General features: G+C 45.5%; 1 protein-coding gene, 1 long non-coding RNA gene and 2 pseudogenes across 2 annotated transcripts, besides 13 other annotated features; 3 read left to right on the forward strand and 1 right to left on the reverse strand.

The window, feature by feature from the left end:
• Positions 6,716 to 7,357: an enhancer, noted in NCBI's record as "H3K4me1 hESC enhancer chr7:36124605-36125246 (GRCh37/hg19 assembly coordinates)". NCBI's record gives its function as "activates a minimal SCP1, AML or CMV promoter by ChIP-STARR-seq in primed H9 embryonic stem cells {active_cell/tissue: H9 hESC(primed)}" and the evidence as "EXISTENCE:reporter gene assay evidence [ECO:0000049][PMID:30033119]".
• Positions 17,031 to 22,374, forward strand: LOC101928618 (uncharacterized). Its single transcript, NR_108089.1, has 2 exons — positions 17,031 to 17,097; positions 20,709 to 22,374. It is a non-coding gene; the product is annotated as an uncharacterized LOC101928618 (long non-coding RNA).
• On the reverse strand, positions 30,745 to 32,593 carry MARK2P13 (MARK2 pseudogene 13; annotated as a pseudogene).
• Positions 41,449 to 41,984: an enhancer, noted in NCBI's record as "H3K4me1 hESC enhancer chr7:36159338-36159873 (GRCh37/hg19 assembly coordinates)". NCBI's record gives its function as "activates a minimal SCP1, AML or CMV promoter by ChIP-STARR-seq in primed H9 embryonic stem cells {active_cell/tissue: H9 hESC(primed)}" and the evidence as "EXISTENCE:reporter gene assay evidence [ECO:0000049][PMID:30033119]".
• Positions 41,985 to 42,519: an enhancer, noted in NCBI's record as "H3K4me1 hESC enhancer chr7:36159874-36160408 (GRCh37/hg19 assembly coordinates)". NCBI's record gives its function as "activates a minimal SCP1, AML or CMV promoter by ChIP-STARR-seq in primed H9 embryonic stem cells {active_cell/tissue: H9 hESC(primed)}" and the evidence as "EXISTENCE:reporter gene assay evidence [ECO:0000049][PMID:30033119]".
• On the forward strand, positions 68,555 to 69,746 carry MARK2P7 (MARK2 pseudogene 7; annotated as a pseudogene).
• Positions 74,387 to 75,106: a silencer, noted in NCBI's record as "silent region_18100". NCBI's record gives its function as "represses an Ori minimal core promoter by ATAC-STARR-seq in GM12878 lymphoblastoid cells {active_cell/tissue: GM12878}" and the evidence as "EXISTENCE:reporter gene assay evidence [ECO:0000049][PMID:35858748]".
• On the forward strand, positions 74,975 to 223,259 carry EEPD1 (endonuclease/exonuclease/phosphatase family domain containing 1). Its single transcript, NM_030636.3, has 8 exons — positions 74,975 to 75,395; positions 75,854 to 76,923; positions 160,706 to 160,757; positions 202,836 to 202,946; positions 206,407 to 206,541; positions 209,360 to 209,498; positions 218,714 to 218,908; positions 220,728 to 223,259. Exons 2-8 carry the CDS (start codon positions 76,046 to 76,048, stop codon positions 220,925 to 220,927), a joined length of 1,710 nt encoding a protein of 569 aa, NP_085139.2. The 5' UTR covers positions 74,975 to 75,395; positions 75,854 to 76,045; the 3' UTR covers positions 220,928 to 223,259.
• Positions 79,809 to 80,329: an enhancer, noted in NCBI's record as "NANOG hESC enhancer chr7:36197697-36198217 (GRCh37/hg19 assembly coordinates)". NCBI's record gives its function as "activates a minimal SCP1, AML or CMV promoter by ChIP-STARR-seq in naive H9 embryonic stem cells {active_cell/tissue: H9 hESC(naive)}" and the evidence as "EXISTENCE:reporter gene assay evidence [ECO:0000049][PMID:30033119]".
• Positions 136,295 to 137,132: an enhancer, noted in NCBI's record as "OCT4-NANOG-H3K27ac-H3K4me1 hESC enhancer chr7:36254183-36255020 (GRCh37/hg19 assembly coordinates)". NCBI's record gives its function as "activates a minimal SCP1, AML or CMV promoter by ChIP-STARR-seq in primed H9 embryonic stem cells {active_cell/tissue: H9 hESC(primed)}" and the evidence as "EXISTENCE:reporter gene assay evidence [ECO:0000049][PMID:30033119]".
• Positions 137,133 to 137,968: an enhancer, noted in NCBI's record as "OCT4-NANOG-H3K27ac-H3K4me1 hESC enhancer chr7:36255021-36255856 (GRCh37/hg19 assembly coordinates)". NCBI's record gives its function as "activates a minimal SCP1, AML or CMV promoter by ChIP-STARR-seq in primed H9 embryonic stem cells {active_cell/tissue: H9 hESC(primed)}" and the evidence as "EXISTENCE:reporter gene assay evidence [ECO:0000049][PMID:30033119]".
• Positions 167,915 to 168,417: an enhancer, noted in NCBI's record as "H3K4me1 hESC enhancer chr7:36285803-36286305 (GRCh37/hg19 assembly coordinates)". NCBI's record gives its function as "activates a minimal SCP1, AML or CMV promoter by ChIP-STARR-seq in primed H9 embryonic stem cells {active_cell/tissue: H9 hESC(primed)}" and the evidence as "EXISTENCE:reporter gene assay evidence [ECO:0000049][PMID:30033119]".
• Positions 179,534 to 180,342: an enhancer, noted in NCBI's record as "NANOG-H3K27ac-H3K4me1 hESC enhancer chr7:36297422-36298230 (GRCh37/hg19 assembly coordinates)". NCBI's record gives its function as "activates a minimal SCP1, AML or CMV promoter by ChIP-STARR-seq in primed H9 embryonic stem cells {active_cell/tissue: H9 hESC(primed)}" and the evidence as "EXISTENCE:reporter gene assay evidence [ECO:0000049][PMID:30033119]".
• Positions 180,343 to 181,149: an enhancer, noted in NCBI's record as "NANOG-H3K27ac-H3K4me1 hESC enhancer chr7:36298231-36299037 (GRCh37/hg19 assembly coordinates)". NCBI's record gives its function as "activates a minimal SCP1, AML or CMV promoter by ChIP-STARR-seq in primed H9 embryonic stem cells {active_cell/tissue: H9 hESC(primed)}" and the evidence as "EXISTENCE:reporter gene assay evidence [ECO:0000049][PMID:30033119]".
• Positions 202,805 to 203,466: an enhancer, noted in NCBI's record as "OCT4-NANOG-H3K27ac-H3K4me1 hESC enhancer chr7:36320693-36321354 (GRCh37/hg19 assembly coordinates)". NCBI's record gives its function as "activates a minimal SCP1, AML or CMV promoter by ChIP-STARR-seq in primed H9 embryonic stem cells {active_cell/tissue: H9 hESC(primed)}" and the evidence as "EXISTENCE:reporter gene assay evidence [ECO:0000049][PMID:30033119]".
• Positions 213,761 to 214,055: a silencer, noted in NCBI's record as "tiled region #9097; K562 Repressive non-DNase unmatched - State 4:PromP". NCBI's record gives its function as "represses a minimal TATA promoter and a strong SV40 promoter by Sharpr-MPRA in K562 cells {active_cell/tissue: K562}" and the evidence as "EXISTENCE:reporter gene assay evidence [ECO:0000049][PMID:27701403]".
• Positions 233,253 to 233,770: an enhancer, noted in NCBI's record as "H3K27ac-H3K4me1 hESC enhancer chr7:36351141-36351658 (GRCh37/hg19 assembly coordinates)". NCBI's record gives its function as "activates a minimal SCP1, AML or CMV promoter by ChIP-STARR-seq in naive H9 embryonic stem cells {active_cell/tissue: H9 hESC(naive)}" and the evidence as "EXISTENCE:reporter gene assay evidence [ECO:0000049][PMID:30033119]".

Below are 240,794 nucleotides of genomic sequence, written 5' to 3' on the forward strand. Positions count from 1 at the left end.
AATGTCCCTGGAAGGTCATATACCAGTTCAATGCCGCCATTTTGTCTTTAAATGTGCATGCTTGAGACCACTCACCCACCTCCTGAGATCTTATCAGGAAGCTGCTGATCACCAGCTTCAGGTGTTTCTCTCTCTATAGGGAGACTGCCTTTCTCTGGTGCTGGCTGCAACCTATTATTATTTTAGAGAGGCAGAAAATTGCCTGAGTATCACCTGATGGGTGCCTGACTTTCCTGGTGGGGTGCAGGGCCCTCTCCTGCCCTCTTTGTGTCTGACTAGCTACCCACTGTAACAAAATGTTCACACCAAGTGGGATAAAGATTATAAAGAATTTCACGTCAATTCAGTTCAGCTGTTGCTACAAAATTAGCTATGCCGAGCTTTGGACCTTTGAAGCTTTTTTCCCCCCCCAACTTTATTTAGAAGAACAAATCTAGGTCCCAGTGCCCCCCATGTCCTCCCCAAACCCCCACCATAATTTAAGTAATTTAGAGTTGAAGGGAGGAGAAAGAAAGGGGAGGGATGAGGAAGAAGAGCCCACTGCAGCCCTGGCGATGGGATTCTCGGCCACCCCAGGGCCCCCGGGGACCAGAGGTTCGGTGGAGGAGGCTGCAGCTCCTGGGCCCACCATGCCCCCCAGATCTCCACACATGGTTCTCCAAGAGCAGGTAGCCTGACCCCTGGTTAAGTGCAGACTCCAGGTGGCTCAGCCGGCACCTGATGGTCAGCAGCACACATCAGACACGCAGCTCAACCGTCCAGTTCCTCCGGATCTTACTGCTGGCACCCATATTGAGGTGGAAGGAAGCCTTTGGGTGGAGCGATGTGGAAGTCCTTCCTCATCAGGAGTTTCACATGGTACAGGCCCCAGGGTCCTCAAAGGTGACCTGCAGGTCTGCGAGCACCTCCTTGTTGGGAAAGATCTTTAAGTCATCCAGCAGGTTTTGCAGTCAATGTCGTTACCTCCTTGTGCACCAGGCCATCATGGGGAGAGCAGGTTCTTCACATTCAAGTCCATGACTGTGGCTGGACAAGGGTGAGTCTCTGCCACCCACCCCCGTCCCCGCATCCCTGCCCTCCCTCCTCTAAACCACACACCCCAGAAACAGGTTCTGGGATTTGGGAATCCCTCTAAGGAATCATGGACACATAGGTTGTATTGAATCATCCTTCTGCTTGTGTCAATCCTCTCCAGGTAAATCAATCCTGGATCAGGCAGCAGGTGCAGGCTGTGGAAGGCTTCTCACTCTGGAATGCTCACAGCTGGGCCAGAGGAGGAAGCCCCACTCTCTGGGCATTTCCAGGACGTAGGACAGAGAATTAGAGGTGCTGAGCTCCCTGGCTGGCTGCCTCACAGAGCTGTGTGCCCCTAGGGAAAGTGTTGCACCCACCTCCCTGGTCTACTAACTGTGGAGGCAGAGAAGGAAACCCCTGATGCTCCCAGTGGTTCTGTGCAGCTGAAGGCCGCTGTGAGGCTATGGGGACTTCCAGACCAGGGCAGAGCCCCCACATTCTCTGCACTCTTGGGCAGGGATTTTAACCACCAGCCCCTGCTTCCTCCCCTGTCACTGTCTGGGAATGTGGGTTCTGGAGTCCTACTGCCTGGGTCAGAGTCCACCCCACCAGGCAGCTCTGCTTGGACTTAGTTATCTAAGCCTCGGTTTCTTTACCTGGATAATGAGCGTGATAATAATGACACCCACCTCTTAAAGTGAGAGACTTGACAAAGCTAGCGTGGGTCCAGCTCAGTGCCTGGGCGTACAGAAGGCACACAACACAAGAGAAGGCTCTGAGTCCTACTGTGGAGATTAGGCCTGTGGCAGTGTCCTGTGGTTGCCGAAAGAAATTACCACAACCTTGGTGGCTTAAAATGACAGAAATTGGTACTCTCACAGTTCTGGAGGCTAGAAGTCTGAAATCAAGGAATCAGCCAGGTTGGCTCCTTCTGCAGGCTCTGAGGCAGAATCTATCCCAGCCTCTCTTTGGCTCCTGTTGGATCCTGGTGGTCCTTGGGTCCTCAGCTTTGAGATGCATCACTCCAGTCTCTACCTCTGTCTTTGCAAGGCCTTCTTCTTATGTCTTTGTGTATCATTTCTCTCTCTCCTTTCTTTTATTAGGATACCAGTCATTGGATTTAGGGTGGACCCTAAATCCAGAATGATCTCATCTCAAGACCTTTAGCTTAATTCAATATGCAAAGACCTTATTTCCACATCAGGTCATAGTCACAGGTACAAGGGGTTAGGACTTGAACATATCTTTTTGGGGGGCACCATTCAGCCCCACTACAGCACTAGGGTTGGGGCACAAAGCTCCTAGGGTTGGAAGAGTGGCACAGCAGCCACCCACATGTGATGGCAAATTGTTCTTAGACCCCTAGAGGGGTCGCTGATGGGGTCACTCGGTACGGCGGTCACATAGTTAAAGGCTAGAGGTTTTTTAATGGGGCAGACCTAGTGGCAAGCCCTAAGGCAGCGAGCAAGTTTATTTTACCAAAGTAAAACTCCATTTCCTCATCTCTAAAATGAACATGAGACGCCCCACTTCAGGAATTCTCTTGAAGACTAAAGACAACAGGTTTACAGTGTCTAGTCCATAATAATAAAAATGAAACAAAACAACAACAACAAAAATAAGTCTAATCCATAAAACTCTCAGTCAGTGAAATGCCCTCCCCTGCCCCCACTTTCGGTCCTCTCTGAAATCAGGAACCTGATCGGGCCCTCCCATTGTTAGAACACTTCAGTGCCAGTCACGGCAGGAGGCTGGTTATCTGAAGGGCCTTCCCCAGTGCCAATCGGTTGGCAAGGTCCAGATCTGCATTGCAGATAAGCGCTTGATTACTGGGGACAGATTCTATGGAACTGCTCCCTTCATGAGAAACACCATTAACAACCCAAACTCACAAGCCCCAACCTTTCTGACACCCAGAGAGAACAGCCAGGCTTTGCTCTTCAAGCCAAAACCTGGTATCTGATGCAAAACGAGTCTGGGATGGGTTTCAAAGCAGGAGTCTAGATTCCCCCAAAGCCCTGTGAGGGGCCACAGACACAGCTCACACAATGAAGCTTGGGCCATTCAGACCTGGGAAAGGTCAAGGCCAGGCAGGTTCTCATGTCCTTCTGCAATTAGAAACCTGCACCCCAGCAAAGCCCCCTGGTCTGGTTTGGGTGTGTCCCCCAGTGTTCATGTGTTGGAAACTTAATTCCCAATGCATCAGTGTTAAGAGGTGGGACCTTCAACAGGTGCTCAGGTCATGAGGGATGAGTAGATCAATGTGGTTATCAAGGAGTGGGTTTGTCATCATGAGTGAGCTGTTATAAAGGTGAGTTTGGGTCTCTCTTGCTCTCTCTCACCCTTTCTTTGCCCTTCCTCAATGGGATGATGTAGCAAGAAGGCCCCCACTAGATGTGGGTCCCCCAACTTTGGACTTCCCAGCCTCCAGAACTGTAAGAATACATTTCTTTTCTTTATAAATTACTCAGTCTGTGGCATTTTGTTACAGCAGCACAAAACAGACTAAGACATCCCCATCCCAGGGTTGGTTGGAAAGCCCCAGCCCTGTCCCACCAGGTCACAGTTCTCTTTGGTCACTAAGAATGCTCCTGATGCCTGCTTTGTTTCCTGGGACACGGGGAGACTTTCTTTTCCTGGTCCATTCTTACAACACAGGGCAGGGTTTCTATTTTTGTTGTAGAATAGCCTGTGCACAGGGCACAGCATTTTAATTCCTCAGCTAATAATTTGATTCCTCACCAATAATACTGCCAAGCAGTAAGTTTCTTTTTTAATGTTGTCATTTGCTGGTTTTTTGTCATGAGACCTCAAGGAACACAGAGGGACACTCTTTTTAGCCATCTGAGGGCTGGATGAATGGCTTTAGCTGCCAGCGCCTGCCCAGCTTTGTTTCCACTCTGCCCCTGGAAGGGAATCGCCCAGCAGGCTTCATCTCTGCCTCTGACCCTCCCACTCTTGTTCTGGAGCCTGCTCTTTTTGGGATCCTCCCGAAACCACAGGATTTTTCCAACGCAAAGGGAACCTCCACCTGGGAAGCACCAGAAGCCCTTTCCCTTCACCCATCCTCCTGGCTCCTCCTTCTTCCAGTTCCTGAATCCAACTCTTCATGAAGCCAGGAAGGTCGCTGCCCACCTTTCCTGTCCTTCCCCTTGGCCTGCCCCAAGTGGGTGGAGTGGTGAGATAATAACTGCAGCAGCCCAGCTTCCAGGCATGGCTTTTTAATGTTTCCGAGGCACTGAGCAAAGTGCCCTCAATGCATTATCCCAGTCAACACTTAGCCCATTTTACAGAAGAGGAAAATGCAGCCCAGAGAGGTCATAGATGGGTTCCCTGGGCTCCAAGGCATTGAAACTCCAGCGGGGTCGATGAAAGGGCAGGGGGCACTGGAGATTGGTGCTTTGCTTTTTAGACTTTGATGAGGGTTCAACAGGAAATGGAAAAGAGTGGGGCAGAAAAGCATGACCCTGCAGGGGCTTCACACTGCTATGGCGGTGGGGCCTCAGTTACCTATCTGTCCGGACTTCTGGGAAAACACCTACACGGGCATGGGCAGGGGGTTCGAGAGTTGTCTGAGGCACTCCAAGGCTGGAGGCCCTCATTGGTGCACAGGAATCAGGTCAGGGCATGGCGAAACATATGGCACCGACACTGTTCACCAGACACACATTCTCCTCTTCCAGGTTGACCAAATTTTCCCTGCTTGCAGCAACAAGGAGCTATAACAAGAAAGAAACACCCAGACCCTAGAGCCAACCCATCAACTATACTGTGTGAGCCTAAATCCACCCCTCTCCCGCCCCGCCAGAGTAGATGACAAACCCCCATACTCCTATCCCTCTGGTGTCCCTGTACTGCCCCCGATGGCCAGCTGCTTCTCCTGACTGAAGATGCTTATCTTTTTAGTGGTTTGGTAGGACTGGGGCTTCTGGCCATCCATTATTCTGCAGAATTACTAAATCCATTTTCTAATTCCCAGAGAGCTTGGCAATGATATCTTATTGATTTGATTATTTCCCTCCCTGCTGCTGACTCCCTCTTTTTACAACTTATTTTTTTTTAAGATGGGGTGGGGGGGGTCTCACTTTGTCGCCCAGGCTGGAGGGCAGTGGTGCGATCATGGCTCACTGCAGCCTCGACCTCCTGGGCTCAGGTGATCTTCCTACCTCATCCTCTAGAGTAGCTGGAACTACAGGCACTAGCCACCACACCTGGCTATTTCTTTATTTTTTGTAGAGACAAGATCTCACTATGTTGCCCAGGCTGGTCTCCAACTCCTGAGCTCAAGCAATCCTCCTGCCTCAGCCTTCTAAAATGCTGGGATTACAGACATGAGCCATCATGCTGGGGCTGGCTCCCTCTTTATCTGTGAGAACAGAAAGCGTACGGATGGATTGGTGGTTGGTGCCACCCAAACCCCTGATCTCTCCACCAGCTCCACCTTCTCAGTTTTCTTCAGTGCAGGATTCCTGGGGTGGAAACCAGCCAGCGTGTCTGGATGGGCCTGCACGCCCCCTCCAAGTCCATTCATTGAACTAACTTCTGGTCTGGGCTGGTCAGTGCGATTCTGAGAGTCCTGCTCTCAAAGACACAGAAGAAGGAGCAGAGCCAGTCCTCACCCTTTTCCCAGGGAATTTTGGGGCAACTTAATGGCAGTGGATATTTTTAGGGAGGGAATGTCAATAAATATTAGTAATTATGATTGATATTAATTAGGATTGAGTTGTGGGACTATCAAAATGACTTGGTGGTGATTTCCCTCGTGGCAATAGAAATGCCTTTAGTGGAAGTGCATTTCTCTTCCACTCTGGAAACCTCAGAGTCAAAATCCCAGCAAGGGAAAGGAATTTCACAGTGGCATGCCTGGGCAAACTGATGGGCGAAAATACCATCAGCGCCATGTGCTTAGAATGAAAGCCCTCACCCACAGTCGTCTGGGGGTTAGGATCCAGCCCTGGCTTAACAATGTGTAACTTCTCGGTGATTGTGGAACTCGGAGAAATTACACCCGTCATTTGATATCAATTACTATTCCAGCCTTCTCAGTTGAACTAAACTCCTCAGAACAGAAGATCTCCAGGTCTGTGGTAGTTTCTGCTACTTTAGGCTACTTTTTTGGGTGGGGCAGGGGGGCAAGATGAGGACATTCACAGCAGCCACTGTTCTTCTTTGTTCCAGTGATAGCGACACTGCAGCCATCTCCAGGGAACCAGTGGCCTGTTTGCTGTGTGTGCTTCCACACTGGCCTCCCACGTGCCAGCTGGTGTTACCTGCGTCGCTCACTCCTGCTGCTGGAGTGGCTGCGTCAGCAGGGGGAGCTGAGAGCAGTAAGTGGCTGGAACAGCCCAGGGAAGGAGGAGATCCCTGGGAAGCAAGATCGGAGTTCACGTGGAGGACGCTGGAACCACAGAAGCATGTGTGTTTGTGGCAACCTCACGGCTCCACTGCTGGAGTTAATGATCCATGAGCAAAACACTGAGCCCATCCACACTGGCCGCTGGCGGATGGACACCGCCATGCTAGATCTGTGCGGTCGCCCGGGGAGCACCGGGCCATTCCTAACAAGCGTGCAGTCGAGATGCAGACAGGAAGGCCAAGGGAGGGAGAAGGGGGCTTCAGCACACGGCAGCGCGTGGCCCCTGGGCCCGACCCCTTCTCCGGCAGCGCAGCAGTCCTCCACCTTGTCTTGCTAATTCCCAGCCACTGCCCCGCCTCAGGTCATCCTCCTGGCGGTCAGAGTGACCTACTCGACTGGCACTTCTGGTGTGTAGGAATCTCTGGTAGATCAAGTTAAAAGGCAGATTTTGAATCCCTGGATCTGGGGTGGGGCCTGAAATTCTGCATTTCTGAGGGGCTCCCAGGTAAGGCCAAGGCTGCTGGCCGGCTGAGGAGTTAACAGTGTGTGCTCTGGAGTCACGTGGATTCCTGCTTGCCAGTAGCGCGCCTTGGAAAGTCACCCCGCCTGGCTCTGCCATTTCCTTCTCTGTACATACAGTGTTGTCTGCGGTGAGGGTGACACAGCTGAATAGGCACAATGGGCCGGACCAGTGCCGGGCACGCGGTGCATGCGAAGTCAGTAGTTATAACTGCTCGTCTGTGCTGCAACCCTGCAGTGCACCCTTCGCCTGCACAATAAAATCTACCATCAGCCACCACCGTGCCCTGCCCTCCCGTGCACCAGTCACCCTGAGCATTGTACGGGAGTTCTGGAAAGGAGCAGAGTTTTCTCAAATGCAGAGTTGCCCTTGATTTTGAATGCCGTTCTCTCCCTGATCCCCCCAGCAAAGTCCTCCTCCTTCTTTTGGGCTCTGAGACCTCCAGAGCCACCTCCAGGAAGCTGAGAAGACAGGAAGTGTTTTTACTCTTTTCCATTCCCAGTTTTGTACATCACCTGACGTATACTAGGTTTTAATAAATGGTGAAAGAATGAATGAAACAACAAATACTTTAGGTCTTTCTTCTACAACTTCTTTGGCTGTGTTCTACCTAGAGAGGCTGAATCTTGACTGCTCATCAGTGCTTTTTAAGAAATCAAGGCCAGGCGCAGTGGCTCACACCAGTAATCACAGTACTTCGGGAGGCCAAGTGGGGAGGATTGCTTGATTGAGCTCAAGAGTTCAAGACAAGCCTGGGCAACATGGTGAGACCCTGTGTCTACAAAAAAAAAATTTAAAAATTAGCCAGACACAGTAGTGTAGTCCCAGCTACTCAGGAGGCTGAGGCAGGAGGATTTCTTGAGCCTGGGAGGTCAAGGCTGCAGTGAGCCATGATTGTGCCACTGCACTCCTGCCTGGGTGATAGAATGACACATTGCCTCAAAAAAAAAAAAAAAAAAAAAAAGGAAAGAAAGAAGAAAAGAAAAATAGAAACATTCACTTCCTAAAATACTGCCTCAACATATCTCATTCCAGACCTATTTTAAGAGGTGAGTCTCCAATGTGGACTTTTATTTAGCAAGAACATTTGCTTGTTTATTTACTTGTTTATGTAGTTATGTCAGTATGACTTTATACATTCTTATTTTATTCAATGCTTTATAATCCATTACTATCACTATTCATTTTCATGCTCAAGTCATCCCAGACTTAGCTTTCAAGCTGGTTCTTGTGTCCTTTTGACATATCCCCATTGGTCTTTGACTAATTCCTTGCTTTTCTGTGCAATTAGACAACCCAGATTCATTTCATGGGATGTGTATTTTTGACAAAGCACAATAGATGATTCCAGTGCACACCTGGGTTTGGAAGGCATTATGCCAACAAGTAGCCTCAAATCACTAATAGGGCTAGCTCTGATTTCAGAGCCAGAACCAGTAGCAAAAGGAAGAGGGAGGTTCTTAGACAGGAGCTGGCTAAAGAGAGCTCAGTGTTCCCTAAGCCTCCTGGAAGCATCCCTAAAGATGGCTGGCTCACAGGCCTGGGGCACAGGTGACTCAGGTTCCCAGGTGTCACCTGCTTGGCCAGTTACAAGTGGCAATTGCCTGGCAGTGCCCAAGGCAACAACTGAGGAAAGTGGGGATGAAGTGACACAGAGAAGGACTTTCTGGAGTAGAATGTGTTTCCCAATAGGTGGAGAGAAGTAACTTCACCTGCCTGCATGGGGCAGTGATGGTCATGAGGCTTAGGAGTGCCTCCTAAGGAATCAACTCCAGGATGTTTCCTGGGAAAGAAGAGGCTGGTGGCTTTTAGCGACAAACTGCATGGTTTTCCTCTGAAGGAGGTCAGTGGTATCACGAACAACTTGCACTAAACAGCACCTTTCTTCCAAAGAACTCAAGGTACTTTCACAAATGGTTTTCAAATAATTTTTAATGTGAAAGCATTTGTAAAGCTGGAATCAGAGATGAAAAAAATGTTTTTAAAAGACTTACAAATCTCTGGACTCTGTAAATCTAAAATTATTCCAAAATTAGGTCTTTAAAAAAAGACAATCATTTACAATGCCGTGGTAGCAAAAATTATGCCCTCCTTCATCCAGATGTTCCTAGAATTTGTAAATATGTTGCCTTAAATGGCAAAAGGAATTTTGCAGATATAATTAAGGATTCTTTTTTTTTTTTTTTTTTTTTGATACAGGGTCTTACTCTGTCATCCAGGCTGGAGTGCAGTGGAGCCATCATGGCTAGTGAGCCATGATGATTAGCTCTCTCTACCTCCCAGACTCAAGCAATTCCCCTGCCCCAGCCACCTGAGTAGCTGGGACTGCAGGTGTGAGCCACCACACCCAGCTAATTTTATTTTATTTTATTTTATTTTTATTTTTTTGTAGAGACAAAGTCTCACAATGTTGCCTAGGCTGGTCTTGAGGTCTTGAACTCCTGGGCTCAAGTACTTCTGCAGCCTTAGCCTCCCAAAGTGTTGGGATTATAGGCGTGAGCTACCACATCTGGCCTTTTTTTAATTATTAATTTTTTGTTATTGTTGACTGGGTCTCACTATGTTGCCCAGGCTGGTCTTGAACTCCTGGGCTCAAGCAATCCTCCTGCCTCAGACTCCCAAAGTGCTGGGATTACAAGTGTGAGCCACTGCACCCAGCAAAACTAAGGATCTTGAGATGAAGTGACGATTATCCTGAATTATCTAAATGTGTCTGATGTAATCACAAGAGTCCTTGTAAGAGGGAGGCAGAGGAAGTAGGAGATTTGATGATGGAAGGAGCGAGAGATAATTATTGGGAGATGCTACCCTGCTGGCTTTGAAGATGGAGGAAGGGGCCATAAGCCAAGTAATGTGAGCAGCCTCTGAAACCTGGAAAAGGAAGGAAAAGGATTCTCCCCTAGAGCCTCCAGAACCATGCAGCCTGATATGGTTTGGATATTTGTCCCCATCCAAATCTCATGTTGAAGTGTATTCCTCCATGTCAAAGGTGGGGCCTGGTGGGAGGCGTTTGGGTCATGGGGCCGATCCCTCACAGCTCAGTGCTTTCCTCACAATAGTGAGTGAGTTCTCTCGAGATCTGGTTGTTGTAAAGTGTGGCACCTTCTCTCTCCCCACTGTCTCTCTCACTTCCACTCCTGCCTGTTCCCCCTTTGCCTTCTGCCATGATTGGAAGCTCCCTGAGGCCTCCCCAGAAGCAGATGCTGGTGCAATGCTTCCTGTACTTCCTGTAGAACCATGAGCCAATTAAATCTCTTTTCTTTATAAATTACCCAGTCTTAGGTGTTTCTTTATAGCAATACAAGAACAGATTAATACAGAAAATTGCTACTGAGGAGTGGGGCATTGCTATAAAGATACCTGAAAACGTGGAAGTGGCTTTGGAATTGGGTAACAGGCAGAGGTTGTTGGAGTTTGGAGGGCTCAGAAGACAGGAAGATGAGGGAAAGTTTGAAGCTTCTTAAGAGACTGGTTAAATGGTTGTGACCAAAATGCTGATAGCGATATGGACAGTGAAGGACAGGCTGGTGAGGTCTTACATGGAAATGAGGAACTTATCAGAAACTTAAGCAAAGGTCATGTGTGTTATGCCTTGGCAAAGAGCTTGGCTGCAAAGTGTTCATGCCTTGGGTATCTGTGACAGTTTGAACTTGAAAGTGATGATTTAGGGTATCTGGTGGAAGAAATTTCTCAGTAGCAAAGCATTCAGGGTGTGGCCTGTCTGCTTTTAACAGATGCCCAGATTCAGGCGCAAAGAAATGACTTGAATTTGGAATTCATAATTAAAAAGAGAGTGTAATTAAAAAGCAGAGTGTAAAAGTTTGAAAAATTTGCAACCTGGACATGTGGCAGAGAAAGAAAAAGCATGATCAGAATAGGAATTCAAGCAGGCTGTTGAGCAACCACTTGCTAGCAAGATTTGGATATCTAAAAAAGAGCCAGGTGCTGATAAGACAACATGAAAAAGGCCTCAAAGGCATTCCAGAGATCGCTGAGGCAGCCCTTCCCTTCACAGGCTCTGAGGCTTAGGAGGGAATAATGGTTTCTGGGTCAGGCCCAGAGCCCCGCTGCCCTGCCCAGCCTTGGTGCACTGTTTCCCACATCCCAGCTGCTCCCCTTCCAGCCATGGCTCAATGCGGCCCAGGTACAGCTCAGGCTACCATTTCAGAGGGTGCAAGCTATAAACCTTGGCTGCTCCCACATGGCATTAAGCCTGTGGGTGTGCAGAGTGCAAGAGTGAAAGAGACTTGGCATCCTCCACCTAGATGGGAGTGTATGAGAAAATCTGGGTGCCCAGGCAGAAGCCTGTTACAGGGGTGGAGCCCTCATAGAGAACTTCTACTAAGGCCCCACATACAGAGTCCCTATTGGGCCACTGACTAGTAGAGCTGTGAGAAGGGGGTCACCATCCTCCAGACCCCAGAATGGTAGATACACCAGAAGATTGCACTCTGTGCCTGGAAAAGCCTCAGGCATGCTCCAACCCATGAGAGAAGCCTGAGGCACTGAACCCTGCAAAACCACAGGAGCTAGCTGCCCAAGGCCTTGGAAGCCCACCCCTTGCACCAGTGTTCCCTGAATGTGGGGCATGGAGTCAAGGATTATTTTGGAGCTTTAAGGTTTAATGACTGCCCCACTGGATTTCAAATGTAAGGTTTAATGACTGCCCTACTGGGTTTCAAACTTTCACGGGGCCTGTAATCCCTTTCTTTTGGCCAGTTTCTCCCTTTTGGAATGGGAATGTTTATCCAACACCTGTACCCCCATTATATATTGGAAGTAAATAACTTGTTTGATTTTACAGGCTCATAGGTGGAAGGGACTCATCTTCAGATGAGATTTGGGACTTGGACTTGGGACTTCTGAGTTAATACTGGAATGATTTAAGACTTTGAGGGACTGTTGGGAAGGCATGATTATATTTTGCAATGTGAGAAGGACATGAGATTTGGCGGAGGCCAGCGGTGGTATGATATAATTTGGACATTTGCCCCCACCAAAATCTCATGTTGAATTGTTATCCCCAGTGTTGGAGGTGGGGCCTGGTGGAAGGTGTTTGGGTCATTGGGGCTGATCCCTCATGGTTTGGTGCTATCCTCAGGATAGTGAGTGAATTTTCTCAAGATCTGGTTGTTGTAAAGTATGGCACCACCCACCCCCCGCCAGCTCCCACTTTCACCATGTGAGATGCCTGCTCCTCCTTTACCTCCTGCCATGATTGTAAGTTTCCTGAGGCCTCCCCAGAAGCAGATGCTGGTGCAATGCTTCCTGTACAGCCTGCAGAACCATGAGCCAATTAAACCTCTTTTCATTAGAAATTATCCAGTCTCGGCTGTTTGTTTATAGCAATGCAAGAACAAACTAATACACAGCCTGACTGACACCTTGATTTTAAGAACCATTTTGAACTTCTGACCTCCAAAAGTGTAAGATAAGTTAACTTACACTTGTTTTAAGCCACTAAGCTTGTAGTAATTTGTTACAGCAGAAAAACTAATACATTAATTTTAAAAGTTCTTTTATAATCTCCCCACTATTTTTCTATTGACCAGCTTGCCTTTTAATCATGTCCTATTCCCTTTTCTGAACCATATTTCATAAACTGTTAAATGAAAATGCAGCTGTAACCAAAAATATTCTATTTCTTCCCCCACCACCCACCTTTTTGTTATTACCAATATTTGTTTAGCTGAGGGTTCCTATTTTACATAAACCTCATCCTCTTCCTAGTATCCCTGGAGCTTTTACCGAGTATCTTCTACTCTTCTTTGCTTGAATGCATATACAAATGGGCATTCCTTTGTGCCAGCGCTGTCAGCATTCCCAAACGCAGACTGTCAGCTGTCTCCAAGACATTCCTCTATGGATGGAGCATGGATCTCCTGCTCCACAAAAAGCTGTCCTGCTCTGCTGTGGGTAAATGGGCCCAGAAATGAAATTACTGGCATCCCAGACTTGATCCTGAAAATGATTCATAGTTTGAAATCCACTTCTCCTGTTCACACATAGCCATGCAGAAGCCACAATGACAGTGACATGTCTGGCATGCCCGACAGCATATTGGCTCTGGAGAAATGCCCAGTTGAAGCCCTGGGTAGGCATTTATTGTTCATGAGGTCTACATTCTTTGTTTTTTTTTTTTTTTTTATAGAGGGTTTCACTATGTTGCCCAGGCTGACCTTGAACTCCTGGGCTCAAGTGATCCTTCTGCCTTAGTCTCCCAAGTAGCTGGGACTACAGGTGTGCATCATTGCGCCTGGCTAATCTACATTCTATGTCATCCACAGATGCCCTAATTTCCCATTTACCCATCAGAGGCTTAGAGACTTCCCTGCCCAGGGGAGGAATGGGCTTCAAACTAAGCAAATCAGTATGCAGAGCAGCCCTAATTAAATTATACTCCTGTGGCCAATCCCACACTACAGAATAAACTATATACCGCTCATCAAATCATCAACTTGCACGTGAATGTACAAAGGACAAATAAACATAATATGCCTCCCATATTCACTTCCAGGCCCCCCACGCTAATGGCTGGTGAAACCTTAGCCAGGTGGGGCTGTGAGGAATGTTTCATCCCTTCCCGTTGACAGTGTCTTCTTTCATTCTATTGATTGTCTGTGGCCACACTTCCTTGTCGTCCTCCAGTCTGTCCTAGATGGCTCACCCCCTCTGCTGGGGCTCCAAATCCAATAGCAGACAAGGCTTCTTTCTGGCTACAATTGCTCAAAGGTCATAACTTCCAGGTCCCGTATTCAGGAGCCTTAGCTCTCCTGGTTGTTATAGGCTACTGCATGAGTCTGTGCAGATGTAGATGCTGAGATGAGAACTCTGTAAAGTTGGCAGCCCAGAGCCCTGAACCAGCCCCATGCTCTGTGATGCTTCCCCACCCCAACCATCCCATCTGTCTCACTTGTGTTGTATCTCTAGGAAGAAATTTCTTGTCCTTAGATTTATGTTGACAAAAATTTCCACGCTGAGTACAACTTGGAAAAGGGCCTGTGGAGAAGAAATAATAGATTCTGTGCTATTTCTTGTGTTTCGACACGAAGCCTGTCCTGGAATCACCTGGAGGACGTACACAAACACACAGTGCCTGGGCTTCAACCGGGACCAAGCAAACCTGAAGCCGTTGGGGTGGAGGCAGACACGGACATTCTCATAAAGCTGCCCAGGCAACTTTAAAGAGAGCCAGTGCTGAGAGGCCAGTGCAGGGGCGAAGTCTGGGGAGGGCAGAGATGTCCAAGAGTGGTGAGGTGCAGGGGCTCCCCAGCCTGGAAAGGCACTCGGATGAAGCTCCCCCCAGTTCAGCTCCCCTGGACTGCACCCTCATCCTCTGCTTTGCTCCCAGCTCCGGGCGGGCAGCCCTGGTTCTCATGACTTTGTCTCCTGCTCCACCCACCCCTTTACATAGGTGACCTTGTTTTCCTTCTGGTTCTGGCTTCAGATATGACTTATCAGCACAGTTGCACATGCAGGTTCCTGCCCGACCAGCCCCCACCCCAACCCAGCCTCCCAGAATCCTGCAAGGCAGCCCAGGGTTACTGCCCGGGGCAGCCTCCCGCTTAACTGGGAGGGAGAACTCATGAGATTGTGGATCATTTCCCTCAGAACCTCAAGGACATCTCGATGAACCTGCAAGGCCTAATAGATAGGAAGAAAGCACGAGGGGTTTGTTGAATGTGAAAACAAACATAAACTCAAAAACCTAATTTAAATCATTGATTTCAACTTGATCCTCTACCCAAGCCCTTACCAAATGTGCTATCAAGTGGCTAATATGATTGCTCTGGACTTCTTTTGAAGATATGTCACCAAGGGGGAAAGAAGACATGGGGTGGGGGCTGGTGTACACAGCAGCTGTGGGTTACTGGGAGAACTGGAGTCTTTTCTGAATTAAATACAAACATTTGAAGGTGCAGGTTAAGTGGGGACGGTGGAGTTAGCTGTAGGTTCTATCAAGGTCCTAGCTCTTGTTCTGGGTGATGGTCTTGCAGTCCTTATTACATTAAAGAATGAAGCAAAAAGCCTAATCAGGTAACAGCAGGCCAGACGGGGACCAATGATTTCAGTGTGCTCTGAAGAAAGGATGGTGATGAATCCATATGCCAGTTTTGTGGACCTGAGGTGCAGAAAATGGAGCATGGGAACACACTGCAGTAGTCCAGGTCCCAAGTGGCCATAACAAAGTCTTTGCTGAGGGGTAGAGAGAGGGGCTTTGATATGGTTTGGATCTGTATCACCACCCAAATCTCATGTGTAATTGTAATCCCAGTGTTGTAGATGGGGCCTGGTGGGAGGGGATTGTATCATGGGGGTGGATCCTTCATGAATGGTTTAGTACAGGGGTTCCCAACCCCTAGGCCATGGATGGGTACTTACTGTGTTAGGAACCTGGCCACACAGCAGGAGATGAGTAGCAAATGAGAGAGCATTACTGCCTGAGTTCCACCTTCTGTTAGATCAGTGGTGGTGTTAGATTCTCACAGGAGCTTGAAGCCTATTGTGAACTGTGCATGTGAGGGATCTAGGTTGAGAATCTAATGCCTGATGATCTGAAGTGGAATTGTTTCATCCGGAAATCATTCCCCGCCCACCCACCAGTCCGTGAAAAAATTGTCTTCCACAAAACTAGTCCCTGGTGCCAAAAACGTCGGGGACTGCTGGTTTAGTACCATCCATTTGATGCTGTTCTTGTGATAGAGTTCTCACAAGATCTGGTTGTTTAAAAATATGTAGCACTTCCCCTCTCTCTCTCTTCCTCCTGCTCTAGCCATGTGAGACATCTGGCTCCTTCACCTTCTGCCACGGTTGTAAGTTTCCTGAGGCCTCTCCAGAAGCAGAGGCTGCCATGCTTCCTGTACAGCCTGCAGAATCATGAGCCTAGTAAACTTTTCTTTATAAATTACCCTGTCTCCGGTATTTCTTTCTTTCTTTCTTTCTTTTTATTTTGTTTTTTAAGACAGTGTCTCGCTTTGTCGCCCAGGGTGGAGTGCAGTGGTGCCATCTCGGCTCACTGCAAGCTCCGCCTCCCAGACTCACACCATTCTCCTGCCTCAGCCTCCCTAGTAGCTGGGACTACAGGCACCCGCCACCACACCTGGTTAATTTTTTGCATTTTTAGTAGAGATGGGGTTTCACCATGTTAACCAGGATGGTCTCGATCTCCTGACCTCATGATCCGCCTGCCTCAGCCTCCCAAAGTGCTGGGATTACAGGCGAGGTATTTCTTTATAGTAATGTGAGAACAGACTAATATGGGGTTCCTCCCATTTGGCACCACCATGTCAGCTGGAGGGGAACTGGCACGAGGTTTGAACGATGTGGCCTCTGTCAAGCTGGCTGTGTCTAGGGAGAGCTTCCAAGCTGCATGCGTCAAGAGGAGGCATGCATCTGTGCCTGCAAGAAGCTGGACGGAGGCTCCAAGGCCTGAGTGACTGTGTCCTGCAGAAGTTCGCCCCAGTTGGCAGGCCCATTTAGGGGGGACATGGAGAAGAAGGTGCCAGCAGGATGGGTTCAGACGTCCTGGTGCTCTCGCTGCAATGGCTTCCATGCCTGGAGCACTCAGAACAGTCTTGGCTGAGCATTTACAGACATCGTCTCATTTCCTCCTCCCAACCCACACAGAAGCCAGGTGTTTTGGGTCCAGAATTGTATACAATTTGGGGAGCCTTTTTTGAAAAGGAACACATATGAGCTAATACAAATAGACTGAAATAAGAGGAAAAAAATAAAATAATTTCTTTAGAAAGGAAAAGGAACACCAACTTACCAACATGAAATTAGATACAAAAGCAGGTCTTTAGAAGTGAGGGCTACCTAAGCTTTAGCTTCATTCACTTTGCAGTACATTTCGCTCTGGGGACAAGTATCATCACCCCCATTTTAAAGGTCAAGAAATTGAGGCACAGATTGGTGAAGCGATTCACCCAATGTCAGACAGTGCGCAACGAATTAGCTAGGATTGTATCCCAGATCTGTTTAGTGTCACCCAAGTTAGTAGTAACACCCAATGACCTCTGATGGCGGTGGTGATGGGTGCCTCTGTTCTAGAAAGAATGTGTATCTAATTTGCATCATAAAGTGATTGATGCCATCAGCTGTGTTTATGCCATCAGTTAGTCTGTATTGATCCAGGGCGTATTTTGTGCAGATGGGGACCCTGGGAAGTTAGCAGCAATGGAGAAAAGCGTGGAATGCTCTCCAGGTATTAACACCACTGCCACCGCCACCCTGGCCATGGAACACTGCACAGGGAGAAGGCAACAGAGCAAAACAAGCATATTGCATTTCTCCAGCTGCTCCGGAAGTCCTTGGGACAGGAACCATGTGTGTTTAGGAGAACACCTCCATAAGCCTTTGGAAGCAGAAAACAAGAGCCTGTGGGCTTGAGCTGGAAGAAGACAACAAAGAAATGCTAGACCACCTTACGTTAGAAAAAAGTGCCCTAATGGGGGCCAGAAAGGCAGAGTGAGGGAAGAGAGAAGGAAGCGGGGAAAGGGATAACAGCGGGCAGGGGAAATGTGGCAGGAAGGACAGCCCAAGTGGACATGTCCAAGACTTCAAAAAACCAGACTGTACTCAGTTTGTACCCCTGTCCTTTATAGCATAAATCTCCATAGCCCCAGAGTTTCAGCACAGCTGGAACACACACAGGGGTCTTGAATGCAAGGGCTGTGTGAGGGAGGGATTGTGTGTGTGAGGGCCTATGTGTGTAGTGAAGTGTTCGTAGACAAATGTTCAAAAGAGGATGCTCAGATCATTACCGATGCCCTGTGTTGTTAAGAGTTTATCATCTGTGAATCGAAGGGTTTATAACAGGATAATGACAGAAACGTGAGTTTAATACAATTTTTAAAAGATGTTTCCTAGAATGCTGTATACACAATGTGCTGAACAATATTATTTCAGTGAACGTAGGTCATGTATATAGTTGTGTATGTGAGAGTATGTACGTGTGTGGGAGTGTGTGTGTTGTGTGTATGTGTGTGAGATTGTGCATGTATGAGTGTGTGTGAGTGGTGTGTATATGTTTATTAGTGGGTGTGTGTGAGCATGTGTGTGTGTGAGCGTGTAAGAGTGTGAGTGTTGAGTCTGTGTGTGTGTCTGAAGCTGAGGTCAACATCTGGGCTAGATCAAAAACCTAATTGAGGAAAGCATAGTGGAGTGGAAGCAAGAAATATTATTCCTGGGGCTTCACCAAAATCTAAAATTGGGCACTGATGGGGTGGGGATTTGAGATCCTCTTCTCTAGATCTTGGAGGGCAGGTGGTCCCCTCTGACATCCGGGTTGGAAAGGGGAAAGTAGCACTATTGAGCATGCCCTGGGCCCCAGTCCCCATGGCTGTGCCACACACATTATCTCATCTGCTTTCCCCACAATCATACGAGATGAGTATTTTTTTGCCCACTTGGTAAAGAAATCAAGGCTCAGTCAAAGAGGTTAAACAACTGGCCAGTAGCGAACAGCTGTTAAGAACAGGATTCCTCTGATGTCACAGCCCCTGCTGATTCCCTGCTTCCCCTACACGCCACCCAGTCCCACCTTGCTGTGATATTTCTCCCACTTTAGTCCATTTCCAGAACATTTGGCATAGGCAAGTCGAAGACAATTGGCTGGCAGTCCTTGTGTCTCCGCAATGCAGTTGCCCAGCTCGGTTTCCTCCCACAATCTCCTCTTCCTTTCCTCTTACCCCTTTCCCTGTCAGGGCTCTCATTGAAGCCAGTGGAAAATTACTGACCTAGTCATTGGCTCCTGCATCTTAAATGGAGACATTACTGCTCCCTGCTGCCCAGATTGTCCCTGAACTCTTGACCAAATATGTGGTAGCTGCTTTTAACTGTGACCTCACACATCAAGTGAAAATGCTAGAGACAAATACATATTACCTTTTTTCCCTGCATCTTCCACAGAAATTGAGAGAAAAACATCTTAATGGAATTGATTAAATAGATGAGATGACATTTTAAACACTTGACCATAGGTAAAGTAGTGGGTTATGCAAACTCATTTTAATGTGTTGGCCATCTGACTGCCACCAAGGCATAGCTACTTGTTTTTTCTTGGTAAAGTGCAAAATAACTGTCAAGCCAGATCTCTAGGTGATAATAAGCATCCAATTATCACTAAAAATGGAGTCTGGTCCAGGACACCTGCCAGTCCTTGGAGATTCAAGTAGAACTCTATGTGCTGGTTCAGCTACACCGAAGAAGGGAAACAAATAAAAATGGTGATTTATGAGTGCCTCCTTTGTGCCAGTCACTGTGCTAAGCATGCTACATTCATAATCTTATCCTATCTACAGAGCAGGGTGGACACCATTGCTATCCCCTTTTTGCAGAAGAGGGGATTAATGCCCAAGGTCACAAGCTTATATGTGTCTGGGCTCATCCAGTTCTTCACCTCCTCAACATAAGTTAGGATGGCACTTTCCTGATCCTTTGATGTTAGTAACCTGTCACTTCCAGGTAAAACTAGTTTCCTCATCTGCAAATGAAAAATAGTATCTATCCTGCAACCTGTTTGGAAGATGTATTAGCCTGTTCTCACATTGCTATAAGGAACGACATAAGATTTATGTATGAAAAGAGTGATTTCTGAAGAAAAGAGTTTAATTGACTCACAGTCCCACAGGCTGTATGGGAACTATGGATGGGAAGGCCTCAGAAAACTTACAATCATGGTGGAAAGTGAAGGGGAAGCAGGCACATCTTCATAAGGTGGCAGGAAGGAGACAGAGAGCAAAGTGTGAAGTGCTACACACTTATAAACAACCAGCTCTCATGAGAACTCACTCACTATCATGAGAATAGCAAGGGGGAAGTTTGCCCCCATGATCCAGTCAATTCCCACCAGGTCCTTCCTCCAACATTGAGGATTAGTTTGATATTAGATTTGGGTGGGGACACAAATCCAAACCATATCAGAAAATTTAATGTAATTATATATATATAATAATGTATATAAAAACATATAAGATAGTGCATGGCTTAATAAATGTTAGTTATTATTTTAATGATAATGATTACATGATGTTGCTACTTGAGAATCTTCAGGAGCTTCCTTTACTTATTAAGTCATGACCAAACTTCTCAGTCAGACATTCCAGGCTCCAATTCCTCACTGATGCTTCTGTCATGGTTCAGGCTACCTTACTTAGCTCCTGGACTCTGTTGGGTGGGAGGAATAGGAAGATGAAGGCAGGAACCAGCACCTGAGAAGACAGGAGCTGCTTCAAGTAGCTTGGCCTCAGGAGTGACCCATCATAGTAGTGCCTGCCTCAGCTAACCCTTAAGGTGGCCCAGGAGTCTCTATCCAGCAGAAAGAACACAGCTATTGGAGGCAATCCTGGCAATTAGCATTGGTCATTATGCCTGTTGCTGAAGGCAAAGTTTTTTAACCATTTATAGTGTTGGATTAAGACATATATATTGGAGTTTTTGTTCTGGGCAAGGTGGAGTAAGCACACCCTACCCTGTTTCTCCCACAAAATGCAAAAATGAACCCTGGACAGACTACATTGAACAGCTATCTAAGGACCATGACAAGTAAACAGGAGCAGGTGAATTGGGGAAAGAGATCAGAATATGAAGTACCACCAAAACCACCATGAATCTCTCATCTTTTATCCCCTCTTGTATCATCTGGCCTGGACTCATTAGTCTGGCCTGGATGTGCACACCAAAAGCAAGCAGGGCTCTAAAAAGAATCCTCACTTTCTGGTCCAAGGTGGTTGTGGGGACACCTAAGAGTTATAAGAAGTGGAGAAAGTCCCTGGTTTTTAAATCTTTTTTCACTCTTGCCCACCCAACCCCCAGGTAATCCCATAGTGGCAGCAGTAACAACAATGGCAACAGCAGCCTGGAGAGCACCGAAATACTTAAAGCTCTGAGGGAAGCGAGTCTTCCCTCCACTAGAGAAGCTGTGGTCCCAAGAGGGTGGGACAAAATACCATTCCCTTTTCTCTCTCTCTGTTCATACACTGCCTGGTGGGACAGACTCAAGTATAGCCATGAGATGTATGCAGCAAGGTAGGAAAACTAAAGACCTAGCTTTCTAACCAGAGGACAAAAAAAATGGGGCTTCAGTGGGCCAAAAATGCCAGAATAATCTCAGAAAGGAGACTGCTCAAGAGAGCAGTTCCATATTAACTCCGAGGCTTACTTCTAAGCTGCACATGGTGTGAGAACTGAACTGTGCATGAGACTATGATCCAGGCCACCAAATGGCCACTGGGCAACATACACACAACAGATTCCCATAGCACTGCAAAGGCTTTGAAAACTGAACTGATATTAGAACCACAGTCCACAGGAGAACTCGAGTCTGGAGCCTAATTAGACTGATTGCTTGCAAAAACAAAACAAAACAAAATTCAAAATTCGCTTTAGGATTTAAACAAGACATGGATCCTCATAATGTAATATTCAAAATGTTCAGGACACAATCCAAAACTACTTGACATATGAAAGACAAGAAAAACTTCAACTTATAGGGAAAAGAACAATCAACAGATGCCACCTGCAAGATGACACAAATGTTGAAATTATTAAAGATGCAAAGGCGACTATTATAAACATATTCCAAGAAGTAAGGGAAAATTCTCTTGAAACAAAAAAGTCTCAATAAAGACTATAGAAGATACAAAGAAGGACAAAAGAGAAACTTTTTGGAACTGAAAATTACAATGACCGAAATAAAATATTCCCTGGATAAGATCAATAGCAAAATAGAGAAAGTCAGTGAATTGAAGATTGAATAGAAATTATCCAATCTGAACAAAAGGAAAAAATTAAAAATTAATGAACAGAGTATTGGAGGCATGTGAGACAATACGAAAAAGTCTAATATTCATAGTGTTAGAGTTCCAGAGGGAGAAGGGGAAGAATAGGATGCAAAGAAACAAACAAAACCCAAAGGAAACCGTGCCCAGATGCATCGTAATTAAACTGCTAAAAACTAGGGCAAAACATCTTGAAAGCAGCCAGAGAAAAATGATACTTTATATAAAGGGAAACATTGACTTAAATAACTGTGGATTCCTCAGGAAAAAAAAGTAGGCCAGAGGAAATGGAATAACATTTTTAAAGTGCTGAAAGAGAAAAAACTGTCAATCCGGAATTCAATATCCAGTGAAAACATCCTTCAGGAACGAAGATGAAATAAAGACATTCTCAATGAATGAAATCTGGAAGAATTCATCACCAACAGACATGTTCCAAAATCAATACTAAAGAAATACTTTTCCTCCTAAGATGCAGAACAAAGCAAAGATGTTCTGGCAAAGGAAGAATGAAAGTAATGGGCAAACAATCAGTGGTTGCCAGGGATTAGGGGTGGGAGATGTGTGACCACAAAGGGAAGAATGAGAGAATTTGTGTATGATGAACTGTCTGTATCCTATTGTGGTGGTGGTTACATGAATCTAAACATATGTTAAACCTTACCAAACTGTTATGCCCCAAAATAAAATTTAAAAATAAAGTTAAAATGATTGTGTATTTTTTTAGTGGCTTAAAACTACACAAGTTTTTATGTTATAGTTAAAAGTCAGAACGTGGGTTAGAAGTTCAACACAGGTCTCTCTGGGCTAAAAGCAAGGTGTTGGCAGGGTTGCATTCCTGTATGGAAGCTCTAGGGGAGAATCCCTTTCCTTGTCTTTCCCAGCTCCTAGAGGCCATTACATTCCTTGGCTTATAACATCTTCCTTCATTTTCAAAGCCAGCAATATCAGGCCAAGTCCTTCCCACATTGCCTCACTTTAACCTCCTCTTTTGTCTCCCTCTTCTGATTCTTCTTTTTTATTGAGGTGAAATTTACACAAAATTAACCTTTTTCATGTCCATTTTAAAGTGAACAATTCAATGGCATTTAGTACATTCACAATGTTGTGCAACCACAACCTCTACCTAGTTTCAAAACATTTTCATCAACCTGAAAGAAAACTTCATACTCATTAAGCAGTCACTCCCCATGTCCCCTACCCCAGTCCCTGGCAACCATCAATCTGCTGTCTGTCTTTATGGATTTGCCTATTCTGGGTATTTTGTGTAAATGGAATCATATGTGACCTTTTGTGACTGGCTTCTTTTGGAGGTTTTGATGGTTCATCCACATTGTAGCACATGTAAGTACTTCATTCCTTTTTATGCCTGAATAATATTCCATTGTATGTACATACCACCATTTGTTCCTCCATTCATCCTGTGTATTCATCTTTAAAATAAAACTTTAAAAAACTTTATATATGATGTCTCACCCAAGACCAATCAAATCAGAATCTCTGAAGGGTTAGAACCCTGGGTGATGGTACTTTTAGATCACCAGAGTTGAGAATCTCTGCTTTTATATAATGTTTTGGTCATCAATTTCTGCATAAGAAGCCATCCCAAAATGCAGTAGATTAAAGTAACAATGATTTTATTTTATCATGATTCTACAATCTGTACCAGGCTCAGCTCTGTTGTTGAGCAAGTAACAGATCCAATCCAGACTCTGCTAGCTTGCTGGTGGTCACTCATGTGAGTATATTGAGCCAATGGGTTGACTTAAGTCTGGATTCAACATGGAATGCGACAGTTGTGCTTCAGTCTCTCACCATGTCTCAGGGCCTCTCCCTCTCCTTGAGGCTACTCTACGTAATCTCTCCAGTAGAGTAGCTGGACTTCCTACACAGTGGCCCAGGACTCCCAAAGCATAGGAGCAGAGGATGCCATGACTCTACATCCTCATCCCAGAACAGACACGGTGTTCACTCCCACCACATTCTACCGTTAAAGCAAGAAACACATCCAGCCCAGACTCAAGGAGGGGCCTACACAAGGGCCTGAATACCTGGAGATGTGGGGAGGGGGATCATGACTCACTGGGGCCGCCAATGTAATGGACAACCGTATGCAACCTCTTGTGCAATGTTAATATATTTTCAGTAAAACCAAATAATTCACACATATAAAAGCAAACAGATGTCCAATGTATAGTAATGTAACTATAGTTAACAATGCTGTATTGCATACTTGAAATCTGCCAAAAGTGTAGATCTCAAGTGTTCTTACGTAGTCAATTCTGCAAGAGGATATAACAATTTTAAATATATATGCACCCAACACTGGAGCATCCAGATATATAAGGCAAATATTAGAGCTTAAGAGAAAGATAGGCCCCAGTACAATAGTAGCTGGAGACGTCAAGAGAGACTCTTACCAAAAAAAGGAAAGAAGGAAGGGGGGAAGGAAGGAAAGAAGGAAGGAAAGAAGGAAGGAGGAAAATGCTGACTATGTGAGGTAAAGCATATATTAATTAGCTTGATTGCAGTAATCATTTTGCAATGTATACATATATCAAAATATCAAGTTGTACACCTTGAATATATGCAATTTTATTTGCCAATTATACCTCAAAAAACCTAGGGGCTGGTGGGTGAGGTAAAGGCAAACATATTTTACATACAAATGATAAAACGAAGTGGATAAGTAAATGCAGCACACACTTACTGTCCTTAGCATCACGGTAAGTGAGATATTAACATTTTGAAAATGTTAGTTATATTAGAACTGATTGCTGGTGACCCTGGATGAATTCTGAACTCCTCCTCAATCAAGCGGACAGCCACATTCCGGAATTTTCTGAACATTGAATGGTGAATAATTTTTAACATTGATTTTATCTACTCACCTGTTTCCAGCTAATCACAGCCCTGGGTGACATCACAGTCCTGGCAGAAGAGCATTTTTATTTCACTTTTTAAAAAACCAACAACAAGCATGTAAATGAGCTCTAAGTCCTCTCTCTGTCCATGTGCAGTGAGAACAGGGCAGTTCTAAGAAGGTAAATGATGGGTGAAATTTTCTACAGGGCTCTGCCCTTGTTATGGGATAGGGTCTCCATCCTGACCTGCACTGGAGGAACCTGGAAAAGAACTGGGCCAGAGGGCAGTGAGAAGACAAGAGAAGAAGGAGCTGAAGCTTCCCCTCAGCGCCTCAAAACTCATTTCAAACTAGCCACTAAAGTTCTGAAAACACCTCAACCTCCTGTGAAAATCCTATCCCAGTATCCCCTGTATCCCTATGAGGCTCTTCATTTTCTATTACACAAGATGGGCCCAGAACCTTAAATGGAAGTGATACCATGCTTCTCATTCACTTATTCAAAAACTAGTTCTGGAGTCTGTATGCATAGTTTGTCAAGTAGCTAGGATTGTAGGGGTGAACCAGACAGATAACTACAACCCTTATGAAACAAACATCCAGCAGGATAGAAAGAAAATAAATACATAAAACAATCAGATGGCCAAACAGATTAAAACAGAAGGAAGCGCTGGCATTCCCTGAACACACCTGCTCCCTCATATACAGGGGCATATGGACAAGGACTTAACCAACCTCAGTTGGCTTATCTGTTAAATGGGCTCCCAATAGTACTGACTTCATGAGGTTGTGAGAATTTGCAAAATAATGTCTATTCAGTGGGATGACTGCAGTCTCAAACATGGTATATGATCAGTAACTGCTAGTTACTCTAATGATTAGTAGCAGTTTCTGAAGAACTGTATTTAAAATTGCTTCAAGATTCAGAGAAGTCCCCTAGCAAATATGAATTCCTCTCCCTCCACCCCACTGACTTCACGCTCTTTTCTAATGTATCCAAGCATTGATGATTTTATTAACTTTTAAGCTCATTTCTTTCTACTGAAACTCCTAAAGACCAGCCTCCTCATTAAAAAAAATATAACCCTTTAAAAGCAACTAAACGTGATCCTCCTAGTGTTTACACTGGGAGTGGAGTGTAGAAAGCCCTTGGGATCAGAAAAACCTAGATTTGAAAGCTGGCTCTGCCAATATTTGCTGTGTGACCATGGGCAAGTAGCTTAACCTCTCTGAGCTTCAGTTTTCCAATCCATAAAATGTGACTAATAACACATGATATTCAGAGATGATATGAGGTCAGCAAAGTACTTTTCATTAAGGTGGCTATTTTTGTTATTAATAGGTCACGTAATTCAGGATGTAAACAAAGGTTTATTCTGGGAACTGAATTAAGCAAGCCATTTAAGCAAGAAGGCTGCACAACACTGAAGTGGAAATAACTGATGGGAAGACAATCATCCTCCCAATCCTCTCATTGTGCAAGACAGGGGGATCCCCAACCATGGGGTTACTGAGGGTTCAGAACAGAGGACCCTTAAATAGCAGTGGTCTGACCACCACATTTTCAGATAGGAAGGTAGAATTGCCCCAGGCCACAGGCCCATGGAAAGCTGTTAGGTCCCCTCAGTTTGGGGTGTCACTGGGCTTCTGTAAAAACACGTGAAGGCCCCACAAACAGTTATGTGAGTAACAAAGGGGCCACCAGCCACCTCAGCAGCAGATGGGCAGGTGGGTGGCAGAAAGGGGTAAGGGAAGCCTGACCATGCTGAGGAAAAAAGTCAGAGCATACCCTGAGCAGGGTCTCTTCTCAGCACTAGGAACATGTGGCATCAGTGGGGTGTACCTGCTAAAACGGACGCACCAATACAGGAACACTTTTATTAACTAAAGTCCATAGTTCACATTAGGATTCGCTCTGTGATATACAGTCCCATGGATCTTGACAAATGCATAATGCCATGTATCCACCATTCCACTCTCAAACAGAATCATTTCACTACCCTAAAAATCCTCTGTGCACCACCTATTCATCCCTCCCTCCCCCATCCAAGCCCCTGTTAACCACTGATTTGTTTTTACCAAATACCCAGACTTCAAAGAGATGATCTTTTTATGATCTCTGTAGTTTTACCTTTCCAGAATGTCCGGAGCTCATTTCTTTTTCCTGCTGTATCATATTCCATTGTCTGGATGTGCCACGTTTTGTTTATCTATTCATCTGTTGAAGGACATCTTGGTTGCTTCCAAGTGTTGGCAAATATGAATCAGTGTGCAGGTTTTTGTGTGGGCAAAAGTTTTCAACTTATTTGGATGGTTATGTTATGCCATCCTTGCTTACTGCAATCAGATTGTAGTAAGGAAAAAAGTTGTTTAGCAGGAAAGTCTCTTTCAGAGGAAGGAAAAGTCTTCGTTGAGCAGAATGCCTTGATGGGCTGTGTGGCTGTGGAAGGACAGCCTGGGAGCATGGCCACTCGGGCTGGAAGCAGATAAAACATATACTTTAGCATCCAAACCAGGACACTTTGGGGGTTAAGAGTAGACACTATTAATATCACTGGAGCAACAGAAATAATCTGGTTTTATTCCTGTAAACTTTGGTATAATGAAGCCAAGAGTTGGCTAAACTTGAGTACATTTTTTTAAAAACTCTAAACACAAAAACATAAAACAATGTAGGTGGCTGACTTTAAAATGACCGGCCATATTGAATGCTGGTGAGGACTCAGAGCAACTGAAACTCTCCTACATAGTTGGAGAGAGTGTAAGATGGCACGACCAACTTGGAAATCAGTTTGACAGCTTCTTAAAAAGTTAAACATACACCTACAATACAACCCAACCATCCCACTATAGGTATCTATCAAAGAGGAAAGAAAGCATGAAACCCAAAGACTTGAATGCAAGTGTTCACAGGAGCTTTATATAGAGCCAAAACCCAAAAACAACCCAAATCCACTAGTATATGAATGACAGACAAACTGTGGGACTTCTATACAATGGAATACCACTCTGCAGTAAAGACACACTATTGATACACACAATAACAGAGAAGAATCTCAAAATCATACTGAGTGAAAGAAGCTAGGCAAAAAAAGAACATACCGTATGATTCCATTTATGTAAAACACTAGAAAATATGAGCTAATCTTTTTTTTTTTTTCTGAGACAGAGTCTTGTTCTGTTGCCCAGGCAGGGGTGCAGTGGTGCAGTCTCAGCTCATTGCAGCCTCAATCTCCCAGGATCAAGAGATCATCCCACTCGGCCTCCTGAGTAGCTGGGACCACAGACATGCACCCCCATGCCCAGCTAATTTTGTTTTTTTTTTTTTTTTTGTAGAGATGAGGTCTCACTATGTTGCTCAGGCTGGTCTCGAACTCCTGGATTCAAACAATCCTTCCACCTTGGCCTCTCAAAGTGCTGGATTGTAAGTGTGAGCCACCGCATCCAACCAATACAAGCTAATCTGTATAGAGAAAGCGTATCACTGGTTGCCTAGGGATGGGATTGAGGGAAGAATGGATTAAAAGGGCACAAGATAACTTTAGGTGATGGTGGAAATATTGTTTAGAAGTGACAGTTTTATGGCTGCGTGTATGTCAACACTGATAGAATTGCACACTTTAAATATATGTGATTTTGTATCCTTCAAATATACCTCAATAAAGATGGAACACTTTAAGAAAAAATAAATAAAAATGCATGCTCTTTAGCCTTAAACAGAAAAACATGATTTTTAGGGAGTAGGGAGTAAGTGAGCCAGCATGGAGACAAGGAGGTTGAAGGCAAGTGAAGAAGTCCCAGAAATTGAGCAGACAGCTACCAGAAGAGAAGGCCAGTGAACATATTCCATTTTGGACTTGGGGCCCAGGCAAGGGGGTCCCAGAGACATTTTAAGACTGATAGTGTCCAATAGTCTATTTTATCAGCTGTGCTATTCTCTAAAGAAACCCTTACATGTGCGCACACACACACACACACGCACACACACAAACACGGACACACTGGTCTTTAATAAGTTATGTAATGGCCTTGGATGAGTGAGGTTTAGGAGAAATACAGTAAAGGAGCTGACTCTCTGGGTAGATTAAGGATAGGGAGAAGGGGGCATTTAAAATATGAAAGATGGGAGGGAGAAAGAGCCAGGATTCAGTGGAAGCGGAAAATCAGAATGTGAGGAGACCCAGGGAAATATCTGACTTACAAGAATCCTCATTGAGATTGGGAAGTTGGCTGGGGTCCCATTTTACAAGAAATGAGGGTTTTATTTGCATTTTATTATTTAGGGCTCTAGCTGACAACCCAGTTACATGACGATGTCAAAGGGCAGAGGTTACATCATTCCAGCCAAATACCACATCCTGTGGCCACTGCCCCTTAGGACATAGTTCTCACCTGGGGCCTGGTCAGAGAGGACCAAGGTCATTGGCCTTTTGCTTCTTAGTTAGCAGTTTTAAAGTAAATGGCGATTTAGGGAAAGGGAGAGGTGGCAGATGACAAGAAGGGAGAGCATTTGTGTTTTCAATTTTACCGCCCATAGTGCTAGGCACTGGAGTTACAGTGAGGAGCACACTCCTGACTCTTCTATTCCCGGAGCTGATGGTGCAGCAGGACTGCAGACATGAAATCAGTAAGACTAGTGCCTGTTGAAATAAGGGAGAGGAAGAGAATATGGATGTGAATTACAAGTAATTTCTGCTAGGGGACTTCCCGGGAAGTGAGGGTCAAGATGAGATTTGAAAGCTGAATAGGGAAATGTTGCCCCAACACACAAGACCTCAGTCCTGGCAAAGCAAGCCCCGATTCCCCAATCAATGAGCTTCAGTCAGGCTATTGACTTGGCACCAACTTGTGTGCAGTGGCCAAGCTGGATGCTGTCCTGAATTATATCAGTGTGACAAGGCAACGTCTCCTTTAGTGTGACCTTAACAGTGGATTTGTCCCTCTTTATCAGAGTAGGCTCCCTGTGTTCCCAAACTCAGGAAACTCCAGGCATTGGCAGCCCACTTGCACATTCTACATCAGATCCTGCCTCACTGGGAGTTGTGGCAGAGGATGGCCAGACAGACACCATGGACAGACACCATGGAGAGGGGCAATGAACAAACCTTCATCTTCTATACATAACATGAATTCTGCTTTCTCTTCTGTGCCTGTGTACAGACACTCAGCCAGGAATCCCACCACCAGGAGCATTTTCATCCACTTCTCTAAAGGAGTCCAGTGCCTTGCTGCATAACAGTGTGTGATAGACTATACACAGTTGCCCAGGGGGTCCAGCCTCCCTGCACTCTCCTCCCTGTGTGATCCCTCCCTACATTCACTCCAGGCTTAGTCATGTGATTTGTGAGAGTGAGGCAAGCAAAGGGTTGATAAGCAGTCGTTCATTTCTCCTGGAATATTACCTCCCGGAACTCAGCTGCCATGCTATAGGGAAGTATTGACTCTCCTTTTGTGAACTGAGAGGCCACAGGAAGAAAAACTGAGGCACCCCAGCCCTCAATCAGCACCAGGGCCTCAGAGTGTGAGAGAATCATCTGGGACCTTGCAACCCAGCCCAGTCCCCAGCCTGATGTACCCTCCTGGAGTGAGCCCAGCAGAGACCACAAGGAGCAGAGCAACCACCTAGCTGAGCCCAGCCACCCACAGGACACGAGAGAGGATACACTGAGATTGTTTTAGGATTATACATAGTGGGGTGGCTGTCTCAGAGCGGTATTCATCACACAGGTGTGGCCCTCAGGCCTTGTTTCCCAGCAGCAAGAGCCATTGTCATAGCTCCAGGGAAGCCTCTTTACAGCCACTGACAGTTGTCCCACTCTCGGGATGCTCTTTCAGGCTTTGGTTTCCATTGAGGATATTGTTTTTCTTATCATTTTTCAGGTGGGTCACAAGAGTGTTTTGAAGGGTTCAGGGCCCACCCTTCGGAAAGTTGTAGATGATTGTCTTGTGACAGCTGCAGTCATAGAGCAGGGTTTTTTTAACTATTGTATTTAAATATAGTAAATTGGCATATATATTTGTGTGTGTGTTGATCGTGTTTGTTTATTTCTATAGAACCATCTCCTCTTCCTAATAAACACAGAAGACAAGACAGAGAGGAGCACAGGAAGGAAGAAGAGCCCCTGGAGAAGCAGTCCAGTCTCTGCAGTTTCCCCAGCTGGGGCAGATGGGCTGCCCTCCTTATTCCCCAGGTGGCCCCTGGCCAACCTTTCAAGTCAGCACTTATCTTAAGGACAATGCTTTTGAAGGCCAGGGAGGTATGGGATTTTCTCCTGATCTGATCCCACTGAGCGAAGCCTGGCAGCTTGCACACCTGCGTCCTCCACTGCATGAGATCCTCTCAGCCAGGCGGGCCATGCACAGCAGTGTGTGTTTTCTGCTCACTCCTACCCACAGCTGTTTGCCTCCAGCATGGCCCATTTCCTGCCCCATCTCCTTGGGCTCCCTGGAGCTCAGGACTTCCTTGCCTCATGGCAAGTGCCAGGAGCTAGCTTGACCTCCCACATTCTTTCCTGTGCTCAACCTTGCCCTGCTGTCCACCACCTGAGGTTTCGCTATCTGCACTCTGCTTTCAGCCTCAGGCTGGTTCTTTCTGGCTAACCTGAAACACAGGTGCCTGCAGAGGAAGTTGAAGAACCTCCCCGTGGTCCCCTGCCAGCACTGGCTGTTTCCATAGGGAAAGGCTGGGTCATACCTTGGGCAAATTCTACTGATCCTGCACCTGTCCAAGGTGCCCAGTGTGCACTTAGTTTTCTCTATAGGAGACGCCCTGGGGGAAGTTGGTTCCACCTGGGGCTCCACCACTGTTGCTGGGGTGTGGGTGAAGGGGGAGGCCACAGGGCCTCACTGGGGGGCTGTGCAGGGGGAGTGGTCCTCTCTCCAGGCCAGGTAGGGGACTAGCAGGCACGTTAGCTGTGCTGCTGGCTTCTGCCCTGACTCCAGGTCCTCCTCAGGCCTCTGATTTCTGTGTTGTTCCTTCGACTATTCTCAGAGTATGAAGTAAAGGTAGGAATGGCAGGCTCACTGCATCTCTGCTGTTTTGGGTTGGCAGGGATGATACACTGTACCTTGTGGATGGGGAAGGAGGGCAGCTTGGTAGCGGGATCAGTTGCAGGCATTAGTTTCAGGGGTATGATCCAAGCCTCCAGCTTGGATCTCTTGTAGCCTGGGAGAAGATAGGTGGCCAACACTTCATTGTCCTGCAACTAGTCCTGGATCCCTTCCCATGTACGACCCATGGACACCATCAGTTCTGCCTGCCCAGGTCTTTGTAGTCAGAGAATGACTCAACGCAAAGCTTTAGTTTCTCCCCATAGGAGGGCCTCTCTTGCTGGATTGAGCATGAGGATTCACTTGAACAGGTTTTCGCACTCCATGGACAGGTAGAAACAAATACCAAATGTTCCTCTCAGCTCTCACTACTCCCGCAGCTCCTTAGGGTTCTGTCCATCAAAGGGCTGGGATGTGATCACTAGATATACAGGAAGCCTCCAGGCTGTACACCTCTACCCTGGGGCCACCTTACTTTGGCCCTGGAAGAGTTCTGGGTGGCATGAGGGGCACTACCACAGAAGGTACCCAGCTTGTTGCCAAAGAAGCCCAAGCCTGCAGTCTCGATGTTCACGTCAGCATCCAAAAGCAACTATTCTGCCTTCAGGTCCCTATGGGCAATACTACACTTCTGGCAGCAATACTATCACATAGCACAGCCCACACTATCTGGTGGAAATTGCTTCAGGTTTTCTTCTTCTTCAGGCTGCCATGAGCCACTAGGTACTCAAATACCTCTCTCTCACTAGCCTGCTCCACGACTAGGTAAAGTGCTTCCTTGGTCTCGATCAACTCAAATAATTTCACAATGTTGGAATGATACAATACCTTCATGATGTCTTCATGAGATAGTCTCTGGAGGCTGGAGTTCCACACTTGTAAATGACCTTTGCAGCCACCTGTGTGCCAGTCGGGATGTACCAGGCCAACTTCACCTTGGCAAAGGTTCCCTTGGCAATGGTCTTGAGGAGCATGTAGCTGCCAATATGAGTCTCCTCCTTGGCAGAGATGCTATAAAGGGCCTACCAGTCTTTTGGACTTACTGCTAACAATACTAATTACCAATATTAACTAATAATACTGATTAAATAAAGAAGAATGTGGAAAGAAATGAAAAAGAAAACAATGAGAAAAACAAAAAGGAATTAAGAAAAAGAAAAAAAAATTAAAAATGAGGCCAGGAATGGTGGCTTATACCTGTAATCCCAGTACTTTGGGAGCCTGAAGCAGAAGGATTACTTGAGTCTAGGAATTCAAGACCAGCCTGGGCAACATAGTGAGATCCTGTCTCTGCAAAAAAAAAAATAGCCAGGTGTGGTGGTGCATGCCTGTAGCCTCAGCTACTTGGGAGGCTGAGGCAGGAGGATCCCTTTGAGCCCAGGAGGTTGAGGCTGTAGTGAGCCATGATGGTGCCACTGCACTCCAGCCTGGGTGACAGAGCAAGATTCTGTCGAGAGAGAGAGAGAGAATAAAGAAAAAGAAAAAAGAAAAGGAAAAGAATAAAGGAAAATGAAAAAAGAAAGAATAAAGAGAAAAATAAAAAAAGAATAGAGGAGGGGAAAAAAGAGAAAATAACAAGAAAAATAGATACAGAGCCAAGAAATTTAAAAAGCTAACTTTGGTGAAAATCCTTCAGGTCACCAAAAGCTACCTTCCTGAGCTAGGAAGGCCAAAAATTTAGGCCCAGCCAGGGACTTACATGGTACAGTACTTGGAAGTCTGTAACTGGTTCCTTACGAGGTCATAGCAAGAAATAGACCTATCACAGCTAAGGATAATTCACAGTGGTTTTCTCACTTTTTGGTCTCAAGAATGCTTTACTCTTAAAAAACAAAAAGAGGGAGAATTCAAAGAGCTTTTTGTTTATGTGGGTTGTAGTGAACAAATATTCACCTTCTTAGAAATTATAACATGTAGGATGCTTCAGTGGCTTTTTAATTTCTAGTTTGCAAAGCTGTAAAAAGCTTTTGGCTCATAAAAAGCTCAAAATATCTACACTTAAAATATTCCATTCCTTAAAACAAACAAACAAACAAAACCAACAGCTTCTGGCTGGTGTCCGGATAATGACAATACCAAGAGCACCAAGGCTGCGGGGTCCCACGGTGAGGAGCATGGATACAGCTAGAGAATGTCAGGGAAGAAAGACTTCTCAAGGAGGTTCCTGAGTCAGACCTGAAGGACTCATGGGGGTGGGCTGCACCTCCCATTTCTTGGACGTATACCCTTGGTCATGCCCTGTGCTGGACACTAAGTATTCAGAGATGCATGAAGGCACCCTGCCTCTGTTGCAGAGCAGAAAGATTGTGGACAAAAATTCTAAATGCTGCCAAGGAGAGGAGACAGACCTCTGCCGGCTCAAGCTTCTCTGGGCCTCTGGGGAAGTCCCACAATCTTGGCTGTGCCTGCCCCTGCCCTCCCACCCCTACCCCAACTCCATCCCTGCTTGGTTACCTTGATCTGTATCACTTGTGGCCCCAACATGCCTGGGGTGAATATCCAGGTGCTCCCCACCCAAGCTGAGTAAGTGGACTAGATACGATTTTTTTTACTGGGCAGAAGGGGCTCATTTATGATTCATTCGCTGGCCCCAGAGATTGAAATCTTGGGTACCTAAACTCTCTTTCATTCCCACTCAGGCACCAGGTCTCTTGCATGGAACAGGCCATCTTAGGTTCCATGTGCCAGGGCTGGTCTCAGTTCCCCATCCCACCAGGGCTCACACACAGCCCTGCAGGTAGGGTCCCCAGATCAGCTTGCATGACGTTGAAATGCAAGGCGAGAGGTCTTGTTGGTGACCTATCACTTTCACTGAGAAATGGACATGGAGAGAACCAGAGTGAGTAAGGGTGTATGATGTGCACTGCAATGGGGGACAAAGCAGACTCCTGCCTTCGTGGAAGTCACAATCTAGTGGAGGAGGGATGTTACTAGAAATAGACAAAGTGCTGGAAGGACAAATAGCAGGGACTTGCTGTAGTCGGGCAAGGAGGTTAGGAAGCCATTACTTGGAAAGTATGGTTTCAAGTCAGAGTTAAGGAAAATTAGGAGTCAGGAATATAAAGGAGGTGAAGTGATGATTGGAGGAAAAATAAATTGTCCTTTATCCAGACGTTACCCCATGCTAAGCAGTGGCTGAGCCTTTCCCAGTATCACCCAAGGTAGGATAGTGGGTGAATAAGACATGTGAACTCTCCAGTAACACTAGTAGATTTTGAATCCTGCCTCTGCCATTTGCTGGCTGTGTGGCCTTGGGCAATTTACATGTCACTCCATTGCTTCTGATAGCAAAGGGGATGATGAGATAGACTGATAAGGTTTAATGTGTTTGGCTGCTGTATGGAGATTGGATTAGAGCAAGAGTGTAAGGGAGAGAAAGATATATCAATGTTTCAGGCGAGAGTCAAGGTGGCTTGAGCCAGGTGTGATACTGGAAGTAGGGAGAAGTGGAAAGTGATGATAATTCACTGGATTTGGTTGGTGAGGGTGTGGTCAAGGGTGACCCCCAGGTTTCTGGCTTTTGTTATTATAAGTAACACAGAAGAAGAATGGATGAATCATTAATTCATTTTCTATTTATTGTGATATCTATGATCCTGCAAAAATATTTCCTATATATTCAATTTAAAGAATAGTAATAAAAATACTTATTTACTCCTTAGATCAGTTGAGAAAAAGAATTTACTAATATAGTTAAAGCCTTCGAGTGTCCCGTCTTCTCCCCAGAGGCACTCTCTATCCTGAAATTTGTTAATCTTGCCTTGGCTATTTGTTGTTTTTACTATATATGTATCTATTCCTAAATAATATAGTGATTGGTTTTGTGTGCTTTTGAACTTTATGTTTATTCTGTTAGGGGTTCATTGAACTTTTTCGATCCAAAAGTTTATAGTCTTAATATAATTTGGAAAAATTAATTTAAAAAATCAACTCTGGCTCACGCCTGTAATCCCAGCACTTTGGGAGCCTGAGGCAGGTGGATCACGAGGTCAGGAGATCGAGACCATCCTGGCCAACATAGTGAAACCCCATGTCTACTAAAATACAAAAAATTAATCGGGCATGGTGGCACGCACCTGTAGTCCCAGCTACTTGGGAGGCTGAGGCAGGAGAATCACTTGAACCTGGGAGGTGGAGGCTGCAGTGAGCTGAGATCATGCCACTGCACTGCAGCCTGGTGACAGAGCAAGACTCCATCTAAAACAAAACAAACAAACAAACAAACAAAAAACACACAACTCTGAATGACTGGTCTCAAAATGATACCAAAACTTAACTGGCACCATGATACTATAGAGAAACATTTATCCATTCACCCATTGAAAGACATCTTGTTTGCTTCCAAGTTTTGGCAATTAGGGATAAAGCTGCAATAAACATCTATGGTATATTTTTGTATGGATATAAGTTTTTAACTCATTTGGGAAAACATCAAGGCGCACGATTGCTGAATCATACGGTAAGAAAGAGTACGTTTAGTTTTGTACAAAACTGTCAAACTGTCTTTCAAAGTAGCTGTACCATTTTGCATTCCCACCAGTAATGAAGGAGAGTTCCTGTTGCTCCTCATCCTTACCAGAACTTGCTATCATCAGTGTTCTGCATTTTGGCCATTCTAATAGGTGTGTAGAGGTACCTCATTGTTCTTTTAATTTGCATTTTCCTGATGACATGTGATGTCGAGCATCTTTACATGTGCTTACTTGCCATCTGTATTAGTCCAGTCTCACATTGTTGTAAAGAAATACCTGAGACTGGGTAATTTATAAAGAAAAGAGGTTAAATTGGCTCATGGTTGTACAGGCTGTACAGGAAGCATGATGTTGGCATCTGCTTGGCTTCTCTCAATAAAATTTGGGAAAATTAAAAAAGCAACAGCTCTGAATGATTGGTCTCAAAATGAAATCATAGCCTAAATGGCATCAAGATACTATATAAAAATGTTTATCCATTCACCTATTGAAGGACATCTTGGTTGCTTCCAATTTTTGGCAATTACGAATAAAGCTGCAATAAACATCTATGTATATGTTTTTGTATGCATATAGTTTTCAACTCATTTGGGTAAATATCAAGGCACATGATTGCTGAATTATATGTTAAGAAACAGTTTGTTCTGGGGAGGCCTCAGGAAACTTAGAATCATGGTGGAAGGCAAAGGGGGCACAGGCACATCCCACGGCTAGAGCAGGAGCAAGAGAGAAAAAGGGGAAGGTGCTACACACTTTTAAACAACCAGAGCTCCTGAGAACTCACTCACTGTGGCGAGGACAGTACCAAGAGGATGCTGCTAAACCATCATGAGAAATTCACCCCCAGGATCCCATCACCTCCCACCAGGCCCTACATCCAACGTTGGGGATTACATTTCAACATGAGATTTGGGTAGAAACACATCCAAAGTGTATCACCACCTGTGTATTTTCTTTGGTGAGGTGTCTATTCAGATCTTTTGCCTATTTTTCAGTTGGGTTGCTTGTTTTTGTATTGTTGAAGTTTAAGAGTTCTCCATTTAGTTTGGATAGCTGTCCTTTATCAGACATGTTTTTTGCAAATAGTTTCTCACAATCTGTGATTTGCCTTCTCATTCGCTTACTGTCTTTTGCAGAGCAGGAGATTCTGATTTTGCTGAGATTTTGACTGAGATTGCACTGAACCTATAGATCAATTTGTGTTGACAGTGGATGACTGAGGAGCAGTCCTCCAGGCATCAGTGGAGCACAGGCTGGGAGATAGTCTGGCATCAGAAGGGAGTTGCAAAGGCTGGCGGCCTGCCAGGCTAGGAGGGATGGCTGATTCATATTGGAATCTGTACTCTCTCCTCTCCCACCCACTCTGTAGGCCTGAGTCATAAAGAAACCTTGCGGTGCCTTCCCCTGTGCACCCTTGGTATAGCTGTGAACACTTCCCTCTGCACAGACACATTGACACATGGGGCTTATCACAAGGGACACCCAGAGAGGCTTCCTTGGAGGTGCCCTTGCATGACTTACAGAGTGGCATCCCAGGGGAAAGTAGCTAGGGCTCCTCCCCTGGTCAATCAGACTATCTGGTCCTTTCTGCTCTGAAGGCAGAGACCTCATTTTAGGGCTATAAACCCAGGCAGGACAAAAATAAAATACACATTCCAAAGACTCATGTCATCCTCCCCAGAGCTGGGGAACCACAGCATGGGTGGTAGTCTAGAGGCTGTCCCTCAGATGCTTGGCCTTCCATAGGCAGTTTTGCAACTGTCAAATCCTCCCCGACATCTGCCCCTCTGCTGTGTGTGCTCTCCAGGGGCCCAGGGTGCCGGTTCCCTCTAGCCTCCTTCTACCAAATGAAGCTTCTGCACATGTTCTTCCAAACTCAAATTTCTTGTGGGTAAAATTAGATCAGAGAGCTGGTGTTGCCGGGAAGCTGCCTCGAAAGTGGGTGGCTGCGGGCCATTAGCGGTAAAGATAAGTTAAAATAACTCTAATAAAAATGATGTTGAATGTGGGAAGCTGAAGCCCTTTTTTTGCCCATTATCCTGAGAACTGGTTGTCTTTCTGTTATTCTAGTTGTTTTGGGCCTCAAAATTACATCTGTATTTAAACCAAAGTTTTTATTTTTCCACCCAGATAAAGCCAGCTCTTCTCCTGCTGCTCCGGATAAGTGATTCCTCATCCTGTGTGCCTCAGCTCCTGCCACCACCTCCAAGAAGCCCTCCCTGATCCCCTCACAGAGTTAGCTCTGCACATCCTCTTGCTCCCTGTCTGCCTCACACCAGCTTCTCTGTCACAGTCGGGTCACAGTTGCTCCCTGGGTCTCCTGCCCCACTGGACTGCGAGCCCCTCCTCAGCAGTCACAGGACATATTGATCTTTGCATTCCACAGAAGGTGCACCTAGGAAGTATGAGTCAGAGGAGTGAGTTGGTGCTTTAAAAACCAAAGGCTAAAATGCAAGTGCTGTTCCATAAAAACCCCAACCGTTGGCAAGGGAAGTGACAGGACAGGACAGGGAAAGCAAGGCTTTGGAAGCAGGAACATTTTACTTCTCCTGACACCAAGAATAACCAAGACATGATTCTCAGCCTGAGTGTCCTCATCTGTGAAATGGGGTCAGTGATAGCAATCTTCCCAGGTCATTTGAGATTCAGGGCACAGACCAGTTCCTCAGAAATGTTAGTTTCTTTTCCTTCCCTAGTTAATAAAAACACTACTATGTTGGCAAGAAAGCCTGGGGCTTAGTCCTGGCTCTGTCACTAACAGTTGTGTGACTTCGGGAAACTACTTTACCCACTGGGTGCCTGCTTTATTTCCTGTCAACAGGAAGTACTGATTGGTCTGTAGATCAGATTTTTTATAATGCTGATGATTAAAATTTTGAAACGAAGTGTTTCCTAAGAGTTTCAGTCTTAGGAATGGAAACAGAGCCTAGAAAGAAGGTTGTCCACTTTTCATGGATGATGTTGGGGGCTGAGGCTTCAGTGTCACTGTCCTGTTGGGAGTGGCCGGAATCGCTCAGCATTTCACAGGCTTCTCCTCTATTGGTGGAAGAGCAGACGGGAGAGGTTGGTAGAGCGCTGGGGTATTCTAATGACAGATTCAGAGGGGACTGAGCCAGGGAGCCCAGAGCAGAAGACTGTTGAAGGGAAATTAGGAGAGAGAATTAGGCAGGTATTCTCCAGTGGTCACGTTATTTTTAGATCTCCAAATGATGGAGCTGGAATGGGCCATTTGAGGCCTGCTGGTTTGATCCTCCCTGGTTACAGAGGAGGAAACAGTGGTTCAGAAGGTCTAAGTGACTTGCCAGGTCTCCCCTTCCTGAGCTCTATGACTCTGCTTCTATTTCAGCTGGTCTTGACTCCAAGGGAATCTCTTGTGTGTATTTTGGCCCTAACAAATACCAGGACTGGTTTTCTTTAAAAAGCTTTCTTCATGGGCACTGTTAGTCTCATGCAGTTTTAATAGAAAACTGTCTTTCTATTTTCCAGCACCATTAGTTGCTATGAGCATAAACTTTCATATTTAATGCAGCATGATTCACAGCGATGCTCCATTTAAAAATGGGAGAACCTCTCCTCTGGCAAAAATTAGAAGAGAAAAACTAAATGGGAATAGGAAACAATCATTTCTAAAAATATGAATAAAAAGAAATATCGATTAGTCTTTCATTTACTTAAAAGCATAGCTGATTGGACCAAATATTGTTGAAATTCAATTTCTGCACTTTATTCTGAATATTTCAGACCTTTTCGCCCTCTACATAACCACTAGCTCTTCCAGAGCAATTCAGGGACTATGTGTATGGGGAAGGAGCTAGAAAAGTTGTGAGAAGAGAAAAGGCAACTGTCCATACAAGCCCGAGGATCTTTTTAGCCCCCTTCTTCTTTGGGGAACACTGAGATAAGAAGCCTGCTCCCCACTCCCAACCCACAGCTAGTGCTTCTCTGTTCACATTTGGTTAACTCATACCCGATTCATTCCTCAGGTGCATCAGGTATAAATACGAGAAGTTATCCCTGATGCCCCCATGCACAGTTAGCTCTGCACATCCTCCCACTCCCTATCTGCCCCACACCAGCTTCTCTGTCACAGTTGGGTCACAATTTGTCCCTGGATCTCCTGCCCCACTAGATGGTGAGCCCCTCCCCAGCAGCCATAGGACATATTCATCTATGCATTCCACAGAATGGACCCTGGACTCACCATTCCCAGGCATCTGACACAGACACAGGTACCAATAGCACTCTCTCCAAGGAGAGCCTAGCCATGGGCAACGGAACAGGCTGAGGGACAGGGGCTTCCCAGGGCCCCCCTAAAGATCACTGTGGAGCCTCCTGGTACCCACCTGGAATAACTGTGAGAGCCAACATCTGTGGAGTGGTAACCATGTGATAGCCACTGTGATAAATGCACCACCACCCTAAGAGGATAGGGCTATTTTTTTTTTTTTGACAGTCTCACTCTGTTGCCCAGGCTGGAGTGCAGTGGTGCCATCTTGGCTCACTGCAACCTTCACCTCCCAGGCTCAAGTGATTCTCCTGCCTCAGCCTCCCAAGTAGCTGGGATTACAGGGATGGGCCACCATGCCCGGCTAATTTTTTTTTTTTTGTATTTTTAATACAGATGAGGTTTCACCATGTTGGCCAGGCTGGTCTTGAACTCCTGACCTCAGGTGATCCACCCACCTCAGCCTCCCGAAGTGCTGGGATTACAGGGGTGAGCCATAGCACCTGGCCGGGGCTATTGTTCTTATTCCCACTTAACAGACTAGAAAACTGAGGTGCAGAGTGGCTAGGGAAGTTGGCCAAGGTCTTAGGGATATTAAAAGGGTGGTGTCAGGATAAGGACCGGGGCTGTCTGGCTTCAGAGTCCACGCTTGTAACCACTACTGAGACTGCATCAAAATGACACATGCAAACTGTCTGGTGCAATTATAGCTAGTGTTAGCAAAGCTATGGGGAAACCAGAACATCAAGTCACTGGAGGTGGGTGTGGAAGTTGGTATATCCATGTTGGAAAACTATCTGGCAGTTTCTTATAAAGTTAAACATACATATTGCCATGCAACCCAGCAATTTCACTTCTAGTTATACACCCAAGAGAAAGGCGTGCATATAGCTGCTGAAAGACACATACAAGTATGACCTCATGTTCATAGCACTATTTCAAAAGCCAAACCCTGGGAACCAATCCAAAATCCACCAACAGAGAATGGAGAAGTAAAGCGTGGTATAGTTATGCAGCAGAATATTGCACAATGGTGACAATGAACAAACTACACAAGCAATAAGGATGAATTTCAGTGTTGAGAGAAAAAGAAGCCAGACACCAAAAGTGCATTTTGCATGTCCATTTATATAAACTTTAAAACACTCGAAGCCAATCCATGTTGTTGGAGGTCAGAGTGGTGGGTGTCCTTGGGATTAGTTCCTAGAAGGGGGCACATGGGAGATTTTTGGGAGTGCTAGTAATATCTTGCTTTTTGATCTAGGTACTGTATACAGGTATGCTGCTTTTATGAAAATTCATCAAGCTATTCCCTTATGAACTGTATGCTTTTATGCATCTATGGTTTGATTGAATAAAAAGTTTACTTTAAAAATAAAATGTCAAGAGTCGCTTCCAAGATGGCCAAATAGGAACAGCTCCGATCTACAGCACCTAACGAGATCGATGCAGAAGACGGGTGATTTCTGCATTTCCAACTGAGGTACCTGGTTCATCTTGTTGGGACTAGTTGGACAGTGGGTGCAGCCCATGGAGGGCGAGCCGAAGCAGGGCAGGGCATTGCCTCACCTGGGAAGTGCAAGGGGTTGGCGGATTTCCCTTTACTAGCCAAGGGAAGCCGTGAGTGACTGTACCTGGAGGAACAGTACACTCCTGCCCAAATACTGTGCCACTGCAACTGGCAGACCAGGAGATTCCTTCCTATGCCTGGCTCAGCAGGTCCCATGCCCACAGAGCGTTGCTTGCTGCTAGCGCAGCAGTCTGAGACCGACCTGGGAGGCAGGAGCTTGGTAGGGGGAGGGGCGTTTGCCACTGTTGAGGCTTAAGTAGGTGGTTCTATGCTCACAGTGTAAACAAAGTGGCAGGGAAGCTCAAACTGGGTGGAGCCCACTGCAGCTCAGCAAGGCCTACTGCCTCTCTAGATTTCACCTCTAGGGGCAGGTCATATCTGAACAAAAGGCAGCAGATAGCTTCTGCAGACTTAAATGTCCCTGCCAGACAGCTCTGAAGAGAGCAGTGGTTCTCCCAGCACATTCGAGCTCCAATAACAGACAGACTGTCTCCTCAAGTAGGTCCCTGACCCCTGTGTAGCGTGACTGGGAGACGCCTCCCAGTAGGGGCTGACAGACACCTCATACAGACGGGTGCCCCTCTGGGATGAAGCTTCCAGAGGAAGGATCAGGCAGTAATATTTGCTGTTCTGCAGCCTCTGCTGGTGATACCCAGGCAAGGAGGATCTGGAGTGGACCACCAGCAAACTCCAACTGAACTGCAGCTAAGGGGCCTGTCTGTTAGAAGGAAAACTCACAAACAGAAAGGAGTAGCATCAACATCAACAAAAAGGACATCCACACCAAAACCCCATCTGTAGGTCACCAACATCAAAGACCAAAGGTAGAAAAAACCACAAAGATGGGGAGAAACAAGAGCAGAAAGGCTGAAAATTCCAAAAACCAGAACACCTCTTCTCCTCCAAAGGAACACAACTCCTTGCCAGCAAGGGAACAAAACTAGAGGAAGAATGAGTTTGACGAATTGACAGAAGTAGGCTTCAGAACGTCTGTAATAACAAACTTCTCTGAGCTAAAGGAGCATGTTCTAACCCATCACAAGGAAGCTAAAAACGTTGAATAAAGGTTAGACGAATGGCTAACTAGAATAACCAGTGTAGAGAAGAGCTTAAAAGACCTGAGGGAGCTGAAAACCACAGTACAAGAACTTCGTGAAGCATACATAAGCTTCAATAGCTGATTTGATCAAGTGGAAGAAAGGATATCAGTGATCAAAGATCAAATTAATGAAAGAAAGCGAGAAGATAAGATTAGAGAAAAAGAGTGAAAAGAAATGAACAAAGCCTCCAGGAAATATGGGACTATGTGAAAACACCAAATCTACATCTGATTGCTTTACCTCAAAGCGATGGGTAGAATGGAACCATGTTAGAAAACACTCTTCAGGATAAGTATCCAGGAGAACTTCCCCAACCTAGGAAGGCAGGCCAACATTCAAATTCAGGAAATATAGAGAACACCACAAAGATACTCCTCAAGAAAAGCAACCCCAAGTCATATAATTGTCAGATTCACCAAGGTTGAAATGAATGAAAAAATGTTAAGGACAGCCAGAGAGAAAGGTCGGGTTACCCACAAAGGGAAGCCCATCAGACTAACAGTGGCTCTCTAGGCAGAAACTCTACAAGCCAGAAGAGAGTGGGGGCCAATATTCAACATTCTTAAAGAAAAGAATTTTCAACCCAGAATTTCATATCCAGCCAAACTAAGCTTCATAAGTGAAGAAGAAATAAAATTCTTGACAGACAAGCAAATGATGAGATTTTGTCACCACCAGGCCTGCCTTATAAGAGCTCTTGAAGAAGCACTAAACATGGAAAGGAACAACCAGTACCAGCCACTGCAAAAACATGCCAAGTTGTAAAGACCATTGATGCTATGAAGAAACTGCATCAATTAACGGGCAAAATAACCAGCTAACATCGTAATGACAGGATCAAATTCACACATAACAATATTAAACTTAAATGTAAATGGGCTAAATGCTCCAGTTAAAAGACACAGACTGGCAAATTGGATAAAGAGTCATGACCCATCAGTGTGCTGTATACAGGAGACCCATCTCACATGCAAAGACAAACATAGGCTCAAAATAATGGATGGAGGAAGATCTACCAAGCAAATGGAAAGCAAAAACAAACAAACAAACAAAAAAAGCAAGGGTTGCAATCCTGGTCCCTGATAAAACAGACTTTAAACCAGCAAAGATCAAAAGAGACAAAGAAGGCCGTTATATAATGGTAAAGGGATCAATTCAACAAGAAGAGCTAACTATCCTAAATATATATGCACCCAATACAAGAGCACCTAGATTCATAAAGCAAGTTCTTAGAGACCACAAAGAGACTTAGACTCCCACACAATAATAATGGGAGATTTTAACACCCCACTGTCGATATTAGACAGATCGACAAGACAGAAAATTAACAAGGATTTCCAGGACTTGAACTCAGCTCTGGACCAAACAGACATAATAGACATCTACAGAACTTTCCACCCGAAATCAACAGAATATACATTATTCTCAGCACCACATCGCACTTATTCTAAAATTGACCACATAATTGGAAGTAAAACACTCCTCAGCAAATGCAAAAAAAAAAAAAGGGAAATCATAACAAACAGTCTCTCAGACCACAGTGCAATCAAATTAGAACTCAGGATTAAGAAACTCACTCAAAACCACACAACTACAAGGAAACTGAACAACCTGCTCCTGAATGACTACTGGGTAAATAACGAAATGAAGGCAGAAATAAAGATGTTCTTTGAAACCAACAAGAACAAAGACTCAACATACCAGAATCTCTGGGACACATTCAAAGCAGTGTGTAGAGGGAAATTCATAGCACTAAATGCTCACAAGAGAAAGCAGGAAAGATCTAAAATCGACACCCTAACATCACAATTAAAAGAACTAGAGAAGCAAGAGCAAACAAATTCAAAAGCTAGCAGAAGACAAGAAATAACTAAGATCAGAGCAGAACTGAAGGAAATAGAGACACAAAAAACCTTCAAAAAATCAATGAATCCAGGAGGTGGTTTTTTGAAAAGATCAACAAAATAGATAGACCACTAGCAAGACTAATAAAGAAGAAAAGAGAGAAGAATCAAATAGACACAATAAAAAATGATGAAGGAGATATCACCACCGATCCCACAGAAATACAAACTACCATCAGGGAGTACTATAAACACCTCCATGCAAATAAACTGGAAAATCTAGAAGAAATGGATAAATTCCTGGACACATACACCCTCCCAAGACTAAACCAGGAAGAAGTTGAATCTCTGAATAGACCAATAACAGGTTCTGAAATTGAGGCAATAATTAATAGCCTACCAACCAAAAAAAGTCCAGGACCAGACAGATTCACAGCCGAATTCTACCAGAGGTACAAAGAGGAGCTGGTACCATTCCTTCTGAAACTATTCCAACCAATAGAAAAAGAGGGAATCCTCCCTAACTCATTTTATGAGGCCAGCTGATACCAAAGCCTGGCAGAGACACAACAAAAAAAGAGCATTTTAGGCCGATATCCCTGACGAACATTGTTGCAAAAATCCTCAATAAAATACTGGCAAACCGAATCCAGCAGCACATCAAAAAGCTTATCCACCACAATCAAGTTGGCTTCATCCCTGGGAGGCAAGGCTGGTTCAACATATGCAAATCAATAAACATAATCCATCACATAAACAGAACCAATGACAAAAACCACATGATTATCTCAATAGATGCAGAAAAGGCCTTCAACAAAATTCAACAGCATTTCATGCTAAAAATCTCAATAAACTAGGTATTGATGGAACATATCTCAAAATAATAAGAGCTATTTATGACAGACTCACAGCCAATATCACACTGAATGGGCAAAAACTGGAAGCATTCCCTTTGAAAACCAGCACAAGACAAGGATGCCCTCTCTCACCACTCCTATTCAACATAGTATTGGAAGTTCTGGCCAGGGCAATCAGGCAAGAGAAAGCAATAAAGGGTATTCAACTAGGAAAAGAGGAAGTCAAATTGTCTCTGTTTGCAGATGACATGATTGTATATTTAGAAAAGCCCATCTTCTCAGCCCCAAATCTCCTTAAGCTGATAAGCAACTTCAGCAAAGTCTCAGGATACAAAATCAATGTGCAAAAATCACAAGCATTCTTATACACCAACAACAGACAAACAGAGAGCCAAATCATGAGTGAACTCCTATTCACAATTACTACAAAGAGAATAAAATACCTAGGAATACAACTTACAAGAGATGTTAAGGACCTCTTCAAGGAGAACTACAAACCACTGCTCAATGAAATAAAAGAGGACACAAACAAATGGAAGAACATTCCATGCTTATGGATAGGAAGAATAAATATTGTGAAAATAGCCATACTGCCCAAGGTAATTTATAGATTCAATGCCATCCCCATCAAGCTACCAATGACTTTCTTCAAAGAATTGTAAAAAACTACTTTAAAGTTCGTATGAACCAAAAAAGAGCCCACATAGCCAAGACAATCCTAAGCAAAAAGAAGAAAGCTGGAGGCATCACGCTACCTGACTTCAAACTATACTACAAGGCTACAGTAATCAAAACAGCATGGTACTGGTACCAAAACAGATATATAGACCAATGGAACAGAACAGAGGCCTCAGAAATAACACCAGACATCTACAGCCATCTGATCTTTGACAAACCTGACAAAAACAAGAAATGGGGAAAGGATTCCCTACTTATAAATAGTGCTGGGAAAACTGGCTAGCCATATGTAGAAAGCTGAAACTGGATCCCTTCCTTATACCTTATACAAAAATTAAGTCAAGATGGATTAAAGACTTAAATGTAAGACCTAAAACCATAAAAACCTTAGAAGAAAACCTAGGCAATACCATTCAGGACATAGGCATGGGCAAAGACTTCATGACTAAAACACCAAAAGCAAAGGCAACAAAAGCCAAAATTGACAAATGGGATCTAATTAAACTAAAGAGCTTCTGCACAGCAAAATAAATTATCAGCAGAGTGAACAGGCAACCTACAGAATGGGAGAAAATTTTTGCAATCTATCAATCTGACAAAGAGCTAATACCCAGAATCTACAAAGAACTTAAACAAATTTACAAGAAAGAAAGAAACAACCCCATCAAAATGTGGGCAAAGGATATGAACAGACACTTCTCAAAAGAAGACATTTATGCAGCCAACAGACATATGAAAAAATGCTCATCATTACTGGCCATCAGAGAAATGCAAATGAAAACCACAATGAGATACCATCTCACACCAGTTAGAATGGCAATCATTAAAAAGTCAGGAAACAACAGATGCAGGAAACAACAGAGGATGTGGAGAAATAGGAACTTTGGAGAAATAGGATGTGGAGAAATAGGAGCTTTTATACTGTTGGTGAGAGTGTAAATTAGTTAAACCATTGTGGAAGACAGTGTGGCGATTCCTCAAGGATCCAGAACTAGAAATACCATTTGACCCAGCAATCCCATTACTGGATACATACCAAAGGATTATAAATCATTCTACTATAAAGGCACATGCACATGTATGTTTATTGTGGCACTATTCACAATAGCAAAGACTTGGAACCAATGCAAATGTCCATTAATAATAGACTGGATAAAGAAAATGTGGCACATATATACCATGGAATACTATGCAGCCATAAAAAAGGATGAGTTCATGTCCTTTGCAGGGACATGGATGAACCTGGAAACCCTCATTCTCAGCAAAATATCACAAGGACAGAAAACCAAACACTGCATGTTCTCACTCATAAGTGGGAGTTGAACAATGAGAACGCATGGACACAGGGAGGGGAACATCACACACCGGGGCCTGTTGTGGGTGGGGGCCTGGGGGAGCAATGGTGTTAGGAGAAATAACTAATGTAAATGACGAGTCGGTGGGTGCAGCAAACCACCATGGCACATGTATACCTATGTAACAAACCTACATGTTGTGTACATGTACCCTAGAACTTAAAGTATAATAAAAAATAATAAAATAAAATAAAATGTCTAGTACAGTGCCTGCCAATATAAAGGATTCAACCATGTGAGTTCGCTGCCTCCTATCCCTCCTCTTTGCCTGCTTGCAGGTATCTGGATGCACCTTGCTATTTCCTCTTATCCAGGCACTGGCTTTCGGATAATGTCACAGGTTCCAGGGCCAGGGGATTACTGGGTCCCTGTGAGGTGCCCAGAGTCTTAGAGCTGGGGGGCATAGGAGATATCTTGCCTGGGCCAGGCCAAGAGAACATTCATTCCTTCGTGTTCACAGGGGGTGGCCTCTTCAGGTGTCAGTGAGCAGGCTGTGGTGTGGTGGAAAGAGTTCTGAACCCAGGAAGCATGGCTCGAATTTAGGCTCTGCTGGACACTTGTTCTGCCACTCCACTGGGCAAGTCACTGGGGACCATTCAGTCCCACTTGCTCATCACAAAATTCTTAATGGCCAATACAGGTAGAAATACCTGTATTGTGTGTGTGTGTGTGTGTGTGTGCTGCAAAGAGTGATGTCAACACAGGGCCTCATGAATAGTCATGAGGAGTTAGAGCACAGAGAAGGAAACCCAGCCCAGCTAGAATGGCCACAGCCATGCAAAGAACCCAGCAGCATTCACTTTCCCTCATCTCAGAGTTCCATGCTCCGTCCACTCACCCGATCTGCTTATTAAAGGCTCAGGCTTAACTTCTGGTGGTGTTCACGCCATGGTTTCTCCAACGCCTTGGCAGACAAGGCAGTAGCCTGCAGATGCTTCAGGGTCTGGATGTAGTGCAAGCCTCTTCATGAATGCCACTCCCTAGAACTCACTGGGTGTAAAAGTATCACTGCCTGATTGGTTTCATCAGCAATAATGTCCCCTGGCTTTGTCAATAGTCAGGGCTTTCACTTAGATGGGATCTCAGAAAATGTGGCTAAGTCTTTTGTTTCCAGAATCTCATCCACAGCACTCCCAACAGGCTCTCACCCTGCTTGTCACAGATTTTCATTGTGAAAATCTCCAGTGACAGTGAACTTACCACTTTCCACACAGCCCCCTCCACGGAGAGCTCTTGAAGAGAGCTGTTGGCCTCATCATATGAGATTTATAAATAGGCAGCTGTGGTACGAAACACAGAGGTTTAAGAACAGAGGGTGGAGCTCAGCCCCTGGTGGAAAATGACATCTGTGACTCACTCAGAAGAGCAGGTCCCTCTCAGCCTTTCTGCCACATGGAGCTGGGATGCCCAGAAGGAGCTCTCCTGAGGATGCCTCACTGAGGTGGGGTGAGGTGAGGCCTGATGGAGGCACCAGCATGGCCCATGAGCTCTAGAAGAAGGCTGGGCTTTGGGTGGGCACCTGAGCCAGCCACACCAGGAAGGGAATACTGCCTAGTGCAGCTGTTCTCAAACCTTATGGTCTCGAGAGCCTGCTATACCACTGAAAACCACTTGAGGACCCTAGAGAACGTTCCTGGATTACATCTACCAACATTACAAATTAAAACTAAACATATTCTTTAATATTTATTTGGTAATTTATTAAAAATAATGAAAATCAACACTTTTTGTTTTCTAAATTTAAAAAATTGACTAAGCATCACTTTTACATTTTTGTAAATCTCCTGAATGTCTGGCTTTCTAGAAGATTGCATTCCATCTGTTACACTATCACACATCACCCAGCCTCTGGAAAACGCCACTGCAGGCTCATGAGAGAATGGGGGAGAAACAGGCTAATCATATCTTAATATTATTGTGAAAATAGTTTTGACTTTGTGGATCCCCTGGAAAGGCCTCGGGAATAGCCAGGCCAAACTTTGAGGACCTCTAGCCTAGTGATTAAGAAAATGTATTTTGGTGTCAGATTGCCTGGATTCAAATTCCATTTCGGCCCCCCAGTAGGTGTTCAATAAATGTTAAATGCTATTATTATCATAACAGGGTACTCAGTGTATTCTCAATGGATTTTATTTTTCAAGCACAAAGTCTGGAATCCCCCAAAGAAGGATTCAAAACAGTGCCTCAATTTCAGTAATGAGCACTATAGGTTAATATTGTCGCTGTATAAATGTGTATCATTGTTGTTTCACATTTGCCTATAGGATTAGTATAGAATGAATCCTAGCAACAGCAGGCAACTTTGCTAAACATATCCACTCCCTGATCGGAGGACAAATGCATCCCCCACCCCCAACACTGTGAGCCCTTCGGCCAAATTTTTAAACCTCACTGAGTCTCATTTTGCCCCTTCTGTAAAATGAAGTTCATAATAATACCTGCCTCATAGGTTTGCCATGAGAATTAACAAAGATAAGGATAAAACATACACTTAGCCCAGCATCTACACATAATCAGCACTTGATAAATATTAACCAAAAGTTTTTTATGGCAGTTCTGAAAGCCACCACTAGGGCTCAGATATCTGGAATTACCACAAGGGTATTTGTTATTGATACAAAAATAACTCCCTGGGTGAGCCAACTGATGGGATTTTGGATGAGAATTACTGAATTATATTTCTGGAATTTTTGTTAGATGCCTGGGTCCTCAGAGGCAACATATACCAATGGTCCGCCTTCACAGACCCCTTTGGGAGTGTGCCTGTTCTTTGGACGCTGGCTGCACCGGCAGGCACACCAGGTTCCCACGGGCTGAGTCACACACTTGGCAGTTTTGCCGGCTCAATAAACATGGCTTTCTCATCTGCCAACTCTGGCGCTGTGATGAGCTCTGGCCACACTTTAAAGTATAGAAGGCTTTGTAGCCTCACCGTGCTCAGAGTACAAAGCCCTTCTAGCTGTGGACAGCCACAGCTTCTGGAACAAGGATGATGGAATTAGCAGCGAAGACATTAAAATGTTATTTTTAGCAGTGTTCCAAATCATTACGACTCCCCACCCCCCGTAATGTCCTCTAAATCCTTCCTGACAGTATATGTTTATTTTTCTTTCCTGAGAATTATTAATTGGTAACCCAACAGTTCAAATATAGTTTTCAGCTGGTTCCAGAAATTCATTTCTTCATCATAGCACTGTGACCTTCCATCATATGACTGGCCACTATCTACTTTGTGGTTGAGTCATTGTTGTTCAACAGCGCTACAAACATGTATTGAACTCCACCCATTTACCAAACACTGCACGTGGATATGAGGGTGGGCCACATCTGGGCCGGGCCCCGGGAGCCAGGTCTTGGGTGACATGGAGACAAATAGACAAATGCACAAATAAACAGCCGCAGTCAGTGGAGCATGTGCAGGGGAGGGTGGGGGACAGGGCGCTCGGCAAGGGCACCTGAGGCTGGCTCATTTTAGCATCAGGTTTCATTTCTAATGTCACCTCTGCCAAGATGTGCTCCCGCCCATCGTATTTGCAATAACCCCCTTGTCCCTGCACTCTGTCACATGGGCACATTTTATTTTTTTCACAGCATTTATCATTATTCAAACGTTTTATTGATTTGTTTACTTGTACATCACGTATCACCCCTACTGAGTAGACACCCAGTGAGCATTTGCTGAATGATCAGTGGAGTCTCTAAATGAATGAATGAACTACACACTCAGTAGATGTCAAATTAAATCATTATTCTAAATCACAAAGGCAATTTGGGGGGAAAGGTTAAAAATGGCTAATGTGATATATGTAATTACTGTCTCCAACGTATCAGAATTTTTCCATGAAAATATTGATCAGGGGTCTTCTATGACTACAGAGGAAAGTGGAGTTAAATTAACAAGAAGAAATTTTGAGGCATGGCCCTACATATTAGAAACATACATCTGAGTAAAGACTTCAGTTCTATAGACTTTGGGAAAAAGTGACCACATTATCCTTTTGGATGGTCGATCCCTTCACCTGCCTGAAGGCAGAAGGCTCAACCAAGTATAGGAGTCTATGAGGCCAGCAGAGAGTAGCCAGCCAGCCAAACCCCAAGGATGCCTCCAAGACCTGCAATCACATAGAGATACAGGTGTGTAGAACATATTTATTTGTAAATGCATATAAATACATGGACATATTTTAATATATTTACATATATGTACATACACCCACAAAAACAGAGAGTATAAATATTGGAGGCAGTTTAGCCAGTCCCACTGGAGCCACTGGGACCCCTGACAGGTAGCTCTCTCCTCTGTCCCAGTGTTCAGGTGCTCCTGCCATGACACACTCTGGAACATTCTTGCTACTAATAAACAGTGAGTTCATTAGCTGGCAAAAGTGCCATGTACATTTGGAGCATTATTGCAGAGTTGGGCCACTGTTCCATGTTTCCGGAGATTTATTCACCCAGGAAACATATACAGAGTCTCTATTGTGTGCCAGGCCTAGGCATGCAGAGAACTTGGACTAATGATGGAGACAGACAAGCAAATAACTGGCTGTGGTGCAGGATTGTACTGCTGAAGTCTGCCCAAGGAGTTAGGGGAGCAATATATATATTGCTTATATATAGAGAGAGGGTTTATATAGATACATATGCCTGGGGGTCTGGGGAGGCTGCTTGAAGCAGGTTCCATCAGCTAGAATTTGAAGGCTAAATCAGAGCTTCCTGGATGCAGAGTAGGAAGGGAGGGTACAGGAAGTGAGGGTGGCGCGCCAGGCAGAAGGAACAGCATGTGCAAAGGCAAGGAGAGGAAAACCAGCCCAGTTCACAAAGCATGGAGGTGATGGGGGGCCCGACACGGGGCTGCAGAAGCATCTTGGGGCTGCATCAGCAGAAACCTTGTGTTTTAAGCCAGGAAGTTTGAACAGGGTCCCGAGAGTTAAGGGGTATCTGAGGAACTGCCGCAGATCTGCCTTTTAGAAAGACCTGCAGACCTTTGGCTGCTGTGACAAGGCACTGAATGGGAGGAGACCTCAGGCTTTTAGCAATAGTTCTGGCCAATGGAGACCAAGTAGAGAAGGTGGAGATGAGAGACAGTAAAAAGGAAGATGCCTCAGGACTTGTGAGACAGAGATGTAACAGAGAGGTAGAGAGGTGGGGAGGAGTTGCTGAGGATAAGACCCACTATACACTAGGCCCCGTTCTAGGATCTGGGGCTCTGCAGCAAACAGAGGAAACCAATATCCCTGCCCTCATGGCATTGGCATCCAGTGGGAAGGGCCAGACAGAAATAAACAAGCAAGTCAGCATGGAGTGTAACCAGTGTTGCATCCTTACGAGAAAAATAAAGATGCGATGTTGGCAGAGGGGGTAGGAGGTTTGAAATTTTATTCAGGGTGGCTCTGAAGACCTACAGGACATGAGGAAGCCAGCCCGGTGGCTCTCTATGGGAAGAGAATTCCAGGAGGAGAGAACAACAGTACAAAGTCTCTGAGGCCTTGTGTGTTCCAGGTCCTTTAAAGGGGCCCGTGTGGCTGGAAGGACCCGGGAGGAGAGCTACAGGGGTGGAGCAGGGGATACCGCAGATTGTGAGGGATGTTATAGGCCATCGTGAAGACTTGGGCTTTTACTCTGAGTGAATGGGAGCCATTGGAAGGTGGTGAGCAGAGAAGGACACGATCTGACTGCACTGTGGGTTAGAGATGAGAACAGATTGGAAGAGACAAAACAGAAGTCGAGAGACCTGGTGTAGCCAAGGCAGTGGAAGCAGGGAAGAGGTCAGATTCTGGATGTATTTTAAAGCTGGAGCCACCAGGGATTGCTGATAGATTAGATTTGCCTGAGAGAGAGGGGAATCCAATTTGACTTTAAGAGTTTAGCCAAAAAAAAAATTAGCCAGGCGCAGTGGCAGGTGCCTGTAGTCCCAGTTACTCGGGAGGCTGAGGCAGGAGACTGGCGTGAACCCGGGAGGCAGAGCTTGCAGTGAGCTGAGATCACGCCACCGCACTCCAGCCTGGGCGACAGAGCAAGACTCTGTCTCAAAAAATAAATAAATAAATAAAAATAAATAAAAAGAGTTTAGCCAACTGGAAGATTAGAATCGCCACCTTCCAAAGACAGGAAGCTCAGAGGTGGAGCGGTTTTCTGGATGGAGATGGGGACATTTATGGGTTTAGCTCGAAAGAGGTGAAATTTGAGATGACAGGTTATGTCCAATTAGCAGTGAATTATAGAGCTCTGGGTGTCATTTGGCCTTCAGATGGAGCTGTGGGACAGGGCATATAGGAAGGCCAAGTAGGCAGCCCCCGTGTCATAATGGGGTTGTCTTTCCAACTCTTAATGTCATGGTTCCTATCGCAGCTACTCATTATAATCACCAAGGAAGCTTTTAAAAGGTATCCTGAGGCCGGGCGCCATGGCTTACGCCTGTAATCCCAGCACTTTGGGAGGCCAAGGCAGGTGGATCACCTGAGGTTAGGAGTTCTGGACCAGCCTGGTCAACATGGCAAAACCCCATCTCTACTGAAAAATACAAAAATTAGCCAGGTGTGGTGGCGGGCGCCTGTAATCCCAGCTACTTGGGAGGCTGAGGCACGAGAATCGCTTGAACCCAGGAGATGGAGGTTGCAGTGCGCCGAGATTGTGGTACTGCACTCCAGCCTGGGTGATAGAGTGAGACTCTATCTCAAAAACAAAAACAAAATAAATAAATAAAAGGTATCCTGGATCTCATTTCAAATGTATTGAACAGGAATCTCACAGGTGGAACTCAAATGTAAAATTTTCAAAACTCTCATCAAGTAATTGTGGTGGACACCACTGGATAAAATTCTCCACATTATAGGGAGCCTTCTGTTGATTTTATTGCTGCACTAAAATGAAAAGTGTCAAGAGAGTGAGAAGACCAGCCACAGACTGGAGAAACTATTTGCAAAAGACATCATATAAAGGACTTATTCAAAATACACAAATAACTCTTAAAACTCAACATTGCAAAATCAAAAACCCAATTTAAAAATGGGCAAAAGAGCTGAACAGACACCTCACCAAAGAAGATGTACAAATGGCAAATAAGCACATGTAAAGGTGCTCAACATTACATATAATCCAGGAAATGCAAATTAAAACAAGATATCACTGTACACCTATTAGAATGACCAAAATCTGTAACATTGACGACACCAAATGCTGGTGAGGATATGGAGCAACAGGAACCATCGCTTACCGCTGGTGGGAATGCAAAGTGGTACAGCCACTTTGGAAGACAGTTTTGTAGTTTTGCACAAAACTAAACACAGTCTTACCAAATGATTCAGCAATCATGCTCCTTGATATTTACCCAGATGAGTTAAAAACTTTTATCCATACAAAAACATGCACATAGACGTTTATTCCAGCTTTATCCATAATTATCAAAACTTGGAAGCAACCCAAATGTCCTTCAGTAGGTGAACAGATAAATAAACTGATAAATCCAAACAATGGTATATTATTCAGTGCTAAAAAGAAATGAGCTATCAAGCCCTGAAATGATATGGAGGAACCTTAAATGCATATTACCAAGAGAAAGATGCCAATATGAAAAGGATGATACTCTATGATTTCAGGTATATGACGCTTTGGAAAAGGCAAAACTGTGGAGAGAGTAAAAAGATCAGGGGTTGCCAGGAGTTAGCAGGGAGGAATAGGGGAATGAATAGTCAGAACTTTCAGCGCAGTGAACCTGTTCTACATGATACCACAATGGTGGACATGTCACTATACACATATACATTCGTCCAAACCCACAGAACGCACAACACCAAAAATCAATCCTAATGTAAACTATGGACTTCGGTTGATTAAAAAAAAAAACAACTAAACTACGGAGATGGACATTTATGGAGGAAGAGGGAAAAAAAGAACACAGTGATTTTTACTCACTTTAATGTGTTAATGACGTATCAAAAGTGTTTGATTAAAACTGTGCCTTTTGTGCCAGGCATCCAGCAGGTGCTAGCAGTGAGTTAGTAAACAGAATGGGACACCCCCTGTCCCCATGGGGCTTACATTCTGAAAAGCCTGTTTGGGAAGTGTGGAGAGTGGAAGAGGAAGCCTGAGTGCCTGGGAATCCTGACCTACCTCTGCCTGTAGAGGCTCCCTGTGGCATAAGCCGGAGATGGCAGTGCACCCAAAGCTGAGAGCCAGGATAAAACCCCAAAGAAGGGCTACTCGGACACCTCATCTTCTCAGACCTCAGTTAGTGCTCACATTTTCACCACTCAGCAGCCCCTGCTTTTTCCAGTACTCTGTTAGAGGGCAGATGGGGAAGGGAGGAGGTGTGTTAGGGACCCTCAAGCCTTGCAGAGTCACGGCCCTGGGAAGGGGCACTCTGGGATGGAGACATCAGACCCCAGGCAGCAAGGGGGAAGGATGTGGTCTGAGGGAATCATATGTTTTCCTGTATCTGCTACTCCATGCCAGTACAGGGGCAGGGGGCTGCACAGGGGCCACTCCCCGCACCTCCCGCCACCATCAAGGTCTGAGCTCTGCCTATCCTGAGAAACACACAGAGTCTGATCTTTCAAGTGGTGCCTCAGAGTCAAGGGCAACTTTCTGAGGGCAGAAGGAAGAGAGCAGAACTTCTGTCCTGACTTGACGCCCACTCGGCATGAAGAAAAACTGAGAAAAAGAACAACGGTGACCACATGGAAGACAGAGCCTCTACTAAAAGAGAGACTCTTGCTACTATCAAAAAACAAAAACAGAAAATAACAAGAGTTGGTGAGGATGTGGAGAAATTGTGCACTGTTGATGTGAAGATACAATAGTGTGGCCACTGTGGAAAACACCAAGGAAGTTTCTCACAAAATTAAGCATAGAAATTACCATTTGCTCCAGCAAATCGACTTCTGGGTATATGTCCAAAAGAACCGAAAGCAGGGTCTCAGAGTGATATGTGTATACCCATGTTCATGGCAGCATTATTCAAATCGCCAAAAAGTGGAAGCAACCAAGTGTCCATTGATGGATAAATGGATAAACCAAATGTGGTCTCTGCATACAATGGGATATTTTTCAGCCTTACAAAGAGGGTTCTGACACATGCTACAACATGCATGCATCTTGAGGACTTTATGCTAAAGGAAATAGCCCAGACACCAAAAGACAAATACTGTTTGATTCCACTTCAGTCAAGTACCTAGTATAGTCCAATTCATAGAGACAGAAAGTAAAATGATGGCTGCCAGGGGTTGGGGGAGGGAGAATGGGGTGTTACTGTTTAATAGGTGCAGAGTTTCTATTTGGGAAAACGTAAAAAGTTCTGGAGATGGATGGTAGTTGTGATTACACAATATAAATGTTCTTAATGCCACTGAACTCTACACTTAAACATGGTTACAATGGTAGTTTATGTTATGTATATGTGTAACATAATGTATATGTATATAATGTATATATACACATATTTTACCTCAACTTAAAAAACAGAGTTAGCTTCTTTTAGTAACCAAGAAAAGAGCCCCTCTCAGGCTTGCTCAAGTAGGGAGAGTGGGGGTGGGGGTGGCTACTTTGGGGGAGATGGGCCTCTCAGAAATGTACCATCAGGAGCTATGATGAAGCCAGCTCCCCCCAGAAACCAGAAAAGGGGGTGGTTGTGCTGTTGCCTGACTTCTTCCTTCCACACCACCTGCTGGTCTCCTTCCTTGCTGTTCTCTAGCTCACTCATACTGCCCCCTTTCTTCCCTGGCTTGCCCAGGACCCTTCAAAATACCCCCACACCTCCTTAGACATTCTTTCATCTTCAGCCACCTGCTAACTGCCTCCCCTCTGTGGCCTCCAGTTCAAATTTTGAAGGAACCAGACTGATCACTCTATTTTGGGGGAATAGGCACATTACAAGGGCCTGGCGAACTTGTGGGCTGGCCGCCCTGACCAGACAGCTTTTTGAGGTTGGTGGCAGCCTCCCGGGGTAGCCCGGTCAGCAGGCCTCTGGCCACCAGCTCTCCTCAGGAGAGGCAGTGGGTGGCAGGGATGGTGGGTTCCTGTGATGGGACTCAGCAGAACATCAGTAACCTAACCTGACTCCTCAAGACTGACTGCTTCCATATTTGTCCCAAAGGCAGTGATTCTCTCCATCTTAGTCCATTTTTTGTTGCTTATAACAGAATTCCAAAAGTGGGTAACTTATTTTAAAAAAAGGAATTTATTTCTTACAGTTCTGGAGGCTGAGGAGGTTGAGGAGCTGTATCTGTCAAGAACCTTCTTGCTGGTGGAGACTCTGCTGGGTCCCAAGGCAGCTCAGGGCATCTCATCACAGGGGAATGAGCATGCAAGCTCAGATTTCTCTTTCTCCTCTGATAAAGCTACTAATGTCACTCCTGTGACAATCCATTAGCCCATTAACCCATTCATTCATTAATGGATTAATCTAAGCATGAGGACAGAGCCTTCATGACACAATCACTTCTTTTTTTTTTTTTTTTTGAGCCGGAGTCTCACTCTGTCGCCCAGGCTGGAGTGCAGTGGTGCCATCTCGGCTCACTGCAAGCTCCACCTCCCAGGTTCAGGCCATTCTCCTGCCTCAGCCTCCCAAGTAGCTGGGACTACAGCCTCCCACCACACACCAGGCTAATTTTTTGATTTTTAGTACAGACAGGGTTTCACTGATGCCACAATCACCTCTTAAAGGCCTCACCTCCTAATACTGCCACATTGAGAATCAAATTTCAATGTGAGTTTTGGAGGACACAAACATTCAAACCACAGCACTTTTCCTTCCCTATCCCCATACCCTTTCCATTATTTGTTATTCTGTTGTTCATTTACTCCAGAGATAGTCAATGATACGTGGGGCAAAAGCCAACCTTTTTCATTTTTATATTCCTATGTCGCCACATGGTAACACTCAAATGTTTATTAACAAACTAAAAGGAAAAATAAAAAATAGAAAAGCACTGGATTTGGAATGTGAAGACGCAAGTTGAATCCGTCTGTGTGAGCTTTGAAAAAACATCTAATTGCCCGGAGCCTCCCCCTCAAATTCTGCACAGTGAAATGGGCCCAAATGTATCAGTGATCTAAGGCATGTTCCACCACACCCTAAAAAGAGGTGAAGGGGTGTCTTTACTGCCAAATGTCTCAATGTCTTTAATATGCTAATGGGCCTTTTCAATGTCCCAGAGAGATATTAAAGCACAGAACACTTCTCAAGTTCACCTGTCCACAGAATCCTTTAAATAACCCAGAACATCCTTTGGCTGGGAAAGATGAAGAACCTGTTTGAGATGCCACAACTTCTAAGGGTTGCTTTAGCTTTAAAGAGTCTCAAACTACCTATGAGTCTGTTTGATGCTTCCTGTTCACTTGCCCAGAATAAACTGCTCTGGAGTTTAGATTTGAGATGACCTTGGCTACTTTTGGTTGCTTCCTGTCAGTATCACACTTGTGGTTGTCTAGGGTTTGTTTCCTTCTGTTTATCCATGAACTGCAGGTAGCCAAGTCCACTGAGTCAGGTTCTATGAAATTGCTTCTGCTTATCTCAGGGAATGATATGGTACCTCCTGTTACCAAGAAAGATAAGGCACAGTTGCCCTACCACTGATACATGCATGAGTGAGGACATCTGAGGGGACAGGTGCTACCCAGGAAGGTGCCTATGTTGTTTGACTGCCAGATCATCATTGCACTAATGTAATTAATGGGAGGTGCAATCTAATGTGTAGGTTGGTCGTGGCAAAGTGAAATATCTTTCATGACTTTGATTAATGGCCAGATATTATAACTGACTGGAGAACAGGGATCAAAGGGAACACTGTCAAATGCAGAAATACAGACGTGGCCAGGGCTGCCAGGGGACCTGAGGTGTGCTCTCCTGTCCTGTTACCCTAAAGCTCCAATAATGAAGTGCCACAGACTGTATAACAGAAATGGATTCCCTTAGTTCTGGACACTCAAAGTTTGAAATCAAGGTGTTGGCAGGGCTGTGGTCCCACTGAAGCCTCTAGGAGAGGATGTTTTCTTATCTCTTTTGGCTCTGGTAGTTCTGGCTGTTCCCTGGCTTGTGGCAATGTCACTACAATCTCTGCCTCCATGTTCACATGGTTGCCTTCTTTCTGTGTGTGTTTACACATTTTCTTCTTATAAGGACACCAGTCATATTGGATCGGGGCCCACCTTAATGATCTCACCTTAATTTGATTATGTCTGCAAAGACCGTATTTCCAAATAAGGTCACATTCATAGGTCCGGAGCATTAGAACTTCAACATATCCTTTGAGGAACACAATTCAGCCCATTACGCCCCTTATGTCAAGGAAAAGCACATATGGGGGCCAGCTGCCTGCAATATGTTGTGTGTGGCCTTCTGAGCGCTGTCTGTGAACAGTGGCTATCTAATCTCTCCCTTTGGGACCTATTCGTGGTTTTCAGACAGGACACTCCAGAGTCTAGACACCTTTGGCACGAAGACAGAGTTTAAAGCCAGGGATGTCAAAGGTATCAGAGGCTTTATTTGCAGATGAAAGAGGATATATTCTGGAGTTACCGTAACACATGGCTTAGGAGCTAGTTGGACTCTGGTTTGAATCCTGCCTCCATCACTCAGTAACTGTGTGATGCTGAGAAAAGCTCTTGACCATTCTGAACCTTGGCTTTCTCACAGGTAATGGGAATGACACCAACCCTATCCCAGTGGTTCTCATCTGAGGGAGATTTTGCCCCCTAGGACATACATGGCAATGCCTTCACACATTTTTGATTGTCATAGCTGAAGAGGTGCTACTGGAGTCTAGAGGGTAAAAGCCAGGGATGCTGCTAAACATCCCGTAATGCACAGGCCAACCCCCTACAACCAAGAATGATCCGGCCCCAGATGTCTCAATAGTGCCGAGATTGAGAAACACTGCCCCATCCTCATGGGGTTGGTAATGAGATTTGGAAATGAGGCATAAAAGGAGCTCAGCACATGTCTGCCATCAAGTCAGTCCAATAAATGGTAGTTCTGCACATCGAAAAGCAGGGAGTGTGTGACAATCCTATACAAATATTTGAGCTCACTAGAATCTTCAGAGTATGAAGAAGAACAAAGGCTGTCATATGTAATGCAATCCCTGCTACTTTATGAATGCCAGGGAAACATAAAGAATGTAAAAATATAATTAAGTAAAACAAACAATGAGGTATACAGGAGCGACATAAATATTAATGGTGTGTTTGTTATGTCACACGCTTGCTACTTTTACTGAGATCACCTCATTTAATCCTTTAACCAACATGATAAAGTAAGAATTTTTATTCCAATGGGAATAAAAATGTTGCAAAATGTTGCAGGTATAGAAACTGAGGTTCATGAGAGCTTAGTATCTTGCCCCTGGGGTATGTACCTATAAGTGGTAGAACTGTTCTATTTGACCTAGAGTCAAATAGACTCTCTGTTGCCCTACCCTGATTCAGATGTAATCACTGGAACTAATGAATTTATTAATCATGAATCCAATGGTGTGGATGCCAAGAGACATAGGAAAGGGGATTCTCGGGAGATTAGGAACCTAGTGAAGATTCCTCAGGGATTTCTAAGGGATCTTTAGCATTCTAAGGCCTCCCCTCTCTTCCTTCCATTTGAGCCTAGAATCTGCTTGATGTTCTCTCTGGTGATCCTGACAGCTTGAGCAGTCTTGCCCTCCAGAAGCAATGAAAAATCCAACAAGATTATCTCACTTACTTTTCCTTCTCTAGCTGCCCATGACAGGTACCTCATGATAACAGAGCACTAGTACACAACACAGAGGAAAGCATCTAATTTAACCAGAGGTATAACAGCAATAGCACAAAAGCTGAGAATGGAGAACTGGAATATACCCTTGTAAGGTACCTGAATCCACATGAAGTGGTAGTATCACTTGAAGATAGACAAAATGAAGTCAAAGATGCATGCTATAAACCTAAAATAACCTCTAAAATAATAATACAAAAAGTTACAGCTAATAAGCCACAAAGGAGATAAAATGGAATCATAAAAATAATCAGTTCATCCAAGAAGATACACCAATGGCCAGTAAGTGCATGAAAAGATACTTAACATCACTAGTCATCAGGAAAACGCAACTCCAATCCCCCAGTGAGATACCACTTCACACCAATCAGGATGGCTATAGGCAAAAAGACAAAAGCCAACAAATGTTGGTTACAATGTGGAGAAATAGGAAGGCTCATTCACTGCTGGTGGGAATGTAAAATGGGGCAGCCACTTTGGAAGAATCTGGCAGTTCCTCAAACAGTTAAACATGGAGTTGCCACATGACCCAGCAATTCCACACTTAGGTATGTGCCCACGAAAGATGAAACATGTATCTACACAAAAAAGTATACATGAATGTTCATAGCAGCTTTATTCGTAACAACCAAAATGTTAGAAAGACCCAAATGTCCATCAACTGATGAATGGACAAACAAATGCTGTATATCCATATTGTGGAATTAATTCACAAAAAGGAATAAAGCACTAATATATACTATAACATGGATAAAAATAGAAAAATATTATGCCAAGTAAAAGAAACTCATATTATATAACTCGATTTATGTGAAATGTCCTGAATAGGCAAATTTATAGAGACAAAAAATAGATTAATGTTTTAGGGCTAAGGCAGCAGTAGGAAAGGGAGCATTTGGGGGTAGTAGCTAAAGGGTATGGAGTTTCTTTTAAGGGTGATTAAAATGTTTTATAATTGATTATGATTCCACAATTTATGTATATTCCAACAATCACCGAATTACACACTTTAAATGGGAAAAGTATACAGTATATAAATTATATCTCAAAAAAGGCTGTTTTCTTTTTGGATAGAAAAAGAAGAAAATGGGACAAATAGAAAACAAACAGCAAGATGAAATGGAATCATAAAAATAATCAGTTCATCCAAGAAGATACACCAATGGTCAATAAGCACATGAAAAGATGCTTAATATCACTAGTCATCCAGGAAGGATGAAACATATATCTACACAAAAACTTACACATGAATGTCCATAGCAGCATTATTCATAACAGCCAAAATGAATGAATTCAAACCTAATAATATCAATAATCACATTAAATTTAAATGATTTCAATTCAAAGGCAGAGACTGAGCAGTGGGATTTCCTTTAAAAAGCAAGAACCAAGTATGTGCTGCCTACAAGGAACCCACTTGAACTAAAAAGACACAAATAGGTTAAAAGTAAAATGATAGAAAAGAATATACCATGCTAACACCATTTTTTTAACAGCTGGAGTGGATATATTAGCATAAGAAAATATAGATTTCAGAGCAGAGAATATTACCAAGGACAAAGAAGTGCACTGAATAATGATAAAAGGGTCTATTCATCAAGAGGATATAACAATCTTAAATATATATGGACCTGATAACAGAGCTTTAAACTACATGAAACAAAATCTGATAGAAATCCAAGGAGAAATAGAAAAATCCCCGATTATATCAGATATTTTAATTTAACTGCTTGTTATACAATACCTGAGAAGGACCTTTGGAGGTTGTCTAATCCAGTCCACTCATTTTGCTAGATAAGGAAATGGAGCCCAGGAAAGTCAAGTGACTTGCCCAAGGTTGTGGAGTTAATTAGTGCCAGAGCCTGGATATTAGCCCAAGGTATGACCAGGTTTCCCCAGCAAGCAGACTCCAAAATTCAGCCTAAAGTTGTGGTGAGAGACTTGCAATCAGAAGAAGCAGGAGGAGTCCCACTAGGCATCTAGTCATGGTTACCTGTGTTTTAAGAGACTACCCATTTAGCCCTTTTTGCAAATATTTTTTAAAGGCTAGGCACTTTTGGAGGTGCTAGGGATATGGCAAAGAAGCCAAAGTTTCTCTCCTCAAGGAACTTATATTTTAGTGACAATGACACAGGCAATAACCAAGTATATAAGTGACCAATGCAATTAAGAAAAGTAAAACAGAGTAGGAGACACAGTGGGCCAGACCTTTTAGAAATTGTGTCCCCCAATATTTCCCCAAGAAAGGCTAGTCCTGTGAAATGTTTCACAGAAATGGGCAAATAAGCTATCTGTCTGTCCTCTTCTTGAAGATTCCCTTGCACATTAGTAAATTAAAGGCCCTGAGAAGTCCTGCAGTGATGAAACTCATTTCAATGTGTTTAATCCAGTGCCTTCCAACCATGGAACAGATTTTGAGGAATGTCCATAGTGCCTCCTGGGCTCCCTACAACTTCTTTCATACCTGCTTTGTGGATTAAAGAGCCAATCCTCTAACTTTTTAGGTCTTTAGCATATTCCTCAAAAAGATTGTAGCTTCCTTCAGAAGGAATTCACAATTGAGGCAATTACACCCATCAAAGAAGCAGCATGATTTTGGGGAAGGAGCCCTTCCTTGGGCCCCTAGGGAGTGATTCTCAGTACGGAATCACTTGGCCTTTCTATGCTCAGTTTTCTGGTGAATAAAATGAGGATGCAGACTCATTTAAAATGAGCTCTCAGACTTTCTGCAGCTCTACAGTTCTGTAATTCTTTGCACTTAAATTTTAAGACGGCAGTTGACCTTGGTCCTTAGAATATCTATGTTCCAGATGCTAATCCTGCTGCCGTGGTGTGGAGAACATGCTTTGTCTCATTCATGCTCAGACTTCAGATCAGTTTAAAACATTGGTTCTCCAGTGTGGCTATGCACTGGAGTCATCTAGAGCTTTAATAAGCACTCACACTTAGATCCCATCCCAAGTTTTTGATGGAATTGGTCTGGGGAAGGGCCTTGGCATTGGAATTTTGACAAGTGCCCTGGGGCGTTCTTATGAGATGCTAAGGTTAAGAACCGTTGCTTGTAAGACACAGTCTTCACATTGCAGTCTTTCTTGTTCACCTTCATGGTGTATTGCCCTCTGAGCACCATCTGTACATGAGAATGTGTGACTGTATATGGAACAACACTATCCTTTGCCAGTAATAGAAGGTAGCTTTAAAAAAAACCAACAAAAGGAAAACAATATAATTACATTCTAGCTAAATAATGGTGCTTGCCAAAATTCTGAGCCTGAGGTCAGCATTTTCTCTAGACAGATTAACACATATGTGAATGTGTTGTGGTCACAGTGGCCTTGAACTGAGAGCTTCCCTTCATGCTTTTAGAGTAACAGAGACACAAATAAGGAGAAATTCATCACAGAGTGGTTCAACAGTATTTAATGCTGTGTCTGGGGCCTCCTAAGATCCTTTTTCTCACTACCATTAGATCACACTCTCGGGATGCCATACAAGGTCTTCATGACTATTTCTTAAGGGAGCCATTCCTGGAAGTGGGGCTGGGGTCAGGGACCAGCCTTACCAGGCCTTCAGTCTTCCAATATTTAGAAGAAATAAGGCTAAAAAAGAACGCCAATGGCAACATTGAAAAGGAATAGATGCGGAAACCAGAAAAGGCATTGTGAGATTGAGTAGGGCAGGTGTCAACAGCAAAGTCCAGACTGTAGCTGCTGTCAGGTGAGTGTGAAGGGGAAGCAGAGCAATTGAGGTTTACCTGCTGTTCCTAGGTATGTGAAAGCCTTTCCCTCCACTCCCAAGCTCCAACAACAGTGCTCAATTCTTCTGGCCTGTGGTGGGGCTGAAGGAGCCTCCTCACCCCACCACCAGAAGTGTAGGTCCAAGGACATTCCCCTGACTTGTCATAAGGTAAGAATAGTTGCCTCACTTCCTCTCCTGCTTCTGTATTATTTTGTGCTTGGAGAAGGCTTCTGCTTAGGCACCCAGAAACCAAAGTAATGGACTTCACTGAGAAGAATATTTCATAAACCCTCAAATCCAGTAAACAAAAAAGAATAAATTGTTATGTGAAAAAGTGAAAGTCTGAAACTAATTGGAAATGTCACTTTTTAGAGGAAATGAATAAAGTGAATGGGAGCTTAATTTCCTAAGTGTGATGGTGATAATCATATCATCTTTAAAGATTAATGAATACTATTTTCTGTAATAATAAAAGTTTTGGAGGTGGAGGGACAACACAGTGCCTCTGATGGTAAATGTTCTCCATTTTGTTACTGTAAATGAAGCTACCTCGTTTTGTTGGGGCTTTGCCACAATGATCTCTGGCCAAATGCACCATAAGAAATAAAGTGTTAATTGGAAAGGCATTTAAGGTGTTTGGGAAATGACAAAGGTCTTCATTTGTCAGTCATGAGATGAAACCCTATATTAGTCAGTAGACTAGGAGCTCTAAAGGAGGTTCCTGGGTCTCCTGGGAAGTTGTGAATGCAGGTGCCTGTTTCTAACTGGTATCAAGCTCTATTTCAGGAGCTTATGCTAAGCCATTTTATAAAACCAAAACAGATTTAGGTTTGCATGTAAGAATAAGTGGAAACTGTTTTTCCTCAATATCCATGTATCTGACCAGAAGAAATAGGTTCCTCCATTTCTGTTAGCAGAAATGCTTGCACAACCCCTCAGCAAATATGCTGAAACACCTTAAAATAGGCAAATGGAACCTAAATGGGGACATTTTGTTCACAACTCTTTTTAGTTATTTCATTATCATGGAAATGTATTGATTAATTCTGTTTTAAAACTTCATTTTGAAAAAAAGAAAACCCTGAAAAATATATACAATACACAATCTTAGTAGGCCTGTATCTATTTAAGAAATTGAATCAACAATTAATAATTTTCCAAAACAGAAAGCACCAGGTCCAGGCAGATTCACTGGTGAACGCTACCAAACATCTAAGGAAAAATTTATACCAATCCTCTAGAATTTCTTCCAGAATATGGAAGCAGAGTTAATACTTCGTTTACTTATTGAATGAGACCAGAACTACCTTAAAACACAACCAGTCAAAAACATTACAAAAAAGGAAACTATCAATGAATATCTCTCAATTATATAGAAGCAAAAATCCTCAACTAAATATTAACAAATTGAATCCAACAATATATAGAAAGAATTACATAACATGACCAAACAGGCTTTACCCTAGGCATGCAAGGCTGATTCAACATTTAAAAAAATCAATGGATGTAGTCTATTATATCAACAAGCTAAAAAAAAGAAAAAAGAAAAAAGAAAAATCACATGATCATACCAATAGATACAAAAAAGGCATTGGACAAAATCCGACATCCATTCATGAAAAAAACAGCAAACTAGGAATAGAGGAGGATTTCTTCAACTTGATATCGAACATCTACAGAAACTCCACAGATAATGTTATATTTAATGTTGAGAAACTAGAAGCTTTCCTGCTAAGATTAGGAACAAAGCAAAGATGTCCTCTCTCACCCTTCCTTTTAAACATGGTACTGGATGTCTTAGTGAATACAAAAAAAACAAGAAACAATAAAAGGAAATAAAGGGTATACAGATTTGGAAGGAAGAAATAAAAACTTTGTTCACAGATGACATAATTCCTATATAGAAAATCCAAAACAATTGACCAAAAAAAAGTCCTTGAACTTCTAAGCAACTAAAGCAAAATTATAAGCCATGAGGTTAATATACAAAACTGAATCCCTTTCCTACATGCCAGCAAAGAACAAGTGGAATGTGAAATTTAAAACACAATACCAGTTACATTAGCACTCCTCAAAATGAAATACTTAGGTATAAATCTAACAATATACATACAAGATCTATATGAGGAAAAAACAAAGCTCTGATAAAAGAAATAAAAAAAGAACTAAATAAATGGAGAGACATTCCATGTTCATGAATAGAAAGACTCAGTATTGTTCAGTTCTTCTCAACTTTATCTATAGATTCAACACAATCCCAATTAAAAATCCAGCAAGTTATTTTGTAGATATCAATGAACTGCTTCTAATGTTTATATGGAAAGGCAAAAGACAGAGTAGCCAACTTAATATTGAAGAAAAAGAAAAGTTAGAGGACTGTACTGTCTGACTTCATGACCTACTATAAAGCTACAGTAATCAAGGGAGTGTGGTAGTGCCATAAGAATAGACAAATAGGTCAGTAGAACTGAATAGAGAGCCCAGAAATAGATCCACATAAATATAGTCAACTGATCCTTGACAAAAGATCAAGGACGATACAATGGAGAAAAGACAGTCTTTTAGCAAATCATGCTGGAACAACAGGACATCCAAAAGAAAAAAGAAAAAAAGAATCTCCACACAAAACTGACACCTTTCATAAAAAACTCAAAATAGACCATAGACCAAAACATAAAACTATACAACTCTTAAAAGATAGCACAGGAGAAAATCTAGGTTGGATTTGGCAATGACTTTTCAGATATGACACAAAAGGCATGATCTATAAAAGAAAGCATTGAGAAGCTGGACTTTATTAAAACTAAAAACTGCTGGTTGGCAAATGACACTGACCAGAGAATGAGAGATAAGACACAGGGAGAAAGGATGTACAAAAGAGATATCTGATGAAGGACTATTATTCCAAACATACAAACAACTCTTAAAACTTAACAAAAAGAAAATGCACAACGTATTGAAAATGGGCAAACGACCTTAACAGACACCTCAATGAAAAAAGATATACAAAAGGCAACTAAGCATATGAAAAGATGCTCCACATCACATGTCACCTGGGAATTGCAAATTAAAACAACAATAACATGGCACTTTACACTTATTAGAATGGCCAAAATTGCAAACACTGACAACACCAAATATGGAGTAACAGGAATTCTCATTCATTGCTGGTGGAAATGCAAAATGGTGTAGCCACTTTGGAAGACAGTTGGCAGTTTCTCACAAAACTCTTATAAAACATGCTTTTACCATATGATCCAGCAATCACATTCCATTGTATTTACCCATGGTAACACTCTTATATGTCTATTGAGTGTGAAAACTTTCTCACAAGAAATTCTTCATCCTCCTGCACTCCAGTCTGGGTGAAATCCTGTGTTTAAAAAATGAAAGAAGGAAATTCCTCATCCTCAACACAAGCAAGAGAGGCTCCTAGAGTAAATCATGAAGAATCCAAAAATGAATGTAGAGCACGAGGAGGAAAACAACTGTCCAGCCACTCTCTGGCTATAAGGACCCTGAGCAGACTGAATTGATGGTGTCCATAGGTCATACCTGAAAAGGGATTCAGGATCCTTGCAGCACCGGAAGTACAATGAAGTACTGGCCACCCATCTGCTCCCAGCCTACAAGAGATCCAAGCTGGAGACTATACCACAGTCCCAAATCCTCCCTCCCCACCTTCAGCTGATCCCACCACCAGCTGCACTCCTTCCCCATCCACAAAGTGCAGCATGGCATCTCAGCCAACTCAAAGCAGCAGAAGTATAGCGAGCCTGCTATTCCCATTTTAAATTTCTGTGCTGTAAATAGTCAAAGGAGCAACAAAGAAATCAGAGGCCTGAGGAGGATCGGGAGGCAGGGCGGAAGCCATCAACACAGCCAGCCTGCCTGCCAGTCCCCTCCCTAGCCTGCACCCCCGCTGCACAACCCCCTAGCGAGGCCCTGAGGCCTTCCCCTCCACCCATACCCCAGCAGCAGTAGTGGAGCCCCAAATGGAACCAACTTCCTCCAGGGCATCTCCTACAGAGGAAACTAACTGCACACTGGGCAGCTTGGACAGCTGCAGGACCAGTAGAATTTGCCCTGAGGTATGACCCAGCCTTTCCCTATGGAAACAGCCAGGGCTAGCAGGGGACCACGGGGAAGTTCTTCACCTTCCTCTGCAGGCACTTGTGTTTCAGGTCAGCCAGAAAGAACCAGCATGAGGCTGAAAGCAGAGTGCAGACAGCAAAACCTCAGGTGGTGGGCAGCAGGGCAAGACTGAACACTATACCTACAGGAAAGCGTGTGGGAAGGTCAAGCTGGCTCCCGGCACTTTCCATGCAACAGGGAGGTCCTGAGCTCCAGGGAGCCCAAGGAGATGGGGCAGGAGATGGACCATGCTGGAGGCAAAGAGCTGCAGGTGGGAGGGAGCAGAAAACATGCACTGCTGTGCATGGCCCACCTGGCTGAGAGGACCTCATGCAGTGGAGGACGCAGGTGTGCAAGCTGCTCAGCGGGATCAAATCAGGAGGAAATCCCATACCTCCCTGGCTTTCAAAAGCATTGTCCCCAAGATAAGTGCTGACCTGAAAAGTCGGCCAGGAGCCTCCTGGGGAACAAGAAAGGAGGGTGGCCCCTCTGCCCCAGTGAGGGAAACTGCAGAGACTGGACTGCTTCCCCAGGGGCTCTTCTTCCTTCCTGTGCTCCTCTCTGTCTTGTCTTCTGTATTTACTGGGAAGAGGAGATGGTTCTATGGAAATAAACAAACACAATCAACAGATAAAAAAATATATATGCCAATTCATTATATTTAAATGCAATAGTTAAAAAAAAACCCTGCTCTATGACTACAGCTGTCGCAAGACAATTGTCTACAACTGTCCAAGGGGAGGGTCCTGAACCCTTGAAAACACTCTTATGATCCACCTGAAAAACGATAACAAAAACACTATCCTCAATGGAAACCAAGGCCTGCAAGAGCATCCCGAGAGTGGGACAACTGTCAATGGCTATAAAGGGGTCTTCCCCGGAGCTGTGGCATGGCTCTTCTTGCTGAGAAACAAGGCCTGAGGGCCACATCTGTATGATAAATACTGCTCTGAGACAATCTCCCCACTGTGTATAATCTTAAAACAACCCCAGTGTATTCTCTCTCATGTCCTGTGGGTGGCTGGGCTCAGCTGGGTGGTTGCTCAGCTCCTTGTGGTCTCTGCTGGGCTCACTCCTGTGGGCACATCCAGCTGGGGGACAGGCTGGGTTGCAAGGTCCTAGAGGATTCTCTCACACTCAGAGGCCCTGGTGCTGCTTGAGGGCTGGGGTGTCTCAGTTCTTCTTCCTGTGGCCTCTCAGTCACAACAGGAGAGTTAATACTTCCCTATAGCATGGCAGCTGCGTTCCAGGAGGGAACATTCCACAAGGAATGGACTAGTACTTGTCTCTGCTTGCCTTACTCTCACAAATCACATGGCTAAGCCTGGAGTGAATGTAGAAAGAGGTCACACAGGGAGGAGAATGAGGGGAGGCTGGACCCACTGGGCACCCATGTACAGTCTATCACACACTGTTATGCAGCAGAGCACTGGAATCCTTTAGAGTAATATACGAAAATGCTCCTGGTGGTGGGATTACCGGCTGAGTGTCTATATACAGGCACAGAAGAGAAAGCAGAATTACATACCTGTGTGTAGAAGATGAAGCTTTGTTCATTGCCCCTCTCCATGGTGTCTGTCCATGGTGTCTGTCTGGCCATCCTCTGCCACAACTCCCAGTGAGGCAGGATCTGATGTAGAATGCGCAAGTGGGCTGCCAATGCCTGGAGTTTCCTGAGTTTGGGAACACAGGGAGCCTACTCTGATAAAGAGGGACAAATCCACTGTTAAGGTCACACTAAAGGAGACGTTGCCTTGTCACACTGATATAATTCAGGACAGCATCCAGCTTGGCCACTGCACACAAGTTGGTGCCAAGTCAATAGCCTGACTGAAGCTCATTGATTGGGGCATTGGGGCTTGCTTTGCCAGGACTGAGGTCTTGTGTGTTGGGGCAACATTTCCCTATTCAGCTTTCAAATCTCATCTTGACCCTCACTTCCCGGGAAGTCCCCTAGCAGAAATTACTTGTAATTCACATCCATATTCTCTTCCTCTCCCTTATTTCAACAGGCACTAGTCTTACTGATTTCATGTCTGCAGTCCTGCTGCACCATCAGCTCCGGGAATAGAAGTCAGGAGTGTGCTCCTCACTGTACTTCCAGTGCCTAGCACTATGGGTGGTAAAACTGAAAACACAAATGCTCTCCCTTCTTGTCATCTGCCACCTCTCCCTTTCCCTAAATCGCCATTTACTTTAAAACTGCTAACTAAGAAGCAAAAGGCCAATGACCTTGGTCCTCTCTGACCAGGCCCCAGGTGAGAACTATGTCGTAAGGGGCAGTGGCCACAGGATGTGGTATTTGGCTGGAATGATATAATTTCTGCCCTTTGACATCGTCATGTAACTGGGTTGTCAGCTAGAGCCCTAAATAATAAAATGCAAATAAAACCCTCATTCCTTGTAAAATGGGACCCGAGCCAACTTCCCAATCTCAATGAGGATTCTTGAAAGTCAGGTATTTCCCTGGGTCTCCTCGTATTCTGATTTTCTGCTTCCACTGAATCCTGGCTCTTTCTCCCACCCATCTTTCATATTTTAGCTGCCCTTTTTCTCTCTGTCTTTAATTTACCCAGAAAGATTCAGCTCCCTTACTTTATCTCTCCTAAACATAACTTATTGATGGCCATTACATACATATCTTACAAAATTTAGTGTCTGTGCATGGGGTAGGGGTGGGAGGATTGCATCATGAAATAGCACAGCAGATAAAATAGACTGTTAGCCGTAAGTTTAAAGGCCTCTGTCGCCCACTTTCCTGAGCCCCCAAGCCAAGCTGGGGAATGTTCTCTTCTATTAGCTGTCTGTTCAACTTCTTGGACCCCTTCATCCCCCTCCTAAACCTTTTCATCTCCACCCAGGCTCACGTACCCCACTCTCCCCAAAAACAAGGCCTATGTTTTTTTAGATTCAGAGAAAATTTTTTTTCATTTTTTGAAGATTTTTCCAAAGCTGTTGTCACTGAAGTACACCCAAATGCACATATTTAAAGTATACGATTCTGTCAGTTTTGACATTCATATGCCCATGAAACTATCACCTCTCAAACTACATTGCCATCAGCCCCCAAAGTTTCTTTGTGCCCTTTAAAATCCATTCCTCCCTCCCCATCATCCCCAGGTAACCACTGATCTGCTTTCTCTATATGTATGTCAGTTTGTATTTTCTGGTGTTTTATATAAATAGAATCATACAGTATGTTCTTTTTTGCCTTGCTTCTTTCACTCAGTATAACGATTTTGAGACTTTTCAATGTCATGTAATAGTTTGTCTTTATTGCTCAGTAGCATTCCATTGTATGGATATACTACAATTTATTCATTCATCCACTGATGGATTTGAGTTTCTTGTTGTTTTGCTTTGTGTGTGTGTGTGTGTGTGTGTGTGTGTGTGGGTGTGTGTGTGTGTGTGTGTTTGGCTATAACAAACAAAGCTCCTATGAACATCCACATTCAAGTCTCTGGGTTTCATGTTTTCCTTTTTCTTTGGTAAATACCTATAAGTAGATTGGTTGAGTCATATGGTAAGTATACGTTTAACTTCTTAGGAAACTTCCAAACTGATTTCCAAAGTAGTGGTGCCATCTTACACCTCCACCAGCAATGTATGACCATTTCAATTGCTCTGCGTCCTCACCAACATTGGATACAATCAGTCGTTTTAAAGTTAACCATCTCATTGCATGTTTTTGTGGGGTGTATGTATGTGTGTTTTTAAATGCACTTTGGTTTGGCCAACGCTTGGTTTCATTTATACCAAGGGGAGCATTTGCTAGGTTTATGGGGAATAAAACCAGATTATTTCTGTTGTTCTAGGATATTATTAATAGAGTCCTCTCTTCACCTCCAGAGTGTCCTGGTTTGTATGATAAAATATGTTTTCTCTGCTTCCAGCCCAAGTAGCCACGCTCCACGGCTGTGCTTCCACAGCCACGTTGCGCATCAAGGCATTCTGCTCAACGAAGAGTTTTCTCTGTTTTCCTGCTTGTCTTAAACTGTTTTTTCCTTACCGCACCAGGATTTCAGTGCGTGGCATAATGTAGCCCAGTGTTTGGGTGGGAGATGATGGTAGGTAGCAAGGCATTTTTGCGATCAAGTGCAAATAGCTTGCCTAAAAATAAAGCCAATAAAGAGAACCGTGGAGCCAGAGATGGAGGCAGTCCTGCCATGTCCTAATGACCCCATCATCACTTGGGTCGGATGCAACCAGACTTGAGGTAAGATTCCTTACCTTAACTTTTCAACAAGGAACCAAAAATTTCCCCCCGACCTTTTTTTTTTTTTTTTTGGTCTAAGCTAGTTTGACTTGGTTTTCTGACCAATATACATAGCAGGGGAATGTGCCTCAGAAAGGCAGTAGCATTTTCCAAACTTGGGCTGCCGCTAATTTTACAACCAAAGTACCTTCCGCCTGTGAGAGGTACTATTTTTGCTGACCCAGTCCTTGGAATTGAAACCAGATGCACTGGTCACATTGGTTGGGGATGAAACTTCAGAGAACACTAAACGTCCAGGGTCAAAGTATTCAACGATATCACCGCATGATTTGCTTAATCGAATACTCTAGCTCTAGGTATCCACTATAATGCAGAGGGCTCTTTAATCTTTAACCAAATTGTCATTTAGCAGTGTGATGCAAAAACTCTTCTGGGTTTTGGGAAGCAGCCCCCATTTCCCTCCTTCGTAATGATTAGACTTAATATTACAAAAACTTATCCTTGTTTACTCACAGCGCTAAATGTGCAAAGGAGCAAACCTGTATTTGACCTATGCGAACACACAGGAGGGTGGTGCGTGCCCTCTGCTAGGAGCACAATGCGTCGCTGGCGTTATTAGAGGACATCTCTCTGAGCGGAGCAAAGGTAATACACTGGTGGAAGAAAAGAAAAGGCCGAAAGTGGGGACAGAAATTAAGACGATCCCATTCAGTCTCCTCTGGAACGTTCTGCAAAATTCCGTGAGACCCTGGACCTACAGCGATGCACTCTCAGGGACTGCCCCGGCCTTCATCCCCACACCTCAAAGACAGACGAAAAGCAGCTGAGCAGATCTCGCCTCGGGCAATCCTAAACAGCCTCTACCAGGCACAACCAGTCCTAGGCCCCGGGCGGCAACCATGGTCCGGGGGCAGCTGACTTAGGACAGCCTCCCTGTGACCCGCCCTCGCCGGCACGGCGCCGGCTCCGCCCCTTAAGCCCCCTAAGTCCCGCCTCTGCGCTCCCGGGGCCTACCCCCGCGCTCATGGCCCCGCCCCCGCTTTTCCTACCCCATCGCGCCCTGGCCCCGCTCCCACACTCTATGACCCCGCCTCTCGCACTCCAGGCCCGCCCCACGCGCTCCAGGGTTCTGCTCTCCACCCATTTGTGCCAGGCCACGCCCCCACACCCATGGCTCCTCCTCTCGCACGCCAGGGCCTCCCCTCGCGCTCTCTGGTTCGTTCTCCACCCTCTTGAGCCTTGATGCCGCCCCCTCTTCCATGGCCCCGCCTCTCCCACTCCAGGCCCGCCCTTGCGCTCTCGGGTTCCTCTCTCCACCCACTGGTGCCAGGCCTCGCCCCGCGCCAGGGCCCCTCCCCCACGTGCCCTCGGGAGTCCCGGGGAGGAGTTGCCGCGCGGAGGAGGCGTGGCCGCGGTGCCTGCGGAGGCGCGAGCGGCGCGGCGCGGCGCGGCCGGGACTTTGGCTTTGACACCGACTGCGAGCGGGAGCCGTGCGGCTGGTGCTGGGTCTGGACTGGCTCTGGCGGATCCCCGCCCGAGTTGGGCGCAGGACTTTTTGCCGGGGTAAACGCAACTGCGGCGGCGCCGCCGCAAGCCCCGGTGCAGCCTCGGCGGCGGGTTTCGCCGCCGCTGCCGCCGCCTCCGAGCAGCCCTGCGGCTTCTATTCACTCTGGGAGAGCGATGCTAAGTTTCTCCCATAGAAAGAGCCGGGACACGCAGACCGAAGCGGCGTAGTCGGCTTCCAGGGCCTGACCAGTGACCCACACCCGCGCGGACGCCTAGGCTGGAGGCAGGGGGCCCGTGCTGTCCCGGGCTGGGCTCAGGCTTCCGAGCCGCAGGTGGAAGAGGAACCGGCGCCCCGCAGAGCGGCCGAGAGGTGGGGCGCGGGGACCCGCGGCAGGTCGGGTGGGGGGTCGATAAGCCCCTTCTCAGTGCCCGCTCCGGGGAGCACGGACTTCCCAGGTTGCAGGTAGCGCTGTGTCAGATGCGGAGCGTGGGGGAGGTGGAGTGGCCACCCCGTCTGCGCGAGCCCAAGTGTGGGTGACCCAAGTGTCAGAGTTGAGAGAGGCCTGGAGGAGAGGCATGAGGCTGATGGGGATAGGTCTCTTCCCAAGAGAAGCGGCTCGTAGCCTTTTTGGACTCCAGTGTGATAAAACCCGGACGTCCCTAGAGGAGAATCCACATGGGCCTAGCCTCATTGTGCCTGCGTTTTTAGGGGTTCACGGGCAGCCACCAGTCCCCGACTCCTGGTTACTAACTCTAGCACTAGGTAGGGGGTGCTAATGCAAATTTCTTAATTCAATGGGTTTCTATGTTTATTGATTTATTTTCTAGGCGGCCAAGTGAAAGGTAATTTTGGACACGCCAGGCATGGAAGATTCGGTGTTTGTCTATAGTAACCTCTTCAGTCCCTGAATCCTGCACCTTCCGTTTTTCTGTGCTTGTACGGCCTACTGGGCTTCCTCCCTAGCCAGAGAGCTCTTCTGCAGTGGTGCGGCCTTCCCGGGAGCCTGATCCTGGCGGACCATGGGGAGCACCCTGGGCTGCCACCGCTCCATCCCCAGGGACCCCTCGGACCTGTCCCATAGCCGCAAGTTCAGCGCAGCCTGTAACTTCAGCAACATTCTAGTGAATCAGGAGCGGCTCAACATCAACACTGCCACGGAGGAGGAGCTGATGACCCTGCCTGGGGTGACGCGTGCCGTGGCACGCAGCATCGTGGAGTACCGAGAGTATATCGGTGGCTTCAAGAAGGTGGAGGACCTGGCATTGGTCAGTGGTGTAGGCGCCACCAAGCTGGAGCAGGTCAAGTTTGAGATCTGTGTGAGCAGCAAGGGCAGCTCAGCGCAGCACTCTCCCAGTTCCCTGCGGCGGGACCTGCTAGCGGAGCAGCAGCCTCACCACCTGGCCACAGCTGTGCCCCTCACCCCACGTGTTAACATCAACACAGCCACCCCGGCCCAGCTCATGAGCGTGCGAGGCCTCTCGGAGAAAATGGCCCTCAGCATCGTGGACTTCCGCCGTGAGCATGGGCCCTTTCGCAGCGTTGAGGACCTAGTGAGGATGGATGGTATCAATGCCGCCTTCCTGGACAGGATCCGGCACCAGGTGTTTGCTGAGAGGTCCAGGCCCCCATCCACCCACACGAACGGGGGACTGACCTTCACCGCCAAGCCTCACCCGAGCCCCACTTCCCTGAGCCTGCAGAGTGAGGACCTGGACCTGCCGCCAGGGGGGCCCACCCAGATTATCTCCACTCGGCCGTCCGTGGAGGCCTTTGGAGGCACAAGGGATGGGAGGCCTGTGCTGAGGCTGGCCACCTGGAACTTGCAGGGCTGTTCCGTGGAGAAGGCCAACAACCCCGGGGTGCGAGAGGTGGTGTGCATGACACTCCTGGAAAACAGGTGAGGACAGGAACCACCATGGGTGTTGGGTGTGAAGGCAACTTGTGCGTGACCTCATCTATGGATGCAAATGAATGGATTCTTTTGCGGGTAGGGAGGGTGCAAGAGTTTTTAATCAATGTTCTTGAAGCCTCAGCCAATACCGTCACCTGAGAATGGGCTGTCCTTCTGCTCCAGAATTTTCTGAATACAGCTGGGCTTGTGACCCATGTCTTGAGTGTGAGATATCTGAGACTGATTCATAATTTTGGGGTAAGCAGAGGTTGTGTTTTTGTTACTGCTTTGGAGGATGCTGGGTCTACACCAAGTCAGGCACTCAGAGCATGGGAACTGGTGCAGTTTCGCATGTGAGAAAGAGCTCATTGGATTTTGTTTATTAATGGGAGGGAAAATCATATTTGTTCCATCAAATATGCCTATTTGTGCACACAAAATCATCTTAAAGGCCAAGTATTTGCAAACACATACAAGTGTCTATATTTACCAAAATGCTATGAATGAATCACTCTCCATTCTTTTTCCTTATTTAACCTGGAGTTGGTTTTCAGCCCTAAAATTGTAGCCCAAAATGTGTGTAACCTTTTCTGTGCCATAGCCAGAAAAAAGCAAGCTGACGTGTGTGTGTGAAAATTGGCCGGATTTTCCCCATTTAAACCAAAGAAAAGAGTCCAGTAGGATAGGCCGTTACCACAGAGCGTTTATGTTATTCACAATACTGCTCTCTGTAGGAATTTCTGTTAGCCTCGTCATAAACAAAAACAATATTATTTTGGCAGTAACTCCTGCTGTTAGTAAAATAGCAAACTGTATAATGTAATCAGGTGTGGGAAAGAAAGAAATATTTGTGATGGTCCCTTCCAGGTCATAAGAGCTGTGATCCTGGACTTGAGGCGTTTTGCCCTGCCACCCACCAGGGGTGCAGTGTTTGTGGCTACTCGTTGATTTCCTTTGCACTGAGTTGTTGGTGAGGCTGGCGGCGGGGGGGCAGCAGTTTGGTGACACGAAGTGAACTCTCAGCGGGAAATCACAGTGCATGATGGCAGATCACCAGGAAAATTAGTGAGGAGAAAAGCAGGTCACAACGTTTCCTTGGCACTGACCCAGTGGCATGCTCTCATCACTGAGAGAGGGACTCCACACTGGGTCAGGGAACTGGACTGGGGAGCCCTTGAATGCTCTCCCTGCACTGCTGTGTCCTCTCTTTTGCAGCCTAACTCACTCCTTCTGCAAAGTCTTCTTGTGCACAGGTGAGAGCTGTACTCGGCACCGGGAGATATTTATAAAGAATGGCTTGATAATTGTTCTCTTTATCCATAGCAGCATGGGCGTGTGAATGGGAAATGAGGAGGGGAGAGGCAGGAAAGACAAAGCTGCTTAATTCCTATTATGCTTTCTAGTGGCTCAATTTGGGAGGGGGGTGATGGATTAGGATCAAAAGTTGGTCCAGTGGGACTGACCAACCAGGCAGCCCCTGCCTATTTATTATGTCAGTGGTTTCTAAAGTGTGGTCCCCCCTGGGGACCAGCAACATCAGCTACTGACTCAGAAACTTTGTTTCTGTGTTTTAACACACCCTCCAGGTGGTTCTGATGCACACTAAAGTTTGAGAACCATTGTACTAGGTGTTAGGCAATCAGCTGTCCCTCTGTCTCTTGGAAGCCCCTTCCTCTGGCAGGGTTAGTGAATTCATGCAGAACTTTCCAGGTCTAGTCGGCCCTCCATACCTGTGGGTTCCACATCCATGGATTCAACCAACTGTAGATGGAAAATATTCAGGAAAAAAAAAAGTTGTGTCTATACTGAACATGTCGAGTTTTTTCTTGTCATTCCCTAAACAATCCAGTATGGTAACTATTTACATAACATTTACATTGTATTAGGCATTCTAAGTAATCTAAAGATGAATTAAAATATACTGGAGGATGTGCATAGGTTATATGTAAATAATATGCCATTTTATATCAGGGACTTGAGCATCATGGATTTTGGTATCACAGGGGCTCCTGGAATCAATCTCTGCAGATACCAAGGTACAACTGTCATTTTTATTTTCCCCTTTGATTGTTTTGATCATCCTTATAATTATTCAACCTTGTGATATTCTTTCTGACCAAGCGTTGAGGAGCTTATTCATCTTCTAGGACCTATGAATGTGAAGGGTAGAGAATAGGAGAGTGAGCAAAGACGGCTGGCCTCAGCGCTGGCTCCACCCTGCAGCCCACTGAGCAGGAGACCTCACGACTCTTGTCCAGTGTGAAGGTTGTCCTGTTTTTTTCTTCTTTGGGTTTCCTAGAGAGATGATGATTTGCTGAAGACATTGAACTACTGTCGTCAGGCAAGAGTACAGGAAAAGTTTACCCAAACCCACCAGGGTGTAGAAGGGATCACCTGTAAGTGACTGGGAAGGTGACCCGCACCGTCACATTCTCACTCTTGGCCAAATGTGTTGGAGGTTGATGGTTCTCTTTGCCTGGTCACAATGGATTCAGTATTCCAGACACTCCTAGCACATTGTTAATGTTTAGTAAACATGAACTAATGGACTCAGGGCCTGATCCCCTTCAGAGTAGGGTGAGTGCTTTGTCTGTATGACTGTCCTAGGGTATCAAAAGCTGTCACAGAGTAGATCTCGTGTCCTCAATGATAGCAGCACCCATTCTCCAAGAGCTGTGTGTTCGTCCTGATTCACAGAAATCTCTCCCCTTCCAATTGTTCCCGTATTAGTAAGAGGAAATACATTTAGTATGAGCAAGAATGGGTGCAGGTGATTTCTGGGTGGCTCTTATTTACATCCATGTGTACCTGTAATAAAAGAGTTTCCTAACTTTTGGGTATGCCTTCGTGCTTTCTAACAGCTTTCCCATTTACTTGATTTTCCTAGTAAGTCTGGGATGTAGGTAACACTGACTTTTATTAATGATTCTTCATCTCTGGGTAAGGAAACTAAAATCAAGTAAGTTAGATGACATGACTCTATCAGGCAGCTCCTTAGTGACTCAGCTGGGACTGCGACCCAGACCTTCTCACTTTAGACCTATGCCCTTTGCAAGCATGCTGTGTTTTGTAAGCACGACACCTTTAACCTGCCTCTTGGTTAGACACCCATCCTCTCCCTCATCAGGCGCACTTGCTAAATTGTGAGCCAGTCACAGTGTCTTAAATTAAATCCATTGTAAAGGGATTTTAAAGATACCCTTAGGCAGTTCCTTTGCAAAGGGAATAGCTGGCTGTGAATTTGCTTTAGTAGGTGTGTTTTCTTAGGCTGAAGGGTAGCTGTATGGGATGGGAGTTAGAGTCTTCTCTTTAACCTTCTTACAGCATGTGTGAGCTATAAGAAACTGTTTTGCAAGTGAGGCGTGAGGTAGGACAGCATTATTTGATAATCATACAGTCACCAGGAGCCTTCAGGGATGCCATGCTGGTAGCACAGAACTGACAGGTTTCATTAGATTATTTTGCCAAATCTCAGTCTTAGGCAATACTCTTCCTTGTTCGGTATTTATGGAACAAGATTAAAGGGGAATGTTCCTGCTAAATATGCTTGCAAAATTTGGAGGTAGTCCACATCTGGAATGAAAATTGGTTAATATTTCATTTTTACTTATTTATTTTTTGCTGGGAAGTCATTCTGTTTTGAGAGTCTCTTTGGTTATTGAAAGTATAAACCCTAAGGGAGCTGAAAGATAATCTCCAAAAGAAATAAGAAGATTTAACATCCCACTTGCTCATTTTCCCTGTGGCCTACATAAGAAGAGAACTTGAGTGTCAAAGTCTTTAGCCCTGTAATGGCTTAAATCAATTTTTTTGCCACATGTCTGTGATATCAAAGCACAAGGTGGATTAATGCCTAGCAACAAGCACTGATAGTGAAAAAAGATTTTACTTTATTAGACTTGATTAGTAGGATCAATATAAACATATCCCATCTTGTCATTTGATTCATTCATTGAAAAATATGTATTGAATGTCTGCTGTGTGCATATATAAGCTAATTTCAGGGATCAGCTTCGCCCTGTTACTTACCAAACTTAAGTCAATGTAGATTAGTTTGTGTGGCCCAGCCTCAAAACAGTCTAGTAAACCTAGAGTTTTGGGGCAGGTCAAAAGGAGTGATTGATACATGGTTGTATTTTTCTCATATGAACAATAGGCTCACCCTGGGAGGTTGAAGGGTGGGTGGATGCAGCCAGACGTAACATCTGGGGACAGAATGCCCATCAATCCTCTTAAAGTAGAAATTGTGAAATCCATTTTGACACTTTTGGAAACTGAGGCTCTGAGAGGTTAAATAGCATCTGTGTGGCCTTCAGAAATGTAGATATTGGAGTCAGGATTTGAAGTTTGTCTACTTTCAAAGCGGAGGGATTAGGCCAGATTAGGCGTGTCTTTTCCCAAACTCCATGCCCTTCTGCTGCCTCTGACTCCCAGCCCACCCACATTTCCTCCCTGCCTTTGGCTGGCCAGGTATCAGGGTCTTGGGGAAAAGGAGGGCTTCCCTACAACCCTGAGATTGTGTCAGGCCTCTGGGGGCCTCTGTTTTTTCCCGTTTTTGTTCCTCTAAAGGATGGGGCTTGAGGCCAGAGGTAGAGCCAATCCAAAAGGCGTCAGGGCTCCTCCACCCAGCCCCTCAAGTGTGAGTCTGTGACCTTGGGCCTGACTCCAAGATCAAGTTCCAGTTTTCTGAGCCAAGGAACTCTAAGGTGTTTCTAAATAGAAAGATGGTCGGTAGTAAGAGTGTTGTGGATTTGTAAGAGAAGACAGTGTGAATGCAGGGAACTTCCAATGTAGGCAGAACTTAGGGTTTATCTCACTAAAGGGAAAGGTGTGACTTTTGTTTTACAAGGAAGCTGGGCCCATTTTGGGTCTGATTCCAAGGTTCTTTGGGAGTTTGATGGTGTTGATTTTCCCAGGGGCTATCCATTCCTTTCTTACTCACTCATTCACCCATCCATCCATTCATTCATTCAGTTAGCAGATCTGTTTGGAGCTCTCACTAGGTACCAGGTTCTGTATCAGGCTCTGGTAATAAAGTGGAGAACAAGACAAAGTCCCTGCACTCATGGAACTTCTGTTCTAGGAGGAAAGACAAACAGGTCAACACACACATCAATCATTACAGATAGTGGTGCATGCTGAGGGTGATGGAGGTGAGGTGAAGAGAAGCCTATTTAGATGGGGGTCAAAGAATGCCTCAGCTGAAAGCTGATGGATGAGAAGAAGCCAGGCACGGAAGAAGCCAGGGAAAAGAATGCTCCATGGAGGAATTGGCAAGTGCAGAGGCCCTGAGAGTGCTGGCTCCAGACAGAAGGCCAGAGTTCTAGAGTGGCGGGTGGGTGGGGCCGCAGAGCAAGGCCAGGCCAGATCAGGTGGGGCCTTCAAGACTTCTTGTAACAGCAGGAGGAGGCCACAGAAGGTTAGAAGCAGAGGCTGAAGAAATGACCTCTTACCAGATAGTCTGACTGCTGGGAGGTGGTGGGGGGCGGGGCGTGCATGGAGAGGGTCCTGGGAGTTGAGTGAAGAAGCTGTTGCAGGATTCAAGCTAAAGGCAATGATCTCTGGGGAGATGGGGAAGTGGGCAGAGATGAGAAGCCTTTTAGAGGTAAAAACTGGCAAGACTTGCCTATATTGTGGATAGTGTGAGATTCAGCAGGTAGCTTGTTTGAAATGCTCTGAGGTTTCTATGAGATAGGTGCAGAGGCATATATAATAAGAAATCCTGGGGCTGACACACATGCCTCTGTATTATTTTAACATGATGCAAGGTGTTCACCTTACCCTTCCCCTCAGCCACAGCTGTGTCCTGGGTGTGGGGTCTTACTTAGGTCCATAGCAGATGGAGTATGAGGCCATGGTCTGCCCTCAGCAGATGGGGCATCTGACAAGGCCACATATTCTCTTCAGCATCAATGACAAATGGACCCAGGGCTTGCTCTGGGGACTTTAGGTGACTATTTCTATCAGGAGAGGTTCGCATACATTCAGTTCAACATTGAGCAGCTACTTTGTGCTTACTACCTGATGAGGTCAGAGGCATGGGCGCAGGAAGACCCCACTTTGTGGTCGGGGGCTCACCGTCTCAAGGACATACACATTCAGCAGGTATTTCCAGGATGATGTGTGGGATGAGGGAGGATGTGAAGCTTGCTAAGAGACCTGAGAGCACAGGGACTTGGTCGCTGTCTGCTTGGCTCTGCAGGTATGTGAGACCTCAGCATTCGGTCAGGGATGAAGGGAAAGGACCAAGTCAGGTGGATGGGTGGTTGGAGTCTGAGAGGAAGGAGTGTAGTGGCATAGTGACAATTGAGGCTGAAAGTCAGCATCCACCCTCCCCCATGCACACACACGGCTGAGGAGGGGGAGGTCCGGGCCCTCCACTGAGGCTTATGATCCAAAATACTCAGACAGGAACATGGCAGCCTCCCACACAAGGCTCCTCACAGTGAGAGAATCCGGTATACAAATGCCAAGCTTATAAGCAGGAAGGTGTGTGTCATTTTAATTTCAAAATGACCTTCCCCAGCCTGGGAAACATAGCAAGACCCTATTGCTACAGAAACTTTAAAAATTAGCTGAGTGGGGTAGTGCGTGCCTGTAGTCCCAGCTACTCAGAAGGCCCAGAAATTCAAGGTTGTGGTGAACTGTGATCATGCCATTGTTCTCCAGCCTCAGTGACAGAGTGAGACCCTGTCTCTCTCAAAAAAAAAAAAAAAAAAATTACTCTACCTTACAAAGGATTTTATCCCAGAATTCCCTAATAACAATCAGTGTCAGTAACAAATAAAATGATAGATTTTACTGAAATTCTATTTGCTCATCATGGACATCCTGGTTTGTGTGTGGTAATTTATACCTGGGTAGAATTTCACACTGATGACTTCTCATATCATAACATCCAGGAAATGCCACAAAAATGTCCTGCTCTACCTGACAGGCTGTTAGTCCTCATCAAATATTTAGGAATCTTAGCAGCTTCCTCACCCTCCTTCTCATGAGTGTTGTACACATGCCAAAGTTCTTATGTAATGTCTTGATTGACAGCAGCCAAATTGCTGAACTCAAGTGGCTGGGAACCCTGGAGAGGTGTGCTCAGAGTAAACATTTCATTATAAAGGGAAGTGTGGAATCCTTCTTGCAGACTCTTGAATAAAGAAAGCCTGGGTTGGCTGGGCACGGTGGCTCACACCTGTAATCCCAACTTTGGGAGGCCAAGGTGGGTGGATCACTTGAGCCCAGGAGTTCGAGACTAGCCTGGGCAACATGGTGAAATCCCATCTCTACAAAAAATACAAAAATTACCCAAGGTTGGTGGTGCACACCCATAGTCCCAGCTACTCAGGAGGCTGATGTGGGAGGTTAGCTTGAGCCTGGGAAGTGGAGGTTGCAGTGAGCTGAGATTGTGCCACTGCACTCCAGCCTGAGCACAGAGCGAGACCCTGTCTTAAAAAAAAAGAAAAGAAAGAAAAAAAGAAAAACCTGGATTTTCTTTACTGACTACAATTCCCCAACTAATATTGATTTGTTGTTTGTTTCCAACGAGCCCTTGTTTCCTGTGAATTCTATTTTGGTTCAGCCGTTACCTGATTAAGCTGTTAAGCTGGGCCTTAAATTGTTTTACCTAGAGGCTGCTGTATACTCCTGAAATGCAGTGCTTAAGCGACAGTACGTTGTTCCCATTGCCACATTTAAGGTTGCACATGCTTTGGATGTTCTACGGATCTGAAGTCTTGTTTGCTCACCCCAAAACTGGAGAATAAAACTAGTACTTTGTCTTTTTCAGCTTATGCTAAAAGTGGGAGGTCTCAGGTGGGTTGTTGTTTTTTAAAAAATATCTATCCAATATCCTGTTTAAAAAAAACACTTCTCTAGAGTATATTTTCTGTTAAGCAAATTCAGTCTAATTTTTTTTTTAGCAGTTTATGTTTCTTGAATGGGAAAAAGCCAATATTTGGGTGACATTAGGCCTTGGTCTTAACTGCCAGTGGTCTCAGGGCTCCTTCCTTCCTTTCTTGGTGGGCAGCCTCTGTGGCTTCAGATTATTGTGTTGTTTTATGGGTAGGTTTTTTTTTTTCCTTTTCAAAGTGATTCCCAATCTTTTAAAGTTTTAATTTGAGGACTCATTTCAGATAGCAAAATACTTCATGTCCCTCTACTCTCCCTTACTCGATGGTGTACTTTTAGTGTCCACTTGGTGGTAGAGGTTGTGCTAGAACAAAAACAATGATAATTAACACTGACAGTTGCTGTGGCTGAGGGCCATAGCTAAGTTACAGATACAGAAGAGATGGCTCAGCGAAGCTGAGAAATTTTACTGCTTTCAGAGGGTGGAACTTGGTTTATAATCCAAAGTCTTTGCAGTTAGACTCCAAAGTTTGATGATAAAAAGCTCTTCTGTTCAGGCTGGGCGCGGTGGCTCATGCCTGTAATCCCAGCACTTTGGGAGGCCGAGGCGGGCGGATCATGAGGTCAGGAGATCGAGACCATCTTGGCTAACACAGTGAAACCCTGTCTCTACTAAAAATAAAAAAATTAGCCAGGCGTGGTGGCGGGCACCTGTAGTCCCAGCTACTCGGAAGGCTGAGGCAGGAGAATGGTGTGGACCTGGGAGGTGGAGCTTGCAGTGAGCCGAGATCATGCCACTGCACCCCAGCCTGGGGGACAGAGCAAGACTCCATCTCAGGAAGAAAAAAAAAAAAAAAAAAGCTATTCTGTTCAGTAATGCTTCTCAGAGTAGTTGTATTTCATTCATCACCCAGACTGCATTCTAGGCTAGATGCTTTCTTAACCAGCTTGGCTTGGGTTCCCTAGGTTATGATTTTTCGTAAGTATACTGATATATAATGATATCATCATGTGTCTACGAACATATGTATTTGTCTTAGTGTTTGTCTTTTCAAAGTGGAGCAAGGATATTTGCAAAGCAAACTGATTGCAGGATACTATATTTTTTATGACTTTTCTGTCTTTTATAATTGTCTTAACCACACTTATTTTGACAGCAATTTCTTAAACAACTTGCTTTTTAAGAAGCTTTTCAAGTATCCATCTTCGTTTTCTTAGAAACAACTTATCTTTCTGCTCATGCTTCTATTTCACCAGTTGACAACCACATTTTAGGAGATCATGGTAATATGTGCAACTGACATAAACAGTTTAAGGACAGGCACAGTTGACTCTCTGGTAAGCACATGATGCCCTACTCACAGCTGATCAAGCCAAGTGTACTCATTGCACCATGGGCATCCATCAACTTGTTTTACAAAGGGAATGGGGACACTTTGGTAGGTCCCTTGAGTGGAGGTTGGTTAGGATAACATCTATTATGTTTTTTAAAAAGGTTACTGTTGTACCCATGTTGTTTATTTAAGCTAAATTCAGTGTTTGTTCTACATGTTTATTGTAGACCCCAACAGGTAACTGCAGGTGGTTACTGACCTACCATTCTTTCCTCTAGGAGATTGACTGAAAAAGTCAATCTCTGGAGAAGACAGTCAAGCACTGAGTAATATTTTGGTCAATGATAGATGGTGTATATGTTCCCAGAAGATTATAATGGAACTGGAAAATTCCTGTTGCCTGGTGACATCTTCATGATCCTGATCCCATGTAAGCCTAGGATAATGTGTGTGTGTCTTAGTTTTTAACAAAAAAGTTTAAGAAGTAAGAAAGAAATATATTTAACAGTAGCAAAAACTTATAAAGGATATAAAGAAAGAAAATGTTTTTATACAGTTGTACTATGAGTTTTAAGCTATGTTATTACAAAAGTCAAAAGATTAAAAAATTTAAAAGTTTATAAAGTCAAAATGTTACAGTAAGCTAAGGGTAATTTATTAGTGAAGAAAGAAAAAACTTTTAATTTAGTGTAGCCTAAGTGCACAGTGTTTATTAAATCTACAGTAGTGTACAGTCATGTCCTGGACCTTCACATTCTTTCACCACTCACCCACTCACTCAGAGCAACGTCCAGTCCTGCAAGATCCATTCATGGCAAGTGCCCTACACAGTTGTACCATATTTTAGATTGTATACTGTATTTGTACTGTACTTCTTCTATGTTTAAATACCATAGTGTTGCAATTGTCTACAGTCTTCAGTACAATAACATACCATGTAGGTTTATAGCCTAGGAGTAGGCTCTAGCATCTAGGTCTGTGAAAGTCCACTCTGTGAAGTTTGCACAATGATGAAATCGCCTAATGATCCATTTCCTTTTTTTTTTTTTTTTTTTTTTTTTTTTGACAGAGCCTTGCTCTGTCACCCAGGCTGGAGTGCAATGGAGCAATCTCAGCTCACTGCAACCTCTGCCTCCCGGGTTCAAGCGATTCTCCTTCCTCAGCCTCCTGAGTAGCTGGGATTACAGGCACCTGCCACCACGCCCCAGCTAATTTATTTATTTATTTATTTATTTATTTATTTTTAGTAGAGACAGGGTTTCCATGTTGACCAGGATGGTCTCGATCTCTTGACCTCGTGATCTGCCTGCCTCGGCTTCCCAAAGTGCTGGGATTACAGGCGTGAGCCACCATGCCCGGCCCTAATGATCCATTTCTTAGAACATACTCCCATTGTTAAACGGTACATGATTGTATTTATGAAGTCAAGAATTTGACTCATAAATTGATAGTTTGACTCAAATTGATACATTGTCCAATTTCCCCTAAAAAAGTCTCCTGCAACTTTTAGAAATAAAAACAATGAAGTCCTAGTGAGCTTTTATTTTGATTTAATACCTGTGCTAGTCAGCATTTTCTTCAGCAATGCAGATGAACTGCTCGGAGAACCGATGAATACTGTAAACGGAGAGGGATTCAGGCAGGGGGATGGGACTAGATGGCTTATAAATACCTTTCCAAGTTCATGACTCCACACTGTCTTTTAAAAATGGGCTGAATTGAATTTTAAAGTCTGATTCTTAAAATATTAAATACATGTCCACACAAGTGAAACTGCACAAGAAACTGTGGTATTACAGTATACCTTTGCTGAACTCAGTTTAACGCCAGGCAAGACTGTTTGGAGTTGATTTGTAATTGTTTGTGTTATGTTAGTTTGGATGTCTCCTGAATTTGTAACAAAAAATGCAAGTAGTTGTTAGATATTGTTAGAATTTCAGCTTAGAAAAGGAGTTGCTTCTATCTTTTAAACTTTGAGATAAATTTTATTAAAAGCATTTGAAATTACAAAATGGATGTTTAAGATATTACCATTTGCAACCACTTAATTGTGAAAATCAGGAGGCCAGGAGAAGTGGCTCATGCCTGTAATCCCAGCACTTTGGGAGGTCTAGGTGGAAGGATCACTTGAGCTTGGGAGTTTGAGACTAGCCCTGGCGACATAGCGAGACCCCTTCTCTACAAACAAACAAACAAACAAAAAAACAGGCTTTCTTGTCATTGGTCAACCTAGGCAAGATAAACTGGATGAAGTATGAGAAATGAGACTGTGAGATCACCCATAACCCCTAATTTCAAATACAATATTTGCATTCATTCAAACTGCTGTGGTATTTTGATTGATTAATTCTGTTAGTTAAGATTATATATTTAAATATATAAATTTCTTTCAAATCACAAAAGTCCCTTCCAATCCTGAGGCTTTTTCCGCAGAGAGGGAAAATGATCACTGTTACTACCAAATACCCTTGAATACTGAGAAGGAAGAGTGGCTGTTCCTATAGATAAGATGTGTTTGGTTTTTAGGGCTGCCATAATGAAGTCCCACAGACTGGGGGGCTTCAACCACAGAAATGATTGTCTCACAGTTCTGGAGGCTGGGAGTTTGAGATCAAGACATTGGCCAGCTTGGTTTTTTCTCAGTCCCCTTTCCCTGGTTTGCAGATGACTGTCCTTTCCCTGCGTCTTCACATGGTCTTTCCTCTGTACCCAAAATCTCTTCTTATGAGGTCACCAGTCATATCAGATTAGAGCTTACCCTGATGGCCTTCTTTTACCTTAATCAACTCTTTAAAGGCCCTATCTCCAAATACAGTCACATTCTGAAGTACTGGGGATTAGGGCTTCAACACAGGAATTTGGGGGGACACAATTTAGCCCCTGACAAGATCATTTAAGAAAAATTACCCAGGGGTTTCCTTCTGGGCAGTTTGTGAGCAACTTGCTCCTCTGAGTTTTTTCTGGAGGGATGACGATTTCAAAGTACTTGTTTCACAGTTTAAATGCTAGAGAAAGCTGCATTTGAGTTCCTGGAGTGACACACTGCTCTGCCAAGGGGAATGGCTTTCTTGTCGGGCCATAGTAGATAGGGTCCAGCTCTTAGGGCCTGGACCCTTGCACTTCTCTCCTTCAGATTTGCTAGTCTGAGTTTTCCTCTGAAATGAGAGCAGTGACCTGGAGCCTTCTACACTGCCACCCCCACGCAGCAGCCTCCAGTTTGCCAAGTTCTTTGCTTGCCCTTGGCTACAGGTAATGTTGATGCATAAGTTTGCCAAACCCTGGGCACTGGGCACCAATTTCAGGTAGAGATTTAGTGCCATTTAGAACATAGTGCCCTTTATTATTATTATTATTATTAGAGACAGAGTCTCTCTCTGTGGCCCAGGCTGAAGTGCAGTGGCGCCATCTCAGCTCAGTGCAACCTGTGCCTCCCTGGTTCAAGCGATTCTCCTGCCTCAGCCTGCCGAGTAGCTGGGATACAGGCACGCGCCACCACGCCTGGCTGATTTTTGTATTTTTAGTAGAGATGGGGTTTCGCCACATTGGCCAGGCTGGTCCCATAGTGCCCTTTAGAATTGCTGTGGAAGGGCGAGATTCAGAGTGACCCCTGTGAAGCCAACCCAAGTGGGGCTTTCCCTGACTTCTATGGTTAAGCACGCCAGCTACGGGCTCCCCTATCAGCATGTATTTCCCCTGCCACGACCATCCCTCTGTTGTAATTGTGTGTTGGTGCTGTCTGCCCTGTGGACTGAGGGTTTCATAAGGGCAGGAGCCATGCACATATGGTGGAGTTTTGGCACAGTAGCACTCAGGAATTTGTGGAAAGAATAAATGACCACTAACATTTATTGAGTATTTATTTTACCCCACATGCTGTTGCCTTGATATTCATTAAGTGAATGCTCACACTACTTCAGTGAGGTGAGTAAACTATGTCCACTTTACACATAAGGAAACTTAAAGAATATAAGCTGACTTGAATGAAGTGACGTACTTGGTGAAACTGGAATTACCCAGCGCCCAAACTCTTTTAGATGCAGAGGTAGCAAATCCATAAACTTGGAAATGGGGCCAAAAGATTAAGAAAGGGGACAGTTGGCCGGGCACGGTGGCTCACGCCTGTAATCCCAGCACTTTGGGAGGCTGAGGCGGGTGGATCACGAGGTCAGGAGATCGAGACCATCCTGGCTAACATGGTGAAACCCCATCTCTACTAAAAATACAAAAACAAAATTAGCTGGGCATAGTGGCAGGCACCTGCAGTCCCAGCTACTCAAGAGGCTAAGGTGGGAGAAAGGCATGAACCCAGGAGGCGGAGCTTGCAGTGAGCGAAGATTGTGCCACTGCACTCCAGCCTGGGCGACAGAGCAAGACTCTGTCTCAAAAAAAAAAAAAGGTTGGGGGAGGGGGGACAGTTGTTTCCTAGCCTTTCTAGATCTAGAAGTATGAAGAGACAGATTTAACTGGGGGTAAAGGACCCTGTCCTCTTGGGGGTACTGCCCTGCAAGCGCTTTAGGAAGTCATCTGATTCAATTTGAAGATTTCCTTCTCCTCATCCCAGGATTCTGGATATTGCTTATAAATTGTATAGTATGTGACCTTTTGTGCCTGACTTTTTTACTTAGCATGATGTTTTCGAGGTTTATCCGTGGTGAAGTGTGTATCAGTATTTCTTTTTCTTCTTAATAGTTGAATAATTTTCCACTATATAGATGTACCACATTTTCTTTATCCATTCATCAGGTGATGGACGTTTGGGTTGTTTCCACTTTTTGGCTATTATGTGAATAATGCTGCTAAGAACATTCATGTACAAGTTTTTATGTAGACATATATTTTCATTTCTTTGGGGTATATACCTAGGAGTGGAGTTGCTGGAGTAATTTTTTGTTTATTTTATGTTAATTTAAGTTTAACTTTTTGAGGGACTGCCAGATTGTTTTCCAGGGTGGCTGCACCATTTTACATTTCCACCAGCAATGTATGAGGGGCTATTTCTCTACATCCTCATCAACAGTTGTTATTGTCTGTCTTTTTGATGAAAGCCATGCTAGTGGGTGTGAAGTGGTATCTTGTTGGGGATTTAAATTGCATGTCCCTAATAACTAATGACGTTTAGCATCTTGTCATATGTTTATTGGTTATTTGTATATCTTCTTTGGAAAAATGTCTATTCAGATCTGTGTGGGTCATTTTCAAACTTGTTTCTAAGCTGAAAAAATACAAGGTATCTTTGTGTTGATTTCCTTTCACTCCCTCTTCCCCTCTTCCTCGCCCCTTAGTCATGGAGTCATTGTACCAGGACATAACCTGGAATAACTGTTTTGTAATAGGAAAAAGTACCCAACATCCTACAGAAACAAACCCCGCATCTGGGAAGGAGCCTGGAGAACTTCATTTGGGATGCTTCATGAGTCTGGCTGGAATGTTCTGTCTGAACTGGGCTTAAACAATGTCCTGGAGAAGTATTTGGTGTCCTCTGGTTTTCACACTGAAGTTATGCATTTTTGATGGAAGTTTAGCACTTTTTTTATCAAAAGCCAAAATATAATGGATAGTATGCCAGGTGAGCTTTAGAAATTTCATCAAAATAACTCCAATGAGAGGTGAGCTCTGGCAGTTTCATCACAATATCTGCAAATCACAGGCCCTTGGGCCAGGAAATAACCTTGAAGGAACACCTTCCATAGATTGCTGCCGGCATCCACAAATGACATTTTCTATGTACGTTCAAAATTATGTATTTTGGCCGGGTGCGGTGGCTCGCGCCTGTAATCCCAGCACTTTGCGAGGCCGAGGCAGACCTGAAGATCACCTGAGGTCAGGAGTTCGAGACCAGCCTGGCCAACATGATGAAACTCTGTCTCTACTAAAAATACAAAAATTAGCTGGGCATGGTGGCGCATGTCTGTAATCCCAGCTACTCAGGAGGCTGAGGCAGGAGAATCGCTTGAACCCGGGAGGCAGAGGTTGCAGTGAGCTGAGGTCGTGCCACTGCACTCCAGCCTGGGTGACAGAGTAAGACTCTGTCTCAAAAAAAAAAAGTATATATTTTGTATATATAAAATGTTTATTTCCTGTTCTTTTAACTCCTGCTGTGGAGAGTTAAGTCATTATGCTCTTCTCTTCATGGAACCCTGTATCAGTCATTGCAGGGACCTGCTTCTCTTTGGTTTCATGTTAAAAGTGTCTTTTTTTTTTTTTTTTCAGAGCTCCCCTCAAGAAAGATTAAATTATCTTTTTTTCTTCTTCCCCCTCCCATAGATTCCAAGTGCAAAGTATTACATATATGCCCTTAGACATCGCCTTTAAAAATATGTCTAATCTATAAAAATGCTGTGTTCTTAAGATTTCCAGCTAGTTTTGGCTTCTGAATGTTGCTTGGTCATTCACCATAGATTACCTGTTCATCCCCCCGACCACAATGGAGATCCAGTCCAATGTTTAAGTGTCCTTATTACCATATCATTTCTGTCTCCTTCCATCTTATCTTCTCACTCGGAGTAGAATAGTTTTAGTTCATTTTACTTTTTTCCATGCTTCTTTTGTTTTGTTTTGTTTTGAGGCAAGATCTCACTCTGTCACCCAGGCTGTGGAGTACAGTGGCCTGATCACAGCTCACAGCAGCCTCAAACTCCGAGGCTCAAGCAATCCTCCTGCCTCAGCCTCCCAAGTAGCTGAAACTACAGGTGTGCACCACCACACCTGGCTAATTATTATTTTTTTATGTAGAGAGGGAGCCTCATTATGCGGCCAAGGCCGGTCTTGAACTCCTGGGCTCAGATAATCCTCCCACCTTGGCCTCCCAAAGTGCTGAGATTACAGGCATGAGCCACCATGCCCAGCCCCATGCTTCATGTTTTTCAGGTATAAATCAATTTTGGCTGTACGCTAAACCTCAGATTTTCAAGGTATACTCTGTGTGAATAGATACACAAAAGAGTGGACCCAGCAGAAAAGCCAAAACTCATGTTGCTGGCTTAAAACAAACCAAAAAACATATATGGTGACTCTAAATTGTAAGTGTTTAAAATTAATTTCACTTGTACAAAACAACTCCAGCAGTAAGTCAGACTTTATCAGGCTTTGAGATCAAAGCCCTTGGAATTATCTTTCATAGTTCAGACATCATTGATTGAATCTTGTTTTACTAAATCTTTCTCGCTTCTCACATCTCCATGGATTTGTATGTGTCTGACCACAGACATATGTCTGTACGTGTCTCCACCCACAGAGTGTCTGAGTGTGTGTGAATTATAAATATACCCATCTTTCAAAATAGATCTTTATCTTTGGTGTTAATTGTGTCTTTGCTTCTTCCACTTTCACAGTGAGTAAGTATAGTTGGGAAGTGTACCTATATATACAGTTGGCCATATACTGCCTCTCACTCATTAATTGTAAGCTCTTCTCTGTAGTTAGTTTCAGCCAAGCTTGTTGGTAGCTGGCATCTGATTCAGTTTCAAAGCAACCTGCCTGATGGCTGCTAACATCAGAGTCAGGTGCCATGACCTTGGTGTTTTACATAGTTCAAGACCAAACTGTGAAGTTCATTTTTGATGTCCAGGAGGGGACTTCACTTTTTATATGAAATATTTAAAACATAAAAAAATGCTTATAGATGTTTATGTTAAATATTTATACATACAATATAAATAATACTTGGGCCCTTTTTCTCTGTCTTGTCAGTGTATTTCACTTTCTTGGGGACTCAGGGCTCTTCTGTCTTACTGTGGTGTTATGATATACACTGGTTTTTGTCCACGATTCCTAGCTCATAACTGCCATATCCCTAGTTACAGTCTTTTGTTATAATGTTGGGCGTGTTAAGCCTCAGGAAAGTAGAATCTCTCTTCTGCCTTTCTTTCACCTGCCTCAAGGTAGGACTCTAATCTTCCCCTCCTTTTTGATTGTGGGTCTTTTCCTAAGACCCTCCCCTGAGAGGGGCCTGTCTCATACCCTGAGAGAAGGAATGCTTTCATAGAAACCCAAGAGGACTGGGTTCGAGAACTTCCAGATGGCTGAACATGTGGAGGTTCCTAGAGGGCAGAGACCCAGGGAGGGCATGGAAGCTCTGTGCCCCTTCTGCCGTACCTTGCCCTATGCATCCCTTCATCTGTATCCTTTCCAGTATCCTTTATAACAAGCTTGTCCAACCCATGGCCTGCAGGCTGCATGCAGCCCAGGATGGCTTTGAACACATCCCAACACAAATTTATAAACTTTCTTAAAATATTATGAGTTTTTTTTTTTTTTTTTTTTTTTTAGCTCATCAGCTATCATTAGTGTTAGTGTATTTTATGTGAGGCCAAGACAATTCTTCTTCCATTGTGGCCCAGGGAAGCCAAAAGATTGTACACCTCTGCTTTATAATAAGCCAATAAACCTTAAGTCAGTGTTTCTGTGAGTTGCTTCAGCAAATTAACCAAACCCAAAAAAAAGGATCATGGAAACCTCAACTTGAAGCCAGTTGGTCAGAAGTTCTGGAGGCTCAGACTTACGACTAGTGTCTGAAGGCTGGGGGGTGGGGAGGGCAGGGGGATTGGGGGCAGTCTTGGAGACTGAGCCCCAAGTGGGTGGGGTCTGGTACTACCTCCAGGTAGATAGTATAGAAACAGAATTGGAGGACACCCAGCTAGTGTCTGATGCTTGGTTTGTGTGGAAAAAACACTACACATTCAGTTACTGACATGGTTTAGCTCTGTGTCCCCACCCAAATCTCTTCTTGAACTGTAATCTCCACATGTCAAGGGAGGGACCTGGTGGGAGGGGTTTGAATCATAGGGACGGTTTCCCCCATGCTGTTCTCATGATAGTGAGTGAGTTCTGATGAGATCTGATGGTTTAAAAGTGTTTGGCTCCCAGCACTTTGGGAGGCCAAGGGGGGCGGATCACGAGGTCAGGAGATTGAGACCATCGTGGCCAACATGGTGAAAGCCCGTTTATACTTAAAAAAAAAAAAAAAAAAAAAAACTTAGCTGGGTGTGGTAATGTGCACCTATAATCCCAGCTACTCGGGAGGCTGAGGCAGGAGAATCACTTGAACCCAGGAGGTGGAGGTTGCAGTGAGCTGAGATTGCACCACTGTACTTCAGCCTGGCGACAGAGTGAGACTCCGTCTTAAAAAAAAAAAAAAGTGTTTGGCAGTTCCCCACCCCCAGCTTCTCTTCTGCTGCCATGTAAGACCTGCCTTCCTCCCCTTCCACCATGATTGTAAGTTTCCTGAGGCCTCCCCAGCCATGCAGAACTGTGAGTCAATTAAACCTCTTTTGTTTATAAATTACCCAGTCTCAGGTATATCTTTATAGCAGTGTGAAAATCAACCAATACAGTCACAGAACTCTTCTGTGTTGATTGTTGTGGTATGAGGGTAGAGGAAGAACATGGCTTGAGAGAGTTTTTTCTGTGTGTACCCACTGTCATCCTTTTAGATCCCTTTCTGTGCTTGGAAAATGTCCTTCCTTATGACACATGGTGGGCAGCAGAGTCCACCACCCAGTGGGAAAAATACAAATGCAGAGATTCACTTTCCAGCATCCTTTGCAGCTAGGGTCTGGGCCCTACAGGTCCGTGTAATCATCCTGATCTCTGATGGAGAGCCAGTGGCACCAAAAGCTGAGGGACTATGAAGAGCTCAGTCTGGCTGTGGGAATAGTTTATACAGGGCTGAGTCCTTGGGATGGCAGAGACTGTGTGGCTGGTGGCAGTAAGTGGTGGCCAGGGCTGGTGCTGTTGGCTGCACAGGCTGTGGCACTGGGGGCTTGGGATTGCTGCAGTCGGGTCCTTACCCGACCAGTTCTGGGGCATGTTTGCGTCTTGTTCCCGATTACCCACGCTTACCTCCTTAATATCCTTTTAGCAAAGTACTTCTCTGCTTAAATCAAGCATTGTTGATTTCTGTTTCTTGCAATTAAGAATCTTAATTGATACACCCTGATACACAGATTCTGGATCAGTGGTTTTAAAATTCTTTTCAGGCAAGGAAGCCTTTCATTAAATGAAATCTTATGAGGAAGCGTAACACATGATGCTGGTAAAAGAGGTGCTGCTCTGCATTAGGGCCCTGGAGGGAATGCTAGTGCATAAAGCATAGCTGTAATCCATTGCCCTGGACATTCTGTGATCCTGGATCAATTACTGCCTCCCTACCCATGTTACACAGGCCCTGGTCTCCGCCAGGCAGCTGCTGGATGAGGAGGGGTTGATGTTTGCTGCTAGTTCTAAATCAGTGTGTATTTCCAGAGCCCTTCATATGCTGTTTGTCTCCTCCAAGACACCGGCCTTCTCTGCCTTCTGATCGCTTTCACTGGGTGAATGGTGACATACCCTCCTGTGTGCAGGCCCTGTACAAGTGTGGATACCTGGATCAAAGAGATTACATGCCTCTTAGAATCCTCTTCAAAATACCAGTCCATTTCTAAGATTAAAAAACTTAGCAGTCAACTAATCAGTAAGGGCTGATATTTGCCCTGTTAAAAGAAAGACCTTAGCCAAATTAAATTTAATAGAGTTTAATTGAGTGAGGAACGATGCCCAAATTGGGCAGCCTCCCAAGCCAGAGTAGGCTCAGAGAGACTCCAGCACAGTCATGCAGTGGAAGACGATTTATGGACAGAAGGAGGAAAGTGACGTACAGAAAACATTAGTGAGGTACAGAAAGAGCTGGATTGGTTACAAGGTTTGCCTTATTTGACCATGGTTTAAACCGTTGATCCCCTTTGACTGGCAAAAACTCAGTGATTGGCACAAGACTAGGTTACAGTCTATTGACACCTCCACATAGGTTATAGTTCACTGTGCACAGAGAAACCTTTAGGCTGAACTTAAAATATGTAAGGAGGCAGCTTTACACTAAACTTGATTTAACAGCCCTCACAGATAAAGTAGGATGTGCTTTGCAGCAGGTCTGCCATGGCGTGATCATAGCTCACTGCGGCCTCGAACTCCTGGGCTTAAGTGATCCTCCCACCTCAGCCTCCCGAGCAGCTGGGACCACAGGTGCGTGCCACCACGCCTGACTAATTTTTAAATTTTTTTGTAGAGATGAGGTCTCACCATGTTGCCCTGGCTGGTCTCAAACTCCTGGGTTCAAGCGATCCTCCCACCTTGGCCCCCAAAAGTGTTGGGATTACAGGGGTGAACCATTGTGCCTGACCCTGACTTTTTTTTTTTTAATTTGAGATTATTAGAGTCACATTTAGTTGACATTTTGGGCCAGATGACTGTTGTAGGGGCTGGCCTGTGTTTTGTAGGACGTTTAGTGAATCTCTGGTTCTATTCCCTAGATGACATGAGAACCCCACCTCCCTTCCTGGGTGTGACAGCTCAGTGTCTTCAGACACTGCCAGATGAACATGCTCTTAGGAGCAGAATCATTCCCAGTTGAGAGCCGCTGCTCCAGAGCCATTTTAAAGGTACAAGGAGCGGTGCCACCACTGTGGGGACCGCAGCTGGACCTGACAAATTTTCCTTGGCTATAGTAGAAGCCTCAGACCCTGCAGCCTTGGCTGAACGGGGAGGAGGTGAAGCCAGAGGGGCTGAGCAGGTCACTGCCGGGTCCCTGTGAGGTGATGACTCTGTGTGGCCTCTCTGGGAGAGCTGAGAGGCTGCAGGCTGTGGCGTGGGCCCTTTCAGCCCTGAGTGAGCCGTGTGAGTAGAAGGCAGGTCTGAGGAGGGGAGGCCCAGGGAACCCTCGCCCTCCCCTGCCTCTCGCTGGGACTTCCTGAGTAAAGGAGGAACTTGGGAGCCACAAGCAGATCCACTGCCCTGGTGATGCAGTGGGGGAAAGGGTGGGGCCTGGCCTCTCAGGGCAGAACCTCTGAGAAAGGCCCCTGGGAAGGAAGATTCCTGAAGAGGATAAAGCCAGGCCTGCTGGTGGTGGCTGGGGCGAGGATGCTCAGTGCGTTTGGAAGACAGCAAATCACTCCAGGAGTGGCCTGAAGACAACCCTCTCCCTCACAGTCTGCCGAAGAGCAGAAGTTTGGAAGAAGCAAAGAAGAGGCAGGGTTTCCTACCCCTGAGCCTCATTTTAGGGTAGGAAAATCAGGTCTCATGGGAGCCTCGTGAATTCCGCAAGTTCTCCCATGTAACGGATGTCGGAATAAAGTTATTTCGGTTCAGATGCTATGTCGTAGCGCTATGATAGCTGTGAACATGCAGGTAAAGTATTCTCAGGGTTGGTGATACTCAAGCACTGCTGTTTGTACTTCTGTAGAGGAGTTTATAATTTTTTCTTAGTAATGACTCCATAAAACAAAAATGAAAGTTTCACTGGAATAAAGTGTTCTTTTTGTGTACAGAGAAACATCTATAATTAAAAAGATAGTATATTGACTTCAGATCATGCTAACTTGATATGCTTTTGACTCTATTATAAATACGATCCTAGATAAACCACCAATGCCAAAAGCAGAATAAATCCTTTACGGTGAGGAAAAAGAAGTGGGAGGGAAATAACATATGGCATAAAGTTATACAAACTAAAAATAAAGCTGCCTGGTTCTCCTCAAGTAGCTCTTAGGTACTTTGAATGTCCTCAGTGGAAGGAAAAATAATAAATCCAAACATGATTAAATGTATGTGGACTTAAACTGTTATCACACACATTTTTAGAGACAGAAAGCGGATCTGTGGTTGGGGCCGGGGCTGGGAATAGGGATTGACTGCACTCTGGCACAAGGAAAATGTTTTGGGATGATTGAAATGTTCTAAAATTGGATTGTGGTGATGGTTGCATAACTATAACTTTACTAAAAATCATTGAATTTTACACTTCCAGTGGATAAATTCTATATGTAAATTTTATGTTGCTGAAGCAATAACAGAGTTATTGCTGTGTGCTTTAAATGACATCTTACTTGAGGTTTTTTTTTTTTCATTTTTAAATGTTTTGCAATTTCAACTTTTGTTTTAGATTCAGGGGGTGCATGTGCTGGTTTGTTACATGGGTATATTGCATGATGCTGAGGTTTGGGGTATGAATGACCCCATCATCCAGGTAGTGAGCATAGTACCCAGTAGGGAGTTTTTTCAACCCTTTCCCCACTCCCTCCCTTCTAGTAGTCCCCAGTGTCTCTTGTTCTCATCTTTATGTCCATGTGTACCTAGTGCTTAGCTCCCACTTATAAGTGAAAACATGGAGTATTTGGTTTCTGTTCCTGCGTTAATTCACTTAGGATAATGGCTTCCAGCTGCATTCATGTTGCTGCAAAGGACATGATTTCATTTTTTTTATGGCTGTGTAGTATTCCATGGTGTGTAGGAACCACTTTTTCCAATTCGCTGTTCATGGGCATCTAGGCTGATTCCATGGCATCTTATTTGCCTTAGCTGTTTTGTTGTTTGTTTGTTTGTTTTGAAACAGAATCTCACTCTGTCACCCAGGCTGGAGTGCAGTGGTATGATCTCAGCTCACTGCAACCTCCACCTCCCAGGTTCAAGCAATTCTCCTGCCTCAACCTCCCGAGTAGCTAGGATTACGGGTGCGCACCTCCATGCCCGGCTATGTTTTGCATTTTTAGTAGAGACGGAGTTTCACCATGTTGGTCAGGCTGGTCTTGAACTCCTGACCTCAGGTGATCCACCTGCCTCAGCCTCCCAAAGTGCTGGGATTACAGGCATGAGCCACCGCGCCTGGCACCTTCACAGTTTTTATGTCTCAGTGTTTCATTATTGCTTCAAGTGTCTGACTTAAGGTAAGTCATTTAAGCCCTCAGGGCCTCATCTTCTTCCCTGGAAAATGGAGGTGACAGTGTTCCTACCTCAGGAAACTGTTGTGTCAGTTAATAGAATAAATAAGTGTAAAGCACTTGCACCACACCTGGCTCCTAGTGTCATCACCACAACTGCCATCCCCGCGGTTACTGTTCACTGTCACTTTCTTCTCCAGCCTGGCCAAGGCCAGGTCTCTAGTCCAGGCTCACTGCCCAGCCTCTCCTAGCCACACGCTGCAGTAAAGGTGGAATTCTGAATGAGAGCTGAATCTTTCTGAAAGCATTGGGGCTCCCCTATGCTTTAGGTGAGTTCAGACTCCTCTCGGCCACGGGGGCCCTCCCCCTACACCTGGGCCCCTTCTTGGTCTCCTCATCTCATGATTCCTCCAGCTGTCTCTAAGCCCTTGATTCTCCTGCCATTTGGAAATTCTTCCAGATTTCATATGGGCTTTAACTGGGACAGTCTTCCCTCTCTTCTGCCAACCCTTGCTCTTCCTTTAGGTACCAGCATCGTGTGGCTCTTGGAAAAGCCAGCCAGGAGTGCATGATAGGCCCTGTCTACTTTGTGCCCCCTCAGGAGCCCTCCAGAATTGTAATTACCATGAACACCTGTGCACCATCATGAGTCCCATGAGGCAGGGTGTGCTCTCCTGCCCTGCACTGGTGTGGCTTCCAACTGTGCCTGGCACAAGGTCAGGAGCCCTCGAAGGTAAACTGTGTCTCTAAGGTGATGAGTTGCCTTCCTGTCTTAATTGCTCCAGGGAGATAACTTAATCCAAGGCCATGTTCAGTTAATTTAGAAAAGCCTAAAGTCTAGAACCCTTTCTCTGAGTCTCTGTTCAGGAGAATGTTCCTTTATGAATTCTGGGGATTTGATTTAAACTTGAAAAGAGATTATGGCCTTGGCATTTGGCGGGATGGTACTTTTCCAAGGGGAAGAAAATAATAAAAGAAATTACTGTGAACCATGTATTAATTTGCAAACCAACTTTTTCTTACAGAGTTCCTCTTTATTTTTCCAAACATGTATTTAAAAGATACATTTGAGTGAAGCAATGTCCTGGCTTTAATCTGCGGGATTTAGTGGTTTACTACCCCCAGTGGTAACCAGCCTTTCCTTTCCCTGACCACTAATGGGCTGGTGGGAGCTGGTGGTTCCCACAACTTCTATTTGTGTGTATGTTATCCCATCTTTAAAGATTTCTAGTTTAGCTGCATTTTATAAGGTGTATAATATTATGTCAGTACTTCTACATGATTTATCAATAAGTAATATATATATTGGGGTTACATGCTCAAATGCTATAAAGATGGTTGAAGTTGTGATGCATTATTTTAAAATTAGGAATAGGGCTGGGCACAGTGGCACACACCTGTAATCCCAGCACTTTGGGAGGCAAGGCGGGAGGATTGCTTGAAGCCCAGGAGTTCGAGACCAGCCTGGCCAAGATGGCAAGAAAGGACCACACTGTCTTAAAAATAAAAAAAAGAGGCCAGGTGTGGTGGCTCATGCCTGTAATCCCAGCACTTTAGGAGGCCAAGGTGGGCAGATCATTTAGGCCAGGAGTTCGAGACCAGCCTGGCCAACATGGTAAAACCCTGTCTCTACTAAAAAAAAAAAAAAAAAAAAAAAAAGTTTTCTGGGCGTGGTGGCGCATGCCTGTGAGGATAATGATTACGTAGAACTGTATCTGTACAGTGGTTTGCAGACTGTAGAAATCAGCATGAGCTCTTTGGGATGAAGGGTTGAGCCCTTCGGCTCGGCCTCCTCAGCAGTGTTGCTGGATGCTGTTTGTGAAGCACAGTTACCTGAGTCACCCGAGGAGCCTTAAGTGTGTCCCCCACCCCTGGCTTGCACTCTCAGGATGCCCTTCACTGCCCTGAGTGGGGCCGGGGTGGGTGTTGAGCCTCCCAGCTGATTCCAAGCGTGGCTCCTCCCCAGCAAACTGAGCCGTGGCTCCCAGACACCCACCTGAGGGACTTGGATACAGCATGCAGGAGCTAGAGAGCAGTAAGAAAGACTCTAAGAAGACTCTTTCCACCAAATTAAGTTCATTAATAAAGGAATTAGGTAATTGGCATGGGATGTTTAGAATAACTAGCTGATACCGGGAGAAAGCGATGCGGGGGAAAGGTAACACCTCCTGTGCGTGGGCATGAAAGTCACTTATCTGATCCCCATTTGTCCTCATTGGTACCAGATGTCCCATCCCATTGTGTCATTTCTGTGTGGCTTACTGGGGAGGCAGAGGGGATGAGGCAACAGCTGTTTTCTTCCTGTCTCCTTCATGCCCTGCCCACACTTTCATTCTCCATTCTGGGGGTAGTGGAAGGAAAGGCTGCTGCTCCCTTCCCAGAAACCAGGGCCATCGTGCCCCTCCTTGGCCTTACTGTTGGAATACTGGGAATCCTGTGACTGTACCCACAGCTGCAGTCCTAAAGCAGGGAGGTAGGCAGGAGAAATTTTATTAAACATGCTTGGAACACATTCGTGATTGGGGGTGGGGATTGTGGCTCTTAGGGCAGCCCTGGGAAGTTTAGGTGACTGAGTATTTTAGGAGTCTGCACATGTCTGCCTGGATACCTCATGAATGCCAGCTCATCCTCAGATCCCAACTTAAAATCCCTTCCTCTGGGAAGCTGGTTCCAATTCTGGACTGGTCGGGCTCCTTCCCTGCTCTGTGCCCGCTGGGACAGTAGTCTTCAGTCATACATCCACTCAGCTCCACCCCAAATCTGTCCCTTGCTCTGCAGGCTCAGGCCCCCCACCCCCTCATCATGCACCTGGACTTCTGCATCAGGGTCCCCCTCAGTCGGCTCCTGGCCTCTCACCTCTTCCCTGCTGCCGGCTCCAGGGTGACCTGGACCACCACCCCACACTTTCACTGCCCCCAGCAGCGTTTCTTAAAGCTGGGTTGGATCTGTAGAAGGATTCCCCAGGGTGCTTTTTTGAGCTTCCCCAAGACCTGCTAGGGCTGACCATTGTAGGTAGCCTGGAGAATGTGCATTTGACAAGCTCCCTGGTAATGCTGGCAAAGGCAGAAGTTTAGGGACCACTGAGCAGGGTCCACCAGGCGGTTCACAGTCTCCTATCCACGCGCTGTCTACATCTCATGACTCTGTCCCATGCCCTGCACACCCCACCCGCCACACCCCACTGCCTTGATTTCCCCTCACGTGCCTCTGTTCCCTTTCACACTCGGAGGGCTGTGGCTGTGCTGTCAGTGTGCACAGATGCTGTTGGGTAGCCCTCCTGGCTGTGACTCCCTTCTGGTGTCCTGTGCTCACCTCTGTGTTTGGTAGCTGTGGAACTCAATGCCCATCCCAGAGTCAATCATTTTGACTTAAGACAAGCGATTATATCTTTGCACTCCTAACATCTGTCTAGCACAGCCTGACACCTAGGAGGCAGAAAAAACAGTTTTGAATGTGCGAGTTGAGTGTGGCCAAAGTGAGAAGCACCTGGAGTTGGCCTGTATTCTGTGGCTCCCTCATGTGCCTAGCCCCCAAACACTGCCCTCATGTTACAGGGAAATGTGGCAAGTGAGGATATAAAGGTGTAGGAGATAAAGAAATATGGCAACATTATTGAAGTTAGGAACCGTCTGGATTTTGTCTTGGTGCTTCCAAGACCTCAGCATCACGGAGCAGTGGGTTGTATGAAGTTCAAGGCTCCCTTTTTCATGGAAAATTACAAGCACATTTATTTTTAGGTCCCATGTCCCTATTTGTTCTTTCTTCAACTCTTTGTGTGGCAATGTTAACAAAGAGGAGGAGGAGAGAGGGCAGCATGACAGGACAGACTTGCCCCATCTGTTACTCCTTCTCCAATATCACCAGTGAAAACCAGGATTCCCCAGACTTTTGCCATCCCGGTTCCCATCTGTTGCGTTTCTTACCATTGATGAAAGCCATTGACAAGAATAAAAGTGACTGATAAAATAATAGCATGGGGGAAAGTAAAATCTACAATATGCTTCTGGGAATTTGTCTTACCAGCGTGGATAAGGTTGTGCATCGCAGCGTTGGTTGTGGAAACAGTCTGTGTGTCCACTTAGACTGTAGTCCAGCCACAAAGGGGGACATTCTGCAGCTGGAACAGAAGGAAGAGAAGGCCCACATGGAAAAATTTCTGTTCTATAGTGTTCAGAGCAAAAAGTAAGGTACAGAACAATATATATCTTCTTTGCATTTTTGTGTAAGAGAAAAGTAAGAATATATATTTGTGTTTATTTGTAAATAATTGAGAGATCCTGCGTAGACACCAAAGAGCCAACACAATGGCAGTCCATGGTGGGGGCACGGGGAGGGCTGGGACAGTGTGGGAACCGGATTTCTCAGAGTGCCTCTCTTTATAGTATCTTGATTTTTTTGAACCATGTGAATATCTTACCTTTCAAAAACTTATACAGAGGTTAAAAACAATATATAAAATATGATTTTTAAGTTTAAAGTTACATAAATAGCCTGATCATTCTTTTGTCATTAACACCAAACCACTCGCCAGCGTTTGCCCCGCCTGGGGCCCCGCATGGCTTTCATCACAAGCTTCTCATTTCACCTCTACAAGGAGGGTGTGGACTTGCCCAGTAATGCACAGCTGGAAAGCAGGCAAGTCAGGATTGGAACTCCTGATCTCCATCTTGGGGATTATAAAACGGAAGCAGAGCAGAGGGTACTTCCTTTCAGTGATGGACACGGGACCAATTCACAGATGCAGGCACTAAAAACTGCACCTGTGAAGTTAAATCCAGTATCTTGGGTCTTTTCATGCTTTGTAAAGTTGTGCTTCATGTCTTCAGGCTCTTTAGGGTATCTGCATCCAGTTAGGACCCGGTGGTCATCTCATGTGACCTTTGACCCCTTCCCTTTGTGGAAAGCAGTAGCCATGCACACCCTGTAGCTCTGGGGTCAGGTGAGCAGGGCCAGCCTGGGTGTCAGGGCAGCTCAGGCGGACAGGGCTCAGGCAGGCTTCAGAGTGGAGAGCCAGGAGGGCGGCCTCATCCCTAAGCCCGGCTCCTGAGGCAGCTCAAAGACCAACTGTTCTAACTGTTCACCCACCAACTTTGAGCAGCTGACTGTGTAGTGTTCCTGAGTGTCTTTGCTGTGTAGACGGCACGCATGTATCATCATGTTCTCCACGAGAACCAAAACCCAGCTCTCTTGGCACAGGTTGTGTACTTGGCTAATACAATTTAGTTGTGCTCCTAGTAGAACATAATAAGGACCCGGTCAGTCTGAGCATGATCTCTTTCTGCTGAAACGTGGTCACGTCTCCCTGTGAGATCAGCCTGACGAGAGGGCTCCCTGAGCTGCCTTTTCCCAGCATATTGGAGAGCTGCACGCCCGGCTTCTGTCACAGGAAACCCCAAAGCTGCTGCTACTTGTGCTGTAGGGATGTTGTCAAAACTGCCAATCTGTTTGTGAGCTTCACACCTGATGGGAGAACTGCTTTGTTCTGAATAACTATTATGTTTTTGTTTGTTTTCCTCAGACTCAAAAGTTTTCCACAATTGTGTACCTTTCTGCTTTGGCTGTCTTAAAACACAGATTTGTATTCCAGTGTTGATACTTGTAGAGGCTTTGTATTCTTTTTTATTTTTATTTTTGGAGATGGTGTCTTACTTTGTTGTCCAGGCTGGTCTCAAACAATCTTCCCACCTCAGCCTCCCAAAGTGCTGGGATTACAGGCATGAGCCACTGTGTCCCGCCAGACTCTGTATTCTTGACAGTGTTTCTCCCTGGGCCCACAGCCTTTCTGTTTTATCCGGATTATTCCTAGCCCTCGTTTTTTTTTTTTTATTTTTAAAAAAATGTGTGTTGTTGTTTATTATGTTTTCTCACAAACAGCCGCAAATTCTTTGTGGAATGAATCTCAATATAAGCAAAGGAGCAAACTTTGTATCTTAGGTTCTTCTGGACTTGATTTTTTTAGCTTTTCTCTTGTGCAGGGATCAGCAAACATTTTCTGCAAAGGCTCAGATAGTAAATATTTCAGGTTTTTCCACCTAATATCTTACAGTTACTCAATTTGCTATTGTCAAGTGAAAGTAGCTACAGCTGATAAATAGATGAAGGTGATTGTGTTCTAACAAAATTGTATGGCCACTAACATTTGAATGTCATAATTATAATTTTCTCATGTTATGAAGTATTATTCTTTTTTGTATTTTTCTACCACTAAAAAAAATGCCAAAGCCATTCTTACTTTCCAGGCTATAGAAAATCAGGTGGCCAGCTGGCTGTGTCCTGTGGGCTGCAGTTTGCTGATGCCTGCTCCAGAGTACTGTTGTGTTTTGACCACTTCCAAGAAAGAGGAGGCATTCCAATTAGCAGCCACAGCCAGTGCTCAACCCAGCATTGGTCTTATTTGAGTGACAGTCAGAGTCAAGATTCACATGCACCTGGGAATACCAGCCCTGGGACTGTGTGAGGGCAGGAGTAAGGTCTGGAGCAACCAATCTCCATTTCTTGCCTCTCCTGAAGAGTGGCAGTCCCTTCAGTTTGAGGCATGAATGTCTCCTTACAGTTCTTTCGTAACTAGGCAGTAGACTGTTGATCCCCTTTTAAGAAAGCATCTTTATTAAATCAGTTAATCTAACACTGTCATAAAATATGTGTAAAATATAAGGATTTTTTTTTAATTAAAAAAAATTTTTTTGAGACAGGGTCTCGCTCTGTCACCCAGGCTGGAGTGCAGTGGTGCGATCTCAGCTCACTGCAACCTCTGCCTCCTGGGTTCAAGCAATTCTCCTGCCTCAGCCTCTCGAGTAGCTGGGACTACAGGCACGTGCCACCATACCTGGCTAATTTTTGGATTTTTAGTAGAGATAAGGTTTCACTGTGTTGGCCAGGGTGGTCTTGAACTCCTGACCTCAAGCGATCTGCCTGCCTGGGCCTTCCAAAGTGCTGGGATTCCAGGCGTGAGACACTGCTCCTAGGCTAAAATATAAAGAATTAATGATCCAATGAACAACCCATATGCCTGCCTCCCAACACCATTACTTTGAAGCTCCCTTTGTGCTCTCCCCACACAGGGATAGCTACTTGCTGGAAATTTGTGTTCCCCATTCCATTGCTTTTCTGGAAAGTTTCACCACAGGTGTCTGTATCCTTGAACAGAGGCATCGTTGCACTTCTCATAAATGGAATAGCATGCCATGTGTTCATCTGCAGCTTGCTTTCTGTTTCATTCAACCTCTGGTTCCTGAGGCCCCTGCCTGCTGTTGCATGTAACTGTAATTTACTCAGTTTCACCATGGTACTCTATTCCATTGTGTGGGTATCCCACAGTTTACTTATTCATTCTGTGGTGGAGGGACGCTTAGATTTTGTCCAGTTTTTTGTTATTACAAGCAGTGCTGCTTTTAACATTCTTGTATCTGTCTGTTGGTGTATGGGGGCAAAAATTTCTCTTGGGAATATATTAGAAATAGAGTGGCCAGCTTCTGAATTTTTACTTTATTGATCACACTGGTATGAGGCATCCATGTGGCAGACGTGTACCAGTGATTGCTGAGCATGTGGATTCCAGGTCCTGGCCCTAATGCCCATCATGTTGCTACTCTAGGAAGATGCTGCCCTTTCCAAATCATGCATCCTAAGTTAGAGATGCCTCCTATAAGGTGAGGAAAATCATGCCTCTACATCTTCTCATGCTTCCTAAGCAGGCTTAAGGTTTCGTTTTGTGCCCTTTGTGTTGGTGACAGTGTGTTCATTTGGCGTGTCGGTAAGCTTTGCAGACATTGTGTGTTCTATATAAAGTTTCTTTTATGCTCAATAGAAGGCCCTTACCTTGTCATAAAAGTGTACAGCATAAATCAGAATATCTCTTTGCCAACTGTTGAAAGGGCCCATTTAACACTGGAACAAGTATAACTGGCTGTGATTCATCTACTATGTCGACATATTTGAAGTGCATTTACCCTCACTTTTTCCTTTCTGGAACTTATATTTCTTTCACGTGGTATATTTCTTTTGCAGGTTTGGCTTCTTCGTGGCATTTGTAGAAAACTAGCAAAATATGAGCTTTGCATTCCCCCGGATCCAGAAGCCAAATGGGCAGACTAGACTTTGTTGGCACTCTGGCCCTCCCAGCACACCTCTCTGGGCCCACTCTCTGCTGGGTAGTGGCACAATGCTTTCTCCTGCCTCTCCCTTCCTTCTGCCTTTCTCGGTTCTCTTCCTCAAAATCTACCTCTGCAGTCACTTCCCCAGGGTTTACAATAAACGATGGGAATGGCCAGTGGGGAAAGGGCTTTGAGTCAGGGCCGCTCTTCTGACCCCTGGAAGTCTTTCATAAGTGGGGTCAACCTGAAGTTCTAAGTGTGATTCCCAGAGGGAAAAGCAGGGTTCATTTCTCTGGCCCCAACTTCACACCTTCCATGGAAGTCTTAGAGGATTCTGTCAGGCTCATTCAAGGACAGCAAAAATGCATCGCCACATTCTCCTATATAGTCATCTTGTGAAAATACAGCAGCAGCCCACTGGAAGGACCCAATAGTTGTTTATTTTTTCCTTCATGACTAAATCAAAAGTTTCTACACTGATCTAAGTAGAAATAGAATAATTCAAGGGAAGCAATGAAAAGTAATTCAAAATAAATATGTAGCTAAGGCTGCATGAATGTGTACTCACGTGGGTGGAGGAGTACACAGGGTCGTTGCTGCCACTAGGGTATATGCAAAATTGGGACTGATTAAAATTTAGTAAGCTAAGCATTCTTTCAGCAGTCTTACAAACTATTATTGGAAATGTTAAATAACAAACCATTTTTGCCACAACATGTGTTTCTGTAACACAGGTTAGCTCATCTACTGTTACGATTGTAAATATGGGAATTATGTCAGAATAATGTGGAAACCAGTGTTTCCCCAGCATGTTTATATTTTGCAGTGGTGCACAAAGCCAGCAGAATTCTGTAAGCTGTGGAGGAACACAGGACCCATTCACCTTGTCCTTCTTGGTTTGCATTGGCCGTGGCTCTGTTCCAGAAGTGATTTTGCCTGGCTGTCTCTGAGCTCTGTGCATTTTGCCCTTGTTACAACTCAGCTGCCTCAACTCCTCTTTACCTCCTTTTCAATTAAGCTTGTATTACCTTTTAAAAATATTAAGCGACATCACTTTCCTTTTTTTATTTAAAATATTTTTAAATGGTGGTAAAATATACCTCACATAAAATTTTCCATTTTAATCATTTTTCAGTATACAGTGGCATAAAGTACATTCACATTGTTCTCATCACCACCATCCGTCTCCAGAACTCTTTTCATCTTTTCAAACTGAAACTGTGCCCCCATTAAACACTAACTTCCCATTCCCCATCTTCCAGCCCCTGGCAACCACCATCCTACTTTCTGTCTCTATGAATTTGACCACTCTACATGTCTCCTACCACCGGGTTTTTATGGTATTTGTCTTTTTGAGTGTGGCTTATCTCACTTCGCATAATGTTGTCTGAGTTTACCCATGTTGTAGCATGTGTCAGGATTTCCTTCCTTTTTAAGGCCTGATAATATTTCATTGTATGTATACCCCATTTTCTTTATTGATTAAGTGCTGTTGGATACTTAAGTTGCTTCCACTTTTTGGTTATTGTGAATAATGCTGCTGTGAACATGGGTGTGCAGACAATCTGTCTGAGTCCCCTGCAAGTCCCGTTTCTTTACTTATTAGTAATTTAACCAGTTTTTAATTGTGCTGGTATTTTTTTATTATTTATTTTTTTGAGACAGATTCTCGCTCTGTCACCCAGGCTGGAGTGCAGTGGCATGATCTCAGCTCACTGCAACCTCTGCCTCCTGAGTTCAAGCGATTCTCCTGCCTCAGCCTCCTGAGTAGCTGAGGATTACAGGCACGTGCCACCACGCCCGGCTAATTTTTCTATTTTTAGTAGAGACAGGGTTTCACCATGTTGGTCAGGCTGGTCTTGAACACTTGTCCTCGTGATCCGCCTGCCTCGGCCTCCCAAAGTGCTGGGATTACAGGTGTGAGCCACTGTGCCTGGCCTGTGCTGGTATTTTTTAAAAATTGTAGTTGTTACTCTCTTATTAATTCTCTGGGTACAAATTTACACCAATATTCAATGGTTGGTCTATGAGTCTCTTTCTCTATCTTACTCTCTCTTTCTCTCTCTCTCTTTCCATAAGCCTTATTAGTTGTACTACAGCATTTTTGAAGATGTATCCTTTTTAGTAATCAGTATAGCAATAATGATTGTATTTGATGATGAAGCCAGAAATGGGTAGAAAGAGGCACCTCCTCTTCTCACTGACATCAGTAAGATATAATGATGTATTGTCATGGGTCATTGTGTGTGTCTGGCACCTTCTGGCTCTGTGCTGGGGTCAGTCTGGGTGCTGTGGTCATGACCTTTGATGCATGTGTGAAACATTCTGTCAGGAGGCAGCTGGCTGGAGCCAGCGGCGCTGTGACCAACGGAGATACACAGGCTGGGTGGGTCCTGCAGGGATTACTGTGTGTTGGAAGCGGGCGCAGGGTGGGGGTGTCCTGTGATCCCAAAGGTTATGAATCAACAATCAAATTCCATAACAATAAAATTTAATCAGGGCCTTTGCTTCATCAAGTAAATAGATGGTGAAAATTAATTCTTCATCCTTTTTCTCTTGTTCTGATTCCTAGTCATCTGCTGAAATGGGTGGTTTGCATTAAAAAAAAATTGAGCTCTGAACTATGTGAATGGCTAATTACAGATATTTATTTTTAAATATGCTCAGAAAATGAGTAAATGAATGCTTATGAGGCCCATGGCTTACTTCTGGTGTTTCATTATGGAAGTGTTTAAGTATTGCTGTGGGTTGATATAATTTCATATTTGGGAATGCTTTATTATAAGTTATTAGTGAATATTGATTTCTACATTTAAAAAATACCTGTTTACTGGATAACCAGTTGAGTCATTCGTGGGTTCAATTTGACAGACACAGTGGAAATTTTGAATAGTCTGATGCTGTAACCAGCACCATTGAGACATTCCTGCCCTTTGTCAGGGCTCCCACAGTTGGTGTCTGTAGGTGTCAGACCCTGCTCATTGTACTGGCCCCCACGGGACACAAAACACAAGCAGAGCCCACACAAGGGCTGGGAGGGTACTATCCAGCGCCTGACACAGGGTGGTCCCCAAAAACTATTTGCTGACTGGTTAATCCAATTTGCAGAAGTTTCGAGAGGAGTGTTGATCTGAATTCTGAAGGACAGAACATTTGTCTGGTTGAAAAATGGGGATTTTAAAAATATTCCAAATGCTAAGAAAAACAAATCAGTGAATAATTTTACTTGGTCTTGAAATGTTAAAACTAACATTATTATTAAATGAGCAAAAATTGTGGTATAACATGTTAAGCTTCTTTATGTTATCCATAGATACTAGTTTTCCTAAATCTTTTGTGAAGTTCTTTGACCATATTATCTTTTCTAGGTAGAATTTTGTTGAATACCAGAATCTTGAAATCTGATCAGTAAGGGGTTTTTGTTGGGCACCTGCCTTGGGTACAGAGCTCCACTTGGTGTAGGTGCTATGGGGATAGAAGAAAGTACATGGCCCTGTCCCTGCCCAGAGATGCCTGAGAAGGAAAGCTTCCAATAAATGAGCTACCCCCATTTTCTTGCTGAGGGTATTTAACACCGTGGTAAAGAGGAGAGGCCTGCAAATGGATTTGGTTCAGTTCCTTTGTCTGACACTGGATCTGACATTTTAAGCAAATTATTTTGCCTTGCATTGCCTTGCCTCAGTTTCCTCATCTATAAAATAAAAATACATAACATGACCAGGCAGAGTGGCATGTGCCTATAGTCTCAGCTACTTAGGAGGCTGAGGCAGGAGGATCGCTTGAGCCCAGGAGTTTGAGGACAGCCTGGGCAATGTAGTGAGAGCCTGTATCTTAAAATAATAATAACAACAATTACATGATTTTGATGGCATGTGGAAAAGCGTGGAAGTTTCCTTTTGCATGGTGCTTGGCATGTACAAAACACATAGTGAAGGCTGGGTGTGGTGGCTCACACCTATAATCCCAACACTTTGGGAAGCCAAGATGAGAGGATCACTTGAGCCCAGGAATTTGAGACCTGCCTGAGCAACATAGTAAGATCCTGTCTCAACAACAAATTTTAAAGTTAGCTGGGCATGGTGGTTCATGCCTGTATTCCCAGCTACTTGGGAGGCTGAGACAGGAGAATCACTTGAATGCAGGAGTCAGAGGCTACAGTGAGCTATGATTGCACCACTGCACTCCAGCCTGGGCAACAGAGCGAGACCCTGTCTCAAACAAACAAATATAACACATGGTGAGATACTAACTATGGATTCCAGTTTGGGCTGACTCTTGATTTGACTCCTGCGTCTTATCCCCCACTCTCATTCCTGTGACATAATCAGACAAAAATCAACATAATCCTGACCAAGAAACAGTCCTTGCCTGACTTTTCAAAGCTGCAAGTCCATTTTTAGACATGGGCCACCATGCAGGTGAATCTGTGGGAGTGATAACCAGCACTTGGGGCCACCTTGGCAGACTTGCAGAGGGGGAAACATCTGGCAGCTTCCTTTGTTCCAATGGGTTTATTTTAGGCCTCTGAGTCTCTGATACCTAGTGGAAGCCTGGCACACAAAAATAATACTAATCCAGGTACAGCTATAAAACAAATGACTCTTTCAAAGTGGGGGAGGTTGGGGATAAAGCATGTAGCTTGGTTATCCCAGGTTACTGTTAGAAAGGAGAAGCCCACCCTGGGGTAAGGGTCGTTATCCTTCCTGGGATGTGTCTCAGGACAGGCTCAGGCATGACTTGCAGCCAGCACCCCCGGAATGCCCGGCCTTCCTCATTTTGGTCTCTTGCAGGCCACCTTCCCTTAAGTCACTATCGGTCACTGACCTCTTCCCCAGAAAAGGCTTAAGAGGTCTCTAGACTTACAATGATTTCTATGTCCACTCTTAGGAACTTTTATTTGCTCATTTGGGCCAGGTGGCATAAAATCAAATGGTGCTTAGAAGTGACCACACTGGTATCAGGTCATGAAGTGTGCCCCATTTCTGTCAGGGAAGCATTCTCCTGAGAAGTCCTGGTTTGTGCCAAGCATTGTTATCTTGGATGACTTGGGTCCTGGTCCTGAAATTGAGCATGTGCTTAAAATGACAAGAGGGAGTAAATAGGACAAGTAGATAGGTTAGCCTGGTCATTCCTAGGTCAGAGTGGCTTCTGTTGAGAACTGAAAATTAGGCTGAAGCCTTTGCAGAGCAGCTGGACAGATAAGCATGGAGGAGAGTGTATGCACACTGGAGAGGTGGGAAGAGGGAGGGGAGAGGACGAGGCTCAGATAGAACAAGAGAGTGCAGGAGAGGGGCAGAGATGCTGTGGTAGACTCTGGAACCACCAGTGATGCTGCTGTCATCCTGGCAGCTTGGAAGCAGCTATCATCCTGGCTGCCGCATCTGGCCCCTGTGACAGCTGAAACCAAAGGTGGGACTGGCTGGAGCTAACTAGAACTGGTTTTCCGCAGTGAGATTTCACCCCACACAGAAGAAGAGAGAAGAAGGCTCAGACTGGGAATGATTCAGTGACGTGTTCAGCTGCCTGGTGTGTTATAGTTTGAGCCATCCCAGGAGGTGCAAATCTTCAGCACTTTGGACTAAAAACAAACGCAGACTTATGCCCTGACCATTCCAGCGGGCAGCACTTGCTGTCTGATCGGACATGTTTCATTTTAGGAAATTGCTCATTTCTGTTAGTCTCAGGGAGCTATCATGGACCAGGAACTGCAGTCTTTTCTGGTGTGGGAGTCTGGGATCCTAAACTGTTGTGAGACCCCTGCTACATGCCCTTAAGTTTGAAGGGGCAGTTTCAGGAGGTAAAGATTAGGGGCTCTTCTTTAGAAGAGTCTAAGCCTTTACAAGAGTCTTTACGAGACTCTTTCCGCGTTGTCGAAACCCCATAGGTTAAAATGTCTCATCTGTGTGCTCTGCACAGGCACACAGAGGCCTGAGTCGAATTTAAAAGAAGGCACTGGGCACCCAAGCCCTTCACCCTTTTCTAAAAGAGGAGCACATGAGCTTTGCATTGCAGATGCAATTTTTATTTTTAAACACCGTAAGTGATGGCGTGTGAGCAGTGACGCATCCACAGCCAGCTAATCTGTATTGTGTAAAAACACACAAACCACAAATTATTTTTAAAAGGGAAGAAAGCAGAAGAACAGATGCAGCAAACTCCTTGTATCACGTGAATTGAGGAGAAAAACTCCACCAGATGCGTTTCTGAGCAACAGCAGAGGGAACACTAGCATGCCCAGATGGGGCAGGGAGTTCTGTCTGCCTGCTTCTCTGGGGAAGACACCTTTCTTTGTGTCCAATTTCCAGGACAGTGACACTGTCTATTTTTGTGTGCATGTATTTCTTCTTTCTCTTTCTTTAAAAAAAAAAAATTAACAATTACATACATATTGAAAAGTACAGCAGTCAGAGAAGTGTGCAGTATTGTTACAAAGTGAGCCAACCTGTAACTCAAGTCGCAGAAATTTACCCGGCGAAGGCCTGTGTCTTACTCAACACACCTGGGTTATGAAATAGCCTATTATATAACCCAGCTCCCCTTACATTTTTTTTAAAAATGAGATTAACATCTAAGAAGTAACAAAAATGGTACTCCTTGGACCATGACTAGAACTAAATGTTGTTTTCGTGAATGCGGTTAGAGACCTTCTGGATCAAGAAACACAGAGCATCCGAGTGGGAAGCATTCTGTCTTCTGTCCTTGGCTCCAGTAGCCTGGTTGGGCTGCATGTTCTCCATGAGGATGAGTGGTGGCCAGATCTCCGGACCAGGTGGAAGGCTGTGCAGGGCATCCCTTCTCTGTCGGTTTCCTGGGTGGGGCTTGGTCACTGGAGTGGGGATGCGCAGCGAGGGGCAGCTCAGGGCTGGACTCTTCACTGCTGTCTTCTGATGGTCTCAGCTGGAAGCTGCTGGGTGCTAGTCTGCACTGAAGAACCCCCAGCCCAGTGGGGGAGGCAAGCCGGGCACAGAGCAGTGCGTCATGATGGGGGCACAGGATTCCGTGGACATTGGCAGCAGGCATGCTCACCACATCTTGGGGTGAGTGGGATGGCAGGGAAGGGTCCCAGAAGAACTGATGAGGAATGCCAAGGTGGAAGTGCCAACCAGCAGAAGTTAGATGGAGAAGAGGCCCAGAGAGCAGAGTTCCCGAGAGGGAGAGTGTGCAGAAGCCTGGAGCCTGGAGAGGGGAGGAATGAAGGCGGGATGAGGTATGGCCAGAGAGCAGAGGGAATGCCACACAGGAGGACAAAGGAGAGATGCAGCTAGATGAGGAGAGAACAGCCACTTCATGCCAGCCTTGGGAGGTCCCCCGGGGAGTGCGGTCCCCTGAAGGCAGAGGCAGAGGGAGGCCATGGGAAGCACCCAGGGCTGGGCTCTGGGTGTATCTTCTGTGTTTTGATGGAGTGCTGCCCAGAGGTGCTGGGTCCCCTGTCCTAGGAGAGTCCTGTGTCTAGAAAAGCTCCAGGGACCACGGCCTTCAGATGGCCCTGCCTGTGGACACTGCGAGTATTGTTTGGCCTTCAGTGAGGGGCAGTCTTGATCAAGAAAATGTTCCTAGGGCTATGTTTCCAAGAGGAATTCAGAAACCCAGGCCGTCAGGTCCCGTGGTCAGCAGGTGGCCAGCGGCAGAGCGGCCACACCCATCCTGGTGCCCTCTCTTTATGGCTGCCACCTCCCTCTGGGAGGGCCTGGGGGACCCTGACACCATTCTGTGGGAGAGATGACAGTAAAATTAGGCTGTGGACATAATGTGAGCATCTTGAGAGTTCAGGAGCCTCTTATCCCCATTTGCATCCTCAGAGCCCTGCAGGTCCCCACCAGTCCCAGGACTTGCCGGTTCTGGGTTTATTTTGTGTGGTCTTTGAACTCCATATTTTGCGTTCTTTTCATCACAGAAGAACTATGGCTACTTCTATTGTGAGGCCAAAAGAAGACCTAGTCCATCTGAGAGGGACCTGCAGAATTCCAGTTCCATGTGGTGAAGAGGATGTGGGTGTCTGCAGTACTGAATTTGGTAGTATGCTGCTTGCAGTGAATGTCCTCTCATTTGGCACATCCCCCAGGCCCTGAGGGCTTCCGTGGGAACAGCTTTAGCTTCAGATCCAGGTCCAGGCACCATAAGTACATGTTGGAGGAAGAAATCCTTGAATGAATGGATGAATGAGTGAATGATTGAATTCCAGTTTCAACCTGAGGCAGGATATTTGAGTTAGTGATTTTTACCCCAAAGTAATTCTGGCATCCTACTCCATCTCTTCCTTGTGACCCTCTCCAAGATGAGTGTGTTTCCTTTTAAGGTGGGGGCAGCACAGAAGACTTCCCCATCCTGGTTCCTCCTCCTGCCCCCTTCCTTCCCAGGCTTGTTACCTCTGCATTTCCCTTGTATCAGAACCTAAGTCTTCTGAATCAAATCCCCCTAGAACTTGTGAACATTCATCTCAGATCTTACACTCATGGGAAAAAGCCCCCCATATGGCTTTCCATGGATGTGACTCTACAACCTAGGAGGAGTCCCAGGCCAGGCCTGGGCTGGACCCGGAAGAGCGAAGGAATTGATCATGGAGCTCTGCCATGGGAGGTGGTTGGAGAGGCAGCAGGTGGTTCTTCATTGGGCCTCCACATCTTCATTTGCCTAACCTTTAGTTTGGAGGGATCAGTTTCTTTATCAGAAATCCATATGTCCCTGAGTGTGCCAGGAATAATTAGTTGATTCCAATGGTGATTGAATGTGTCCTCACCTAATCTACCAACTACTAGACACAAATACTCACAAACCTGGAAGCTACCAAAATCTTTCTCTTTGCAACTGCGAAATCCTTCCTAATGCCCCAGACAGAGCTCCAATTTCCAGCCCATCCCTCTTGGATCCACATCCTCTTTTGTTCATTCATGTATTCTGGTAGTGATCAGGTGTCATGGGTGCTCACTCTGCAGGGACCTGGTAAGGTCCCAGACAACAGGAGAGGCAGGGCGCCCTTCTGAGTTCCCCAGCAGTTAACTCTTAGTAACGTGGGAGGGGAACAGGCTTCTTGGAGGGATGCTCATTGAGACCAGACACATGCTGAGACCTGAAGTGGGGAAGGGGGAGCATGCGGGATTTACTCATGGGAGACATGAGGCGACTCCTGCCTCCCTGACCCAGTGTGCTGGGGGCAGAGCAGCCCAGTGGATGGATGGCTGGCTCCCTGATGGAATGATGTGGTGGCAATGCCTCACTGCCTGCCTCTCTCCATGGTATAGAGGTGGGTTCCTCTATAAAAGTTTCCCTTCATAAAAGAAGTAGAGAAAGCCATCAGAGAAGGCCCGACACCTTTATAAACTGAGTTTCTAGCAATTTTGCAATTTTATTTAAGAACTGATCTCGCTTATATGTGGAATCTAAAAAAATTAAACTTATAGAAGCAGAGAGTAGAATGGTGGTTAAAAGAGTTGGGGTGGGGGCTAGGGTGGAGTGGATTGGGGAGATGTCAGTCAAAGGATACAAAATTTCAGTTAGATAGGAGGGATAAGTTCAGGAGATCTCTTGTACTTCATGGTGGCTGTAGAGAATAACAATGTATTCTATAATTGAAAATTACTGAGAGTAGATTATAAGTGTTCTTATCACAAAAAAAATGGTAAGGATGTGAGATGTGCATATTAATTCATTTGATTTCACCATAACACAATGTATAGATATTTCAAAACATTATGTTGTATACCATAAATATATGTAGTCATGCCTTAACAACTGGGATACGTCCTGAAAAATGTGTCCTTAGGCGATTTCTTCATTGTGCAAACATCCTAGAGTGTATTTACACAAACCCAGATTGTAGAGTCCACTACACACCTAGACTATATATGGTATGGCCTATTGCTCCTAAGCTGCAAACCTGCACAGCATGTTACTGTACTGAATATTATAACTGTAACACTATGGTAAGGATTTACCTATCTAGCTAAACATAGAAAAGGTACAGTAAAAATATTGTATAAAAGATAAAAATGGTACACCTATATATAGCACCATGAATGGAGCTTGCAGGATTGGAGTTGCTCTGGGTGAGTCAGTGAGTGAGTGGCGAGTGAATGTGAAGGCCTAGAGCATTACTGTACACTCCTGTAGATTTTATAAACACTGTGCACATAGGCTACACTAAATTTTTTTTTTTAAAGTAACTGCTGTGATGTTAGGATGACGACAACATCACTAGGCAATAGAAATCTTTCAGCTCGTCTCCCGTCTCCCTCTCCCATCTCCCTCTCCCTCTCCCTCTCCCATCTCCCTCTCCCTCTCCTTTCCATGGTCTCCCTCTCATGCCGGGCCAAAGCTGGACTGTACTGCTGCCATCTTGGCTCGCTGCAGCCTCCCTGCCTGATTCTCCTGCGTCAGCCTGCCCAGTGCCTGCGATTGCAGGCGCGCGCCGCCACGCCTGACTGGTTTTCCTGTTTCTTTGGTGGGGACGGGGTTTCACTGTGTTGGCCGGACTGGTCTCCAGCTCCTAGCCGCGAGTGATCTGCCAGCCTCGGCCTCCCGAAGTGCCGGGATTGCAGACAGAGTCTCGTTAACTCAGTGCTCAATGGTGCCCAGGCTGGAGTGCAGTGGCGTGATCTCGGCTCGCTACGGCCTCCACCTCCCAGCCGCCTGCCTTGGCCCCCCAAAGTGCGAAGATTGCAGCCTCTGCCCGGCCGCCACCCCGTCTGGGAAGTGAGGAGCGTCTCTGCCTGGCCGCCCATCGTCTGGGATGTGAGGAGCCCCTCTGCCTGGCTGCCCAGTCTGGAAAGTGAGGAGCGCCTCTTCCGGGCCGCCATCCCATCTAGGAAGTGAGGAGCGTCTCTGCCCGGCCCCCCATCGTCTGAGATGTGGGGAGCGCCTCTGCCCCGCCGCCCCGTCTGGGATGTGAGGAGCGCCTCGGCCCGGCCACGACCCCGTCTGGGAGGTGAGGAGCGTCTCTGCCCGGCCGCCCCATCTGAGAAGTGAGGAGACCCTCCGCCTGGCAACCGCCCCGTCTGAGAAGTGAGGAGCCCCTCCGCCCGGCTGCCACCCCGTCTGGGAAGTGAGGAGCGTCTCCGCCCGGCAGCCACCCCGTCCGGGAGGGAGGTGGGGGGGTCAGGCCCCCGCCCGGGCAGCCGCCCCGTCCGGGAGGGAGGTGGGGGGGTCAGCCCCCCGCCCGGCCAGCCGCCCAGTCCAGGAGGTGAGGGGCGCCTCTGCCCGGCCGCCCCTACTGGGAAGTGAGGAGCCCCTCTGCCCGGCCACCACCCCGTCTGGGAGGTGTACCCAACAGCTCATTGAGAACGGGCCATGATGACGATAGCAGTTTTGTGGAATAGAAAAGGGGGCAAGGTGGGGAAAAGATTGAGAAATTGGATGGTTGCCGTGTCTGTGTAGAAAGAGGTAGACATGGGAGACTTTTCATTTTGTTCTGTACTAAGAAAAATTCTTCTGCCTTGGGATCCTATTGATCTATGACTTTACCCCCAACCCTGTGCTCTCTGAAACATGTGCTGTGTCCACTCAGGGTTAAATGGATTAAGGGCGGTGCAAGATGTGCTTTGTTAAACAGATGCTTGAAGGCAGCATGCTCGTTAAGAGTCATCACCACTCCCTAATCTCAAGTACCCAGGGACACAAACACTCTGCCTAGGAAAACCAGAGACCTTTGTTCACTTGTTTGTCTGCTGACCTTCCCTCCACTATTGTCTTATGACCCTGCCAAATCCCCCTCTGCGAGAAACACCCAAGAATGATCAATAAAAAAAAAAATAAAAAAATAAAAAAAAATATGGAAAATTCAACAATACTAGAATAGCATTCTTCCATGGAGCTGAGTAGTTGCTACACACTTTGAACAGGACAGGTAGTCACCAGTTTGTTCCAATACTACCTTTTTCCATTTGTCCTTGATACTATAGGTCAAGTGAAAATGCAGAAATTATTTTTCTTGCATTATATCTTTCAGATGTAAGAGTAAAGTGAAAGAGAAAAGTGAAAAATTGATCAGATTTATGTCTTCATAAACATCTGATAATGAGAATTTTGAAGAAAAGTTTGTGTGTTTTGAGAAAAATGGGCAACAGTGTGGGAGATTGAAATAGTTAAAAATCTAGGACTTGACAAAGCCAGGACGTTTTACTAAGTTATGTGATCAGCCTATTGTATTTCCTGTAGGCCCAACCTGGTCTTAAGAAAAAAAAAAAAGAAAAGAAAAAAAAAAAAAAAAGAAAGATATTTTCCTGAAAAACTAAATCAAAACTGGTTAATAAAACTTTAATAAACCAAAAAAAAAAAAAAAAAAAGAAATCTTTTAGCTCCATTATAATCTCATAGGACCACCATTGTATATATGGCCCATTATTGACAGAGATGTCATTATGTGGTACGTGACTGTAGAATTTTTATTTGTCAATTAATAAATAAATAAGCTCACAAGATGTGTTAGGTGAGCAGGGCGCTCTTTGGGGCATCACGCATGACTCAAAGCACTTCAGTGCTGGAATGTCAAGTCCTTCTTCCCTGAAAATCGAAAGTTTTAAATGATTAGACATTCTATATTCCTTGGTATGTAGGGATGAAATGAACCCCATCTGTCAATACACAATTTCTGATTGATCACTGCTTTGGCCTTGTCTCCTTCCCAGGAGGCCTCAGCAAGAGCCATCTCTGTGGGTGTGCCAGCCACGGTCACTCTGGTGAAGCCCGCCTTCTCCTGCTACCACCTGTCTTGGGGGGCCCGATTGACTGCTGTGCTGTGGCCTGAGCAGTGCAGCTGGTGGGAGGAGGTGCTCTTCTAGATATGCAGACAGCCCTCTACAGGGAGGGGTGGACCACCGAGGAGAACCAGAAAGAGCCTCTTCTTCTCCTTCTCTAAGGCAGAGCACCCTAAACATTGCCCACAGGCCCTCAATTTCACACTTACCCAGCCAGTCCAAGCAGGAGGCACACATTTTGCATGCACACATTCTTCCACTGGAATCTGGGAGCTCTTTTGCTTTCCGGGAAATCCAAAGGAAGTTCTCAGAAATTGTGGTGTCTTGCCACCGCAGAATACCCAGCACAGAGTGACTCAGACCCATCTATTTATCAAGGTGGCCCTCACAAGCAGTTTCTCCTTTGGGTATCAGGAAACTGAGTTGACACAGTTTTCCAGGGTAGGGACTGTCTTGGTGATAAGAATTTTTTGGGAAGAGAGATTTTAAATTTTCATTATGGAAAGCTCATTACCTGCCCCCCCTTTAGAATTTTAACTTGCCTGATTATTGGCATGGCCTGAGAAGTGGGGAGGATGAGGACTTGCTGAGAGAGGGCAGGTGTGGGTGGCAGGAGCATGGCATTTTTTGGGAATGAGGCCTCATGTCCTGGGTTAGCAGTCATGACATCTGAAACTCCCAGGACTTTTTTCTTGGGCTCCCTGGGCAGCCTGGGCCAGCTCTGCAGAGCCTTGAGGTCAACAGTGGGTGGGGAGCACAGACTGCCTGACTTCAGGAACCCTTTTCCCTCTTCTGACTGAGTGACAGCATCCTCTCTGAGTCTCAGCTGCTTCGACCCTAAAATGGGGGTAAGACCTCTTGCTTTACCCCTTGCTGAGACACTGGGCAGACTACCTTCAAAAGCTATGGTGGTTCCCAACAGTGAGGGAGGTGGGGAGTGCTTCCCTGGGGGTCGTGCACCGTGAGTACCAGAACAGAAGGCCTGTGGGTGCAGGTTGGGAAAAGCACCTATGGACTGTCGTGAGCTCCCCCTCCAACCTGTTGAATGGGATTGTCCCGAAGACCAACCCTAATGCACGCTCCGTGGGACACCTGGCCCTATGTAGGCATTTATAAAGAATAGCTATTTTTTTAACTTTTATTTTAGGTTCAGGGGTACATGTGCAGGTTTGTTATATAGGTAAACTCATGTCATGGGGGTTTGTTGTACAGATTATTTCGTCACCCAGGTACTAAGCCTGGTAGTACCCAATAGTTTTTTTTTTTTCTGATCTTCTCCCTCCTCCCACTCTCCATCCTCAAGTAAACCCCTAGTGTGTGTTGTTCCCCTCTTTGTGTCTGTGTTCTCATCATTTATCTTCCACTTATAAGTGAGAACATGTGGTATTTGGTTTTCTGTTCCTGTGTTAGTTTACTAAGGATGATGGCCGCCAGTTCCGTCTGTGTTTCTGCCAAGGACATGATCTTATTTTCTTATGGCTGCATAGTATTCCGTGGTGTATATGTACCACATTTTTCTTTATTCAATCTGCCATTGATGGACATTTAAGTTGATTACATGACTTTAAGGATAGCTGTTATTTATTACCCTATAAATCTTGAATTCTTCCTGTTCTTTTCTAAGATTTATGGGTATTTTCTCCTGCATCACATTGCTTTAAGCATGCATAATTTTGCTTAAGCTAAGAGGCCAATTCTAAAAAGAAGAACTTACTTTCAGGGAATCATTAGCTTCACATTCCAGTTTTCTCTCAAGGACATTGTGGGATGTTAGATTTGTCCTTCAGAACATTCCTTTTGGGAGGTTAACATGGAGGGTTTGTTTGGTTTCTGCTTTTTTATTCTGGTCATCACTGAGATTACATTTCTCAGACTGGATTCTTGCTAGAGGTTGTGGTTGCCGGCTCCACGTTAAAAAACCCGTCACCAAGTATCTCATCTCCTGTCCCTGCTCATTGCTCCACGAGCCCAGCAGTAGCTCTCAAACATGAGCATGCACCAGAACCACTTGCTTGGATAATCTCAAAGTTTCTTTCTGCAAGATGCTTATTCATCACAAAGGGGCAAACAGCAACTTTCCATTGGAGATATCTAATAGATACCACCTAAACCAGATGACCTGAGTTAACATCACCTGTAATGGGACATACCTGTCATCCTGTATCTCTTGATAGGATGCCCAAGAAGAGTAAAATCTTATGTCTGTGGTATTTTTGCCAAAAATGCATAATCAGAATTTAATCACAAAGAAACAACCAACACGCCAAATCTGAGAGGCAGTCTACAAATAACTGACCAGTACTCTTAAAATATTCTGAAGTTATGGAAGACAGACTGAGAAACAGCCCCAGATTGGAGGAGACAAGGAGAGATGGCAACTAAATACGCTGTTGGGACCCTGGACCCAAAAAAGAACATTTGTGGACAAATGGCAAAATGTGAATATAAGTTATAGAGTAGTTCATAGTATTGCATCACCATTAGGTTCCTGATTTTGATAATGTACTATGTTTTGTAGGAGGTTAACTTTGGGAGAAGCTGGGTGAAGATTCCCAGCAACTTCTCTGCACCAGGGCATGGAGAAAAGCACTCAGGTGTGGGAGCAGGAAAGGTCTGGACTAGGTTCGAAACTTGTTTCTGATGACTATCAGCTGAGTGACTCGGGGCAGGTCCCATTACCTGGCTGAGCTTCTGTTTCCTGATCTGCAACCGGGGATGAACTGCCCGCCTCCTGGTGTTACTGCAAGGATAAATGAGGTGCTGTGTTTGGTTCACAGTAGGTGATACTCCCTTCCTACTGCCTTGCCTCCCCAGCTGTAAACCATCAACTCCTCTTCTTTCCTTCTTTCCAGCCTTTCCCCTGACCTGTCCCTTATCTCTGCCAACCCTCACCATGCACCCTCTTGGATGGTGTTTTCAAACAAAGCCTGCAGGTGCATTTACTCCCAAGGTCTAGAAATCTGAGATGAGAAACTTTCTCTGTTTCTTGCTGGATGGAGCCTGAGGTAAAATTGAGCCCTGCATCCTGCCTCAGCTGTCTTTTTGTGAGTTCTGGCTTCCCATAGAATTATCATTCAAAGGGTTCTACCTGACCTGCCTGCAGTTCGCAGTGTGGTCCCTGGACCAGCAGCATCAGCATCATCTGAGAGCTTGTTGGAAATGCAGAATCTCGGGCCCCACCCACAGACTCAAGACTGCACGTGTGCAAGATTCCTGGGTGGTTCATGATTCAAGCTTGAGACTTTCTCCACTCGAGGACTTGTCATAGAGGTTGATTCCCAGGTGAAAGAACAGCTTGCCTTCTCATCGTGTGCCTCCACAGTGGAGGCTGAATAGGAGTCAGTGTGAGAACTGAGAAATGTGAAGATGGGTTAGAAAAATCTGCAGGACATGCATCATTCCCTGTCAGGCCCTTGTGTGGAGTTCTCTCCCCAGACATTTCAGGGGCCTGAGATCCTGCTGACAGCCTAGAATTTCAGCCAGGACCTCTGTATGGGGTTTCCTGGCCAGGATCTTGCCTGGGGGTGCTGCTTATTTTCTGCAGGGACTTGGGTTTCTCATCCTGTTCGCTAGCCGGGGTGAAGCATGCCTGGGGCCTCCACACGGTAAACTTTTGCTGCCAGAGCAACTCACAACCAGGACTGTAGCCTGGTTCTGAGGGTGTTGGAGCTGGCATCCAGGCTCTGCGAGGGTGTCCACAGGAAATGAACTGTACAGATTGCTTTTAAATGATAAGAGGCTTGTGGCAAGACTGAATAATTCTCAGCTTGATTCAGGTACTGAATAGGCTGTATTTTAATCTAAGCTAACGTTTCTTGAATGACTCGGTGTCCGTGAGAACCAAGCCATGTGCTTTATGTTTCTCGTTGTTTAATCTTCACCATGACCCTGCAAGGTGAAACCGCCACTAGCCCCATTTTATGGCCCTGAACACTGGACCTTACAAAGGCTAATGTGGCCCAAGGTCATGTAGCTTATACGTGGAGCTGGGATTTGAACCCAGAATTCTCTTGAGTTTGGAGCCCAGCTTTTGAACCGTGTGCTGTACTGATCCCAGCTCCTGCCTGGCATCTGAAGCAGGACAGTCAAACCAACGGCTTCTTACAGGCAGGGCGGAGGTCATGGCCCTGCAGGCTCCTTCCAGCATCTGTGTCCTTGCCCTGGATTAATCAGGTGAGGCGGGATGTGCTGGTGGCCACTCTTGACATGTCAGGGATAAGTGTTGGGTTCTGGGTTTGGGTCTCTGGCTCCCAAAGAGGGAAGAATTTTGTGCCTGGAGATGCAGGGTCAGAATGCCCCCTTTTTGCATGGTAAGTGGTGCTCATGACAGTGCTGCTCCTCGTGGCAGGGCCATGCCAGTGTGCAGGAGGCACACAGTAACTTTGAAGTGTGGGATTTCGCCTGGGTTCAGGGCATTCTGGGAGTGGGCTGCACACAGAAGGGAAGTAGCTCAGAAAGGCACCGCAGGTCACACCCACACCATGCAGTCGCCATTCCTGTTTTGTGTTCATTTTCTTTCCTTTCCCCCTCCCTTTCTAACAGATAAGCAAGGGAAAGCGGAAAACCACCAGAAACTCTAAATTAACACCTGCCCGGTTTAGTTTATCCTTTCTTCCTCAGGATTCCAGTGCAGGAGAGGCTGGTGTTTTTAAAACCCAGTTCTCTCTTAGACTCAGCTGAAAGGCTCAAAGGTAATTAGCTGTTATGGAAAGACTGCATTGTCATTTTTAAAGGCTGCCTTGTGGGAGTGATCATTATCTGCAGCAGGATAGGAACACGGCAATAAAAATAGACCCCAGACCCTTGTCTGCAGGAGCTAAAAGAAACCAACCAATTGGTATAATGAAAATTAGGCAGTGGGCCGAAAGTTGCCATTCTCTCACTTTTTAGTTAGAAAAAGTGTCATAAAGAGAATACAGTTTATTTACTGTTAAAATTTAGTGGATTCAGAAAAGCAAAAATAATGACAAAGAATCACCCATAAATACTACCACTCAGAATAGCTGCTGTTAGTGCCTCAGCAAATGTACTTCCAGTCTCTAGCTCCGGTGCTCATGAATAAATGTTTATTTGTACAGAATGGAGATCACGCTGATGTATAATTTTATAAACCACTTTTTTTTTTTTTTACCCAATAACATTTCAGTCTTTTCCTATGTCAAATGCCCTTTCTTTCTTTCTTTTTTCTTTTTCTTTTTTTTTTTTTAGACACAGAGCCTTACTCTGTGGCCCAGGCTAGAGTGCAGTGACGCGATCACAGTTCACTGCAGCCTTGACCCCCTGGACTCAAGTTATCCTCCCATCTCAGCCCTCTGAGTAACTGGGACTACAGGCATGCACCACCACACCCAGCCAATTAAAAAAAAATTTTGTGGAGAGAGGGTCTCACTATGTTGCCCAGGCTGGTCTCAAACTCCTGGCCTCAAGCGATCCTCCCACCTCAGCGTCCCAAAGCACTGGGATTATAGTTGGGAGCCACTGTGCCCAGCCATAAATGCCCTTTTAAGTAGCATTTACAATGGCTGCATTGGATGAAGGCATAATAATTTATCTAAGAACAGCAGCAATGATGATGAGGAGGAGGAGGAGAAGGAGGAGGGACTTTTGTGTAGGACTTGCTGTGAGCCGTGCCCTATGCCAAACCCTTTTACAGGAAACTCATTAGGCTGTGTGGGTGTGGGTTGTCTGCCCACCTAAGTGAGACACTGACCTTCCCTTAGGGTGCCCCAATGTGATTTAGGGGCCCTCCAAGTTTTTTGCAGTTGCCCCTGGGACAGATGAGGAGGATCCCAGCAGAGTGAAGCCTGCAGGTACCCTAAGCCTAGCAGACAGACCGGGCTCACCTGGGCTGCAGAGCCTGGAGCTGCCACCTTCCTGGGTGCACCTCTTCCCCCTCTATATTCCGGAAGGCCTCCCGGAGTTTCTGAAGTGGCTAGAAATTACTATGTGACAGTGTTTTTGTTTGTTTGTTTGTTTTTTAAAAAAAGAGCCTTAGGATAGTGTGGCAGATGTCTGTTAATGACTTCCTGGGTATGAGATCCTGGGCTTGATACTGAGATGTAGAAATGAATAAATTATGGCCACTGCCTTCTAGGAACTGGTGGAAAAGACCATCTTGGAATCCTTATAAGACAGGGCTAAAGCTTAGCTGTGCATAAAGCCAGGGACATGGTCCAGGCTCATTTCTGTTCTCACCACTGGCCTGTGTATCCAGTTCATTCCCACTCCCCCACTGTCAACCACGCTGACTTTTAGCAGGGAAGGAGTTGGTGTGTTCAGAGACCTGGCCCTCAGGGAGGTGTGAGATGGACAGGGAGGGGGGTCACCAGGATAGAGACAACACAAACAGGCATCACATTCCATGAGAAACAAAAGCCGGAAGGAGGTTCTGGAGGTGGCAGTGATGTGAGACTTTTTGTCCCTTACTCGCTTCTGTATTATTGGGTTTTTCTTTGCAGTGAGAGTGTAGTCATGTATTATTTGTATAAATAGAATCATTTAATAGACAAACAATGTAAGGAAACAGTTTTGCTCTAGGCTTTTCAAAGATTCATCTCCTTACACATTGTATCATCCCTAAGTCATTGCAACGTGATGATTTTGCAGTGAGAAAGATATGGCCCACATTTTAGGTGGGAGAGAAGGGAGTGGCCTGTAAAGTATTTCTGGCCTCTCTGGAGCTTTGCAAAGGTTTCATGTGTTCTTGCCCATGCAGCCTGCAGGTTTTGGGTCCCAGCGCTGCATCTGGAGGGGTAAAAGCGTGGTGCTAAGTGATGATCTGGAAAACTGAGCAGGTTAAAAGCATAGAATGTGATTTTTCCCCACGTGAAATGGCATTGGATTTTTAATTATGTATTTAACTTTTGAAAATGGTAAGAAATTCCCAAAGTGAGCAGCGAGGTGGGGAGTGAGTAGCAAGCATAAACCAGGTCTCTGGCTATTTTTAAAGTGTGACTGCCTCAGCAAAGTGGAGTTTTCTGCAAAGTGGAGTCAAGGATAGCAGAGAGTGGCACAGACAAAACCCCATAGAAACTCTCTCTCAGACTCTGGGGTAATGGGGGCACTGACCTAAATAAGGACAGGAATCTGCCAAGTACAATGAGCTCAGGCTGCAGGACAGGCGGAATTGAGGGCGCTGTGTCTTCCATTCACACACCGGCCCTGTGTGCATTCAGGCCCCAGATGACATGTAGGCCACTGCCCCATGCCAGCCAGACTGCCCCAGCCCCACCCACAGAAGCTTTCCTGGTTCAAAGGGCTTGATTGAAGATTGAGTGATAACAGGGCTAAATCCCTGACCAGAAACACTAGCCGAGACATAGGATTTTATCGTAATAATCCCAAGAAATGAGCGAATCTCCTTGGGCTCCAGGGCTAGGTCAGAGAGAACAGTTCTCAGTGGACTGTCAGCCATGGGGCTGTGTGCAATGTGAGCCACATATGCAATTTTAAATTTTCTTTTAAAAAGGCAAGAAGAAACAGACAACAGTCATTTTAATATTTTTTATTTAATCTAGTATATCTAAAATATTAACACTTATGCACATAATCAATATGAAAACTATTAAGGAAATGTTTTACATTCTTTTTGTGTACTCTTCAACATCTCAACTCAGATCTGCCGTATTTCAGGTGCCCAGTGGCCACATGTGGCTTATGGCTGCCATATTGGACACCAGCACTAGAAGCCATACACTCAGCACCTTACAGAGTGGGGCTGGAAAGCTGCAAGGATGCTGTCTGGGCCCATGAAATCCTTGCATCTCATGTAGAGTCCTCCTAATATTCATCTGCCATTAAAAACAAAAGCATTACACCTTCATAAGTTATAGGTAATAAGAATTATTTACATTTTCACAGGCCCTTCCAGTTACAGGACACTTTGGTATGTTTTCCTGTGCACCTAAAAACTCTATGAGGAGGCTGAGCACAGTGGCTCATGCCTATAATCCCAGCACTTTGGGAGGCTGAGGCAGTCGAATCAGCTGAGGCCAGCAGTTTGAGACCAGCCAGGCCAACATGGTGAAACACCGTCTCTACCAAAAATATAAACATTAGCCAGGTGTGGTGGCGTGCACCTGTAATCCCAGCTATTCGGGAGGCTGAGGCAGAAGAATTGCTTGAACCTGGGAAGTGGAGGTTGCAGTGAGCTGAGATCGTGCCACTGTACTCCAGCCTGGGCAACAGAGTGAGACTCTGTCTCAAAAACAAAAACAAAAACAACAACAAAAAAAACTCTATGAGGGAGGCAGGCAGATATCATTCTTTTGGCAAAAATTTATTGAGGGTCTGCCAGGTGCTAGGCCCTAATTTGCATACAACTCCTGCATTCCTAGAGTTTGGATTCTAGTGGAAGAGGAAAACAAATCATGATGTCAGCGTGGTTCGAATGGTAGTGGGAATATGAGTGCAGCTCGGCAACACATGAGAAACCTTTAATCTGCCCATGATATCAGGGGATGTTCTTCAAAGGAGGGATATTTGATTAGAAAAATACAGAATGAGGAGCTCTGTGCTGGGCAGATAAGTGAGGGTGGAAGGAGCACTGCACGTTCTGAACATAGTCCATTTGGGGCAGAACTTCTGACCCTGGTATGTCCATTTTAGACCCCAGACAGGTTAGGCCACCTACTTGAAATCCTACCACGTGTTCACAGGAGATGGGGCTGGAACCCAGGAGTTTGAGCTGGTCAGTCCTCAAGCAACAATTCATCTTGAAAAGGTGGTTCTTTATGCAAGGTCTTTAGGACGGGGATAAGCGTGGGAAGGGTTCCAGCCCTAGAACCTGCTCGATCAGGTGACCTCAATTCCAGGGTCCTTTCCTGCGTGCAGCTACCATTTTTGGTTTTGAAATCTGCAGAATATTTTGAATACAATTCTGCTGTGTCATCATGCTAAAGTTCAGTAAGGATGTGTGCTTGAAGTCTGTTTATAAAGTGTTTCTACTTTAGTAATCCTCGAGTCTTAGAAGAAGAGTCACCATTTCCTGGAGATTTTGAACCCCAGGTGAACTGGCTGCTTGTCTGGAATCTCAGTGCAGGAGTTTTTTTTTTTTTTTTTTTTTTTAACCTAGACAGGGAGCCAGTCTCTTGCCTTTGTTCACACAGGCCATTGGCCACCACTAGGGCAGAACAGAGACAGTGCCAGTCTGAAGCCTGCGGCCCTCCAGGAACGGTGCCTCCTCTGTACTCAGCAGTTTTTATTTTTATCTCATCAGCGTGTTCCTCCTTTTGAAGTGTGAATCCTAGTGACCCAAATGAGCTGTCTGCCTGGGCCTGGGCCAACAGGACCAGGTTACTTGAGTTCAGTGGAGACCCTGGGCTGCGGTGGCAGGGATGCTGGTTCCTGTGTGACTGGATGGGGGTGGGGTAGGCAGGCTTACTGGGGCCAGAGGCACAGGCAGCCTGCTCAACTGACAAATTTTCAAACCAGGAGGACTTCATGCTAAAAATAAACTGGATCCTGTATTCCCCCTCCCTCATTTGCTTCACAGCAGCCCTTTACAAAGAGTAAGCAGCATTTGCACAGTTTAGATGTTAACATTTAGAAGTGCAGAATTAAGCATGTGTACCTCACAGTGTTTGGCTGTGGATGCAATTCAGGCCCAGTGGCTTTGACAGTTGTCTCCATGCTGATGCATTGGAACAGTGTGGTGGAGAGTGGTTTAATACTCAGTGGTTGGGCATTGGGGGTGTGCTGTGTCACTGGAATTGAGTGGTCAGCAGTGGTGCCTGATGCTGGAGGCAGGGAGTCTGGTAGAGTTTGAGAAACAGGAAGGCAGATGGGCCCCCTATCCCTCTGTTGGCTGATGCCTGAGACACACTTGGTTTAGAGGGAAGAGAAAGAATACTTGTGGGTCCTCTATGCTGTAACAGGAACTGTACTAAGTACTTTTCCTGTGTATTCCTGTGAGTTCCACACAACTAAGCATATCCTCATTAGAGGCAGTGATGCTTCAAGGGTGGTTCCCAGACAGCAGCATCTGCGTCACCTGGGAACTTGTTAGGAATGCAGATTCTCAGGCCCTGCCCATGGTCTATGAAATGAGGATTCAAACGGGGTCCAGCAGTCTGTGGTTTAACAAGCTCCTGGGTGATCCCCGTGCACGCTAAAGCTTGGGAACCTCTCCTGGAGAGGTAGAGCGCAGACCTGGAGCTAGACTGGTCTCAGGCCTCAGGTGTTTGGCCTTCGACAAGTTGTGCAACCATTTCTGTGCCTCAGTGTTCTCATCTATGAAGTGGGGGTAATAACAATGGGGTTGTGTGGGATTACATTAAGCAATGTATGTTAAAACCAGCCATGGTACTGGGCATGTGGTAAGCATACCATAAGTGCTTGCTGTAACTCACTAGCTTTGATCCCATGTCTGTTTAACTTCAAGGCTGTTTACTCATTATTTTATACTCACTGTCTCTTAGCAACCTAACTCAGTTAGTGATTCAGGTGTCTAATTCTGCAAAAACAAAAACAAAAAAAGTAGGTTATTCTATAGGTCAAGGCTAGCAAGGTGGTTTCCTTTCTCATTGCCGGCTCTGTTTCTGTAGTAGGGGCCACCTGGTGCCCTGTGAGGAGGATTGTAGAGCCAAGCCTGAGCTAGGCATATACACGTGTGCCGTTATTGATGAGAGATGTCTGTCGTGGGTGTGCAGGGGTGTGATGTGCCCTCCTCTGCTGATGCTGGTTTTTGCCAGTCAACTTAGTGTGAATTTCTGATCCTTTCCTGTAGCTGGGTTTTAATGGGAGGCTATTAAGAGCCACTACTGAATACCGCGGGCCAGAGGAGTCATGTGGGCTGCACATGTTTGGCTGCACATGTTTAGGGCCAATTATCAGGAGACTGCATGTGGTTTCTGGGCAGATCTCGCGTGAACTACCAGAGCAAGAACTCACTCATTACTGTGGGAAGAGTACCAAGCCATTCATGAGAGATCCACCTGCATGACCCAAATACAGATATGGAAACTATCCCATTTCTGTATATGGGATATAAGACACATATCCCAATAGACACCACCTCCAACATTAGGGATCACATTTCAGCACGAGATTTGTTGGGGGGCAAACATCCAAACTATATCAGGCACCTCGTGCTGGTTGGCTGTGGAGATGACTGAGTCCAGCCAGTGCAGAGGGAGGAAAAGCTCCCTTAGAGGGTGGAGGAGGTCTCGGGGGAGGATGGAGAGGACGTTGAGGCAGGTTTGGACTTCCTGCAGGCAGCGAGGGTTTCCAAAGCAGACAGGCAGCTGGAGATGAGGTGGTGGGTGGGTAGGGGAAGTGGAGGGAAGGCAGGACCCCAGTTTTAAGAGTTAATTGTTGTAACAGAGCAGGAAAGTGATAATAAGGGCCCAGAAATACAGGTTGAGTGTTTGTAAAGAAAATTTCAAACTTGTTACTGATGGGTTTTTTGAGTGATTTGAATAAAAGGAAAAATAAACCAGATTCCTTGGTGGAGAAGACTACATTTCATAAAGATGACAGTTCTTCTAAACCAATGCAAAGGGTATTTAATATGAGTCCAATGAAATCCCCATGGAATTTTTAGGAACACAACAAAATAGTTCTAAGATTCCTCTGAAAGAATGACAGCTGAAAATAGCGAGAGGATTTTTTTTCATGAAAGAGGATAATGATGTCTCCTTCAGCTTGTTCCCTGCATACCTTCCAGAGCTGTCTTTTTAAAACATGAATCAAATCCTGGCTGCTTCTGTCATCCTGCGGCTATTAGAATAAACCTGAGCCCTTCCCTGGGACCTGTGTGGCCTGCCTGGCTGGCCTTTGACACCTCCTCCCTCACTCTCTTGCTCTCCCAGCTCCAGCTGTCCTGCCTTCCCTCTCCTCCTAGAAAACATCAAGCTTCTTCCCACCTGCGCATTTGCTGCTGCCTCCGCGTAGACCTTTTCCTTTCTCATGACTCACTTGTTCTTGTGATGTTCTTGTGGCCTCTGCTCAAATGGCTTCTCCAGGAAGCCTTCCCTGACCACCCCATCTCCTAACACTTGTTCCTGTCATTTCTTCTCCTCTATTTTCATCTGAATTACACACTTTATTTATAGTGTGGTGGCTCAGAGCATAGGCTCTGACCTGAGCTGCCTGCATTTGCATCTGGCTTCACCCCTTACTGCTGTGTGCCCATCTAGGCATCAGTTTTCCTCATCTATGTAATGGGAATAACAGTGTCTATGTCATAGGGCTGTTGTAATGTGACATGAAAAGAGCCTCACGAGCCTGTCACACAGAGTCAACAGATGTTGTTGCTTGTTCAACCTTCATTCACCCCACACCAGAAAGGGAAGCAAGACAGAAGCGCCTTGCCTGGTTCACTGGCAGTATCTTCGGTGCCCTTCGGTGCCCAGAACTATACCTGGCACATTCTGTGGCATGGTAAATAACTGTTGAATGAATAGCATGATAGTAAAACATGCTATACATGCGCAGTGTTAAAATAGCAATTGGTGTCTGAGTAGAGATACAGATTAAAGGAACAGCATAATAACTCCAGAGCCAACCCTAGCATTTATGAGAATTTAATAGATGGTGAAGCAGCGGCACAAATTAGTAGGGAGACAAGAAGGATAATTTAGTAAATGACCGATGAAAAAAAATTAGATCCTCTCCTCACAACATTTATCAGAATAAATTCCAACTAGACATTTCAAATTCTAAGAAAAACTAAGAAAATATATGAGGGTATCTTCTTTTCTAGGGAAGGGTTGTCTTTTTAAGCACAAAACCCTGAGAAAAAAATCAGAAAGAAGAAAGAGCAGTGGGTTCGACTACTTTTAAAAATTACCTTTTGTGGCTGGGCGTGGTGGCTCACACCCGTAATCCCAGCACTTTGGGAGGCCAAGGCGTGCGGATCAACTGAGGTCAGGAGTTTGAGACCAGCTTGGCGAACATGGCGAAACCCTGTCTCTACTAAAAGTACAAAAATTAGCCAGGCGTGGTGGCAAGCGCCTGTAAACCCAGCTACTCAGGAGGCTGAGGCAGGAAAATAGCTTGAACCCGGGAGGTGGAGGTTGCAGTGAGCCAAGATTGCGCCACTGCATTCCAGCCTGGGCAACAAGAGCGAGACTCCATCTCAAAAAAAAAAAAAAAATTAACTTTTGTGTATCACAAGCATTAGAAACAAAATGTAAAGTTAATGTAGAAAAATTGCCTCAAGTGACAGAAAAAAATGTTTAAAGCCTGTAATATAGAAATTACTTACATAAATCTAAAGGGAAGGTCATTTATATCTCAATAGAAAAATTAGCCAAAGGAAAGATATAGAACCTGCACAGAAGAAATACATGCAGCCAAGTAGCTATAGGGGAAATGTTTAACTTACGGGTAATCAAACAAATGCAAAGTAAAATGAGATGTCAGTTTTCCTCTATGAAGTAACCCAGTGGGGACTGTGTTAAGAAAGATACATTTCTAAATTGCTGGGGGGAGTGTAGCTAGAAATAGCTTTTCTGTCACACAGTTTGAAGAGGCTTAACTATGTACAAATCTTTTGACCCAATAGGTCCACCTCTGGAAATCCAGCTTAAGGAGATCGTCAGAAATGCATCCCATATATATGCAAAGATATTCATTAATCATAAGTCAGAAAAATGTGAAAAAATTAAATACCCAGCAATAGAGGAAACAGTAAATTATAGTACATATACACCAGAATACAATATAACCATTAAAAATATTTTTTAAGGTTATTTAATGTAGTGGTTCTTAACCTCTGTTTGCATCATGCTTGCTAATGTCCCATTGGCCAAAGGAAGTCACATGGCCAAGCCCAGACTCAGTGGGAGCCGACTACACAAGAGGTGAGTACTAGGGGGCCACTGTGTAACCATCTACCGTATGTATTCATGATATGATTGCAGTTTCTAAATATAAGACACAAAGACACATGTACATGTAGGAATATACCAGTATGTAAACAGTGGTTATTTTAAATTTATTATTTGTATTTTCAAAATTTCCTATAACAAGCATATATTTTATCATCATTAACAAAAGTATACCTTAAGAAAGCATGGCTGTGGCCGGGTGAGGTGGCTCACGCCTATAATCCCAGCACTTTGGGAGGCCAAGGCAGGCAGATCGCCTGAGGTTAAGAGTTCAAGACCAGCCTGGCCAACATGATGAAACCCTGTCTCTACTAAAAATACAAAAATTAGCCAGGTATGGTGGCATACGCCTGTAATCCCAGCTACTTGGGAGGCTGAGGCAGGAGAATGGCTTGTACCTGCGAGGCGGAGGTTGCAGTGAGCCCAGATCGTACCACTGCACTCCAGCATGGGCAACACAGCAAGATTCCAACTCCAAAAAATAAAAATAAATAAATAAATAGAAAGCATGGCTCTGGATATGGAGAAGCTAACCTAATATATTATGACACATTCAGGAGGTGGTTGAGTGGATGGAATTAACTGGCACTGGTGGCTTTTTAGATGTGGTGGATGAAGTGGGGAATGGGGGCGTTCAAGAATAGTGTGACTCGGGCTTGGTCTGATGGTGTCTGAGATGGGGAAAAGGGATGTGGTGCAATTTGCTTGGAAAGTCTCATTTACCATGTTGAGTTTGAAGTTCCTGCGAGGCACTGTAGTTAGAGGCCCAACAGATGTTGAAAAGACAGAGTTGGAGTTCAGAAGCAAAGCGAGGATTGGACAGAAATATTGTTCAGATTATTGGTGGTCATTGTGAGGGAGAAAACGTGATTGCCCAGGAGTGGCATAGAGGAGGTCGGAAAGAGCACAGAAGACAGGTCCTTGAGTTCACCAACATTGAAGGCCCTGGCAAAGGAAGCGTCAGGCCAGCTCTAACTCCAGACACTGCTTCAGTGTGACTCCACTCACAAGACCTTTCCTGCCCACAGCCTTAACTACCCCTTACCCCATCACATGTAGGCTCAGCATCCTATGCTTGTCATTTGGAGGGTCTGACATGTTTGTCATGAAATTGATTGGTGGGCGTGTACCCCCCCGGATTGTCGGCTCCACAAGAGCAAGGGCAGGGCAGGGTCTGTCTTGTCCTCTGTTCATCACTGTTGTCTACAGCAGTGCTTGACACAGGTTTTCTGGGAGGCTGAGTGAATGAAAGCATGTGGCAGCCAAACCTGGGAAGTGATGGATAAGGGGGGATCCATAGGATGGATAAGAATTCAGAGAAGATGTTGGTGGTCCAGGAGAGTTTTGAGAGAAGAGTTTCAAGGAGACAGCAGACACCAGTGCCAATGATGAGAGATCAAGAAAGATGGGCTCTGGAAAGATCTAGAAAGAGCAAGCTGTCTTAGAGTAGGGATGGAGGCAGGTCCTGGGGGAAAGGAATGGATCGATTCTGTCCAGAGCACAGGTGGGTTCACTGGTCTTGGGAAAAGCCGTAGAAGCTCTTCAGAGTGGGCAGGACAGCAAAGAGGATGGGACAAATATGGAAGAAGGAAAGAAGTTCACATAGTAAACTGACATCATGGCTCTGGGTCCACTGGGCTGACATTTGGTTTTTCAGACAGCATCCACAGGAAGTAGCTGTCCTATTTGAGAGATAATGTTGGGCTGTCCCATCTTGCACCCCCACAAAGCCACTGGCTATCCCCCAGAGCGTGCTGTGGCTCCTCATCAACAGGTCTGGTCAGGGAGATCATCAGTGATTCTGTGTAAAGTTGGCTGTGGTGTAGTCTTCGTCAAAGTGGCATCTTAATTTGGTCTTATATCCCATTCAGTCTGGTCGCATCTGCCTCTCCTGGGAACTTGTTGGAAATGCAAATTCTCAGGCCCTACCTCAGAGAGACTTAAGTAGGAAAGTCTGGGGCTGGGGCCCAGCCGTGTGTTTTAGGAACATTCCCGGGTGATGTTCACTAAACATGGAGAACCTTTATCTTACTCCAGAAATACAAGCCAGCAGTTGTTGCAACCTAACTAGCGCTGGCTGACATTGACGCAGGAGCTTCCCAGCAGGAATGGATGTTTCTTCCCGCCGCCTTCTTGGAAGTGCTTTTGAAGTTGACTCCACTCAGAACCTCCTTTGGAATTCCCTGAGCGGAGAGAATCAAGCTGGTATAATTAGAGGCCCCTGTCATGCAGCCACTCGGTATTACGGGGTCAGCAGTTTCTGCTGGGATCCCAGGCAGCTTTCCAGGCTTGACTCTGATCTGCACATGAGGTTCTGAGCCAGTGAGGAGCTCCTGGGCCCCCCTGAATTTGGTATTTTAAATTGTAGACTATGAGGGACCAGAGGGGCCTCAATTGCAGGCTGGAGGATAGGGTTTCATGCATAGCAGCTGGAATTCATAGCAGTGGCGTCTGGGACCCATAGCTTTGAAGACACGGGTGAGATGCTGTTGCTTAACGATAACCAGACACGAGCCGAGCCCACCCGCTGCTGCCCTCCCTGTGACTCTGCACCCCGCAGCGCTGCACCAGGGCAGTAGGCGCCTTGGCGCCATGCGGGGTCATCAAGCCCCTAAATGCACCCTCCTGTTCCCCAGGAGATGAAAGCCGATTTGGCGGGGCTGGGGGCTGCTGCTGCTGCTTTTAAGGGGCCCAACCTTTTAACTGCAGCTCTCAGTATGGACATCCAGCAGCAGATGTTAATTGCTGGAGAGGTAGGTGGAACGTTTTCCTCTTTGTAATGCAGATGCACAGATATCTAGAGGCCAACCAGATCCCCACACATCCGGAAGCTGATTCCAGAAACCAGGTTTGAAATTTCACAGCCAGCCAAAGCTCTCAATGCAGAATAAGTGCCCATTTGTCCCTGAAGAGGGATGCCCACTTGCATTCTCAAAGCCTGTAGGCACCATGTGTTGGGGCCATTGCTGCCTGGGATTTTTGTGCCAGTCTGTTCTGCACTGTTGAGTGCAGCGTTGTGGTTAGATCCTTGGGGAGTAAGGGCTGGTCCCCTTCCCCTGATGTTAGGGCTGTTTCTGGGTGGGAGGTGAGAGCAGGCAAGTGCCTGCAGTATCTCTGGGAGACCCTGCTCCCCTTCTGGAAAATCTCTGGGCCTCCCTGCAGACTGCAGGCATGTGTCCAATACAACTAAATTCTTTTACATTTTGTACACTTCTGTGGGTAAGTCTTCCTTTTTAGCCAAAGACAAAGAGAGGATGGGAGCCCTACCTCCTCCTGGGTCTAGTTTACCCATATGATTTTGAGCCAATGGGTAAATCTTTTCAAATACCTTTTTTTCCCTCTCTCTCCAGTGAGTGGGCTTTAATCATGCTTATTACAGCTGGTGGGCCCCCATATAAAACCTTTGGGGCAAAATATTGATAGTAGTTAGATTTGGGAATCTAAAAATCCTATACATAGTATTCTAGTTTATCCAGAGAAGTATATCCAATTATCAAAGGAGAGGAAGGAGAGAAGAGGTTCCAAAGCTCAGCTAAGTTGTTTATTGACTGCCCCGCACAAGGCTGCTGAGCTTAGAGGACCTTTCCATGTGACTCACAGTGGTGGAGACAGTTCCCTGGAACTGTTCCCCTCCTGTCACCATTGCTCACTGGTTCTGAGGAAACAATTGGCAATCGTCAGTAAAATCTTCAGTCTCTTTAGTGCTCAAGTAAATGTAAATTTAAACTGCGTAATAACACCTTTTCCACCTATTGGATTGGTAAGGATTTTCAAAATTACCCAGAGCAAGGGAGTGGATTGTGCAACTGCTAGTGGAATTGTAAATCTGCAAAGCAATTTTGCAAAAGTTATTACACACCTTAAAAATGCACACAGCTCTTGACCTGGCACACCTGGGAAGGTATTGTTTGAAACAATTAAAGTTGTGCAGAGTTCAAAGTTTTTCACCAAAGCGAAAAATGTGAAATGGCCTTGATGTTTAAATGTTCAAAAAGACTTATTAAATTATAGCATGTATCTATATATGTGTATATATCTCCATTAAAATTATGTCAAATAATACTTAATGACATGAGGTCATATGACAATGAATAATAATGACAGTAATTTACAACATTACTTGGTGGCAACTTAAAATAACAGACAACAGCACATACAATATGATTCCCATTTTATTAAATGTATACATTCATATTTTAAAGGTCTAGAAGGATACATATCAAGACCTTAATGGTAATTCCTAGGTAGCAGAATTATAGCTGATGTTTCCTTTACTTTTTTCTGTATTTTAAAACTTTTCTGCCATAACTATATGCTTTATAAATGACTGCTTTTGTTAGTGGAAAGGGGTCCCAATCCAGACCCCAAGAGTGAGTTCTTGGATCTTGCACAAGAAAGAATTTGGGGCAAGTCCATGGAGTAAAGTGAAAACAAGTTTGTTAGGAAAGTAAAGGAATAAAGAATGGCTACTCCATAGGCAGAGCAGCGGCATGGGCCACTGGTTGCCCATATTTATGGTTATTTCTTGATTATGTGCTAAACAAGGGGAGGATTTTTCATGAGTTTTCAGGGAAAGAGGTGGGCAATTCCTGGAACTGAGGGTACCTCCCCTTTTTAGACCATGTAGGGTAACTTCCTATAAACTGTCACTTACAAACTGTCATGGCACTGGCGAGAGTGTCTTTTAGCATGCTAATGCATTATAATTAGTGTGTAACGAGTAGTGAGGATGACCCGCGGTCACTTTCATCACCATCTTGGTTTTGGTAGGGTTGGGCCAGCTTCTTTACTGCAGCCTCTTTTATCAGCAAGGTCTTCATGACCTGTATCTTGGGGCAACCTCCTATCTTATCCTGTGACTTAGAATGCCTAACCTCCTGGGAATACAGCCTAGTAGGTCTCAGCCTTATTTTACCCAGCCCCTATTCAAGATGGAGTTGTTCTGGTTCAAATGCCTCTGATAACTTTTAAAACAAATAACCAAAAGATTCCTGTGAAATGTGCTCTTATAATTGCTATTGTAAACAACTCCCTGCCCAGAGAACCTAACTGGCTGGTTTGTGTTACAGGGAGAGAGGGGGGATTGCTTTTTACTGATTAGAGAGGCCATGGGCTCTAACAAAACCCAGAGGTGAATTTCACCTGGCCTAAAAGGAAGAGAAACCTTGCTAAGAGGTGAAAGGTCAGCAGTGAATGCCAAAGGAGGAATTTTGGCTGGAGTATTAATTTGCAATCACAGACCCTGTATTGTGTTAGCTAACTTTCTAATTTTCAGTATGCTCTGAAAGCAGAAATTTCTTTTTCTCTTGTGTGTTCAGTTAATCACTCTTACTCTTTCCTAGAGAAATGAAACAAGAAGTTCTTAAGATGGTGGCAATGAGTGGTTGAGAACAGCAGCAGTAAGCCTGGCTGGGCAGAAACGATACTCTGATTGTTATTAAGAACTGCGTAACGGTCCCTAGGGGCCCAGGGCAGAGCCAGTATCATTCTATTTTCAAGTGCACGAGGGGGGCTCATTTATACTGAATACAGTAGTCCCCCTTGTCCTCGGAGGTTATCTTCCAAGACTTCAGATGTGCCAAACCCTATATACTGTTTTTTCCTATCCATACATACCTATGGTAAAGTTTAACTTATAAATTAGGCACAGAAAGAGATTAACAACAATAATAATAAAATAGAAAAATTCTAATAGGAGGGGGAGGAAGAGGAGGAAAAAACTAAAAAAAAAATTATAACAATAGACTGTAATAAAATTTATGTGAATGTGGTCTCTCTCTTTCTCAAAACACCTTATACTGTACAGACTCACCCTTCTTCTTGTGCTGATGTGAGATAATAGGAAGGCTGCTAAGTGTCTAAAGGATGGGAAGCATCTGCAGATGAAGACGCTGAGCAAAGGGAGGGTTCACATCCCTGGTGAGACACAGCGGTGCAGTGTGAGATTGTGAATTGTATATTTCCAGAATTTTCCATTTAATATTTTTGGACTGTGATTGACTGTGGGTCACTGAAACCATAAAAAAGTGAAACTGCAGATATGGGGTGACTGCTGTACTATGTGAAAATATCACCCTCTTTTTGCTAAAAATATGTGATCAAATGTAAAGTTGGGCCTTAGAAATAGGCATGTTATGGTGGCTTGACAAGCTTAGGATGGGAACATTAGAAGGTGGAAGAGAAGTAGGCTGGTGGGAAGGAGAATGGCGATTTTGTCCAGATGAGGAGGGAATTTGGTTAATAAAAGCTTAAGGCTGGAGCCTAGGAGAAAGGCCTGGAGGAGAAGTGTTAATACTGGGTTTAGGTAGAGCAAGAAAGTGGGGTTTCGGGTTGGTATCTGGAAGTCTGTAGGAAGTTCCCTGCAGAAAATAAGAGAAATTATTTTTCCTTTGTGGGAAATATCAAAAACCAAATCATTGGATTGTAACATACTTTGAAATCCATCTTAGAAAATAAGATGGATCGATGTCTGATTGGGTGGGCAGATGTGTGATAATGATAATGCTAATTGTGGAATGTAGGCAGTGTGTCTATGAGTCTTCACCATATAGTGCCCTAAACTTTCTTGTAGATTTAAAAAATTCAAAATTTAAACGTTAGGAACAAAAGAGCAACTAGATGGCAAAGCCTAAACTCGTGGTCATTTTACAGGAAAAAAAAAATCAAGTAACAAGGAATCTCCTATGAATTCCAAAATACAAAAGGTGGGGACCTGGCTGGGTGTGGTGGTGTACACCTGTAATCCCAGCACTTTGGGAGGCCGAGGCAAGAGGATTGCTTGAGTTTGAAACCAGCCTGAGCAACTTAGCAAGACCCTATTTCAAAGAAGGAAGGAAGGAAGGAAAGAAAGGAAAGGAAGGAAAGGAAGGAAGGAGAGGGGAAGGGAGGGGAGAGAGAAGGAAAGAAGAAAAGAAGAAGAAGGAGGAAGAGGAAGGAAGGAAAGAAGGAAAGAAGGAAAGAAAAGAAGAAGGAGGAAGAGGAAGGAAGGAAAGAAGGAAAGAAGGAAAGAAGAAGAAAGAAGTGGGGACCAAAAACAGCCCAATCCCCTAATTACTGGCCTGATAGTTGGCCAGCATGCATTTAAAGAGAGAGAGAGAAAGAGAGAGAGAGAGAGAGAGAGAGAGAGAGAGTGTGTGTGTGTGTGTGTGTGTGTGTGTGTGTGTTCATTCTCACAGGCTTGGATACACATAAAGAGATATATAAAACATGAAAGATTACAGTATTTGAGGGGAAGCTAGTGAATGGAAAGGAAAGGTAGGAAAATCAGACATGATTGGCCCCTGGAAGTCCATCCCACATGGCCTGAGCAGGTTGCGGGAAGAAGAGCACAGGAAAATGGAAGTACAGAAGGGAACAGGCCCAGCTAGAGTCCCCTCTGCTACCAGGTGAGGTCGTGGAGGATGGGGATGCTGTCCCCACAGTAGATGCAGAAAACTAGTTTGATCTTGTTGTTTCTCATGCTTCCTCCAGTGAAAGCCAAGAAATAATCAAAGAACAATTCAGGAAGAACAATTGGGAAGAAGGGCGGTAAAAATGACTTTTTCCTGAAGGAACAAATACCTTCAGATGATGTTTGCAGCATTTTCTGATTTTATTGAGCAGATGGCTCCTTCTTGGGTGAAAGCATGTTGAAAAACTTAAGGGGGAAGGGAAAGGCTCAAGTTCCAAGGAGAAGTCCCCAATTCACTTGGGTTAGGGAGGTGAATGGTACCAGTCAGAGAGCCCTCCTTGCTTTGAAGACATCTGGACTTGTATCATCATAACCACGTGGATTAAGAATAACCAAAAAGAACCTCATGGAAGTTCCATAGCTTCATCTCTTGCCAATTGGATGTGACACTGGGGAGGAAGTTTGGGATGAAAGAAAGAGGTACCTGTAGAAGCCCTGAGCTCCAGTGGCAAATGGCACTTTGCTCTTTCTATTCATTTGGCCCCGTTGTCCTCATCTCTAGAGCAGAGCTAATGGCATCGACTCCATCTCATATCCTGCAGAGAACATGAAAATGTCTCTGATGTCTGTGGTTCAGAGTGTGTCAGATGGTATTGAAAAATGCTTTGTCCTTCTCCTTTCACCCTCTGCCCATAACAAACTTATAACTACACTGAATTCGGTTTTTGTTTTGTTTTGTTTTGTTTTTTTGAGATGGAGTCTCGCTCTGGTGCCCAGGCTAGAATGCAGTGGTGCAATCTCGGCTCACTGCAACCTCCACCTCCTGGGTTCAAGTGATTCTCCAGCCTCAGCCTCCTGAGTAGCTCGGATTATAGGTGCCCACCACCACACACCACCACACCTGGCTAATTTTTGTATTTTATTAGAGACAGGGTTTCACCATGTTGGTCAAGCTGGTCCAGAACTCCTCGCCTGAAATGATCAGCCTGCCTCAGCGTCCCAAAGTGTTTAGATTACAGGCGTGAGCCACTGCGTCCAGCCAACTACACTGAATTTGTAAATTATCAAGGTAGTAATTTTTCTCAGTTTGAGGGAAGAGTTTCATCCTTCAGTTTAAAATAACCTAATATGTAATTTCTTTTCAACATTTTATACAACCTTATCTTTTGGAGCTCTGTTCCGTATCATCTTTTAATAAACTTGCATTTTGAATGAATGTTACAGCTTTGAAAGTATTTAAGAGCCAGCTCTATGGTATGTGTTTTGCTTATTATCTGTGTATCTTTTTACTTTTAGCTTTAGAAGATGGAGAGCAAAACTGTTTTGTATACTCAGCTCCAGAAAAGTTATAATATTCTTTGTACTTCTTTAAGAAGGATGAGCCTGGATTGATCTGGAATTAAAGTGCTAACTGTTAAAGAATGTAATCAGATTATTTAATAATAATAACAGGGACACTGCAGGACTGCATATACCAGCCTGGCACCATAAAATCTGAACTCAGCAATTCCACCGTAACAGGAACATTTTCAGGTTGTGGGTCAATCATTTAGATCCTGTTTTTTTAAGTGGCTAGAATACCAGTGTGATTTTGAGGAATGAAAGCTTTATATTCTGATCAGTTCTAAAAAAGGTAAGAATCATGTATGAGGTCATGTCCATTTCAATTCAGATAAATATAATAACTGTCATTTATGGTGTACCTATTATATACTAGAAGCAATATATTGTAATAAATGCCATTTCAATGATTTTCTAAATAGCTGCAGTCATTATCCTGATTTTACAGATGAGAAAATCCAATCTCTGATCAAATGCCTTTTTATGGGACAGGTCCTCTGTGTCCCCCCCACAGCACACTGGCCACACATGTACCTGTGCTCCCTGTCACTCATACTCCCTTACCTGGCTTTATTTTTAATACATTTATCATCACTAGACACATTATATAGTGGCATTTATTTTATATTGTATTCAGGATCGTTAACCCTTGAACAACATGGGGGTTAGGGGAGCCAACCCGCCCTCCCCTGCAAAATTGAAAATTCACATAGAACTTTTGACTCCCCCAAAACATAAGTACTACCAGCCTACTGTTGACCAGAAGCCTTACTGATAACCTGATAGTCAATTAACAAGTATTTTGTATGTCATATGTACTGTATGTTGTATTCTTACAAATAAAGTAAACTAAGGAAAAGAAAATGGTATTAAGAGAATCATAAGGAAGAGAACATATGTTTACTAGTCATTAAGTGTAGTGGATTATCATAAAGGTCTTCATCTTTATCATCTCCATGTTTTGAGTAGGCTGAGGAGGACAAGGAAGAGGAGGGGTTGGTCTTGTTATCTCAGGGTGGCAGAGGCAGAAGAAAATCCACCTGTAAGTAGACCCGCACAATTCAAACCTGTATTGTTCAAGGGTGAACTGTATATATAACAGAAATATTGCACATTATATAATTATGTGATAATTATATAATGTTTGTTGCAGATCCTTCCTGTCTCAGTGTTTTTGGAGTACAATAACAAAATACTATATACTGGGTGATTTATAAACAAAAGACATTTATTTCTTACAGTCTGGAGGCTGGCGAGTCTAAGATCAAGGCACCGGCTAATTCAGTGTCTGGCAAGGGCCCATTTCCTAGTTCATAGATGGCATCTTCTAGCGGGGTCCCCACTTGGTGGAAGGAGCAAAGCAGCTCTCTTCGTGCCTCTTTTATAAAGTCACTAAACCCTCATGTCCTAATCACCTCCCAAAGGCCTCACCTCCTAATGCCATCACACTGGTCATTAAATTTCAACACAGGTGGCTCACGCCTGTAATCCCAGCACTTTGGGAGGCCAAGGCAGGCAGATCGCTTGAGGTCAGGAGTTCGAGACCAGCCTGGCCAACATGGCAAAACCCCATCTCTACTAAAAATACAAAAATTAGGCAGGCGTGGTGGCGGGTGCCTGTAATCCCAGCTACTTGGGAGGCTGAGACAGGAGAATCGCTTGAACCCGGGAGGCAGAGGTTGCAGTGAGCCAAGATCACGCTACTGCACTCCAACCTGGGCGACAGAGTGAGACTGTGTCTCAAAAAATAAATAAATAAATAAATAAATAAAAGTAATAATAAGAAATAAATTTTAACACAGTAATAATAAGAAATAAATTTTAACACAGACCTCAGCACCTCCTCACTATTGCATGCTGGGTGGAGCTGGTGTGCAAGGGCTCTTGGGAGCTTTTTGTGCGCATCTCTTCCCAGCTCCACACTGAGTCACACCAGACTGGTGACTTGAAATGGGCCTTGGTGGGAGTATGTAAGACACCACAGAAATTGGCAAATGAGGCAACTCCTCTGCATCCCCCACCCCTAGAGCCAGTGGTTAAACATTGACCTGCAGGCCACCACTCCCCACCCCTCATTAGAACGTAAGCTTCGTCAGAGTCAAGATTCTGTTTTGTTCCTTGCCCTATCTCTGGTGTTGAGAACTATGCCAGGCACATAGTAGATGCGTAGTAAATATTTGTTGAATAAATAAAAAGCAGTGCATGCTTTTAAATTATATAAGCTTGGCCTCATCCCTGTGTGGACCCTGAATAAGCCACTTCATTGCTCTGAAGCTGTAAAATAGAAATCGAAATCCCTGCCTCTTCAGTTAAGGCTTAAGGTATCCCAAAGCCAAGGGTCAGGGGGAGAAGGATGAAAAGTTAATATTGTAGTGTACAAATCATACAGTCAGTCCTTGAATACTTAGTTTAGCTTTAGAATCTGCAGTTTGTTACAACTGTGTCTGCAAGGAGAAACTTGCAGATGTAAGTAAAATAATATAATCAAGGCTTAGCAGGGTACCAACATCTGGAAAACACTTTCAACTGAATCCTCTTTCTCCTCTTCATTGGTTCTTTCTACATTTCAGTCTGTTCCCCTGCCTTTTCTTCCAAATTTTCCAGGAATAAAATTGCCTAGTCTACTTTAGTTTTATCTCCTGCAGTTAAGCCAAGTCATTAACTTTCTAATGGACTTTCCTGTGGAGCCTCAGATCTTAAATTAGGTTAAATGTTTCAGCTTTTTAAAAAGTGGCATTAAATAGGCAATTTGCTGTTGGGAAAAAAAGCTTGTATATGGAAGTGTTTCCTAGTCTTTGGTCAGCAGCCAGCCTGACTTTTACTGTTCATCATCACCCCTGTTCAGTGGGATCTCAGTGGAGTGAAAGGTTTCAAGTTGACTGGAAGCAGAGCTCTTTCTCTGTGCCTTCCCAAGGTGGGTATGAGAAGGAGAGATCGATCCTTTACACAGGTGGATAGAAAACGGGCCGACAGTCAGTCCACTCATAATAGCTGGACAAATGTTTCCTTGTTTAAGGATGCATAAAGACTAAAAAAAGGCTGTGGAAAAGTCCTGCAGAACAAGGTAAAAGCAAGAGCTTCTGTAGACTGAGATGGAGTTTCTATTTTGAAAAACCATCTACAGCAGACTCCAGAAGATAGTTTTGGGAAAATATGTGGCATCCTCAGTATACAGCAAAAGGACATGGTCTCCCAGGGCCAGGAACAGTAAAACGTGAAGAAAGGATATTTGACATGGAAAAGCAACAGAAAGGGAAAAGCAAGGAGATGGATTCCATAAGGAAAGGTTTTAAGGATCCAATAGCAGAACTAAAATCCAAATTAGCAAGAGTATAGAAAAGTATTCATGTATAGTAAACTGAATAATGGCCTCCAAAAGTTTTCCATATCCTAATCCTTGGCACTTGTGAATGTTACCTCACATGGAAAAAAAAAAAGTTTTGCAGATTTGATTAAATTAAGGATCTTGAGGGGTATGGGGGTTATACTGGGTCATCTATGTGGGCCCTAATTGCAATCACAAGTGTCCTTGTAAGAGACAGGAAGAAGGAGATGTGATGATAGGAGAGAAAGCGACATGACCATGGCGACAGACTGGAGTGATGAGGCCAAAAACAAGGAATGCAGGCAGCCACCAGAGACAAAAAAAAAATAGGCTCTCCTCTCGAGCCTCCAGAGGGAGTGCGGCCATTCCGATAGCTTGATTTCAGCCCAGTGAGCCTGAGACTTCTGGCCTCCAGAACTGAGGGAATGACTTTCTGTTGTGTTAAGTCACCAAGTTTGTGATAATTTGTTAGAACAGCCACAGAAAACAACACAAATGCCATGGAAAATCAAATCAGTGATATGAGTCAGGGTGAAACAAGTCGAGAAAGATTCTGGAAAATATGAGAAAAGAAGAACAAGAGACAGGGTTATACATGTGGAAGATGGAACTGACCACCCACATTCAGATTTTTGGCGTTGGTGATTATTGAAATCAGTGATCCGTCATCCAAACTGTGATGGAAGGAAACCCCGTGCTCACGAGGGACTGTGCGTGAATATCAAAGGCCTCACTCAACCACATTCTGAACAAACTCAGAAAGAGACGGCCACATCTGAGCATACCCTGGGAATAATAAAGAATAACAACGATAAGAGGGGGACAAGCATTTCATCCAAACAGAGAAAAAAGTAACAAAAATTAAGTCGACTTTAGACTTGTTCTGTATAACAAAGAGACTGTGTTTACAGAACCTGTCAGAAGATTAAAACATCTGGGAATTAAAAAAAAATTTGGCTCTATTCCCAGGCCCCATAACACCAACCTACGTGTGGAGCCTGAGAATCTGAAGCATTAAAAGTTCTTCGATTATCAAGTAAGTTTATGAACCCTCTACAAAATTTGGGGGTTATGTAGCAACCCAAACAATTTTATGCTCAGCTGAGTTGCCTTTTGTCTGTGAAGCCAATCAGAAAGACATTCTCAGATGTGCAGGGGCTTAGGGAAGTATACAAACATGCTCCTTTCTTTAAAATTCATTTTAAAGACATGTCTTAGATGCTCAAGAGTTAAAACAGAGCTCAAGAGTAGCTAACATAAGCACCAGATTCCATAAAACTAGAGAGCAGTTTAAATTATTGTTATAAGTCTGATTAGCAAACAAATGCAAATGTCAAAAATTGTTCTTACAATAAACTATGTAATGGAAAGACAACCAAATGCCTGTATTCTGGATCTAAGCCTTAGAGTATTGCTAATGAAGATCAAAGAGGGAAGGGGAGATAAGGGTTGTAATGCTGCTTGTCCGAAATGGGATGGTATCAAGAAAAAGTTGTTTCAGTCTTTATTCTAATCCTCAAGAAGTGTTAGTGGCTAAAGAAAGGCTCTGAATGATGAGTACTAATAGCCGCCATTCCGAGAGGCTTATGAGGGAAGCAGCGTGCTAAGTACTTTACCTTAGTCACCTCTGCTCCCGGCCACAGAAGCGGGCGTCAGTCTCTTTCTCTTCCCACCTGCTGCTGAGTTCTTCAGGTTCCTTAAGACCCTGCAGCCAGTAGGCAGTGCAGCTTGAACTGACTCTTGTTTCCTACATTAATATGAAAAACTTAAAGTGAACACTGATAGATCCAAAAACATGTTCAGGAACTACTCAAATGCTTGGGAAATGGAAACGTGAACTCAGCACAAAGTAGACCCAAAAGAGTCTCAATACACTTTACTAATCAGGAAATAAATACACAGGGTGCTTCCCCTAAATAGAGTGCACTAGAACTATAGAAAATAAAATTTAAAACCAAACTACTTAGAGATAGAAAAACACAATTCAAATAACCATTGAATCCAACAAGAGGTCAACACTACAACTGTAGACTACATAGATAGTAACAAGAAGACTGCATAATGAAATTTGAAACAAGGATAAATACATACTTAGAGAAAAAAGTATGGCTTTATATATATAATAAATCATTTAAACAAAAGAAGGTGACAGAGAAACCAAAGAAAACAGTGGAAAATTGGAGAAAGGAATTAAGATAAATGTGAACCTTAATTAGAAAAAGAATGGTACAATTGATAAATCCTAGTGCTAATTTTTCAGGAAACCAACAAAGTAGACTGATTTCTCACAGATCTAATTTTCAAAATGAGAAAAAATATCTACCCATCTTAAAGAAGGGAGGGGGGGTGGCCAGAAACAGATGCAGAGGTGATTATTAAGTTTAAAGTGATTACTTGTATAATTTTGTGCTCAAAATTTGAAAATCTGAATGGATTGGATAATTTTCTTAAAAAATAGAATATACTGTAATTGATTCAAGCAGTTGAAAACCTGAATGGAATAAAAAACTTGGGCACTGTCATCAAAGAAGTTTCCTGCCCAGATTGTTTTGCAGACTAATTCTTTCAAACCCGCTAAGAACAGTTACTGCCCAAGCTAAATTCCACAGAGATTGTTCTGTGCTGACATCCTAATCCCGCACTTGGCTTTGGCAAGGAAGGGTGTCTTGGCAGTGACAGGATGCAACGCTGTCAAGGACATATTTAGGAAAAGCAGCTCCTTCTCCAGAGCTCATCCCTCCTCCTGGGCGTGTCCACTGATGTGCAGATGCTGACGGCCCCTGTGTTTCCTCAGCTCTGAGCCAATAGAGGAGGAAAGTAAGCATGGGGGAAAACAGGCCTGCATGTAACACCCATGATGTCTTCTAAAATTTGGTGATAAAAACAAGAGACAAGAAATTTTTGGCCAGGCGCAGTGGCTCACACCTGTAATCCCAGCACTTTGGGTTTTTTTGGTTTTTGTTTTTTGTTTCGAGACGGGAGTTTTGCTCTTGTTGCCCAGGCTGGAGTGCAGATGCAGTCTTGGCTCACTGCAAGCTTCGCCTCCCAGGTTCAAGTGATTCTCCTGCCTCAGGCTCCCAAGTAGCTGCGATTACAGGCACATGCCACCATGCCCAACTAATTTTTGTATTTTTAGTAGAGAAGGGGTTTCACCATGTTGGTCAGGCTGGTCTCAAACTCCTGACCTCAGGTAATCCGCACACCTCAGCCTCCCAAAGTGATGAGATTACAGGCATGAGCCACCACACCCGGCCTAATCCCAGCACTTTGGGAGGCTGAGATGGGAGGATCGCTTGAGCCCAGGAGTTGGAGACCACCCTGGGCAACACAGTGAGACCCCCATCTCTATTAAAGAAGGGTGGGGGGATTCCTTCATTAATTTCCTCAGAAGTTAACCTGGAACTTTGCTTGAAAGGGAAAAGAGGCGTGTTCAGACATCTGGATTGATGCCATTTGTGAATCTGACTTTCATGAAATTCCTTAAGTAACTCCACCCCACATAAAACAAATACAGACTGGGCATGGTGGCTACCCGCCCTAATCCCGCACTTCGGGAGGTTGAGACAGGCAGATCACTTGAGGTCAGGACTTTGAGACCAGTCTGGCCAACATGGTGAAATCCCATCTTTACTAAAAATACAAAATTAGCCAAGCATGGTGGCACACACCTGTAGTCCCAGCTACTCAGGAGGCTGAGGCAAGAGAATTATCTGAACCTGGGAGGCAGAGGTTTCAGTGAGCAGAGATTGTGCCACTGCACTCCAGCCTGGGCAATAGAGTAAGACTCCGTCTCAAAAAAAGAAAAAAAAAAAAACTGCTGTGGAAAATCAAATCAGTGACGTGAATGAAGGAAAAAGTTATTCTGCAGACACAGCTGGGGCCAGGCCTGCCAGGATTTTACACAGTTGTGTTTGATTAAGTCCTCCTCAACCACCTACAATAATGGATAGGATTGTGATAGATAGGAGGATATTCGTGTTTATTGATGGGAGAATTTGAAACATAATCAAGATAGGGGCTAGTTTTTGTCATGTGAGGAGAAGTGTGCCAGGCATTAGGGAGGTTCCTTGGGTTACCTCTGGGACTCAGAAATGAAAGGGGACTATTCCTAGTTTTATTACTAGGGCTGTTATTAAGGATGAAAATTGATTAATAGGTTTGTCACAGAGACATGTGAGTAGAGAGTGGCCATTGCCCCTGGCCTCCGGGCCCTGGCTGTGATTACACCTTTGCTCCATGTTCTCCTCTTGGGCCTCCTCTCTCCCTTAGAGAGAAAGGCTGCCTGGAGAGCCCCTTTCCCCAGGTTTACACTGCTGAACCCCTCTTCTAAAGGCACGTGCGGAAACCCCTTCCCTGTCACTTGCTGTACAGTCTGGGAGACAGTGTGGGCTGATACATCAGGTACAGGGCCTGTGTCGCCAGCATTGCTGGAGGTGCTGGGGTTTGGTGTGGGCTCTTCAATTTAGGGTCTTCACATTCTTCTCTTTTTCTTGCAGAGGAGGGTGTGGAAGTATTATATTATAAAACAAAACTAGTCCAGGCATCATTAACAACTTTCATGATCTTTAGTTTTCTTCCAAATCCTGCAAATGGTGATTATACTCTGAGAGAAAAACTGGGTCCCGTGACTATATCATTTGGGGAGGGAGGGAAGGCATGGAGGAAAGAGAGAGAAAGAGAATGTGAATGCACAGCTTTGAGAGGGACTGTTTGTGCTTTAATAATTGCCTTCACTTGGATAAGGCTAAATACCTGCTGGCTTTGCGTTTTCTCCTTGGAAAATCATGCTGTGAGAAGCCACCCAACATGTTGTACCTAGATTTTAATGTCGTCATTTCTCCTCCTTCACTTCTATCCACTTCTCACCCACTGAAACCTGGCATCATCTCCACCACCCCCTGCAGCCGCTCTCTCCAATGCCACCAGCCTTTGCTTACCTGGCATTCTGTAAATTCTGAACAACTGGCTACCTGCCCTCTTGCAGCACTCTCCCCCTATGGCTGCCGGCCGTGTTCTCCGGGTTTCCCTTCTACCTTCCTGGCAGTCCCTTTGCCGCTTCCATAACAGCCTCCCATTCCTGTTTCCAGCTGCTAATTGTTGATGGCCCTTGGGCACCTACCCTGGACTGTCTTCTCTGTCCTCACAGCCTCCTGGATGGTCTCTCCCCTTCGTCACCATCCTCCCGCTCCTGATGTCCAAATCTATAGCCCAGGACTTGCTGAGGTACAGCCAGTTACCTCCTCAAACTCCACTCAAAGGTCCCAAAGCCCTGAACCCCAGTGTATCCAAGACCAGACTCGCATCTTCAGCACTGCTTGGCTCCCTAAGTAGATGATCCCTTCAGCCCCCAGTTTCACAAGGTGGAAACTGGAGTAATGTTTCTTTCTTGTTCCCCTCATCTGTTCATTCATCAGGCCCTACCAGCTGCTCACCTGTGTAGAATTAGCCCAGTGCCATTTGCCTGCACAGGCCACCTTCATCTCTTACCTGGACCCGTCCTGGGTCTCTCTACCTCCAGCATTGCCACCCCCACCCCATCCCCATCCATTCTCAACACCATGGCCATATTTTTATTAGTTACTTTCTGTGCCCCCGGGCCTCTGCCACATCACTGCCCTAAATTATTTGTGACTACTCCTTGCCAGACTCCTTGATGTGGCTTGACAGACCCTCTGAGCAGGGCCAGCCCCACCTGTTTCTGCAGAATAATCCTTGAGTTCCTACCTCCTACCTTCAGTCCTGCCTCCCCATGTCCATGGTCAGCATGCAGTCCCTGAGCAGGCCATGCTCACTCTGTCCCCTTGTTCCTTTGCTCTTGCCGTTCCTGCCACCCTACCTGGAATGCTCCTGTCCTCCCCTCTGCTGTGTAGGCCTGAAGGTGTGAGCTGATGGGCTACTCCTCAGGAAGCCTCCCAGCTTTGTGCAGTGCCCTTCCAGCAGGCACATGGCGCCATGTGTTTGCCTCCTGAGAGTGCCCATCACGCGGCTGATGCACTTACCTGGTTCCTCCATTAGACTCAGATGTCTAGGGGCAGAGGCTGCTTTTGCTCATCAGTGTGTCCCTAGCACCCAGGAGTGCCTCGTGCATACTGCATAACCTTAGATATTTTATCCATACAGTGAATGAATGGATCCATCATATAGCATTCATTGTCTGTTACATATTGCTGTGTCTCATGGACTATACTATGTCATTTAATAAACGCAGTGGGAACTCAAAGTGCCAGAATCCTCAGAGAAAGGGAGCCAGGGTGAATCCTGACTCTAGCATCCTTTAGGTTATAATCTATTCTGGAAGCATAAGTGTCTCTATAGTTGAGGGTTTATCCTTTAAGTGCTTTTGAAGCATCCATAGAGTTATCCCATATCTGTCTTTTTGGGGGCCATCGAGGCTTATGTGGTCCGTGTCCCATGCCGTCCTGGACTGCAGGGGTGCCCTCTGGCTTCTGTCACCTCAGTGCTGCTGCTTGTCTTCTGTGCTGTCAGTGTCTGCCTGGCACTTTCCCCATCACCCTCTCTAATCCCATTGTAGATCTTAACTGCACGCATTCTAGGTCTTTCTAAGTGTTGCTCATCCTGACTTCAGAACTTGCCCTTCAAGCTGTCATTTATCTAAATAAATCATTGCTATCAGCTGCTTTTGTGTGATTTGCCACTCTTCTCAAAGTAGGGTACAGAAAAAGAAATTATAGTTCATTGCAGTTTTCATCTGCTTGGGGCTGTGCTGTTCTCAGAGGATGAGGACCAAGCTCCAGGCCACTAACAGACACAACCTCTTAGGCCCGGATCTACTGGTCCATGTTGGAACCCAGGAGAGTCTCAGGAAGACACCTCTCTCTTCCTCGGGCATACGCTGAAGCAGCTTCCTAACCCCTGCGGGCCCTTGTGGAGGGCAGGAACTGTGTGTTCATCTTGTCCCCCAGACACACGGCAGTTTCTGAAATATAGGAGGTATTCAGTATAAGTTTGCAGAATCAGCAGAAGAAAGGCGGGGAGGAAGAGGCAGAATTGAAAATATGAGATACCAGATTCCCTTCCAGGGCAAAAAGTTAGATGGTGTCAAGTGGAGGATTTAGTACGTGGGCTTATTGCTGCTTCATATGTCTGAAATTTCCTCCCAGGGAGTATCTGATATGCTAGAAGAATCTGATATCATAAATACTGAAATAAATACCATAAACTGGAAGGGTTTCCAATAAGGTTAGAAATAAAATCAGGACAGTTATATAACAGGAAGCACCTCAGAATACCCTTAAGGACTGCAACTCTCAGGAGGACAAAACAGCTTTCTGAAGAAATCCAAAGTTATGAACAGCTCTAGCAGTAGCTTCTTAATATTAATATGCACTGCCCTCATTTTGAAACACTTAACTGTGTAGATCTGAGTGTCTTATCATCTTCTCTCCCTCTGCCCCTAAAGCTATTCCATTTATGTTGCTGGTTTTTTTTTTTTTTTGGTTTTGTTTTGTTTTGTTTTTGTTTTTGTTTTGAGATGGAGTCTCACTCTGTCACCTAGGCTGGAGTTCAGTGGCACAATCTTGGTTCACTGCAACCTCCGCCTCCCAGGTTCAAGCGATTCTCCTGTCTCAGCCTCCCGAGTAGCTGGGACTGCAGGCGCCCACCACCAGGCCCAGCTAATTTTTTGTATTTGTAGAAGAGACGGGGTTTCACTGTGTTAGCCAGGATGGTCTTGATCTCCTGACCTTGTGATCCACCCGCCTCGGCCTCCTGAAGTGCTGGGATTACAGACGTGATACTGCACCAGCCCTTGCTGGGTTTTAGTAGTATAAGAATGTCTCTGGTTTGTTTGTTTTTGCCCCTCCCCCTACTCCTAATGCATAATACTATTTGGTATTGGTTTTAGAGCAGAAAATAAATGGGTTTTTATCTCATATGCCGATTTCAGTAGATTGGTTGTGGCTCACTGGAGTGTTGAGAAGAATTTGGAAGCTGAATCTAAGTTCAGTGGGGGAGAGTTCTGTGGAGGCTGGGGGGTTGGAGGGTAGCACTGTGCATGCCAGGCCTGTGCCAGGTGTGTTCTAGAGGACAGTAACTCATGAGAGCAGGACATGGCATCCTTCAGGTTTTGACTTAAATCAGAGTCAGTTGAAGTTATTTTAATGTCATTTTCATTTTAGAGCCTGAAATTGTTGGTTTTCAAATCTTGTTCTGCTGTGGCTTGAATGTAATATCTTAGTGAATAGTAGGGAGAAAAATAGAGCTGAATATTTTAACAGTGTTGAGATCTTTTCTTTAAGCTGTTGCCATTTGATACCTGATACTAAATTGGACTTCATGACCATAAAAGGGGCAGGAATGGGAGACTATCTGAAAAGTCCCTCCAGTGTAAATATTTATCATGGTTATTTCAGAGGCAGATTAGGCTTCTGAAATTTGAGCTACAACTGGATAGTCCTAACTTAGCATATAAGTTGCTGTCCAGATTGGTAACCTGGAATCTAGATTTGCACAGTGGGAATCAGAATGTGCTGAGGAGTGGCCAATGGCCTTGACCTGCCACCAGGCATATTTCATGAATGACAGTCAGTTACATAATTCACGTAGTACCTTTCAACAAGGGAGGATCCACCCAGTCATCTTGTTTGAGGCATTCTTTTCAGAAGGAGAAACCGAGGCATGGCCTTTGCTATTACCCATTCAGGCTGGAATGTATGAGCTATGATAGCAACTTGGCCTGAAGGCCTCCAGGCCTGGTCAGCAAATAAATTCCTTGAGCGCTTTCCATGTGCCAGTTGTAGACACCACAAATGTAATTATGAGCAAGAATGTCTCAGCCCCCAGCCTCAAGGAGCTTCCACGCTTGTTGGGAGGAGACAGACAAAAGCACCCCGATATACTCATGCTTCAAGGTAGCACAAAGACCACTGAAGAAAATAACATATTGTGATCTGGGATGCTGGTTTAACTCGGGTGTCCAGGGAAGTTTGCTTGGAGGAGATGGCACTCCCAGTTAGACTGGAATGAGGGGATGAGACAGATGGTGTTGGAAAGATCCTGGGGAAGACCCCTCCAAGCCAGAGAAACAACAAACGCAAACCTGCCTAAGAGATGGAACAAAAGCCAACGGGGTTGGAGCAGAGAGAACGCCCACACTCCTGTCCATGAGCCTGGATGTTTGCTAATTTGTTGTTTGTTTTGTTTTTTGGTGGGTTTTTTGTTTTTTGTTTGTTTGTTTGTTTTTTAAGACAGAGTCTCGCTCTGTCACCCAGGCTGGAGTGCCTGGTGTCATCTCAGCTCACTGCAACCTCTGCTTTCCAGGCTTAAGCGATTCTCCCACCTCAGCCTCCTGAGTAGCTGGGATTACAGGCGCCCGCCACCATGCCTGGGCTAATTTTTGTATTTTTAGTAGAGACAGGGTTTCACCATGTTGGCCAGGCTGGTCTCGAAGTCCTGACCTCAAATGATCTACCTGCCTTGTTCTCCCAAAGTGCTGGAATTACAGGTGTGAGCCACTGTGCCCGGCCTGATTTGTTGTTGGTGTTGGTGGTTTCTTATAAGCCTTGAAAACTTTCATTGCACTTCTTGAAGCTGCTTTTAAATTAGCCATTGTATTTGGTGAGACAGTGTTTGCTTAGTTGTACAAAGGGTATGAAGAATTCTATAAATTAAGGTGAACTTAAAAATTGCCTAATTCTGACCAGATGTGGTGGCTCACACCTGTAATTCTAGTACTGTGGGAAGCTGAGGGAGGCGAATCGCTTGAGCTCAGGAGTTTGAGACCAGCCTGGGCACCATGATGAAATCCCATCTCTACTAAAAATACAAAAATTAGCCTGGTGTGGTGGCGTGCGCCTGCAGTCCGAGCTGCTTGGAAGGCTGAGGCAGGAGAATCACTTGAACCCTGGAGGTCAAAGCTGCAGTGAGCCAAGATGGTGCCAGTGTACTCCAGCCTGGGTGACAAAGTGAGACCCTGTCTCAAAAAAAAAAAAAAAGATAAATTGTCTAATCCCTTTGGAGGGAGGCATGTGCTTCAGAGTGGGCCTATTTCTATTCCGTAGAACCTGTGCGGGTTGCTGGAGGTGGAGAGGAAATGACCAGTGAGCATTCTGGGTGGGCAGGGAGTGTCGTCACACCATCCATAGCTGACCCACTCCCTAAACAGCCCCTTGGAGCTCTCATGCTTTTACTGTGTGCTGAGTCCAGCCCAGGCCTCCCCCACAGCCTCCAGCCCAGGCCTCCCCCATGGCCTCCAGCCCAGGCCTCCCCCATAGCCTCCAGCCCAGGCCTCCCCCACAGCCTCCAGCTCAGGTTTCCCCCACAGCCTCCAGCCCAGGCCTCCCCTACAGCCTCCAGCACAGGTTTCCCCCACAGCCTCAAGCCCAGGCCTTCCCCATAGCCTCCAGCCCAGGCCTTCCCCACAGCCTCCAGCCCAGGCCTCCCCTACAGCCTCCAGCCCAGGCCTCCCCTACAGCCTCCAGCACAGGTTTCCCCCACAGCCTCCAGCCCAGGCCTTCCCCACAGCCTCCAGCCCAGGCCTCCCCCACAGCATCGACCACCTGCTCATTGTGTCCATGAACACTTCAAAAGCAACATGTCAAAAAGGGGAAAATACCTCCCCTGTCAACCTACATGCAGTTCTCAATTCTGTCACCCTGGTTGCTGGCTGTAGCCTCAGTTCAGGCACCTGCACTGGAAACCAGCTAGTCATCTCTGCCCTTGGAGCCTCTATAGACCTCCTCTGTGATCGCCTTTTTTCCCAGCCTTCCTTCCCTGACAAAGCTAACCTGGTCCCTCCAGGAATCCTCTGGCCTTGGCTGGGCCCGGCTCCCCTCTGCATCTCTGTGTGCCCCTTTGGCATACAGTACATCATATTCTGGACTGGCTGTGAGTGCCTTCCAGGCAGGGAATGCCATAGCAATCATGGATCCTTGGTCACCTGCACACAGTAGGGCGCTGTCAATGTTTGGAAAACAAATGAGTGGCTGAGCAGGGTCCCTTTGCAAGCGATGGCTTTAGCTATTTGGGTGACTGTTTTTCTTTATATTCTTCTGAATGTATTCAAATTCCTCACAGTAAGTAGCTATCAGATACTTTTAGAATTTTTTATGGCAAAATGTTTATAAATAAAATTTAGCATTTTAACTCTTTTTAAGTGTAGAGTTCAGTGGCATGGCATAAAGTACACTTACGTTGTTGTATAATCATCACCAACATTGTCTCTAGAACTTTTTCCTTTTTTTTTTTTTTTGAGACAGAGTCTCGCTCTGTCACCCAGGCTGGAGTGCAGTGGCGTGATCTCTGCTCACTGCAGCCTCGACCTCCCGGGCTCAAGAAATTCTCCTACCTCATCCTCCTGAGTAGCTGGGGTCACAGGCATGCACCACCACACCAGGCTAACTTTTTGTATTTTTAGTAGAGATGAGGTCTTGTTGAGAGGTGACAACATGCTAGCAGCCCTCGCTCACTCTCGGCTCCGCCTCGGCGTCCGCTCTGGCCGCGCTCAAGGAGCCCTTCAGCCGGCGGCTGCGCTGTGAGGGCCCCTCTCTGGGGCTGGCGAGGCCGGAGCCGGCTCCCTCTGCTCGCAGGGAAGTGTGAAGAGAGAGGCGCGGGCGGAAGCGGCGCTGGCGGGCCACGGGTTCCAGGTGAGCGCGGGCTTGGCAAGCCCCGCACTAGGCGCCGCCGGCCGGCACTTGCTGGGCTTGATCGGAGGCTGAATCCCGTGCGTGGACCGCCGTTCCCTCTTCGCGGGATTGTTGGCCACGACAGCCGGTCTCCGTCTCTTTCTCGTTTCCCCTCTTTTCCTCTTGATTGTCTGGGACGAGCTCCCTCTGGGCTGCCTTAGTGCCCAGGCTAGGTGCCACAAAGTCCCGCTGCCAGTGCCAGTAAGAGGTGAAGCTGGCTGGGCTTCTGAGAGGTGGGGACTTGGAGAACTTTTCTAGCTGTCTCCTGTCTAGCTAAAGGTTTGTAAACGCACCAATCAGCGCTCTGTGTCTAGCTCATTGGATGGGGACTTGGAGAACTTTTCTGTCTAGCTAAAGGATTGTAAACACACCAATCAGCACTCTGTGTCTAGCTAAAGGTTTGTAAATGCACCAATCAGCACTCTGTCAAGACGGATCAATCAGTGCTCTGTAAAATGGACCAGTCAGCTCTTTGTAAAATAGACCAATTAGCAGGATGTGGGTGGGGCCAGATAAGGGAATAAAAGCAGGCCCCCTAGCCAGCAGGGGCAACCCGCTCGCCTACCATACCAGGCTGTGGAAGCTTCGTTCTTTTGCTCTTCGCAATAAATCTTACTGCTGCTCCCTCTTTGGTTCCATGCTGCTGTAACACTCACTGCGAAGGTCTGCAGTATCATTTCTGAAGTCAGGGAGACCACCAACCCACCAGGAGGAACGAACAACTCCACACGCGCCGCCTTTATGAACTGTAACACTCACCGCAAACGTCTGCAGCTTCACTCCTCAAGTCAGCGAAACCACGAACCCACCATAAGGAAGAAACTCCGAACACGTCCAAACATCCGAAGGAACAAACTCCGGACACACCATCTTTAAGAACTGTAACACTCACCGCGAGGTTCCACGGCTTCATTCTTGAAGTCAGCAAGACCAAGAACCCACCAATTCTGGACACATTGTGATGTTGTCTAGGCTGCTCCTGAACTCCTGAGCTCAAGCAGTCCTCCTGCCTTGGCCTCCCAAAGTGCTGGGATTACAGGCATGAGCCACTGCGTTGGCCCTCTAGAACTTTTTCTTTATCCCAAAGTGAAATTCCATACCTTTTAAACAATACCTCTCCATTCTCCTTTTCCCCCAGTCCCTGGTAAGCACCATTCTGTTACCGGAAAGGGGTCCCCATGTAGACCCCAAAAGAGGGTTCTTGGACCTTGTGCAAAAAAGAATTTGGGGCAAGTCTATAAAGTGAAAGCAAGTTTATTGGTAAAGTAAAGGAATAAAGAATGGCTGCCTGAGGTCAAGCACAGTGGACTCACGCCTGTAATCCCAGCACTTTGGGAGGCCAAGGTGGGTGGATCACTTGAAGCCGGGAGTTCAAGACCCGCCTGGCCAACATGGTGAAACCCTGTCTGTACTAAAAATACAAAAATTAGCTAGATGTAGCAGCACACGCCTGTAAAACCAGATACTCGGGAGGCTGAGGCAGGAGAATGGCTTGAACTCGGGAGGTGAAGGTTGCAGTGAGCCAAGATCACTCCACTGCATTTCAGCCTGGGTGACAGAGTGAGACTGTCTCAAAAAAAGAAAAAAGAATGGCTAGGTATTTTTATGGGTTTTTTTATTATATGCTAAATAAGGGGTCGATTATTTATGAGTTTTCTAGGAAAGGGGTGGGCAATTCCCAGAACTGAGGGTTCCTCTCCTTTTTAGACCATATAGGGTAACTTCCTGACGCTGCTATGGCACCTGTAAACTGTCATGGTGCTGGTGGGCATGTCTTTTAGCATGCTAATGCATTATAATTAACATGTAATGAGCAGTGAGAGTGACCAGAGGTCACTTTTGTGGCCATCTTGGTTTTGGTGGGTTTTGGTCAGCCTCTTTACCACACCCTCTTTTATCAGCAAGGTCTTTGTGACCTGAATCTTGTGCCGACCTCCTATCTCACCCTGTGACTTAATGCCTAACCTCCTGGGAATACAGCCCAGTATGTCTTGGCCTTATTTTACCCAGCCCCTATTCAAGATGGAATAGCTGTGGTTCAAATGCCCCTGACAGTTCTACTTCCTGTCTGTGTGAATTTGACTACTCTAAGATATCTCATATAAGTGGGATCGTATAGTATTTGTCTTTTGTGACTGGCTTACCTCATTTAGTGTGTCTCCAAGGTTCATCTGTGGCGTGGCATGTATCAGAATGTTCTTTGTTAAAGCTGAGTAATATAGTCCATTAAAAGTATATACTACGTTTTGCTTATTCGTTCATCTGTGGTAAACATTTAAGTTGTTTCTACCTTTTGGCTATTGTGAATAATGCTGCTATGAACATTGGTGTGCAATTACCTATTCGAGTTCCTGCTTTCAATTCTTTTGGGAATATACTTAAAAGTGAAATTGCTGGATCATATGGTAAAAATTACTTTTAAATTTAGAAGCATTTTAAATACTTTCAAAACGGTCATTTTGATTTAAATAAAAGGTCACCTTAAGATGGCAGGTGACATAGAAATGCAGGATGAAATTTCAGCCTTTTGTTCTTGCGACTTGTTAGATGATCCTTGGTGACATGAAATGATTTGTTTTCAAGTGTGGTTTTGATTTTTTTTCTTACAGCATCAAGCTTCTAGCTGTGCAAGAACTGCTTGACAGAGAGGCCTTGGAAAAGGTAAATATTTTACTCTTCCTTCCACATTCACAAACCAAGAACGGAGGGCCACACATAAGAAAAATTCAACTCCCTGTCACCAGAGACAGCCCCTACTGAAAAGACGGTCAGTTATTTTGTATTCCTGACAGCGAATCATGCAGAATTTTAATCTGAGCCCCCTACCTTGCTGACATTGTGTTCACACCTACAAACTCGGCTGTACCTGGCTCCCTCTGGGTTGTGTGCAGGTTGTGTGAAAGGCAGAGGCCCGTGCTGCAAGGGGCCATACTCTGGAGGAGGCTTTCTGTGCTTTCAGCCATTAGGAGCCAGAGGCCTCACGCATGCCGGAGTCTGTGTTGGCCACCTCACTGCATTTCTGCTTGCTGTGTGTTATTATCTGGGTGTAGGGATGATGGAATTGAGACCCAGTAACTTGCCTAAGGCAAATGAACTAAGTAGAGGAGTGATGATTTGAATCCCAATAGTTCCATTTCCAAAACCAGTACTTCTCTATTCAGTAGTCAAGTTCATGCGTTTTTATCTCTTTTTAGGCTACTACTGAGGATTGAGAAACTGCCTCTCTGCCCCCAAACCAACGTTTCACTGTGCCCTGGAAGAGATCCCCAGTGTGTCTCGGCTTTCTATGTTCAAGTCAAGCCTGGGATTGGGGATTTTTTGCCAGTTGTGGGTTCAAGTTCGGCATGCATGGTGGGGTGGGCTCCACAAAACAGGCTGGGTGGGCACCAAGGAAGCCAGGCCCCCCTACTTGCCCATCAGGGGCCTCCCAGCTGATACCAAGCTCTCAGACCCTGGGGAGTTCAGGACTCTTCCTGCATGTGTAGCCGCAGGTGATAATTAGAATCTGTGTTGCTAACATGAAGCAACAGCACCCAAACGATATTCATTTGTTTTTGGTTAGAGAGACAAGCACTTGAACTATATTCGTTTATTTTTGGAATTTAAAATATTTGAGGGGGCTAGGTGAGGTGGCTCTGCCTGTAGTCCCAGCACTTTGGGAGACTGGAGGGTTGCTTGAGCCCAGGAGTTTGAGACCAGCCTGGGCAACATAGTGAGACCTCATCTCTTCAGAAAATCAAGAAATTAGCCAGGTGTGGTGGTGCACACCTGCGGTCCCAATTCCGCAGGAGGCTGAGGCAGGAGGATCACGTGAGCCCAGGAGGCTGAGGCTACAGTGAGCCAAGATCATGCCACTGCACTCCAGCCTGGAAGTCAGAGCAAGAGACCCTGTCTCACAAAATAAAATATCTGGGTTAGTAGTCAGTCTGCTGGTTGGCACTAAGACAAATAAAGTCTTTAAAATGAACACCAACCAGTGGTGTGAGGGAAGAATGAGGTCTGAGCACTGCTTTGGATTTGATGTCCCCTCAACCTCATTTCTATCTTGGGTAAACCAAGGATAGAGCTGCTGCCTGACCTCAGAGAGGCAAAGTGAGAAGCAAATGAGTTAATGTAGCAAAAGGGCTTTCTAAATGCCAAAGCACTCTACTCATTATTAATTCTTAATTACTTATATTAATTCTTAATATGCATTCAGCCATGAAAACATAGTGGGTCAGGCTATAAAAGACATCATCGGGCCAAATGGCAACATTGGATGTGGATAGTAAATGAGATGAAGGTATTGTATTAACATTAACATTTCCTGAAGTTGATAATTGGCTTGTGATCATGTAAGAGAATGGCCTTGTTCTTAGGCAGCAGTTCCCAACCTTTTTGGCACCAGGGACCAGTTTCCTGGAAGAAAATTTTTCCGCAGACCTGGGTTGGGGGGATGGTTTCAGGATGAAACTGTTCCACCTCAGATCATCAGGCATTAGATTCTCATAAGGAGCGCACAATCTGGGGACCCCTGTTCTTAGGAATTAACACAGGAGTATTTAGGAATAAAGGGGCATGGTTATAACTTATTCTCAAATGATTCAAGGAAAAGAAATAGTGATGTATATATGTCAGACAGATCCAGAGAGAGAAAGATGAGAATAACTCATCAAGTAAATGAGGCAAAATACAAACAATTGATCCTTCTGTGTAAAGGGGTATGTGAGTTCCTTGTATGTTCTTGAAACTTTTCTAGTATCCCCCCTCAAAAAATTGTCATCTTAGTATTCATTATGGTTATTCATTTTATTTCTCAATTTAAAAAAACCATCAGATGGCTGGGTGCGGTGGCTCACACCTATAATCCCAGCACTTTGGGAGGCCAAGGCAGGCAGATCATGAGATCAGGAGTTCAAGACCAGCCTGGCCAGCATGGTGAAACCCCATCTCTACTAAAAATACAAAAATTTAGCTGGGCATGGTGGTGCACCTGTAGTCCCAGCTACTCAGGAGGCGGAAGCAGGAGAATTCCTTGAACCTGGCAAGCGGAGGTTGCAGTGAGCTGAGATTGCACCATTGCACTCCAGCCTGGGCAGCAGAGCGAGACTCTGTCTCAAAATAAATAAATAAATAAATAAATAACCATCAGACAAAGCTAGCATATGTGGAGCCTAGTGCTGGGGTGTATCAGTATAATAAAAATGCAGGTGCCAAAAATAACAGTTATGACTGGACACAGTGGCTCACGCCTGTAATCCCAGCGCTTTGGGAGGCTGAGGCGGGTGGATCATTTGAGGTCAGGAGTTCAAGACCAGCCTGGCCAACATGGTGAAACCCGGTCTCTGCTAAAAATACAAAACTTAGCCAGGCGGTAGTGGCATGTGCCTGTAATCCCAGCTACTCAGGAGGCTGAGGCAGGATAATCGCTTGAGTCTGGGAGGCAGAGGTTGTGGTGAGCCGAGATTGCGCCATTGCACTCCAGTCTGGGCGAGAGAGTAGGACCCTGTCCCAGAAAAAAACCCAAAAATAACAGTTATATCTTTTGAGCTGTGTGTACACCTGATTTAGAGAGGTCCCAGAGCTAACCCAATCTGTGAGTATTAACTACTTTCAAAACCTATCAGAGAAATAGGGTCAGGGCTTATTGTGGCTGGTGGCGGAGCCAGTTGTGCTGCCCTGAGGATGTGATTTTGATGCTGAGGCTGCGGCGGAGCAGACCCTAAGCCCACCTTCCTAACTAGTTTATCTTGGATTACTTACTTTCTCGTGCCTTAGTTTCCCAGTTTATAAAATTGAAACTATTCTAATTCTTAACTCACAGAGGTTGTAAGATGACTAATTAGATAGTTCACATAAAGGACTGCAACACTGTGCCTGGTACTCAGTGATCTCCAAGAGTTAGCTGCTGCCCATGTTCTTTCCTATTCCTCTTCCCCCACCCTGATTCTCTCTCCCCGAGTCTGCTGATGATTTTGTATTGTTCCCCCCATCTCAAAATGTGACCAGTAAGAAGCTTTACAAGATGGTCTGCATGTGTACAGGGGCCAGCAGGGAGCCAAATTCGCTGAGTTTCCTCCTCCTTCCTTCTGTTCATTCATTCATTCATTCCCTTATGCTACAGGAATTTGTTGAGCTTCCAGTGTGCCAGGCAAGTGGCAAACATTTCTTGAAAAGTTCAGAAGCAAACATTCATCATGAGCTTGATAGCCAGTTACATTTTGAGTGACATATGATATATTACCTGGCATAGTGCTATTTTGTGCATCAAGATTGGTCCAGTTGAGGCCAGGCGTAGTGGCTTACACCTGTAATCTCAGCACTTTGGGAGGCCAAGGTGGGTGGATCACCTGAGGTCGGGAGTTCGAGACCAGTCTGACCAACATGGCGAAACTGTGTCTCTAATAAAAATACAAAAAAAAAAAAAAAAAAAGCCAGGTGTGGTGGCAGGTGCCTCCCAGCTAATCAGGAGGCTGAGGCAGGAGAATCTCTTAAACCCGGGAGGTGGAGGTTGCAGTGAGCCGAGATCGCCCCACTGCACTCCAGCCTGGGCAACAGAGTGAAACTCTGTCTCAAAAAATAAAGGATTGGTCCAGTTGATATGCTGGAATAAGATGAGTTCCTAAAGGGCCTCGTGACTTACAGATTCCCTTCCACCTGGACTGATTAAAAAGCCAACAAGAAAAGTTATTTGTCAAATATAGAACTGCGCTACTCGAAGTGTGGCCCACAGACCTGCAGCATTAGAAGCCTGTTAGAAACGTAGAATCTCAGCTCCCTGAATTCAGACCCCCTGAATCAGAGCTACATTCTAAAAAGCCCCCAGGTGATTATGTGCTCGAAAGTTCAAGAACGCTGCTGTAGAGTATCGTTTATTATCACCATCGCTATTATTAACTAGTCAGAAAGAATCTATGAGTTGTCAATTTGACTTTTATGGCCAATTAAGCCTGGTTTTTTTTTTTTTGGCACCAAAAGAGAAGAAGTAAACACCGTCATTCTATTTGTGAGAACCCAGTTTTTATTTTTAGTTCACCTGCGTCTTCCTTTGATTAAGAAAATAGTCTTAATTCAATAGGTAGAGCCAGCAAAAAAGGGCTTAGTTAGACACACATTCTGCAAACCTCAAACCTCTTTTACTGTCATGCAGCTGAGCTTCAAATGACAACCGGCCTTTGAGTTTTGTAATCACTGAACTCCCAACACCCTGCTGTGATAGAACTGGTCGCTTCTAGCCAGACAGTCCCAACAGTGGGGACCTGCACAGGCCTCCTCTTTTAAGATGGAAGCTATTCTAAAGGGGCCATTTCCTTCACAAGTACTGGTGGATTAAATTTGAACAATAAAATATTTAAATTATGTAAAACCTAATGTGAGTTCATGTCCTTTGTAGGGACATGGATGAAATTGGAAATCATCATTCTCAGTAAACTATCGCAAGGACAAAAAACCAAACACCGCATGTTCTCACTCATAGATGGGAATTGAACAATGAGAACACATGGACACAGGAAGGGGAACATCACACTCTGGGGACTGTTGTGGGGTAGGGGGAGGGGGGAGGGATAGCATTAGAAGATATACCTAATGCTAAATGACGAGTTAATGGGTGCAGCACACCAGCATGGCACATGTATACATATGTAACTAACCTGCACATTGTGCACATGTACCCTAAAACTTAAAGTATAATAATAATTAAAAAAAAAGAAAATAGTCTTAATTCAATAGGTAGAGCCAGCAAAAAAGGGCTTAGTTAGACACACATTCTGCAAACCTCAAACCTCTTTTACTGTCATGCAGCTGAGCTTCAAATGACAACCTGCCTTTGAGTTTTGTAATCACTGAACTCCCAACACCCTGCTATGATAGAACTGGTCGCTTCTAGCCAGACAGTCCCAACAGTGGGGACCTGCACAGGCCTCCTCTTTTAAGATGGAAGCTATTCTAAAGGGGCCATTTCCTTCACAAGTACTGGTAGATTAAATTTGAACAATAAAAGATTTAAATTATGTAAAACCTAATATAAAAAGCTAAAAAGAAGTAGTAGTCTTTTAAGGTCTCATAGAAAATAAGTGCTTTTTCTTGCTAATATTAGGCCTTGTTATTAGGATCTTAGTATTTTAACTTAAAATGACCAGCCATTTGCCTAAACATTACTTGGTTTTAGGTAGACAGCCTTCCCATTTTTAGACGTGCCAAGGTTTTCCTGTTTTCTGCAGAGCCCAGAGCCAGCTCTGAGGAGGTTCCCAATTGGCAGAGCCGAGTTCTCCTCCCGGTGTGGCCTCTGCTGAGCTGCTGTGTCTGGCAGAGGATCTTCCCTGAAGGCCCCAGCCCCTTTCCTAGCCTGTGAAACTGCTCTCTGTGATTCCTTCCCACTCTTCGATACCTGGGCTTCATTTTTCAGAGTTGATTTTTTTTTTTTTTTTTTTTTTGGAGACGGAGTCTTGCCCTGTTGCCCAGGCTGGAGTGCAATGGTGTGATCTCGGCTCACTGCAACCTCCGCATCCTGAGTTCGAGCAATTCTCCTGCCTCAGCCTCCTGAGTAGCTGGGATTATAGGTGTCTGCCATTATGCCCGGCTAATGTTTTTTTTTTGTTGTTTTTTTTGAGATGGAGTCTCGCTCTGTTGCCCAAGCTAGAGTGCAGTAGTATGATCTCGGCTCACTGCAACCTTCACCTCCCAGGTGCAAGCAATTCTCCTGCCTCAGCCTCCTGAGTAGCTGGGATTACAGGTGCCTGCCACCATGCCCAGCTAATTTTTTTGTATTTTTATTAGAGATGGGATCTCACCATGTTGGCCAGGCTGGTCTTGATCTCCGGGCCTCAGGTCATCCACCCACCTTGGTCTCCCAAAGTGCTGGGATTACAGACATGAGCTACCGCGCCTGGCCACAGAGTTGATTCTTGATCACATTGTGAAGAGGGGGACATTTTGCCCTTGTGTACTCAGTTTTCTCGTATTTTCTCCACTTCCTTGCTCCAGTGGTCCTTACTGTGTTTGGGGGCTTTCCTGTTTCACCTGCCCTACTTACCATCAAATCACGTGTTCTGGGAAGAGGTGAATGGTGAACACAAGCCCAGTACATAGATACACAGAGACCCCCAAGGCATAAATCAGTAGGGTTCTAGTTTTTGCCTCTTATTCTTTGTCTTCATTTAGGTGCAGTAGATTGGGTAGGAGGTGGGGGCCCCTTGTGGGATCAGGCTTCTGAGTTTCTCTTCTCTCCTAACGCTACACAGAGCCAGTTCCCAGACTAGTAAAAGTGACTTGTCACTTATTTTTAAAATGTTATAAACCATACAATTAACAATCTAAATTCTTCAACCAATTTCTTCTTTTGAAAAATGGTTAGAACCATGAGCAGATGATCTAAGATGTGTGAGTGTCAGTGCATGTGACATTGGTCTGAAAAAGTGTTTTGGATTTAGATGTGCTTTTTTTGTCAAACATCCATTAGGTCCCAAGAGCAAGAACTTGCTGTAAGAAGGATACATGTCATGCAGTTCTCTGTTGTTTTTGCTCTGAGAGTGGGACACTTCTGTTTTTCTGAACTTAAGTCACAGGTACTTGTTTCCCAGGCTTTAAACACAGGCCCATCTAAAGCCTTTAAAAGTGGCATTTCATAAAAGGAAATAAAAATATTGGTACAGCTTGATTTAGAAAGATCATTTTTCAATGACCCTTTCAAATGGCTTCCTGCAAAGCCACAAACAATAGTTTGGCCGGTCATTCCAGCTGGACCGTGGTAGGACCAGAGGGCGGACCACTGGCTGACCCAACCTGAGACCAGTGCCTGCCTGAGAAGCTGCCTGTGTGAGCTGGGCCCTCAGGAGACACAGGCCACCCACCTGGTGGCCTTGCCAGTGCTGCCGCTCCCAGATCATGACTCTGTTATAATTACAAGTCCACTGAGTTCATGCTGTGAGGGCAGTGGTGGGGGTTGAAGCCAGCCCTGCCATTTGCCAGCTGGGGGACATAGGAGGCCAGGTACTGGCTAGCCTCTGTTTCTTTTTAACATGGAGCTTCAGAATAATACCTATCCTATTAGGATATTGTTATGAGAACTAAGTGAGATGTGTGAAATAAAAGCCGTTATGTATATCGTAAGCACCAAAGTGGCAGTAGCTGGTACTATCCCCTCTACTGCTAATTAGCTGCTGCTGTGGTCGTCATCATCATCATCACTGGCATCTCGTCCTTACTTCTCTCTGGAGAAGCCCAACTTGAGATCGATCTGTTGCCATTAAAAGATGTGAAAGAAGTTGCATCCCCACTGCTCCTTTTGCCAAATTGTCTAGGAAAAGATGCCTGTCAGTCCTCCCTGCTGATAGGTGTTTTTTTTTTAGAATTTCAGCTTTGGAGCCCAACTCCTATTCTAGTTTTCCTGAAGATGGAGCAGACCTCTAAGATGTCTTAGAGTGCTTTACATGTGTGACAGAGTATGTGCATTTCATCAGCAAGCTTGGGACTAGAAAAATTGAACTTGGGCTGGGCGCAGTGTCTCACGCCTGTAATCCCAGCACTTTGGGAGGCCAAGGCGGGTGGATCGCCTGAGGTCAGGAGTTCGAGACCAGCCTGGCCGATATGGTGAAACCCCATCTCTACCAAAAATACAAAAATTAGCCAGGCGTGGTGGCACACACCTGTAATTCCAGCTACTCGGGAGGCTGAGGCAGAATTGCTTGATCCTGGGAGGCAGAGGTTGCAGTGAGCTGAGATCGCACCATTGCACTACAGCCTGGGTGACAGAGTGAGACTCCATCTCAAAAAAAAAAAAAAAAAGAAAAGAAAAAAATTGAACTTGACAGATTAGTCAGGGAGTTTCCAGGCAAACCCTAGTGGTGGGCAACGTTAGAATGATAGCTTCCTGGGAATTTTCAGAAGGAAAGAGGATGATAAGCCATTTTCACATAGATGTGTGTGAATAACCTAAGGATGCAAAGTGCTTGTGTCTGTAATTGGTGAGGGTGTTTTCTGAATATACACACATGTACATCCATAAACACTACCTCTCTTATTACGTGCTTTTGGAGTGTTATTCACTATGATTTGGACTTGCAATTAACTTAGTTTCTGCAACAATTGAGTGCTTGCTCAGTGCCAAAATTATACTGTTTACCAACGGGGATAAAGTTATAAAGATACATGTGATTATAAAGATACATTTACATTTGAATGGCATAGAATCCCAGAACTTCAGAATCAAGGGAGACTTTTAAAACCATCTAATCCAACCCTGTCATTTTGCAGACAGGACATTGAGGCCAAGGGAGTTGAAGTGCCCTCTGCCCCAGGTCCACAGCAGGTGTGTTGGTAATCCAGGACCCATCACAGCAGACTGGGCTCCATTTCCCAGCTCCTTTAAGTGCAACCAGCTGCCCATCTTCTGTGATCTCATTTAATCTGAACATCAGCCTTAGCAGGCATACTGGACGATCCTATCTCCGCATTTCCCAGGAGTGGGAGCAGGTCCATAGGATCAGTCCTGGCCCAGGTGATGGGGAACCAATGCCCAGATCTTCTCATAGTGTGACTTGTAGCAAAACAGACTTGCACAGTTGGTGTTAGCCTCCTCCAGCAGGAGAGGCAGAGAATGTGGGATGGGGGATAGAGGACGCAGAAGGAGGTTCTGGGTTCCAGATGTGGACAATGTCAAAGGAGCACCTAAAAGTGAAGGAACACACAGGGTGTGAGGGCTGCCTAGAGACCATCCACCTAGCAGGTTATGGGAGCCATGAGGACACGTGAGAGGTTGGAGGACGTGGACTGGACACACCTTTCATTTGGGCTTGGTGTCCAAATGAATTACTTCAAGAATCTTAACTTATAAAAATATATATACTTTAAGATACTTTTTTTTTTTTTGAGACAGAGTCTCACTCTGTCCCCCAGGCTGGAGTGCAGTGGTGCAATCTCAGCTCATTGCAACCTCCACCTCCTGAGCTCAAGCGATTTTACCCCCCTCAGCCTCCCGACTAGCTGGAATTACAGGCTTGCACCACCACACCCAGCTAATTTTTTCTATTTTTAGTAGAGAGTTGGTTTCACTGCATTTCCCAGGCTGGTCTCAAACTCCTGGCCTCAAGTAATCTGCCCACCTCGGCCTCCCAAAGTGCTGGGATTACAGGCATGAGCCACCACCCTCGGCCAGATACTCTTTTTTTTTTTTTTTTTTTCCAAAAAAACACTGTGTTATTTCAAAAATATCAGAATGAGATTCTTCAGATCCCTTATTTATTTTCCCCCACCCCCGCCACACTTAGCCCTTCATGTAGTCAGAGCTGAATTTGAATACCACCTTGAGTGATCAATATTCATATATTTGTATAAATTTGCATTGGGTTGAGCAAGATCAGTGGCTAATCATGAGTAAACTCATTGTAATCACTTTCCTGGCTAAGTTTCTATCAGCAGGAAGATGGCAACTTCTCCTTGAAAGAGCTGGTGAGCAGATTGGGGGTGGGTACCATTGTGGAGCCCAGACTCCGCTGTATGGAGTCTAACTCAGGCTCACTGCAGCCACCACAGCTGCCACTAGCTCCACTTCACAAACTCAGTGCTCAGGGTCCACCCAGGACCTCGCTGCCGGAAAGTGGGCATTTTAGTTAATTATGGGCTAGGCTCTGTGGTTCATTAAACACACACACACACACACACACACACACACACACACACACATTTTCTCCTTATTCTTTGAAAATCATCACAAGATATCAGGTATATTCAGGGGCTCTCACTACCTTTTTCTTTTTATGAAAAGCTTTTCTTCTAAGTGAGCAAAAAAACAGAGTCCCCAAACAGGACTTTTAAACTGTCTTTCGTTCCCTCAGCTATCAAAGATAAGCAAATTAAACCATGAGGGTTCATTTTAAATTTATTGCATTAGTGAAGTTTTAAAGCATGATGTGTAATGGTGAAGTTGTGTTGAAATCAGTGCCCCCGGCCACTGCTGGGGAGGGCAGGTGACATGGTGCTGGCCTTTTCCAAGTTCTTGGGCAGAGCATTTCATTAGTGTTTGTGATGTCCCCATCCTTTGACCTGTGATCCGGTTCCTGGGACTGTATCTTAAGGAAATGATCGATAAAAATGGAGAAATAATAAACACGCTATGGCATGCTTTATAACTATGAATAAGTGGGAGGCAGTTCAGTGCTATGTAGGAAGGGAGAGGTTAAAAAAATCCGTGGTAGGTCTACCCAAGGGCCTAGTATATATCCATCAAAAATGATAAGATCTTTTAGCCTCATAGAATTGTGGTATAATATTTGCTATGAGGGAGAATAAGCCGCTGTACCTACTGCGGTTACAACTCTGTAAAACATGTATTTATTCTTTGAACCAGTGTGTATTGAGTACCTCCTTTTGTCAGGGCTTATTCAAGGCTGGAACATGCCTACAGCTGTGGACAAGACCTTTCCCTTTCGTATCTCCTGTAGCTCGCATTGTAACTTAAGAGAAAAACCTTAGCAGTGACACAAATGTTTATTTAAATACAGTAGCAATAAGTGCTTTAAAAAAAACAGGTTGTCAAGAGGGAGGTCCTCACCTAATGTTCTTATGATATCAAAAAAATATTTAAGGCCAGGCACAGTGGCTCACACCTGTAATCCCAACACTTTGGGAGGCTGAGGCAGGAGGATCACTTGAGCCCAGGAGTTGGAGACCAGCCTGGGCAACATAGTGAAACCCTGTCTCTACAAAAAAGTTTTTAAAAGTTAGCTGAGCATGGTAGCATACATTTGTAGTCCCCGCTACTCAGGAGGCTGAGGTGGGAGGATCACTTGAGCCTGGGAGGCCAAGGCTGCAGTGAGCCATGATTGCACCACTGCACTCCAGTCTGGGTGACAGAGCAAGACCCTGCCTCAAAAGAAAAAAAAATTAAAAATACTAATTACATAACTTTTTTTCCATTTTCAGTTTTTAAAATCAATTTAATATTCCTGGACTGAACTTTTTAAGATCCACTTGGCAGCTGTGACTGGAGGAGCAGGAGGAAGGGACTAGAGGGATGGAGGTGCACAAGGCTAGAAGGGTGGATGGTGCATGGAGATGGAGCTGCCCTGAGTGGCCCAGAATCCTGCACAGGAGGCCCTTCTAGATCAGAACAACCTATGGCCAGTCTGCAGGTGAAATCTGGCCCATAGCTTGTTTTTATAAAGTTTTATTGGAACACAAATGTACCCATTCAACTTATTGTCTGTGGCTGCTTTTACACTATAACGACAGGTTAAGTTGTTGTGACAGAGACAGTATAGCCCATAAAGTCCAAAATGTATCTTATTTGGCCTTTTATAGAGTTAGAGTTTGCCAGCTCTCGTTCTAGATCAGTGGTGCTTGGCTATTGACCCCTTTAAATATCAGATGAAAGCTTCATGCCCTCATCCCAGAAAGATGCGTATATGTACCTCTCCACATATAGAGGTACTCATTGAGTTTCCACATTCAGGAGGTCCCAGCACTGTTGAAGCTTCTCCATGGAGCCCTCAGGTTCATACTTCTTGACACTAGTGGAGGTAGGATTCATTTCTTTACCCCCAAAATGTTGAAATAGCTTCTCTCATCTACCAAATGAGATGAGCCTAGTGAGGAAATGAATCAACCCTTACCAGTGGGGTTTAGTGCCCAGTCAACAGGGGGGCCATTTATGTGGTTAGAGTCCAGTCAGATTTTAGACAATATCATGTCCCACTGGCACAGAAACAACATCCCATCCATTCTGTTTCTTTGGCTTATGGTTTGACCCCATATGGGTTATTCTAAAGGAATTATCTGGTTTATAGACATCTATGCTCCCATTCTTAATCCTCTTCTTTCTAGAGCCATTTCCTTCCTCTATAACTTCAGACAAATGTAGGTCTTCCTAAACCTCCAATTGTGCTGGCATTTGCCTTCCCGTCATTTTTGCCACTGTCCTATTTCTCTTCTTTCCTCTACTGGTAGGTTTCTTTCTTTCTTTCTTTCTTTCTTTCTGAGATGGAGTCTTGCTTTTGTTCCCAAGTCTGGAGTGCAATGGCACAATCTCGGCTCACCACAACCTCCGCCTCCCGGGTTCAAGCAATTCTCCTGCCTCAGCCTCCCGAGTAGCTGGGATTACAGGCATGCACCATCTTGCCTGCCTAATTTTGTATTTTTAGTAGAGACGGAGTTTCTCCATGTTGGTCAGGCTGGTCTTGAACTCCCAACCTCAGGTGATCCACCCGCCTTGGCCTCCCAGAGTGCTGGGATTACAGGCATGAGCCACTGTGCCTGGCCCCCTACTGGTAGTTTTCTTAAAGGTAAATTCTCATCCTACACAGCCAACCTTCATCCCTCCTCGACTCTCCTTAACTCTTAGGAACCTGGCCCCTGTCCCAGTTCATCTAACAAATCATAGCTCACCTTCCCCAACTTCTAACCTAACCCAAAGCATTTTAGTTTTCAAAAGTTTTTTGCTTTCTAGTATTAAAAAGTATTATGAAATAATTTTATGTAGAATTTAAAATTACATATATGCAATGATTTTTTGGTAATTTCTGTACAGTTATTTGATTTTTATAATGAAAACATTGATTTTATGTTGAAATATATATTTTAATTTTGCAGCCACTTAGACGCAGTGATATGAATTCAGGAGTGAGAAAAGGAAATCAATCCTGCTCGGAGCTTAGCTTATCTAGGTCAGCTGAGCTGCTTGGGGAACCTGCATCCACTGCCATCTTTTACTCACGATGGTTGTTTAATTAATTTTTCTTCATACTCTGAAAGTTTCGTTACTTCTTAGTCTTCTTATTGATTCTGGATTTATAGAAAAAAAGAACAGAAGTCTTATAATATCCATGCGGATTACAGACTCAGGCAGAGGCCAAGGCAGGGCCTACACCAAGGGCAGAAAGGTCATTTCAGTCAGACCTGAAGGTTTTGGGGGCGCAGTTGCCTTTTGCAGTTGTTTGGGTCTAAATGTGGACAGGAGAGCCAGGTTTATTCTGGCGGTGAAGAATCATGCCCCGCCCCCCTCCATGTTTTGCTATGACTTCTGTTAGCATCAACTAGAGAGAGTTTTGCTGGCCTGTCATGGTGGCTTGTAAATGATAGGCTGGTTTTGTGAACTTGTCTAGCCCATGGTTTAAGCATAGTGTGGCCATGCTAAAAACTTTTCCTGTGAGCTTTCTATCTCCTTGAGATGCCCTCTTTTTTCTGGGAAAGCATCTGGAGTTTCCAGTTCTGAATGACAAGAGTAGCTTATATCAGAATAACCTTCCCTCAAATAACAATATAAGCGCCAGGGAAAATGCACACGTGTATTCGAAGGTACCAAAGTGTGGCCAAAACAGGGAGAAATGGAGGAGCTTCAGCCGCTGAGAGGAGGAACTAGCTGTTGGTGAGCTCTGCATCAATCTGGCTTTCCCCCTTATGGTACGCCCCAGACTGTGGGGGCAGGCAGAGCTCAGACAGAAAGTGGAGGTCTCTGGTGTGATAGCATGAGTGTTCTCTCCTTTTTTTTTTTTTTTTTTTTTTTTTTTTTTGATCAGTCTAGGTAAAGGTTTCTCAGTTTTTGCTAAACTTCTCAAAGAACATTTGGTTCCATTGGTTTTTCTGGGTTTTTATTTTCCTATCCTCTATTTCATTAATTTCTGCTCTCATCTTTATGTTTCTCTCCTTCTCCTTCCTTTAGGTTTAGTTTGATCTTCTTTGCCCAGTGTCTTAAGGTGGAAGCTTAGGTTATTGATTTGACATCTTCTTTACATCAGTAAAGAAGATCTACCCCCATACATTTCACTCTAAACACTGCTTTAGCTAGTATGTTGTATCTTAATTTTAATTCATCTCAGAGCATTTTTAGTTTTCCCTTGTGATTTCTCCCTTGACCCGTTGGTTATTTACAAGTGTATTATTTAATTTCCACAAATTTGTGAATTTCTCATGTTATTGATTTCTAATTTCATTCCATATCACTGTGGTCAGAAAACATATTTTGTTTGATTTCAATCCTTGTAAATGAATTGAGGCATGTTAGGGACAGCCTAACATAAGGTCTGTCCCAAAGAATGTTCCATGTGCACTTCAGAAAAATGTGTATTCTGCTTTTGTTGGGTAGAGTCTTCTGTGACTATCTGGAGGTCTAGTTGGTTTATGGTTTATGTTGTAGTTCAAGTCTTTTATTTCCTTGTTGATCTTCTATCTGGTTGTTCTGTTATTGAAAGTGGGTATTGAACTCTCCAATTATTATTGAATTGTTTTTTACTTGAATTCTCTCAGTTTTTGCTTTATGTATCTTGGGGTCCTGTTATTAGCTACACATATATTTATAATGGCTTGGTTTTTTAATTGATTGACTCTTTTATTATGATAGGATGTTCCTCTTCACCTCTAGTAACAGATTTTTTTAAAGTCTATTTTTCTTATGTTGTCAATTCAGCTTTCTTACAGTTGCTATTTGCATGATATATCTTTTTCCATCCTATTACATTCAGTTACGTATATCTTTGCATCTTAAATGTGTCTCCTGTATACAGCATATAGTTGGACCTTGGTTTTAATCCACTTTTAGTCTCTACCTTTTTATTGGATTGTTTAGTCCATTCACATTTAATGCTATTATTGCTGTAGTTGAATTTATGTCTGCCATTTTATCTCTTGTTTTCTGTGTCTTATGTCTTTTTTTGTTCCTCTGTTCCTCATTACTTTCTTTTGCATTAAGTGAATATTTTCTAATATGGCATTTAAATTATTTTAATAATTTTTAACTATACTTTCTTGAGTTATTTTCTTAGTGATTGAGCTAGGATTTACCATATGTATCTTTTTTATTATACTTTAAGTTCTGAGGTACGTGTGCAGAACAAGCAGGTTTGTTACATAGGTATACATGTGCCATGGTGGTTTGTGTACCCATCAACCCATCATCTACATTAGGTATTTCTCTTAATGCTATCCTTCCCCTAGCCCCCGACTCCCTGACAGGCCCCAGTATGTGATGTTCCCCTCCCTGCGTCCATGTGTTCTCATTCTTCAACTCCCACTTACGAGTGAAAACATGCAGTGTTTTGTTTTCTGTTCCTGTGTTAGTTTTCTGAGAATGATGGTTTCCAGCTTCATCCATGTCCCTGCAAAGGACATGAACTCATCCTTTTTATGGCTGCATAGTATTCCATGGTATATATGTGCCACGTTTTCTTTGTCCAGTCTATCATTGATGGGCATTTGGGTTGGTTCCAAGTCTTTGTTATTGTGAATAGTGCTGCAATAAATATACGTGTGCATGTGTCTTTATAGTAGAATGGTTTATAATCCTTTGGGTATATACCCAGTAATGGAATTACTGGGTCAAATGGTATTTCTGGTTCTAGATCCTTGAGGAATCACCACATAATGTCTTCTGTCTTCCACAATGGTTTAACTAGTTTACGCTCCCATCAACAGTGTAAAAGCATTGCTATTTCTCCACATCCTCTCCAGCATCTGTTGTTTCCTGACTTTTTAATGATCGCCATTCTAACTGGCGTGAGATGGTATCTCATTGTGGTTTTGATTTGCATTTCTCTAATGACCAGTGATGATGAGCTTTTTTTCATATGTTTTTTGGCCGCATAAATGTCTTCTTTTGAGAAGTGTCTTTTCATATCCTGTGCCCACTTTTTGATGGGGTTGTTTGTTTATTTCTTTTAAATTTGCTTAAGTTTCTTGTAGATTCTGGATATTAGCCCTTTGTCAGACGGATAGATTGCAAAAATGTTCTCCCATTCTGTAGGTTGCCTGTTCACTCTGATGATAGTTTCTTTTGCTGTGCAGAAGCTCTTTAGTTTAATTAGATCCCGTTTGTCAATTTTGGCTTTTGTTATCATTGCTTTTGGTGTTTTAGACATAAAGTCTTTGCCCATGCCTATGTCCTGAATGGTATTGCCTAGGTTTTCTTCTAGGATTTTTATGGTTTTAGGTCTTACACTTAAGTCTTTAATCCATCTTGAGTTAATTTTTGTATAAAGTGCAAGGAAGGGATCCAGTTTCAGTTTTCTGCATATGGCTAGCCAGTTTTTCCAACACCATTTATTAAATAGGGAACCCTTTCTCCATTGGTTGTTTTTGTCAGGTTTGTCAAAGATCAAATGGTTGTAGATGTGTGGCTCTTTATTACTGCCTCAATTTCAGAACTTGTTATTGGGCTTTTCAGAACTTGTTATTGGGCTATTCAGGGATTCAACTTCTTCCTGGTTTAGTCTTGGGAGAGTGTATGTGTCCAGGAATTTATCCATTTCTTCTACATTTTCTGGTTTATTTGCGTACAAGTGTTTATAGTATTCTCTGATGGTAGTTTGTATTTCTGTGGGATCAGTGGTGATATCCCCTTTATCATTTTCTATTGTTTCTATTTGATTCTTCTCTCTTTTCTTCATTAGTCTGGCTAGTGGTCTATCTATTTTGTTAATCTTTTCAAAAAACCAGCTCCTGGATTCATTGATTCTTTGAAGGGTTTTTTGTGTCTCTATCTCCTTCAATTCTTCTCTTATCTTAATTATTTCTTGTCTTCTGCTAGCTTTTGAATTTGTTTGCTCATGCTTCTCTAGTTCTTTTAAATGTGATGTGAGGGTGTCAATTTTAGATCTTTCCCGCTTTCTCCTTGGGCATTTAGTGCTATAAATTTCCCTCTAAACACTGCTTTAGCTGTGTCCCAGAGATTCTGGTATGTTTTGTCTGTGTTCTCATTGGCTTCAAAGAACTTATTTATTTCTGCCTTAATTTCATTATTTACCCACTAGTTATTCAGGAGCAGGTTGTTCAGTTCCCATGTAGCTGTGTGGTTTTGTGTGAGTTTCTTAATCCTGAGTTCTAATTTGATTGCACTGTGTGCTGAGAGACTGTTATGATTTCCATTGTTTTGCATTTGCTGAGGAGTGTTTTACTTCCAATTATGTGGTCAATTTTAGAATAAGTGCAATGTGGTGCTAAGAAGAATGTATATTCTATTGATTTGGGGTGGAGAGTTTTGTAGATGTCCATTAGGTCCACTTGGTCCAGAGCTGAGTTCAAGTCCTGAATATCCTTGTTAATTTTCTGTCTTGTTGATCTGTCTAATATTGACAGTGGGATGTTAAAGTCTCCCAGTATTATTGTGTGGGATTCTAAGTCTCTTTATAGGTCTCTAAGAACTTGCTTTGTAAATCTGGGTGCTCCCGTATTGGGTGCATATATATTTAGGATAGTTAGCTCTTCTTGTCACATTGATCCCTTTACCATTATGTAATGCCCTTCTTTGTCTTTTTTGATCTTTGTTGGTTTAAAGTCTGTTTTATCAGAGACTAGGATTTCAACCTCTGCTTTTTTTTTGCTTTCCATTTGCTTGGTAAATATTCCTCCATCCCTTTATTTTGAGCCTATGTGTGTCCTTGCACATGAGATGGGTCTCCTGAATACAGCACATTGATGGGTCTTGGCTTTTTATCCAATTTGCCAGTCTGTGTCTTTTAATTGGGACATTTAGCCCATTTACATTTAAGGTTAATATTGTTATGTGTGAATTTAATCCTGTGATTATGATGCTGGCTGGTTATTTTGCCTGTTAGTTGATGCAGTTTCTTCATGTTGATGGTCTTTACAATTTGGTATATTTTTGCAGTGGCTGGTAATGGTTTTTCCTTTCCATATTTAGTGCTTTTTTCATGTGCTCTTGTAAGGCAGGCCTGGTGGTGATAAAATCTCTCAGCATTTGCTTGTCTGTAAAGGATTTTATTTCTCCTTCGCTTATGAAGCTCAATTTTGGCTAGATATGAAATTCTGAGTTGAAAATTCTTTTCTTTAAGAATGTTGAATATTGGCCCCCACTTTCTTATGGCTTGTAGGGTTTCTGCAGAGGGATCAGCTGTTAGTCTGATGGGCCTCCCTTTGTGGGTAACCTGATCTTTCCTTCTGGCTGCCCTTAACATTTTTTCCTTCATTTCAGCATTAGTGAATCTGATGATTATGTGTCTCGGGGTCGCTCTTCTCAAGGAGTATCTTTGTGGTATTCTCTGTATTTCCTGAATTTGAATGTTGGCCTGTCTTTCTAGGTTGGGGAAGTTCTCCTGGATAATATCCTGAAGAGTGTTTTCCAAGTTGGTTTCCATTCTCCCCGTTACTTTCAGGTACACCAATCAAATGTAGGTTTGGTCTTTTCACATAGTCCCATATTTCTTGGAGGCTTTGTTCGTTCCTTTTCATTCTTTTTTCTCTAATCTTGTCTTCACGCTTTATTTCATTAAGTTGGTCTTTGATCTCTGATATCCTTTATTCCACTTGATCGATTTGGCTATTGATACTTGTATATGCTTCACGAAGTTCTCATGCTGTGGTTTTCAGCTCCATCAGGTCATTTATGTTCTTCTTTAAACTGGTTATTCTACTTAGCAATTCCTCTAACCTTTTTTCAAGGTTCTTAGCTTCTTTGCATTGGGTTAGAACATGCTCCTTTAGCTCGGAGGAGTTTGTTATTACCCACCTTCTGAAGCCTACTTCTGTCAGTTCGTCAAACTCAATTTCTGTCCAGTTTTGTTCCCTTCCTGGTGAAGAGTTGTGATCCTTTGGAAGAGAAGAGGCATTATGGTTTTTTGAATTTTCAGCCTTTTTGCACTGGTTTTTCCTCATCTTTCTGGATTTATCTACCTTTGGTCTTTGATGGTGGTGACCTTCAGATGGGGTTTTCGTGTGGACATCTTTTTTGTTGATGTTGATGCTATTCCTTTCTGTTTGTTCGTTTTGCTTGTAATGTCAGGCCCCTCTGCTACAGGTCTGCTGGAGTTTGCGGGAGGTCCACTCCGGACCCCGTTTGCCTAGGTATCACGAGTGGAGGCTGCAGAACAGCAAAGATTGCTGCCTGTTCCTTCCTCTGGAAGCTTCTTCCCAGAGGGGCACCCACCAGATGTCAGCCAGAGCTCTCCTGTATGAGGTGTCTGTCAACCCCTGCTGGGAGGTGTCTCCCAGTCAGGAGGCACAGGGTCAGGGACCCACTTGAGGAGGCAGTCTGTCCCTTAGCAGAGCTTGAGCGCTGTGCTGGGAGATCCACTGCTCTCTTAAGAGCTGGCAGGCAGGAACACTTAAGTCTGCTGAAGCTGCACCCACAGCCACCCCTTCCCCCAGGTGCTCTGTCCCAGGGAGATGGGAGTTTTATCTATAAGCCACTGACTGGGGCTGCTGCCTTTCTTCCAGAGATGCCCTGCCCTGAGAGGAGGAATCTAGAGAGGCAGTCTGGCTACAGTGGCTTTGCAGAGCTGCAGTGAGCTCCGCCCAGTTGGAACTTCCAGGCGGCTTTGTTTACATTGTGAGGGGAAAGCCTACTCAAGCCTCAGTAATGACGGACGCCCCTCCCCCCACCAGCTCCAGCATCCCAGGTCGACTTCAGACTGCTGTGCTGGCAGCGAGAATTTCAAGCCAGTGGATCTTAGCCTGCTGGGTTCCGTGGGGTTGGGATCCACTGAGCTAGACCCCTTGGCTGCCTGGCTTCAGCCTTATTTCCACGGGAGTGAACGGTGAACGGTGAACAGTTCGGTTTTGCTGGCATTCCAGGTGCCACTGGGGTATGAAAAAAAAAAAAAAAAAAACTGCAGCTAGCTCAGTGTCTGCCCAAACGGCCACCCAGTTTTGTGCTTGAAACCCAGGGCCCGGTGATGTAGGCACCTAAGGGAATCTCCTGGTCTGTGGGTTGTGAAGACTGTGGGAAAAGCATAGTATCTGGGCTGAAGTGCAGCGTTCCTTACATCACAGTCCCTCATGGCTTCCCTTGGCTACGGGAGGGAGTTCCCGGACCCCTTGTGCTTCCCAGGTGAGGTGATACCCCATCCTGGTTCAGCTCGCCCTCCGTGGGCTGCACCCACTGTCTAACCAGTCTCAATGAGATGAGCCAGGTACCTCAGTTGGAAATGCAGAAATCACTCACTTTCTCCATTGATCTTGCTGGGAGCTGCAGACTGGAGCTGTTCCTATATGGCCATCTTGCCAGCCTCCCCATATATATCTTAACTTACCAGATTTGTACTTAGTTCAAATTTATACTCTATTTCAGACTTGTGCTCACTTAATTTTAGTAAGATATAGAAACGTTACTACTGTATAGCTGTATTCCGTCTTTCCCCCTTTTGTGCTATTGTCTATGCATCTATACATGTTACACCTTGAACTATACATTGTTATAATAATTATTCATATATATAATTTTTTTTCTTTGAGACAGGGTCTCACTCTGGTTGCCCAGGCTGGAGTGCAGTGGCCCAATCTCAGCTCACTGCAGCCTCAATCTCCTGGGCTCAGGTGATTCTCCCACCTCAGCCTCCCAAGTAGCTGGAATTACAGGCACACACCACCATGCCCGGCTATTATAATTTTTTGTACTTTTAGTAGAGACAGGGTTTCTCTATGTTGCCCAGGCTGGTCTCAAACTCCTAGAATCAAGTGATCCTCCTGCCTTAGCCTCCAAGAGTGCTGGGATTACAGGCATGAGCCACCATGCCGGGCCTATTATCTTATATATTTTTATGTCTTCTAAAGTAGATAAGACAGTAGATTAGTGTGTATTTACAGAGTTAGCTATATTAACCATTTTGTGTACCATTTCTAGTTTTCATTTGTTCCTGTGAATTTCATTTACTATTTGGTATACTTCCTCACTCCAATACATCTCTAATCCCATGTAGCTCCTTTGTGCCATTATTTTTACCTATATTAGATTTCTATGTATTATAGGCCCAGCAATACAGTCATATACATATTGTTTTATACAGCTGCTTTTAAAATCAGTTAAGAAAATGAAGGAGAAGAAATATGCACATATGTGTCTTTTATAATTACTGATGCTGTTCATTTTGTCATAGGGATTCCACTTGGTCTGGGGTCATTTGCTTTTAGCCTAAAAATCTGTCTTTTGGGTTTCTTATCAGGCAGGTCTGTTAGCAACAAATTCTCTCAGTTTTTGTATGGGAATGTATTTCATCTTCATTTTTGAAAGATAGTTTTCCTGGATGTAAGATTGGTTGACAGTTTTTCTCTTTCAGCGCTTTGAATATACCACTTCACTGTCTCTGATCTCTTTTGTTTCTGATGAAAATTCAGCAGTTAATCTTTCTGGCAATGAGTGATTTTTGAAAGCTGGGTATATTGCTGGGGGCTGAAGGCCACCATATTTACTGAGTGTGGTATTTCACTTATGGGCTTCTGAAGAGCAACTCATACTTCTTTAGTGTCCCAGAGCTGCACTGGCTTTGGTGACAGTTTCCTTTGTTTGAGGGGATTTCTAAGGCATTATTTGCATAAAGTCCAACAAAAACATTTCAGATGCTTTTGGCAAAGATAAAATGCAAAAAAGAAAGCCTCGTGATAGTCTAGAAAGATCAAGGACCTTGTAGTGAGAAAGACCTGAGTTTGACTCTCAAATAATAGATCATGAAATCATTTTAGTAAATTTCCCCCAGTCTTTGTTTCAGTGTAGTCAGCCCTCCACATCTGTAGATTCAACCAACCATGAATTGAAAATATTCAAAAACGAAAATGTTGCATCTCTACTGAACTTGTACAGACTTTTTTCTTGTCATTATTGCCCAAGCAATACAGTATAACATCTGTTTACATAGCATTGACATTGTATTAGGTATTATAAGTAATCATATATAGGAAGATGTGCATAGATTATAAACAAATACTGTACCATTTTATATCAGGGACTTGAGCATCTGTGGATTTTGGTATTTGAGGGAGGTCCTGGAACCAGTCCTCCATGAATACCAAGGAATGACTGTGTATGTATAGATGTATGTGTGGATGTGTGCATGGACGAATGGGTGGGTGGATGGACAAATGGGTGGGTGGATGGATGACTGTTGGCAGGCAGAAAAATAGAATATACCAGGTTCCCATATAAAGATTTATTTGTTGCTATGAGTCATGGTCCAGAATGTTTGAAAGTTGCTGTTCCAGTCCATTTATTGGGTTGGAAGAGGGCCTGCTCTGGGATTTTTCCAGTACTGGAAGGGCCTCTGCTTGCCCTTGGGTATATCCTAAGCACTTTTCCCTCCTGCCTTGTTAGTCTCTTAACTCTGTTTTACTTTTTAGCAGAAAGAAAATGTGCCCAACTCACTGCTGTTCCTTCAAAATTGTTGCACCTAGCCACCACCTCATACAAACTCTCACAACAGCCATGACGACAGGAGTTACATGCAATTTCCTGTCTTTTTCAGTCCACCCTCAAATACCACTTATCAGAAAATGCTAACAATGACTTGGTGCTGAGAGAACTTTCAATTCACTTTTTTAGAGGATTCTGAGACTTTTCATTAATGATTCATTCATTCATTTCTGGAGAACATGACTTTGTATTCAGCAAAGTTTGGGCTAGTCAGTAATTTTAAGTGCAATAGAAGGGCAGGCAGGTGAAACTGTTTTTGCTACATTGCTAAACACATTTATGCTCGATATTCTCAGCAGATAAAATTATCCTGATTGAACAGGCCATTAAAGCTTGCTTTGCCAGAAAATAATTCAGTGGAGAGTTCTGTCACATTGCTAACAATGCATTTGGAATGAGTAATTCCTACAGCTGATAAAATATTTTTTATTAACCTTCAGGAGGCATTGAAATGATGAGTTTAGGCCTGAACAAGATTTCAAATTTTTGGAAATGCATCCAACCTTGTTTCAGAAATTTTGCTCCATCTTTGTAGAAATTCAAAAGCGTTCACTGACATTCCTTAGAAGCATTATCCAAAGCTCCCTTCTAGATCCTGGACTTGGTTTCCCCCCACCCACAAACTCTGCTGCTGCTCTATTCTTTCCCGTGCCCTAAGGCCTGCCCTACCTAACTCTTGTCCATGAAATGCAGACGCATTTTTACATGCAGAATTAGCCTGGCATAGTGGCTCACATCCATAACTCCAGCATCTTGGGAGGGTGAAGTGCGGAGGATTGCTTGACCCCAGGAGTTCGAGACCAGCCAGGGCAATGTAGTGTTAGTAATGGTGAATCCATAGGATCTACAGCAACCTCAGTTTTTGCTTCTCAGAGGAAAAAAAAATTGTCTGAGGGTCATCAGACAGAATGAGAGACCAAGGCAAGTTTTAGAGCAAGAGTGAAAGTTTATTAAAAACTTTTAGAGCAGGAACAAAAGGAAGTAAAGTACATTTGGAAGAGGGCCAAGTGAGTGACTTGAGAGATTCAAGTGCATGGTTTGACCTTTGTCTTGGGATTTCATATGTTGGCATGCATTCAGGGGGTTGTGTCTCGTCTCCCCTGATTCTTCTCTTGGAGTGGACTGTCCTCATGCCCAGTGGTCTGCCAGCATTTGGGAGGGGAGCATGTACAGTGTGTTTAGTGAAGTTGTACACATGCTCACTTGAGGCATTTCGCCTGTACCAGTCGAGTGTTCCTGGAGGAAGGTCATATACCAGTTAAACTCTGCCATTGTGCCTCTAAGTACACATGCTTGAGCCCACTCACCCAACTCCTGAGATCTTATGGGGAAGCTGCTGATCACCAGCTTCAGGTGTTTATCTGTTGGGAGACTGCCATTCCCTGGGGGCAGCTGTAAACAAATATTATTTTAGAGAGACAGTTTTACAACCGCCTGACCATCACCTGATGGTCGCTTGACAGTCCTGGTGTATGGGGTAGGGGAGGGCTCTCTCCTGTCCTGCTCATGTCTGACTAGCTACATGCTCTAACAATAGGAGACTCTGTCTCTACAAGAAATAAAATGATAAAAAACTTTAGCTGTTCATGGTGGTGCATGCCTGTGGTACCAGCTACTTGGGAGGCTGAGGATTGCTTGAGCTCAGGAGTTTCAAAACCAGCCTGGGCAACATGGTGAAACTCCATTTATACAAAATATACAAAAATTGGCCGGGTGTGGCGATGCACGTCTGTAGTCCCAGCTACTCGGGAGGCTGAGGCGTGAGTATTGCCTGAGCCCAGAAGGTTGAGGCTGCAGTGGGCTGTGATTGCACCACTGCACTCTACCCTTGGTGGCAGAGAACACCCTGTCTCAAGGGAGGGGGGGGAAAAAGCAGAGTTAATTAGGTTTGAAGAAGACAGCCAAAGAAAACAAAGCAGCACCTCACACAGGAATGACTCTGAAATTACCTGCTCTCTTGGTTCACCTGTTAGTGGCTTCCTCCACAAGGAGACAGTCAAGAAATCTATCTAAGAGGCTACATGGAAGCACTGTGGAGTCACAGAGCAGAGCATCTTCCCAATGTGTATAGCTCTGGGGATCTTCAGGGGTCAGAAGTGTCCAGGATTAAAACAAGATCCCTAGCATGTACAATTCGAAGGGGTAAACCTGGAAGAGAAGATGTCACGTTCTGGGTTTTGCCCAAATCCCAACATTTGCATCAGCTCCTGGGAGAGCATCAGGGCCTTTCTCCCATGATTACAATTCATGAGACCACAGTTTTGTATTATAGCTCACCTCTAGCAGGTAAGTTCTGTCTTCCTTCCCTCCATCCACCTGCCTAAATCTCTTAGTGGGAGAATAAATTGCTATGTATCGATTGTTTTGTTTCTCTTGACCCACACATTCTTGTCCGGCACTTGCTTTGCAAGGATACATTTGCGAGTAAGAGGGGAGGAAGTAACAAGTATTTTTATGCTTCATTTCAGGATGTGGCAGGGACATTTTTGATGGTTTCATTGCTTAATTTATTTGGAAACAGCATTAAACCAGCTTTTATTTATGAAAAAATTATATATGTTTGTGGGGGAGAGACTTTTACATGGATAAAGCTCACACCAGTTAATTAGTATTCATACTATGACTAGAAAAGTGAAATTTCTAGAAAATTTTAAAGCAAGAAGAAAAACTAAGGCATACAGAATTGCAGTTTGGTCTCTCTAGTTTCATTTTGTTTCAGTTCCTCATTTATATTGTTACCAGAGTAATCCTTCAGAAACACAAGCTTGATCCTATTACTCCTTCCTTAGAGTTGCTTCAGGGGGAAGCCCGCAGTGGGGTCAGGACGATAGACATGGATTTGGGTCCTCACCCAGCCACTTGCCCTGTGGATAATCTTGAGTCTGTTACTTAACTACTTCAGCCCTGCATTCGTCCTCTGTTGAGCAAGGATGATGACACCTCCCACCCGCACAGAGCCATCACATGGACCACATCGTGGCGTGTGTGTAAAGGGCCTGCAGCATTGGCACAGGGTGAGCATTCTAGGAAATGTAAGCTGCTGTGGTTCCAAGTCATTAATATGAAGTGTCTCTTCCTGGCCTGCAGGACACTGTCATGGCATCCATTATATGGTCCTTGCCTGGTATTTAATTTGATTTTTGTAACCTGTCTCTCCTTCTCTGTGTCCAGTTTGCTTTTGGCCCACAGTGCCCAGTATGTTGGAGGGAGCCAGAAAAGCCTGTGAAACTAGCACCAAACAGTTTTTCTTCTTTTAAGAGCTTGCGGCCAAAAATTTAACAGGAAGGGAGCTCAACTAAAAGATAGCTTGGGTATTTGGCTTTCCATTTCTCCCATTAGCACGAAAGAAAACAGAACCAGTGACTCTGAGGACATTCTCCAAAGTGAGAATGCTATTTCATGAGCTGCCACCTATAGTTCTTGCTGCCCACACTGAAAAAAAAAAAAACAAAAATCTGTGTGATTTGCCTTGAAATAAAATAGGAAACATGCAGCCTTTAAAGACTAGGATTTGACATAATACAGATCAAAATAAAATAAGTCATGAATCAGTAGGACTTTCACCCAGGGCTTTGAAGCCTTTATTTTTATGATTATTGCCACCGCAGAGCAGAGCCGGCTGCATAAACACCATTTAGAATAGCTGAAGGCTGGCATCGCATAAGAAAAATGGCAACCAGAGCGATTTCCCTGAGGGTCCATGAGTCCTAATTCTGTTTAATGTGACAATTCCTGAACAACTCTGGCTTCTTCACAGAAATATGCCTGGGAAGTTCTGGGAGCCTGGCTGCCTAGAGCCCGCCTGAGAGTGAACTAGTCTTCAGTGTTTACAGACAGAGTGACAATTCCTGAACAACTCTGGCTTCTTCACAGAAATGTGCCTGGGAAGTTCTGGGAGCCTGGCTGCCTAGAGCCCGCCTGAGAGTGAACTAGTCTTCAGTGTTTACAGACAGAGAAAATATATCCCTGGGGTTTAAAAAAATAAGTGGGTGTTCATGTAAGAGGGTAGGAATGGGGAGCTATTGTAAACTGCCAGCTTGGTCCTACTCATAACTCATTTTCTTTGGATTTGAGTACCTAAATAATTATTAATCCTTTCCCCCTTTGTGTTGGCTTTCTCTCTCTTCCATCTTCCTTTTCCTCGTCCCTACCCTTTCTGTTGCCATATCTGGCTTTTGATACCTCAGGGGTAAACATGCTCCTACTATTCAGTTTTCTTGTTGGGTGGTTTCTTGGGTTAGGAAACCATCTCTCTCCTGTGTCTGTCTAACACATTCTTTCAGCCTGTAAACTTGAAAACATCAAAGAGGAAGAAAATTCTAGAAAGGGAGAGCAGTGGTTGGGTAAATCAACATGGTTTGTTTGAGGAAACAAGTTATCATCAGCTTGCAAACCTGGGGCAGATCCCTTTTTTGCTTACAAGCTAATGTTGTAACAGGCATGGCTGGCATTTCCTGCCAAAGTTGGGGTTCAGCATTTCAGTAGGAAGTGCCAAGTGCAACTCCGCCTTCTCAGCCTTCCTTACTGGCATGCATCTCAGGCGATGTAAACCTTAGAATCTATGGAAGGGCATGTCTGGTGCAAATCATGGCGTGGCCATCCCTGTGTTTCCGCTCTCACTTGGGGTTTGCCACGCTCCCCTTTCCTAGACTCTCACAAAATAGCCACAAAATCCTCCAGAAATCAGTGCTATTTTCAGAACTGCTTCTACTTAGAATAATTCATTTCAATAATTACTCACAAATTTAGTGCCTAATTTGGAAAGAAGTATTTATCTTATTTGCCCTAAAACTGTCTTTTTTTGCACTTCAAAGAGCCAGTATTCCAAGAATTACTGGGCTGTGCATTCCTCTCCTAGGTGCTCAGTAACCATATGTGAAGAGACGTTTGAATCCTCGCAGTCTAGAGGCAGCCTCCCCAGGGCAGGGCACTGACCTCCTGTTTCTCCCCTGACCAAGAGCTCCACGACAGCGGTAGCCTAGAGCAGCATCCTTTCCTGCAAAATCCTCAGTGTTTGTTGAACGAAGGTGTGGTTCCTCTGTGTTACCCTCAACATCTAGCCCATCACTCAAGTCACTTTTAAAATTATTGATGTATAATTCACATAACATAAAATTAATGATCAACCATCTTAAAGTAAACAATTCAGCGGCATTTAGGAGAGTCATATCGTGTGCAACCATCACCTCTATCTAGTTCCAAGATATTTTTATCATCCAAAAAGGAAACCTCAAACCTACTAAACAGTCACTCCCCCTTCCCCTCTTGCCCAGCCCCTGGCACCTACCAATCTGGATTCTGTCCAAAGTAATATTTACCTACTCTGGATGTCTTGTGCAAATGGAGTCATACAATATGTAGCCTTTTGTGTCTGGCTTTTTTCGCTTAGTGTAATGTGTTCAAGGTTCATCCATGTATCAGTACTTCATTGCTTTTTCACGGCTGAGTAATACTTTCTTGCATGAATATACCACATTGTGTTTCTCCATTCATCTGCTGGTGGACATTTGGGTCATTTCCATCTTCGAGCTACTGGGAGTAGTGCTCCTGTGAACATTCATGTACAAGTATTTGTCTGAATACCATTCTCACTTCTTTGGTGCCAAGCACATTATCTCCTAATTATCTCTGGAGTCTGCCCACTGCCATCCTCCCAGTCAAGCTACTCACCTCTGTTACTGCAGTACTCAGCTGGCATTTTTGTGGCCACCCTGGCCCTTCTGCAACTTGTACTCTATACCATAGCCCCATGGACTTTTCAAAATTCAGATCCCCTCTTCACACCCTGCAGTGATCTTAGGATTGCTCAAGGGATAAGAAACACATTTCTTTCAGGGTATGGGGGCCCCTGCATGGCCAGGCCTCTGCAAGATCATCTCCCCACCCTGCCCCCTCCCTCCACATCTGTGCCACAGCCACACTGGCCTCTCTGTCCTGCAAACTCTCCATGCTCTGTCCCACCACAGGCCCTTTGCACATGCTGTCTGTGCTGCCTAGCATGCTCTCCCCTCCTCTTGGCCTAATTAACTCCTCTTATCCTTGAGTTCTGAGCTCAAGCATCACCTCTTTGGAGAAGCTTTCCCCAACTAAGTGAACACCAACACCAAGACCATCCTGGATGCACACAAGCTCCTGGAACCACTCCTCTGCAGCCCAGGCCCCAGCTGCAGTTTTACATGCAGGTGATTACTTGTAAGACTGTAAGCTCAGGTTGGGCAAAGGACCATGTCTATTTTACTCCCCATTATAGCTCCAGAATTGTCATGGACTAGCTGTTTGTATCCCCTGCCACCCACCAACTTGTTATGTTCAAGTCCTAATCCCCAGTATGATGGTGTTTGGAGGTAGAGTCCTTGGGAGGTAATTGGGTCATGAGGGGTACAGCCCTCATCAATGAGATTAGTACCCTTATGAGAAGAGACATGAGATAGATTATCTATTCTCTGCCATGCGAGGACACAGGAAGAAGGTGACCATCTGCAGACTGGGAAGTGAGCCCCCACCAGGAATGGAATCGCTGGAACCTTGGTCTTGGACCTCCAGCTTCCAGAACTGTGAGAAGTAAATATTTGTTTTTTGAGCCACCCAGTCTGTGGTATTCCTTGAAGCAGCCCTGAACTGACTAAGATAAGAACCTAGCCCAGGATGGCCCCCGTTTGGTGCTTGTTAAGTGTTTTGTTGTTGTTGTTTTTGAGACGGAGCCTTGCTCTGTCGCCCAGGCTGGAGTGCAGTGGTGTGATCTCGGCTCACTGCAACCTCTGCCTCGCAGGTTCAGGTGATTCTCTTGCCTCAGCCTCCCGAGTAGCTGGGATTATAGGCATCCACCACCGTGCCTGTAATCCCAGGCTAATTTTTGTATTTTTAGTGGAGACGGGGTTTCACCATCTTGTCCAGGCTGGTCTCGAACTCCTGACCTCATGATCCACCCACTTCGGCCTCCCAAAGTGCTGGGATTACAGGCATGAGCCACCTTACCCAGCTGCTTGCTAAATTTTTGTCGAATGATCAGATGAGTCCATTCTCCTCACCAGAGAATGTTACCAACCACAGCTTCCCGTCCCTCTATCCATGCCAGCAGTGCTTTATTTTGGGGGACTGTACCTCCCAGCATGCAATGCTGGCTCCTGGCCCCAACCGTGATTCTTGCCTCCTTCCTCCACTGGTGTATTTCAGAAATTGTGCTGCCAGGTGTGGAATGTCGAAGGGGGATCTGTCTCTCTGTAGTCTAGGCCTGAGGGAGCAGCCCAGTGTGTCTAACAACCAGGAGAGCACATACAGAGACTTGCTGGGTGCCAGGCCTGTGCTACCTGCTTTAGAAATAGCAAATACGTGAGGCGGGAATGATTCTTTGCCCCTTGTTACAGATGGTGAAACAGAGGCACAGAATACATGAGTCATTTGCCCAAAGTCAAAACTCTTGGTAAGTGGTAGATCCAAAGTTTGAATCCAGGCAGCCTTTCTCTAGAGTCTGCGTTCTTAACCTTACTATTAAATAATGAGTGAACTTAAGCATTCAGGACATGGAAGAATTCTTCTCATAGAAGAGAAATCTGAGTGATGGCAGTAGTGTTTCCTTCTGGAGTCTGCATGGGTTTGTTTAAAGCACTGGAGTGGGCAGTAGACATTCCCGCCAAGTTCTGGCTTGGCAATCCCATGGCCATTTTAAACACACAGATAACCAAACTACTCAGCTTATTTAGGACTTCACGCGCTCCTCAAGGTCCTAACAAATACAGGTTGATGTCAAGACAAATTCTCTAAAGAACCACTTTATTATAAATAAAGCTAGAGGGAAAAAATTAAGGTGAGGACTATTTGTCTTCAGATGAAAAAAACTAAGCTATTTATGAAGACTCTTGTCTTGTGTCAGTCAGCGATTTAAAAAGGAAAGAGTCAAGCCAGGTGTGGTGGTTCACAACTGGTCCCAGCTACTTAGGAGGCTGAGGCGGGAGGATTGCTTGAGCTGAGGAGTTGGAGTCTAGCCTGGGCAACATAGCAAGACCCTGTCTCTGAAAAACTAAAGAGTCATGTCCTTTCTGATCATATGTTTTGAGGGGTTAATGTCTTTGGTCATTCATACTCCAGGCCCCTGTGCTGCCATCTGTTTATCACAGGCAGGTATATTAAAACAAAGCAGGCTGGGTGCGGTGGCTCACGCCCGGAATCCCAGTACTTCAGGAGGCCCATGCGGAAGGATCGCCTGAACCCAGGAGTTTAAGAGCAGCCTGGGCAACATAGAGAGATCCCATCTCTATTCTAATTTAAAATTTTAAAAAATAAAGCAAAACCCAGCAACAAAACCTTCTGATTTACTTTTGGAAACAAAGATATTGCCATTTGAAATTCTTAGGATTCTTTTCTAAACATATAGATAAAAATCATTTCGAACATGAGAGGGCATAGTGGGTGAAGTTTTATTGCTACCTTGCTAGGTGATTTTAGGATGTTTCATAGTGATTAGAAATGAACCTCAAAAAGGCAGAAAGTTCCTCCAGCCAATGAAAGCTTCGCCACCAAGGAGATGGCACACTGAACAACAGCAGGTTAGATGGCCCAGGAAGGACTTGATTTTAGAAGAGCTTATGATAACATGGCACAGTATAAGTGGGAAAAGCAGAATGTGTGTGTGCATATGTGTGTGTATGTGTGTGTATACAGACATATAAGATATATTGATAAAATGCACAGGAAACAGCCTAGAAGGAATTCCACCAAAAATATTAGCAGTAGTGGTCTTTGCACAGTGGTATTATACTTAATTTTTTTCTGACTCTCTATTTTATAAATTATCCTGCACTTGTATTTATTTATAGCAGGACATAAGCCTTTATTTATTTATTTTTTATTATACTTTAAGTTCTGGGATACATGTGCAGAACGTGCAGGTTTGTTACATAGGTATACACGTGCCATGGTGGTTTGCTGAACCCATCAATCCATCATCTACATTAGGTATATCTCCTAATGCTATCCCTCCCTAGCCCCCAACCCCCAACAGGCCCCAGTGTGTGATGTTCCCTGCCCTGTGTCCATGTGTTCTCATTGTTCAACTCCTACTTATGAGTGAGAACATGTGGCATTTGGTTTTCTGTTCCTGTGTTAGTTTGCTGAGAATGATAGTTTCCAGCTTCATCCATGTCCCTGCAAAGGACATGAACTCATCCTTTTTTATGACTGCATGGTATTCCATGGTGTATATGTGCCACATTTTCTTCATCCAGTATCATTGATGGGCATTTGGGTTGGTTCCAAGTCTTTGTTACTGTGAATAGTGCTGCAGTAAACATACATGTGCATGTGTCTTTATAACAGAATGATTTATAATCCTTTGGGTATATACCCAGTAATAAGATTGCTGGGTCAAATGGTATTTCTAGTTCTAGATCCTTGAGGAATCGCCACACTGTCTTCCACAATGGTTGAACTAATTTACACTCCCACCAAGTGTAAAAGCGTTCCTATTTCTCCACATCCTCTCCAGCAAGCTATTGTTTCCTTTTTATTTATTATTATTATTATTTTTTTTTGAGTTGGAGTCTTGCTCTGTCACCCAGGCTGGAGTGCAGTGGCGCAATCTCAGCTCACTGCAACCTCTGCTTCCCAGGTTCAAGCCATTCCCCTGCCTCAGCCTCCCGAGTAGCTGGGATTACAGGCGCCCGCCACCACGCCCGGCTAATTTTTTGTATTTTTAGTAGAGACAGGGTTTTACCATGTTGGCCAGGCTGGTCTAGAACTCCTAACCTCATGATCTGCCCGCCTTGCTGGGATTACAGGCATGAGCCACCACGCCTGGCCTATTTCCTGACTTTTTAATGATCGCCGTTCTAACTGGCATGAGATGGTATCTCATTGTGGTTTTGATTTGCATTTCTCTAATGACCAGTGATGATGAGCTTTTGTTCATATGTTTGTTGGCCGCATAAATATCTTCTTTTGAGAAGTGTCTGTTCATATCCTGTGCCCACTTTTTGATGGGGTTGTTTGGTTTTTTCTTTTAAATTTGTTTAAGTTCCTTGTAGATTTTGGATATTAGCCCTTTGTCGGACTGATAGATTGCAAAAATATTCTCCCATTCTGTAGGTTGCCTGTTCACTCTGATGATAGTTTCTTTTGCTGTGCAGAAGCTCTTTAGTTTAATTAGATCCCATTTGTCAATTTTGGCTTTTGTTGCCATTGTTTTTGGTGTTTTAGTCATGAAGTCTTTGCCCATGCCTATGTCCTGAATGGTATTGCCTAGGTTTTCATGGTTTTAGGTTTTACATTTAAGTCTTTAATCCATCTGGAGTTAATTTTTGTATAAGCTGTAAGGAACATAAGCCTCCTATTCTATTCTATTCTATTCTATTCTATTCTATTCTATTCTATTCTATTCTATTCTATTCTATTCTATTCTATTCTATTCTATTGTATTCTATTCTATTCGAGACAGAGTCTCACTCTGTCACCCAGGCTGGAGTGCAATGGCACAATCTCGGCCCACTGCAGTCTTCACCTCCCAGATTCAAGTGATTCTCCTGCCTCAGCCTCCCACGTAGCTGGGATTACAGATGCCTGCCACAACGCCCCGCTAATTTTTTGTGTTTTTAGTAGAGACAGGGTTTCACCATGTTGGCCAGGCTGGTTTTGAACTCCTGACCTCAAGTGATCCACCTGCCTCAGCCTCCCGAAGTGCTAGGATTACAGGCATGAACCACCACCCCCTGCCATTAATTTAAAGATAAAAAAAAAAGCCGATGAAATTACTATGGAAGTCTTAATTCCCATCTAGGATTAAGAGTCTTAGCATCCAAAGACCTTTGGAGAAGTAAAGAACCTTTGGAACATTCCTAAAGGGCAGAGATGAGTGATGAAGATGACGCTGATGACAATGGCCACAGTGTGAAAGTGCAGAGTCCCTAAGGAGTGTGTTTGCACCCCACACAGCTCCTCCCTCCTCCTAACTTCACTTCAGTCTCCACAAACTTGCCACTGCATCTTGCTCTCAGTTTCATAATAGCCCTTGCAAGGTTTTTCTGGTTTTTTGTTGTTGTTTTTTTTTTTTTTTTGTGCTCCCTTCGCTTATTTGTAACCATCTTGCTCAGGAACCATGTGGTTGGTATCTTTGGGGCACATGGAGAGGCTAACAGAACCAGCAGTCGCTCGTGGTGGGAGAGCACGTGGGTGTCACTTACCTTGGTTCTGTAAAAGCAGCTAATAATTAGCTGGTGGCGGGGGCTGAGGAAATGTCTCCTTGTTTGCTTTCTACCTTCCTCTGCATGATAAGAATTTTAAACAAGGATGCACCATCATGCAGAATGCCTTCCTGGCCCCCATGGAAGAAGAATGGGGAAGAGCCACCCTTCAAGTGGCACACTGTGACACAGGAGCAGGAAGCCCATGGCTTCTCTTGACAAGGAAGGGTGGGACCTGAGCATTTAGAACAGGGCTTCCTTACAAAGCTCTGAATGCTAGGCATGTGGCACGGAGTGGGCATGGCCCACCAGCCCCGGCCCCTCCTGGGAGGAAAGTTGACCGATGTACTGACCTCTGTGTGAAATCTGGGTCATCAGGGCCTATGTGACCCGAGGCATCAGTGACGAAATTGACCTCAGCAGGGTGGTGACTGTGCAGCTCCAGGGAACTCACAAGTTGGAATGCATTTGGTGCATGCTTACACACACACACACACACACACACACACACACTCACGGGTCGATTGGTTTCTGTTTACTGAGTGTCAGTAAGTGACCCGGCTATGTTACCTTTCTGAGCCCTGGTTTCGTCGTGTGTCGAATGGGACTGTTATTCCCAACCTCCCAGGGTTGTTATGAGGACTGAATATGAGCTGTGATTAGTGCCTGCCATATCCTTGGTACTTAGTAAATGTTGGTTTCCTTTTTCTCCCCATTCCTCCCCCTGGCTTTTTTTAAAAAACAGGACTCAGGAGCCAACCTCATCATAGCTTCTTGGCCACCTGTGTCTTCTTACCATTGTTGGATTTACCCAAATTAACCTCTTGGGATTACTACCTAAGTAAATAAGAGCTTAAAAGTGAGCTCTTATTCCAGGCAGTTTAGGAAGGGGTCTTTAGGTGGAGCTCACATGGCAATTATCACAGAGAAGGAGGGAGAAAGGGGTTTTAATGTTTATGAGACTCATATTTCCTCTCTCAGTTGTATGCTAGCCCCTCCCTCCTGCCTTTTCCTCCCAGAGTTCTAGAATCATGCACTTTTAGAACTAGAGGTGCCCTGGTCTGGAGTCATTTCCCCCCATCCCTTTGCTTAACAGATGGGGAGACTGAGGCGCAAAGATGTTCAGTGATGTGTGCAGGGTCCCAGAGCTCCTCTGTGCTCCTCTCCTTCCACCCATAAATGTGGCCCTCTGAGGAAACTTCCAAAGCCACGAGGAAGCAAGCCCAGCTCATTCTTTCATTACTGGAAAAGGATAATTGCTCACTGAGCCTTTAAGTGACCCGGGGAATGGCCTGCCTCTTCTCCCTCCATGAGCTCCTGGGCCAGTAGGAATGGATCCTAGAGGCAGTGCTGTGGCAGTGTTGTGTGAGGGTTCAAAGTGGCCCTGGAGCCCCCAAGACACACTGCTCCCTGCCCTACCTTGGGCCTGCCCCCTCTGGGATGCATACCTGCGTTTGCGCTGGAGCAAAGGTAGCTACACCTTGTCTTGGCTCTGCAGGAACCCACCTCCTCTCTTTGAAGGGCATGAGCCAATGAGAAATCTCTCTCATACAGACTGAGGGAGAAAGAAGGTTGAAATACTCCTTGCTGTTGCTTTATGACCATGTTACATCCAGTGTGTGAGCTCCTGCCTCAGCCCTAAGGAGAGCCAGGGCATGTACAAGCCACTAAGAACCATGAAGTCCCTTGGCACTCAGTAGACCTCAGCAGAGAGTGTATTTCTGCCCTGTAGGCCATGTGGCCTTTAAAAATATTAATATCTTGATATTTTAAATATCCTAGAAAAACTTTGTAGTAGGCTTCTTTGTTATATTTAGCAGACCAAACATGGTTAATATTTAGTTTATACTTGGACATAATTTGGCTTTTGTGTTCTCACTTTTCTCATAGAGTAAATTGACTTTCATTTTTATTTTAAGTTCTGGGGTACACGTGCAGGATGTGCAGGTTTATTACATAGGTAAATGTGTGCCGTGGTGATTTGCTGCACCTATCAACCCATCACCTAGGTATTAAGCCCAGCATATATTAGCTATTTTTCCTAATGCTGTCCCTCCATTGACATTTTGTAATGACCCCAGGCATTCCTCAGTTGCAGCCCCCGTGTGCTCACCCACAGATATCCTCAGGTTCAGTGCCTTCTAATATCGGTTGTTAACATCCCCATACGCAAGCTCCTGGCACGCGGACACCCTTGCTTACCGTTCACATTTCTAAAAATGTTGCCTCTGTCATTTGCCCTGTGTCCTATTGTATTCTAATGAAAGTTCAGTCTCCTGACCTTGCACGGCCTAAGACAAGGGCTTCTTTCTTTTATGGTAAGGATTTATCTTTTTAAGGAGAACTCACCTGTGCATCTTCATCCACCAAAATAGATTGCGTTTTCAGTGCTACTGCTGAGAACACACAGGAAAGTGTTACCATTTGCAAAACTCATTGTCAAAGGGAAGTCACGTCCAGAGTCAGGAAAGCAAGTGAAACACCCACCTCGGTGTAGCAGCTTCATCTGGAAATTTGACCTAGAGGGTTCAAAATGAAAACATGCCCTCCCCACCCATCCAGGAAGCAGGATGAGGATGGCCATTCAGAGTTTACTTTAAAATGCCTACCAGTACTATTGATATTCTGCCACCAGCTGTGTGGTCACCATTAGCAACACATCTTTATAAATTGCTCACAGAGTCCCAGGTTGCATTTTAATTTCACTGGAAGGGAAAGACTAAAGGATCTCTGAACTTAGTGGTAGCTGGACAGACCACTGAGTGGAGTTGGAACACCTTTATTTTTATTATTATTATTTTTATTTATTTATTTTTGAGACAGAATATCACTCTGTCACCCAGGATGGAGTGTAGTGGCGCGATCTCGGCTCACTGCAACCTCCACCTCCCAGGTTCAAGCGAGTCTCCTGCCTCAGCTTCCTGAGTAGCTGGGATTACAGGCACGCGCCACCACGCCTGGTGTGTATTTTGTATTTTGTATTTTGTATTTTTAGTAGAGACAGAGTTTCACCATGTTGGTCAGGCTGGGCTCAAACTCCTGACCTCGTGATCCACCCGCTTCGCCCTTCCAAAGTATTGGGATTACAGGTGTGAGCCACTGCGCCCGAACCACCTTTATTATTTTTATTTCCGAGTCAGCACCAGATGAATTATGGAATATTCTTTTCAGAAAGAGGGAGGAGCCAAAGTAGGAGAAAAAAAGTCCAAAGGTCCACAAGCAACATATCGGTTGGTTTCAAGCCTTAGAACCCCTTGTCACTGCAGAGTCACCTGATCCACGGCCGACCCAAGATACAACACAGCTCAAGGGTGTAGCCAAAGTAGTCTTTCTTTTAGGACTTGGCATTTCTAAATGCCAGCACCTTGTACATCTCGTAGATTGGAGTTTAAATATCTGACTTTCAGAGGCATTTGAACCAGAGTGACTCCATCTTGAATAGGGGCTGGGTAACCTACTGAGGCTGAGACCTACTGAGCTGCATACCCAGGTGGTTAGACATTCTAAGTCACAGGATGAGGTAGGAGGTCAGCACAAGATACAGGTCATAAAGACCTTGCTGATAAAACAGGTTTCAGTAAAGAAGCCGGCCAAAACCCACCAAAACCAAGATGGCAATGAAAGTGCCATCTCTGGTCGTCTTCACTGCTCTTTTTACACTAATTATAATGCATTAGCATGCTAAAAGACCCAATTTTACCCAATTTGGTCTGATGCTGGAGAAACAAATCGAGCTCATTGGTAGCTCTTATAACTGATTCTGGGAAACTGGGATCCCTAGGAGAGATTCCACTGAGTCATTCATTCAACAAATGCCCATTGCGTACCTACTGTGTGCCATAGTGTGACGGGCTCAGTATATTGCCTCATTCATTACCTCACAAGGTTATCTGTTAACAGCCACAAGTCAGAGGCTTTTGACGTACAGGGTCCCGGGAGAGCCAAAATAGTATTTGTTTGTTTGGAATAATAAAAGCTGTCTTCCCAGGCCACAGGAATTAAAACTAGGAGTGCTAAATCAGCAATTGTCTAGCCTTGCCTGAGCTTCTCAAACTGTACTTTAGAATTGCTTGGGGGAACTTGTTAGAAGTACAAACCTTGGCCAGAACCTCAAAGAACCAGACTCAGGCAATCCAGGATGGGGTCCACCAATCCAAGGTTTTAAAAACAAGAACCAGATGGGGATAGGTGATGAGTTAGCCACTGGGGATTCAGAAACCCGAGAGGGTGGGGTGGCAGTAGTTGGGCTTTGCAGGCCAGACTGGTCTGGGACACTTTGTGATGAACACAAACCTTCCCTCTTCCATTTTGACCTTTCTGCCCTGGTGGGCTGCTTTTACGTAAGAGTATTATTTCTTCCTTTTGTAGGCAAAGCAAAAAGTGTGAGAACCAGCTGCTCTAAATAAAACAATTGAAGGTGGAGTTCAGATTGAGAGCTCTCAGTGGCTGCTTTTGTTTTCCTTTGAAAGTTTTGGGAGAAAGGAGCCAAAGATTCAGTAGAGGGGGCCAGCCCCAACCCTTTTGAATCTGCCCTGCCTCCCCTGTTCCACCTGTCGAGGCCAGGAAGTAGAGCAGCAGGAACCAGCCCTGGGTTCAGACCCTCCCGCTAACTGTGTAACCTTGAATTTGAACTTGAGCTTGGGCTTAACCTTTCTGTGCAGCACTGTACTCATGAATCACTGGTAGCAGTTACCTCCTGTGGGCTGTGCCAGGAATAATAAAGACGGTGCGTGCAATGGCATCTGCCTTGGTACAGGTCAACAGGAAGGCTCTAAACCAGGATTCTCCAGCTTGAGAAGCTCGTAGCTCAACTGGGGTCTTGAGAAAATGATGCCGATTCTCGTGCAGCAGGTCTAGGGTGGGCCTGTGAGTTTGCATTTCTGGCAGGCTCCCAAGTGAGGTTGATGTTGCTGGTCCATGGACCACACTTTGAGTAGCAAGCGTCTGAAAGGTGCTCACCTCCTTAGGTTTTCTGTGAATAGTTAGTGCAGATAGCTAAGTTAACAATTCTTTTTTCAGTCCTAAAAATAGAAGAAAATACTTACTCCTTCCTTAACTCTGGTCATGAAAATTAGGACATAGAATGCTTGTAGCCATAAACACTTATCTCCCTCGTCGCTCAAGTTATTAACTATCCCTAATAACGTAAATACTGAAGAAGAAGGCAGAGCGAGGGGTCGGTGATCTGCTCTGTGGGCTGAGAGAGGTTATTAAAGGACAGGGCTTCAAGCATACAGAATAAAGATGGCCCTTAAGGGTCAGGGATTCTGCTTCCTTAGGGCTCCTAGAGCTTACCTGTGAGTGAAAAGTTTTTAAATATTAATAGAAAGCAAAGAAAAATGAGAATGTCTTTTCTTCATCCATGAAATCAACTTGAACCTATCAGAGTCATCTAGAGGGGCTGTTAAAATGCAGACTTCTAGGCCCCGCCCCTGAGAATCTTTAGTTAAGTAGGTCAGGGGTAGAGCCTGAGAATTTGCATTTTGAACACATTCCCAGGTGACACTGGTGCTCACACTGTGACCAGCTCAAAAGACCACCAGCCACGAGCATGGGAATCAGTGCTGTCAGCCTGGGCCACCTCTTCAGACTTCCGACCCCTCCCATCAAAATGGTGTTGCCAGGGAGGGGTTTTTCTAAGCCAGGGTGGGGTTTGGGTATGAATGGGAGATACAATTGTCCTCAGGTATCTGAAGGTCCTCCTGGGGGTTAGGAGAGATTAGATTTCTGGAAAAGGAGAACAATCCTGGTGGCACCGCTGCAGACAGGGAGTCACAGCACCTTGGTGTGTTCCTTCTCCACCCCCAGGGCTGGGCCTCTCTGATCTACCTGGTTGGCTGATCCCTTGGTGGGGGGGCGGTGGGGGGGGCGCTTCTTAAAAATAGAGCTTTCCAGGGTGCATCCCAGGAGATTCTGATGAGCAACCAGGTTTGGGACCCCCTGCGAGGAAAACAGTGAAGCACCAGCTGGGCACTGGAGAGCTGCTCTGTTTTTAATGATTCTTGGATGCAGCACTAATGATCACTCAGCAAGCGAATGATTCCCTGGCAGGAAATGGGACCCTTTGTGAAGTACATTTCCTTGCAGGATCCCTAAAGTTACAGTCGATAAATTCTGGCTGCATCTTCCAAAGTGTTTTATTTCCCATCTGAGGATGGCTTCCAGCCAGGAGCATCTGGCCAGGGGGACTTATCCAGGGTAAAACCCCACCCTCTCCGCCTTCCCCACTCCCTCGCCCCTGTCAGCAGTGACTCTCTCCACAGCCACTCTGCTCTGGGCTGTGTTGAAAGTAGAACCTATAAAAGTCATGGTTGAGCAAATTCCAGAGAGAATGCTTCCCAGACAAACTCAGCAGCAGAGAACATATCTGTATGCAAAGAGTCAGGTTACAATGGAGGCAACTACTTGGATAATAGCCTAAGGAGAAATTCCCACCACCCCGACTCCCCCGCATCCCCGACCCCCTTCCCTGCCCCTGCTTTGTTTGTCATGCTGTCATGCACAGATTTGAAGACTGCAGTCTTGCCTTGAGTTTTCTGCTTCACCAGCAGATGTTTCAGAGCATCACTGGGTGCTGTGCTCTGTGCCAGGTAGGGGTTTATAAAGGAGGCTCAGGTACAGTCCCTGCCCTGTGGAGTCCACTGCTGGAGAAAGATAGATGCTTACATGACTAACTGTAAAAGCAGCGTCACTCCTAGAATAGCCCATTTCTAAAGTAGACCTCCCAGCACTCTCCCTCCCCTTGCCTGGTTTCATCTTCCCCACAGCGCTTGTCCCTCTAGAAATGACTAGCTCAGTACTCAGTAATGAAGTACTGGTGCTTCATCTTCCCTCTTACAAATAAAGCAATGTGAGGGGAAAGACCAGACCTTTAGACCCTGGCCTCTCCCAACCATTGTATGTGGGCTGCCCAGGGGGCATGAGAGTGGCTTTCTGCAGCAGAGGCGTTGGGAGGCTCTGCTGAGAGGGTGGCTGCTCACACACCGCCAGGATCTGGGGCAGAGGCTGAGGGAGGACCTGGGCGGCCACAGCAGCTCTCAAACCCAAGCGTGCATCAGAATCTTCCAGTGGGTTTGTTCAGGCACAGATTGCTGGGCCCACTTCAGAGCTGCTGATCCAGTAGGTCTAGGATTTCTAGCACGTTCTCAGGTGATTCTGTGGCTACTGGTCCCTAGACCACACTTTGAGGACCGCAGAGAGGTGCATCAGCATGGCCATGACAGTGAACTTAGTGAATAGCTGCAGGGTGGGTCCAGTGACGGACTTCTTAGAAGCTATGCCAGTGACCCCCGTGAGAGAAGACAGGACTCTGAAACAGGCTCCAGCAGTGGGGCTGGAGAACAGAAAGGAAGCACCCAAGACACATGCGACAGTGGAATCAGTGCGCTGGTGGGAGGCGAGGAAGGAGTTCGAGCAGCGGGAAGGATGGAAGTGCTTTGGACCAAGATGGGCACTGGGTGGAGGAAGGAATAATGTGTTCCCTTTGGGACCTGCTGCTGTGAGGGGCTAAGGAGACCTCCAGGTGGAGATGCTAAGGAGGCAGTGGGAAATGCTTTTAAAACTCAGGAGAGCAGCTGGCGACGGGTACAGATGCTGGGGTCTTCTGGATAGGGGTGTAAGCTGCCTCAGTGGGGCTGAATGAGAGTCCTTAAGCGGAGAGAGTGGTGATGTGCTTGGAAGCCAAGAGGCTCTCACTCGTAGGGGTGGTTAGAGAAATAAACAAGTGGAGTGCTCCAAGGCTTGTGAAGGACAAGGGGGCATGACCCCAAGAGAAGGGGTTGTGTTTGAGGCATGAGTTAGAGGAGCTGGTCTCCATATTTTGAAGTGGATAGTTGTTCCACTCCTCATCCTACTGTGTGCAATTTTATTTTGCCTCAGTGACAGTCACTTTACAGCCATATTGGTGCAACATGCATTAGCAAAAGAAGTGCATGCCGCGTGCACGTGTGTGGGTGCAGCAGCAGCTCTCCGCAGCAAGAGGTAAACAAGACAAGCACTACGGTGGTTCAAGTTGAAGCTGGAGGTCATTTTTTGCCCCTGTAAGCTGAGCCCTGAAGAAGAAAGTCACCATGTATCCATCTTGTTACCTTTTTGGATTTGACGCTGATCCAGATCCTCCTGGGACCTTCAATCCGCTGCTTTTACAAGGATGAAAAGGATTCTGATGACTTTTTTTGAACTGTTTGGGCAGGAATGCTACAGAGAGAATCAATTTCTGTGAACTGAGAGTCCCCAGGTGATAATTTGGTGTTTCACACACAGGCAGTTTTCTTTTTAATGTGTGGTGCTTGTTTAGTCATCTGGCTCTTGCAAACCCTAGTGTTTGAAAAACAGGGATGTAGTTCAGCAGTGTCTGAATAAGGCTGATGACTCAGAATCATGCAGTGCCTGGCTTCTCAGGCCGCCGCCAGCCGGGACTGCTTTAGGCGCGAACCCACGCTTCTGACCTGTGCTCTGTCTTTGCAGTTCTGCACGGAGCTAAACCAGCCGACCCTGCCCAACATCCGCAAGTGGAAGGGGCCCCGGGGATGCTGGAAGGCTGTTGTTGCTGAGAAGCCCTCGAGTCAGCTCCAGAAGGTACCCTCGTCTGCAAAGCCTGGCCTTTCCCTTCATTTAATTTATACATACTTTTCCCCTAATCAAGGGCATTTAAAAATTTCCTTTGCCAATATCCCCGGTTCAATTTTGTATTTCTGCCCAATTTTTAAATCCTTGCCATTCATTTCCAAATGCCCTGGTTTTCGGTTCACGTTTAGATTGGGAATGGACTCCTGCCAAGAAGGAAATGAGAGCTTAGGGTGTTGGGAGGAGAGGAGGGGAGAAAGGCAACAAATGGGTATTTCTGTCCTTTGTCCTTCTAATCCCTTCGCCACAGTTCTGTCTTCTGCCAAGTTTGTGCAGAGCTCATTACTCGTTGACTGAAAATTTCAGATTCACCTTAGTTCACACATGAAGTATTTGCTTCTAGTGGTAGAAATTATGCACATAATTTCAACATAGAAATGTTCTATTGAAATGTTCAGCAGATTTTGGTTTTGAATTTTCTTTCATCAGTATCACCCATATGAGCAGGTAAGGGTAAATCTCTGTAAATACACGTTTTCCCTCATATTATTATTCAAGGCCAGATTTATTCACCTTGCAATGCTTAACATCAATGGAGTTTTAGATTTTTAAACAGACTCCTGATAATAACCAGGAGTTGAAAATGTATTATTACATAATTTTCCTATAAATGCAGATTTTTAAATCCCTAGTATACCTAACATGCTTACAAACACATGTGATTTATACTTAATATGATTATGTTTATAATGTAGGCTCTTAAATCATAAATGTATACTGGATTAAAAGTGGCCATTTTTTGACAGTAAGCCCCTACTCTCTTTTTAGCTACTACTTAAAGAGGTACATGTAAATCTTCTGTCTCTGGGTTTTATGTTTGGGGGTGTAAATGGCTCCTGCAGCTGACAGTGAGTCAGCACACATTCAGAGAAGGCTGGAGATAAAGCTGAATTTGAATGCATCTAGTTCAGGGTTCTCCCTTCCAGTCCACGTGGAAATAATAAGAATAATACCACCTTCCTTTTTTGATCGCACTTTACATGTATGTAGGTGTCTGAGCTTCACAAGCCTTTTATAGTCCATTCAGCACTGCATTCATTCAACAAATCATTAATGAAAGGTGGCTATGTACCAGGCATATTGTTTCATGCCAGGTACACACTGGTGAGAAAAACTCCATGCCTGCATGTTTTCACTCTTTGCAAGACACAGTGGGGATCCCGGCTGGAGCCTGACCTGGCCCCTCCCGCAGGGAGTGCACAGCCTGTTGGAGAGCAAGACAGGTAACCCCATTCCAGGTCAGGGTGTCAAGGCCATTGGAAAACAACATGAGGTTGCAGGGAGACCCGAGTTCCATCCACCAAAACCTCTCGGCCTCAATTCCTTCATCTGTAAAATGGGAGCGATAGCCCTTTCTTAGCTCACCTATAGGGTGGCTATAGGATTTTAAAAGATACTATGCATTGGAATGCATCATGAACGTAGCGCAGGCCAGGGCCAGGCGGAACGGGCATGAGGTGGCAGGCTGGCCGCCTGCAGTGGACTGAGAGAGCTCATGCCTGGCTCTGGCTGCTGCTGGGTCCATGTCTACCCAGTTGTTACCCTGCAGTATTGTGGGCCCAATGTGGCCAAACCTCCCAGTTTCATTTTAATGGGAAATTTCCTGAATTTTAAAGATGAACAGATAATCCAAAAAAATTTAAACACTATGTGAATCAAACAGAATATATCTGCAGGTTGAAAATGTTCAATCTCTGTCCCTAGACAAACATAAGAAAGTGGGCCATTTCTCCGATGCCTGAAATTCTGCCCCAGGCATCTTCTCCCCAGCTCCCTAGGGCTTACACGATAGCCAGAGGGGTGGTTTCCAGCTGTGAAGGTGAAGACCTAGTAAGATGAAATGATTTGCCCACAAGCCACCCTTTTGCAATGTGAGGTGCTCGGACCTGAGCCCAGTTCACTCTCTCTGTCTGGAAACCCTGTTCCTCCGGCTGCTGTTCTGGAGGAGAGGGGAGCGCCTAGGTCAGGGGCATTGGGAAAGGCTCCCAGGAGGGGCAAGAAACCAGCGGTGGAAGGAGCAGCACGCAGGGAAGTGGGGGTGGGGAAAACAGTGCTGAGCAGGTGAGGGAGGCAGAGGAAGGAGTAGGCCCCACCGCAGAGGCTTCCCCTCCAGGGCCATCGGGGAGCCCCTGAAGGCTTTTGGGCGGAAGATGACTCGAGTGATGCTTTAGGTAAGTTACTCTGGCACCATGACTTGGGAAATGGCAGATGGAGAGATAATCCTCCAAAGCCAGCAGGGCAGTCATACCTCCCTCCAAACCAGAGGAAGCTGAGGTTTAGAAAAACTGAGTGGGTCGCCCAGGGTCCCGCGGCTAAGTGACTCAGGTGGGACTGAGGCCCAGGTCTTCTCGTTCTCAAACCAGCACACTCTCCAGGGGGTGGGCAAGGAGATAATTTCAAATATAGAAGTGCACAGCATACAATACATTCATTCCCTCCCTCCCTCCTCCTAAAAACACGCATGTTCAGACAAGGCATGTGGCTTAGACCAGAGCTGACCTTGGGGACTTTGTGGTGGCTGCTCAGGAGGGTGGTTGTGCAGAGTCACTTCCCCTCCTTTTGCAATGGGGAAGAGTGGTGATGAGCACTGCTGGCCTCTCAAATGACATGCAGATGGCTCCCAGGCAGCGGGTGCTGAGGAAGCATTCTCATGGACAGCAGAGGCTGTGGTGGGGTAGAAAGGAGAAGTGTGTCTTCTTCCACAAGCCCCCAGTGGCGGCGGCAGCAGCGCAAAGCAGGCATATTCAGAGCAGCAGGGTTTAACACTAGGCACTAGGACTCTGCCCCACCGCCAGCCCTGGCACCTCTGACCTAAGCTTCACACCTCTGCCATGGCCCCATCCACCTGCGGAGGGCCCTCGAGCAGCCCCAAGCCATTAGGTCAACTGCGACCTCCACTCACCCAGAAAACACTGAGTGGGCTCTTACTAGGTGCCAGGCACCATTTTTGTAAGCTGCAGCTAATCAGTAAGCAAAACCCATCCCTTGGAGTTATATGTTTTAGTCTCAGCATTGTGATCAGCTGTGGGATTTCAGGAAAGTCACTTAACCTCTTTGAGCAGCAGTGTCCTCATCTGGGAAATGGAAGCATGAATTGCTACCTCATGGGATGTGATGATTCTGAAGATATCTCTGTGCCTAGCCGGGGCTTCACCCACCTCCCCCCAAAGACAGAAGAGCCCAGGCCACCCTGTCTGTATGGAAAGCTCTGAAATTGGCAATATGTGAAATTATTTGGGCTGGGGAAGGGCAAGGGAGAGTGGCTGTGGCTTTCGTGGTGTGCTTTTGGTTTAGAAACAGCTTGAGCCAGAGTAGGGCCTACTGCCTCTCGGTCTCTCTGGCCTCTCTGCCTCCTTTCCCCAGGTGGCGCTAGGGCTCTGGCACCAAGACTCTGTCTCCCTCTCCGCTGCAGGGAGCTGGGTATGCAGGATTCCTATGGGACGCGGCTGCCGGCATGGAGCTGAGAGACGCGGGTTCACAGGAGAGCTCGCCAAGCAACGGGCACGGGAAGCTGGCGGGCCCCAGCCCATACCTCGGGAGGTTCAAGGTACCCGCTCCACGCCGTCTGTGACGTGGAATCTGCTTCTTTCTAAAAAGGAAAGAAAAGGGCTCATTTTGTAATAGCATGAGTAAGAGAAGTCTCGTCTTTTTGCCTTGATTTCAGCCTCTCATGATTGGAGATTTTTGTCTCTCCTGGGGCTTCCTTGGCAGGTGAACTTGTCCAGGGCAGGAATGAAAGGGATTTTGAGACAGCCCCAGTAACTCTGGCATCTGAGCAGGAGAGGGGGGAAGGAGGGAGATTTGGTATAGCTCCTAAACCTGACCCTCATTAGAGTCTCCTGGGGAGATTTTCCTACAGTCAGGGATTCCTAGACCCCACCTCAGACATACAGAATTTGGGGGATTATCCGGATGGCCTACTTTCCAAAAGCCCCTTCAGTGATCCTTCACCTTCCTGGCACTGGTTCACAAGGCCAGGTGTTAGGGAATGGCTGGATTCAAGGGCAGCAGAACTGGCCTGAGGAGCCCCTTCTTATCGGCTGCATCTCAGGCCCGATTCCTTTATTACCAGGGAGAAAGGCCTCTCAAGGGGTGGTTTGGGTTTGGAGGGGATTCAGGAGGAGCTCTGGGCTGTGGGCCAGGGGCAGTCCTGTCACTGGCATCGCCCATGTGGGAATCTCTGTCCCCCCAGCATCTGGGAGCAGCTCAGCAGATTGATCGAGCGCAGTCTCTCTGGTTCTCCCCGGATGCCCTTGGGAAGTGTTAATGAACCGCAAAATGGTCAGCAGCTGGACAGCAGAAGCCAAAGCAGGTCATGAAGTTGGCAGTCAGTGAGCCTTATCCCCGTGGTCCTTGACCATGAGCTCACAGGCCAGGCAAGCAGGTCCGGTGCCTTGGAGCTCAGCAAGCGTATCCCCTCCTGGGCATGGAGACCCCCTGCTTTCTGTGTGCTCCAGAGCAGTTCTTGAACCTGACAGTCACCTCAAACCCCAGCCCAGGGAGTATCTGCCAGCTGAGGGTTGGGAGCAGCCCCTGTGTTGAGGCTACAAGGCCCTGTGCCACCTTGCACACTGTGAGTTGATGAGGGTGGGTGTGTGCTCACCCTGGGGGTATCTGTCACACCCAGCAGCCCCTCTCATTCCTCTGTCTGTGATATTGATGGGGCTCTGTCTGCACATGTACACCTGGGGGTGTCCATGGGTTGTATCTGTGGTACTGACGTGTAAGTCAGCCAGGTATCACCTTTAAGCCTCCTAACACCACCCTGGGCCCTTTTTTTATGTCAAGTTCCTGTTCCAGTGTTGGCCACCTGGGGTTATGGCCATGTAACCCTATGGGTGATACTGATAATCCAGTATTACCACAACGCAGGCTGTTTTTAAGGGTATAATGAGAAAATGCTGGTTAGCCCAAATCCTCTAAATAAAGCAGCCCCCTAAACAGGCACTTGGCCTCTTGTACTTCATGTCACATTATAGGCCTGGCAGTTGGTGCAGTACAGAGATGGGGCTCATCTCCTCAGGCACTGTGCCCCCCACCCAGCCTTAAGATGCTTTCTCTAGCAGGCAGAGCTGCAGCTGCAGAGCTCTTGGTCCTGGTTGCTGGCAAACTGGGACCACATCCGTAAGATAAGACGGGCACCCTCCACTTCCTGGGGGCTTCCCCTATACCCCTTCCCTTCCTGGCAGTGTTGATGTTGGTTGCCATGACAAATGGAAGGGCAAGATTGCTAAGCCCTGAGCAGCTGAGCAGTGCTGTGATGCCCAGAGACAAACTCTGACCCTGTGTTTCTGCACTTGCCCTTGGGGATGCAGGGCTAGGGCATGTCCTAGGCTGGCCAGGTTCTGTAAGCTTTTGGTTTGGACACGTTTGAAATTAGGTTAAAGTCAGCATCTGGCTATAGTGGGCTCCAGAGAGAAAAGAACACAGAGGAGCGTGTGTGGGAGGTGTAGGGAGGAGGAGGAGGCACATCCCAGCGGTGGGTCCTGGCAGGAGACCTCAGGCTGGCCCTCTGGAGAAAAGCCCCAAGTCTATAATAACAACCAGCTGTCAGAGTCACCTCCTTTGATTGATTGATTGAAATGGGGTCTCACTATGTTGGCCAAGCTGGTCTCAAATTGCCTCAAGTGATCCTCCCACCTCAGCCTTCCAAAGTGCTTGGGGTTGTGGCCGGGTACGTAGCTCATGCCTATAATCCCAGAACTTTGGGAGGCTGAGGCAGGAGGATCACTTGAGGGCAGGAGGATCACTTGAGGTCAGGAGCTTGAGACCAGCCTGGACAACATGGTGAAGTCTCTACTAAAAATAAAAAAATTAGCTGGGCATGGTGGCACACACCTATAATCCCAGCTACTTGGGAGGCTGAGGCAGGAGAATCACTTGAACCCGGGAGGCAGAGGTTACAGTGAGCTGAGATCATGCCACTCCACCCCAGCCTGGGTGACAGAGTGAGACTCCTTCTCAAAAAAAAAAAAAAAAAAAAAAAAAAAGTGCTGGAGTTACAGGCATAAGCCACCATGCCTGGCCTTCCACCTCCTTCTTATATAGGACTGCTTAGAAAGAAAGAAAAAAACTCAAACATTTACAGATATGCAGATATGCCCAATCTTTTAGGCTCTAAGTGAGGAGTAGGCGGTGGGATGTTAGGGGTGGACTGGTAGAACAAAATAGGCCTTGTTCCTGCAGGTGCCTTGGAAAAATCGAAGATGAAAGACCTTACATTATTTCCTGGGGGTGTGAGCCAGCCTTGTTCTTGTTTACCATTGTCAACTCTGTGCACAAAGCTATTTATGAGTCGGTTGTAACGGATACAGGAAATATGAGCTTCTGAGCCTCTCCCTGTTGCTTTGTTTCCTGCTGCCTAGGTGGGAAGTCACGACCTGACCCTTGTTAACCTTCACCTGGCAGCCCTGACCCTCCTGGGGAGCGAGAATCCCAGCAAGAATCACAGTGATGGCCACCGGTTGGCGAGCTTTGCACAGACCCTACAGGAAACCCTGAAAGGTAGGACATTGTCTTTTGCTGTGACTCGGCCACTGTTTTGCAGAGCAGCAGGGCTGCCTCTTCTGAGCCATCTCTGACCACTTGGGCTGGCTGTTTGTCAGCAATGTGAGTCGCGGGTACAGGGGACAGTCAAACCTCTGGCATCTCATGGAGCCCAGCTGACCCTGCACGGCCACATCTGTGCCTCTGTGGACCTAGCATATGCGTTCCAAGCTGTCAGCTCTGTGGCTTTTTAGCCTCATTTAGATAGAAAGGATTAGGGGGGAAGAATATAAGTGATGATGCCCTTCCCCGAAGACAGCTCATCCTGGGACCAGCTGCCTCGGGCATCACTCCGGTGGTGCCGCCTGCAGATTTGCATGTGCTCTTCCTGTGAAAGAGAGACGGGGGTGACAAGGGGAAGTGGTAAATTGCTGATGATTGGTGAATTGAGTTTTTCTCTCTGGCGGGATACAGAGCATGTTGAAGAAGCCCTGAACCTGTCAGAAATGCTGGATTTTAATCTTGTAGGACCTCAGGCAAGCCACCAAACCACTTCAGGCCCCCATCTGATGGGGGACAGTACTCATCTCATAGCAGTACCCAGAGGGCTAAGTAACAGTGTCTGCAGCAATACCAAGCACATAGTAGGGACTTCATGTACACGAGTTGACTCTAAAACATGAGAAGAATTAAGAGAACACTGAAAAGAGCAGAATTCTAGCTAGGCACGGTAGCTCATGCCTGTAATCTCAGCACTTTGGGAGGCCAAGGCGGGAGGATCACTTGAGCCCAGGAGTTCAAGAGCAGCTTGGGCAACATAGTGAGACCCTGTCTCTACAAAGAACGAAAAAAATTAGCCGGGCATGGTGGTACACACCAGTAGTCCCAGATATTCAGGAGGTTGAGGAGGGAGAATCACTTGAGCCCAGGAAGTCGAGGCTGCAGTGAGCTTTGATCGCACCACTGTACTCCAGTCTGGGCAACACAGCAAGACCCCATCTCTTAAAAAAAAAAAAAAAAGGAGCTGAACTCCAGGACAAAGGGGGGCTATGCCCCAACTAATATAGATGGTTTTCTGCACTTGGTTTACCAAAAGAAAAGGTTGACAAGGCTGTGAAGACTGTGATCTTATCCATCTGGCTTGATTTTTCAGAACACTGACCTTGTCTAGGTGAGTTTGTAGTTGGAGGCTTGGAATTCTCTTCTATCTTTTGAGTCTGGACCAATATTCTCTAGCTTTCTAAGACTTCCTCGTTAAACTGGCCCCTCAAATTGGGAGATTCATGAAGATTTTACTACAAAAATATTTCAGTCAAACTGTAGGCTCACATTTCAAAAGATGTATGTATGTATATATGTATATATGTATTTGAATTTGCATTTCTAACAAAAAAGATTTTTTACTGTGGTAAAATATATGTAACATAAAATTTACCATTTTAATCATTTTACATATTCAAGTCAGTGCTACTAATGTATTGACATTGTTGTACAAACATTACCACCATCCGTCTCCAGAACCTTTTCATCTTTCCAAACTGAAGCTCGGTACCCATTCAACGATATCTCCCCATGCGCCCCTCCCTGCAGCCCTTGGCAACCAGCATTCTACCTTCTGTCTCTGTGATTGTGACTACTCTAGGTGCCCCAAATAAGTAGAATGATAATATTTGTCCTTTTGTGTCTGGCTTGTTTCACTTAGTATAATGTCTTCAAGGTTCATCCATGTTGTAGCATGTGTCAGAATTTCCTCACTTTTTTGTGTGTGTGTGTCGCCCAGGCTGGAGTGCAGAGGCACGATCTCGGCTCACTGCAAGCTCCGCCTCCCGGGTTCACGCCATTCTCCTGCCTCAGCCTCCCGAGTAGCTGGGACTATAGGCGCCCGCCACCGCGCCTGGCTAATTTTTTGTATTTTTAGTAGAGACGGGGTTTCACCGTGTTAGCCAGGATGGTCTCAATCTCCTGACCTCGTGATCTGCCCGCCTCGGCCTCCCAAAGTGCTGGGATTACAGGCGTGAGCCACAGCGCCTGGCCAGAATTTCCTCACTTTTTGAGGCTAAGTAATATCCCACTGTGCATCCATCCACCATAGTTTGTTGCTTATCCATTCATCTTCTGATAGACACTTGGGTAGCTTCCACCTTTGTCCTGTTGTGACAACGCTGCTGTGAAGATTGATGTGCAGCAGCTTTTCTTTTGAACCAGGACATGCCGTGACCAACGTTCTACTTTAAGGATGAGTCCTCAGGCTAAAAACAGTCAGAAGATGCTCTATCCAAGAAGCAACTGTGTGGGAAATTGTCCACCTATAGTTAGACTCTGATCTGTAAAATGGACAACTTGATAGCTTGTCACATCTGTGGACATTACTATTGTTCTTGATCTCAAACTTTTTGTGGAAGCAGAAAGGAAAGATGCCAGCTCATAACTTCTTTGACAGCCTTAGGCAGTCACCATCCCCCCACCCCACCCCTGGTATCCAGGGAGTAGTCAGGATTTTGGCAGAAAACCTTGGGCAGGTTATGTTCCAAATTGCCAAGGTACTATTGACCCACAGCCTGGCTTGGCCTTGACTCATCCAAGTAGGGACAATGACTCATGCTGCCTGTGTCCCCTGCTTGTAACTAGTACCCAATTAATTATTAACTGGTGACACTCCAGACCCAGGGGTTCAGGAAGCAATTCAGCCTGCCCAGGTCTAACAAGGGTAGACAAGTCAGCAGAGGGGTTCAGCTAAAGCAAAGACAAAGCCTTCATTCCACAGCTTCTATCAGAGCAAACAGAACCGATGTGGTTAGCAAGCTCCGGGCCTTTCTGCCTTTGTCTGGAACGTGCATGCAGGCTGACGTCAGTGGGGATATGCCAGTCCCCTAGTGGAACCTTCTTCCCTCAGACCTCACCAGGACTTGGGGACAGGGTCTCCCTCTGTGAACTGAGCAAGAGTGAAACAGGGTGTGTAGTAACTCTTGACATCTTGGCAGATGGTCCCTCAGTGGGGACTGGTTCCTGTAGTTGTCATTGGCGTTTTATAAATCTAGAGACTCTCTGAGGAAGTCAGCCCAAAACGTTCTCCCCTCACTGCTGGGAATCAAGGGAGCGACAAAGGAGCCCAGCCCAGGTGGGTGGCTTTTTAGGAAGATAACTCAGGCTCCTGCGCATCTACCTGTGGATTCTCAGAAGCAACAACTGCCTTGATGTCATCACCGACGCGGATTCAATCGGAAGAACATGAGTTGTAAGAAATCCGATGTGCTCATTCAAAAAGGGAACCGTTGTCACTCCTGAAGCTACACAGAGCTGGCTCTATTGACCCTTGACACCAGCGTCTCTCCTGGCTTTAGAATTGTCTTTTTCAGCCCAGACCTTTGCAGGCCTGCATCCCAACGAAAACCTCCCTCATTATATGGGAACTTTGTTTTCTTTGATATTCAATGAATGTAGCATCTTTCTCTTTGTTCCTTTCCAAATCAAACTGCACCCTAATTCTGGGACATTTGTGGTTCCGCTTGTCTGTTGCTCACATATTTATTGAGTGCCTGCTGATGCACTTGGTGTCGCAGTGGACAGCAGCCACTTCCGTGTGGTCTTCCATCCTAGCCCTTTGTGGTGAGCCCTGGATTTGAGGCCTGGCCTGGTGACTTTGGACAAACCTTCCCACCTCTGGGAGCCTGTTTCGTACCTGCAGAAGGGAGATGGTAACAGCACCTGCCCCATGGGTCGTGGCTGTTAAGTGCGGTGCTATCGAGGAAGTGGTCAGCACAGTGCCATGACTATTATTCAAGCTGGCACTGATTTCTCCATGGTGTGGGTGGCCCTGCAGGAGAGGCTTCCTTCCATCCCACCCATTGTCCTCACTCCTCCTAGAGGAGGGCGCCATCTGCAATGCACATGCGCCCTCTGGTGGTGGCCTGAGTGGCTTCCCTTCAGATTCCTTTCCCTGCAGTTGTTATTACGGAAGCACACCCGTGGCCAGGAAAAAAAGATTTGCCAAGTGTCGTGGATACATTTATGACTTCGTTTATGAACTGCTTTCCCTAAAGCCTCCTTCACAAGGTGTGGCAGAAATGCCACCTCCTGCTGTGGGACAACAAGGGTCAAGCAGAGCCCAGGGGAATCCCGCAGAGCCCAGCTGGGGGGCGAGTGTTCTTTCAGGATTTCTACTCGCTTTGCTTGGAAAATACTTCATAACTATCCCACTTCCTCTAGGGTAAATCAGACTGTGGGAGAAATGTCTAAAATGCTTTAGGAGAAAACCTTTCCCCCTTGGCCCTGAAATCACTTTGTAGTTCTTATGCACACATATTTAACTTCCACTGTGTGTCTCTCCCTGACAAACCTGTGAAGCTGTATCAGGAAACTGATCAGGAAGGGGGCCCACGCTACATGTGAGTGCCCCGTGCCAGGCGCTTCTGGCGGCTCCTCTAATCCTGACACCAACCTGGGAGGAAATGGCTTGTTCTTTCCCTTTTATAGACTAAAAGGCTTGCCCAAGGTCACGAAGCTGGGAAGTGACAAACTTCAAATTCCACACTCAGAGTCATCCAGCTGTTTTCTCTTAGAACCGGGGCCGAGAACCACTGTTTTCTTTCTTTCTTTTTTCTTTTCTTTTCTTTTGTTTTGTTTTCTTTTCTTTTCTTTCTTTCTTTTCTTTCTTTTTCTCTCTTTTTCTTTCTCTCTCTCTGTCTCTCCCTCCCTCCCTCCTTGTCTTTCTCTCTCTCTCTCTTTCTCTCTCTTTTTCTCTTTCTCTTTCTCTTCTTTCTTTTCTTCTTTGACAGAGTCTCACTCTAGCCGAGGCTGGAGTGCAGTGGAGCCATGTTGGCTCACTGCAACCTCTGTCTCCCGGGTTCAAGCGATTCTCCTGCCTCAGCCTCCCAAGTAACTGGGATTACAGGCGCCCACCACTATGCCCAGCTGATTTTTGCATCTTTAGTAGAGATGGGGTTTCACTATGTCGGCCAGGCTGGTCTCAAACTCCTGACCTCAGTGGATCCCCTGCCTCAGCCTCCCAAAGTGCTGGGATTACAGGTGTGAGCCACTGTGCCTGGCCTAGAGCCACTGTTTTCTGATATTCTCCTGTGTCAGGTTTTGTTTCATTTTCAGCCCCTCTGTGACCACTCTTCCTCCTAGCTAATTTGGATTCATAAGTCGAAAAGAGGACTTGGAAGAATAGGACACAAAAGTGTCACTGTTTTCAGAGAATATGATTGTTGGTTTGTTACACCTAAAGTTAAAAAAAAAATTATTCCCAGTAAGAGAATTAAGAAAACTGCCTAGTTAAAAAGTTAAAATAAAAAATTAGTCCTTTTGATATATATCATTAGTAACCTGTGGAAATAAAAAAATTTAAAAATAACCATTAGAGAAAATATAATGGGATAAAACAAAGATCCCATTCATAATAAAAATCAAAAATATAAAATACTTAGAAATGTGGTGGTAAAGTGAAGAAAATAATAAGACTTCAGTGAAGAATTTTTTTAATAAATACTTCAATCAATGGAGAAACATGGCAAAGTGTTCTTGGGTGAGACGTGTTAACAGTTCGAGGTACCCGTCCTTTCCATGTTTCCGTGTAGTTGACTGCACCAGGTCTCAGCAGAGCTCTTTAATATTCTAGTTGTGGTTCCCATACCTGGCTGGACATGCAATCCCAGAGAGCTTCAGGAAATGCTGAAGACCAGGCCACCGGAGATGCTAAATCAGAATCTCTACAGGTGGAACTCCAATTTCTGAGAGTGGGACTCAAGCATTAATATTTTTATGAACTCCTGATGCCCCAAGGGCTTTTTGTAGAGCTCCCCGGCTCCAACTTCAGTCAGATAAGCTCCACTTTTACCCACTCTACTTTTGGGGCTTCCTACAGGATCTCATTTGAGAAAAGGAACACCCCCACCCCATACATTTTAAAAAGAAAAAATGTTTAGCCGGGCGCCATGGCTCATGCCCGTAACCCCAGCACTTTGGGAGGCCAAGGCGGACAGATCACCTGAGGTCAGGAGTTCAAGACTAGCCTGGCCAACATGGTGAAACCCCATCTCTACTAAAAATACAAAAATTAGCCAGGCGCAGTGGCACACATCTGTAATCCCAGCTACTTGGGAGGCTGAGGCAGGAGAATCGCTTGAACCCGGGAGGCGGAAGCTGTAGTGAGCCGAGATCGTGCCACTGTACTCCAGCCTGGGCGACAGAGTGAGACTCCATCTCAAAAAAAAAAAAGTTTCAAAACTTCTTATTTGAAGCACATCCATCTCCAGGATGTACTGATAAGAAAAAAAAAAGTAGGAATTGATAGGTAAAGTTGCTAACATTTGAGTGAAAATAACTATGTAAGTATACACGTCTGCTCCTCTGTGTAGAGTGTCTAGAAGGGGACACAAGGAACAAGAGAACAGCCTTCTCCTCCTGCCAACCAAAGATAAGAATGTTAAAGTTAACATGAGTTTAGTTTAAAATAAAATTTGGGAATGAAAATTTCAATATCATGAGAATATATAAACATTTTAAATGAAAGAATATTAAAACATCTAGTACTCACTCAAATATTGATCAATATGATAGAATAAAGCTCAGAAATAGAAATGTTATACAAAAAGATATTTAAGATAACAGGCCAGTATTACAATTTAGTTGAGAAAAAAAGGATTTTTCTAGAAATGATACTGGCAGAGGGGGTTAATTATTTGCATGAAAAAATAAAAGTAAATTCTAGGCAAGCTAAAGAGTGAAATGTATCATCACATAGGAGGAAGTGGGGGAAAAAAGTGAAATGTAAGAAATGAAATGATAAGAAGAACTTAGTGGGTATTCGTTTGATTTTGGAGGCACTCTAGGAAAATTCTGCCAGATTGTACTACATTTAAAAAAAATTTTTTTTTAACTTTTGTGTGCTTCAGTTTGGTCATAGACAAATGAAAAGGCACATCACAAACTAAAAAGAAAATCAGTTCCTATATATGATAAAGGGTTAATATGTTTTTATATGGAGAGTTCATATAAATCAATAAACAAAACACTAATACCCTGTACAAATAATAGACCTATCAGGCATCGTTTCTGATGCCGTTCTCTGATGAAAGGAACCAGGGCTCCTCAGAGAAATGGCTGATGCGAGGACTGAGAAAATACACAGTATGGTAGGTCAGGCACGGTGGCTCACGCCTATAATCCCAGCACTTTGGGAAGCCGAAGTGAGCGGATCACTTGAGGTCAGGAGTTCAAGACCAGCCTGGCCAACATGGTAAAACCCCATCTCTACTAAAAATACAAAGATTAGCCAGGCGTGGTGGTCCATACCTGTAATCCCAGCTACTCAGGAGGCTGAGGCAGGAGGATTGCTTGAACCCGAGAGGCAGAGGTTGCAGTGAGCCGAGATCCACCACTGCACTCCAGCCTGGGTGACACAGCAAGACTCTGTCTCAAAAAGAAAAAAAGAAAAAATATGTATATACAGCATGATCTTGGAGCATCTTGTCGTGTCAGAAGGAAGTGCTCAAACAAGCAAACAAAAAAAACCTGCTGGGTGGATGTCAAAAGGACGCATGAGCCAACTGAAAGAGCTCTCAGTGACCAAAGCTGGAAATATTTCAGGAACAAAGTCAATGACATAGTACTGGATATAACTCAAGGTATACCTGACTTATACCTCATAAGTATCCATGAGTCCGTACTGATCTAAGTAAATGGTTGAAAAAATTAATAAATGGGAAGAAGAGATCCATCCCTTGTGCAGCAGAATTCCAGATAACATGTGTAGATACTCTAGCCTAAAGGAGGGGGAGCACAACTTCATTTTCTACAAATGGAAGACATCATTTTCACATATCAAATGAATGTTTTGATGAGGGATGCAGTGAGAGGAATTTCCTTAGGTTGCTGGGGAGGGTTGAAACCAGAGCAGCCTTGGAAAGCAGGCTGGCAGTATTTATCCAGAGCCTTAACAATGGCCATAGTTTTTCATGAGGACTCTCTATAGTTCTAAGAACAGAAAGCTGCCAGGTGTGGTGGCTCACGCCTATAATCCCAGCACTTTGGGAGGGAGAGGCGGACGGATCACTTGAGGTCAGGAGTTCGAGATCAGCCTGGCCAACATGGTTAAGCCCTGTCTCTACTAAAAATACAAAAGTTAGCAAGGCGTGGTGGTGGGTGCCTGTAGTCCCAGCTACTCAGGAGGCTGAGGCAGGAGAATCGCTTGAACCCAGGAGGCAGAGGTTGTAGTGAGCCGAGATTGTGCCACTGCACTCCAGCCCGGCCAACAGAGTGAGACTGTCTCACAAAAAAAAAAAAAAAAAAAAAAAAATGAGATGCTCACTTCAGCATTATTTATAGCAGTGGCTACTGGGAACAGCCTTAAAAGTGACCAGCAGCAGGAAAATGGTACATTATGTGCATCAACATGATGGATGGATGGATACTGTGGGCTGCCCATTGAATGCCAGGAAGACCCAGGCTTTTCCCTTGGTCTCTTGATCTGAATTTGACCCTCAAGCAGACAGAGTACAGTTCCCAATCGAGGAGTGGCTGCTGCTTATATCTCCAACCTCATCTTTAACATCTGGCTTCTTGATACCTTGTCCTAGAGAAGTAGCCAACTGAACCTCAGGTACCCACCCCACCCCTGGGAAGCCAGGCTGTTTCTTAGCTCCCTGGCCTTGCATAGGTTCCCTCTCATCCATGTTGACCCAAGCACTTCTGTGCATCCTCTGAGACCCAAGTCAGGCATTGTCTCCTCCGGGAAGCCTTCCCTGACCACCTTTCCCTGTGCTGTGTTGGTTTCAGTATGTGTGTTTGTTTTTGCACCTACTCTGTGCTCTTGTCTGTTTTCTAGTCTGTCTCTCAGAGCAGGAGTTGCATTTTATTCATCTCTGGATTTCCTGCATAGTAAGTGCCCAGTAGTATGTTGAGTTTTTGTTAAATATTTGGGTAAGACCCTTAGGTCTTTTTTTTTTTTTTTTTTTTTTTGTGATAAGATTTGGAACCCATAGGCTTCAACAAGGGTGATTTTTGTGTCACGCTGCCCCTGATTTCCAAACGTGTTGCTGACTTACTCTTAATATTGGTGGCAGGGTGATATGCACATGAAATGTGGAAGAGTGAGGAGAGTGAGAACCATGCCACAGTACTAACCCCATGGGAGTCAAGTCAGAGAATCTCAATCCCGTTTCAAAGGGCCACGGTCAGTGTTGGGTTTTACTTCCCAACAACTCTTAAACTCATTTTCTTCCTTCCACTTCCAGGAGAAAAGGATGTCATTATCTTAGGGGATTTTGGCCAAGGGCCAGACAGCAATGACTATGATATCCTGAGGAAAGAAAAGTTCCACCACCTGATCCCCGCGCACACCTTCACCAACATCAGCACCAAGAACCCTCAAGGCTCGAAGTCTCTGGACAACATCTGGATCAGTAAAAGCTTAAAGAAGGTTTTCACAGGTGAGGCAGAACTCACTTGTCCTTTCTCCTGTTCAGGAATGGAGTGAGAGAAACATGTCTGAACTGACAGAAGTCATCTCACCTCCTCTGAGGCATACATAGGATTGTGGTTTACGTGACTGTATAACTGTCATTTAATCAGAGACAGAATCCAGGAATCCAGGCCCCTGTCAGTCCCGCGCTAAGGACCACACAGTGCTTTCCAGCCATTCTCTAATTGTTTTTGTAACTATTCGTTAATTTTATTCAAATATACCTCCTGCTGCTTAGATTTCTAAATCCTCATTTTTCAAAGTGAAAGGGAGTGTGACAAATAATTTTAGAACACCCACTGACCTACAGCAAGCAGATGTGTTCCAGGCAAACCTGGTTATAGATTGGCAGAGTCCTGATTCAGAGATGAGCTGATAACGTTACTTTTAGGACACTTAGTCTTCTAGCAAACATTTGTCAAACATGCAAGTGTTGTGTTGTAGGATGCAGTGTGTAGACATGCTATGAGGTGGACATGCTGTGAGGTGAACAGGTGTCTCATATAGTGTCACAATGGGACAGGAGAAATGCTCAGTGCTCTGCAAGGAGCAGGGTATGGGGGTGATTTCACCCTCTCTGCAGACTGGTAACCTGCTGAGTCAGGACACAGTCAACAATATGGAAGAGACAGTAGGGTCTTTTGATGAAAGACAAGAACAGTATTTCTAAACTCTGACTGGACATTTTGCGAAGCCCCACGGATGCCTATTATACTTCAATGAGAAATTTAAAAATAAAAGTTGCAGGGCCTGGCTTTTATTGCGAGAGAGACTAATGGGCAGCCAAGGCCAAGATCTTCAAGACTAGGACATCTAGGCTTGACTGTCACCTGCTTCTCCCCTCTCTCTTGGGGCACTAGTTTCCTGTTGTACTCTGTCATGGGAGGACCCAAATGATGAAGAAAGTGGGTCTCAGGGAGAATGACAATTGTCAAACTAGCCTCGGTTTGCAGAAATGCGCTATGGGCCAGGAAAAGAGGCCAGCCCACGGCCTTTGCAGGCCCCCAGGAAGGTGTCTATTGAAGGAAGAGAGCTGGGGAAGCTGAGCCAACAGGGCTGGAAGGAAGTTGGAAATCCTTTCAGTGGTTCCCTTCCTGTGAAGTTGCTGAGCTCAGGGAGGAGTTGCCCCCGCTACAGAATGGTCAGCAGTGTGTGCCAAAGCTCCACCCAGAATCTAGGCCCATGTCAATCCTGCACTAAGGACCACACAGTGCTTTCTAGCTATTCTGTAGTTGTTTTTGTAACTATTCATTATTTAATTATATTCAAATATACTTCCTGCTTCATAGATTTCTAAATCCTCGTTTTAAAAATACCATTACTTTCTCATAAGCTTCTGTAATTTTTTCTTTTTTACCCTTTGTGTAGAAAGAATTTCCACCCCTAACCCCCTTAGTGTCTTTTGCTTTGCAAAACTGGACCTTTGCTTTGGACTTGGGATGTCTTTATGAGGCGTCTGTCTCTGTTTTGTGATCAGATTCACAGCAGCGCGTTTATGAGGACAGGTCAGCCCATGTGCCCATGTGTGTCTGGATGGACAGGAGGCCTGGCCTCTGGGTGTTTTCACTGCCTAAATGCAGAAACTCTCCTTTATGTGGAAAATCAAACTGGCCGAGACCTTTAATATGCACAGGCAAATGCACAGGCACCTTCCAGCTACCTGAGGCAGCCTCTCCGGGCACCCCGGCCTGCAGACATGCGGTGTGACCCTCCACCTGCCAATCCAGGACCTCCCGCACCCAACCCCCCATCCTGATTCCCGGTCTCTTTCCTTCCTCTCCCTTCAGGTCACTGGGCTGTGGTGAGAGAAGGCCTCACGAACCCTTGGATTCCGGATAACTGGTCTTGGGGCGGGGTGGCTTCTGAACACTGCCCAGTGCTAGCCGAGTTCTACACTGAAAAGGACTGGAGCAAGAAGGATGCCCCTCGGAACGGCAGCGGGGTGGCCTTGGAGCGAAGTGAAGCCAACATCAAGCACGAGCGATGATGACACCAAATCCATGTGTCCACCCTGGGACCCAGGAGGGCACAGCCAAGGAATGAGCCCTGTGGGGTGACGCTTCAGGGCAGAGCTGCCTTTTAATTTTTATTCTCAGAGCATCAGCACTTGAGGCCTTGCCCCACGCCTTCTCTGTGGACCATTCAGGACCTCCAGTGGGGGTGGCGTGCCAGGCGCGTACCCCACCAGGTGGGCAAAGCAGAAACCTGCGGGGAGCGGAGACGCCTTTTATCTCTGGATGCCACAGACCTGAGCAGCATTGGGCTGGCTGTCCGCTGCTGACTGGATGGCAGCACAAAGACAATATGAGCAGAGGGAGGAGAAGAAGGGGTGCTCAGGCTGCGGGCCACAGTCCAGCAGCGCCAGAAGCACTCATTTCTGACCACCAGGCTATGACGTTCCTGCTGCGCATTACAGAAAGCTTTTAACTGTGATCAGGCACTCTGCTCAGATACATTGAGTGGCGATTTTTAGTTTTGTTTTGAAAAAATAAACAGATTAACCTGCCTCGCTGCAGTGAGAGCATGGGACAAGTCCGCCACAGCCCTCCCCCGCCCCCTTCCCCCGCCCCCCAACGCGCAGTGTGTATTTGCACCACGGCAGGTGCCTCTGTGTGGAGCTAGGGTCAAGCCCTGAGCAGCTTCACTTCCCCTGCGCCTTTTATGTCCCCACCTTGAGGCCTTGCAGAGGCGCCTCTCAAGGCCCCATCAGCTCGCCGGGACCTCTGTGAAGCCTCTCTGTCATCTCCCCTTCCCAGCCCCTCCTTCATCCCCTGCCTCCTTCACCAGCCTGGCTTTTGCCTGGAGCACTATTTGTTTAGTTCTCTTTGCAGGACAAGAATTCTCTCAGGGTGGTATCACCTCCTCCCTCCTCCCCACTCACTCCAGTTTTTAGCCCGGAGCCTCCTGTGGTTGACTATCAGGAATGTGTGCTGTGTCAGGATACATAGGAAGTTGACCTCGGGGTATCATGGAGAGTGTCCCTCCTAGTGGCTGGAGGTAGGGACAGTTGGTTGTGGGGCTGGAGAGAGGTTGTGGGGAGGAAGCGAGGATGCGTGCCTGCCACTAGGCATCTGCATCCCCGAGCCCAAGCCAGGAGGGATTTCCCTTAGGCAACACCATCCCAGGGAGATCTGCCACAATTTGCGTTTCACAGCTGAAGACGCTGAGGCTTAGAGAGCTCGACCTCCTCAAGGTCACACCACTGGGTAAATAGAGGGATGCAGACTCAGGTTTTGCTATGTGCTCACATTTCAACTTTATGCTTAACATGAATGGAAAAATATGAAAGTAAATAGTGAAAAGGTAAGTTATGAGCTTAGATTACCTAGATTATTCCAGTATCCCATGGAAGCTGAGGACTTATTCCGCTTTCCACACCGAACACTAAATGTGGACCAGTATCAAGAACCCTCCTGTCCCCACGCAGTGTAAACCCAGTGGCTTCTCTGACCTGGAGCTGATGGGCCGTGAAGGGGGCCTATTTTTCTCCAAAGGCCATCCTTTTGGGGCCACCTGGCTCCAAGAAGCATCGCTGGTCTTGGGGACGGGAAGGGAACCCTCTTCCAGGAGCTCTAAGGGTACTTGGGAATCAATTGTGTCCATTCTGAGGTCTCTCCAGTGGGAGGGCGGCAGCTCCTGTCCCTGGGTTCAGGCTGTGCTTCTGGAAGCATCGAAATGGGATGTCTGAGCCTTGAGGAAAAGCAGCAGGGTTAGCATTAAAGTCAAGAGGGGCAGCTCAGGATGCTACCAGGGAGCACATCGTTTCTGGTGCCTCATCTAAAGGTGAAACCTCCCCTACATTCACCAGCCGGATGTCCCAAATCCCTTTAGCCAGATTGCTTTTTGCAACCAAAGCTGTGGACAGAAAAGCCTCCTTAAGTGAGCTGAGGGGACAGGAAATCCAATCAGATGACCTTTGTGTTCGTAATCGGGCTTGAGCCAGAGGCTGGGGAGCTGAGTCCCAGCCAAACCTCACTGGCCCTTTTGCTTTTCACGCCCAGGGCTCAGTGGCCCAGGAAGTGTGCTGGGCAGCCTGTTCTTACTCCAGCTCAACCCATTGGGTGTTGGCTGTTTTTGGTTTTAGTTGTTGTTTTGTATTTTGTTGTTTTAATTAATAGGCTTTATTTGTAAGAGCAGTTTTATGTTTACAGAAAAATTAGGCACAAAGGGATTCCCATATCCCTCCTCTTCTTTGCATATTTCCCCCTCTAATTAGCATGTTGCATTAGCATGGCACTTTGTTACAACTGATGAACTTGTATTCATTATTAGCTACAGTGTTCATAGTTTATATTAAAGTTCACTCTTTGTGTTGTGCATCCTATGGGTTTTGACAAATGTAGAATGACATGTATCACCATGCTACAGAATCATTCAGAATAGTTCCTCTGATGTAAAAATGCCCTTGTGGTGGGGCATGGTGGCTCGAGCCCGTAATCCCAGCACTTTGGGAGGTGGAGGCGGGCAGATCATTTGAGGTCAGGAGTTCGAGACCAGCTTGACCAACATGGTGAAACCCCATCTCTACTAAAAGTACAAAATTTAGCCAGATGTGGTGGCGCATGCCTGTATTCGCAGCTACTTGGGAGGCTGAAGCACGAGAATTGCTTGAACCTGGGAGGTAGAGGTTGCAGTGAGCTGAGATCATGCCATTGTACTCCAGCCTGGGCAACAAGAGCGAAACTCTGTCTAAAAAAAAATACCCTTGTTCTCCATCTATTCACCCATGCCTCCCTCCCCCTAACCCGTGACAGTCACTGCTCTTTTCACCATCTCCATAGTTTTGTCTTTTCCAGGGTGTCGTTTGGTTGGAATTATAGAGTATGCAGCCTGTTCACGTGAGCTTCTACCCCTAGCCACATGCATTTAAGGTTGCTCTGTGTCTTTCTATGGTCTGATAGCTCCTTTCTTTTTCCTGCTGAGTCATGTTCCGCTGTGTGGAATTGACCTGCCTCCCTTGGATTGTTTCTGTGCCTTCCCCGGAGCTTCCTCTCACCCCAGCCCCAGCTCCACCCACAAATGCGGCATTTCTGAGTCCACCTCTTCCATTCTCCCTCTCCATTCTTTTCTTGCTTCTCCATCTTCCAAGATTGTCTGAGAAGGGGCCTAACTGCGAAGGACTTTGTTGGAGAAGCCAAGGGAAGTCCCCTGCTGCTGAACCGGGGCTGGGAGGGGAAGAAGGGATTAAGTACAAGAAAAGCTCTTCCAGTCCCACAGGCGCTGACTAGGAGCCCACGGCATTCTCCCTGCTCTCCCTATCATAGGAGAACCGCAGGCAGCCAACTGTCCCTTCCACGCCCCAATGGAACCTCTCTCCTCTCCTGCCCATTGTCTACCACAGATCAGAGATGGCTCTTTCTATGCAGGGGTGGGGACCCAGCCATCTCTATCAGCTCTGCCGGCACTGCAGGGGTGACTGACTAGAGGCGGGAAGCCCTCCTGGGCCTCAAATAACTAGGCCCAAGCTTTGACTCCCTCATGGCTGCTCTAGGGACTGCAAGGGAGGACACGGGCTTGGCCTTTCCTAAAGGGCTGCTTTCTTTCAAAGTCAAGGGGATGCTATTTTCTTCTTTGTGTTTCTTTGGTTCTGACATCAGAATTCTCCTCAGTGCAGATAACATTGCCCTCTGGAATGGGTGAGAATCCTAACACCTGGGTTTTCGGTTCTGCCCAGCGTGGCTTAAGTCTCCACCTTAAGTGAATCTCACCTGAGACAGCTACAGGGTTTGTTTTCTGGGGAGAGGAATTAATGACTTGAACAGCACTCACGGGTCTTAAACTTAGCATACAGTTTCAAATAACCCATGCCCCCACTTATTGACCCCTTACTGTTCTAAGCACTTCATACTTTAAACTGACTTCATCCTCAGAACAGTGCAATCAAGTTGGTCCTATTATCTTTCTTCTGTTCCTTTCACAGAGGAGGAAACTGAGGCATGGAGAAGGTAACCAGGCTAGGGCTGTACAAGGAGAAAGGGCAGAGCCAGAATGCCTGCCCACCAGCGTTGCACTTCTACCAGCACGCCCTGCACCCAGAGGCAAAGTGCCTCTGCCTGGGCTTAGTTGGACATAAACTCTTACACCACAGACAGAGTGGGTGGCACTTCTCCCCTGAGGACCCCGGGTGTGTTGTCACTGCTCCATGGCTACATGCCCAGGATTTGGAGGCAGCAGGCCTGGCTTCTGTCCCAGCTCTCTGTGTCATAGCTGCTGGCCCCTGCACGTTCAAGATGTCTGGCAAAGTCCCAGTTTTCTTGTCTATTAAGTGAGGACAAAACCTCTCTGAGAAGGTTGTGAAAAACAAACATCTGCCCAGCTCTCAGGGCATCTGACTGCAGGGCCAGTGGTGTGACACTGCAGGGAAGCCATTTGTTTCAAATGCTCTGACACATCATAAGGGCTCACTAAGTGGCAGCGTTTCTAAAAATAATCTTTCACTGCTTATTTCTTAGTGTTTACATTGTATCCCCAGGCTCTCTCTGCTCCTTCCAAGCTTTGTGGTTTCCCAATAGCATGGAATTCTATACTTTCCACTGGTCAATTTGGGCCCTCGGAAGTAGGGACCCCTGGGCCAGTGGTACCTGTCACATGCACACTGATTATTAAGAAAAACCCAGAGGCTCTCTCAGGGCCAAAAACCGCTGCTCCCAGGCTCCAGCTGTTCCTGGTAGAGAAACTCAGTGGGAAACTCAATAAAGCTTCTCTGGGGACCACACACACACAGCACCTTGGATTTACCATGAGCACAAGGACAGGAGGCCACTGGGTGAATTCCTGTGGGGAGGGACAGCCAACATTCCCTGGGATGGTCACTGAATTTGGCAGGCCCAGCCTCTCCAAGGAGTGTCCGCAGAGCAGCCTGCATGAGCAGACACATTGTGAGTGGTGTTGTGAGGGGCTTGGGAAGGGTAGGTCATGCAGTCAGGGGGCAGGTCATTGTGCTTCTAGAGGAATCAGCCGGGAGAGGATTGGAGACGACTTAAGAGCTCGTGCCTCGGCATGATCCACCACTGCATCCTGGAGAGAAAACCCCCCTGAGAGGGGCAGTGTTTGCCAAGGGATGCTTTGTTGGTGCAGGAATTGAGGTTTGAGGGTGAATGAGCAAAGGTGTTGGCCATGCAGAGTTGTGAGGATGTGTACACAACGACACGTGCTCATGTGTGCACACCAGATACCCTAGTGTACTGTGCTTCATTAATGGGCTTAAGCAGCCTGAGGCCTGTTGGATTTTCGGGGTGCCGGCTGACAAGTCCTAGGGCTGGGCTGGTGCAAGGCTGCATTAGCAGTTCAGTGCCTGGAGATGTTTTCTTGGGCTTGATTCCTACTTCTCCCCCCTCAGTAAAGGAATACTTGGATGTTTTACTTTGAAATGCTTTAAATAAGGACAATCCAATTCAGTATGGCCTTGAGGTGTGATTTCTAAAGTGGTTTGGATGGAGCCATCACTTGGATCTGAGTGGCTCGTTGGTACAGAACTCTCTCTCTGGGCCAGGCTGGAAGTTGCAGTGAACCCTCATTCAGAGCCTCTGGGACCAGGCTGACACTGGACACTTCCTTCCTAGGAACTTCATGAATAGCACCTTCTCCAGCCTGCCCACTTAGCAGCTGGCTGGTTAGAATAAATTAAGTAAGTGAAATAAGGGAGAGAGGAAGGGGGAGGGGAGAGAATGATCAAAGCCCAAGCATCCATCCATCCAACTCATATTTACTGAAGGCCTAATGTGTGCCTGACACTTCACGGGATAATCCCTTTTGTGTGAAGCTTACAGTTTAGCAGGGAAGACAGAATTCATTATTCATAGCTATTGACATTATTACAAATAACAATTATTAAAAAGCCATCTGAAAAAGTTGCATGGAAATTTAGGGGGAAAAAAGCCCCGATTTAAGATAAATAATCCAGTTCAGTAAACATTTTTAAAATTAGGACCCCCCCCCAAAAATGGTGCTGACTCCTGAAATGGAGGCCACATGTGTTTGAACAAATTAAAGGCCACCTTGGATGAGCGTAGCATGCGAGGCCCGCTCTCCCGTGCTCCCACTCTTTCATGCCCCCACGCTCCCACTCTCCTGCGCTCCCATGCTCCCACTCTCTCACACACTCGTGCTCCCATGCTCCCCCTCTCCCATGCTCCCATGTTCCCACTCTCTCATGCTCCCGTGCTCCCCCTCTTCCATGCTCCCATGCTCCCACTCTCTCACGCTCCCATGCTCCCCATCTCCCGAGCTTCCGTGTTCCCATGCTCCCACTCTCAGGCTCCCATGCTCCCCACTCTCACATGCTCCCATGATCCCATGCTCCCGCTCTCTCACGCTCCCATGCTCCCCGTCTCCCGCGCTTCTGAGCTCCTACACTCCCATGCTTGCCAAGCTCCACCATTGTGCCGTGTGCTGTCGTCCCTGTTCCTACCATGTCTTCTCACAAAACTTTCAGGATTAAGCAATTCCTAGCCAAGAAACAAAAACAAAATTGTCCCATTCCCCAGTGGATTCAGATGGAAACTGGTAATAAAGACAGGTACTGGCCGGGCGTGGTGGCGCACACCTGGAGTCCCAGCTATTCGAGAGGCAGAGGCAGGAGGATTGCTTGAGTCTGTGAGTTCCAGGCTGCAGAGAGCTGTGATGGCAAAAACCATCAGGTACAACTCCCAGGAGAGACACTGGAGCAGAACCAAGCTGGGCCTCTTGGGAACTGGGTCTGAGATACGCACATATTGATGCAAGATCCCTAGTGTCTGACCTCATCAAGCCAAAAACATTACCACTATTGGGACAGTTCAACATATTTTATTAGGGAAAGGATTTTTCTCTTTGTTCCTATGCTCTGAACTTGTAGTTTGGCTTAGTAATAAATATGTAAGACTTTTTTTGAGCTGCTAAAAGAATAAAGTTCTCCACAGGACTCGTAGAGAGCTATGCAGGCAGAGGTGGGCTGGAGTCAGCTCCTACTTGCTCATAGGAGCTGATTGTTCAAGTTTCAGGAATTTTACCAGCCGGCTGTTAGTTATTGGTAGCTAGGCTTTGCCCTTGGTGAGAGTATTTACGCCATGAAGATTGACAAAGGCTACAAATCAGAACACTTTCCACTGAGAGCTCGTTGTTAGACATTTACCAGCACATCACCAAGGCCAGGGCTTGGTTCTTCAGTGCAAAACATGGGTGGAGACCCAGCTCCTCCATAGCTGGGAAGATATCCAGAGGATGGAGATGCTTCAGTCTGGAAAGACACGGCCTGTCGGCTTATATGAAAAAAGTCTCGAAACCACACAAACTGCCAAACTATACTGAGGGAGAAGCCCAGACTCCTCATTGAGCCTTGCAATTTTTAAAGCATGGATTCTGTTATTTTAAAATGAAAACAAGTACCCTCTTCTGCAGTCAATTCAGAGTCTTGACTGCCCTTCTAGCACCCTTCCTCATTGCTGACCCTGAGCCTTAGCGTGTGCTTTTCCTCCTGCCTAAAATCTTCTATCCACTGGAATCCACCCAACCCAGAAACCCTTCCCAATCCCCGCCCCAACATCCACCTCCAGGGTCTTCTGCAACCACTCCATCCCATGCCGGTTCCCTGCCTGCCTCGACTCCGGTGGTCCTAAACGTCCATGGGATTTCCTGGCACTTATTTGCTCACTGTCTTGCCTTGCTACTTAACGTCAGATGGAGGTTCAAGTGGTTTCCAATGGGGAGAGGTGCATTTCACAATGTCTGGAGACATCGTTGGTTGTCACAGCTGGGGTGATGGTGCTACTGGCGTCTAGTGGGTAGAGCCCCGGGATGCTGCTAACATCTTACAACGCAGACAACCCCTGCTTCTCCAGCAAGTCTGACCCCAAATGTCAATAATGCAGAGGTTAGGAAGCCCTGTTGTACACTAGTGACCACATCCTAGTTCAAACTTACTCTCCAAAGAACCAAGCACAGAGCCAGGCATGTCATAGACCTTCAATTGTTCGAGGCAAGTGTGCCTTTACTCACCTCAGGGCTTATTTCCAGAACACATTTCTTCTACCATGATTACCACCCACTCCCACCTCCCTCCTCCCTCTTCCAAACCCTGATTGAAAATATAAACAAGTACGAGTTACATAAATTGATAGATAAAAAGAACGGGTTATCAATAGAAGCCTGCAGTGTCAGAGGTGCACCTGCATCTTCTGGGTACTGTAGGACTTGCATTCCTTTCCAGAAATGTGCCTTTTAAGCCTCTGCAAGCTGAACCCTGTTCTCTCTCTGGCCACCTCCCAGTGGCTTTACTTCTGCCCTTCATCCGCTTAGCTGTTGTCATACAGATTGCAGAGACATTCTTGCTGCACAGAAGCCAAATGTAGTTGTAAGAATAATTTATGGATGGTTCCATCCATCCACATTAAAAAATAGTTCCTTATCAGCCAGGTGCAGTGGTTCATGCCTGTAATCCCAGCACTTTGGGAATCCAAGACGGGTGGGTCACCTGAGGTCAGGAGTTCAAGACCAGCCTGGCCAACATGGTGAAACCGTGTCTCTACTAAAAATACAAAAATTAGCCAGATGTGGTGCTGGGCTTGTAATCCCAGCTACTCGGGAGGCTGAGGCGGGAGAATCACTTGAACCCAGGAGGCAGAGATTGCAATGAGCCGATATCATGCCATCACACTCCAGCCTGGGTGACAGAGCAAGAATCAATCTCAAAAAAAAAAAAAAAGTTCTTTATCATCTGTAGTGGGTCAGGCACTGTACTAAGCAGGGGTGAGCTTGTATCTTTGACAGCCATAGGACACTAACCACTAACCAATCAGATCAGACACTAGAATAGGAGCTGGGCCAGGGAGACAGACAGACACGGACACACCCAGGCAGACGATGATACTAGGAAGGGGCAAGGCAGGACCACAGCAAAGGCCCCAGTGAAAGGCAGCACCACCACGGGCAGGTGCTGTTCTGGCCCCATCCTGGAGAACGGGGCTGGCGGAAGCTCGTGGCCCTCCTGGGAAGGCCTGTTTCCGACTGTCCCCAGAGACTCTGGGGATGAATGAGGTATGGCCTAAGCTTGTGGGAAAATTGCAAATCAACACTGCATCCTGGAAAAGCACTTTGGTTTGGCCTCGAGTCACTGTCCTTTCATTTCTCTTCTGACCACAGTGAGTGCCCCGTGTGAGGATGACTGGGTGGAGGTGGCGTCTTGCTGGCTGATTGCCTTCCAGTGGAGCAGGGACCATCTCTTAGGTGGACAATGAAGGCAAAATTAAATTTTTCAAAGAATTTTTCAGCCACATTAGAATTGGTATTTATCAAGGGCTTATTAGGGCCAGAAGTTATATTAGAAACTTTATGAATATTTCTCATACAGTTCTCCAGACAATCCGGTGAAACATGGCTTAGTACCCAGGGTGCCAGGGCTCAGAGATGAACAATTTTCCAGAAGCCAGAAGTGGAGGTGGGAGCTGAAAACAGCCTAACTCCAAAGCCCGTGTTCTTTTTTTTTTTTTTTTAGACAATCTTGTTCTGTCACCCAGGCTGGAGTGCAGCGGCACAATCTCAACTCACTGCAACCTCTGCCTCCCAGGTTCAAGCGATTCCCTTGCCTCAACCTCCCGAGTACCTGGGACTACAGGTGCGCACCACCATGCCCAGCTAATTTTTGTATTTTTTGTAGAGACGGGATTTCACCGTGTTGGCCAGGCTGGTCTTGAACTCCTGACCTCAGGTGATCAGCCTGCCTTGGCCTCCCAAAGTGCTGGGTTTACAGGCATGAGACACCACGTCCGGCCAAAGCCGGAATTCTTAGCCCATACTTTTACTCTATTCTCTTTCTCTTTCTCTCTCTCTCTCTCTCTCTCTCTCTCTCTCTGTGTGTGTGTGTGTGTGTGTGTGTGTGTGTGTATGTGTAACAGAGCATTTTTGTTTCCATTCTTAAATATATTCTTAATTTTCTGCAATGAATATGAAAGCATCAATTTGGTAATCAGAAAGGAAATAATATAATCACGAGCACAAAGCTGAGTTAAGAAAAAACGGACTGAACTGACTTCCCTTCATCCTGCAGCCTGCAGGCCCCTTCCTCCCCTGGGGGTGCTGCTGCTCCAGCCCCCTCCTATCTCATCTTTCCTTAGGGAGCTGTCTTGAGAGAGAGACTGAGACGCTGGTCTCCCCGCAGCAGGTCCTGACAGCGGTGACTTATCCAAGCAGAGCCTCAGGCACCACTCTCTTCTTCAAAAGTTACCAGAACAACCCTTAGGCAACTTCTTCCGGGTCAGCCCAACGGCCTTTCCCACACACCTGGGCCCAGCCTCAGGTGTCTGGAGTATTTCCTAAGTAGAATTGGGGAAGATGTCTCAAATCACGCCAGGCAGCAGCCATCTGGAAAATTGCTGCTGGCTTAGCACCCTTGGGCCTGGTGGGTGAGGAGGTTCTTCCGGCCCTGGGCTCCTGCCTGGTGTCCCCTCTCAGTCAGCGCCTCTACCCAGGGCAGGAGCAGCCTCCGTGGAAGGGTGAGACAAGCTGGCTGCAGTGCAGGACAGCTCTGCTGGTTGGGTAGAGCGGAGACAGCAGAGGAACTTCAGCCTCCCAGAAGAGTAAGAGCTGAGCGAAGCTGTGAAAGGGGTATCCTTGCTTGGTTCATGGTGGGTACCTTTAGCCCTTGAAAGCCTCAGTTCCAGCCCAGACTGAGGAATGGCGGAGCGCCTCCCCAGCAGAGAATTCTGCTGTGGGAATGAATGGTTGAGCTCCAGGGCTTCCGGCTTCCTCCTCTCGGTTAGCAGCCTCTCCTGCCGAGAGCCCCCTGGGCCCTGCAGCCTGGGCCTGCCCATCATCAGCCCAGAAGGCAGGAGGTTTCATAAAACAGAATTAGAAGTGCAAGTTTTCTAGAAACTTTAGGATTAATTAATAAACAGATGGTCTATCTCTTCCTCCTTCCCCGGCATGGGAAGGGTTGAGTAGAGTTAGAAATCCACTTAAATTTGCAAAACGTAGATAGTTGTTGAACCTGGGTCAAGGGAACATAGGGGTTCATAATATATTTCTTTCTACTTTTGTGTATGTTTGAAATGTTTCACAACACAATGAATACAATGCACAAATAATAAAAAGCCCAAGCCACAAAAAATAATAAAACACACTTTTTAAAGGAATAAAAACATATTTATTTAAAGCATAACTTTTTTTTTTGTTTGAAGCGGAGTTTTGCTCTGTTGCCCAGGCTGGAGTACAATGGCGTGATCTCAGCTCACTGCAACCTCCACTTCCCCGGGTTCAAGCGATTCTCCTGCCTCAGCCTGCCGAGTAGCTGGGATTACAGGCATGCGCCACCATGCCCAGCTAATTTTTTTTTTGTATTTTTAGTAGAGATGGGCTTTCACCATGTTGGCCAGGATGGTCTCGAACTCTTGACCTCAGGTGATCCACCCACCTTGGCCTCCCAAAGTGCTGGGATTACAGGCATGAGCCACTGCGCCTGGCCAAAATGTATACTTTTTAAAAGAATCAGCAAGTACTGCATTTCCCTGTAGACCGAGGTGCCAGCGTTCTCGCAGTTAGGGGTGGGCGTGTGTGGAAGGGATTTGCCTCTGTAATTCCTTCCTTTTATGCCAGTCCCTGGAAAGAATCACCAAAAGGAATTCAGTGTTTAATCCTAAAAGGGGAACATTAAAATGTATGTATTTGAAGGGTAAATTAAAAGTCCCAGAGAGAAAAGAAGAAAGGGCTATTTAAAAGCCCTCGGTTGCTTTTTGTGCGTTAATCACCTGTTGGGCACCCACCAGGATAGGCCCTGGGAGTGGGGTTGGGGGAGAGGGAGCAGGAAGATCCCTGCCTTCCAGGGCCACTCCTCCCTGGTCTGGGTATACGGTCTCCAGTGCAGCGCTCCTGCAGCTGCGCAAGCCTGGATGGGAAGCTGCTAGCCAGGCCGGAGTGGGATCCTCTTGTATTCCATGTTCACCTCTCCGTGAGTCTCCACTAAAGATGTGGCCAGGAGGAGTCTGAGCACCCACCAGGTCAAAGGGAAACTTCTTTCTCTCTCTCCTGGCTCAGAGAAGCCTCACCCAACAGCCAGGCAAAACAATTCATCCCTCCATCTTCTATCATGTGTAAGAAAACCGTGGGTCACCTTAATGAAATTTTTATTTTTTTTTTGAGATGGAATTTCCCTCTTGTTGCCCAGGCTGAAGTGCAGTGGTGCCATCTTGGCTTACTGCAACCTCTGCCTCCTGTGTTCAAGCAATTCTCCTGCATTCAAGCGATTCTCCTGCCTCAGCCTCCCGAGTAGCTGGGATTACAGGCGCACATCACCATGCCTGGCTAATTTTTGTATTTTTAGTAGAGACGGGGTTTCACCGTGTTGACAAGGCTGGTCTTGAACTCCTGACCTCAAGTGATCCACCCGCCTCAGCCTCCCGAAGTACTGGGATTACAGGTGTGAGGCCCCGTGCCCACTGCCCCGGCTACCACCCCCGCCTTAATGAAATTGAACCCTGAGCCTCCAGGCTGGGGATGCCTGGGGCTGGTTCTCCTCAGCTGAGAGGGCCTGAGCAGGCCAGCCCAGCCCTCTGCCCAGAGTTTCCTTCCTGCTGTGGCCACAGGGCTGCCACGGGGCACTCACCTTCCCACCTGCAACACTTCTGTCCGCAGCACAGCTAGGCCTAGCTGGAGCAGGTAACCCAGCCTTTACCCAAGACTTAAGGAGAGCAAAGAAGAAACAACCCCAGGGAATCATGAAAGCAGCTTTATGTGGCCTATAAGGTGGAATGTTCTCATCCTCAGCTTGTGGGAGTAGATGGGTGGTCTCCCTGCCTGACCCCACCTGGCAGACGCCAGCAGCCCCTGCCTCCTGGGAGGACCTTGAGTGGAACTGGACAACAAGGCCTCTCTCTGAGTGAGGCCCAGAAGTGGACAGCGATGAGCCCTCCTGCCTGTCTAGGGCTGTCATCCGAGTGCCACTGTTTTTGAGACAGGGTCTTACTCTGTTTCCCAGGTTGCAGCGAAGTGGTATAAGCATGGCTTACTGCAGCCTCGACCTCCTGGGCTCAACCAATCCTCCCACCTCAGCCTCCCAAGTAGCTGGTGAGACCACAGGCACTCAACCACCCCACAGGTTATTTTTTTCCCCCAGTTTTTGTAGAAATGGGGTCTCCCTATGTTGCCCAGGCTGGTCAGGACCTCCTGGGCTCAAGCAATTCTCCTATCTTGGCCTCCCAAAGTGTTGGGATTACAGGTGGGGGCCACTGTGCCCAGCCTCTGAGTGCCACCTCCTGCCTGACAATCAGTCCCTTCCCCAGTTGCCAGGCCCCAGAGATGTTTGTCTCTGTCAGAGAAGAGCCCAGCACTACCCACAAGGTCTACAAGAACCCATATTTGAGGGCGGGGCGTCCAGCAGATGGAAAAGAGGTGGGGAGGTATTCCTTAGGGGAAGAAGGGAGGGCACCGAAGTGAACAGGTGCTCGCTGCCAGCCTTGTCAGCACCACACACCTGGCAAGGCGCCTTAAACCTCACCTCAGCCCCATGGTGCAGAAAAGAAAACCGAAACTCAGAAGATAAGTAACCAGTACCTGGGCCTCGCCGCCAGGAGGCAACAAAGTCAGGATTCCAGCTCAGCTCCGACACCTGTGGCCTGGCTTTTAACAGTTTAGAGGGAGGCTCACAATTAAGAATAAATGCAGAAAAACGTTTGCAGCGGAGATAAAGAGTGTTGTGTGAACCTGAGGAAGGAGGGAGAACCTGCTCAGCTGGAGGCGAGTCTGAGGAGTCTTCCTGGGAGAGGTCCCCTTGAGCGGGGACCTGACCGGGTGAGTAGCAGATGGCATCCCCGGAAGAGGGGACCAGGAGGGCCGGGGTGTGGAGGGAGGACAGCAGTGATGTGGCTGCTCCTGGCAAGAGCTTAGGACGAGATATGGAGAGGAGACTGACGGGAGCCACAGGCCAGCTCTTCCAAGGCAGGCTAAGGATGTTGAGGTGGTTCTGCGGCGCTGGGGAGCATTGCAGGCTTGTGTGGGAGTAGGAACAGGTAGAGGAGGGGGCCTGCATCCGCAGTGCCGGGAGCGGCGCAGGTATCGGGGCAGGGATGGGGGATGGCTCTCGTTGCCGGCATATTATTGTGCGGTCCTTCGGCTAAGGTGTTAGCAGAGCTGGTGGGGGCCAGGTTGGTCACACTAGTCTCAGAGAAAGGCCTGAGGGGCTGGAAAGCAAGTGCAGAGGTGGGCTATTGGGACACTGTTGAGTGTCACAAGGACATGGGTTCGAGTTCTGCCTCCACCCTGACCAGCTTCAGGTTTCTAAGAAGTTGATCTTTGTTAGGTTTAAAAAAAAAGAAAAAAGAAAAATTCAGGAAAAGAGCCAGGTTTGGGGAGAAGATGCTAATCCCCGTTTTGGACAAGTTGAACTAGGGTGCCTATAGGTCAACTGCCCAGGCAGTTGGGAGCGGGTGGGGAAACCTGCCCTTCCAGAGCCTTCCATGATGGGTCTGCTGTGCTCCCGTCAAGGGTGGGACATTCCTCTATGAGAACACACATCAAACCGTGGAGTGCCTCGGCTGTCAGGCCTGCCTCCCAGCCAGACTGCACATGTAGAGAAGTAGAGGGAAGCTTACCTGAAGATGACAGTCCCGATGATGATGATGATGATGATGACGATGGTGATGATTGATCATGATGATGTTTTAAGAGCAGGGAGGCTGTTACCTTTTCTTATGGGCTGAAATGTGTCCCCTCAAAATTTATATTAAAATCCTAACCCCTAGTACTTTAGACTGTGACTTTATTTGCAAATAGGGTCATTGCAGACACAATTAAGATAAGGTCCTACTGGAGTAGAGTGAGCCCTTCATCCTATATGACTTAGTATTCATATAAGAAGAAGAAAAAACAGAAACAAACAGGGAGAGGGCCAAGTGGCCACGGAGGCAGAGATTACAGTGATGGAGCTGCAAGCCAAGGAACACTGCGGAGCAGCGTCCGAGGCTGGAAGAGGAGAGGCAGGGTCCTCCCTGCAGGCTTCAGAGGGAGTGGCCTCGCTCATACCTTGATTTTGGACTCCCTGACTCCAGTACCATGGGTGAATAAATTTCTCTAGTTGTAAGCCTCTCAATTGATGGTAATTTGTTATGACACCCCTAGGAGACTAATAGATGATCATGTCTGTATCCCCAGAACCTGGCACATCATGGCATTGGAGAAGCAAATGAATGAATGAAGTTCAGAGAGGGAATGCAGGAGAACTACTCAGCCCCACAAAGTCAGGTGGAATGTGGCTCTGCCCGCCTCCCCAAAGAAGGCTCTGTAGCCAAGAGCAGCAACAAATAGGCTGAGGGAGACCTGGGATGGTGCCGGTCTCCACCAGCTCACCTCCCTTGGTCTTGTCACCCAGGGCAGATCCTGATGTGGGGAGGGAGAGAGCAGAGAGCAGAGAAACCCTGGGGTTACCAGTGAAGCTTGTCTCTCACCTCAAGGGTGTCCTCTCCCTTCCTTGCTTTCTTCCACCACCACTACCCCATCCTCTCTGCAGTATCTCTGCGTCTGAGCATCAGAGCTAGGGTGACATTTACCCACCCTTTGGGAGTGGGTCCCTGGAAAGGTGCCAGGTGGAGCTGGAGGTTGAAGCAAGTTTCAGGGCATTGACAGGAAGAGAGTGAGGGAAGCCCTGGGTAGCACTAAGAGCATGGCTATAATGGGTGTTATGAGCCCAAACTCCTGTTCAGATCCTTTCCGGAAATTACTATTGGTGTGACTTTGGGAAAGTCACTCGACCCCTCTGAGCCTCTCAGTTTCTTTACCTGAAAAATGGAGGTATGTCTACTACCTTTAATATTGTCATAAAGATTAAATGAAATATATTTGGCATGAAATCGTCACCACCATCATTATCTTCAGTGGTGGCCAAGTGTCTCTAGGGAAGACAGGAGTGCAATGTGGATGGAAAGGTTTGGGGAGTTCCCAGACCACCCAAATCTGTGAGCAGGATGGCACTGAGAAATGCAGAACATGCCCTGGGGATGGGGGCAATTTTCTACAGTCTGGAGGATGTCTTTCAATCCTGGCTTCTGTGCAGAGCTGAGCAGTGTCCAGGGGTGGACGGTCCCCAGCCAAGCATGAGGAGGCCCCTTTGTGGGAGCCAACACCATACAGGGGGACAAGTTCAGATGTCAGGGCCCCATCAGAAGTGGGGGGCACAGAGTTTAAACCACCACTGAAAATAGGCAAGGGGACCCTTGTTGGAAGGAGTTTGCTGGGCATGAGAGAGGCCACCAGTGAGAGTAGGGGCAACCCTGACCTTCAGGGTCAAACCACATAAGGCAGGATTGCCCTGCAGCTTTTGGTTTTGGTGTCTGGCCAATTGCCAGTAGTCAGTGATGGAAGATGCCATTTCCCAAGTACTCTGCTGACTTCTATTGCGACAAATTATTTAATTAAATTATTATTGTTGGGAGGGCATTAGGGACTCGAGTTTTACTGAGCTAAGGAGTGAGTGCAGTGGGTGGGGGATAATGAAAGAAGTCAGATTGGAAGGAGGGTCACGGAAAACAAACGTCCTTGACAAAGGTGGGCGGGGCTCATGCAAATGAGACAGTCTAGGGAGCATTTCCTGCTACTTCCTGCTTTCTGGAAACTGCTTAGAAGGCTGAGTAGCTGAGGTTGACCTGAGAGCTTGGTTTTGCCCCAGAAACACACAGACAGCAGAAAGGAGACGGCAGAGGTTCAGGGGTAGCCAGGCCACCGGGCCACTGCAGGCCAGGAGTGCAGGCGCAGCCTGCGATAGCAAGGATAAGCTTCAAAGGCAAAGGTGAGGCCCTGTCCTAGGCACCCTGGGGCCTTGCTCTTGCTTCCCAGGGGTGTCTCCTGCTTCTGCCTTTATCCCTCCAGGAAGGTAGGGATGGAGGGAGGCACCCTCTTTTTCTCAAATCTGTGTGCCTGGGTGGCCAGGCTGGGCTTGGTAATGTGGAAAACTTGGGTCTGCAAGGGCAGTGAAGTTCGAAGGCCTGCTAAAGAGAGCAGCAGGAAAAGAGATGGTTCACCGACTCCCTCCTTCCAGGTGGCCTGGGGACGAGGAAGAAGGGAGAGAGATAAAAGGCCATGGAAGGGATTTCTCACCTGCTTCTGTTTTCCTGAGCTCTGGGGTCAAACCACATAAGGCAGGCTTCGCTTGGTGCTTTTGGTTCTGGGAGTGCCTAATATAGTGTCTGCTTAGCCGGCCGAATTCCGATCCACAGTCAGTGATGGAGGACGCAGTGTCTTGCTGACTTTCATCATGATGAATTATTTACTTAAAGGATCAATGCTCAGGGTGAGGCGCACTAAGGAGGACTCCAGTGATGAGGAGTGAGTGCGATTGGCTGGGGTTGTGGCTGCACCAGCATCAGCTACTTTGGACACAGCCAGAGAAGAGTGACAGGCTCCAGCCCCAGGCCTGCTGTGTATTGTGTGGTAGTCTCTTTGCTCTGAGTTCTGAGATACCTGGAAGTGGCATTTTAAAATAGAAATTCCAGAGATGGCTTTACCTCTTGGCAAATGGGCACCATACCTGTTCTATGCATGAAGGGTTCCTATGAATTTTCTGGACTATAAATCTCCCCCATTCTCTGGACTCTAAAAGCCCAAGGACAGAATCAGGAACACAAGGACTAGGCCGTCGATACCACCAGACTTGCTGAGTGATGGGGGGCAATTCCCCAGGCCTCCAGTTTCCTTCATGATATCCAGCAAGGAGAATTTTTCCCGGGGCAGTGGTCCTCACACGTAGATACCTGGAAGAATCACCCGTGGGACTTCCTGACCTGTGGATTCCTAAGCCCTAACCCAGAGTCTGATGAAGAAACATTGACTAGGCCTGGCCTGTGGCCCAGTTGAATTGGTGGCCATGCTCTGAGGCTCATACTTTGAGAAATACTGATGTGGAGGGAGTTGGTTAAAACAGGGTGCTGCCGTGTGTGTGTGTGTGTGTTACATATTTTCTTTACAGAAATGAGGTCTCGCTATCTTGCCTAGGCTGTCCTCAAACTCCTAGGCTCAAGCGATCCTCCCACCTCAGCCTCCCAAGTAGCTGGGAACGTACCGTCATGCCCAGTTTGAGCCTACCATAAATAATACTAAAGACGATATAGACGGGGCTGACTAAAATGTCAAGAACTGTGGTGGTTTATTTACTTGGAATTTTGGTGTGGCTTTCAATGGCTAGGTAAGGGATTCTTTCAGTAGCAAGGATGATAGCTACCTGGCCCTATGTCAGAGATCAGCCAGGCAGCTGAAAAAGTTTAGGATTGAAGCTGACAGACAGATAACAGCAGGGGAACTATTGTTACTGTGGCTATTTTATTAAAAGTCTTAAGTCCTTGGCTTCACTTTCCTAATGGAGCTGGCAGTGAGGATTTTTTCACTAATCTAATTACCAAACAAGACTGATGTTGGGTAAATCCTTACTATTTACAGAACTGGTAAGCAACTGCAGCTCTAGGAATTTCTCTGAAGTTTTCTTCTGAATTTTTCTGAACAGCATTGATCATCATTTACTTATCTAAGAAGACCAAATTGCAGAGAAGTTGGAAATCAGATCTTTTCATTCTTATCTCCTAGAGGGGTCTCATAGGTCTCCTGGCAAGAAGCAGTCAGACTCTGAGTGGTTTTGGCATTGAGGTTCTTGGGTGGAAGATGTGCTGCCAGCTAGGAGCAGTGAAAGCATAAGAGGATGAAAACTTCTAGGAGCCAGCCTCAGCCTCGGTCCCCACCATTGGCAGCTTCCAGATGGCTTCTGCAGGCTGTGGAGGCAAAGGCCTTCATTCTCATCCTCAACATTTAGTATGTTCATGTTCTTGTAGAATTGTCTCAGATAAAGCCACTCACATATCTAACTCCTAAAAACCTCAGAAGTTTGCCTAACAGCCCTCGGAAGGAACCTCAGTTTATAGGAGGTCTGTGTACCTGGAGGAGGGTGGGCTGGGATGAGAGGGAGTCAGACCTCTGCAATTTCCAGTATTTTATTTGAAGACAGTCCAGAGGCTTAAAGGGTCTGAAGGATGCATTATTACTGGGAATCCAGGGTCTGGTGAAAGCTAGAAAGCTGTTATCTAAGCAAAGGGGAGTTTAAGATTAGAAACTGAATTTCCCAGCCTTGCCTGTGCTCTAGAAACAATGGGGCTGGGTGCGGTGGCTCACTCCTGTAATCCGAGAACTTTGGGAGGTCGAGGCGGGCAGATCTCTCGAGGGCAGGAGTTCAATACCAGCCTGGCCAACATGGTAAAACCCAGTCTCTACTAAAAATAGAAGAATTAGCCGGGCGTGGTGGCACATGCTTGTAATCCCAGCTACTTGGGAGGCTGAGGTACAAAAATCGCTTGAACCCAAGAGGCAAAGGTTGCAGTGAGCCGAGATCACACCACTGCACTCCAGCCTGCGCGACAAAGCCAGCCTCCATCTCAAAACAAATAAACAAACCAACAAAAAGAAACAATGGGGACCTCAGTTTGTGGGACATTATTACTTGCTGAGCTGAGAAGCTTCTCTTGGCCAGAGGATCTAGTGACTTTCCCAAATACCTCCTTTCTCCCATTTCTCTAACAGGGAAAAAAGCTGGATTCACTGAGAAGTGTCTAAAGCAGTTGTGCTGTTGAGATAAAGCAGGATCTGAATTTCGAATTGCTCATCTCTCACACAGATATTACTTCAAATGGACACAATGAAATATTACTCAAAATATTTCTCGACTGAAAACTGGAAATATACAGAATATGTATATTGTTTTTAAGGCCAAATCATCTCAAGGAATTTTATGACAGATTTGTCAGTGTGAAATTTACATTGGATGGAGGAGGAAACCTTTTAGAATAGGCCTACAGGAGACTTCGGTAACTCCCTTTCTTGGGTTCTTTAAAATATATACATCTTTCCTACAACACTTA

This window comes from Homo sapiens, chromosome 7 (genome assembly GCF_000001405.40).
Source record: "Homo sapiens chromosome 7, GRCh38.p14 Primary Assembly".
Taxonomy (NCBI): Eukaryota; Metazoa; Chordata; class Mammalia; order Primates; family Hominidae; genus Homo; species Homo sapiens.

What these genes read in the sequence shown, in the direction of transcription:
- EEPD1 (NM_030636.3), top strand. Translation starts at nt 76,046, where the DNA reads ATGGGGAGCACCCTGGGCTGCCACCGCTCCATCCCCAGGGACCCCTCG. An exon ending in ACAGAGAGGCCTTGGAAAAG is followed by an intron (nt 160,758 to 202,835) that starts GTAAATATTTTA and finishes CTGTCTTTGCAG; the next exon opens with TTCTGCACGGAGCTAAACCA. An exon ending in CATACCTCGGGAGGTTCAAG is followed by an intron (nt 206,542 to 209,359) that starts GTACCCGCTCCA and finishes CCTGCTGCCTAG; the next exon opens with GTGGGAAGTCACGACCTGAC.